General features: G+C 42.3%; 2 protein-coding genes across 18 annotated transcripts in view; one reads left to right on the forward strand and one right to left on the reverse strand.

The window, feature by feature from the left end:
- Positions 1-6394, forward strand: part of ankrd54 (ankyrin repeat domain 54) — an 18606-nt gene extending 12212 nt beyond the window's left edge. Inside the window, exons 6-8 of the mRNA XM_078237507.1 lie at positions 624-748; positions 2306-2413; positions 4978-6394. Coding sequence (XP_078093633.1) covers positions 624-748; positions 2306-2413; positions 4978-5052 — 308 coding nt within the window. The 3' untranslated portion in view covers positions 5053-6394. The remainder of the gene's footprint in view (positions 1-623; positions 749-2305; positions 2414-4977) is intronic.
- A 12813-nt stretch (positions 6395-19207) lies between these two features.
- LOC144509131 (activating transcription factor 7-interacting protein 1-like) lies at positions 19208-207127 on the reverse strand. Of its 17 annotated transcripts, none has more exons than XM_078237514.1 (17): positions 189209-189529; positions 154391-154436; positions 111599-111714; positions 99689-100806; positions 97162-97212; positions 91981-92126; positions 89454-89591; positions 86967-87047; positions 61853-61965; positions 58555-58643; positions 56802-57476; positions 49582-49673; positions 31124-31202; positions 27971-28186; positions 26636-26854; positions 25173-25282; positions 19208-22603 (listed from the first exon to the last, which is right to left on the reverse strand). In XM_078237514.1, exons 1-17 carry the CDS (start codon positions 189235-189237, stop codon positions 22187-22189), a joined length of 3735 nt encoding a protein of 1244 aa, XP_078093640.1. In that variant the 5' UTR covers positions 189238-189529; the 3' UTR covers positions 19208-22186. The 17 variants fall into 17 exon arrangements, with proteins under 17 accessions (XP_078093640.1, XP_078093638.1, XP_078093644.1 ...); XM_078237512.1 differs by having other exon boundaries at positions 27956-28186; positions 189209-189435; XM_078237518.1 differs by lacking the exon at positions 111599-111714 and adding an exon at positions 157002-157105 and having other exon boundaries at positions 27956-28186; positions 189209-189435.
- Positions 207128-288358: the final 81231 nt, after the last annotated feature.

The raw sequence follows: 288358 nt of genomic DNA on the forward strand, positions 1-288358 counted from the left end.
CCCCCTCCTTTCTTGTTCTTAATCAGCAGAGTGAAATATCTATCATCTGTCCCACTCACTGATTAGGTGAAGGAATTTTTTTCTGGTTGTGGATGGTGCAAACTCTCGTCTAGTTTTAGGAATGCTGGAGTTAGTGAAGAGTGCAACATGGGCTGGCACGGTGGTTAGCACTGCTGCCTCACAGCGCCAGGGACCCGAGTTCAATTCCTGGCTTGGGTCACTGTCTGTGTGGAGTCTGCACATCCTTCCCATGTCTGCGTGGGTTTCCTCTGGGTGCTCTGATTTCCTCCCACAGTCCGAAAGACGTGCTGGTTAGGTGGATTGGCCGTGCTAAATTTTCTCTCAGTGTACCCGAACAGGTGCCGGAGTGTGGCGACTAGGGGATTTTCACAGTAACTTCCTTGCAATTAAGCCTACTTGTGACACTAATAAACTTTAAAACTTTTCTTATAGCTAAAGGGCTGCGGATCTAAATATTTATTTTCCCCCATGTGGTGAATAGTAGTTAACCTGCTGTGTTTTGATTATTCTCTGCGGCACCAAGACTCACATGGAAGCAGCAGATCAGAAATTCCCCATTTGTCTGTAAGGCTAACTGGAAACTTCCTGTTTGTTCCCCTAAGGTGCTAGAGTGGATGCCCTGGACCGAGCAGGAAGGACTCCGCTCCACCTTGCCCGTTCTAAACTCAACATCCTGCAAGATGGACATTCACGGAGCCTGGAGGCCCTTCGCGTAGAGGTGAAACAGGTGAGGCACAAAGTGTGAGGACAGGGCTTCTGTTGCACTGCAGAGATTTTCCAGCAACTAGCCAGTGAGTGTCTGCTCCAGGTTAAATCCTCCATTTGTATTATTGACTTCCGCGTAAACCTTTGCGTCTTTAACTCTTTGATCTGTCGAGTGTTGCACATGAGGAATCTAACCATTGGTAATCTGGGATAGGAGGGTTCTGACAAAACTGAGACAGGTGCAATTTAGCCTCTATGCTAAAATGTAAACCCTGTTCCTATTTCAATTACATATCGTCATGAACATGTGTCTTCTGTCATTTCTGTCTCCTGCAGCACTGTCCCAATCTAACACCTCTACACTAAAATCTTTGCGCTCTCCCTCTTTCGCACATTCTCTTGCGTGACCGCCATTTCGGTCATTCTCTCCCAGCCCATCCATCTCTTCAACCCCTATTTTCTCTCTCACCCCAGCTTCCTTTTATCTCCACAGCTGCGCTCTCAGCCCTTCTCTAAATGCCTCTCCCTCATCTGTAATCTCTCTCCTCTTCTTCCTAAACATGCATCTCTTTCTTTCACTCACTCATCTCACAGAATCATAGAAACCCTACAGTACAGAAGAAGGCCATTCGGCCCATCAAGTCTGCACCGACCGCAATCCCACCCAGGCCCTATTCCCGTAACCCCACATATTTACCCTGCTAATCCCTCTGACACTAGGTACACATGGCTAATCCACCTAACCTGCACATCTTTGGACTGTGGGAGGAAACCCACGCAGACACGGGGAGAACGTGCAAAGTCCGTACAGTCAGTGACCCGAGGCTGGAATTGAACCCAGGTCCCAGGCGCTGTGAGGCAGCAGTGCTAACCACCGTGCTGCCCCCACGCTGATGTTTGAGTGTATGTATTTCTGCAAATCCCTGTTGTCTCCTGTGTCTCCATCAGCTCTCATCTCTTTCTCTCTTAAATAGTGTCTCTACCTCCAAATGCCTCTGCTTATATCTCCAACTTCCATGTGGCTATTCCACTCTTATTCCTTACACACGTAGGTCACTCTTACAGAGGTAACCGCATGGCAATCATCCTTCTCAACTGCACACTTACATGCACTTTCCAACAGGAGACCCAGACTAGAAATGAAGAACTGAGTCCTGACTAATTTTACCTGGGAAAATTTCTTATCCTTTGCTCATTCACCAACCAAACTGGTTAGGGAGATGGGTAGTTAAAAGTTCTGTATGAATACAATGATTAACTAGTGTTGACAAATTTTATTCATTTGTGGGACATGGGCATCACTGACTGGTCAGCATTTATTGCCCATCCCTAGTTGCCCGAGGGCAGTTGAGAGTTAACCACATTGCTGTGGCTCTGGAGTCACATGCTGGCCAGACCGGGTAAGGACAGCAGATTTCCTTTCCTAAATGATGCACATTTTGTGCCTTGTGTCTAATGGAAGTGTTTCAAGAGTAACTGGCTGGCCACTGCTTTAATGTTATATCCTACAGAAGGCCACAAGCGCTACATTTATAATGTCGAGTCTGAATAATTTGGACGAGGCGTATTTACTTTTCAGATCATTCAGATGCTGCGTGAATACTTGGAAAGACTGGGTAACCATCAGGAGACTGAGCAGCTGGATGATCTTTGTACAAAGCTTCAGATGACCAGCACGAAAGAACAGGTAAGGCCAAGAAACAGGAAGAAAGGGATTATTTAGGAACCCACTTACTAGGGCAGCCTGACTGAAAACACATAGATTTTATTTGTTGTGGAGAAAGCACCATGTGCAGCATGGTGACAGGTTAGAAGGCCTACATCCACCAGCTGGGACAGCAGTCCGGTTCTGCAGTGCGAGTGTGAGGCTCCATACCCAACTTGTGCAGTATCCACTCGGTATATAACAGCATTGGATAGTCTTTGAGATGCTCTAAACTGTCGAGCAAAACAAAGCCATTCAAAAACCACAGGGGTGATTCTCCCGGCTTGAGTAGCGCAGCGGGCTAGGAAACATCAGCAGAGGCAGTTTTGTGGGCTTCCCGCTGGGCATCACTTCTAGCGCCATCGGTTCCGTGCCGGAACTCGGCGCAGAGCTGATTACCATATGGAAATCTTCATTTCCATTTCATGAATGGGCCCGGGACTGAAGTCTCTGGGTCCACTAGCATCTCTCTTTCTTCCCCCCCCCCCGCCCCCCGGCCACGAGTGGGGACTTAGGATTTTTTTGGGAGAATCCCGGCCCACTTTTTAAAAAAAAATCCTATTAAGTGGTCAGAAAACTCTCAAGCTAAACGAACTTGGTCTCCTTGATAGCTGTAATCAAAAAACCTGTAGACCTGAATCTGTTTGTGGAGTTTGCCAAGCATTCATAATCAGAATCCATTCCAACTGTGTCAACAACACTTCAACAGCTGAACACGTTAAGTCTTTTGAAGTCATTAAAAATGCTCAGCCATCTGTTCCAGCTTTGAAACAAGGAAACAGACGACTGAACTGTCATTCAATGGGACAATTGACACCGTCAAATTTTAATATCAATGTAGAAGGGCACTTTATCCAGTGGATAATGTCCTCTAATGCATCTGAAGATTCTTCCAGTTACACAATGCAGGTCAGTTTAATGGTCACTTAAATGGTGTGTGTGGAATGCCCACCCCCGTAACAGAGCTGGCAAGATTGGGTTTGCTAAGAGCAGCACGATGGCACAACAGTTACCACTGCTACCTCACAGCGCCAGGGACCCGGGTTCAATTCTCGGCTTGGGTCACTGTCCATGTGGAGTTTGCACGTTCTCCCCGTGTCTGTGCCGGTTTCCTCCGGGTTCTCCAGTTTCCTCCGATAGTCCAAAGATGTGCAGATGTGGATTGGCCGTGCTAAATTTCCCGAGTGTCAGAAAGTGCAAACTCCATGCAGACAGTGACCCAAGCCGGGAATCGAACCCAGGTCCCTGGCACTGAGAGGCAGCACTGCTAACCACTGTGACACCGTGTCTCCCCATTCTATGTCCCCATGCTCCTTCAAACGGAGCCATCTTGGTAAGTAAGATGGTTTCAAGTTGCAAGAATAAGTGTTCTCGGCTAAGAGTCTGTGCCTAAAACATAAGCTTGTCTTCTGCAGATACTGACTGATTCGCTCTTGTGTTTCCAGCACTTTTCTGATTTTCTTTCAATTTCCAGCGCCATGCAGTGTTTTGCATTTAAAGTTTATTTATTAGTCATTGGTAGGCTTACATTCACACTGTAATGAAGTTACTGAGAAAATCCCCTAGTCGTCACACTACGGTGCCTGTTCGGGTACACTGAGGGAGAATTTAGCATGGCCAATGCACCTAACCAGCACGTCTTTCGAACTGTGGGAGGAAACCCACGCAGACACGGGGAGAATGTGCTAACTCCACACAGACAGTGACCCAAGCCAGGAATCAAACCCAGGTCCCTGGTGCTGTGAGGCAGCAGTGCTAACCACTGTGTCGCCTGTAAATCTAATTTAATCTAAAAGCTCTAGGTAGTTCTAACAGGCTCCACCCCCGCACGAGGGATCCAATGTATGCTTAGCCCTGTTTGCTTCAGTCTATGTAAAGGCTTCATCAAAATATTTCTGCCTATGCAACTAACTCTGCGAACTTGACTGCATGTAGAATCAGAAGGCTAAAGGTTAGCTAAAAAGAGGTTTCCTGTGAAGCCAAGTCTTAAGTTTGCTATTTATTGCTTCTGTCATGTTAATCCTTTAAGTTCTGTTCAATAGGGGCGGCACAGTGGTTAGCACTGCTGCTTCACAGCACCAAGGACCCAAGTTCAATTCCCAGCTTGGGTCATTGTCTGTGTGGTTTTTGCACGTTCTCCGCATGTCTGCGTGGGTTTCCTCCCACACTCCAAAAGATGTGCTGGTTAGGTGCATTGGCTGTGCTAAATTCTTCCTCAGTGTACCCGAACAGGCGCCGGAGTGTGGCGACTAGGGGATTTTCACAGTAACTTAGTTGCAGTGTTAACGTAAGTCTACTTGTGACTAATAAACTTTTTACTTTAAAGAAAACCATTTATAAACTCGTACCAGGTGCTGTCCCCCTCGTCTGTTCAAATGAATGAATGGACCCAACCCCACCACCCCCTTCTCCAAACCCTGAACTTATCTTTCTGCTAATTGGCTATGTATCTGCACTTTCCTGATTCTATGTCTGAGAAACATGTGGTGATTAGTTTTTATCTAATGGGTTTTCCTGTTTTTCCACCCCCTCTCTCTCTCTCTCAGGTTGATGAAGTTGCTGATCTTCTCTCGAGCTTCACTACACTCAGCCTACAAATACACAAATTAGACAATAGGTAGCTGAACAGAGTTCACCCACTGCCATTGGTTTAATTCTACAGGAATCCATGTAAAAAAAAATGTATGTGAAATGTAGAAATTACTGAGTTTTGTAGTACTGCGTTTGTGACATTTTGTCTTCTCGACTCGCTCCTGATCTTTGTTTTGGCAACATGATTCTCATTTTTGCTATAATAAAAATGTTGATAAAATCTTCATGGAAGCAAGCTTTGAATTCGAGAACCACAAGGCAAATAAGTGTTAGCCCTGTTGGGAATTTGATTACCTCCTGAAATGATCTCGCCGTCCAGGTAGAGTATCCGTTATCTGAAATCCTCGGGGCTGATCGGGAATTGGGTACCGCCTATAGGACTAGGCCTACTTGTAATTACAATAGCCTAAGCCGAGGCTAGCTACAGTCTAAATCATAGAAACCCTACAGGGCAGAAGGAGGCCATTCGGCCCATCGAGTCTGCACCGACCACAATCCCACCCAGGCCCTACCCCCACATATTTTACCCGCTAATCCCTCTAACCTATGCATCCCAGGACTCTAAGGGGCAATTTTTTTAACCTGGCCAATCAACCTAACCCGCACATCTTTGGATTGTGGGAGGAAACCGGAGCACCCGGAGGAAACCCACGCAGACACGAGGAGAATGTGCAAACTCCACACAGACAGTGACCCGAGCCGGGAATCGAACCCGGGACCCTGGAGCTGTGAAGCAGCAGTGCTAACCACTGTGCTACCGTGCCGCCCAGTAAGTCAAAGGATGCATCACTGAATAATAAGTACAGGGTACCTGTAATAAGTTACCAATCATGGCATCATCCTTGACCCGGTTTGCAGGAGAGGTTTGATGTACTCTTGTTGGGTGGCAATCTTGAATAGTTCTTCCAGTTCCACTGGTTCACATCAAGTGCAGGCAAACGACTAGACTCTGTAAAGAGTGGATGCACTCAGTGAAGTTTGTGTCAGGGCCTTCCTGTGTGAAGTGTTGGTGATTGCTCAGGTCAGGGACTCATCAGGACTAAAGGTCATTGAGAGTGCAGTTTTTGAATGTGTTCAGTTTTTGGATTTCCAGATAAAGGATACTCGACTTGCTGCCTGATCTACAAGCATGACATCTTCAACACAGTGAAGACATTTACGATGACTATTAACTGATATTAAGGCAGAAATTGATTGTTTAAGTATTGATTTTATTACAGGTGGCAGTGGTTTAATATAGCAAACAGCAATTTCGGAATCTCTGCCATTCATGTTTAAATTTGCGATTATTGATCTCAAATGTTCAACGTTGTAACTGTATCTAGGGTTTAATGTGAGATTTAAGTATGAAATAAAGTGCTAAGAAACTGAGTAAGTGTTTTGGTGAAATTGGTTGTATCAGACCATTTGATCGCTTGGATTTATTTTTAAGGAACAGTCACAAACCTGAACAGCATGAGTTAAGTAAACTAAATGAGTATTGACAGCCAATTAATTGGAACCAGGAGCCCTTGGGATAGGATTTATAACAAACACTATTGACATCAAGCAAAATCTTATTTACTAAATGTGCAAAAGTCAACACAACATGTCAATGAACTACAACGAACAGAACTCCTGACTCCCACTAAAAGCAGTGTTATTTCTCCAGCAAAACGCAGCGAGTGGAGGATAGTTCCTCCAGGTATTGTGCCCCAAGTGGGCATTGGTGACCATGGATCTCAATTGGATTGATCCATGGTTACCCTTGGCCAAGTACTGCAGTGGTTTGCCATTGCCTGCTGGGGTATGGTTAACCAGCAAACACTCCTGCTCTTACCACCCACCATCAATAGTATTGGGAGGATTTACCAGTTGATAATCAACCTGTTTGGCCAAGTTACAAATGCACCTCCAATGGCCCTCAGGTCCTGGAATGGGAACATCAACGTGGATCGTCCAGCCCAGAGGTAGAGATGCTATCTACTGTGGCAGAAGACCTGGAGGTTAGTTACAGAATACTGATTATACGATGAGATCTCCAGGTGTGACTGATGGGAAAATTCCTCTCATCTACATTCTGGCTAAGGTCAGTGGGCTATTATAAGTAGTCTTGGATGAATTCCTGTTCTTCAGTTGGGCTGTTATCATGGGTTCAGTATATTTTGAGATTTAAAAACTAGTTACAAAACAGCTTTAAAACGATTCCCTTTACATTCATACAAGTTAAAAGGCAGCATATGTCTGAACCACTACATTTCGGTAACTGCAACTAGAGGTAATAATCGTGATTTGTTCCAAATGTTAGTCATGCTGACTAGGGCAATCAAAGAAAAGTTTATGGAAAGCTTTCAGAGTGAACAAGTTCCTAACAAATACTCGGAGCGCAAAACGAGAAAAACAGTGAATGAAAATGCAAAACTGCTGCTGCATATTTTTTCGGCTCCTGCGTTCCTTAAACTCCTCAAAAAAAAAAGTTTAAAGCTTTATTTATCAGTGTCACAAGTAGGCTTACATTAACACTGCGATGAAATCACTGTGAAAATCCCCTAGTCACCACACTCTGTACCTGAACAGGCAGAATTTAGCACGGCCAATGCACCTAACCAGCACGTCTTTCGGACTGTGGGAGGAAACCTGCGCAGACACGGGGAGAACGTGCAAACTCCACACAGTGACCCAAGCTGGGAATTGAACCCGGGTGCATCATAAACTTAGAAATGGCTGTGTTTTTAATACCTGTTGATATACAAGTTTGACTCCTTCAGCCATAGCTTTGTAAAAAAAAAGCTTATAACAGCTTGCGTATGTTGTGGTCGGTAGAAGCTTTTGATGACAATCTAGTGGCCTGCATAAAGGAAATGGTTGGGAACCGCTGAAATAGATACGTTTCCAGACACTAAAGGCGTCAACGGCATGGGGGAAGAGAGTGGAAATATGACATTGAGATAGAGAATCAGTCATGATACTAAATGGCAGAGCACCCTTGAGGGGCCGAATAGCCTACTCCTGCTTTCTATGCTTCCAATGTTGAGATAAATTTTTTGAAAGTTATTCAAACTCTAAATGATCTCTAATAGGATAACATTGTAAGAATATAAAATAGAGATAGAAATTAAAGGCCAGAACCAACATTCCAATATATGCTAAACCTCAGAATATACAGTAAGGAGTCTCACAACACCAGGTTAAAGTCCAACAGGTTTATTTGGTAGCACGAGCTTTCAGAGCATTGCCCCTTCATCACCTGAAGGGGCAATGCTCCAAAAGCTCGTGCTAACAAATAAACCTGTTGGACTTTAACCTGGTGTTGTGAGACTACTTACTGTGTTTACCCCAGTCCAATGCCGGCAACTCCACATCATGGCTACCTCAGAATATAGGAACAGGATAAAGCTCTCCTAACCTATTCTGCTAGTCAATGAGATCATGGTTGATCGGTGACCTAACTTCCTCTGTTCCATGTCCCTCAATACTTTTGGTTTTACAAAAAATATCAATCCCAGATCTAAATTTAACAGTTGATTGGACATCAGTTGCCATTTGTGGAACCATGTTCCAAACTTCTACCATATTTTGCATGAATTGTTTCCTAATTTTATTTTCTGGATGGTGTGGTGCTTTTTTTTTTACTTTGCTCCTTAATCCTAGACTCCGCACCCAGCAGAAATAGATTTTCTCTACCTTTTGAACCTGGTCCAATGGAGGGGCAATATCAGGCAGGGGTTGGAAAACCAGGATGAACATTTTAAAATTGAGACATTGCCGGACCAGGAGCAAATGTTGACCAGCAAGCGCGAGGATGATGCGTGTACAGGACTTGGTACAACATCAGATAATCATCGTCTCAATACTCCCCCCCCCCCCCCCCCCCCCCCACCACCAAGTGCCATTTTTAAGTTGTGTGCATACACTTTGCTTCACCAACGCCTCTACTTTCTCAGGAGGCAAAGGAAATTCAGCATGTCCACTATGACTCTCACCAATTTTTACAGATGCACCATAGAAAGCATCCTTTTCCAGATGTATCACAGCTTGGTATGGCTCCTGCTCTGGCCAAGACTGCAAGAAACTACAAAGGGTTGTGAACGTAGCCCAGTCCATCACCCAAACCAGACTCCCATCCATTGACTCTGTCTACACTTCCCACTGCCTCAGAAAAATAGCCAGCATAATCAAGGACCACATGCATCCCGGACATACTCTCTTCCACCTTCTTCCATCGAGGAAAAAGTCTGAGGTCACGTACCAACCAACTCAAGAACAGCTTCTTCCCTGCTGTCATCAGAATTTTGAATGGACCTACCTCGCAATAAGCTGATCTTTCTCTACACCCTCTGCAACACTATATTCTGCACCCTTTCCTTTCTTTTTCCTCTATGTACTCCATGAACAGTGTGTTTTGCACGCAAGAAACAATACTTTTCACTGCATCCCAATACATGACAATAATAAATCAAATCATTTATAAGCAACTTCTAATCCTGTTGCAAAGCAGTCAAAGAAATTCCAAAACATGATAGTAACTTTGGAATGTTATATATATTTTCTGGGTTTATTGTCCTCTATCAAATGTTAACAATTTAAATTTGCATAACTGCTAATTAATGGCCTTAATGGTCAGCAAATCATCCATTGTTCGAAGCCAGATGACATATCTGAAATCCTAACTTCAAAAGAGTCACATTTCTCTGCCTTTTGGCTAAGGTCAAGCATCAGATCAAGCCCAAGATGGGGTGCAAAGCCTTTTGTCAGCTTGGATCTTGTTTGTCTCCCTTGTGGGGACCATGAATTGGATTCTGAATTTGGTTTTTGGAGCAAGCAAGGAATAGGTTTGCCCAGTCCATTCTGAGCATTGGCTTTGTAACATTGAGGACGGACTTTAGAAAAAAGATTTTTCTGTTCATGCAGAGTATTCAGATGGCACAGGGGGATGATCTCATAATGTTTGCTCTATATTTCACTGTTATTTGGCATGTTGGTAATGGAGACTGTGCAAGATTAATCTTGCCAATACCAAATTCGACCATGTGATTAAATTTCACATTCACTTTGAGGAACTTGGGTCTTAAATAAAGACATTACAAAAGTACAAGGAGATGGCTGATGCGGATGGCAAAAATAGATCAAAGGTAAAATGACACATAAGGACTGGCAGATATTTAAGGAACATATCAAAGATAGGTTTCATCGAGAAAAACTCTAGACGAATGAACCATCTGTGGCTAATGAAGGAAGTTAAGGATGGTATAAAGTTGAAAGATGCTATGATGATCAGTTGTAGGCCAAAAGATAGTTGGGTTTCTAAAATTTTCTCAAAGGATGACTAAAAGGAAATAAAGGGGGAGAAGATATGTTCTGTCCTCACGGCAGAATACATCAGAAGCATCCCAGTGATGGGAGCACCTGGAAGAAACCCACGCAGACATGGGGAGAATGTGCAGACTCCGCACAGACAGTGACCCAAGCCCGGAATTGATGTGAAGCAGCAGTGCTAACTACTGCACCACCCTATTAATTAACTGATAGGAAAACGTGTTGGGATAAATTTTCAGATGGGAAAACTGGAGTGCCACAAGGATCAGTGCTGGGACCCACTTACAATCTATACCAATGACTTGGAGGAAGATCAAGTGTGTTGGAACCAAATTTGCTGATGGTACAAAGATAGGTGGAAAAGCAAGGGCACACAGGGATTAGGTGAATAGGCAAAAGTTTGGCAGGCAAGAATATAATGTAGGAAATAATGAGGTTATCGACCTGACAGGAAGAATAGTAACACAAAGTATTATTTAAATGGGCAGCGACTACAGATTGTAGCAGGACAGGGAGATCTGGTGCCCTCTTACCTGAAACACAAAAAGTTAGCATACATGGTAACAGCAAGTAATTGGGAAGGCAAATGAGATGTTGGCCTTTCTTGCAATGGCGTGGAGTACAGGACAGGGAAATTCTGCCACAATTAAATAGCATTAGTGAGACCACACCTAGAGCACTGAGTAGTTATGGTATCCAAATTTAAGGAGGGATATACTTGCAATGCAGGCAGCTCAAAGAAACTTGGTCGATTCCTGGGCTGAATAGGGTTCTCATAAGGAAAGATTAGGCCCATACTCGTTGGATTACTGAAGAATGAGGTGATCTTATTGAAACAGGATTGAGGGGGCTTGACAATGTAGGTGCTGAGATGATGTTTTACCTCATGGTGCATCGAGGGGACATGGTTTTAGAATTAAGGGGTCATCCAGTTCGGACAGAGATTAGGAAGAATTTCATAGAATCATAGAAACCCTACAGCACAGAAAGAGGCCATTCGGCCCATTGAGTCTGCACCGACCACAATCCCACCCAGGCCCTACCCCCATATCCCTACATATTTACCCACTAATCCCTCTAACCTACGCATCTCAGGACACTAAGGGCAATTTTAGCATGGCCAATCAACCTAACCCGTACATCTTTGGACTGTGGGAGGAAACCGGAGCACCTGGAGGAAACCCACGCAGACACGAGGAGAATGTGCAAACTCCACACAGACAGTGACCCAAGCCAGGAATCGAACCCAGGTCCCTGGAGCTGTGAAGCAGCAGTGCTAACCACTGTGCTACAGTGCCGCCCAATAAATAATTTCTCAGGAGGTAGAGATTTGGAATTCTCTAATCCAGAGAGCTGTGAAGGCCATGTCGTTAAGCATATTAAAGGCCGAGACAAACAGATTCTTGAACTATAGGGGAGTCAAGGGTCATGAAAACAGAAGTGGAGTCAAGACCAAATCAGATCAGCCTGAACTTGTTCAATAGTGGAGCCGGCTCGAGGGGCTTGCTCCTATTTCTTATGCTCTTGTCTGGTTATTACCATTATTATTCGGGGAGATGATGGCCTAGTGGTATTAATCACTAGACTATTAATCCAGAAACTCAGCTGATGTTCTGGGGACCTGGGTTCAAATCCCGCCACGGCAGAAGGTGGAATTTGAATTCAATTTAAAAAAAATATCTGGAATTAAGAATCTACTGATGACCAAGAAACCATTGTCAATTGTTGGGAAAACCCATCTGGTTCACTAATGTCCTTTCGGGAAGGAAATCTGCCATCCTTACCTGGTCTGTCCTTCATGACTTCAGAGCTCAGCAATGTGGTTGACGCTCAACTGCCTTCCAAGGGCAACTAGGGATGGGCAATAAATGCTGACCAGCCAGTGACTCCCAAGTCCCACGTGAATAAAAAAAAACGAATTGTCTGATGTGATCACTTCCAAATTACTAGATCTCTAATTCTTGATCACTGCCAAATGCCTAGTCATGTTCTGAGTGAAGATTTAAATTGATTTTCCTGCCATCTGACGTATCTATAAACCAAGGACAGCAGATTTCCTTCCCTAAAGGACATTAGCTTTCCATGCACAAATTCAGACCTTACAACAGTGACTACTCTTCAAAATAAATTAATTGGCTGTAAAGTACTTTGGGGCATTCTGTGATCATGAAAGGTGCTGTATAAATACAAGCCTTTTTTTCATTTTGGGCCTTGGTTATAGATGGCTAACTACCGTCTTTTCAAGGGCAGTAAGGAATGGACAATGCTGGCCAGGCCAACGACACTCATATCACAGGAATAAATACAAAAAAAAATGGTCTCACTGGTATCTGGAAATATCCAGAATTACATAGGGTAGCTGGCGAGAATTTTCAGAGATTAGATGGAAAGCAATCTATACAAGAAGCTAATCACAAAAATTATATACCACCAAGGATCAAAACTGTGGCCAGATATGTCAGATGGCAGGAAAATCAATTTCAATCCTCACTCAAAACATGAACTAGGCATTTGGCAGTGATCAAGTGCTAGAGATCTAGTGATTTGGAAGTGATCACATCAGACTATTCGTATAGATACAAGTCCATTCCCTGCACCCTGGATGCAGCAAAGTATTCTGTTCATCTTGTTTTATCCTCTGGATTACTAACCCTCTGCTCTGAACTGGGGCTATGGAGCCCAAATGGCAAGTTGCCCGATTCTTCTGCCTCTTTTTTTTGTCCATGAGATATAGAAATGCAGTGAGGAATCACAGCCTGGGCTACATAATTCTACAGGATAATTCACCAGTCACTTAAAAGAACTAACCACAAATGTGGACATTTTGTACATCAGATCTGTGAGAAACACTTACTGTAGTTTATAATTCATGCCTCTGTATTCTCTCCCTAATTGGAGGCAAAATAAATCCATCCAAACTGCTATAATCTCTACAAGTTGGCTAATGATGCACTATTTTTGAAAGAAAGGTTATTCTATCCTAATCTTTCACCTTAGTTAACAATAGAAACTAGTAGCAAGAGTAAGCCATTTGGCCTTTCAAGCCTGCTTCACCATTCATTATGATTATGGCTGATCATTGAATTCTGATCCCTCTTCCCCCCCCCCCATATCCCTTTAACCCCTAGAGCTGTACCTAATTTCTTCTTGAAATCAGACGTTTTGGCCTCAGCTACATCCTGTAGTAGTGAATTCCACACATTCACCACCCTCTAGGTGAAGAAATTTCTCCTCACCTCAGTCCCAAAAAGGTTTATCCCTTATCCTCACACCATGACTCCTAGTTCTGGATTCCCCCCACCATTGGGAACATTCTTTCTGAATCTACCCTGTCTATAACCCTCTTAGAATTTTATAAGTTTCTATGAGATCCCCTCTTACTCTTCTAAACTCCAGTGAATATAATCCTAACTGACTTAGTCTCTCCTCATATGACAGACCTGCCATCCCAGGAATCAGCCTGGTAAATCTTTGCTGTATTCCCTCTGTAGCAAGGGCATCCTTCCTCAGATAAAGACACCAAAGCTGCACACAATACTCCAGGTGTGGCCTCACCAACGCCTTATACAATTGCAGGAAAACATAAAATCGATACTCAGTCTCTTGCTATGAAGGCCAACATACCATTTGCAATTAAACCATTATGCTTGTTTTGCCAGACTAAAATTGCTCCACACAAGTTGCTCCCAGGTTTCCAGCCCAATGTTAAAAAAATTATGACTATGTCTAAAAGAAAAGCAGGGTCCAGTCATTTCTTTTCTCTACTGTAGAAAATGAGTTGTTCAGATTAACCCTCCCTCAGATTAGGATCTCATAACATGGCAACCACTACATCAACAGGGATGGCACAAACTTTGCCTTCACAGACTGTTGCGAAGTCGAGTTTATAAAGATGTAAACCATGCAAAAGAAATGCTAGAAACATTGTGCGGTCCCTTATAAAGCTGGTTTTGTTTCAGTACTTGGAGGCTTAAAATGCAAAGTACACAGAGTCCCAGACTGAAACATTTTGTATTCAAAGCAAGGTAGCAGGGTTGCTTTAGTAACAGGCTTCAGGTATTTGAATGTTTGAATTTTGCCCAATCAATTTAAAGCAAGCACTCAACTACCAAGAACCTACAAGATTTGAATTTGATGATGTTGAAAAAAATCAGACCAATCTGGTTGTAGGAAAATTGATAGGTCATCAGGTATAAAAGAGAGGGCAAGAGGAAAATAGTTGATCACTGCCACCTTTCAAGTTGAGAGCAGCTCTCCACCCTGCCTTCTAACCAGCGAAAGATGCCAAATTTAAAAGAAGTCACAGAGGGAATCCACAGAAGAACTCCAAAACCTGGCTATATTTTTTGAGAGTGACAGAATTCTATTGTTATATTTTTGGTTAATGAATGAGTATTGTATTTGTTTGAACAGCATTCCAGTCGAATCTTATTTTATTCGGTATGTTACTTGTTCAGTTAAAGTTCCCGGTTAGTTAAATAAATAAAGGAGATTGTCATAGACTTCAGGAAACATAAAGGAGAATTTGACCCTGTCTACATCAATGGGGACAAAGTAGAAAGGGTCGAGAGCTTCAGGTTTTTAGGTGTCCAGATCACCAACAACCTGTCCTGGTCCCCCCATGCTGACACTATAGTTAAGAAAGCCCACCAACGCCTCTACTTTCTCAGAAGACTAAGGAAATTCGGCATGTCAGCTACGACTCTCACCAACATTTACAGATGCACCATAGAAAGCATTCTTTCTGGTTGTATCACAGCTTGGTATGGCTCCTGCTCTGCCCAAGACCACAAGGAACTACAAAAGGTTGTGAATGTAGCCCAATCTATCATGCAAACCAGCCTCCCCATCCATTGACTGTCTGCACTTCTCGTTGCCTCGGCAAAGCAGCCAGCATAATTAAGGACCCCACGTACCCTGGACATTCTCTCTTCCACCTTCTTCCATCAGGAAAACGATACAAAAGTCTGAGGTCACATACCAACCAACTCAAGAACAGCTTCCCTGCTGCTGTCAGACTTTTGAATGGACGTACTTTAAGTTGATCTTTCTCTACAACCTAGCTATGATTGTAACGCTATTGTCTGCACTCTCTTGTTTCCTTCTCTATGAACGGTATGCTTTGTCTGTTTAGCACGCAAGAAACAATACTTTTCGCTATTATGTTAACACACGTGACAATAATAAATCAAATCAAAGCAGTAACGTGGGATAGATCCCATCCGGCCCCAGGGACTTGTCTACCTTAAAGCAATTTAGGATACTCAACACTTCCTCCTTTGATATAATGACGTTCTTAAGAGCAATCACACACCTACCTCTGACCTCAACAATTGTCATACCCTTCTCCTTGGTGAGTACCGATACAAAGTACTCTAAGGATTTCACCCACTTTCTGTGGTTCCACTAACTTCCCTCCATTGTCCTTGAGTGGGCCTACTCTTTCTCTTGCTACCCTCTTGCTCCTAATATATGCATAAAAAGTCTTTATATTCTTCTTGACCCTGTTTGCTAAAGACATTTCATGGCCCCTTTTAGCCCTCCTAATTCATGTTTAAGTTCCTTCCTACTTTCACTATACCCAAGGGCTTTGTCAGTTTTTAGATGCCTAGACCTACTGCATGCTTCCTTTTTCCTTAATTTACAGTTTCTCTTGGCATCCATGGTTCCCGAATCCTGCCATTTCTATCCTTCATTTTTGCGGGGACATGCCCGTCTTGCACATCAAGCATAGAATCATTAGAATTCTACAGTGCAGAAGGAGGCCATTTTGCCCATCGAGTCTGCACCGACCACAATCCCACCCAGGCCTTATCCCCATGCATTTACCCTAGCTAGCCCCCTGACACTAAGGGGCAATTTAGCATGGCCAAGTCCACCTAACCCGCACATCTTGGACTGTGGGAGGGAACCAGAGCGCCCAGAGGAAACCCATGCAGACACAGGGAGAACGTGCAAACTCCACACAGACAGCGACAGAAAGCAAGCCCAGGTCCCTGGCACTGAGGCAGCAGTGCTAACCACTGTGCCGCCTAATCAACTGGCCTTTAAAAGCCTCCCACGTCAGACATGGATTTTCCCTCAAATAGCCGCTCCCAATCCACATTCCCCAGTTCCTGTCTAAAATCAATTTGCATTTTTTATTTTATGCTAATTCACCTTGTTTCTTTTGATTTAGGATTTATCCAGCAATGGGGCAACACTTGATACGCGCTCTCCAAGTCCACAAAATTTGAATGGAACAAATCAGTAATACAAGAGTACAGAGACTTTGATTACCAGAATTCAGGTACACAATTTAGTTCTACCCAAGCCACAGTACACCATGTTGCTGCCATCCACATAGCTTAAAATGGTTGTGATGCAGATGTGTGGCTAAGTTTTCCTCATTTGGATGAGCAGATAATGAACCTGGATCTGATGGGTGTACTGTAGGTAGTCACATTGCTATAAAACACATTGCAAACCGTGCCAAGAACTGGTTTGCTCGTTCCTCAGATGGGAACAGCAGGCCAGTCACACAACAAAAATCAGTACAAGAGCTGTTAAACCCTTTTGAGTATTTTAATATCCTTTAAATACACATCACAACATTTTCAAAAAAGACTCAGCCGTTTTAGAGCTGCATACTATAAAGTAGAATCAGAAAAGTACAGACCACTTAATTTACAGTATTTTCAATAAACAAAACATTTGTAATCTTATCCTCTGCCCTCTTCACACCAGAGACCGTGGGATCCAGGTATTTTCCAAGCCAGCAATTAAATGTATAACATGATATAGGGAGCCATGCTTCAGTGGAGGGCTTTATGAATGACGGTGGGATGTAACTTCAGTTAATGTGGCAACTAGATCACTGGAATATAGTCATAGAATCCCTACAGTGCAGAAGGAGGCCATTCGGCCCATCGAGTCTGTACCGATCACAATCCCACCCAGGCCCTATTCCCATAACCGCTAACCCTCCCTGACACTAGGGTTAATTTTAGCATGGCCAAACAACCTAACCCGCACACCTTTGGACATCTAGAGAGGTCGGGGCCTGCGGGAATATGATTGTTCACATCCTACTTTTTAAAAAACCAACAGTTTGGCAAACAAAGCTCAAATAGAACTCCTTTTTTTTATTTGTTGGTTGACTCGTCAAGAATGCAGCTGGTTTCAAATACATCATCCATAAAAATTTACTGCAAGCGTTAGGCTTGTGTTATTAGGAGAGTTATTAGGACAAGGAAAATAAATGAAATCAAGAACACAGCTTTCTTAAAACATATATTTGATATTCCAGTTTGAAATGTTTTTACATCTTGGTCGTGCCAAAACATTTTGGCAAAAGAGACATCACACACAATATTCCCCTCCCTTTCCACAATTGAAGTGCTTCGATGCTAAATTTACAAATCCTATCGGTAATATTTGGTCAGTAAAGTTTGTTGCATCAGAGAGACAATGGTAAGTGACTGTTGGCTTAGTCACAGGAGGAGGGGGAAAAATAGCACACCAGCATCATCCAACACACCAGGGTAACTCAATAAGTAATCTACAAGGTCCATCTTCCTCAGCAGAATCAAATAAATTACAATGCAATGCTGTTAAAGCAATCAGCCAGATTTTACATTTGGTTAAAAGAAATGGCACTCTTTTCCCACCAACATGATCCCACTATATTGGGGGGCACAGTGTTCCATATCACACCTTTAGTTTCCAATGTCAAAACACCCTGGCCTATTGTAAACATTGGACACAAGTCTACAACAGAACTTGTGTAATTTATTTGTGGGCATGTTTGCCTGTATTGAGATGTGAGCATGATGCACAGGTCCCTATTATAGGACTGACGCATTCTGAAATGGAGCGACATAAAGCATCTCAATACCCATTACATACACAAAACGTATGGTTAAAACGTGAAACAGAATTCAGCTGGGAACTGCAACTTCCCAGATTCCAATTACAACTTTCAGCAGCTTAATTGCAGGAATTCTTTTGTATTCAAAATATTCAAATCAGACGACTGGTAGCACCAACCTAGCAGTCAAAACTGCAAAACATGGAAAAATCCTACTAAGGAGTTAGTTCTATAATATTTTTCCATTCTCTGCCCAGTAAAATTCTAGTGACACAATTTGTCCTGTGATACTTTGCCAAGGTGGCCCTTCTTTATACGGTGAGCCCAGATAGTGAACATGTAGCAAGCTAAAGTTTAAAGTTTATTTATTAGTCACAAGTAAGGCTTACATTAACACTACAATGAAGTTACTGTGAAATTCCCCTAGTCACCACACTCCAGTGCCTGTTCGGGTCAATGAACCTAATCAGCTCGTCTTTCAGACTGTGGGAGGAAACTGGAGCACCCGGAGGAAACCCACGCAGACACAGGGAGAACATGCAGACTCCACAGTTAGTGAGCCAAGCCGGGAATTGAACCTTGGTTCCTGGCGCTGAGACAGCAGTGCTAACCACTGTGTGCCACCGGGCCGCCCAAACTATCAGACTGTGGCCAGGAGGAAAATCACAGCCTAGTCCAATACTGGCCACATATATGCATTCTTCAGCAGTAGCTACCAGATGTCCAGCATTTGTAGCCACCTTAACTGATCATCTCCCCTCCCTATCCTAAGGCTGGAGTGGTGAATCTCCACTTAGTACATGCTGCTTGGTTGACAACCTGTTAAATACAGCAGAACCTGGTATTTAGAGCATGAGGCCTTCCACGTAGCAGCCAGGGTTTCAACATATTTGCCGTTAAATATTAAAGCTATTAACTGAATCAGTTTGTTTCATTATGTACTCTGAGCAGAGAACTGTGCAGCAAACCAGACAGATGAGAAGGTGGATCGTTGAAAACCAAATTCCAAGATCCATTTTATTTATACACAAGAGAAAAGATAAAATCGATAGGATCTTTATTTTCAAACTATAAACTTCAGATTTTAGTGAACAAAATATCACTTAGTTTTCAGGGCAACACAGAATGACGCCACATTTCTGAAATACAACATTAGCACATTTAACTTGCAATTGACGGTATACTACTTTTAACAAATTAAAAAAAAAAAATTTAAAAAGGCAATACTTAATTACATTCAACCTGTTCCAGCATTTCAGTGTTTAATTCCTCCCTGGGAGAGAGATTGTTCTTAGTATTTATTACAAATAGGTTTATCATAATTTATTATTGTACCCTGTGGCTAAAAGCCCCCACGGATGAGTAAATGTAAAATGCAGAGTTATAATTTGCTTTTGCGAGTGACAAGACACAGACAAGTGTCACTTTCCACGATTGCACAAGTTGACAGTTACTGACTCCCTTCCTCATAACATACAGCACAATATCCATTTGTCTGCAATGAGTGGCTCCATCTACCTCCCAAGCCTCTCAGCACTGTTTCCCCAGCTACCACAGAACATGGCATACATTCCCTGGTGCTAGACAGTGCTCTTGCACAAAACCACGCTGCACCTAAGCCTTTTCCAGCGAGCAGAAAGTCTTTTCTCCCCCCACCTTCCCCAGAGCGTGCCAGAAGGCTTTAACTCCAATTCCCCCTCTCTCCACCCCCCCCCCCCACCTCCCCAGACATCACACTGCAAAATGTCACCAAATATACTGAATATGTTCCTCCACCTACACTGAATTTAACCAAGGGGATACAAATGTTGACAAGAATATTTTGGCTGTAAATGACTTGCAGGGACAACTTGGACAAAAGGCCTCAATTTCTGCTATGCTCTTGCTAAATTTCAGTAATATTTGGGCAAATGTTTTACCAGTACAGCCCCCCCACCTCCCCCAAAAGATGTAAAGACTTGGACACAGAATTACCTTTTGTTCCTGTATAAGGTCAGTGTCATAATAGCTGATTGACAGATTGCCATTTTTGAAGACTTTTTTAAGGAATCGGTAGTTAAACTAGAAAACAAGTCCCAGTGTTCACGTTAGCCCCTGGTCCTGTCCAGAGATTTTTTTTAAAAAAAAAGCCATAGTCATTCAGAAGTCACTTGGGGAGCAGTGACCATTCAGCTGGCACCACTGCTGTTCAGGAACTCTGTCCTAAAACAGAAACATGGTGTCGCTCAAGTTATCAGCTGCATCATGAATTGAAATCACCTTGTAATTAAACGGATGCAAAGTGCTTCGTTTTATTCATTAGTGATTTGAGTTACAATAATTCCTGATTCTGTGGTGAAAGAGTGCAGCGATTGGTTAATGCATTGAGAACGGTTTGTCTTACGAGTTACCATCCCTTGCATGCACCTGTACCTGAGGCAGTGCACACACGCATATCATGCCAGTAACTGTCACCATATGACACAAAACATATCACTTTTGCAAAGGGAATTGTATTTGCCTTGTCTCTCTTTTAAAAAAAAAGCTCTGTCATGTCAGATAGCCGATTGTGAGCTCAGAATGGTTTTCAATGGTAAAGTTGGCTGAACAGCACTGGTTGCCATGGTGCAAGCATAAAAGCACAGCTATCAGCTTGGAAGCCAGATGTGGAACCGTCCAATAGTGGCTGTTCGAAACTGCTGCAGGAAGTAATTAATAAGGGAGGGAAGAGTTTGGGGGGGGGGGGGGGGGGAGAAAATAGCATGTGAACAAGTTGCAGGTCATTTAAGGAACAAGCACCTTATTTCTGCTCATGCTGAGTGACCTGTCGCAGCTCTTCCTAGGATAAGCAGGTCCAGCTGCATGCTCCTGAAACCCGACTCATCTCAACATGCACACTCGATGAGTGGATTTTTATGTTGTGCTTGCTGATTACGCCAGGTTAGGCATGAAAGATTTGTTGCTTGCAAGCAAGCATATATACAACATAGTGGCTTTAATGGGAGAGCAGGTTTGAGATTTATATTTATATATATATATATATATATATTTTTAAAAAATTCATTAGACCAGAAAAGTGGTACTGATGAAAAGGGCTTTCTCAAAGTGTCAGACTCACTGTCCAGTGACCACACCATGAAGTACTTCTTGCACACTGATTAAAAATATATTTTAGAGAATTTTATCTGTCTCTGGAGTGCACAGATTACTCTGATAACACACTTAACAAAAAGCTTTTGGCAAAAAAAACCCCATAGAATCTGCTTTTATTCACCTCCCACCCCAACACAGAAAAGCATCTCATTTTAAAAACTTACAGTTTCAATGATCTTACTGGATGTGAAATGATGAATGGAGGCATGTCTGATTTCTTCGATGAGGCCCCACACAGTCGATTACAATGTCTCTAATAATCAAGTATGCAGTCCATTGCAAGTTGCATTTATTTCAGGAGTATTTCAGACAATGCGGTAAAACCCATTATCCTATACGGTCACTGCTGATCCAACTTTCACTGCTTTTCTTTTTGAAGTGATAGCTAAAGTCGCAGCAAGAACAGTTTTTTAAAAAAAAAGAATAAGATAATACATGTATGAATTATCACCTTTTAACGGTCCATAGCACGCATCACATTTGGGAATGTTATTCTTTAAAACCCAACCCAACTGATGACCTTAGAATAAACAAAATATGCCGCTCGGTGCTGCTGTTTCACCAGTGACTTGATCGCATCAAACATTGCCGAGTCAAATCAGGTCTGCGGTGATAAGAGAAGCAACTTAGTTGTGGCAGCAGTAATGCAACACCACACGCTGCAACATTCTGTCTTTATTTTGCTGCAGTTCAGTGCTGCCAAATTTATACCATGACCCTCTTGTATATATGCAGTGTAGTGTACACAGATACCAAGTGAGTCAGACATCTATAGAAAAACTACAACACATCATGCATGATGTAAGAAAAGAAATGAAAAAATATCATTTTGAGCTTTGTGGTTCTTTGTTTTTTTTTCTTGATTTTTCTTTTTCTTTTTTGTTGAATTAATTACCCTGAGTCGACATCACATCAGTCGACTGTGGATCACAGAACACCCCATATCGGCCGTAAATGTCCTTTGCACGGACCGCAAAGTAGTACTTGCTTCCGGACACAAACTGAGTGAGGGTGCAGGCCATGGGAAGCGGCAACGCCTTCACTTCGCCAATCTTCTTCCACTGGGAAGGGGTTGTGGTAGCAGGATCTTCGTGGTAGGCGTAGAGATGGTAGCTGTCCACAAGCGCACAAGAGCGGTCCACTTCCAGGACACTCCAGGACAGGACTATTCCGTTCTGACTCTGGACGCGGGCGAGCTTCAGGTGAGGCTTCTGGGGTGGAGAAGTATTAGCAGCCTCTGGAGGTAACCGCTGTGGCGGTTGGGCCTCAGGGAGTGGCGCCGGGTGGATGGGTCGAGGTGGCTCCTGTATTGAAACAGACAATGGAGAAAGTCATTTTCAAACTCAAACACTGAGAAACTCCAGCCCAGGCTTTCTACAACATAACCCTGCAAAAAAAAAAAGCAATTAGTGCAACATTTATGAAGGAGCGAGGCTCCAGAAAATCTGACAAAGTGAGGCTCTGGAGAATCTAAAGAAGTTCCATAAGTAGAGGAGGAATAAAGAAAGAGAAAGATATGCATGGGAGTGAAGAAGTAAAATGGGAGGAGGAGTATGCAGATCATAAATACTAAATTAGTGGGGCTGCTGGGGGAGGTACGGTGGCACAATGATTAGCAATGCTGTCTCACAATGCCAGAGTCCCGGGTTCAATTCCAGCCTCGGGTGACTGTCTGTGCAGAGTTTGCATATTCTCCCCGTGTCTGGGTTTCCTCCGGGTGCTCCTGTTTCCTCCCACAGTCCAAAGATGTGCGGGTTAGGTTGATTGGCCATGCTAAATTGCCCCTTAGTGTCAGGGGGACTAGCAGGGTAAATAAGTGGGGTTATGGGTATAAGGCCTGGATGGGATTGTGGTCTGTGCAGACTTGATGGGCTAAATGGCCTCCTTCTGCACTGTAGGGATTCTATTCTACTGTGCTGTAAACTCCATGTAAAATCACACAATATTGATAAAAGTCACAGGATCCACAGGAATTATTTCTTCTGGCAAAAGATTTGGAACTACAGAAGAAGTAATGCTTCAGTTCTAGAGACTTGATCAGACCTCATCTAGAGTACCACGTTCAGTTCAGGGCACTGCACCTCAGGAAGGATACATGGGCATTGGAGTTTGCATAGTGCAGAGTCACTAGAATGAAAACAGGGCTTAAAGAGTTAAATTATGAGGGCGTGTTGAATAAGCCTAACTTGTAATCCCCTGAGTTTAGGGATACGATAACATTAAAAATAACTTGCCTGTGTTACAATCAAGAGGGCCAGCTGAAACATTTAATTCATTGATTGAGAATAGTCTTGAAACCAATCTCAAATGGAAGAATTGCTGCAGAGAATCTACTGTCAGAAAAGATTTCACTGGTGGTGAGCAGAAGGGGAATGCAGAAGAGTTTAAATGTTATTTTTGATAGAGGACATGGAATTTTGTAATCGCTTTCTCTCTATTGTTTCTGTTGGTGTTTATATAGTGCCTTGTTGCATTCACAGCTCTCAAGTGTTCTAAATTACTTTTCAATACCAAGAAAATTAAATTAAAAAGCAGGAGAAAGAGGTTTAGATCATGATTTGAAGCAGCAGGTTGTGCAAGTAAATAACAGAACTGCCAAAGTAGCAAGATTTCTGACCAAACGCCTGCTTTACAGCTGCATACCCTGGCAGCTATGAGTGTATTTTTATTATGCAGCTTAATAGAGGACATATTTTGTTTTCCATGTATATCACTTGCAATGGTGAAACTCCAAAATCGAGCGCCATATCCTGTTCTTATGAGGGCATCCTTCAGCGTCTGGAGGTGTCTGTTGCGATCCTCCTAATCCGAGCAGATCCTGTGTATATGGAGGGCTTCACCTGGTGTTGTTAAAACTCTTACTGTGTTTACACCAGTCCAACGCCGGCATCTCCACAGATGGAGTTTAATGCAGACAAGTGTGAGGTGTTGCACTTTGGAAGGACAAACCAAAGTTTAAAGGGAATATTAGGGGGGCTTCTTCACACACAGAGTGGTGGGAGTGTGGAATGAGCTGCCAGATGAAGTGGTGAATGCGGGCTCACTTTTAACATTTAAGAAAAACTTGGACAGGTACATGGATGAGAGGGGTGTGGAGGGATATGGTCCAGGTGCAGGTCAGTGGGACTAGGCAGAAAAATGGTTTGGCACAGCCAAGAAGGGCCAAAAGGCCTGTTTCTGTGCTGTAATGTTCTATGGTAAGAAAGCCTTCTGCACATCAGGTCTCTGCCAGGCAAGGGGCAGATACACCACTGTACACAGGTCTCTGTCAGGAAGGTGCAGATACACCACTGTACACAGGTCTCTGCCAGTCAAAGGGTAGATACACCACTGTACACAGGTCGCTGCCAGGCAAGGGGCAGATACACCACTGTACACAGGTCTCTGCCAGGCAAGGGGCAGATACATGACTGTACCCAGGTCTCTGCCAGGCAAAGGGCAGATATACCACTATGCACAGGTCTCTGCCAGGTAAGGGGTGGATACACTACCTGTACCAGTCATCAGGCTGCAGAGTAGTTGGGACAGTTGCAGAGGTTCCACACCTCATTCCTGGACCACATGCGGAAATGACTGCCCTCACTCATCGCCGCTTCCCTGATAGAATGATCAAGCTCTTGGGGCCTATGTAGAGTTACCAACTGAGATCAGCTAGCTTAGCAGGGTCTGTTCATCATCACCCTCACATTACTACTGAATTTCATAACAAACTTCCTTGAAGCTGGGATTCTACCTACAAATTCAAACGATCTTGGCTGAAACAGGTGGCAGAAAGCCTCCCCTCAATGCTGGACGTCACCTGACTGATTGTGACTAATGCTCTATTATTGTAAAGATTGCAGTGTGTGTACACCGACATTTAGAATGCCTTACCTGTGTAGGCCGATGATGTACTGTGAACTGAGGCATGTTCGGCATCACAGGAATGGAGATTACATTGTTCACAATGTAAGATGTTTGAGGCAGCCGGACTGACATACCTGCTACATAAAAGGGAATGAATTATTTTGGAGGATTGCACATCCCATCTTGCCTCTGGGGATATGGCTTTGTCTAGGTATCATAAAAAGGCACTTTAGTTGAAGAGCTTAAACTCGATGTAACATTTTATTGCAGCCCACGAAAGATGGCCCTGCTCAGATTAATGATTACAGCATTCGAAAATAAAACACCCAAAGAATTACCTTGGGTCAGCAGTGAGATCAGGCAAGCTAAAGGATGCAGTGACCTTACATTTAATCAGTAGCTACATTACACCCACTGCGATAGTATTCCAAAGAACAGTTGTGAAGAATTTTTCATTAGGCATGTGAAAATAAGGGAGCAGAGATCTTGCCCTGTCCAGCAAATCAGTCATGGGTTCCCAGCCTATTTAAATAATGAATACCTATAAACTTGTCAAAAAGTCATCATCACTGGTAAGATCCTTTGCATTCCAGTAGTATTACCCAATTATCTAACACTAGCCATGCTAACTGAGAATCTGTATACATTATTATTGCGGAACAGCATATCTGTAAGAGGCCACTATGGGACAACTGGGATCTACTCTTTGTGCTCAAAACCAAACCATGTATAAGAAGATACAAAATCTGTCAAACAGCAAAAATCCAGCTAGTCTATTCCAGCCTGACCTGTACTGCTGTGATGCCATAAGCGTCAGGTTAAAAGATCTCCTACACCTTAGGGGAAATGCTTACATTCAGAGGACCTGGATGTCCTGGTGTGTAAATCACAGGGAGGTAACATTCAGATACCCAAAGAGAAAATGCTGGAAAATCTCAGCAGGTCTGGCAGCATCTGTAACGAGAGAGAAGAGCTGACGTTTCGAGTCCCGATGACTCTTTGTCAAAGCATCAATGTCCGCCAATGCAGCTTTGACAAAGGGCCGTCTGGACTCGAAATGTCAGCTCTTTTCTCTCCTCACAGATGCTGCCAGACCTGCTGAGATTTTCCAGCATTTTCTCTTTTGCTTTTAGATTCCAGCATCCGCAGTAATTTGCTTTTAACATCCAGGTACAGTGAGCAACTGGGAAGGCAAATGGTATTGCGAGCTTTTGCTACAAAGGGATTGAGTATAAGAATGAATAAGTCTTAGCATAATTATACTCTATAATTATGGCTGTGTGGACAGAGTTTCCAAATTCTTGTTCCGAGCACAACTCCAGCCTGATCAATAAGAAGGATCCAACTGCTGACTGTGTGCAATGCCACAGGCCATTTACTAGCTTGTTTAAATAATAAATTGAATAAACAAAAAGAATAGACTAGAGATACACTGTTCAAGACTGTCCTTTCCCTTACAGTAGGCTAAACTTAACAAACCGTATCCTTACCACTAACAGGTGGCTGAGGGCTGGGTTGTCGCATAGCTTGGCTTTGCGTTGTGACAGCACGCACTGGATTGTGGCTTTGGTATGGAGGGGGTGTTGTAAAAACTGTTGGGTTCGTACTTCCTCTTTGGAGAGTGGGAAGTGGTGGTCTCACAGGGGCCTGTGATGTTGGTGGTGGCATCGGTGGACGTTGATGCTGAAGCAAGTTAGCACTTGTTTGCCCTGCAAAGAGAACACATTGAACATTTTGTCATGACTGCTCCACATTTTTAATAAGGCCTTTTTAAAATGGGAAAACGCATTAAAGACTTGCATTTATATTAAATCTTTCATGATCTGAATGTCCGAAATCATTTTACAGCCAAGTAGTTAAAATTATTACACATAATCAATGTAAAAAAAAACAGCAGTTAATTTACACGCAGCAAATATCCACACACAGCAAATATGACACCATTATTGACCTCTCTTCACATTCTGAAAACCAGTGCTAACATAAACACGCCAAGACACTTAGTGTAATCCTCCTCGAAGCACCATGTAATCAAAACAGAATTATTTCATAAAGTGTGTCAACCCTAGCGACTGAAAATGGTGGTAATGGTTATATAGCTCATTCTCCCCAAATTTCCTCTTGTAAACAGAGAGAAAATCGCTTGGAAGACTCAACTGGTAATGTCCAGTGTGATAAAGCCACCCAGTTCATGAAGGTTAAGTTGATCTTTCTCTACACCCGAGCTATGACTGTTAACACTACAATCTGCACTCACTCCTTCAATATGAACGGATGCTTTGTCCGTGTAGCACGCAAGAAACAATACTTTTCACTGTATGCTAATACATGTGACAATAATAAATCAAATCAAGGTTAAGGAAATAAAGAAAAGGGCTCACACTGCTGTACTGCCTTTCACAGGTTCAAGACACCCCAAAGCACTTCACAGTCAATGAAGTACTTTTGAAGTGAAGTCACTGTTGTAATGCAGCAAATGCAGCAGCCAATTTGCACACAGCAAGCTCCTGCAAACAGCAATGTGACAATGACCAGACAATCTGTTTTAGTGAGGGATAAATATTGGCCAGGACATTGGGAGAGCTTCTCCCAATTCTCATGGGGTCTTTTGTGTCCACTGCCATGGTTTACTAGCTAATCCAAAAGATTTATTTTGAATGGTGCAACATTCCCTCAGTACTGCACTGAAGTGCCAGTTTAGATCTTCAAGTTTCGGAAGTGTAGCTATTACCAACTCTCACCCCTCCTCAACCCTACCACCATTGCTGGACATGATCTGAAAATCCGACCATTAATATTGGTTCCAATACCTGTTAGTACTCTACCTGCAGACACGCTATGCACGTTGGTGGTCTGTATGGTTAACCCAACTGTACCCGGGCTGTTCTGGGGTGCTGGCAAGTGGGGCTGCGTCGATGTCTGCTGCGGAGAAATTCCCTGGGGAGCTGCAGGGGGTCTGACCTGCGGCTGGGGGACAGTGGGTGAAGATACTGGAAGCTGAGTTGCTCCTTGGTTAACAGCCTGATTCTGTTTCTTGGCTTCTGGGCAAGAAAATAGCACATCAAACTTTTGCAAACATTCATAGTACAGTACCACCCTAAATAGAGGGAGAGAACCATTTATACATACATTCATTTAAAAAGGTTGTAAAATAAGATTTTATGTCTTCATCCAAGCTCAAATTTCACTTAAGACTGATCTGTAAAAAGCATCCTGATGTACCACTCGAATATTCTTGTGCATCCTTCTGCAATCTGACAAAAGGGTGAACAATTTCTGTTGGTCTTCTAATAAATATGGGAACAGGAGGCGGCCATTTAGCCCCTTCATGAGATCATGACTAATTAGTCCATACTTCTTAATATCTTTCGATAACAAAAATAATCCATCAATTTCAGATTTGAAATTAATAATCGATCTAGAGTGTACTGCTGCTTGCAGGACAGAGTTCCAAAATTCTACCACGCTGTGTACAAAGTATTTTATAGTTTCACTTCTGAAAAGCCTGACTCCACTTTTTAGACTATGTTTTCTGGTCCTAGACTCCCCAACCAGCAGAAATAGTTCCTCTCCAACTGCCTTATTGGTTTCCGTTAATACCGTAAACTTTGATCAAATCACCCCAACCGTCTAAATTTCAGGACATACAATCTCAGGTTGTGTGATCTTTTCTAGTAATTTGGAGTCTAAGAATCATTCTGGTAAATCCGCTTGCATTCCCTCCAAGGCCGTTATATACTCATAGAACCCTACAGTGCAGAGTGAGGCCATTCGGCCCATCGAGGTTGCACCGACCACAATCTCACCCAGGCCCTATCCCCACAACCCCACCCAGGCTCTATCCCCACAACCCCATGCATTTACCCTAGCTAGTCCCCCTGACAATAAGGGACAATTTAGTGTGGCCAATCCACCTAATCTGCACATCTTTGGACTGTGGGAGGAAACCGGAGCACCCAGAGGAAACCAACACAGACACGGGGAGAACGTGCAGACTCTGCACAGACAGTGACCCAAGTTGGGAATTGAACCCAGGTCCCTGGCGCTGCGAGGCAGCAATGCTAACCACTGTGCCACCATGCTGCCTCAAGGTGAGGTACTCTGAAACGCTCACAGTTCTGCAGGTTTGGTCTAACCAGGGTTTTGTAAGTGGAGCACCCCTTCTACTGACCTGTGTTCCAATCCTCTAGATGGCAAGACCTGCATTCCATTAGTCTTTGATTATTTTCATATAATTGCTAGGGTGCAGAAGGAGGCCATTCGGCCCATTAAGCCTGCATCAACAACAATCCCACCCAGACCCTATCCCTGTAACCCCTGCTAATCCCCCTGACACCAAGGGCAATTTAGTGTGGCCAATCAACTTAACCCACACATCTTTGGATTTTCTGTCCTTGTTCATGACATTTCAATGATCCATGTACCAGGAGCTCCAAGTCACTTTGAACCTCCACCGTTTCTCACTTTTCATCATTCATAAAAAACCATGTTCTATCCTTTTTTTGCCCAAACTGACCTGACACTTGCTTATATTGAAATCTATTTGTCGGAACAGTTTTGCCCATTCACTAATATACCCATCATCTACACTGCTTGCAATGTTGCCCATCTTTGTGACATTCTATCCCATCATCTTAGTCATTAATAAATATGGTGAAGAGGCGAGGCCCCAACACATTATTGCAGGAAAACGCTAGTCACCTGCTGCCAATTCGAGTACTTGCCCATTACTTCTACTCGGTCTCTTGCCATCCAGTCAATTTTCTATCTAGATCAAGAAGCTGCCTTCAATTTCATGGGTTTCAGCTTTAGGCAGCAGTCTTTTTATGAGGGACTTTATCAAATGTCTTCTGGAAGTCCATATAAATAACATCCATAGTTATTCCCCTGTTTACTTAAGTCGTCCTTCGAGAAATTCAAAATATTTACATCAGACGTGACCTGCCCTTTAGAACCCATGCTAGTTCCCTCAGATCAGCTGAAAATTTAAGGTGTTCAGCCTAACAATGACAGACTGTAGCAATTTCCCAAGAGACTGGCTTCTAATTTCCTGGTTTTCCTCTCACCTTTCTTATATAGCAGAGTTACATGCATCATTTTTCAATTTAAGAGTATGGCTTCTGAATAGAGAAAACTTTGGAAGACTATTGGTTAGCACCGCTGCCTCAGTGCCAGGTAACTGGGCTCAATTCTGGCCTTGGTTGCCTGGCTGTGTGGAGTTTGCACGTTCTCCCTGTCTCTGCATGGGTTTCCTCCAATTTCCTCCCACTGTCCAAAGATGTGTAGCTCAGGTGGATTAGCTATGGTAAAAGCATGGAGTTACAGGGATAGGGCAGGGGGGTGTGGGCCTTGGTAAGATGCTCTTTCGAAGAGTTGGTGCAGACTTGATGGCCCGAACGGCCTCCTTCTGTACTGTAGAGATTCTATGATAGTCCCTTGTTGATTCTAAGGCAGTTCTAGGTTGTCGCATAAAACTTTGTTGCATGTTTATCTAATCCCAGAATTTATGTAATTTACCCATTACGTAGCGGCAGCCAGAAGGTGCACAACTCCCATTAGGTCTTAAATGCTTTCCTATTTCCTAATTCTACCCATTAGTTTCCACTGCCCGTTTACCACTTTTTATATCCTTTTATCATTGAAACGATTTAATCCTGAAACACGAAGGCAGCTACTACCCTCCAAACAGCTGCTCTGAAACTAGGGGCTGAACAGATAAGAGAATGGCTAAAATGCAATTCTGTGATATGATCTCCATGGAGCAGTTTATTGAACACAGGAGTTAAAAATTAAACTTTAAGAAGGCAAATTCATAAGATGATACAATATTCTGCACCAAAACCAGGTAAGCCTCCAAGCAAGTTAGCCAGGAATACATTGCAATTGCAGGCGATGTTTGCAGATTTGACTAGAGTGATCTTATATCACATACTAAGTATAGGAAGTATAGAAAGCTGTAGGATCACCAAGTTTCATACCTTGCGCAGAGACATCATCTTCATCATCACCCGTCAGGTCAATAACAGCTCCCATGTCACTTCCTCCTGTCTTTGCACTCTGAAAGAAAAAACTGCTGTGTTTTGCGATGGCATTCCTCTAGTCATGACGGGCTACATCAACAACTTGTGGTCACGTCACTACATACAGACCTGTGACTGGTGTGAATTGCGCTGTGGCTTCTCACCATCTTCTACTGGCTCGTTTTATAGGTCCAGTTCAGTGACTCTTTCATAAACTTTAATATTGATTCAAAAAAATCTCTAACTATTTGCAGTTGCGAGTGCCTAGAATTCCACAATTCTTCCCTGTTGATTGTTAGGGAAATGGTGATTAGAGTGCAATCAAGGATTAAGCAGTGTCTTGGGGCATGTCTATAGCTGTGGGATTGGGACAGTTTTCCTATTTATCACCCAATCACTAGAATGGGAGTACCAATTCTTTCCTGGAGTTCTAGCATCTGCAACTAAGGGCGAAGTCAGAAACTCCCACCCCGAAATCCTGATGAGGGAAGTCAGAGCCTCACTGACCCCACAAGTAGTGGATTGAAAGTGACATGGAAATTTTGTGCAATGTCTTGAATGGGCAGATATTACGGTTAGGTTTTAAAATGGAATCACAAATGAACAAGGCTCACATGCAATTACTGCAGCCACTCAAGACAAAAGGCACAAATGTAAATTTTATCAGTGTAAATACCCAAGAATTAAGAGCAGGAGTAAACAATTCAGCCCCTCAAGCAGTCAATACAAGCATGGCTGATCTTATCTCAGTCTTAACTCCCACGTTGCTGCCTGTAAGCCTTCAACTCATCATTAATTAAAAATCTGTTTATCTCCTCCTTAAATTTACTCAATGTCCCAGCATCCACCACACTCTGGGGTAGTGAATTCCACAGATTCACGACCCGTTGAGAGAATTAATTTCTCCTCATCTGTTTTAAATCTGCTGCCCCTTATCCTAAAACTGACCTTGTGTTCTAGATTGCCCCACAAGAAACCTTTCTCTGTCTACTCTGTCAATCCCCTTTAGCATCTTATACACCTCAATTAGATCTCCCCTCATTCTTCTAAACTTTATCTCAACCTCTCTTCATAATCTCTGGATTAATCTAGTGAACCTCCACTGAACTACCTCCAGTGCAACCACATCTTTCCTCAAGTAAGGAGATCAAAAGTGTGCACAATACTCCAGGTAAAGTCCCACTAATGCCTTGTACAGTTGCAGAAACACTTCCCTACTTTTATACTCTTATTCCTTGAATAATAAATGCCAAAATTCCATTTGCCTCCCTTAATACCCACTGTACCTGCATACTAGTTTTCTGTGATTCATGCTCAAGGACATCCAGATCCCTCTGCACCAAAGCACTCTGAAATTTCTCCCCATTTAAATAATAATTTACCTTTCTATTTTTCTTACCGAAATGGATAACCTCACACTTATCCAGGTTAAACTCCATCTGCCAAATTTTGGCCAACTTACCTAACCTATCCATATCCATTTTGTAAATTGCTTATTTCTTTATCACAACTCACTATACCACCTATTTTAGTGCCATTTACAAATTTGGCTAGATTACCTTCTATCCTTGCATCCAGGTTACTAATATAGATTGTAAATAATTGGAGCCTGAGGGCCGAACCCTATAGCACGTTACTAGCTCCATCTTGTCAGCCAGAAAAAAACTCATTTATCCCATCTTTGCTTTCTGTTGGTTAGTCAGTCCTCTATCCAAGCTAATAAATGACCTCTAATCCCATGTGATCCTACCTTGTGTATTAACCTTTGGTGCATTACCTTATCTCATGCCTTCCAGAAGTCCAGATATACAACAACTACAGGATCCCCATTAACCACTTTGCTTGTTACATCTTTGAAGAACTCTAGCAAATTAGCCAAACACTATTTACCCTTCATAAAACCATGCCGACTCTGACTGCATTTTGACTTTCCAAATGTACTGTTATCACAACAACAGATATTAAACCAACTGGTCTATAGTTTCCTACTTTCTGCCTCCCTCCCTTTTTGAACAAGGGCATTATATTAGAAATTTTCCAATCCATTGGAACCTTTCCCGTATTCAAGGAAGTTTGGAATATTCTAACCAATGGATTCACTATATCCACAGCCACTTCCTTCAAGATCTAGGATGTAGGCCATCAGGCCCTGGGGACTTGTCTCCCTTCAATCCCAATAATTTGCTCAGCACATTTTCCTACTGATGATTATTCTAAGTTGCTTCCTTTCTATTATCTCCCAATAATAATGTTCCCTCCCATCGTAAAAACTGAGGCAAATACTGATTTAGTGTCTCTGCCATTTCTGTGCTCCCCACTATTAACTCCACAGTCTCATCCTCCAAGAATCCAACATTCACTTTAGCTACTCTCTTCTCTTTTATATACTTGCTATCTTTTTTCATATTTTGTGCTTGTTTTCTTTCATAATTTACCTTTGCTCTTATTACATTTTTTTGTAACCGTTTGTTAATCTTTAAAAGTTTCCCAATCTTCCAGCCTGCCACTGGCCTTTGCAATATGGTATGTTTAGCCTGGTCTTTATGTTATCTTTAACTTCCTTGCTAAGCCATGGATGTTTCTTCCCCCTCATACAATTTTTCTTCCTCTCTGGAGTGTATTTTAGTTGGGAGGAATTGACCATCTCCTCAAACATGTGCCACTGATCATCAACTGTCCCACCTTTAAGCCTTCCTGCCCAGTCCACTCGGGCCAAATCTGTCCTCATGTCTATATAATTAACTAACTCCAGAACACTAATGTGGGACTCCAGTTTCTCATCCTCTGACTGAATTTTAAATTCTAGCATGCTATGATCACTCTTCCCTAAAGGATTCTTAACTAGGAGAACATTAATCCCTCCTTATTACACAACACCAAATCTAGCACAGCCTGCTCCCTGGTTGGTTCCACATCATCAGCGGTGTTAGTCAGATGGTGCAATATTTAATCTTGGAATGTAGTGTATTCTGCTGAGGTGGCTCCTCATCTCTTTTGAGCCCTAAAATCTATGAATAAAATTAGCTTCAGCCACTCAGTTAAATGGTCAGGGATTGAATTAATAAGGAAAGACTGTTTTCTAAAGGGAGATTGGTAAGTAATTAGAGAATAGAGATTGGCAAAAGAACCAGACGTGACAAGAAATTATTTTTCTCTTTAAATGCAGCGAGTTGCAATCTGGAATGCAGTATTTGAAAAGGCGAAGGAAGAAACTCGATAGCAACTTTCAAAAAGGAACTAGATAAAATATTTGAAAAGGAAAAAATTGTCAAGCCTATAAAAGAAAAGTACAGGAAAATGGAACTAATTGGATAGCTCTTTCAAAGAGGGCATAATGGTCTGAAAGTCTTCCTTCTGTATTGCGACACTGATTCTAATTGATCAATAGTGATATTATGTAAGCATATTTAAGAGTTTCCACGGGTTTAAGTGGAAATCAAATTGTTGCTTTTCATCGGTGAAATATATATTTTATTCATGTCTAAACAAATTGATGCATGATGTGTGTTGAGTTAGTAAATCTCAGCTGGGAAACTGTAGAAGGGTACTATAACTTTCCCTTGTGGCCCTAAATTGGGGAGAGGTGAGGTGGGGTAACCACCAAAGATTCCTAATCACTATTCATTAAGTCTTACAGAAAAATGTTTCGGTGTAGACACTGCATGATAATAGGATTGTGGCCCAGAGTTTCATAACCTCTTGTCAATTGAGGGAGCTACTTCATATTAAAACTGTATCTCAGAAACATACAGCATCATTAGCAAAGAAGATAAAATAGATGGGGAGGATGGCTGTCAGAGAAGGGAATATATGCAAGTTGATGCTAACCATTAGAAGTGGCTTCAACTTGTAAATTAAAATGTAAACAAGCTGTCAGCATTTGCTGCAATTAGGAATTTGTCAATTAAGCACATCCGGAACCAACATCTAGGGAATAATTAATCACAGATGCAGTCAGACCTGCTGAGATTTTCTAGAATTTTCTGTTTCAGATTCCAGCATCCGCAGTAATTTGCTTTTATTTAAAGGCTGTAATATCCTCAATTCCAGGTTGCAGATCAGAAGTATCCAACAGGTTTTGTAACAAAGGCGTGCACATTTTCTATGAATTCTATGCAGGCATTGCACCTTTCAATGTAACATTTAAACTTGTGGTAGATGTATAATTTTCAAATAGATTAACCGCAGCCCTTATTTGGCTGATCACTAGCCAAGGAAAAGTCTATGGTAATGTTGCTGTTGGTTTAACTGAACTTCACTCAACTAAATCAGACTCATCTAATCATGACCATTGTTGAACAGTTTGTGATGTGGTCAGGTCCTGGGAAATCAGGACTCAGGAACCAACACCACCCCCCTCATCCCTCTTTGCAAATTCTGTCTGCAACGTGAGCTGAACTGCACAAATCGATGGTAATTGATCAATATATACACCACAATACTAACATATCCATAGTTAGTAGACAGCGTGCCCAAACGTCCACAAGTGGTGCCACATATTGGTGGGGATGAGAGTTGAGAGCTAGAGTCCACCTACATGGATCAGTTTTCAACATTGTCGTCAGAAGCAGGGGGAAGCCTTGGGGCAGCCAGGAACGGCTGTGGGGGGAGACATGTTGTATGCTCAAATCCACTAGTATACCCAGCAGTTCTGTTCACTTAGCCTCAGCTGTTTATTTGTGGGGAAGGGGAGAAAACAGAGGAAAGATAAGAGGAGCAACTGTAGCCTCTAGTTTCAGATAATTAAATGGATTTAAAAAAAAATCAGTTCTGTACAACAGAAGTTAAAATGCAAATCACTCATTAATTGTGTATTCAGAAATGTGAAGGGGTTTTGATGGAATTAATAAGGAAAAAACGTTTTCTAAAGGGAATTGGTAAGTAATTGGAGAACAGGGATTGTCAAAATTGGCAAAAGAACCAGAAGTGACATGAAAAATTATTTTTCTCTTTTAATTGCAGCAAGTTGCAAGCTGGAATGTAGTATTTGAAAAGGCGAAGGAAGAATCTCAACAGCAACTTTCAAAAAGGCACTGGATAAAATATTTGAAGAGAAAAAAATTGTCAAGCCTATGAAAAAAAGTACAGGAAGATGGAACTAATTGGATAGCTCTTTCAAAGAGGGTGCTGGTATAATGGTCTGAAAGGTTTCCTTCTGTGATTCTGAATTGATCAATACTGATACTATGGAACCATTTTTAAGAGTTTCCACAGGTTGAAGTGGAAAATTAAAATGTTGCTTTTCATTGGTGAAATATATATTTTATTCATGTCTAAACAAGTTGATCTATGTTGAGTCAGTGAATCTCACTGGGAAGCTGTAGAGGGGGTACTATAACTTGCCCTTGTGTCCCTAAATTGGAGAGAGGTGAGGTGGGGTAACCAAAGATTCCTAATCACTATTCATTAAATCTTACAGAAAAATGTTTGGGTGTGGACATCGGATGAGGATAGGATTCCCAGAATTTCATAACGTCTAGTTAATTGAGGGAGCTATCTCATATTAAACAGAATCCCAGAAAGATACAGCACCATCAGCAAAGGGAGGAGTGGATGGCTGGTATAAAAGGGAAAAATATATGCAAGCTGATGCTGGCCATTAGAAGTGGCTTCACCTTGTAAATTCAACTGCAAATAAGTTGCCACCATTTGCTGCAATTAGGAGTTTGTCAATTAAGCACATCTGGAACTATAGAATCCCTGCAGTGCAGAAGGAGGCCATTCGGCCCATCGAGTCTACATCGACTCATATCCAGGCCTACCCCAGAACCCCACATATTTACCCCTCTAATACCCCCAAACCATAGATCTTGGGACACTAAGGGGCAATTTAGCACGGCCAATCCCCCTAACCTGCGCATCTTCGGACCAACATCGAGGGGACAATTAATTGCTTTGAAAATAAACAGTTGAAAAATCCACACAGGGTTACAACTTCATTTATTTGAACAGAGAGATATTCTGCAATTCCATTTATCATTCCAATGAGGCTACAGTGTTGACTGGATTTACACTGAATAGGGATCACTGAAGAGGCGACAGCTAAGCACTGCAGTACAAAGGCTTCAGCTCTCTGGGTCCACATGGTGTATGATGGATCACAATCAATGCAGAGAAAGGATGCAGAGTGAACTGGAGCATGACAATGCAATGCCACGCATCACACACCACACTCCGAGGCTTAGTTTATCATGGATATGCAGCACTTTTACTGAAATGACAAAGCAGCCGATTTGTGACAAAGAGCACTCTAATTAGGTTGCAGGACAAAATTGGCGACAGACTGCACTGGGATAGAGAAGGTTAAAGCAGGAAATGACAGCCACACACAGTACAACTAGCTGGATGGAATAGGGGTTAAAGCAGATTAAAGTGCAAGTGATAAGCTAAATATGGACAGTACTGAGTCTATAGTGCAACAATGCAGAGTCTGCACTGGAAGTAAAGCATGAAGGGACAATTAAACACAATACACTAGGCAGCTCTCTCACTGGGGCCACTTACAGGAAATATGTCAATGTTACCCAATCCCACTGATCAGTCAGCCGAGTGACATTTTAGTCAAAGTTTTCAATATCTTTACTGCAACGCATCAACTAGAAGTGAATGACTTTCAGTTAAATTTGATATTCAAACTATATCAGATACCAAGGATCGAGTCAATAATCTGCCATGGAGCAGGGTAGTAGGGAGACAAATGAATTATGGGCCTTGTCAAGTCAAAAACAAGTGAAACTACTTTGTTGAGAAACACCAAGTTCAGGTTGTATCATCGGAAAGCTTCACCCAATTTTCCACTCTGGCATTCAATTCAGCTAGTGAACACTTTACTCTGATTCACTGCTCAAAACAAATTATAAATTACTACCAGAGAGTGGGGTAGGGGAAGGGTTTGGGGGGGGGGGGAGAGAGAGAGAGAGAGAGAAGGAGAATTTGGGAATCTCTAACGACTTTAGGTAAATGGCCCCATGGAAGCACGTTTTATCAGTGAATAGGATGCACACAACAGAAGGCAAAAGAGCTGGTCAAAGCACAAGGCGGAACATAGAACACAGCATTCACAGCAAAACCAAAGTGTACAGTAAACTCTACCACAGACTGGAGGAACGAATGCTGATCAAAAGATGAGTCAGTAGCCAACTCGGTCCCCAGTTCCACAGTAGGAGCTACTCAACTACACACTATTGGCCATTGTGTTTGGTTTGGGCTCAACACACTCGAGATAATTTTCATTCGAAACAATTTGGGGTTTTTTTTTGGACCGGTGAAGGGTGTCGAGCACAAAGCCTCAGTACCCAAGAGGAATTACACATTGCGGATTAGCCAAAATGAAAGCCAGTGTACTTTACTCCATCACCTGATACTGCCTCGCAACATTTAATGTTAATTGGCAGAATATAATCATGTGTTACTGATTTAGACAAGCAAGGAGGGAGATAATTGAAGAGATATCAGCCTTCCAGATTTACTGTTGAGGCTCATTTTTTCAACAAGATTCACATTTTGGTTTGAAAGTCAGTTTCACTGCAAGGTAAAGGATTATATTGCAGCTCATATTTCACTACATACAAAGGCAACCGATCAGTTCGTAAAGCTCATGTTTCTGTTCGCAAAAACACATCGACTAAGATTACCATATTTATTATATAACGCCATGGTCACAAGTGCAAAATCTGAATGATTAGAATCTATGCATTATTCATAATAATGCAATGTTCCTTCGCCTTCATTTTAAAACAAGCGCCACCTGCTGAGTTCATTTCAGTAACACTACACCAAAAGAAAATACAAGAGGAAGTTTACAATAAGATCACACTGGTTTTAAACTCTGCCAGTATTCTAGCTCCACAATGTGCGATAACCCCAAATTGGTATGTTAATCATGGATAATATCAAACTAACAAATATTTTTAAAAAAATACATTGATCGGTGGTAGATTAGAAATTACTGGGCATCACATCATGAATATTCAGCAGTCCTTGCCCAGTTCATTGCCAAATATATCACAGATTTGCATGAAACTTCTCATGTAAAGAATATAGGTAACAATAACAAAAGTACAACAGATGCTCCTAGGCGTTATATAATAGCAATAATGAACCGGAAGGTGTATATTGTTTAAAAACAGACTTTCTTTGCTTCTCATTTCCCCACGGATTCTAAACTAATTTAAAACGTCAAAATTCAAAATTGTTAAAGTGCTACAGATATTGAATATTGCAATATCTTTTCCCTTTTGTGCACGGAGGACTGTTGAAGCCCAGTAACTTAGAATGAAAATAAAAACTTGCACATTGGTTTAATCCATCTTGAAAACTTCATCAATACGAACTTAAATCTTTTTGGTATTGAATTGGTAGCTAGGAATACATGTCCAAAGGCGGAAGATTCCACCTGCTTTCCAACTTCATCCCCACAAGAAGCATCCAACTTAAATTTTGCCAGAGTCGTGAAGTCAGGGGTAGAAATAAATAATGGCAAGAGAGACAGTATGGGACTTTCCTTCAATCCCATTACCAAGGAGCAGCATAAATGAACAGGCAGACATTCAAACCTTCAAAATGGAAGGTGGCTTTTTAAGTTCATGAGTTTGAAATAGAATCAGTGCTAAACCCTTTCCAAAAGGAACACTTCAATTTAATACTCTGCAAGTTGCTGCATATATTAAAATCAAACTAATACTGTTTAACTGGAGGTTTTGTTCAAGGTGTGGAGGATTTTGTACAATCGAAGACTGTTTATCCAGAAGGAAAATTGTAAGAGAACCAATTCCAATCCTTTGATAGTTCTGAGGGTTATGTCCAATTGCGTTTCATAACATGGGGGATTTTTCAGATTTGATTTTTGACAGTTTTTAAATTTAGCTTAGCTCAGCCCATGATAACAGAAATCCCTTCCTTTTAGCAATGATATACTTTACAGTAAGCCAGTAATGTTACAGTACAAGGATATTGACCTGTTCAGGAAGCTCCTTGGGAAGAATTGTATGGCACTGCATTAATTATGACATGAGAAGTTCACAAAACTAATCTTATAATATTTGTGGCTTGCTCGTTTATTAATAGAACACACCACCACTCACTTCAACAATACCTTTACTCTGCGGGAGTTCCTTCACTTAATATGCACAAGATTGCTTTATTGTGGTCATTACTGTAATTTATGATACTTATTTGTAAGGAAATTAAGGCCTTTAATGTCTTGCTCAGGTCAATAATCCTTCTCAAGCACAGATACCATTCATCCATAATTAGCCATAGTCCATGATGGGTAATAGGCATCCCTACCCACTAACCAGAAAGTGCATTGCATGGGACACCGCAAATATCACAGCTAGGGCGTGCTGCTCTACTGAATATGCACCTTATTTACTAACATACACCTTCTTACTCATTATTAATTTGGGGTGGAAAATATTGTTACAATACATAATTTGTTGAGTCGACAATTGAAAAAAACCGGCAACAAATCACTAAAGCATCATTTTGAGGATGGAATAAATCACTTTCACCATTCTATCATGTTTTGAGCTTTTGATGACTGAGGTAGCATTTCTCGGAGATTAAAAATTGAAAATTCTAAACCTGTATCCAGGATTGGAGATGAGTGGACAAATTAATTTACTGGTCCTACAACTGGTAAACCATTAGCCAACTGGATTAACTCAATGGTTTGCTACTACCTACTTATGACTGACAATAGACTGTAACACAATGCCTGCATAAATCAAATTCCTCATTGCTCTGGTTACATAATACACAATGCCCAAATCTCATCAGATATTTTGGATTGTGGCGGATCCTGAAATGTCAATTTGTTTGCTCTCCACAGCTGCTGCCCGACCTACTGTGTATTATCAGCGGTTTCCTCTTTTGGCCAAGGTTTAATTCCATCAATAGCAACTAGTGCAGCTAAGTAATTTATGTCTGGAACAGCACTTTCACACTAAGTACTGAAAGCTGGTAGTGCACAATAGGAGCATTTTGGAGTGATCGTGAACTCCAGTTAGTGGAAATGTGTTACAGTACAGTGCTGTGGTGGTCATGGCATTGTTTAGCAACCCGGACCTTGCGAGGTCAAACCCCATCATGGCAAGTTGTTAAAATGAAACAGAGCTGGCAGCTGCCAGACTCATCAAAACGACGTCCTCCAGAGGAGTATACTTGCCACTCTGCCTGGTCTGGCTCCAGTCCCCAAATTACATGATTGGCTTGCTAATATCTCATTCAGTTATAGAAACAAGTGCTATGCTGCCACCACTTCCTTAGGGCAATAAGTGAGGCCTCGTCAGTATCCTCATACCCAGAAAGAAAATTAAACAAAAAAAAAACCCATTCAAGCTGAGTTACCATTTTCATAGCAGCTTCTCCCCCCCCCCACAAAGAAATCTGAAAGAAACCTTGCTTATTACAACTATCTCTTTACTGTATTTGATTAGCCAGCTGCTTACTAAAAAGGACATTTAATTTTGTCCCTGCTACAGCAACAAAGTATAATTACTAAAAATCTCACAGCTGTATGCATTTCCGGTCTACCAGTCCTTGCTTCTTATTGTCAAGTTTCTATTAGTTTTGCATCAAGTTTTCCATTACATGTTTCTATGTCAGCATTTAGAATAAAAGCTGAGGACGCAAATGCGTCACGCTGTAATTATGTCCTCTCATCAATGATGGTGCTGTAGCACTTCAATTTTGTATCTTCCAACTCCCTGTATTAGAGAAGCCTCCACACCTGAAACAACTCTACTTTCTAAATAGCCTGCTATTTAACTGTAAATATTAAATCAAAATGTCATATATAAATATAAAGGACAGAACGTATAACTTTTCAAAATGGTGACTAAATTAGATCTGCAATGATCCCCACTCTCTCATTACTTCACTTGAATATTACAACTGTTTTATGCTCCCAGTGAAGCCAGAGAACTAGTTAGAACATTTATTATGACCGTTTTAGCAACGCTTACTATTAAATAGAATTGCAATATCATTCCCATTAGCACCAGTTCTAAAACACACCATTCAATAGCTGCAGTGCATATTTGTTGCACATTCTCCATAACGAGCTGGATTATAAAACTGCCAAGCAAATTGGGCTAATCAGTCAGGCCCCTTCAGTGCAGAAAGGCCTTTAATTATTTTAAAATGCACACTGTTGGAAGAATAAAAATAAATTAATTTGCTCAAGAGAATTTAATGATGAGTTTTACATGCCAACCAATAGTCCATGAATGGCTTCTGAACAGTAAAATAAATGGATTAAACTGCTTTAGGCTGTCTTTAAAGGGGAGATAGCGGAGGTTAATTTCCATGTGGGAGAAAGATAGGACACACAAAGCCAAAGGAAATACAAAGCCAAGGTTCCCTGGATGATAAAAGAAATAAGGTAATATGGAGCAGGAAATGGGGGCACATGACACAGACGGCAACTGTGTGCAAAGAAACATGGTGCAGACCAGGTGGCAATTGCGTGCAGAGAAACAGAATTGATGTTTCATGTCTAGATGACTTTTCATCAGAATATTCATTTAATCCGAAACATAACTCAATTGCTCCTTGACCTGCTTAGTATTTCCAACATTTTTGGTTTTTATTTGAGTTCCAGCATCCACGTGCTTCGCTTTTGTGTTTGGCAGGGGGATGGGTTGCAGAGTGGAGGTACAGTAGGAGGGTCATGCACAACTAAATATAGAAGAAAAACCCAAGTCAGTCTGGAAGGCAGAGCAAAAATAGACACGTTAAGGCACAAGGGAATATAGCAAGGCTGGATGGCATTTATTTTAATACAAGGAGTCTTACGGTCAAGGCTGATGAACTTAGGGTGTTGATTAACACATGGGAGTATGATATTATTGCTACCTCAGTTGAGGGAGGGGCAGGACAGGCAGTTCAATATTCCAGGATATAGAATCTTCAAGCAAGACAAGGGGGGGTGGGGTGCGCGTAAAAGAGGTGGTGGTGTCGTAATACTGATCAAGGAGCCAATTACTGTAGAGAGGAGGGATGATATCTTAGCAGGTTCCTCAATTGAGGCCACATAGGTGAAACTTAATATCAGAGGTAATAGCTGGGTGCCATCAGCACATGTATAAAAGTTGACTCCAAGCTTAATGTTGTGAAGACACAAGGCAGATGAAGAAAAAGAGGCAACCATGGATAAACCCTATTTTGGGAAATGCAATAGCTACATTGCAATTTACATATGCCTCAAAGACAACAAAACCTCAATGTCACTGTACTCTAAGAGAATGACTGGTTTACTGTAGACATCCAATTTATTTTGACTACAGGCTTGATTCCTTCGTGTCTATCTAAAAAGAGGGCATGGAAAAGTGATTTGAGTAACAGCTTCTGCACAGTCATGCCTACACATTTTTAAAAAAAAAACACTGTAGCTGAGGTTACATTCTATTAGATTGGAAAATAGCCCCTAATGTTCTATTACTGTGCTGCATTTGTTTATCTGGTTTAGATGGTAGACCTATGGCACCTCACTGCCATAATTTACTGCACTGTTTTACACTTTGGTGTAGCTGCTGCAATACAAAAACTTACAATACAAATGTGCAAGAGTATATTTAATGATTCTACACTGATACTATTGACTTAATTCCACAGATTCAAGTCTGTCTGCACAAACTAACACCATCTAGTTTTGCTCAGTTAGCCACACACCAAGATTGGTATTTACATTCAAGCTAGTGCCTAGCCATTGAGCCTCCCAAGATTGAAGGCAGAATTTGATAATGTTGTAGAAACTCAGCTCCTTGTAGCAGTGCAACCAACTATTGCATTTTTTAAAGCACTGAATATCTTCTCCAGCCTTGACAAGATAACTTTTGCACAGATAATTAGATCCTGAATGTTACAAATTAATTACTGAAAGGATGGAAGTGCTTCTGAATGGCTAAGGAAACAAACTCGAGTTGGGCAAGAGGAAAAGGGTAAGGACAGGGGAGATGCTACCAGTCTTCAAAAAGGCTAATGACAGTTATTTCTCAAAATAGAACGCGGGACAGTGATTAATTGTTGCCAGCTTAAAAATAAGTAATACATATCTGAGAAGTAACTAAAGAACATTATAGGCAACGTACAGTGAAACCTGCAAGTGAGCAATGGTATTCTCATATCGCAAAGTACCACCCTTACATTAGTTAACCAGTGCCCTGATTCTGATTACAGCTAAACAAATGGGGGTGCTGACTAGTGCCCAATTTACAAGTTCATGCCATGGCAAGCCATTTAGATCTGTGCCAGCATAGCCTCTGAATCAGAATTGGGTCAGAAGACAAAACACTATTTCAATCGTGATTCAAAATAAGTTAGTCTTATTTTATACATTAGTTAATTAAGATACTATAGAATTGTGACTTTTTACTACATTAAAGGCACAAGTTGTCACAGTCTCAAAAGATGATGAACTTTATAAAGACATTATAAACGTCATAACTTAATACTTTAATTCAGCTAATTAATTTGTCAACTTTATTTTGTTTTTTTTAAAAAACAGGGTTATTTCAGGGTATGAAAGTGCATCATTCCTGCTCTCTCAATGGTCATTGTTAGTTTATGAGATTGTGGCATTGGAGTAACACCCAATATCCAGTACTCTACCTAATGCAGTTAGAATTTCAGATTACACCTCAGTAGAGAAATCTAAGCCTGGTCACAGTTTTTCCAAATTCTGCTTCTTCTCCTCCCATAGCCTTGCAACTTTTCCCATTTCAAATATTTATCCAATTGTCTTTTGAAAATTGCTATGGAATATGCTGCCACACCCTTTTAGGCAGTGCTTTCCAGATCATCTTAACTCAACAAGTTAAAAAATATGCCCTCATCTCCCTTTTGCCAATTATCTTGCATCTTTGGCTACTGACCCTTCCACCAGTAGAAACAATTTATCTTTATTTATTTCATCCAGACCCTTCAATTTTGAACACCTAAATCTCCCTTTAACTCTCTCTGGTGTAACAGTGTGCATCAGCGGTAGCACACTCACCCTGTGAATCACAAGGTTCTGGGTTCAAATCCCAGGGCTTGGACACAAAAATAAAATCAAGGCTGAAACCTCATTGCAGTACCGAGGGAGATGTGCACTATCAGTCGGTGATGTTGTCTTTCAGACGGAGCACTGGGTGGATGTAGAAGATCCCATGGCATTATTTTGAAGAGGAGCAAGGGAGTTAACCCCTGGTATCCTGGCCAATACTTATCCCTCAATAAATATCAACAGAAAAAAATATTACTTTGCTGATTGCAAGTTAGTTGCCACATTTCCTACATTATAACAGTGACAACATTTCATTAGCTGTAAAGTGCTTAGTGGTCATGAAAAGTGCTGTTATAAAAGCAACGTCTTTAAAGCTAAAGAGAACAATCCCAGCTACTCCAATCTTTCAGCCCTAGTTACAATTCTAGTAAATCCCTTCCTCACCCTCTCCATGGCCTTAAACATTTTTCCTAACGACGCCCAGAATTGGATAACACTTAAGAGACTTCTAAAGGTTTTTCTATGACTCCCTTTTGTCACTTTATGGTTCTATTTATTCAATCAAGAATCTCAAGGGTTAAAAGAAAGTCATATAGGCTTGTTCTGTCACCTTCAAAGATTCTCGTACACAAATGGTACACGAACCCACGTGTTTCTCTGCTCTTGCATCCCTTTCCTTTAAAGATTGTACCATTTAATTTATTAGTTCATAAATAATTTTGATAAATTAAAATATGAATTCTATGAATCTTTGCAAAATATTAAATATTATTGCAATATAAAGTTCATCTTATTTGTGCAAATGAAATGCCCCCATTGTTGCAGAGATTGAAAGGAGCAAAGTAAATACACATGGGAATATGGGTACATTTCATATATTTAACAACAACTGACTTCCATCTCTCAAACTTCATTAGCTGGAAGTGACTTCAGATATTCTTTGCTCCCATTATGTGAAGGTTTTTGACCCTCCATAAGTGGTATGCTTAAATGCCAAACACCCATGTCATTCGACACCCCATGTCCAATAGGGATTGCAATTTAACTCCAGCCCTTGTTGAAAAAGCAGCATTACATGTGTTTGAAATCAGATTGCTGTCTGTCACAGGTCCCTGTATACAACCAGCATTATGAAACTAGCACCGTCAAGGGACTGGTGCGGCACTATTATATTCAAACCAATGCAATGCTTTTGGTGGGGGGGGGACCTCCCTAAAATTTACTGCCCGATTTAGTTTTTTTTCCAGCAGCTCTGTAATTAAAATGCAGGTTTTACTGTAGCTGCATCCATCCTGAATTGATATTTGCAAAATTCCTGCATTTTGATAAGGACCGCAACAAAGGTTCAGCACTTCAATAGCTCTGGTAGGACAGCAAAGTTTGTGCGCTGCTTTTCCAGGTCTTGGCCTTCAACTCTGTAGATGTGAATCCACGGTCAACTCCAAAACAGGTTCCCTGCTTCATCATCTTTGCTGTCCCCCTTTTAACCAAGTAAATTTAAACGGCAAGCAAAATGTATCTGAGCCAAGCAGATAAAGCAGGGAACCATTACAGCACTGATCAAAAAAAATTAAAGGTTGATCCTTATAAAGTTAGCCAACCTCTATTGATCAAAAGCTCAATTTAAAGAACCAAAACTGACCCAGAGTCATGTTCAAATATAACACTGAAATTGCAATGTTATCATACTTTACGGCTGTTCATTTCAGAACTATATATATTTTCTTTTAATACATTATTCATTTTTAAATTTTACGTAGCTTATTGAGTTTTGTTCACAACACTACAAGTTCATTTTAGTCGTTCCTGCTTTACGACATAGTTCTGCAAGATGAGCCCGGCGTTTCTTCTGGAGACGGTGTTGGGATTTAAAGTCACTGTAGATGATGAAGTTCCTGCTTGTGGTTCATGTGCTACAGAGCTTGGAGCTGTGTAAATATAGTTGAACCCTGCATTGTCTAACATGTCTGACCAAGCCCGGTACTGAAATTCTGCAGCTCCCCAGTAGTTTCTAATACTGGATTCTGAACGGTGGCCAGTAAGTGCCATGATCTCCCGTGCTCCAAGGCCAGCGTCACAGAGGAGGCGAACAGTTGTAGTTCTGAGGGAATGGTTGGTGTACCTCTGGGAGAGTCTGGCAGCAATACTGATTCTAGGCATCATGCTTCCAAGATAGTTTACTCCCATTGGCTCCCTTTTATACCAGACAGACTGTTCTCGTAACTGCTCTGGTGTTAATTTTAGAGGGTGAAGGTAGAATGCAGGAGGGTCTGGTGGCAGCTTTGATATATAAAGTTCAAGCGAAGTGACTGGGCAGTTTACATCTCCTGGCATGTCGTACATCCGGCCCAATTTCAATGGGTCCTCGCGGCTTTTACTTTTCCCAGTGTACTTCAGCATCGCATAGCGTCGTCCATTGGGATCTCGCTTAATGACAAAAGCATCTGGAGGGAGGTCCCGAAGGATTTCCCGTCCACGCTTTGCAAAGTGTAACTGCAGGTCAAACCAGACTTTGTTCACAAGTGCAAGAGGTGTGTGAAGTCCCAGGACACCAGATGTTCTGATCTTTCGAAGATCGGCTGCATTAATAGGGGGATGATGGTTTGTTTCATCCTTTCCTTGCTTTCTGAGTATCTTGAGCACTCCTAGAAACACATTATTGGCACTACTGAATTCCTTGTCCTGCATCAGGCAGATCTGTCGGCAGTGAGGAGGCATCTTAAGGTGCCTGTTTAAGCCTGCCCGGATGGATTTGTAACTGGAAATGCTATAGGTGTTACCATCATGATTCCTTACAGTGCCATAAAATTCTCTCAAAATACTGTTGAGTTCTTCCACTGACATAGTTTCGAATTTTTCATCTCTGCCCTTTTCAATAAGCCACTGTTTAAGGATATTTACTGCCCAGTCTGTCTGCTTGCGGGTATTCTTCTCATTGCGTTCTTCCTCAAGTCCAATGAGATCCTCTTCAGTCACACTAACGTGCCGCCTGGCTCCATCTAAAAGTTCGTTGCTGGCAATTTGTTCTTCTGTCATTTGGTCCTCAAAACTGAGCAGTGTGCTGCCATCGAAAATGCCATAGGTGTAGAGTGGGGGGTGAGACGCTGTTTTTTCGGACAGCTGTGAATTGCGGAGTAATACGTAATGTTTTGATATAATTCTTTAAATTTAAAAAAAACTACACAAAATAATTCAGCAGGTGGCGCTCGTTAAGGTTTCTTAGCAGAGGTGTGCCAACATTCAATAGCGCACACCCTATCAACCAATCTCTTTCACACATTAAAAACCATGGCATTACATGTTGTCATACAATGAATAGCAGAAGGACACAAGCTTGCTTTCAATTCGACTAAAATGATGCTAAATCTCTTTCGTAACTGCCAGACGTTTCAACTATTGAGATATTTGATGAAGGAAAAAAAAATCAAATGGGGGAAAAACACACTGATTTCATATATGTATTCTCTAGAAGAACTGGAAAAGCTTCAGTGCTGCAACAAAGAAAATCTGCAACAGAAATTTGAAAAGGCTTACGAGTTCTGCAAACGAACCTTGACTGACTGAACAACTTCCGTTTCTGCACTGTGACGCGCTGAGCGACGAGTTACCCGAATTTAAGGCTGTTACCAATGTGCGGCACGGCTGTATCCCAATCAGAATGCGTCACTCAGTTGAAGTTTTCTGAAAACATTTGACAGCATCTCGGAGGATTGAATCCAGCTGTGCTAACGAGTGCTGTTTTATTTAGAGAATCTTTCCAGTTTATGTAGAGAATGCACAAAATAATTACCGTTTCCCCTCTCTCCACCCAAATATGCGTTTTGTTTTTGTTTTAAACATGACCACTCACCAGGACGCTTTTCATCACTCTCTTCTTTCTGGTGAGGCTAAAGATGTGAGTGTACAACATAATACAGATGCGACAACCAACCCCACTCCCCCCCATCCCATTACATCTCTTTGGGTATTTGTGGAAGGGCTTGTCACATTTATTGTCTCAATTCTATACTTATTCTGACTTCTAAGAAATCAAAAAATCCCCCAAAACATACTTTCAAAAATCAAATGTTGTGGCTTTAATTCTGCCAAGGTTGTCTGTAGATTTTGCAGAAAGGCAGATTTGAAAATGGCAGAGTTGGTTATATTACAATTCACTTTAAGTGGAAAAGTTAACTTACAGAACAACATTACCCCTTAGAACTTTACTGGGCAAACGTAACAAGCTGATCCATGGTGGATTATTGAGAAAGGAGCAATGTGACAATTGGGCCAATTATTATTCTTCTGTACAAACAGCAACCACATTCTACCCAAAGGGATAATTGTATTATTTCATCAACTGGCCTGGCCAGGAAAGACAATGAGAGAGATTGCTGCCGAATATAACTGGTGGTCTGATGTGCATTGATAAATGTGCTGTACCCACCTGGTTGCCACTGGGTGCTGGTTTTTTAGCAGCTGGTGACTCTGTTGGAACAGCCGTAGGATGTCTCTGGGTGGCCTGGCTGAAGCTGCTCTCTGTTAATGGAATAGAAGCGAAGCAATTCATTTAATCTTCCTGTACTACACAAGGATGTTGACAGAGAAACGCTCCAAAGCTTCCTCTCACCAGATCTTCCCACACACTACTGTAATTTTAATCTACCCACCAGTTAGCTACTTGAGGTTTCAAATGAGCACCTAGAACCTTGGCTACCTCGATTTTGTACACCCCTAATCAATGAATGGATATGCATCAGAAGTCAGTGACATGTCTAGAGATTGATGGTGACACAGTGGTTAGCACTGCCGTCTCACAGCGCCAGGGACCCGGGTTTGATTCCTGGCTCGGGTCACTTGTCTGTGCGGAGTCTGCACGTTCTCCCAGTGTCTGCGTGGGTTTCCCCCGAATGCTCTGGTTTCCTCCCACAGTCCAAAGATGTGTAGGTTAGGTTGTTTGGCCATGCTAAATTGCCCCTTCGGTTCCATGGGAATTAGCAGGGTAAATACGTGGGGTTATGGGGATAGGGCCTGGGTGGGATTGTGATTAGCGCAGACTTGATGGGCCAAATGGCCTCCTTCTGCACAGTAAGAAGTCTCACAACACCAGATTAAAGTCCAACAGATTTATTTGGCAGCACTAGCTTTTGGAGTCTCAAGCTCCTTTATCAGGTGAGTGAAGAGCTGTGTTCACAAACAGGGCATATACAGACACAAACTCAATTTACAAGATAATGGTTGGAATGCGAGACTTTACAGGTAATTAAATCTTAAAGGTACAGACAATGTGAGTGGCGAGAGGGCCAAGCACAGGTTAAAGAGGTATGTATTATCTCCAGCATGACTTTAACCTGGTGTTGTGAGAGCTCTTACTGTGCTTACCCCAGTCCAACGCTGGCATCTCCACGTCACTCCTTCTGCACTGCAGGGATTCTATAATTTCATGAAATCATTCAACATTTTAAGAGCATTAAACTAACACAGCTGCCATCTTTGCATTCTCAAGTTCTCATGATAGATGAAAAGGCAACCTTTAGATACAGATTGTAATTTCAAAAGCTTCATAACTCTGTAGAGTTTCTACATGCAGGCAGATCATGTACTCCTACATATTAAATATAGAATTTATTTCAAGAATGGAGAAGCAAAAATAATTAAAATACAGATTAGTTACATTGATTGCATTCTCAAATAAGTAATTCCACACAGGAAACTCTTGCAAATAAGCGTGGAGGGCTTGCGTTATGAAGTGTTATTGTTGTCTGGACTATTGCAAAATGCAGAAGCTGTTTTAATATCACCATGCTCATTATACTTAGCTGCTTTCGGCATTTACATGATTCTATCTTTTTTGAAGGCCATGGGTATTAAAAACAGAACCCATAGTCAGTTGCAGCTCTCCTGTAACGCTCTCAAAGCTAAAAGATACATTGCTACGTAAGGACAGGGATAGACTACCACATACTGCAGAGTATCATTCTGCTGCTAAAATGCGGCGTAAAAACAAGATAGAATTGTTCTGCATTCTTAGACTTGATGGTTGGAATCAACTATATCCCCTGTGAATGTGGAGGTCATCAGGAGTTACATATTTACATTCTCATGCCAGGTATTTTCACTTGATGATTTAGTTTCTCTATTCCGGATAGTTGGCTTCCTTTTAGTCAATACTGTGAGTAGTTCCCTCAAGTCAGGTACTGTTCCTGTCTTCCAAATATGCTATCACCATTGCCTCAAGAAGCCCAAACATGGTTGGTTACATCAGCTTCCTCCATGCCATTCCTGTAATATCCAACTGAATGGGACTGGATTCAACTAGTTCCTACCTACCGAGTAGCAGCCAGAAAACTCCTGCAATGATTTATCTTCCTGCCGTTATATCTTCAAATGCCCATGGATCTAATTTTAGACCCCTCCCATTTCTTATTTACACGATGCCCCTCAGCAACATAATCTGAAAACGCATGGTCCGATTCCACATGTATGCTGACAACACCAGGCTCTAGTTCACCACCACTGCACTGCTTCTGATTTGTCACAATGCTTGTCTAGTGTCCAACATTCAATTCATACCAAGTCCCACTCACCCACCACCCATACTTGCTGCCCTGCACTGGCCCCCCAAACTGGAAATAATTCTCACCCTTGATTGCGAATTCCTCCATGGCCTTGTTCCTCTCTCAACATCCTCCAGCCCTATAACCATCCAAGATATCTACATTCCTTCAAGTCTGCCCCTTGCACATCCTTTATTTGAATTGCACTACCACTATGTTCAGCTCAGAAATTTCCTCTCTAAACATCACTGCCCCTTTCTCTTTTTGTAAAAAATGTTTTCATTGAAGATTTTCCATTTTACCAAATAACAAAACAAACCTTCAAAATCCACAGAATAATCATCATTCCACATGTACATATAGAAAAGACCAGCAAATATAATAATTGGTTCGGGTTATCAATTACAATTCGTTGTAATTGGCACCTCCCTCTGCATGGATAATGAAAGGATATTACAAGAGTGGGAGATATCAGGATAAAGCCATGAGCACATGGCACAAAGATGCACACTCTCGCCCACGGAGTACCAAGGGCCAAGCTACATAGCATAAGGTAGCTCCTGTGGGGTCAAATGCAACCAGAGCCTAAAACAGCACCCCAAGATCTCCGGGCAATGGAAGGATACCCCAGAAAGAGGGGAACATCAGGATATAACCCCAAACCCAAGACCTAGCATGACACTGTACACTCTCACATACAGGATAACAGGAGCAGAGCTGCACAGTCTCACGGGAAGAGTGCAGATAAAACAAATTCCAGGTATCCAAATTCACCCTCGGGTCCCACAGATAACAGAATAAGGCGGCATGGTAGCACAGTGGTTAGCACTGCTGCTTCACAGCTCCAGGGACCTGGGTTCGATTCCCGGCTTGGGTCACTGTCTGTGTGGAGTTTGCACATTCTCCTCGTGTCTGCGTGGGTTTCCTCCGGGTGCTCCGGTTTCCTCCCACAGTCCAAAGATGTGCGGGTTAGGTTGATTGACTATGCTAAAAAAATTGCCCTTAGTGTCTTGAGATGTGTAGGTTAGAGAGATTAGTGAGTGGATATGGGGGTAGGGCCTGGGTGGGATTGTGGTCGGTGCAGACTCGATGGGCCGAATGGCCTCTTTCTGTACTGTCGGGTTTCTATGATTTCTAGAATATCTTCCGCTGCAGTAAATTTCCACACATTCCAAATGCCATACAACCATCACTGCACACTCCCCAATAGAACAATGAAGACCCATTATCAGTCCACAAGCAAAGGAGATATCTCCAAATTACAAACACAAGACCTTAGGGATTGGAATTTGACAGGGCCAGAAACAGGGTGGGCAGACGCTTACCCACCCCGCTCCTCTGGTACTACATGGAAAGACGAAGAATTAAAATACACCATAACACACTTTAAACTAAGGTCTTTCTGTTCCACTGCCAGAGTATACTGAGTAAATAAATGGATATTCTGGCTTTCAAAGAAATGTGATATATGCCTCAGTACTTGTATATTAAACACCCTTGTCAGGATAAAAGACAACATCACAAAATCACAATTATAATCACAAGGGAACAAATTTCAGGATTAATGATGAACTGCAGGACAATATAGCCATCCACGGAGCTTGAAAAGGCCAAAGCCTTGATAGGACTGTCGACCAACATCAAGGATCCATCCATAGTTTCATTGAGGTCTCTACATCGCCGTTGTGCCACTCAGAAGCCCCAGCAGAGACACACCCAGGTGGCAAGATCCCACTGTTTCCAGCTGCCTCCATCCCTTCTTGACCAACACCGAGGTCAAAACAAAGCAAGGCCAGCAATTGGAGTATATAACTGACTCCAGATATCGAAGACTGGATACAGTATGCCTCTTCAAAATGCTCAGACTTCAAATAGAGATTATGAAAGCATTGCAGCCAGTTCTCAAATTCAGCTGGGAATTTATCCTCAGCTCTCCTTGGGAGATCAGGTGCATGGACATTCCTTCTCTGGCCCCCATCTTCCTGAATTAGTCAGGATGTCCGACATACCACGCAGCAGGATTTCCAAGGACTGAAGGTTAGCCTCCACCGAGGAAACTGCCCTCTTGACTGACAGGATTTTTACCTTTGCTTCATCCATTTTCTTTTGGATATCTTGCAGTTCATCAAAGTGAGCACCAATGATTTGTTCTAGGGGGTCCAGATCGTTGTCCACAACTTTACTCAGCCATCATCTCGATGCCTAAACCATCACTGCGAACAAGATCCTACCCTGTCTCCGACTGCCTTGATCAAATGAGGATTTTCTTGACTTTACCCGGCTCCCCATCACCCAAACTTAACCAAGATCTTCCAGGAACATAGCAGAGACTATATACTCGAGGGCTAGATAATTATGGGTTGTGCATCAGGATAAATAAGAGTTCGTGAAAATGCAGCTGTTTCCATGCTTACAACATGCAAGAACCCCCCCGCGACATCCTTGGTGAACCTACTTCGTTCACCAAGTCACTGGTCCCAACTGTTCTTTATAAATTCGTGTCAAATTTTGTTCATTAATTCCCCTTATGAAGTGTCTTGGGTTATTTTAGTATGTTAAACAGTATCGTATATAAACTGTGAAATTATTCTACTGCTATGATGGAGCTGAGATGAAGACCATTTGGCCATTCTGCTAATCCAGCTAACACACATATCTTTGGACACCAAGGGGCAATTTAGCATGGACAATGCACTTAACCTTCACACCTTTGGACTTTGGGACAAAACTGAAGCACCCGGGAGAAACCCACACAGACACTGGGATAATGTGCAAACTCCAAAAAGACAGTAACTCAAGGTTGGAATCGAATCCAGGTCTCTGGCGCTGTGAGGCAAAAGTGCTAACCACTGCGCCACTGGTACCAATGTCAGGGAATCTAAGTAAACACAGTCTGAACTCACTGACTTTAAATTACTATAAACAGATATTGCAAACTGGAGCTAAAAGCCAAACCCCCTGCTATACTATTCTGAATATATTACAGTGCATCTCCGATGGTATTGGTTACAGTCAGTGGGAAAACACATGGTTTTACCAGGATAGGAGTTTGATTTCATGTAAAGTGAAACATATTATTCTGGTAAAATTGTGTCCTTTAAGGGACCCAATTGTTAAGAAGATACAATTTCAGGTTATTCAGCTCAGGTTGGAAACTTTGCGAATTTTAAAGCGCAGTGCAATGCCAGCTTTGCATCCAAAACACTCAGAATTAATTTGCACCGGCAACAAAGTGGCATGTGAACATGCTAACGTACATATCTTTAAAATTATAGAGATATGTATTTTTAAAATTTTTACATTTACTTTTATCGATACATTTTACTCCATTACTATCCTCCTATATTTCCAAATATATCATCTGCAAACTTTTAAATTACACATTGTATACGGAAGCTGTGACCATGGGACACCACTGCATTTCCTAACTACTGCGTCAGTACCTCATATTTGAATGTGTTTGCTTTTTTTATTCATTCATGGGATATGTCTAGCAGGGCCAGCATTTACTGCCCATTCCTAATTGCCTTTAAAAGGTGGAGGTGTGCCAACTTTTTAAACCGCTGTAATCCATGTGGTGTAGTTACACCCACGGTGGGAGGAAGTTCCAGGATTTTGACCCAGTGATGAAGGAATTGTAATAATTTTCCCATTTAATTACTCTTAACCTTCTCTCTCTAAAGAAAACCATCGCACCGTCTCCAGTTCCTCCACATTACTGAAAGCCTCTGAAGCATTTAAACAGATTTTTTTTTTCTGTTTGACGTATAATGCATTTCAACAATCTTGGTAAAGGAGGGGGCCACCTGGTGCTTATACAAGTCCATATCTGGGCTATCCCATTTTCCTGCGTATTCCTTGTATCCTTTAATATTTTTCCTCAAAACACATTCAACTGGGGCTTATTAACCACTATAACAAGATATTTCATATTCTAACTACCCAATCTACTTAAATAGCATGTGCTAATGAAGCTAGAAGATTCATGGATAAACACCTGTTCCTGAACTGTGTCATGATGTGGAGATGCCGGCATTGGACTGGGGTAAACACAGTAAGTTTAACAACACCAGGTTAAAGTGATCTGGTGTTCCTGAACTGTGTACCAGACCAAACAGCAAGTTTTTGTTTATTTATTCATTAGTGTCACAAGTAGGCTTACATTAACACTGCAACGAAGTTACTATGAAAATCCCCTAGTCGCCACGTTTCGGCGCCTGTTTTCGGGTACACTGACGGAGAATTGTGCATCTAACCAGCACATCTTTTGGACTGTGGGAAGAAACCAGAGCACCCAGAAGAAACCCACGCAGACACGGGGAGAACGTGCAGACTCCACAGACAGTGACCCAAGCCGGAAATCGAGCCTGGGTCCCTGGCGCTGAGAGGCAGCAGTGCTAACGACTGTGCCACCAAGGGGAATGTTTGCTGCTCAGTTTCTACCCACAAAAAGCATCAGTGTGACATTAGACACTATTTTAATGTAAAAGGGTTCCCATTTTCTGTAACAGAAACTCACTCAGCAGCAGCTGTAGGAGCCTTACAGTCATAATAAACTCTTAAAATACACAAGATTCACTTGTCTGAACCATGTAAGGATTTCTGTTATTATCTTTAAGTATCTTCTCGGACAAACGGATATTTTTCATTTGCGATGATGATGAGTTAACCATATTTTCTTAATCCAAACTTGTACCATTAATATTACAAAATGCAACAAAACTAAGGTGGTGCTACAGGCAACAGCGTTCAGACTTGCAAGAAAAGGGATCTTATTTCACACTTTTTCCAGACGCTGGTTTATTGCAGCCCCATTAATATCTTTAATTGTGAAGCAGCTGTACTTTAGTAGAAGTGTGTTGGTTTTTATTTTGAAGTGAAAATGTGGACCTTGAAATATTTCAACAAACCTCTGGGTAAACTGCTTTTCGTAGTTCAATCCCACGCCTCAATCAACATTTACAGATACACTGATGGCAAAAGGTAGCCAGCACAACTCTAACATAATAAATCTCAATTTTATGTAATGATTTAATTACATGCATAAACATGCTGAACAAATAGCAGTTCAGTTTCAATGCACACAGTTGCATCCTGATTATCCACTCACCTACTCTGGAGACTCCTGCATTGGTGCTGTCTGAACTGACAGTTAATGGCTGACTTGATGATCCAGAGACTTGCCCCTGGCTGCAAGTCTGTGAAGGCCTTGGTTGTACTGGTGCTCTAGTAATAGAAGGGCTAAAATGTCCTGGGGAACCCAAAGATGGTTGCACTGTCCGAGTAGTCTGAGGTGAAAGAATAGATTGAGTACTGGTCACAGAAGCAGTCTGACCTGAAGCAACATTACTTATCTGCATTGGCCCCATACTTCCAGGGGACTTCCTTTGGACTCCTGGGCTTGGCAAGGAAGGACTAGCACCATTTGCTTTTGCTACATTTGTTGATATCTGTGATGCAAGTGGCTTGGAGAGGTTGTTTAGCGTGGGCTGGGATTGAACAGGTAAAAACTCAATTCCAGGTTGCTGGTTCGTCATCAAGGTATTTGCCGAGGGCTGCAGAAGCTGAGGTTGGGAAGACACTGCCACTGGAACTGTAAGCAATACTGGCACTGACTGGAGAGATACTGGCATAGGCTGGTTACTGCCGGAGGTCGACAGCGACTGATTGTTTCCTACTACTGCAGTTGCTGGGAGCACAGGAGTGACCACAGCACCAGATGTCCCTGCATTCTGAGGCTTAGACTGTCCGCCAACTACCTGAGGAGGTGTGAAGTTTGTAATACCTGCAACAGCAAAACATTCTCCAATTAGAATCTGTAAATAGAATTTTTTTTTTTGCACTCCCCAACCACCCCAAGCTTCTCCTTTGGGACCCCAATCATGCTCACATAATGGGAATCAGTCAAAAGGATAGGGCAAGTCCTGTATGCAGACTACACCGCGACTGCCTTCAATATGACTAAAATTAAGGTGGTGTAATTGAACAGGGTCAACTGATCCCTGTAGTACATCATGTTGCATGAAAGAGCAAGTCAGATGGATGATGCACCAATGCACTGAGGTTCCACTAGGCATCAGTAGGTGTTGATACTTTCCTGGCAGGTAGAAAGAGCGAGGCAAGCTATGTCACTATTCCACACCAGCTAGGAACTGGTACACAGCAACACTGGCAAAACAAATGTTTTAAAAAGTTGAAATTTCTGGTGTGTGTATGTACACACACCATACATGCACACAACTCCCTGGTAATGCTACATTACTTTTTGATAAGCTTGCAGCAACAACAGCCTAATCTCTTGTCTGGGTGTCTCCCCACAGCAATATGGGATGTATAGGCTGTTAATGGGAGTAGAGAAAAAATAGATTGCAAGTTTACACAATCCTCAAATAAGCAAACAAAAAGAAAATGGTAGTTTATAATGTTTTAAAGTAAAATTCTTTGGCTTTCTATTCTCGCCTCCTCTCCCCGTCTCAGGATGGTACTTGACCCACTAACCTGAATAGAAGAAAGTAAAACCAACTTGAACTAGATGGATAGCAAACACCGCTGGGACTCAAGCAACTGGTTCAAAGATGAGGGACGATGAAAGGTTTGAAATTCTGCTGTTCCCAAGGAATTTCAAACCTTTGAGAACTTTCTTGAGAACAGCAGAATTCCAATCCTCCCCCCACCCTAATTAATCAGTAACAGAATTGAATGCCTATAAACCAAATATTTCTGATGTGACTGGTAGGTGGGGGCTGTGGGAAGAAATTACAGGCACCTTCTGATTTTCAATAAGTGAGAAACTGATTTCTCAATGGAGTTAGAAGTACTACTGAACCTCATTAAAAATTCCCATGCTTTTTTCTTACAAGTACCTGTATTACTGGAGTTTGCAGAGTGCTGGGCTGATGCTACACTGTCTGCCATATTTCTTCTCAAGTCCAGCATCTGCCTTACTGTTCCACTGGAAGGAAAAAAACAAAATGGAAACTGAAATCGTACACAAGAATCTACCCAATGTCAGGCAACTAAAATTTCCTAAAATTGATATATCCTTGTCTTTCCTCAATTGATTTTCTCAAATAGACTTTATCCCATAAGAAATTCAGCATGGACAGTTGCGAGGAACAGAGCACAAAAAAGGGACCCACATTCTTAAATAACTACAAATTAAAATGAAAACCATTACAAAGGAGGAAAGTTTTTTTTAGGCAAGTGGGAATAGAAGGGAGAATCTAAATCGACTTTAAAATCAATCAGCCTATCATTCATATGGAGACTTATAAGATAATGCGGGGGCTGGATAGGGTGGAGGCGGAGAGATTCTTTCCACTTAGTAAGGAAGTTAAAACTAGAGGACACAGCCTCAAAATAAAGGGGGGTCGGTTTAAGACAGAGTTGAGGAGGAACTTCTTCTCCCAGAGGGTGGTGAATCTCTGGAATTCTCTGCCCACTGAGGTGGTGGAGGCTACCTCGCTGAATATGTTTAAAGCGCGGATGGATGGATTCCTGATCGGTAAGGGAATTAAGGGTTATGGGGATCAGGCGGGTAAGTGGTACTGATCCACGTCAGATCAGCCATGATCTTATTGAATGGCGGGGCAGGCTCGAGGGGCTAGATGGCCTACTCCTGCTCCTATTTCTTATGTTCTTATGTTGTTCAGTCAACCAGCAACAAGGAGGAACAAATTGAGGGTTAATGTTAGAAGCAGAAAAAGGGAGATTAAAATGGAAGGCTTTACCAATTAGTGCCTAAATTGAATAATCAAATAAAATACTTAAAAAGAAGCTACTGAAATAAGTGGATGAAGTGCAGGCAAACAGGAGAAAGTAGAGATAACTTTGTTGACAAAGTAGCCACCAGGATAACTGGCCAAATAGCCTCCTCTGTCCATAAATTCCTATACTCTAATGTAATCTTGAGATTCAGGTAGCAGTCATTGAAATGTACCTGCTTCGCTCTTGTGGTTTAAATCAGCAGCCTTCTAGGTCAATACTATTATTCGTCATAATCAAGCTTTATTATTTTGTTATCAGATCAACCGTTTTCAAATGACAATTTGAGTGTGTGTTTGCTCCTTTATGAGGCAGCCTTTATTACAATGGGGAGGAAATAAGCTGAGTGATGGTAGGACAGGTACAGGTGTTACAAAACAGCCAACCTCATGACCAAGTCTGTGCCAGATCTCGAATCTTGCCAGTTTTCAGGTTGGGTGGTGTAGAATGTTTATGGTATGTTTTTCAAGTAATGAATGCAAAGGAAAGTTTTGAAAGAAAGAGACAATGCTGCAATATAAGCTGTGAAATTCTTCAGAGCTGCTTCAGATCCATCAGTGTTACTTTTACTTTGCCACACCCAAGTATGGCACAGACTTGGTTTATGGACCTAAATAGGTCTCTCACTGCAATTTAGTGTTGGTAGTGGATTGGGAGTAACTCCAAAGAATCGTACAGCTGTATAGAAAGACAAAGATGTCAGTGAGGTGGGAAATTCGGACGATGACAGCTTAAAGAAATGTCCGGTTTTCAGACATGACAGCCAAAATTTCCGGCTGTTAACGCCAGATTCTCTTGTCCCGCTGCAGTGGAACGGAGATTTGGCTGAGCGTCAGATTCTCCATCCTTGCTTGCAGCGGCGGTGGGGCGTGAATGGCTGGAAAATTCCAGCTGACCTGTTTCTGGATAACCAGACCTGAGACACTGTACTTGCAGAAACATTGCTTCTTTTTAAAATACGAGGTTTTACAGCTTCCTCAATGCCTTGGTCCACGAATTGGAAATTTATATTCATTTATTAATGTCACAAGTAGGCTTACATTAACACCGCAATGAAGTTACTGTGAAAATCCCCCAGTTGCCACACTCCAGCGCCTATTCGGATACACTGAGGGAGAATTTAGCACGGCCAATGCAACTAACCAACATGTCTTTCGGACTGTGGGAAGAAACCGGAGCACCCGGAGGAAACCCACGCAGAGACGGGGAAGAACATGCAGACTCCACACAGTGACCCAAATTGGGAATTAAACCCGGGTCCCTGGCGCTGAGGGGCAGCAATGTTAGCCACTGTGCCACCCCATATTTACTCTGCATTTTGGGTAAATTTAACCAATATTGTTGTTTCAATTATTTCAAATGCAGGCGAGACACAAGTTGAAAACTGTATTCTGGATTTGTAAATAACTCAACTTTGACGTATTATATAATAAAGAATGCATCACACTGCAATACCTTACTGTGCAGCGCACCCTACTTACAGGAGATAAACAAGGCAATAAAATCCAACAGGTCATCCTGAAATACAGATTTGGAAGCTTTCATGCTCTCTCCAAGTATCTGACACAGCTTTACTACACCAAGACTTCTTCTGTCATCACACTAGCAATGTGCAATTATCAGATTTTGGCCTTTTGAATTTTACACTCTCCTCAAGATTCTGGATACGGATAATTTTTTCCACACTCCAATATCTCTTAATTTTGAAAGAATAGCTTTGCTGCAGCTTTCCTGACCTTTCTCAAGCTTCAAGGTGCTCTGAAGCCTGTTGATGAGCAGTCCAGCAGCATTCTCTAAAACAAGGCTTCTCTAAAACAAGGCGCTGCAAGGGCGGCTTGGCTCATGTGCGCAAATTTACACTTTGAACAGTGACATTACAGCAGCTGGCAAAAATGTTCTCTCTGCACCTATATTAATGAACTTTCACGAACCACCACTTTGACATTTTCTAGCGCTGACCTTTTAGTGAATCACTCTTTAATTTACACTTTCAGAAATTCCTTTTTCTCACTTTAGTTTGTGCAGCTGTCAGGTATTCAAAGTTTCTATTTTAATTGGCACCAGAGGCCAGTGCCAACTGGGATTATGCAATGAAGCAACCAAAAGCAGAGGGAGCAGAACCCTGACTCCCCCCCCCCCCACCCTCAGGGAAACTCTTGTCCTCTCTATCCAAAGATTTCTGGCTACAGGATGTTGAGTCGTCTAAGCATAGACAAATCATGAAGCCTGGCAGAAGTCATCCTCCATTTAATGGGCTGTGACTTTTCTGGACGAAGACTATGGACTACCACTTGCCCAGAGCATTTCATTTGTCCAACAAAATTAATTCTCGTGCCCATAAACATGTGGGTACACTTATAAACAAAACTTTCTGAATAAAATTAACAGCCTCCTTACCTGCGACACTGCATGCTACCAGAAGCACTAGAAGGGTTGTAGGATTTGCTGGGAGAGACAGGTTGCGTAGATTGGAGCCCAGATGGTTGCTGAGGTGTGGAGGTGGCTGGATTCTGGATTAAATAAAAAAAGCACATAAGGATGGCTGTGCCAAAACGAACAAAGTACTTCTGGATTTTATTTTTCAACATCACAATACCCCATAAAGAGTGAAACCTAGCAGCTTCTGGCACATGAGGTTAGCTCATTTTCTTTAAAAAAAAGTATTCTATTTGGCTTGAAACACAGTCCATTTAATGGTGCACACAGCTGTCGTTCAGCTGACCACATGTTGCTCAAACTGCACATGAGCAGTCCGAGTACAACTGAAGCTTCAATGACAGCTGATTTTATATTTGCAGTCCTGATCCCTCTTTATTTTAGTCACCTTTCATCTGTCAGGTTTCCAAATTTCATAGAAACATAGAAAATAGGAGGAGGCCATTCAGCCGTAAGGAACCTATTCGACCACTCAATATGATCATGGCTGATCCTCCAACTTAATGTCACACTCCCGAGTGTGGAAATTTATTTCCTTTTTAAATATATTCACTGACTTGGCCTCCAGTCTCTTCAGTGACTTGGCCTCCACCGTCTCTTGTGGTAGAGAATACCATAGGTTGACCAACCTGAGTGAAGAAATTTCTCCTCATCTCAGTTCTAAATGGCCTACCCCGTATCCTGAGACTGTAAACCCATTCTTCTAGAGCACCCCACCCCGCCCCACCCATACCAGCCAGAGGAAACATCATCCCTGCATCCAGTCTGCCAGCCCTATCAGAATTTTATGTTACAATGAGATCCTCTCTCATTCTTCGAAACACCAGTGAATACAGGCCTAGTCGACTCATATGGCAATCCTGCTATCCCAGGAATCAGTATGGTAAACCTTCGCTGCATTCCCTCTGTGGCAGGTATATCCTTTCTTATGCAAGGAGACCAAAAGTGCACGTAATACTCCAGGTGTGGTCTCACCAAGGTCCTGTACAGCTGCAGTAAGACATCCTTGCTCCTTAACTCAAATCCTCTTGCAATGAAGGCCGACATACCATTTCCCTTCTTAACTACTCGCTGCATCTGCTTCCAGCGACTGGTGCACTAGGACATCCAGGTCCTTTTTGTACATCAACATTTCCCAGTCTATTACCAGTTTTTCCTACCGAAAAGGAGATAACTTCACACTTATCCACCTTATTCCGCATCTGCCACATATTTGTCCACTTACTCAACTTGCCTAAATTTCCTTGAAGTCTCATAACATCCTCCTCACCACTCATTCCTACCAAGTTTTGTGTTGTCAGCAAATTTAGAAATATTACATTTGGTTCCCTCATCCAAACTGTGAATGTTACTGTTGAATAGCTGGGGCCCAAGCACTGATCCCTACAATAGCCCACGAGTCACCGCCTGCCATTTTGAAAAAAACATTTATTCCTACTCCATTTCCCTACTACTGACGTTAGGCTAGCTGCTGTGTAATTCTTTGCTTTCTCCTTCCCTCCTTTTTTAAATAGTGGAGGTACGTTTGCCACTCTCCAGTCTGCTGGGACTGTTCCAGAATTCTATGGCCACCTTTAGTACTCTTGAATGTAGATGATCAGGCCCTGGGGATTTATCAGCTTTCAGTCCCATTAATTCCTCGAGCACTATTTTTTCAATAATATTAATTTCCTTCACTTCCTCCATGTCACTAGAACCTTGGTTCCATAGAAATGGCACAGAAGGTGGCCCATCCTGTTTATGCTGACCCGAAGACACCCAGGTACCCTTTCTAATGCCATCTTCCCGCACACAATCCTGCAGTTTACAACACTTTAGGTGCAGATCCAGGAAAGAGTTTAGGGTCTCTGCCTCCACCACCAACTCAGGCAGCGAATTCCATACTCTCTGCGTAAAAACGTTTCCCCTCATGTCCCCTCTAATCCTATGACCTGTGGTTTAGCTTGAATCACTGACCACTGGTTTTTGAACTCTCTAAAGGGAAACAGGTTCCTCCTGTCTATTCCATCTCCACCCCTCACAATTTTGTCTATCTCAATCTTGTCATCCCTCAGCCTTCTCTGTTCCAAGGAAAACAACCCCAACCTCTCTAATCTCTCTTTGTAGCTATAATTCTTCAGCCCCGGCAACATTTGAGTAAATCTTCTCTGCACACTTCCCAGAGCAATTACATCCTTCCTCTAATGTGGTGACCAGAACTGCACACAATAGTCCAGTTGTGGCTTGTGTCTTATAGTTCCATCATTACATTCCTACTTCAGTATTCTATACCTCTGCCAATGGAGAGAATTCCATATGCCTTCTTTACAACCTTATCTATTCTGTACTGCTCCCTTTAGAGACCTGTGCACCTGCACGCCAAGATCTCTCACTTCATCGACCCCCTCAGTATATCCCCATTTATTGTGTATTCGCTTTTACTGTTTGACCTCCCTAAATGCATTACCTCACACTTTGAGTTGAACTTCATCTGCCATTTTCCTGCTCACTCCACCAATCCATCTATATCATTGTGGAGCTTACCCTTCTATACTATCCACTACATGGCCAACTTTTGTCGTTTGCAAATTTCCCAATCGTTTCCACCCCCCCCCCCCCAGTGTTCAAGTCTAAATTGTTAACATATAAAAGAAACAGCAGGGGTCCCAAACCAAGTCCAGTGGAACACCACTTGAAACAACTTTCCATTCGCATGGGCAACCATCGACCATTACCCTTTTTTTCCTGTTACTAAGTCAACTTCGAATCCAATTTGCCACATTACCCTGCATTCCATGGGCTTTTATTTTTTTTGACCAGTCTGCCATGTAGGACCTTGTCAAATGCCTTACTAAGATCCATGTAGACAACATCCATTGCACTATCCTTATTGATCCTCCTCATCACTTCCTCAAAGAATTCAATCAAATTTGTAAGACGTGACCTTCCCTTAACAAAGCCACGCTGACTATCCCTGATTAGTCCATTTCTTTCTAAGTGACAGTTTAATCTGATCTCTCGGGATTGATTTTAACAATTTGTCCACCACCGAAGTAAGCCTAACTGGCCTATAAGTGTTTGGCATTTTCCTGGCATCTTTTTCTTTCTACATATTGGTTGTTAATTGACACCAAAGGCTACACTTAAAGAAAGGTTTTCCTTGCCTTTATCACATACGCAAGAATACAAATCTCAGTGGAAAATTGTAATTGGCATTAATGCCATGCTTAATACATTCTGTTGCAAAATACTATTGTCACGATAAAGACACTTGCCAATTGCAACATCTGATGAAATAGGACAGGGAACAAGGAGCGAGTATGAGGGAAGCAGGTATGGGGGGAAAAAAAGAGAGTAGGATTGCTATAAATAGACATACATGCAAACACAACAGTTCTATCTAATCAGCAATTAGTGTCTCTTAAAAAAAACACTTGCCAACTGGCAAATTAATTGTTTTACACAGCCTTTATCCGAATTCAGCTGAAAATGAGGAGAGTTTTGTTAGCATGAAAATAAAAGCACAACACAAAAGTGATGAAGCAAGTGAAGAACGTGCAGACTCTGCACAGACAGCGACCCAAGCCAGGAATCGAACCCGGGTCCTGGTGCCGTGAGGCAGCAGTGCTAACCACTGCGCCACCCATAAACAAATGTTTGGTGAGCAGTTGATGTATAGGATCAAAACTGCAAGTAAATTATCACTGAATTAATTTCTACCCAATCTTTATCAGATATAGTGTGAATAAAATGTTGAGAGATGTTTATATAATTTTCCCTGGCTTTATAGGGGACCGCATTTAGATTAATCCCATGTAACAGGGGTGTATAAGTAACTGTTAAATATGTTTAATAGCCAAGAGACACATTAATGCACTGTGTAGACATATTTATTGAAGGATAAACACAGGGTACCAGCTTATCAATTATTCAAACAAATGTCCATTGGTGTAAATTTATGTCAAAGAGTTTTAAAGCCAAGTCCTTCAGTAATTTAGTTGCTTTCTCATCTCCTATTTCATATGTTTGTATTTGACATAAAACAGCAATTTATTTTTACAAAAACATATCGACTTTGCACCTGTATGTATTGTCCTTCAGCATCATTTTGCTGACTGTATTTCATGGCCTTCTACACAAACTGCTATAAATATGATCAACTTCCAGAATTTTGACCAGAAACTTAACTGGATCATCCACATAAATACACTGACTACAAGAGCAGGGTCAGAGGCAGCGTGCAACTCACCTCCTGACTTGTGCCTTCTAGAAGGTGGACAAGTCAGTAGTGTGGCACAGTATTGCCCAGTTGCCTGGATGAGTGCATCTCCAATAATGCTCAAGTTCAACATCATCTTGGACAAAGTTGCCTGTTTGGCAACCATCTTAAATATTCATGCCCTTCACCACTAGTTCACACCAGTGAGTTGAGTGTGACTGCTCTTGACATCAAGGCAGCATTTGACCAAGTATAGCATCAAGGATTCCCAGCATTACTGGAGTCAATGGGAATCAGGGGGAAAAATCTCCACTGGTTGGAGTCATACCTAGCACAAAGGAAGATGATTGTGGTTGTCGGAAGTTAATCATCTCAATCCCAGGACGTTACTGCAGGAGTTCCTCAGGGCATGTCCAACTACCTTCAGCTGCTTGATCAATGACCTTTCCTCCATCACCAGGTCAGACGTGGGGATGTTCGCTGATGACTGCACAATGTTCAGCACCATGTGCAACTCCTCAGATACAAAGTAAAATGCAGCAAGGCCTGGACAACATTCACGTTAGGCTATTTTGCACCACATAAGTGTCCAGCAATGACCATCTCCAATAAGGGAGAACCCAACCATTTCACTTTGATATTCAATAGCTTTATGATTACTGAATCCCTCACCAACATCCTGGGTGGTTACCACTGACCATAAATGGAACTGGACTAGCCATATGAATACTAAGCAAGTCAGAGACTTGCAATTCTATGGTGCTTAACTCATATCTAGACTCCACAGAATCTGTCCACCATCTACGAGGCACAAATAGGGAGTGTGATGTAATGTTTCCCAGTTGCAGCTACAATGCCCAAGATTGTGACACCACCCAGGACAAAGCAGCCCACTTGAATGGCACCCCATCCACCACCTTCAACATTCACTCTCTCCACCACCGACGGGCAACAACAGCACATCCAATGTACAAAGATGCACTGCAGTAACTCACCAAGCCTCCTTAGACAGCACTTTCCAAAGCCACGACCTCTACCACCTAGAAGGTCAAGGGCAGTGGATGCACGAGAACACCATCCCTCTATGTCAAGCTCCCCTCAAAATCATACAACATGACTTTCATTATCGCTGGGTCAAAACCATGAACACCTGCCCCAACACCACTGGTGGCTGATCCTACGCCATGTGGACCACAGCAGTACGCAGCAGCAGTTCACTGCCAAATTCACAAGGGACATATACACCATGAATTAAATTTTTTAAAAAACAACTTTAGGTAAGCATTAGCAGTTTCAGCTGCATTTGTCCTTAGAAGAAATAGTTCACTCTTAAGCAATTAAATTAAGAATAAATTTGGGGAATGAATAAATGAAAGAAAGAGAAAATCACTTCCAGTTATCTCATAAACCATTCAAAATGCAAGTCACCTGGATCAGTCTGACATGAAAACCCATTTTATGCATCAGTTGCAATTACCACTTGATGGCACTCTTGAGTTTTCAAAAAAAAAGTGACAGACATTGCTATGCAAGGTGGTTAATTGTCCAGGGATAATTACAAATGCTAAGGTTAAATTTACTTTATTTTAATAATCTTGGAACTGGTACCATTCAATGAGCAGCACAACCAATACTTTTTTTTGTTAACTTAAACAGCTTGAACTTCCAGCTATTTCGGCTGCACAATACCATGGGGTAGCCTCAGCATTAATGAAATCCTTTACCTGGGAATGTGAATTCAATTCTGGACACCAGCCTTTCTTCTTTCCAATGTACAATGGGAACAGAAACATGGAGCACAGTTTATCAGGTGGGAAATTGTCCTCCAAATTGTACCAGCACACAGGGAGGTCAAGTACCATTGTTTAGTACTGTTTAATGCACAGCTCTTAAGTTTTCAGCAGTGTTAAGAAAGAGTATTCTGATGATTTATGGCATAATCTTACTTGGCAATAGAAGTTGCAGTGTTCCAGATACTTTTTATTATCCTACTTTATTTATACAGCCTGAAACTGTATATAGAAGTTATTCAACTGCAGAACTGACATGAATAGGAACAGTATTGTAAACACAGTGTTTCCCCGCACATTCTAAAGCAGCTTACTCTTTCCTGCCACATAATACGCATCACCTTTCGTAACACTTGGGGCGGAACTAGGAGGAGGAGAGAGAGAGAGAGAAAGACGGGACACGGACCATGCAAAGGTCCATTGACCACGGGCAGGATTTTCTGGTTTTGGGACGAGCGTGGCCGGAAAATTCTGTCCTTAATAGCCACCGATTTAGTGTATGCTTTCTTAATACGGATTAAAGTCAAAACCAAATGCAGCTTCAAGCAAAAATGGTTATGAACTTCATGCAGTTTTTTTGCAGACATTACAAATGGCAATGAGGTGGAATCTGTGATCCCATAGTAATTCTCTCCACAAAGTGCACAATCCAAAGAGGGATGATTGTGCCCAGCTAATGCCTATTCATCCGATTTAATATGACTTGCTAATCTACGAGCCATTATCCGTTTATGAGAATTATATATGTTTCAAAAATCCAACTATTGTACAAAACAAAGGTGCATTCCTATACCTTGTAGTCATATCTACTACAACAGCCATACATGGGACTACACAGTCTAAACAGTGGAAGCAACATATGATTCCACAACCAACAGATCTCGTCAGAGCCTTGGAGTCCAATCATCAATGGCGGTGGATAACTAAACAACTAATCAGAGGACGCTGCTCCATAAACATTCTCATTCTCAATGATGGGGGAGTCCAGCGCACGTCAGTGCTAAAGACCAGGTTGAAACATTTGCAAACATCTTCAGGCAGAAATGCTGAGTAGACGAGAGAATCAGAGAATGAATCGTGAATGGTCTCCTTCTGTGCTGTAAGCAGACTGTTGTGTCTGTGCTGACTCGGTGGAAGAGCAGGTCGCCGAGTCCCACTCCTTCACCTTTTCCTCCGTGAATCTGCCTCCAACACACTCGGGCTGAGCATTCCTGATGTCCTGCATAAAAAGGCTTTTTCTCATTCGCCATTTCTTCTTTTGCCAATCACCTTAAATTGATGTTCTCTGGTTCTCAACCCTTCTGCCATTGGGAACAGTTTCACCCCATCTATATACAGCCTCTCGTGATTTTGAAAGTCATAACATTTCATGCAATCTTCTCTTCTCCAAGGAGAGAAGCACCCAGCTTCTCCTATCTTTCCACCTAACTGAAGTACCTTATCTCTGGAACTATTCGCATGAAGCTTTACTGCAGTTCCTCTAATACCTTCAGATTCCTTCTAAAGTGTAGTGCCCCAGAGAGTTGGTATTGAATCAAGGCCTTATACAGTTTCATCATAACTTCCTTGTTTTTGTATTCTATGCCCACTCATAAAACAATTTGAATGATCCATCGCAGCCTTCTTCTGACGCTCCCCAGCCAATCCTCAGCCATTTTGGTTCACTCCATGAGTTAGAAGGCACTGGATACAACAAAGGGTCTGGGCCCCGACAACATTCTGGCTGTAGTACTGAAGACTTGGGCACCAAACTAGCCAGACCTCTAGTCAAGTTGCTCCAGTGGCGTCTACCAAACAACATGGAAAATTGCCCAGTTATGTCCTCATCACAAAAAGGACAAATCCAATCCAATAACCGCCTCATCAGCCTTCAATCATCAGTGATGCAAGGTGTTGCTGATGTTGCGATCAAGTGGTACTTACTCAACAATAACCAGTTCCCCGATGCTCAATTTGGTTCCACAAATACACAAAGGAGCTGAACTCAAGAGGTGAGGTGAGAGTGACTGTCCTTCACATCAAGGGAGATTGACTGTAGTATCAAGGAGTCTTAATAAAACTGAAGTCAATGGGAAAAACTTTCTACAACTTGACTTTGGAATCAAACCTAACATAAAGGGAAATGGTTGTGGTTGTTGGAGGCAATCATCTTAGCCATATGATATTGCCGCAGGAGTCCCTCAGGGTAATGTTCAAGACCCAGCCATCTGAAGCCGTTTCACAATGATGTGAGAGGTGGGGACGTTCACTGATGATTGCACAACGTTCAGTACCATTCATAACTTCTCAGATGTTGAAGCAGTCCATGTCCACATGCAGCAAGATCTGGATAACATTCAGATTTGGGCAGATAAGTGTCAGGCAATGGCCATCTCTCCAACAGGGAGAATCTAACCATCCCCCTTTGAAATTCAATGGTATTACTCTTGTTAATCCCCCACTATCAATATTCTGGAGTTTACAATCATTACTGTGGCTACAAGAGGTCAGAGGGAGAGTATTCTACAGTAGGTAACTCGCTTCCCGACTCCCCATCTACAAAGCACAAGTCAGGACTGTGATGGAATCCTCTAGCTGAGTGCAACAGCAACAACACTCAAGAAGTTTGACACTATCCAGGACTCCATAATCAGCACTCCATTCACCACATTAAAACATGCACCCCCTCTGCTAATGCACACCTGGCTGAATCTACTATCTACAAGATGCACAGCAGCAACTTGCCACGGTAACTTCCTGACTGAGTACTTTACCACCTAGAAGAACAAGGACAGCTGGCACAATGGAACACCACCGCTTACTTGCAAGTTCCCTTCAAGTCACACATCGTACTGACTTGAAAATGTTCTACCACTGCCTAATCGCCACTGGATCAAAATCATGGAACTCCCTACCTAAAAGCATTATGATTGCACCTACACCATATGGACTATAATGGTTCATGAAGACTACTCCTTGCCATCACCACCTTAAAAGGCAATTGGTGATGAGGAACAAATGCTGGCCAGCAACACGCGTAACTCGGACACTGACTGAAAAAAAGTATTTGATTTTTACAGTTAGTGTTTGCACTAAACTCCATCAAGTAGAAGACTAACCTTTTCTCATAACCAATGCGGTAAGAGAAATGAAGAAAATTAAGAGATGGTAACTTTGCTCGGCAAATCAGAATAAAATCCAATGGGCCAAGTGTATAGGCTTAAATAATTTTTAATAATGAGGCAACATGGTAACAATTTTGTTACTAAAGTTTAGTTGCTTATTGCACGTGAAATCTCCATAAACTAAAAGGTTAAGTAGTATTACTGACAACCACACACAATAAAGCCATTTATAACATAAAGAGAAAGTGCTTTGAAAGAATCATCTTGTAAATTTAAACATCTTATACGATGGGAAATAACACTATCACTTTCGCCCCTCATCAGTTTGTTTCACAATCTTACAACCTCATAAGTCATTTTGCACTACTGTTAAGATTTTAGCAGCATAATAGGTTGATGTTGGCGTTACTGCAACTTTGACAGTAGACATTGGTAATGTTGAAGGCGTACTACGAGGCAGTTCAACCTTCAATTCTTCTTGGTTTGTAACTTCAGCTTCCGTCTGGGGGCTATGGTCACTGTTTTGTGTGCACAAACACTCTGCTGTCTCAAGGAAGAAGATGATCGTGAACAAGTGGCAATCTTCTTCAAAGGGTTTGGAGGCTGCAAACAGTCAGACACTGCTTTCATTTCAGTCTTTTTGTAGGACATCATTGCATTACTGCCATTTCCCATTCGCTCCTTAATTAGCTCTTCATCAAAGCCACGACTGTGAAGGGCAGCTACACTGCTGACCTACAACAAACATACAGAAAAAGTAAAAAATAAGCCTGTGCAGATGAAAAATCACTGGGGTTGTGCAGACAGGCTGGATTTCGGATGTTGGTAGATTTTTTTGTTTGATGACCATTGAGGCGTTGCTCACTGTGTCAAAATGGCTTTTCTTCTTACAGTTTTGGCTTTTTGGAATTGGGGTGAATTCAATTAACATTTGCAAGGTACAACATAGTATCACTACTTTTTGTTTGTACGAATGACTGTAATGCCCCACTGGTCTGCTGCATCATAAGCTGGAAAAGCCACCAAGGAAATCCAAACCTTTAATACAACCTCCAATACAAAGGGTTCATGAAATGCAGTAGCAAAAGGGCTTCCAAGTATTTGCAATTAAGGTTCCACAAAGAAATAAACACTTAAGTGGTAAATTCCTGTTAATGCCTTGTTGACTTGAGTAAACTAAAAGGTAACACACAAATGCAACAGTGTAAAATGACAATAATAGGATTCTACCGATATAATATTTCCCTCAGGGAAGATACATTCAACACATCTTAAAATCACTGAACACCCATTCAGATCACTTCTGCAATGACTATCATTGCAATTTGGTGGGGATTAGGTTGTCACCTGGCATCTATTAACACTTGTAACTAATTAATGTGACAAAAAAATCCTAAAAGTGTATGAAAACCACGTAAAAAGTAATTATGAGTGGGATTGAACTGACTAAACCAGACAGTAAACAGAATTTAGGTGAAGGACAAGGGAGCCATGATGAAGGCTTTATTCTGGGTAACCCTAGGACATTATTTACTTTTCCATTCTGAATTTTGTAACAGCAAGGTCCAAAAAATCTGCCATGACATCACTTTCATTGAGTTTTTGGGGTTGGCTAATTCAAATGCCGTAATAACAGCATTGCATCTTAGTTAATTACATCATATTGTACATTCATGTGCATTGAGCAACAGTGAATCTGGCGGATATAAATTGAGTGATCCAGTCAATTTTCAATAGCAAGACAATCTGCAAACTGCACATCCAGCCAGCAAGTTCAATTGTTCAACTGAAGACAGGACTGGTGGACTTCTACCACAGCACAAGTCAATATCGTTTCTTGGCCATTCTAATTTGACCAGTTTTTGTTTCATTAAACACAAATTATTTTGAAATTTGACAATCACATCAGCATTTCCAGAAAACCCAAGTGAAAGCCATATTATACATTCAAAAATCACAATTTTGAATAAAAACATTAGGAAATCTGCAGAATTTGCCAATACTTCACAAATCTCTCCAGTAGCCTTGGATACTCAAAGTCTATCAACAAAAAGGAGTCCCTCTCCTGACCAACCCCCCCCCCCCCCCAGAAAAGGAAAAACACTTGTTGCAGTGATCAGTCTTCCCAAATCAATAAATTGGAAGAGTTTGAATTCTGGGAAACTACGTGCTTTACTTTGTTCAACAAAATATTGATATAAAAACCATTAAGAAATGTCAGCAATTTCTGTTGTTGAATGTTTCGGACTAAGGGGAATTAAATTATTTTTGCAACAAATATACAATAGGCCTCCTCTATACTATTGGATAAAAAACAGAATACAATAATTGATGTGTTACCCCAATATACTAACGCCAACAAAAGGTGTGCCTGTGGGGTCATGGGCGTGCTACAATGGTTTTGCTTTGTGGCTGAATTTCAGTTTATGAAATTAGATCTCAGCCACTTGGGACAAATCCTGCTGTTTACTGATGTTACGACAGCTTAGCAATTGGATGATCAATCAAGATTGATTATCTGGCTTGCTGGTGCCAATAAATAAAAAGTCAGCTAGTAATAACTATGGCTGCTCAGGAAATAGTTCAGTCATGTGCTGGGAAAATAGCTTCGTCATGTGCAATGTCTGATGTGAGAATTGATTCACTGTCAAGACAGTTTCATCGTTGTGGTGGGGAAGCAAAGGGTGCACAAATACAGAGATGGTGGTTTTCATCATTACTGACAAGTGATAATCAATATAAAAAGGGTTGGGGTTCTGTCACAGTGAAGGCTTATTGTATATACATAATTAGAATGGGCAATTTATCACAGACAGATCAGCACATGCAGCATACCTTGCGTTTTTAAATTCAGCAGCAATAACCCAGGCTTCAGATCAACTTTATTGAAATCTCAATACTTTGATCAAAATTTGCTGCTACTTTAGAATATAACTTTATTATTTTAACATGGTTAAACCCTGGAGGGGAGGGGCGGGGGGGAGAATCTTTCTGTAATTTACATGTTGATCTATTCCAAGGCTCTGCGATATTAACACCAATCAGCCACTAGTACCAAGTATTAAAGGTTTACAAAATGTTTTTTTATAAGGTCAAATGACAAAGTTTTTTCAATTTCTGAGTAGAATGTTAATTATTGTGAACAATATACAAATACAAATTCAAAAAATTAATGGCATGTTTTTAATTTTATCTTGCACAGATAAGCAATTCAAGTCTGGGGATATTAAACTGAAAATTAAGGCAACAACCAGGAAGAGAACTCTATTGACATATAAACTGTACAGTCAGATTGGGATGAAAAATTAGTTAACTGCTTTCACCGAGAAACACAACATCTTCAGGCTCATTGTAATGCCAGAGACTGGCAACGCTGTTGGAATAAGGTTCTCAAACGTTCCATTTATAATTTGGATAAAATGTGAGGCAGAAACATGAAGGCAGATTAGCCGAATGGCTGTAAATTGGGAGAGGGGAGTGTGCAGTGGGACCTGGGTGCCATTGTGCACCAGTCACTGAAGGTAAGCATGCAGGTGCAGCAGGTGATAAAGAAGGCAAATGGTATGTTGGCCTTCATTGCGAGAGGTTTCGAGTACGGGAGCAGGGATGTGTTGTTGCAATTATACAGGGCCTTGGTGAGGCCACACCTAGAGTATTGTGCGCAGTTTTGGTCTCCTTTTCTGAGGAAGGATGTTCTTACTCTCGAGGGAGTGCGGCGAAGGTTTACCAGACTGATTCCAGGGATGGCGGGACTGATGTAGGAGGAGATATTGACTAGGTTAGGATTGTTTCCAGGATTAGGCTATTGAGTTGGATGATCAGCCATGATCGTGATGAATGTCGGAGCAGGCTCGAAAGGCCGAATGGCCTCCTCCTGCTCCTTTCTTCCAAGTTTCTATTTCAGTACATGGTCTATCACATTAGCTATGGAAACAGTGGAGGATTTGCCAAGGCTGGAAAGCAGGTATAGAAAGTCTTGCAATGTATTTAACAGGTCATATCAAATAATTATAGCAACGATGATAAATTAGTTTACCAAAACTCATCTCTAACAACCAAGCCTGTCTTTCCTGCTGCATTTGTGGAAAGCCCTTTCTGCCTTTTTCCCTTCCCCGGCACTTTATTCCAGAATTTATCACCCATAGAACCATAGAAAATTACAGCTCAGAAACAGGCCTTTTGGTCCTTCTTGTCTGTGCTGAACCATTTTTTGCCTGGTCCCACTGACCTGCACTTGGACCATATCCCTCCACACCCCTTTCATCCATGAACCCGTCCAAGTTTTTCTTCAATGTTAAAAGTGACCCCGCATTTACCACTTTATCCGGCAGCTCATTCCACACTCCCACCACTCTCTGCGGGAAGAAGCCCCCCCTAATATTTCCTTTATACTTTTCTCCTTTCACCCTTAACCCATGCCTTCTGGTTTTTTTCTCCCCTAGCCTCAGTGGAAAAAGCCTGCTTGCATTCACTCTATCTATACCCATCAAAATCTTATACACCTCTATCAAATCTCCCCTCATTCTTCTACACTCCAGGGAATAAAGTCCCAACCTATTCAATCTCTCTCTGTAACTCAGCTTCTCAAGTCCCGGCAACATCCTTGTGAACCTTCTCTGCACTCTTTCAATCTTATTTACATCCTTCCTGTAACTAGGTGACCAAAACTGTACACAATATTCCAAATTCGGCCTCACCAATGCCTTTTATAACCTCACCATAACACTCCAACTTTTACACTCGGTACTCCGATTTATAAAGGCCAATGTACCAAAGGCACTCTTTACGACCCTATCCACCTGTGACGTCACTTTTAGGGAATTCTGTACCTGTATTCCCAGATCCCTCTGTTCAACTGCACTCTTCAGAGTCCTACCATTTACCCTGTACGTTCTAATTGGGTTTGTCCTTCCAAAGTGCAATACCTCACACTTGTCTGCGTTAAATTCCATTTGCCATTTTTCTAGTTGGCCCAAATTCCTCTGCAAGCTTTGAAAACCTTCCTCACTGTCCTCTACACCTCCAATCTTTGTATCATCAGCAAATTTGCTGATCCAATTGACCACATTATCATCCAGATCATTGATATAGATGACAAACAACAATGGACCCAACACTGATCCCTGCGGCACACCACTAGTCACAGGCCTCCACTCAGAGAAGCAATCCTCCACAACCACTCTCTGGCTTCTTCCATTGAGCCAGTGTCTAATCCAATTTACTACCTCCCCATGTATACCCAGCGACTGAACCTTCCTAACTAACCTCCCATGAGGGACCTTGTCAAAGGCCTTGCTGAAATCCAGGTAGACAATGTCCACCGCCTTCCCTTCATCCACTTTCCTGGTAACCTCCTCGAAAAACTCTAATAGATTGGTCAAACATGACCTACCACGCACAAAGCCATGCTGACTGTCCCTAATAAGTCCCTGTCTATCCAAATATTTGTAGATCCTATCCCTTATCACACCTTCCAATAACTTGCCCACCACCGACGTCAAACTTACTGGCCTATAATTTCCCGGATTTCTTTTGGAACCTTTTTTAAACAACGGAACAACATGAGCCACCCTCCAATCATCCAGCACCTCCCCCGTGAATACTGACATTTTAAATGTGTCTGCCAGGGCCCCTGCAGGTTCAACACTAGCTTCCCTCAAGGTCTGTGGGAATACCCTGTCCGGTCCTGGTGATTTATCCACTCTGATTTGCCTCATGACAGCAAGCACCTCCTCCCCTTTAATCTGTAAAGGTTCCATGACCTCCCTACCTGTTTGCCCTATTTCCGTAGACTCCATGCCCGTTTCCTTAGTAAGTACGGATGCAAAAAACCCATTTAATATCTCCCCCATTTCTTTCAGTTCCATACATAGCCGACCACTCTGGTCTTCAAGAGGACCAAGTTTATCCCTCACTATCCTTTTGCTCCTAACATACCTATAGAAGCTCTTTGGGTTTTCCTTCACTCTGTCTGCCAAAGCAACCTCATGTCTTCTTTTAGCCTTCCTGATTTCCCTCTTAAGTAGCTTCTTGCACTTTTTATACTCCTCGAGCATCTGATGTGTTCCTTGCTGCCTGTACATTTCATACAACTCTCTCTTCCTCTTAATCAGTGTTACAATCTCCCTCGAGAACCAAGGTTCCTTATTCCTATTTACTTTGCCTTTAATCCTGACAGGAACATACAAACTCTGCACTCTCAAAATTTCTCCTTTGAAGGCCTCCCACTTTCCATTTACATCCTTACCAGAGAACAGCCTGTGCCAATCCACACTTCCCAGATCCCTTCTCATTTCATCAAATTTAGCCTTTTTCCAGTTCAGAACTTCAACCCTAGGACCAGATCTGTCCTTATCCATGATCAGGTTGAAACTAATGGCATTATGATCACTGGATCCAAAGTGTTCCCTCACACTCACATCCATCACCTGCCCTAACTCATTTCCCAATAGGAGATCCAATATCGCATCCTCTCTAGTTGGCACCTCCATATACTGATGTAGAAAATTCTCCTGAACACATTTTACAAACTCTACCCCGTCTAAACCATTAACAGTATGCGAGTCCCAATCTATATGTGGAAAATTAAAATCCCCTACTATCACAACTTTGTGTTTCTTGCAGCTGTTAGCTATCTCCCTGCTGATTTGCTCCTCCAATTCTCGCTGACTATTGGGTGGTCTATAATACAAGCCCATTAATGTGGTCATACCTTTCCTGTTTCTCAGCTCCACCCATAGGGCCTCTGTAGACAAGCTCCCTAATCTATCCTGCCTTAGTACCGCTGTAACATTTTCCCTGACCAACAATGCCACCCCCCCACCTTTTATCCCTCTGCCTCTATCCCGCCTGAAACATTGGAACCCCGGAACATTGAGCTGCCAGTCCTGCCCCTCCTGTAGCCAAGTTTCACTAATGGCTATAATGTCATATTTCCATGTGTCTATCCACGCCTTCAGCTCATCTGCCTTCCCCACAATACTCCTGGCATTGAAATAGACACACCTCAAAAGTTATTTCCACCACACTCAATTTGTGATTTTACTTGAACTAACCCTTTATGAACTAGTTCTTAATATCAGTTTTAAAATGAACTGGGCCCATCTAAGCTCATTCCTCTGGTCCTATATAGATTAATACAAAGTTTAATATTTTTACATAGTGAGGTTCCATCAAACCTCTGGAGATTTTGACTAGAATAATTCAAAATCCAAATTTTAACTGACTGAAAATATATTGCAAGAAATATAATCTAAAGAGAACCCACTTTCAACCCTAATACAATATATTTTGTCAGTCAAAAGCTTTTACTGCTAGGAGGTGGCAGCTACACGTAGCATGTGTACATAATAATGTTTATTGTAATGATCTTAGGTAATCAATGTCAATTTTGAATTAATCTAGCTGCCCTGTCAGTGCTCTCACCAATGAAATTTCAGTATTTGGAAACAAGCTACAGCAGTAACAGACACAAATCGATGGACGGATTACACACATCTGTGTAAATCACTGCCTACTGAAAAGTAAACATCTGAAAAAGCTCTGTGCGCTGAAATATGATAGTGTTTCTATTCTGGCTGGTTACATTTGGTCTTAGGGTTACAACACTGGAAGTCAGTTGGTTTTTTTTAGTGGCATCATACACTCAAATAAGCCCATATTCCCACTGAAGCAACAGGTAAAATCTCAAGCTAGCTGAAATAATCTCAGAAATCTGGCTACCAGATTGTATTGAGAAAATATTTATCTTCTCATACTGGGCGTGACCAACCATGCCTGTTACTGCAGCAAATTTACTTCTGGGTGGACAAAAACTCCACCATCAATTTCAATAGGATCGTAACCATATGAAGATGTCTCACAGTACAATCTTAATGGATCCCAATTTAAAACTCAGTGTTAACATTATGGAATCAGATCCTTTTGGTGGGAAGCTAACAAACGCATATAGCAGAATTTTTGTCTATTAGTTACAATTCAAGCTCCGGGACCGCCTGCCATTAATCATGTGGCAAGTGGATGACGCTCCGGAATTACTGGAAGGACCAATGTACAGAAATTAGCAGAAACCTACAGGAAAGATGTGTGTGTGTGTGTGTGTGTGGGGGGGTCCTCTAAGCAAGTAGCAAAAGCCAGCCGCAGAACCAGTGTGGTGGTTAAAATGGACAAAACATAAAACAGAGCAATTAAACTGAAACTATATGCAATTTAAGTTTCCTTCCAGTTCACAATTGTCTAAAAAATTAGGCTTTGTCACTTGACCTTACGCATTCTGTATTTTAAAGCAATTTAACTAATAAAAAACAATCCTATGATGGGTTAACTTTTACACAGACTGGCTAGATTGTATTAAAATGCATATAATAGTACTAGGGAATAAAATGCCTGCTCTTGCAACATTGATAACAAAATACTTTTTATACTTACCCTTCCAGATTGGCCAGTATGTCGCCCCGAAATGCCACCCGCCTCACAGATTTCTTTGGAGTAACGCTCCAGAGTGTGAACTCCAATAGCCTGCTGGCAGAACCCCAGCCGCCCGGGAAGAGGGCGCCGGTAAAACGGACCATCTCTTGGAACCATGCTGAGGTAGCGACGAAAGAGAGAAACAATACATCTTGGGTTGGATAAGTCTGCATACTGCCGGGTATGTCCTTTTGCTCTTTGGATCCCATCTCTGTAAGACTTTGCCACAAATTCCAAATATTCTCCAATTTCATCAGCTCCAAAGCTAAACTGATCGACCATCAATTTATTGTGTTCTGCTGCTGCATGTACACCAAAGACTTTACAGAGGTAGAAATAGACAGCATAACTGTAACTTCTTGCATCTCGAAGTTGAAAAACTATTTGCCACAGTTTTTCTTCTTCTTTCTCAGAGTAAGGCTGTGCTTGTTTTCTTACTATACCAATCCCCTGTTGTTTAAGTTTTCTCATTCGCCTGTCAAGGATAGACCGAAACGCAGCATACTCCATGTTATATTCATTAAAGAAATCAATGTCCAGTCGCTGGCAGGTTTCACGCAAGTATCGCAAAATGGAGCAGCACAGGAGCCGGAGAGAATTAGGCGGATAAAACGATCCATCGCGCCGACGCACTTCCTCCACAAAGTGGCACAACCAGAAATTCAGTTGGTTGTGAGTTATTTCATGAGACAGTACCGGCACATAAAGGGATGGCTCACAGAATTCCACGTTATTTTCCATGAAGTAATTATTTCGATTCCTAGCCCACTCATCCCAAGCTCGAATGCCCCAGGCGGTGGCTCTCCTTGTATTGTACGGCATTGTGTTATCTGGTATAATTATCCGCTTTCTGTTGTCTGGGACAGGTTCATAATTGCCTTTGGGAGTTCTATTATCCTGCGGCTCCACAGAAGGTTCAGCACACGTATTAAAGGGAGCTCTACTCTCTAGCAATACTGCATGTTGATTTCCTGAAATTCTTTTATTGCACCTAATCTTATTCTCTTGTAATATTACATGTGGTTTACTTAAATCAGGCTGATCAAGGACAGAGGGAATCCTCTCCTCAAGTAGTATTGTGTGTGGTTGGTCTGTGTCAGATTTTCTTGAGATACTACAAGGACCATTATGCTCTAGTGAAAGTAGTGACCTTTGCCGGACAAGAATACTATTATCAGCCTGTGGTTTCTCTGTAGTTAACTGGACAAACGTACTCTTGGAAGTTCTACTAATTTTTAAGGCAGCCTCATGCTCCTTCACTATAATGTCCCTGAATGAGTTATAATGACCGTGATTATTTATTAAAACAGCCTGCTGTTTATCTGTAATGAGTTTCTGTTTAATACTTAAAGGTGTAATATGCTGTTCTAATGTAACAGCTTTGCCCAATTCAGCAGAAACCCTGCAATCCGGCAGTGGAACTTTCTGCTTTATCAAAGGCTTACCGGATCTATTATCTTGTAATGCAATTTGTCGATTGTGTAATGCACTTGTCGGGACTGTTGGAGACAGAGTTTCATTAAGTTGTAGTGGAACCTGTTCCATCTCTACCATGGGTTTGCCAAATTGGTGTGTCTCATTTTTCTTTGCCAACTTGAACTCCTTTCTGTTGCTCAAGCCAAATTTCAGTTCTGGTTGAAAAGGTGCAAGAATCTGAGACAAAGAAACAAAAGAATCTGCCAGTAAAGCCAGTGAATCGCCGTCAAAATTTGGGACACGGTAAAATATGATTAAACTGTGTTCCTTTTTGAGTTTCTGTTGATTCAAATGAACATGTTGGATGGTGGTGGAGTAAACAAGAGGACAAACAATCTGGCAACTACTCAACAATTTCAGTGCATCACCTGCAGCGTCTCGGGCAATGCACCACCTGTTGTACAATATCACAGCTAGCAGTCTGTTTCACTGAATGCACACTACCCCTGTTAACAGCAGTTTCCATAAATAGGATTACAACAAAGCACTGAAATGTCAGCATGCTGGTAATGAATCAAGGACTCATTGCTTGCTTTCAGGTCACGTGCCATTCGTAATTTCCCACTACTCACAACTCTATCGACAATGCAAATCCCAAACTGATCAAAGAATCCCCAAACATGATTTTGATCCACCAAACAAAAAAAACTTTGATTTCATATCAGAAGCTCAAGACCGCTAATAGTGGAGGCTTGTTACAGCCCTAATAGAGAAGAGTTTGAACCACAAGCAAAAGAAAAAATTGTTAGCCTCTCCAATCATACACAGTTGAGAATTAGATTCCATATACCTCGTGCTTTGGCATTATTGCCCAAAGAATTCCTATGAATCATATAACAGGGACATCGCAACTCAGTATATATTATCCAACCCACATTTCTGTCATCATCTCAGTTTATTAACTTAAAATAAAGGCCTTTATAGATGGTTTAATTAGATTTTAAAAAGCTTTGCTCACTTACTTGACTTAAATGTACTTGTCTGATCCTGTTCAGTGATGCCACAGCTGTATCATTAGATGTCAACGAACGAAGGCTGTGAAGTTATTGTGGCATCAATAACTTATCGATCGCGGGAGGAAGAGGAAGAAAACCAGGCTGTTTTTCTTGCAGACACAAGTTTCAGGAGATTAACCTGGGGCCTTTGCAACACTCTAGCTTTGGTGGATCATCCGATCAAAACGCTCGTAAGCTCCATGTGAATGGTGCTGAAACCAAAGGTGCACTTCTCCACAGGGCAGTTGTAAATCAGTCCATTGGGTTTGATCAATGTGTTCAACGCTCAACCTGCACTTCCTGCAAATCTGTACAGCTAAAACAGACTGCAGTTGTGTAACTACAGTAATAAGTGAGGAACAATCCTGATAATAAAAAAGGTGGTTCAACACTCCCAAGTTACTGTCCTGGAAACCCATCTGATTTAAAATAATTTAAGTGTTTGTCAGTAATATAGTTCCAAACTTCTACATGCGGCAGCAAAAACTAAAGTTTAAATTTTATCTTTAAAGTAGCTGGACTCCTGTCTTCACACTTCACAAGAACCCAATTTTCCAGCTTGGGAGTATAGTGCATATATACTTAATTTAAGTCAAATTTTCAATTGTCATATGTAAATTAAATTACTTTATAACATGATGCAGCCAAATGAAGCTTCAGCCTGCACAACCCTTTTCATGAATATATGGAATCCTATCATTAGGCTCACTGTGCTGTTGAAAAATTGAGGTGCTCTGCAACCTCTCGACATGGAACAGAATGACAGCTGAATGTACTATAAATAGGAATGTCTCCTAACATATTAGACGGCCATGGGATAAAGTGTAGACTAACAATTTTAATCTGAAATACGTCCTTGTTCCCCTGACACAGGTTGAATTTCCCTGGGATGGGATTTATGATATTTCATCTTCTCACAAACATCTACAATTGTATCTCCATGCTCTGCTGAAGCTGGGAGCAGGATTGTCTAGGTGCAGTTCTCTTGGAAATCTTTCAAGTCTGCATTTATTTCCATCTCCCCCTCCAAATACCAACTAGTAGAAAGTTTCTGAGCTAAGTGCAGAGTAGTGTTGGGATGTTAGTATAGTGGCAATGCTATTGGACTAGTAAATCTCTGGGGATACAATATTAATTTCCACCATGGCAGCTGGGGAGAATTTAAATTCAGTTCATTAACACATCTGGAATGAAAGCAGTGACCAAACTACCAAATTGTTGTAAAATCCTATCTGGTTCCCTTAATGTCTTTCCTCCTTCAAAAGGAGGAAATCTGCCACTCTTAACTGGTCTGGGCTCCATGTGAGCCAAACAGCCATGCGGTTGACTCTTAAATCTCCTCTTTGTAATAACCCTTAGTGTATTGTTGATGGCACTATTAGGAACAACAACATCTTTAGAACCAACAGCTGGAACATTAGTATTACAATTAAGTTACAGTACATTAGAATTTTCTACCCTACCAGGCCAAGAATTGCTGCAATTCTAAAAAAAGGTGAAAGCCTCAACCAACAGCAAGGCTATCAAAATGCTTTACCCATCCTTGTTCCTAGAGAATGCTGCAAGTGAAAAATATGTACAAAATTAAATACTCTAAACATGCTAATTATAAAAGGGAGATTGCAACTCTGTCTTGTGTAGATTTGTGGTGATCTGAAATGTCATACTTAGTGGTATTTGAAGACCATGCCAATAAAGAGGTTTCATAACCATCCACATGCATTCAGCAGATCTCATGTAACAGATCTGATGGAGCAATTCCCTCATGCCTGGTACTCAAGAAACAGTGTTAACATTTTGAGTCCAAGAGGCATATTGTATTTGAAACATCAACTCTTTCTCTCACTACAGATGATGCCAGAACTGAGTTTTCCAGGATTTTCTGTCTTTATTTCAGATTTCCAGCATTTGCCGTATGTACTTTAAATTTTACTAATATCGCAGGATTTGCTCATCTATAAAACACAGAAATAGGCCACTCAATCCAATGGTATAATTCTATAATCTATGCCCATGAGCATCCTCCCACTGTTCACTGCACCCCCCTCTATCAACATATCCTCTTTGATTCCTTTCTCCCTTATTAACTTATCTAGCTTCCCCTGACACACATTGCTGTGAACACCATAAAATGACCAAATAGCTTGTCTGCCCTAGTAAAAGGGACCAGCGTTTAAGCAAACATTCTATGCTGAGGATTAAGGGACTGTTTTTTATGTCCCTATCATCGCAGATGAATACAGCAGTTTTGTACATTACCAAAGCTCGCTACAATCAATGCTCCAGCACAAAAGCAGACCAGTCGACCATGAGTCACACTCCCAAAATGAACCATCTAGTCTAAATGTCAGCAGTTGCTTGCTTCTTAAAGCTCTTAGCATTTCTCTTTTAATTATATGAATCGGCGTCTCCTGCACAAAACTGTCTTCAACTTCGGTACAGTGCTTTACTAGTTCCAACTTTCATGCAAGTGGTGCATTTATCATGGTACCAAACTCAAAACAAGGTGCCATAACAGGCTCACCATTTCTCTCCCTCCATGGACTCAGTAGTCAGCTGGAGTCACTGCAATCTACCACCTTGCTATCCACACAGTTGTCCATAAACACACCTTCGGTATTAAGCAAATAGCTGCAATGACAAAGCTCCAGGAGGCTGAAAACAGATCCAAGTTTATAGAAGTCTGTGAAGGTTTTAATAATGTCTGACTTAACACTGAATTTCTTTAGGTTATATCGTGTTAATAGATTATCTTTTATTGAATGCATACTTTTGGCATTTATCATTTCTCCATTCTCATTTATGGCTTTGGACGAGAGAGAATGTTTTAGTTCTATAAATCAAAATAAATATGCTGCTTTTATTATATATATTCTAATTATCAAAATAAATAAGTCCCAATTGCACAAAAGCCTTCAAACTGAAAGCACAATAATACAAATCAATATTGCCAATGAAATTTTACAACATTCCGCCCAATACAAATGAGAAATATTATTGAAACAATTGCAAAACAACTTGGAGAATTGGTCCTTTTCTGCCATTCTCTCCTTTAATTATGTGAATGGAGCCTAAAAGCAGCATTCGGCAGTGGCAGATCTGAACTGAGGAGCAAGTGTCAACTGCAGAAATGGGAGACATTTAAAAGAAAAGGGGTGCTTGGTAACGTACATAAACAGTTGGTTGTTTTCCATCTTATAGAACACATACAAAGCATAGTTCCTGGAGAAATAAACAAACCACCATGGATATCTGTGCAAGCAGACGGCAGAGAAGAGAAGCACCTTACAAGCTGCAATACAAGTTTGGGATCCTGATAGTATCACATGGTCATCGGTATCCTCAGAAGTGTTGGTTGTCTGCAAATTCATTGTAAATGTGTGATTTACATTATGAGGACACCACTGTCTATTGTTTGCACTGAAATGCTAATGCAGCAGCCTCACATATATACCAACTAGAAAAAAAGTCTGATAAAATTCTACTGAATCTTTGCTTGTGCATCACTGTTAACTAACCACTGCAGTCAAGAGTTCCGATGGATGTTAACTAAATCAACACATCTTTTATTGCATATTTAAACAAAGTGGTTCGATACGACAGATGCATCAGCACCAAATAGTAAAAAAAACTATCTAGGGACTTTGACATTTTCAGCATTGATAAGCCACTTCCTCTTCTGCAGCCATGGGCAGAGGTAAGAGGGAAAATTAACAGTTTGATAAATTCTAGATCAGGAATAACAGAGCCAGAGGCTCAGAGAAAACCAGGACTTCACTTTAGGCTTTTGCTCCCCTACTGAGCGAGAGCAGAAGCATTTTACTGGAACAATTACATTCAGTGAGACTTTGTTATTGCCCAAGTATAGGTTAGTGGGCAAGCTCAACCAGCTCCTACGCAACTTACCCTGTCATTTTTTTTCTACCCTTCATATGCAAAATAGAAATTATATGTACAGAAAATGGGGCAACAGTCAAGAACAGCCAAGCTCAATTTCCTAAAAGGAGAAATCAGCTGTTAACAACCCTAAAGTCATTTCACAAATATTTATGCCCTTAAAATGTCTGAAGACATTGCACACGTTATGGAATCTTGTTTGAAATGCATGTTTACCACCAGCATCCACTGAGGAGAGACTGCATTGCTCTAACCTGCCACATCACCTGTGCTGCAAGTTTAACCAGGTGAAGATGTGAGCAAATGACTATTCTGGGAACTTGGGAACAGTCCTTTGCGTAGCAATGGTGCGGTGCAGTTGAGGATGTCACACACCTATTGAATATCTGCTTGTTCGTGCTGGTCTACGAGGAAGACTTTTCAGACCCCACAACAGCGACCCCAATGACTGAAGAATTTGTATTTTGAAGTCTCTCTCCACCCCACCCCCCACCACCACACAGTTTGCACATTCACAAATAAATATTTCCACCATATTGGAACCAATAAAAGCCCAATAGGGTTCCAAAAGGTAAACAATCGGCTATAAAGAAATTTATAAAGCTATGCCCCCCCCCCCCCCCCCCCAAGCAATACTTTCAATTGAAAACTGAAGTCTTTTCCATTTGTTAGCTCTAGATCAATTTTGTATTCCTTAACTTCTTTTCCTTCATCCTGTTCTACAAATTTAAAATATCCAGAAATATTTAACATCCTTCATAAAGCACATGTATGCCAGAACGTTTCAAGCTTCAGTGAGGGTTACTCTTGTATGGAAACATTTGTGTTCCTCAAGGATTAAAATTACCAAAATATGATCTGTAGGAGATAGCAGGTAACTAAAGTTAATTTGCAATCATACAGAAATGACTGAGGCAATGTTTGAGTTGACAGATTATGTTTGAAGTAACACTGTTTGAATCATATAAATTTGTTTCCCAACAAGAAATGCAGGGTTATTTTCTGGCGATTCCTGCAAGTTTAAAGTTAACCCTCAGTACATCCAGAAGGATACTGAGTCACTACTGAGATACTACTTGGTCACTGCAATAAGGCCCAATCACATTATTTTTCCTAAACAATTAAGCAATAGTCCCATTTGGTACCTACCTCTTGCACTTTTTTTGAGGCAGAATCATTGCGAGCTTGATTTGCTGAGCCTAGCCTTTTTTCTATCTGCACGAGTTTTGCCTGCAAAATTTTTAAAAAATCAATCAGTCACAAAATAATAACCAAATGGTTTCATGCACCCAGGCCAGTTAAGTATTATTCTGGATGTGATAATTATTAATTGGGCAGTTTTAAAATAACTGCACGTGTTGGAATGCTGGAAATGCAAAGGACAGGACAAAGCAAAGGCTTCAGGAGTAACCAAAATCACCGAAATGATTATTGCGTCAATATCCCATTGCTGATTACTGATTCACATTTCTTACATTAGGGGACACTACATTTCAAAAGAAATTAACTGGGACGTCCTGAGAGCATGAACGTAAGCAAGTTGATTAGTTTGTTTTAACTGCACTTTCAATGGCGGCTGCATTTTCTGATGTACACACATTCTTCACAATGTGCATTTCGTTTGCAGGCACATAAGGTTATTAGTCACAATATGTAGCAGAGGCAAACTTGTCACCAAACATTGATTTAACTCCTGACAAGACAACCGTTTTTACTCGCTTCCTGAACAAATAAATGGCAGCATTCTGAGGTTTACTGTACAACAGTGGTTCCCAAAGTGGGTTATACATACTCCTTTGGGTACGGCAGATGTCTCTGGAGGTACTTAGAAATAGTGGACTTTATTTTAATAATTTCAGTGATGAGAAATGTTTTGACCTCTGCTGCTCCCTCGCCATTGTTCTCAAACCGTACGTTGTTCACAGCAGCGAGCTCGAGCAGGGCTGAACACAAATTCCAACAAAAGCACAAGGGTCTGTAGTCAGTGGAAAAAGATGCAGTTGTGACTGCAGGAGCAACAAGCAGGGAGAGGGGGAATCTGTGACTGGACATAATATTACACCCCATCAACTATGGAGTGGTATTAATTAGGAGTTTTCTATATTTATGGTGTTGGTGTGGGAAGAAAATTGGAACATTTATCGGGTTGTGAATTGAAATGATTTTCGATCTATGATTTCAGATTATTAGACCTAGCGTGGCAGCGCTTAGGGAAAATTAGAAAAGTGCAATGGCTTGCTTCAAGAGGAGAGATTATCACAAATGAAATTTTCAGTGAATCATGTTTCATAAAAATATAAATGACTTTATCCCCATTACAAAGTTAGCAAGGCAAAAAAAGTATCATATTAGAATCTTTTACAACTGTTTGTGAGCACAAGAGGAAGTTCACTTGAAAATATTGAGTAATGTGATTTTTTTGCTTTCTCATTATATTGGTAGCATTTGGTAACTTCCAATTTTGAGGGTTTTAAATTTTTAAAGTGACTGGTGCCTTTCATTCCTGCTTACTGATAGGTTCAAGTTTCATCAAATCACAATATACCTCTCTAGTGCACAGGTATCAGATATTTGTACACCAGAATCATAACACTCAAAAGACCAGCAGGCAAGTGGCAAAGTTAAGACAGCTCCCTATCTGCAATGTTAAAAATATCTTTATGGCTGGTATTTTCATCTTTGGTGTTATGTATGGTTTGGGGGGAAATTGCTGAGCATCTCTGATTCTGGGACAATCGTAACAGATCAAGCAAACAGGCAGAAATTTCAAAATCAGTATTTTATTTTTAGCTCATATTCTTACATCCTGTGCCTTTTCAGGATTTTAGTGACAAAAGATCATTAAAAGAGCAAATTCTGCTTGAAGTACTTCACAACAACAACATAGAATCCTACAGTGCAGAAGGAGGCCATTCAGCCCCTCCACTCTGCACCAACCACAATCCCACCCAGGACCTGTTCCCGTAACCCCGCATACTTACCCTGCTAATCCCCCTGACACTAGGGTCAATTTAGCATGGCCAATCAACCTAATCTGCACATCTTTGGACTGTGGGAGGAAACCGGAGCACCCAGAGGAAACGCACGCAGGAACGGTAGAATGTGCAAATAGCACCCAGACAGCGACCCAAGGCCGGAATTGAATCCGGGTCTTTGGCGCTGTGAGGCAGCAGTGCTAACCACTGTGCCACCAAGCCTAAATTGCAAACACGTCTTTGCCAACGCAAGTTAATGAAAGCAGAGAAAAGTGGTGCAGGTTTATTTGCTCTTCCTTCAAAAAGTAGTTGACAAAACCACATCCTTCAACAGAGTTAGCCTGTAAACTATAAATCTCCTGCGCTTGCATTTTTGCGGTAAATTCTTGTAGAAACAAAGTGACAAGTTAATAAACACATGACCACAATTCAGCAGTGGCAATGTTTGTAGCTGAATAGACAATGGCAGGCCAACTTATTTTCAACTGTGCATTGTGAGACTAAGTTAACTTTTGTGTTAATCTGGGAAATTGGACTATTAGAAAAGACTTTCTGCAAGATTACTACGCTCTGGTTGTTCATGCACAGGGTATTTAATGGTTATAATAGTACATCAGCGGCAGCCCAGAATTATTTCTACCCACTACATTGGAGTACTTGCCTGTAAGCCACTGATTAAAGATTCATGCCTCGTGTTGCATTCAATTTTTTCTACTCTGTTTTTCAGTTCTGCCAGCTTCTTGTCGAAAACAGCACTCTGCATGGAACTGATGCGTTCTTCAATAATCTGCTGAACAATCTGCATTCAAAAAAGAATTACCACAAACTCGATTTACCTTTTTCTCAACTAATCTGTTTCAAATGATGTACATTGATTGCTTTTCTTCCCTTCCAACATTTTCCACCCAAATAAAAGGCAGTGTCTCCCCAAAAATACGCATCAGATTATACAATTTATTTTGCACCTTTACCATATCAAAATGGAGTATTATATATATATATATAAATAAATAAAAAGAAAAATATGACACCAATCTTGCAACCAGTCTGGTTTAATTTCAGACCATATTGCAGGGAGAGGGAGGGAGTTTAAAGAGTAGAGACCAAAATCTTAATCTTCCCAATATTTAATCTGCTTGCCTGGTACTGACATCAGACATGCAGTCTGATAATTTAGCAACAGTGGAGGAGTTGAGAGAGGCGGTGGCGAGGTCGAGTTTGGCATCATCAGCATACACGCAAAAACTAATCCTGTGTTTCAACTGACATCGAGGGGAAGCACAGAGATGAGAAATAGGAGGGAGCCGAGGATAGATCCTCGGGGAACAACAGAGGTAACGCAGAGCAGGATGAGAAGCCTTTGCAAATGATGCTCTGGATACAATAAGATAGATAAAAGTGAAACTAAGTCGGAGCTGTTCCACACAGTTGGATGACAGTTGAGGGGTTTTGGAGGAGTACGGTGTGGTCAACTGCAACAAAGGCTGCAGACAGGTTGCGAAGGATGAGGAAGGAAAGCTTCCCTTTGTCACAGTCATATCAGATGTCATAATAATGATTTGTGCTTCTGTTGAATGTTCAGTCTTAGGGCAGGAGAATAAGTGCACTGAGTGGACTGTCAAGATCATTGTGTTTTAATTCATATAACTGTCATCCAGGTAATGTATAAGGAAACCTCTTGCACACTGGCAGGCGAGGTTGGAACAGATGTAGTGGCAGTGTTTTTGTTTTAAATGGTGCCTGATGTAGGGGGGATAATTAGGCTAATAAAAACACATAAGCATAAGTTTAAGAACACTCACACACACTAACTTAAGAGTGAATGATCTTGGACTATGGGAACGCTGGCCAGGGCTGTTGCTATAGAAGACAGCTCTGTATGATTAACGAGTATTTTCCATTTTAAAACATATATCTTGAATTTATGAAATGAAGGAAGTCTGTTTTAGGACTTTTGTGAAACTTCAGTCAATGACAGAATACAGCAGGCCCTGGTGGGAGAGGTATTAAGAAACAATAGTTCCATTGAGAGCAGTTATGTTATCAGCAGTGGTCAGGAGCAAGATCGCTATCAATGCCAATTTGATGAACAGAGTCATACAACTTTGAATTGATAATGCAGGTGGCGAGTAGACATAAGGATTGTTCAGAGTCGGACGAGAGTCACGTGGCTTCAATTCGGTGGGAACCATCCTCCCATTTCATGTCCAGAGTCTCAAGTTACGAGGCAACAAAAGGAGGGTAATGTCCGTAATTAATAACAAATGAGATCCCGTTAGGTCATGATGTGTATTGTTATTGGCTGGAGTTAATGACAGGATGATTATTGACTGATTTGTATTAATGATTATTGGCTAATGCCCACCAGAAAGATGGGCAATATGATTTGGTAAATGTATAATTGTCTTCAGGGGGGCCATTGTTCTTCAGAGTGACATAGGGCTGCCCGCATTCGATACCTTGAGTGCTGGGCTTCCTTATATCATTCTCTCATTCTATCGTTTGGTTAAATAAAGTCATGTCTTAAATCAGTACACTGCATTCCATGAGTCTCTGTATTAGCTTACGTTTAGCAATACATAGCCTCGAGAGGAAAACCCCGTCTATATTCCCAGTCAGTGAAGGTAGTAAATTCTTAAACTCATCATAAGTCTGGGTGCACAATTTAAATTGTCAGAGGAATACATTTTTATGTCGCACATGGAATGGGTGCTATGGAATGTTCCATGAGTGTCACTGATTTCATGTTGACATGGTCTGCGCTGGTTTAACTGGGTGATTGAAAGGGAATAAAGAGGTATAAGAAAAGAGTGGACACGTGGGATTAACGTTACTACTCCTGAATGGAATAAGCATCAATGCAAAACTATGGCCATCTAGGTTCAGTCAAAATAAAACGGCATGCAAAAAGATGAAAAGCATCCTTACAGCAATGTCTCCAAACAATATGCCAAAAAGCAAAATATTTTAAAACTTTACAGAAAACTACAAGTTACTAGCTGGCTTCCTCTGTACAAATACAACAGAGCCAATAGCAGCAGAATACGTCGTTCAAAAGCAGGCTTTTACAAATATTGGAGATGACCAAACTCGCTCCTTGAAGAAATGCAATAAAAATATGTCCCCCAAAATGACACGGGAAGAAGAATGAACCACTATTTCCTTACTCAACAGTCCAGGACTCATACCTTCTCTAGCGTCTGGCGGATCTCCCCTCTGGCAGTGATCTTCACTTTTAAGGCAGCCTCATATTCATCTTCAGAAAACCGACACCGCTTGGATATACTGCATTCTGCATCTTCAGACTTAGACCTTTTTCGTGGCACAATTTCATCTACGAAGGTAGATCAAAATTATTCAGAGCTCTATTCTCTCGTCATAGATGCTGTCAGACCAGCTGAGATTTTCCAACAATTTTCTGTTTCAAAATTATACTGGTTGTTTTTATTTTTAAATAATAATAAACCTTGGTCTTACAGCACTATAAAAATGTAGATTAATTGCGAACTCTGATCTATATTTAGGCATTTCTCATTTACCTATCAGATGCTTATGCTCTCGATGGTGAAGACGAAAGGAGTGTGATTCACAAAACCTCACCTTTGGTGGTCTGAACACTGAAAACTGGGCACCAAATGTACAGGATTAATGCTTCTGGTTTAGGATTTTGGCAAGACACATTTGTTAATTGAAGCTCTACCACCAGTTTATGTTGGTGGCCAATTTTCAGGACTGTGCAATATTTTCATAACTTAAAACTATACTCTATTTGCAAATGGCTACTAAATCCCTGTCCAATCACTCTAGCTATCAAATTACAGTTTCTAGCATTTTTGTTAACAAATCCAGTTTACTCATTTACTGAACTTCTCTGAACAGTGTCTCTCCACTCAATGCACTTCCTTTTCTTTTCATAGAAGGGATTAGAATGGGAAACAAGAGCAGATGGTCAGAGTGGTTATTCAGAAGCTGACATTAAGGCACAACATTGGGTTGGGCATCACTAAATATTACTCAATGGGCCCGATTTTACCATTGCGTCGCGCCCGAAATGCGGTAAAGTCAGGTTCGAGGCCATTAACGTCATTCGCGCCTGCGCAGATTGCCACTTCACCAAAACCCGGGAATGGCGGCGATTCGATTCGCGCCCAAAAGCGATTTAAATGCATTTGCATGCATTTAAATTGAATTAACGAACTTTATCAGCATTTCCCTCTTTACCACTGCGTTTGCCAATCCGGAACCGCGACATAATGGACCTGCTGAATAAAAGTCCGAATCGGGCGCTCCAGCTTCTGAAGAGCACGAGGGGGAGTGATGTGGGTGGGTAGTGGGGGGGTGGATAAGGGGGACAGTGATGTCTGTGAGTAGTGGGGGGTGGGGTGGGGTGGATAAGGGGGGCAGTGATGTCTATGGGGGCCATCGCTCCCGCTTTTCGCCCCTGGGCCGCTTTCTCCGCTTTCTGCGGCCCGGGAGCGATCTGACATGGGCGCGCTTTTTCAAATTTTTTTCCAACTGCCCATGCACAGTTCAGAGCTCCGATCGTTTCAGCTGTGCTAAGCCGCGCCCACAGCGCGAATGGGGCTGGAGATGTTTTTTTCAGGCTGAGTGCGTATGGGAGCGCCTGAAAGCAGATCTCCAAGTTGGATCTGCATTACGCCCAGATTCAGCGCTTGGAATGAAAATGGTAAAATCGGGTCCAATGTGTGCTATACCTATCTTGGGGGTACTTAATGCTGTCACTGGGTACAAAGAAGAAAACCATCCCATACTACAGCACTGTTATCTTATTCCCTTGATGAGCATCAAAAAGGGAAAGAAAATAGTAATAGTTTTACCACCATCTTATCCCTATAGTTCTTATAAAAGCATGGCTATCAAAAGTAAGCCCATTTGTAACATTCTGGGCTTTACAAAATTCCAAAGGTCTACATTGATTTTTTTTTTGTCCAATCACTCTGGTTAACTTCACAGTTTATAAAACAAGACAGCTGAGCAAACCAAGTAAACAAGGAGAAGTCACAAAGCTTCCTCCCATTGACAAAAACTCATGAAAATAGAGGTATATATTTATTTAGATTGGATACACATCAGTATAAAAACATAAATGCATCTCAACAACAGAAAGCATCACAAAATTTCACAAGTTTTAAAGATAGGAAGGCCGACAGAATTATAATTATCAACATGCGTCTCAGATGCCCCAAAGTGTACTTCCCTGAATCTCCATAGAGTGCAAACAATGCCTTTATGTAAGAATGTTACTCAAGAAGCCTAAAAGCTCAATTTTCCCCCAGCTAGAGGAGCCAAGAACCAAACAGAATCAATTATTTTGCTTTTTTCCATTTCCCTCAACAAGTTGTCAATGGCTTTAAGGAGGCAATCTGCTTAGACTTGACTAGGTGTTCTCAACTATTATTTTGATGGAAGGGACTATTTTTAACAACAGGTTTTCACTGGCTGAAAATAAGCATTGAAGGTCAGTTTACAGAAAATAAAAAAAGACCACCAACATTTTCATAAAAACCCATTTAAAATAAAGGACATGCTTGTCACCCAAGTCCCCTCAAAGTCCTAATGACATCTGAATGAGCAAATTACATTTCATGACATTTCCACGATTAATAGCACAAATGTGCAAAACCACCCATAAAAAGTGACAATTGCATCAAGTACAAGCACATTTTATGCTCGACATCCAATAAATATTAACACCTCTTCACCGCCTATTGCATGCTAGACCCTATTAAAAAAAAACTCGTTAAAATTGTGGACTTAAGAAATATTCTTGTTTTATTCTAATACTAGCTAGCTGTACTGTAAATTGGGCAGTTTTATATAACTCACCTAGAACATACAAGAAAGTGAGAGCTAACTTGCAGTGATCTGTGAAGTCAATGACACCCAAAGATTAAATTACTCCCAAAAGGTTATTTTAAAATATAACAATGAAGACTTATACTTTATTAATTTTCCTAGCAGGGTTCCAGCCTCGGAACCAGGACATACCATAAAGTTCCATAGGATGAGAACATATTTTTGTATTTTAAATCTTAAAAAAGAAAAGTATTTGATTCTTATGAGCATTTCCTTTCAAAAGTTGGAGCGCCAAAAAGTAACTGTAAAGGGTAACCTGTGGACATGATGCACTCAGATTTCCAGACGGCATTTGACAAGGTGCCACATTAAAAGTTACTACGCAAAGAAAGAGGTCATGGTGTAGGGAGTAACACATCACTAGCATGGATAGAAGCTTGGCTAAAAGAAAACAGTAGACAGAAATCGGTCATTTTCAGGTTGGCAAAATGCAACAAGTGGAATGCCACAGAGATCAGTGCTGGGACCTCAACCTTTAACAATCTATATCAATCACTTGGATCAAGGGACTGAATTAATTTGCTGATGGCACAAAGGAAAGTAAGTTGTGAAGAGGAGGACACAAGGGACCTGCAAAAGGTTATAGATAAGTGAAGCAAATGCGCAAAAAATTGCCAAATTGTGTATAATGTGGGCAAATGTGAACCTATCTACTTTGGCAGGAAGATTAAAAGAGCAGCATTTTATCTAAATGGAGAGACTACAGAGGAATCTGGCTGTCCTGGTACATGAATCACTAAGGTTAGCATGCGTGTACTGCAAGTGATTAGGTAGGCAAATGGAATATTGCCATTTATTGCAAGGGTATGGAATATAAAAGTAGAGGTGTTTTCCTACAGTTGTACAAGGCAATTGTGATACCACATCGAAGAGCATGGTGCACAGTTTGGCCTCCTTATTTAATAAATGACATAATTGCAGTGGAAGCAATTCAGAGAAGGTTCTGATTTGACTGATTTCTGGATGGAGGGATTATCTTATGAGGAAGGGGTGGGCAGGTTGGACCTGTAACCATTGGAGTTTAAAAGAATGAGAGGTGATCTTATTGAAACATCCAAGATCCCTCAGGATCTTGACAGAATGGATGCTGAAAGAGTGTTTCCCCTTGTGGGAGAGACTAGAACCATAGAACAGAATTTAATAAAGAGGTCTCCCAAGTACGAAGGGTGAGGGGAAATATTTTCTCAGGAGTTTTGAGTGTGGGGAACTCTCTTCTCCAGAGAGCAATGGAGGCAGGGACATAGACAAAGGTAGATCGACTAATAAGGGAGCGAAAGGATACCAGTAGCTGGTGGAGCAAGTTCAAGGGGCCAAATGGCCTATCCCTGGCTCTTAAATCATATGATGATTTTTTTTTTAAAATCGCACAAATATTAGGGTACTGACTTAGAAGGGATATGGACTCTGCAGGGTTGCCGATTATGCACCGTACAGCTGATGCGATGCTCAATCACCTGTGAATTGAATGCCAATTTAATTTGCCATTACTATTAGGGTCAAATCTCTTTCAAAGCACTATCCTGATGAGGTCATTAAAACTATTTAAACGTAAAACTAGATACAACCATTGCCTTAATTATTTTTCGCTTTTTGAATTAGGATTCTGTTGGCAATTTATTTGAAGATATACTGATGGAGCAATGGTCAGAAATAAAAGCTGCTTGCATTCAACTGTGGATCCAATTTTTACATTGTGAAGGGCTGAATTTATACACAATGAGCAGGTTACTCAGAACTGTCCTTTACAATCATTTCAGATTCAGTTGTCATCACAAAGTTTTATTCTTAAGGCTGTCTTATTTGTTCTATAAGCACAGATTACTTAGGTTAGACTAGTACCAGAAACCGTCCCAGCAATTTACCTGGGAGACAACTTTATAAAGACCAAGCCCATGTTTTTAAGGGTTGACTTTTCCAAAATCTGTGCCATTGAGAGAAACATCACTTGCCACTTGTGCATTTGGAAAGTATGGGTGTGTGGCGCATTATTTTTTAAACATGCATGGCATGGCTAGCCTTGTGCCTGGCAAAACTCAATCTCGGTGTTGTTGAATGTTCACAATTGCCTACAGACTTGATTATGCCCAATTATTATCTTCCCCAAACTACAAGAAACCTCTCAGTTAAGGAAACCGTTTTGGACCATCAGATACATGCTAAATCACTTTAAAAGACCGCTGAACCTCACCTATGCTTTTAGTTTCAGCAATTAAAATCACAAACACGTAGGGGTGAAATTATTGCCACTGACTACAACATTCTATTTAATAACATCTGGGGGCTTTATTAGAAGGAATGCTATCGATACAGGTTAAAATAGTTCACTGCTACAGAAGTCAGTTGCCTGGACAGCTAAAACAGTAAAGGAGATGGTGTTAAGTGACTAATGCTGGTACTTTTATGGAAAGGAGAATACAGATAAAAGGTATTCAGATGCTATATTATCTTTAATGATCAGTTTTGTGCAACATTTTCTTAAAAAAAATACTTACTTGGTTCTTGCTTTTGTCTTGTATCAGATGCTTGCTCTTTATGATCTGTATCTATGAAGCAGAATACAAAAATAAAGGCCATTGAGTCACTACATTCTTTAACAGTGAAACATCTACTTTGAGGCAGGTATTCTACCTCATTGAAGTGTACAAAATTCTACGGGCTGGACAGAATAGGTGCAGAAAGGGTATTCTCCCTGTTTGGGAGTGGGAAGGGGGGGTCTAGAATCAGGGGACAGTCTCAAAATAAGGGGTAGGCCATTTAGAACTGAGATGAGGAGAAATTTCTTCAGTCAGACAGTGATGAATCTTTGGAATTCTATATTCCAGAGGGTTGTGGAGGTTCAGTCACTGAGTACGTTCAAAGCATATTTCTAGATACGATTGACATCAAAGGATACAGGGATAGCATGGGATGATAGCGTTGCGGTAGATCATCAGCAACAGATAGGGGACAAGTTGCTGTTTTTGTTGTTGCATATGGTTGAGTATTTAACTGAAATCTACTACTATCTTCACCCTTATTGGGTTCCAATGTCTCCAAACTCTTTTACAACATTTACATTTCACATCTTCACAAGCAGTTTCGAGACCAAGTTATGTTTAAAACAAATTTAATTTTCAAAACTTTTTTCACACTGTTGCCTTAAAACTAAATAAGCCAGCATGGGGAATATCACAATTCACTGACTATCGGACTAATGCAAAGGCCTATTATCTCATTTCAGGTCCATTAGTCAAATGAGCAGTGACATACTTGTCATCTCGTCATAGATGGATGTTGCATAATAACAGAACTGTGCTTGAAATAATTCCTAAGTTAGGCTATTGAGTAGCCTTGTGACCAATCCTGTGTGCGCGTGCACCATGTGCATGGTAAGCCGACACACATCGTGACCAGTCGCAACAACAGATGTGGAGTGATCATTAGTCAGGTCACCCTCCCCCGCTATGTTTGATTCTTTCCATCTCATCCACAGAGCTGAAGTTTACTTCTATGGAGACAGGGAACCAAAAAAAAATAAATCACTGCAACAAGAGGAACTGATCTTAGACACTTCTGCAGTCAGGGCGGCCTCACAGCAACTGAATGATCTTAGTCAGATCTTATCCAGAATTTGAAAGAGCATATTTCCCATCCTGAAGCCAGACTGTACATTGTGGGAGGAGTGGGGCTTGTAGTAAGTGGAGCTTGATTGGCAAACCACCCTTTTGCCATTCTGTAACTTCATATTGTGTCACATTCCTTGCCACTCTTCTCCAAGGAACGTGACACAATATGAAGACTAATATGCACTTCCAGAGCTCCTGGTCAAAGTGGTTAGCCAGTATTTTTCAACTGAAACAGCAGCCATCGGCCGCGAGTTGCTCACAGCAAGGCTAATTCTGTCCTCGCTTGTACTTTCCAGCAGGAGCTAAGTGGAGCGGCCGGCTGATCTTTTCCTCCATAACCCAGATCCAAATCAAGCAGTGATTTATGTGCTAAGAGGAGTTCAGATTTTATACTCTGTAGATGGCATTGTGGTCCTCAATTAGGGAAAATTCAGATTAATGTCTTAAAACTGCAGATTAAAAGTTAACCATGTAAAAGCAAGCTGGAGTTGACTGATACCGAAAGGTACAAAGAAAGATCAACCAATCAAGGCTTTTATAAAACTTAGTGCTGCTAATAACATAATAGGGACAGATGAACAAAACAGTGCATTACATATAGCTGAGAAGGGCAAAATCAACAGACAGTAAAAGCACATACACAAAAATCATCAACAGCCTCCTGCTTTATTTCTCCTAACAACATTCGTAGTCAACAGCAAGCACGGGTATGTGCTTATTTTACCAAGTTAACAATCAAATGTAGGCTATAAATTAATTCACAGTTTTATATGTGGCTGGCAACTTGTAAATCTTTCCTTTCCTTCTCCTAGTGGAAGCCTTTCTTTAGTCATCTAGCCCCCACCCTGTGGAAACACCTTGCTTTTGCTATCCCATTCTCCATCTGAAGCGCCACTGTATGTTTCTGTATTAAAGGCGCTATTTCAAATCCGAGTTGCTGTTATTGCCACTATTATCTCACTTTTCAGCCTTTTCTGTTACTCATCATTCCCACTGCTACTGTATCAATGTACGAGTTATCAATACGGTAATCATTTTTAAATGTTTTTGGAACTGATCAAAGGAAAATAACCTAATGTTGAGAAATGGAGTTTGGTTCATCATTTTTACAAACCCTAAAACATTCATATCACCTCTGTTAAGAGTAAAACTGTTTCTATTCTGCCCTAACAATGCACAACCTCAAATACCCACATCTACATGTCACCATCTTTGAAGCCAAATTATGGAGTAGCCACTCAGAACTGAACTGAAACAGTGCAACATTTTTTTTTCCAAAACTCAGGACATTTATAACTGATGAAAGCAGGCCTAACAAGTGAAAGAGCAACCAGACCCATTTAAATCTAGCATCCAATTATATCCAAAATATTTTCAGCCAAAGGCAATGTGGCACGGCACCAAACAAGCATACCTGGAACATCGTTTTTTGGTACCAGCTCTTCATTTTCTGTTTTATTCTCAATTATTGGCTCATCCTCATCTGATAAAACGAGGAATGCTTCCTCTGGCAAGTTGCCATTGCACTCCTCTTTTGTTGGAGAACTGCATGGGGATGTGTCCATCTGTTCTTCCTGCAAGTCTTTTAACGGACTGTCCTTTGGTGCTGGGGAATCCACTACAGGAACAATTCCTTGATTACAGGATAATTCCTTGTCCTTCTCTGGGGCCAATTTCTCCAAAATGGGGATTATTTCTTCAATTTCCAGTTGGTTGTTCTCCGCTGATTTGTTCTCACCTAATTTGTCTTTTGTTGCAATCTCACTTTCAGTCTCTGCACACTCCATTTTAGAGCTTTCACAATCATTTTTCTCCTGCACAGATTCTATGCTACTCGTTATTGCCTCTTCACTAATGTCCAATGAACTTTCGTGGTCTTCCTTTTCTCTCACAGAGGAAGAGGAAGACTGTAACTTAAGGCTACTTTCATCTGGTATTTCCTGACTCCTGCTGTCACCAACAGAAGGTGGTCTTTCCTTATCTGAAAGGCTCTGTGAATCAGAACATGATTTATCTGCAATTAAAGAATCCTGCTTCAACTCAACAGACTCTGATTCCACAGTGTCATCTCTTTTGCTCTCAACATCTGCCAAAATTTGGTTTCCTGTGTTCCCAGTAGAAATCGGTTCATCTTTAGCAACTGGGGCTGTTGAGTCCATCTTTTCATCTTGTGAGGTTAAATCCTTATTTTCATCAAGACATTTTTCAGCAAAGTTTAGTTCAGGTGTTTGTGTGATACTAAGTTCATCAATGGCGTTGCCTTGCAGTTCCTCAGGTCCCAGCCTCACATCATTAATACTATCAATATCAGCATCATCCATGCAGTTAGTATTTAGTGAGGCTTTGTTGTCACAATCTCCGTTTTCATGTCTACCGTTACACAGTTTTGTTTTGGTCTCTTCATTTGCTTTTAAAAGTTCCCCTCTGCTTTTGTAGATAGCCTCTAGCTGCTGTCGGTCACTTGCACGCATCGTTTTTCTGGCTTTGAAGACTTTTTTTGGAAGCTCTTCACTAGTATCCATCTCAGAATTCCTGAAAGAAAGAGAATTAAAAGAACTGTGAGATAAGACTCATCCAGCAAACAAACATCAGGCAATTAAATCAATAACTGCACACCAAATAGTTACTTTTGGCAGGACAAATGAAAATCCCCAGCACACTAGACCTGCCAAGGATAGTGATTTTCCAAAGTATCTTCCTAATATTCGATACATGCTCCACAAACCCACAGTAATCTATGTTTAAATGACAAAAGAATCTCAGTAAAATTATTTTTAAATTACCAAGTTAAAGTCCACGTGATTTAGAACCAATTATTCACAGTTTTAACCTAGTGACCGCTACTGGAATTATATTTTCAACATGTACTGCATACATTTGGGTTAAATCAATACAGATCGCTATGTACTGAAGGCAAATCGGAATTTTCAGGTTGAGCAATATTTATGCATATTTAAATTCACCAAGTTTTATTTCCATGATCAAACTCTTAACATACAATGATCTGATATGAAATCAGAGCAACAAAATGGCTATAAATCACAGTAATAACAAGGTACAGGGTGGCAATGACAAAAAGTAAATACATTTGATTTTCCTTTTTCTGAAGCATGAATTTACATGCTTACTTTAAGGAATGCAAACAGCTACAATTATTTACATTGTGTACATTTAAATTTAAACTGGATATTGGAATGCAGAAACACACCTGTGGCTGCCCCAAGGGGCTGGTGTTCTCTGACTCACTACACTCCTCATGGTTATGGTGCTCCCATGACCATGTTAGATAGGAAACTCTTCTTGCTAGACTGGTTACAATGAAATGGTTTGCTAAGCTAATTCAAAAGCCTTTACGAGTCAGCCAGTTAACGTAGGAGCCGCATGGAAGGCCAGATCAGGTAGGGAGAGCAGGTTCTCTCCCACCAACTTCCAATCGAAGACATTTCAGGTAGTGGCAACAGGCTCTCTTCCACTCCAACCCCACCCCGCAAAAGACATTGGTGATGCTGTTGAGATTTCACAACAATCCCAAAGCTTTCATGATTCTTTTTTCTGGTGCCAGTCCATTGGCTGCCCAAATTTTACAAACCACCATGGTGATATTAACTCATGACCTCTGGGATACTAATAAAGCACTCCTCGTCACAATGGATGTCTCGGCACTCTGCACCAGCATCCCCCATGATGATGGCATTGCTGCAACGGCCTCAGTACTCAACGCCGTCAACTGCCAGTTTCCAGATGCAATTTTACAACTCATCCGCTTCATCCTGGACCACAATGTCTTCACTTTCAACAACCAGTTCTTCATCCAGACACTGAACAGCCATGGGGACCAAATTCGCACCTCAATATGCCAACATCTTCATGCACAGGTTCGAACAAGACTTCTTCACCGCACAGGACCTTCAACCGATGCTATACACTAGATACATCGATGACCTTTTCTTCCTTTGGACTCATGGTGAACAATCACTGAAACAACTATATGATGACATCAACAAGTTCCATCTCACCATCAGACTCACCACAGACTACTCTCCGGAATCGGTTGCATTCTTGGACACACGCATCTCCATTAAGGACGGTCACCTCAGCACCCCACTGTACTGCAAGCCCACGGATAACCTCACGATGCTCCACCTCTCCAGCTGCCACCCTAAACACGTCAAAAGAAGCCATCCCCTATGGACAAGCCCTCCGTATACACAGGATCTGCTCGGATGAGGAGGATCGCAACAGACACTTCCAGACACTGAAAGATGTTCTCATAAGAACAGGATATGGCGCTCGACTCATCGATCAACAGTTCCGACGCACCACAGCGAAAAACCGCACCGACCTCCTCAGAAGACAAACACGGGACACGGTGGACAGAGTACCCTTCGTCGTCCAGTACTTCCACGGAGCGGAGAAGCTACGTCATTTCCTCCGGAGCCTTCAACATGTCATTGATGAAGACGAACATCTCGCCAAGGCCATCCTCACACCCCCACTTCTTGCCTTTAAACAACCGCACAACCTCACACAGACCATTGTCTGCAGCAAACTACCCAGCCTTCTGGAGAACAGTGACCACGACACCACACAACCCTGCCACAGCAACCTCTGCAAGACGTGCCGGATCATTGACACGGATGCCATCATCTCACGTGAGAACACCATCTACCAGGTACACGGTACCTACTCTTGCAACTCGGCCAACATTGTCTACCTGATACGCTGCAGGAAAGGATGTCCCGAGGCATGGTACATTGGGGAAACTATGCAGACGCTACAACTACGGATGAATGAACACCGCTCGACAGTCACCAGGCAAGACTGTTCTCTTCCTGTGGGGGAGCACTTCAGCCATCACGGGCATTCGGTCTCTGATCTTCGGGTAAGCATTCTCCAAGGCGGCCTTCATGACACACGACAGCGCAGAGTCGCTGAGCAGAAACTGATAGCCAAGTTCCGCACACGAGGACAGCCTAAACCGGGATCTTGGGTTCATGTCACACTATCGGTAACCCCCACAGTTTGCCTCCTGGACTTGCAGAATCTCACTGACTGTCCTGTCTGGAGACAATACACATTTCTTTAACCTGTGCCTAATGCTCCCTCCACTCATATTGTCTGTATCTTTAAGACTTGATTAGCTGTAAAGATTCGCATTCTAATCAGTATTCTGTAACTTGATTTTGTGTCTCTGTGCCCTGTTTGAGAGCAGATATCCACTCCATCTGACGAAGGAGCAGGGCTCCGAAAGCTAATGGCATTTGCTACCAAATAAACCTGTTGGACTTTAACCTGGTGTTGTTAAAACTCTTACTATACTAATAAAGCACCATAACCAATGACTACCTTACCTTGGGCTACACTGCTGATTAATTAAATGTTTCAGTACAATTAATTTCAGACTATGCAAAATATTCTTGATGACAATTTCAGATTTACAGACTGTCTGATTACTTTCCTTTTCGACTCACTTCCTGCTGTGCGTGCACAAAATTCAAATATTATTAGAAGGACGTTCAAGTAGGGAGGAAAAAAGGCAATTTCAATTTTGAATGTTAGGGCAGCACGGTGACATAGTGGAGTTTGCACATTCTCCCCGTGTTTGTGTGGGTTTCCTCTGGGTGCTCCGGTTTCCTCTCAGTCCAAAGATGCGCAAGTTAGGTGAATTAGCCATTCTAAATTGCCCCTTAGTGTCCCAAGGTGTGTTGGTTAGCCATGGGAAATGTGTGGGGTTACAAGGAAGGGGCCTGGGTAAGATACTCTTGTCAGAGAGTTGATGCAGAGTCACATGTAGGCCAGAACAGATAAGAACAGCAGATTTCTTTCTCTAAAAGGACATTAGTGAACCAGATGGGTTTTTCTGACAATCGACAATGGTTTCATGGTCATCAGTAGATTCTTAATTCCAGATTTCTTTTAATTGAATTCAGATTCCACCATCTGCCATGGTGGGATTCGAACCTGGGTCCTCAGAACATTAGCAGAGTTAGCGATAATACCACTAGGCCATCACCTCTTAGGCATTGTAGGGATTCTATGCTTGTATCAATCCTCCCCCAACTTTAAATATCTCAAAACCCGCAGAAGATTTTCACTACTCTTCTCCCCCCACCTTTATCACATCACTTTGCAACCTAACACAATTTGCCCCTTTTGAGCCTTGATCTTTGTTATATATTCATACTCAAAATCATCTTCATGAGCTGCGTGCCATCACTTCCATTGCTGCAATATTCTTCCTATAATGTGCAAAGTTTTCACAGTAGCCCAACTGTGATCAAACTAAGTTTTACATAGATTCACCAATACAACTCAACGAGAGCAGATTATAGGAAACTCTATGAATCTTTTGCAGTGCTTGATACCATTGATATCCCGTTCACCAGCTCTGGTACCGTTCAGTCAAACTCAAACATCCGCCAAATAAAGAACATAGGAAACAAAATAGAGACAACCCAAATTAATCGGCCTTGCATCTAGTAGACTCCCAGTTCAAACCAATCTGGACTTGCACTAGAAATCATTGTCATCCATTTTAAGACAGACATCTAAAGCAGGGATACCTGGCCAGCAGGACTGGATGTGGCCAACTGTAACAGGATTCAATTCCCTGCTGATTCATCAGTTCCAACCTGTTCCAATTCATGTTTTATCTACTTCATTCTGTAATTTACGAGCAGACATCTCAGGTCATTATAGATGGTGAAGAAGTAGGATAATATTTCGCCATTATATCCTTTTTAGCGACAGAGCCCATGTCACAAAATAAGTACTGCCTTTCACAAGTGGTTAGCACTTGCATAATTTCATTGTTGCAGCTGAGTAGTTCATGAATGGCTCAGACCTTGTCCGGTGAGCAACTGAGACTTATATTCTGGGATTGATCCCTGGTCTGTAGCCAAAAAAAGTGAAGTAGCACTTCATATTCTCTGCCCAAAGGAAAGGCTGTGCTTGCTGACATTGCAACTGCAGAGGGCATATGTGCAGCTGTAGTGCTTGTAATGTCACTGCCAGCAATGCCTGCACCAAAAATGGGAAAACTTAAATTCAGAACAGAACACTGTTTGCTATCTTCTGCTCGCTGCCCCAACCCCTCACCGTCTTACTTGCCACCCCTACGCCTTTACTACCCTTCTCCTAAGCCCTTGTTCACAGCTCCTTCAAAACCACAACCTCTACCCCAGAAGAAAACAGATGCAAAGGGACACTACCAACTGCAAGTTTCCCTCCAAACCACACACCATCTTGACTTGGGACTAAAATTGCTGTTCCTTCATCATCATGGGATCAAAATCCTGGAACTCCTTTCCCAGCAGCACTGTGGGTGTACCTACACCAGTTTGAGGTGCTAGTTAGGTGCACTGGCCATGCTAAATTCTCCCTCGGTGTACCTGAACAGGGGCCGGAGTGTGGCGACTAGGGGATTTTCACAGTAACTTCATTGCAGTGTTAATGTAAGCCTACTTCACGAATAAATAAACTTTAAACTTATTAAAAAATGGTGACTCAAAGGTATGGTCTCAGAATGACCATGGAGCATCATTTTGCTACTACCACCAGTATTTGTGCAAAAAATCAGGTTTTCCATTTCTATTTCTCATTCAAATGTCTGCAATTTTGAAGTTAATTATTTCATTGGATATAATTCAAAAATATATTATTTTTGTTAGTTGTACATATAACTAGGGGCAAATTAAGTGCATCTGCTCAACAGGTTCTCTGAATTTGCTCTGTGGTTTTAACACAAATGGCAGAATAGATGGAATCATATCAGCTTTTTCAATCTTCTCCACCATTCAATCCACCACCTGATCCTATTATGAACATTCTGTTGAAACTCTAACAGTAGAGTCCTAAACATACAAACTTATCTTTTCCACTTTTATTTAACAGTTCCATGATTGACATTTCTTCACTGGTTGCTTATTATTTTCCAATTCTTGCACTCTGTTGTTGATTATCACTCAAATTAATTAAGCAATGCGAGATGAATTGACGGAAATCTCAGCCTGTAATAACTGAAGCGTAGAGAGGAAGTAGCATAATGGTGTTCATGGTCCGGGATGTTGTTGGAGTAAAAATTAAGACTGTGACCTTTGGAAACTAATGCGTACGTGACTGCAGGACCGGCTGCGCCCAGCACTCATCTTGTGGTTAACAAAGAACATCCTGTTAGTGTATAAAAAAACTCCAGGACAGACAAACAAAAAACAGACTTTGAGGTCCAGATGGGTCAGAAAAAGCGGAACCGAAACAATAAGTTCCCCTTTGGTTAACGGTTGTTTTTGAAGGAATGTGATTGGAAGCTAATTGTTGCTAGGGGAGCCCAATTGGCTAAATACATGTAACCACCCGAAGCTAATGACGAGATAACCGCTGATGTCTGTATGATTAAAGTGTATAAAAAACGGCTAGTCGCCGCTCCAAATTGAGGTGGTGACTGCGTGCACTGCGGAGTGCCCAGCGCTTCTCCCAAAGCTTTGTCCAATAAACTGCATGTTGAATCTTTAAGTCTGACTCCGAATGGTGATTTCCCACAACACATTGGCGTAGTCGGCAGGATCTCACTGCTGGTGAGTTGATCAGTTGGTCTCGATTGGCGAACTGGAGTAGAGATTATTGAACTGTGGGAGTCAGACTGAGCCAACGATGCAGTTAAAAATGGGTGAAAATTAGGGGAATTTACGGGACTGTCAGATAGGAACAGGGATTGATTGCTTGTGCTGATCGACTAAGGACAAGGAAGTGCCTGTCTCAAACGCGCAGCCTTAGATGGGCTGTTAGGAGGGGAAATCCCCCATGCGAAGGTCGGGACCATGAAGCGGGCATAGAGGCACAAAGGCACTTAGGATCGTGAAGCACAAGTAGTAGAGGTCTTTTTAGTATCAAACTCTGTAGTGGTGAACAAACGCAGAGCTTGCCATCTGCTTGCATAAAGTTGTGTAATTTTGGTAGTCTGTCAGTTAAGTTGTAAAGCAGTGCAGTAAGGAACTGATCACCCTGACCTAGAGCCGGACTCCGCTGGAGGAAACACGTTGCTAAGTAATCATGACCGGTGGAGGAAACGCGTTGCTGAGAAGGTAATCGTGGCCGTGAGTATAAACAGAAACGGTGGAGGAAACACGTTACTGAAAGGGTAATCGTGGCCGTTTAAAGAAACCCCAGTGAGGGAACGTAGAAGCCTGCAAGATGGCAGGTAAAGAAATTAAGTGGGGATCTGCAGGTTCCCTTGTTGATAAATGTATGACAGACACCCGTTGATTAAGAAGATGCACAAGATGGCTGGGATGTTTCTCAGACCTTAGAACAACAGAGAAAGTGGGTAGATGGGGAAAAGAAAGACAAAACAAAAAAGGCAGGGGTATTATTAATACATCAATTAGCTGGACTAATTGGACAAGTAGCCGCTTCCACTAAAAAGTGGAATGAAGACAAGGACAAAATTAAGAAATTAGAATCTAGGGTAAGGGAATTAGAAAAAAGGAATCAATTATTAGAAGGGAATCAATGGGGAGGGGAAACTGTCTTTTTGCCCCCTTGTGAGACAATACAACAGGAATGCTCAGGGCAAGCAAACCCAGGTCGTGGCGATCAAGCCTTCATCCAGGCTTTCAAGGATGGGTTCTCCAGCGCTCACCAAACCATCTTAAGAATGGGAGTGATCATGTCCCAGGATTATGACGAAATGGTGGAATGGGCTCGCGGCGTACACGGAGGGGGAGAGGAGAAATCTCAGATGAAAATAAAACAGGAAAGAGTAGCCACCTACGGTAGAGGGAGTGGAACCAAGCCCAAACTGACCTGTCACAATTGTGGCCCAACAAGGGCACTTTGCAAAGGAGTGCCGGGTCCCAAGGAAAGGAAATAAATCTGGAAACAGTGGGAGACATTGTAATTATTGTAATAAGAATGGGCACACGGAGGCAGTTTGTTGGGACAAACATGGGAGACCCCAGCCCCGATCCGTGTCCACAGCAGAATCAGAGAAACTAAGGAACCTCCGAGGTCAGCAAGACTGACAGCCTGCAGCCCCCATTCATAAGGGTAAGAAGGAGGGAAGGATCTATGTGTCTGCACTGGTAGGGGGCAGGCAATGAGAGATTCTGGTGGACACAGGAGCATCCATATCTGTCACAGACCTTCCCTTACCCACAATAAGTAGGATGATTTATCGAACAGGGATAGGAGGGAACAAAACACCCGCCACCTGAGCGAGACCACGTTAGTAGAAATAAATAATTTGTATATACCTATGAGATTCTATAGAACATAGAACAGTACAGCACAGAACAGGCCCTTCAGCCCACGATGTTGTGCCGAGCTTTATCTGAAACCAAGATCAAGCTATCCCACTCCCTATCATCCTGGTGTGCTCCATGTGCCTATCCAATAACCGCTTAAATGTTCCTAGTGTCTGACTCCACTATCACTGCAGGCAGTCCATTCCACACCCCAACCACTCTCTGCGTAAAGAACCTACCTCTGATATCCTTCCTATATCTCCCACCACGAACCCTATAGTTATGCCCCCTTGTAATAGCTCCATCCACCCGAGGAAATAGTATTTGAACGTTCACTCTATCTATCCCCTTCATCATTTTATAAACCTCTATTAAGTCTCCCCTCAGCCTCCTCCGCTCCAGAGAGAACAGCCCCAGCTCCCGCAACCTTTCCTCATAAGACCTACCCTCCAAACCAGGCAGCATCCTGGTAAACCTCCTCTGCACTCTTTCCAGCGCTTCCACATCCTTCTTATAGTGAGATGACCAGAACTGCACACAATATTCCAAATGTGGTCTCACCAAGCTCCTGTACAGTTGCAGCATAACCCCACGGCTCTTAAACTCCAACCCCCTGTTAATAAAAGCTAACACACAATAGGCCTTCTTCACAGCTCTATCCACTTGAGTGGCAACCTTTAGAGATCTGTGGATATGAACCCCAAGATCTCTCTGTTCCTCCACAGTCTTCAGAACCCTACCTTTGACCCTGTAATCCACATTTAAATTAGTCCTACCAAAATGAATCACCTCACATTTATCAGGGTTAAACTCCATTTGCCATTTTTCAGCCCAGCTTTGCATCCTATCTATGTCTCTTTGCAGCCTACAACAGCCCTCCACCTCATCCACTACTCCACCAATCTTGGTGTCATCAGCAAATTTACTGATCCACCCTTCAGCCCCCTCCTCTAAGTCATTAATAATATGTATGTAAAAATAACGAGGGTACAATAATGGGAAACGATTTAATGAAAGAGTATGAAATTTTGATTGACTGCGGGAAGGGAGAGCTAACCTGGCCAAAACGGGATGGCCGGAAAACCAGAAGGAAAGACTCACGAGTCACCTCGAGACCATCAAGGTGGCCACAGCCACCACCAGGGATTGGCGACTAGAAACAAAGGGGTTTTAGAGCCATCTGTGCCTCCGTCCCCGGAGTATGGGCCGAAACAAAATTAGACACTGACCTAACCAAAATTGATCCGATAAAGGTGCCTGGACCGGAGCATAAGCCCCACCGACAGTACCCGATAAAACCGGAAGCAAAGGCAGCTGTAGTAGAAATAGTTAAAGGGTTAGTGGAGAAAGGAATCCTGAGGGAAACTACGAGTACCACTAACTCCCCTACCTGGCCAGTGAGCAAACCCGACGGAAGTTACAGACTCACAATAGACTACACTGCACTCAATAAAGTCACGCCCAAATTGCACCCCATTGTAGCAAGCCCCTCGACAATCCTGAATGGATTGTCACCGGAGCATAAAATCTTTACTGTATTGGATATAGCCAACAGATTCTGGTCCCTACCCTTGGATCCCGAATCCCAAGAAAAATTTGCATTTACAGTGGGAGACAAACAGTACATTTGGACTCGCCTACCGCAGGGATTCCACAATAGCCCCGCCATCTTTCATCGAGTAATGAGTGACATCCTGAAAAGGGTAGAACTACCAAAGGATAGCACGATTCTACAATATGTGGATGATATATTAATAGCCTCAGAATCCAAGTCAGGACATCAGGGAGCACTAGATCTAGTGTTGAATGTACTGAAAACCGCAGGGTTAAAGGTGAGCCCCAAAAAGGCATAACTCAGTAAAGCACAAGTCCTGTACCTAGGACACAATATCACAAGGGCTTAAAGAGATGCCAACAGACCAAAAAAAGGCGGTATAACAAATGCCGTGGCCAGTCACCGTAAGAGGAGTCAGGAAGGTGCTGGGACTGTTTAATTATAGCCGAAGTTTTATCCCGGAATTCACAAAATTGGCAGAGCCTATACAGAGGCTAGTTAAAGGAGAAAAGCCAGCTTTAAACTCCATAGAATGGGGACCTGAGCAAGACCTATACTAAGTTAAAGGCAGAACTGATATCAGCCCCCAGACTGGGACTACCAGGTTCCAATAAAGATTTCCACGTATACTGTCCAGAATGCAAACAAAACACCCTCTTAGAACTACACCATGTACTCTCACATGTGGGACGAGAGGCCATGGCAACTAGTATAGGAAAAGAATGGTGGTGGAAAGGGATGGGGAGGGACATGTCACACATCAGTGACAATGTCGGGCTAAGAGCGCAATACAACCCCGGTCGACCCATAAAAACTAAGATGGGGCACGAGCTCCGACCAAAGGGGCCCTGGGAACATCTGCAAATAGATTTCACAGGGCCATTACCACAATCCCACGGTAAAACCTATTGTTTGGTTATCATAGACCAGTTTACCAGGTGGGTAGAAGCGTTCCCTACCAGAAATTGTACTGCTACCACGGTGGCTAGAATATTGGCGGAGGAGGTAATCCCTAGATGGGGAATACCCATACAAATCGATTCGGACCAAGGGACGCACTTCACCGGAAAGGTGGTAAAAACAGTGTGCCAACTGATGGGAATAAAACAAAAATTCCACATCCCCTACCACCCGCAAGAGTTCTGGAATGGTGGAACGCATGAACCGAACCCTTAAGAATGCCCTGGCCAAGGCCATGCAAGCATCAGGAAAAACATGGACAGAAGTATTACTTGTTATATGAATGAAGTTACGAGCCACGACAAACCGGACAACCGGATTAACCCCTTATGAACTAATGACAGGAAGGGCGATGCAATTACCAGAAAACATCACAACAGGTGGGGCCGATGTAGGCCCACTAAAAGACAAAATTAAACAGTATGATTTGGAACTAAGCGCCCAACTAAAAGGGATGCGTAAATTAGTAAGAGACAATCAGGAAGAAAGAGACGCACAGAGAGAGAGAGCTTGAAATGCTCCCTGACGTCCCGATGGCGGGACGTCACGCCACGGGTAAAAACATTACCTGAAAAACCGGGGTTTGGACCAAAATGGAATGGCCCATATGAGGTCATAATCAGTGGAGACACCTGTGCCTGTCTGGACATAAGAGGGAAAGGTGTATGGAAACATTGGACCCAGCTGAAATTGTACAAAGAAATTAATGAGTAACTTGCGATTCACGATTAATCAATAAAATAACCAGAATGCTTTTCCCGAAACAGGTGACAACTACAAGCAAGTTTAATTAAAGCGTTCGGGTTGGTGATATAGCCTTTGGGACGTTGTTAATATAGAGAAATAAGATAATTTTGTTTGTAGCATCCGCTTTGATACTTGCCTGTTGCGAACATTAATATGTAATTGTGTTAATATCTGAGCGACCCCATCAATAAACAGGAAGACCCTCTTGTTGATTGTTGGTCTGATGGCAGCCACCCTTACAGTACAAGGACGGCCAATCCAGAGGAAACGAAGCCTGGGGATTGGGTTAACTAATAGGTATTTGCATTCTAATACCTTCTTGTATATGTCTTACTTGTATGCATTACGAACAAATTTAAGTAAGTGCTGGGTCTGCTCACACATATCCACACATAAAGGAGGGATCCCCCTGTTTCCCATCCCCTTGTCCACACAGGAAACTATAGAATGGATACTACACCAAAACGGGACCACCGAGGATGGGACGAAAGGGGGGGGGGGGTCCACTAATGTGGGTAACTTTGAGCATAATGTTGCTACATATACAGGCCCGTTGGAAAAAGGCGGATGTAATATGACCCGTACTGAGCAAGATTTCCAGCCTAATTATAACCGGTCAAACTCCCCACCCCATTTCATTGTTCTGAACAATTTAAATGGTATGTTTCACCAGAAATGGGGCGAAACAAATGGGTCACAGCAATTGTCCCCAAGCACTCAACCTCACCAAGGGGCTCCAAATGGAGAACCTAACGGTTAATTGTACTAAACAGATTAAACCATACCCAATGCCAGCAGCCAATACGATTGCAATGGAAATGACAGACTATTGCACCTACATCCCTGATTCCTTCAAAAATATAACAAGCCTGGCTAACCACATTAGAGAGACAGCCGATAAAGATCAGAACAGAGGGGCAGAAATTCAATCATTACAACCCCTCCCCCCTTGTTGGGGGCCGTTTGGTAACATATTTGGAAATTGGGGAGGAATGATAGTACACCTTGGAATCATTATCTTGGTTGTGTTGGTCATTTTGTGTACTCTCAAATGTCTATGTAATATGATGACTTGAACTATGCCAGGAGCCAGTGTGGCCACTGAAGGAGAACCTCTAATGGGAACACGCGAAGACAGCAACGACGAAGGGAAGGACGAGATGGAAGATTACCTGTAAACTTGTAACCTGAGTGTTACGGGTCAGGCATGCGCACAGAACATCACAGAAGACAAATACCCGAAAGGCTGTGGTATTAATTGCCAGACCAGCGATACAGGAACTTTGCTATTGTTGGTCAATCTGATTATTAATGCATAATCATGACCAAAAGGGGGGATTGTTGGAGTAAAAATTAAGACTGTGACTTTTGGAAACTAATGCGTACGTGACTGCAGGACGGCTGCGCCCAACACTCATCTTGTGGTTAACAAAGAACATCCTGTTAGTGTATAAAAACCTCCAGGACAGACAAAAAAAACAGACTTTGAGGTCCAGATGGTCAGCTTAGCTTAAGAAAAAGTAGAACCGAAACATTAAGTTCCCCTTTTGTTAACGGTTGTTTTTGAAGGAATGTGATTGGAAGCTAACTGTTGCTAGGGGAGCCCAATTGGCTAAATACATGTAACCACCCAAAGCTAATGACAAGATAACCGCTGACGTCTGTATGATTAAAGTGTATAAAAAACAGCTAGTCGCCGCTCCAAATTGAGAAGGTGACTGCGTGCACTGCAGAGTGCCCAGCGCTTCTCCCAAAGCTTTGTCCAATAAACTGCACGTTGAATCTTTAAGTCTGACTCCAAGTGGTGATTTCCCACAAGAAAGTTTTGCTTCTACTCCAGTTTGATGGGTTCGGAGGTAGTTGTCAGGTCCGATGAGTGATCTGCAGGTTCTGCCACATGTGAGGCATGTGTTGCTTGGAGAGTCAATTTGAGAAGTTGTTTGATGGCTTCTGCACTCTGTTGCTCTGATCACTGCAGTCAGGTGACCTTGTGCAGTTTTAAATCCTGACACCATTTTCTCTTTGGAAATGGATGTGTGTGTGGTTTACATTCTCACAACCCTGTCTCATCAACTGTTCAAAAACTCGTTTGGTGAGTAGCCACATTCTTCAAGACTCTCTTCAAATGTGCAAGGAATTTATCAGCTGCTCCTGTACTGGCACGAGCCACTTCACCAGTGACTATATTGTGCCGATTGGAAAGCCTCATGAAATGTTTGGACCATTCACAACTAGCATGGAAATATGCTGACTGGATGCTCACCCTGCTCATTCTCTAAACTTTCATACAAAATTTTGGCTTTTGCTTGGATGACCATCAAAATAAGAGGTGCCTGACACTGGTTTTGGTCTTCGATCCAGAGTGCCAAGAGTCTATGTTCTCTCATTATGATGCTTCAAGTCCAACTCATACCAGCAACTGAAGCTTCAACACTTTGTTCCTACCAACATAGGTGGTAGCCCAACCACTCTACCAATATCGATTGTTAACTTCTGGCCTTGGGATGTTTTAAAAACTCCAACTTCTCTGCTTGGATTATAGTTTTACTTGTTTCCTTAACAGCAGCAGACCCACTACCATCACCTGTGGGCATTTCTAATTGTTGGTCAAGAATGATTCTAAGGGATTGCAGCACTAAATTGCATCTGAAACAATCTCAAAGGACTTTAAAATGGCCTCTCTGCCTTTTAGCAAATGTCTCTCATTGTCATTAAAGTGGCCTCTCTGCATCACCTACTGCAGAGGCAAAGGTCAGACTTGGGTCTCCAAATTAATAAAATTAGAGTCAGTGCAGGCACTGCATCCTGTATCTTTCACCCAATTAAGCCCTGAAGCAAGCAATGTTACCTTTGCACTGTGCAGTAGCAATACCTTTGAGACTTTAAAATGGCCTTTCTGCTTCACCCGATGTAAAGCTCCACAGTGGGCACACCTGGGGCTCCAAAATTAAAATCAACATGCAGAGTCAAGGAATGGGCCTATTCTGCACAGAAATGAACACCTCGACCTTCAACTTCTCCTTTGGGGGAAAAGAAAATCCTGTTCATCCATAGGACTCTAAAATCGGCCTCGCAGGTAGAGGAGGTGGTTAAGAAGGCGTATGGTGTGTTGGCCTTTATCAATTGAGGGATTGAGTTTACGAGTCCGGGGATAATGATGCAGCTATATAAGACCCTCGTCAGACCCCACTTGGAGTACTGTGCTCAGTTCTGGTCGCCTCATTACAGGAAGGATGTGGAAATGATTGAAAGGGTGCAGAGGAGATTTACAAGGATGTTGCCTGGATTGAGTGGCATGCCTTATGAGGATAGGCTGAGGGAGCTCGGTCTTTTCTCCTTGGAGAGACGTAGGATGAGAGGAGACCTAATAGAGGTGTATAAGATGTTGAGAGGCATAGATCGGGTGGACTCTCAGAGGCTTTTTCCCAGGGTGGAAATGGCTGCTACGAGAGGACACAGGTTTAAGGTGCTGGGGGGTAGGGGAAATGTTAGGGGGAAGTTTTTCACACAGAGGGTCGTGGGCGAGGGGAATCGGCTGCTGTCAGTGGTGGTGGAGGCAAACTCAATAGGGACTTTTAACAGACTCCTGGATGAGTACATGGGACTTAATAGGATGGAGGGTTATAGGTAGGCCTAGAAGGTAGGGATATGTTCGACACAACTTGTGGGGCCGAAGGGCCTGTTTGTGCTGTAGTTTTTCTATGTGCTGTAGTTTTTCTATGATTTTCTATGTTTCATTTGGCTATTCTTGGAAAAGTCTGCAACGAAATTCGTGAATCTTTAGAGTTCAACCAAACTCCTCGCACTCGATTCTGAATGGTGCACGTGAGGTTACATGACCCAGATGTCCGCGATGTCACAAAACGACAAATGAAATTATGCAAAATGGTGACACAAAATGTTGCGAAAGGGTGACAAGGAATTCAAAATGTTGATGTGCAGCAATGCGAAACCACAAAATCGATGCAAAAATGACAGATTGGAACTGAAGACAAATTGGGGACTCCTGCCTTAAAAACTACAAGACTTTAAAACAAAATTATTTAAAGCGGGATTCTGAAGAAGAGTCATACTGACTTGAAACATTAACAGTTTCTCTCCACAGATGCTGCCAGTTCGGCCGAGTTCATCCAGCATTTTGTTTTTATTACTGTTGAAAATTAGCTGGTATATTAAGGTTTTGTTAAATCATTGCGCAGATTTTTCATTTGAAAGTGATCTACTAGACAAAAGAGAAATTATTTCTCCCTCTACTCCCCTTTTCCCTCCAAAATAGCCACTGAATAAATAACATGTTGCACAAGGTTGTATATATAAAGCCCACCAATTAAAATAAATAATAAAACCATTTTGAGACACAACAGAATGGTGCAAACAAAAAGTGGTCTGCCCAAATAAGTTCAATGCTTGCTTGTGCTGCCTGGCTCAATAAGAAATCTGCTTGAATTTCTGATGTTTTCTGTTAGTTCCTACAACACTAAAATGCTTTTTTTTAAAAAAGGAGACATCTACAATCTAGACACAACCTCCCGCTTGATGAGCCTAGCTATCTTCTAAAATACAAACATACGAATCAGGTGGCGACTATTTGAGCCTGCTTCACCATTCAATAAGATTATGGCCAATGAGGTTGCTGCCTCAACTCCACACTCCCTGGTGTCAAGAATCTAAAGCTGCCTTCAAATATACATCGACCCTGCCTCCACTGCTCTCTAGGGAAGAGTATTCAAAAGATTCACAACCGGAGAGGAAAAGTTTCTTCTCATCTCAGTTTTAACAGGAAGCCCCTTATTTTTAAACTTGACCTGATGAATGTTGGGTCAGCTATGACCCTATTGAATGGTGGACCAGGCTCGAGGGGCCAAACAGCCCATTCCTGTTCCTATTTTTTCTAGTCCATCAAGACCTGGGGACTTGTCAGCTTCTAGTTCCGATTAACTTTCTCAGTACCCTTTTCCTGGTGATTATAATTGTTTTCAGTTCCTCCCAGACTTTTATCTCCTACTTCAAAATTATTTCTGGGATGTTGCTTGTATTTTGTACAGAGGGCAGGTACAAAACATTCGTTCAATTCATCCGCCATTTCCTTACTTCCTATTAACTCCCAGACTCTCGAGGATCCATGCTCACTGCAGTTACTCTTTTCCTCTTTAAACAGCTGTAGAAACTGTTTCTATATTTCTAGCTATCTTTCTTTACTATGCTAATTTCGTGCTCATTTTTTGCCTTTTTATATTCTGTCCAATCTTCTGACCTGCCGCTTATCTTTGTAGAATTACATGCTTTTTCTTTCAATTTGATACTATTTTTTTAGTTCAGCTACAGAATGTGATCCCTTAGTCTTTCTTTCTCAGTGGAATGCATCTTTTCTGAGTATAAAAGTGTCTGCCTCTGCGTCTCAAAACCTATCCCAGTTCACTTTTAGACAACTCAGTCTTCACGTCCTCATAATTGCCCTTATTTAAGTTTATAAAACAGGTATTATGAAAACTATACTTAGCTTGTTGGGGAGCGGTGATTGGGAAACTTCAACTCTTGACAGACCTTGGACTTTCTGCACATGCACAGACAGGGTGCAGGCTGCACACGCGCAGTTTTGTTATTTAGAAGTTCTCGGGCCCAGGACAAGTCCAACAAGCTTGCTCGTAAGAGAGTAAAAAAAGGGGGAAATGGTGTAAAAGCAAAGTCTGGTGGCCAGATGCAGAATGCCATTGGTGCTAAGTGTTTTTTAAAAAAATTCTTTAATGGGATTCGGGTGTGACTGGTTAGGCCAGCAGTTATTGTCCATCTCGAACTGCCCTCAAAGTGGTGGTGCTGAGCTGCCTTCATGAGCTGCTGCAGTTCATGTGATGTAGGTACACCCACAGTGCTTTTAAGATGAAAGTTCTGGTATTTTGATGCAGCAACAGTGAAGGAATGGCAATGTAGTTCCGAGTCAGGATGGTGTATGGCTTGGAGGGGAACTTGCAGGTAGTGTTCCCATGCATTTGCTGTCCTTGTCCTTCTAGGTGATAGAGCTTGTGGGTTTGAAAGGTGGTGTCAAAGGAACCTTGGTGAATTCTGCAGTACATCATCTAGATGTTGCCACAATGTCGTTGATGGAGTGGATGTTGAAGGTGGTGGATGGGGTGCCAAGTAGGCTGTTGTGTCCTGGATGGTGTTGAACGTATTTCCCAAGTGTTGTTGGAGCTGCATTCTTCCAGGCAAGTTGGAAGTATTCGATTTGTGCCTTGTCGTTGTTGGACATGTTTTGGGGAGTCAGAAGGTGAGATACTCTCCACTGAATTCCGAGCCTCTCACCTGCTCTTATATTTATATGGCTGGTCTACTTCCGTTTCTGATCAATGGCAACCCCCAGGATGCTGATAGTGACCATTCAGCAATGGTAATGCCACTGAATGTCTAAGGGGAGATGTTGGAGTCTGTTTTGTTGGATATGGTCAAAGCCTGGCACTTGTATAAAGAAAATCTTACTTGCCACTTATCAGCCTCCAAGCCTGAATGTTGCCCAGGTCTTGCTGCATATGGGCATGGACTGCTTCAGTATCCGAGTCGTCACAAATGATGAACATCCCCACTGACCTTGCAATGAAGGGAATGTCGTTGGTGAAGCAGCTGGATGTGGTTGGGCCTCGGACAGGGAGGGCCCCAATTAGAGTAAAAGAGCAGAGAAAAAGACTCCAATTAGAGAAAGCATTAGGCTTGGGAGAGGCCCGAGTAATCGAACAGGTTTCAGGAGAAGTCCCGAATATCCAAGTAGGGAGCCGAAGGTTGGTGTGACTCTGTACTACAGGCCTGTGGTGCAAAGGTATCCATTTGAACAGCAGTGTTCTGCTCAGCATGGCCAAAGAGCTGAGATTATGGTCGAGCTGGTGCTTGAGTGAGTACTTGGGAATGCAGGAGAATGGAGTCTCGGGAAGACTACACTGGAACCCTACGAGGTGGGCTGTCATTGAAGCCATCGGGTTGGAGTGATGTTCAGACAGAATTCCAAGGAGAGATCTTCAGTGATGGAATCTCTCATGAAAGAGGGATGGTGTTTCAGTGAGATTGCTTGACAACGGTATTACTGATGTCTGGGTGAGTTGTTGAGAAATCAGTGGAATCTGTTTGGTTGAATTTGGCACTTATTGTGCAGTTTTAAAAACATTTACAGTATGTGGACATCGCTGGCTGGCTATTTCCCATCACCAATTGCCTGATGGAAGGTGCTGGTGAGCTGCCTTTTTGAATTGCTGCAGTCCCTCGGGTACAGATACACCCATAGTGCCATTAGGGAGAGAGCTGTAGGATTTTGACCCAGTGACAGCGAAGGAATGGTGATATGTTTCCAATTCAGGCTGGTGGTGTTTCCAGGTACCCACGTCCTTGTCCTTCTCGATGGTAGTGGTTGTGTTTTTGGAAGGTGCTGTCTAAGCAGCCTTGGTGAGTGTGGTGCGTTCAACCACAATTTGCTTGTTAATTCATATGTAGCTCATACTCTAAACATTCAGGGTTAATACAAGATAGATATCGTAAACTTTAAAGTCAGAGAGATAAAACACTTTATTTGTGTTTATTAAAAGCCCATGGAATCTTGTATATTTATTCCATTAGCAAGCGTCTGGAGTATCAAAGTTTGTTTGCTTTAAACAAAAAACTTTATTGTTCCCTAACTGGATCATAACAGTAGTCTTAGATCCACTCCTCTCTCCCTCAAGCTGAATGCGATATTTAATCATATTATGATCACTACTATCTAGAAGGCACCTTCACTATGAGGTCATTAATTAATCTTGTCTTGTTGTAATTTACCAGATTCAGAACAACCTGCTCTCTGGTTGGTGCTAAAACGTGTTTCTCTAAGATAATCCCCAAAAAAACTATAATCTCATTATCCAGGCTACCTTTGCCATCTGATGTGTCCAATCTATATGTAGATTAAAATCATCCATGATTATCACTGTACCTTCCTGTATACTCCATTCTACAGTGTGGTTACAGTTAGGGGGCCTTCAAATTACTTTTTTCCCTTTACTATTTTTCATCTCTACCCAACGGATTCTACATCTTGATCTCCAGAACTAAGCTCCTCTTTCTATTCTACCGTGTCATCCTTAATTAACAGAGCTACCCCATCACCTTTTCCTGTCCTTTCTAAATGTCATATACCCCTGAATGTTCAGGTCCCAGTCTCTGTCATCCTTCAGCCAATTCTCTGTAATGGCTATCAGATCATACATATTTATTTCTATTTGTGCTGTCGACTAACCTGTTTTATTACGAATGCTATGTACATTCAGATACAGAACCTTGTAGCTTGGTCTTGCTTTTTTGTAACCTCTAGCCTTATCTGCTGGTGCACTTACATTTGTACACTCTGCCCCTTCCTGCCATGCTCTGATCATCATTTCCCTTATTCCTACCTTGCTCTTTTGCCTTATCGTCTCTATGTATCACATCTTCTCAAACTTGACCCCTTGCTGTCGCCATTTAGTTTAAACCTCTTCTACTGCCCTCCTTATATGCTGCTGGAACACGCATCCTAGCACAGTTCAGGTGGAGATTATCTCAATGATACAGTTCCCACTTTCCCCAGTATTGGTGCTAGTGCCCCATGAATCAAAACCATTTTCTCCCACACCAATCTTTGAGCCACACATTTAGCTTTTAATCTGATTATCCTATGCCAATTTGCTCATGATTAAGGTAGTAATCCAGAGATCAGAACCTTAAAGGTTCTGCTTTATAAATTTAGCCTCCAGCTGCCCATTTTCCCTTGGAAACATACTTTCCTAGTTCTACTTATGTCGTTGGTACCTACATAGACCACCGGATCCTTCCCATCCCACTATAAGTTCCTCTCCAGCCCAGAGTAGATATCTCGATCCTGGCACCAAGCAGACAACACAGCCATCTGGACTCTCACTCTTGACCGTGTCTTGACCAAATATACTGTCCGCAACCAGTATCACATGGTTGTTAACTTCATCTGTTTGAATGGCTTCATGTATCAAGGCATTATGGTAGCCCTTCTAGGTGGTGGTTACTGCCTCTGGGTCATCTTTCCCCCACTTGGCTGTATTAAATTTGTCAATATTAGACAATAAAATTAATTTTTCCTTGGCTCTGTGTCAATATCAAAGACTGAAAATCTGCAAACCAAAACTTAAACTCAACCTTGATAAAGGTGTCAAGTATCCATTTAACCTGCCCATGAACAATCCTTTTGTAATGTTTCTTAGACCCTGAATTGGTGCAGAAATTTAAATGTAGCTAAACAAGTAGATTGTGAGCAGACTCTTTGATCAGGCTTCAGGGCCTTTACCTGTTATTAAATTATGTTATATTATTGCGTATTTGACACATTTTTGAAAAATCATTAGTTAAATGTTACCCTCTGCAGCTTTCAACATTATTGGTGTCTGCAATGCCTACAGCATTATGATGGGACTTTCCCAACCCAATGCACAAATAAAAAGACAATATTTTTGCCAGTCACAAAATTTGTGATATTCATAAATATTAAACATTTTGCATTTTAAAGATCAAATTTACTGTCACTTCAGTTCTAAACGCTAGGCACTAGGAGATATGTAACACTTTTGTCATAGTCTCAGCTTACACGCTTGGCTTGAGTTTTGGAGTATCACTGCAAAGCTGTCATTTATTATCAATCCCTAGTTGCCAAGATGGTGAGTCGGTTTTGGGAACTGCTGCTAGTGGCTATAACCAGAGTGCATACTCCAGCTTTACAATCCGCTGAGATCTCTGCGTTTTTCCAATTCTGACAATCGTCCATCTTGAATTTCCATCGCCCTGGCAGTCAATGCCTTCAACTGTTTAAGCCCTTAGCTCCGGATTTCCCTCCCTAAACCTCTGCCTTTGTCTCTCCTGTAAGACACTTTCCAGACCATGAAGCTTTTTGTCGCCTCTCCCAATGTCTCTTTATGGTTTTGTGTCAGCTTTTTTTTTTTCTCTGTTAACGCTCTTCCGCAACTCCTTGACACATTACGCACACTGTATAAATGCAATGGGTTGAGAGGTTTGACAGAGGTAGTCAAGAGTCAGCCACACTGTGGCAGCATTGAGTCATATATAGGCCAGACTGGTCAGGTCACCTCCTCTAAAGCAGCAGCTTTATTGTTACTCTTACTGATAGCATCTTTTGCATTTCCACTTTTCTTGTTAAACTGAATCACTGTCACCTTGAATTTCTGCTGCGTAAGGCAAGTGACAATAAATTTTAAATATTTTAATTTGATAAATTATTTTAAAGTTAAACTTGAAAAATATGCTTTTCCATCTTTCTAGTGTGTTTGTTTTTGTTAATTGCCTCTTGCCACCCAGAGTATATTGATTTAAAAGAAATCCTACTTCATTAGGACTGCAAATCAAAGCAAGCAAGCATTGAAAACCCAAGCATGATCTAGGTCCAGAAGTCTATATCTTTATTATGCTAAGCAAGCTACCAAGAATACAAATTGTGCCTAAAGGTGTTCCTTTTCCTTTCAAGATTTAAGACATCTCCCAAGCACAGGTTTAGTAAGTTAAATTGAATAAATTAATATCAGTAATAAGAATGTAATAAGCTTACAATCGCTCCAGGCAACTTTTTGGGTTAGGAGCTTCATTTGAATAGAAGATACAAGTTAAAAAGGAAATAAGCCTTGTAAAATAGAACATCTTGTTGAGAGACTTAATAGAATTACTTTTAAAAAAACACTTGGGGCAAAGGAGTTTCTCCACTGGTTTGGCTAGCAAGTGTTTTTACCATTGTGGAGCTAAGCCATATAGACCAGAGGTTGTTATTCATTATCCTCTACTTTAGCTGATCTCAATCATGATAGCAGTAGCTGTGCCACAATTGACTTCGGCAACCTTACATAAACAGGGTAGGAAAACAGAGCGCGGGAAGTTTAATCGTCTACCTGAAGAGACATTGGTTTATTCTTAATTCTGTGCTGAGAAAGCACTAAATGACACACACCATACTCCTTTTAGCATGGTACTGAAGTGCCAGCCTAGACTTTGCGTTCAAGTTCTGGACTAGGACCTGAAACCACAACCTTAGAGGTAGGAGCCAAGCTGATCAAGTTCCAAGAAAATGGTGTCAGAGCACAGACCGACCCAAAGTAATGAACACCTAGGAGGCTCCACCTGTACGGTGATCATGTAGACAACCATCATTATTGCTACATGGGAATGCACATTCTTCTGCTGAGGAAATTCATAACAAAACATCGTTTATGCCGCATGTCCATAGTGATGCAGATTTCTTGAGTCCGTACTCAAAGCTTTAGGTTAGTTGGACAGTTTTTCAGTGCTTGTCCTGATACTTCAGCCAAGATAATTCTCTTTTTAGGGTAGGAGGCGCCACATCACGCAGCTTGGGCGAATAAAGATCATTGCCTGAAATATTAATTCTGTTGTCGCTCCGCAGAAGATGCCTGGTGGAGTGTTTTTGGGGGGTTTTCACCACAACTCTGCATTCTTGAATTAGCATGGGGAAATGGAGACAGTGCCCGTATTGCCATCCAAGTTTAGAACCACATTGGGAGCTGTATAGCATGCATCATTAGATGAGCTCAATCAGTTTTCAAATGGAATTTGAAAAAAATGTGTATTTAGTGTATTTCGCTCGTTACAACGAAGACAAATTCAGCAATTTGCAGAACCAATTTGCAAGATACCACCTTTCATTTGACAACTCAATTCTTCCATTAATCTGTAAAGTGTTGAGCCTGATTATCCGGGCTTGGTATTCAAGGAGAGAGAAAACAAAATTAGCCATGGTGCAGAAAGTTTCTCTATAGACATTTGTAGGCAGTAGAGAAAAACACAGCTGGAGTGTGAGTGAGTGATCAGCACGTGGCGGGAAGCTGGCTTTTTCCACGAAGTTTGATCTTTTTGTGTGTGTTCTGCAGCCTTTTATCACCTTGTCAAGAGTTGGAAAAAATTCAATTGATCCAGGAGGTAAGGAATTCCAGTGAGGCCATTGGATCAACAATTGGTGAAAAAAGTCCACAAAATGATTTGGTTAACTGTCCTTGGGTTCAACTGTTAAAGTCAGTACTGCACATCGGAACTACTGCAGCATAATCACAAGTTATGGATGAGGAAGGCCATTTGGCCCATTTGAATCCACCCACCCAGAATGATCTGGAACCTTTCCCACTGCAAAGTCCAAACGGTTCCCTGATGTTTTTGTTCCAGATTCCACCATCTGGAGCATTTTGCCTTTATCCTAGATATTTGGTTCTACTACACTTTCTGGAAGCCTGTTCCACACACTGAATACATATTTGTAATAGTGTGACACGCTTTGGATATTGTGAAGAAGCTTAGACTTTTTTTTTTACAAACAACGGGTATTTATTGATAACAAGAAACTATACACAAGTGGTTGCAGCCCATGGCTGCCTGGAGAATGATCCAGCCCTTTACATGGCTGCCAGATGTATTCTAACCGAGAGAGGACTTTACCCTCTGGGATGGTCACTTGCTCTCCGTTGCTCTTGGCTCTTCAAGCCTGCTAACACACTCCTGTTGTTTTGTCTTACAAGAGACAGACACCACAAGCAAGACAATACTGATGTGAAATTAAGTACTCCCTATAATATCAGTCATAAATTTATCAATAATTCAAATATTTTCCGATGTTCATATTTTAATATGACATAGTATTGTGGATGACCTTTTCCATTCTCTTATTTCTATACCTCACCCAGGTCAGAAAGCCTCTAGTCGAGCTTCATAACTCAGGTGAAACACTAGGGATCAGCCTCATAGCTCCTATCTGCACTCCCTCCATTACATCATCATCTTCATACCTTGGTAGCTATTAGTGCAGGCAGTTGTGGTCTCATTAGGCCATGATATAATGTGACCATAACTTCCTCCAATTGTATTCCAGTGTTTTAGCGCTTGCAGTTCTGCGCGAGTTAGACAATGCTTAGCCTCCAAAGGCACAGGTTTCTTTAGTTTCATCTGGGTTATTTCAACAGCTTATGAGCAAGTGTATTGCTTATTTTCCTCCTCATCTGACTGCACTTGTACGCCATTTAATTTCACATGCGACTGTTTTGTGTACACACTGGATCCAGAAGCAAATCAGAAATTACAACTGCCCTTCGTAGAATGATACCGATTGCAAATTTGAGGACTTGGCACTGAGTTTTGGAACCTAAGTATTTTATGTAAGTTAGGAACAAGTGATCCCAACTCAGATGTGCAGTCCCCAACTTGGAACTCCCCACCCAGATCAAATTCCTCCAACTAAGTATTTGTTACTTATCCATCAGCCAGTTTCTTACTTAATCGAAGGGTTCATCTGGAATTTAACAGCCTTTTATGCGGAACTTGGTCAGACCCCTTTTGATGGGGTAGGTACACGGTCATACACTTTCCAGAGCTCACTTATGACATTACTAGAATGAAATTGAGGCGTCTGACCAGACCCCCTTAAGAATTGATTGGTGTTCACCCCAACACCTTCAAATTAAGAGCAAGAACTTAAAATAGCACAGAGCAGAACAGCAACACATAACTGAAACACAGATTAATAATTGCACTAGGAATAGGAGGAAAAGCATGCACCTTTATAGCAGAGGCAGGGAGGGTGGGTTTCTGCGACTAGTGCACTTCAAGGCAGGATACAGAAGGGTTGCTTCTGGCAATGTTAGCCTCCCGAACGTAACTGCCATTTTGTTGCAGAATTTTAACACGAAAAAATGTTGCACTATATTCTACGCAGTTAAATGAAACAGTTGAGCTTTACAACGGATGTTTTACAGAAATGGTTGAGTAGTCAAGTTATTGCATAAACGAGAAAGGAAAGAAAATTACAATACAGGGTTGTGTGTGAAATATACTCGTCTCAAGGGCAGATGAAGCTACTCATTGCATAAATGTGCCAATGCTTAGTGCCGGTCAATATCTTTGTGCTTTCACGCACATTTTTGTTTCACCTATAAAATGCCAGTCTGAGACTGCATGATGATCTAAGCAATGGAAAAACAAAGCAAACTATTCCACATTCCACTCCAAATTCTAACACTAAAATATCAACTGTACTACGGCGCAAACCATTCACAATTCATGTTTTGCAATAAAGAATCTCAAGAAAAACATGGAGCAATGAAACAAAATTAATGCGGGTTCCTTTTTTTGATGAAAACATACCAGGATTCACAACCCTAGGTTACGATCAAAATATCCGACAGGAGAGGAAGTAGATGGTGTGTGAAAGAACCACTCAGAATATCTAACTGCAAATTAGCAGACGTTCTTCTGCACACCAACAGGGAGCAGCAACGAGGCTGTGAATTGGAGACCATTGATACTCCAGTATGTGCTTCTAGAATTTTCCGTGAAAGAATTTGATTCTGTATATTAGATACAGCAGCTACAGTGATATAGATTTAACTGCATTATAACTTTTCTTCCACCTATAATTACCCAGCAAAAACAGGCTACTATAATTTCATCACTGATTATCCAACCTCTTCTGATACCTATGTTATACAGTACAAACATACAATGGATCCTTTGTCACGCTGTTGTTTTTCCACTATCCATTGTGTGTTTTTCAGGAATTTAGAGCGTCAGACAGCCAGCCACTGTAGAGGGAACATGAGAACACTGACCACCGGAAAGAGGTGGGGCCTACATAAACAAAAAGGAATGACTTGTGCTTTGCTAAGCCTGTTTCCCCAAATGTTTACTCGGGGAGCACTTTCTGCCTCATTAACCCTCGGCATCAAAACGCAACAATCCAGATATCTGGCCATGTTAATTTAATTGGATAGACATCATAAGCATACGGAATGCATTTTGAAGTTACAAAGGATATTCATCCTGGCTGATAAAATACCTTATTCCATTAGGCATGTAATTTAATAATGCAAAGTTATTTATCTAACACAGAGAAGTGGCAAATAAAAATAAGATAAAAGATTGTTTGTGCCAGAAGTTCCTTCTTAAACCATAGTAATAGAGCACAGCACTTTTACTGGATTGCCCTGGCAAGTTTATTTTCCAGTTGTCGCTAGTTGCTCAAGACCCGTTCATCAGTAAGTGTGTGGCAGTTGTGACGGTACAAACCCAAAACAACAAAGCAGGAAAATTTCTCAAAACCATTTGGAAGAACCTATAGTTTTTAATTTGGCTTCCAAAACAATTTCTTTGTGGCGACCGGCTTTTTGTACACTGCACTGACTTACTAAATTGAGGTGAATTCCCAACAGCGATGGTTAAGCATCTATTTTGAGGCAGGTAAAAGTTAATTTACGACAAATGGGATGGCAACATTTACCAAGAAAGCAAACGTTAATAAGTAATTCTCAAAAATAAATATATTACTGCATGACAAATTGTGACTCCCCAACTTTAAACCTCACCTGAATTTATAATCATACTATTAAGATTTATCAAATGTTACCATTCTTTCTCCCCTCAATTCCTTGCTGTCATGTCACAGCTTCAGTTTGATAATCCAAGTACTCCATTCCTGTCCCCTGAAGTGCCTCACTAGTCACTTAATTTGACCCAATGTCAGGCTGAATGAAATCTTTTCTTCTATCCCTACAATGTACTTTGTACTCTTGAAAATGTCTTCCTCCTGCCAGCTAACTCTCCCACTATTTTCTCATGAGAAAAGTGCATATATTAAAATGCCACCTAACCAGTTTATTTTTTTTAAAAAGCGCATATCCCTCGCCACCAGTTGTGTACAATAGCAAGAACGATTCACAATCCCAACCTTTGGAGCTGGAAGTATCGTCTTACAGCCGATGGGTTGCTAATATGCCACTAATGCAAGGAATTTTGAATAGCTACACAAGATAAATACACAAGTGTGCAGAACTGGCCAAAAGATCTGAAGGATCTTTTCTGCCCCTGCCCTTTGCATGTAACACATGGGATCTCAAATTGATATATAGGGAGAAACAAAAAAAAAAATCATCTGTGATGGGGTTTAACTGCAGAATGGGAAGTGGAGTTTGGCCAGTGCAACTATAATTGTACGCCAAGTTCTATTTTGAAAAAGGTCATTTCCCCTTAATGTGCAGCAAACCCCGTAGCCATATAATCTCCTCTGGCTGCTCACTCCTCATAATGACACCAGAGGGCACTCTCGCTCACCAGCCAAATACCAGTTTTCACCAGAGTATCTCTGAGCACGAGTGCGTCACTGTCACTGGAATTTTTTTAAATAGCATCGTCGGTGTATTAACGCGATAATTATTCTTTTTTTTTTCCAACATGCACATACAGGGCATTTGAACCGTTCAACAGGACAAACAAACTGTACCCTTAGACAGAGGCTGGGCCAAACACACAACACATCCAGTTTTGAAAAAGGAACCCAACTTGATTCTGACCAGCAAGGGCTGTCATGGTTTACTTAGTAAGAAGTCTAGCAACACCAGGTTAAAGTCCAACAGGTTTATTTGCTAGCAAAAGCCACTAGCTTTCGGAACTAGCTAGTGGCTTTTGCTAGCAAACAAACCTGTTGGACTTTAACCTGGCGTTGCTAGACTTCTTACTGTGTTTACCCCAGTCCAACGCCGGCATCTCCACATCATGGTTTACTTAACCATAAGAAAGTGTTCTCACATTCTAAATTTGTTTCATGCTATTTACTTCCATTAAGAGGACCTTTGCACTTTTAAGCCTCTGCAGTAATGCACTTGCAATCATCTCTCATTGGTGGTTAAACCCATATATTGTGAAATGGCAACTAAGGTTTTGCACATTTTGTTATTTGGTAAATAGTGGGTCTTTTTGGTAATGTGCAGTGAAATGCTGCAGAACATGCGACAAATCTTCCAAGCTGCGCTCGCCGTCATAAGGGATCTTCACAGTAACTTCATTGCAGTGTTAATGTAAGCCTACTTGTGACGCTAATAAATAAACTTAAAACGGATTTGGCGACTGCCACCCACGGTTTCTAAACGTCTGTAATTCACCAACATTTATGACAGTCTGCCTCATGACGTGTTTTAATCGAGTGGATAACAGACAAGTTGTATTTGCATTCAATTAGTGACTTAGGCAATCAGGATATGAACTCCTTTTTGTCCTTGGCTGGAACAACGGGCATGTGGCAAGGATTATTTCCATAACACTAATTCCGTCATAACCAAATTCTGCTACTGTTAAGAATAGTGAAATGTAACTTGTATATGTTCCGTAATCTCGGCCTTGTAATCTGAAGAGATAAAAGGGAAACGCTAAACAATGATCATCCATCTGCCCCTCCAGCAGCAAACATGGGAAGGCCTGCCATCATCGGTGGATAAGATCTACCTTGTGGGCTATTCACGGCAATCTATTTTGCTGCAGTCAACAATTCCTGCAATATATCGTGTTACATGAAGGCCAAATAATGCAAAGCACTTAAAAGAAATCTGCATTTTCATAATCTGCAATACATTCAATTGAATTTTAATAGGGAAAAAAATCCACATGCCACCATGCTGACATTCAAGTCATCTTACTTAAAGCAAGTCCAGGCACGGTTTTCTTGCCTTGGTGTTAGATTACGAAAGATCCGCCAGTGAGAGTTCTTCATTAAAAAGCTGATTAAATTCTCAAACAAAAAAGGAAAGATAATGCAAGCAACATCTTAAAAATCACTGCAGTTTCAAAAAGCTAGTTCACACAAAGCTGTTTGACTGCGAGTCGGTAAGCTCACTTAAAGCAAAGCAAAAATCAAAATAAAGACACCCGCTTGCTGAGATGGGGGAAACTGTAAACAAACCCAGCGGACACTGGGGTTACAGGTAACCATGCTACTAATCTGCCACTTCCCACACCCGCACCCCCCACTACTTTAACATTAATGAAAAACATTGCCAAAATTTGATCCCAATTAAATTGGTTTCATCTATCCCATGATGCATCACGCATATCTTCCACTTTTGCAATCCTTGCTGTATATGATAAAATTACTTTGAAATGGGGGGAGGGGTCAACAGAGAACTATCTTCAGTTTGAAATAACAAAATTGTCGTATTTGCTCATTATTTCACTGGCCCGATGCAACCAGACCCACAGAGCTTTAACCCTGATGTGTGGAAAACGCTGTTATGTCAAAAAATTTCCCCCAATTGTGTACACATTCTGTCGATGAATGCAGTTTGCGGAATATACGCGCCATAAAACAAACTTAAAATAAATTTCTGAATTGTGGATGAACAAATGCAAAAATATTTGGACATACCCATGAGGGAGCCCCCTGCAGCCATTTTGTAACTCAGTCAGTCTCAGCAACGGCAGCAAAAAAAAAGAGACCTCACCTTCTTTGAAGTCACAGCACTGGGTGGGGGGAGGGAATGAATACCTGCTGTCTGATAGGTCTGCATAATCAAGCCTGCAACAGCCAATAAAGGAACTGCTCAGAGCTGAGCAATCAGCAGTGAGCCCTGCGAAGTTTGCCTGGCAACAAGACAGAGGGGTAAAAGGAGGTTGATTATGTGGTAAATGAAAGGAGGGTGTGAAAAAGAGAAATATTGCTAGAAACTGGAGATAATCAGAGCTGGTTATAAAAATTGATTGCTTTAAAAATATAAACGATCGTAAAAAAAAATACCCTTTCCCAACCCTGGTTTACTCGAACACACTGTCTTACTGCAGTAGGAAAAGCTTCGCTAATCGATTAACATGATTAGAAGAAGCTGCACATCTTTGCACAGGGATAGCACGCTGCATTATAGGCTATCACTCTGGATGCAACAGCTCTCTCAGCACCTCAGAATTTCCCCACGGAAACAGCTTTAAACATGCCAAGAGGCTGCACCATATTTGCCGAAACAGCAGCTCACGCTACACCTGTGCCTCACAATTCCCTCGTGACATTAGTTGAGTGACCTGCCATTCAAAATAATGACCTCAAATACCCACACAGCCTGGTTTCCCTCGCAGGCTCCTCCTCTCATCCACAACAAATACAAACAAGTTACATGGGTATACTTGGAGCATGGGCGCGGTAGCAGGAAGAGAAAGATGAAAATATCTAGGAGAGAATCACTTACATGATCCACTTTCATACATCTGACAATACTATAACCACCCATAACCCACAAGTTCACCTATAAAACACCATTAGTTAGAGCCACTAACATTTGAGATGTTCCCAACACGACAAACATTCATGGGGCTGTTCTCGGAAGCACTCAGCCACTTTATTTTTTTTTTTTACTTGCGATGCCTCAAGGTCACTCACTACGCAACTGGCAAAACTATTCTGTGAATAATCTTGCATACACAAAAAGGAAACTTACGAGTCCCTCTCTGAAACAGCCATTTCTAGTGAATTTAGTCAATTAAGTTGCCACACCATCTGTCGACATTGAACAATGTGCTGTAATAACTGGACTTCCTAACCCTCAAGACAACATATTGGAAACCCATGTAATTATCAGATAGTCATATGCATTACAACAACCGTTGCTAACTTTAATTTTCATTACTAGCCACAGTGAGTAACATTCCAGAATAAAAATGAATGGAAAGATAGTTACAAATGTGCATATGTGATATCTAATTATATTCATAATTGATTTAGTGTCCAGAACTGACAAACACCACCACCGGTGGACCTGAATCCATTACACGGTCCTATATAATTCTCCTTCATTCAGTTGGTTTAGGGTGCTACATCAGATCGAGCAGTCTGAATTTCAACAGCAACCCTTTCAGTAGTTGCAGTGTACAGTGCACGTATCAGCTGCTAGGCTATTAAATACCGGCTACAGCCCTGTTTCCTGTTTTTAGTGTACATAAGAGGAATGAGACAAACGGCCATTGTCAAGCATTTGTTTGCCCTGAAATTAACAAATGACATGAGGAAAAGCTTTAAATGGGCCTGGTGACGACATCCCTCACCAAATGCTCCAAATCTGTAATTTGAATTTGTTGAGATAAATCAGTAGTCAGCACAATAAGTATACCCAAAAACAATTCACTCATTGCATAAGTTTCCCTTATGCAATGAGGTGCAAGATTAGGAACTGCAATTTACAAGCTTCTTTTGGGCTATGATTTACCCTCATTGTTTTATGATTTACCCTATGATTTTATGATATATTCAACCATAAGTACAAGCAGCCCAATGCAACCAAGGCTCAAGTGTTTTTGAAAGGAATGCTTCCCTAATAAAATTACATTTACACTTGATCAGGTAAAGAGAACAAAAATAGAGAGCACCAGATATCCAAATTATTTTTTAGATTTTTCCTGAAACATTGGGATAATGTTAACCCACTTTACATTTTTTAAGGCAAGTCAATATGGTTATAACCACTGGTTATCTATTCATGCACAATAATTAGCTTCTCCAAAAGCTTTAATTATTGCCTCAAGCAGCAAGTCACTGCAACAGGTACCACAAAGATGCAGATTCCTATCAGGATTACGTTAGAACTGGAAATACACAGTAATTTGACAGGAGTTTAAAATTATGAAGGGATGGTGTAGGATAGTTGGAGAGGAGATTTAGGACCGAAAGTAGGAGAAACATTTAAAAAAACAAGGGAGAGTGGAATTTGAGATTAAAGTAGAGACAGTGTCAACATTTTAAGAATGGGTTGGATAGGTGATTGAAGGAAAGGAGAATGAAAGGGTTGTAGGATCAGGGCATGCACGCAGGACTAGGATGAACAGCAGGTGTGTCAAGGTAGCAGATTCTTTATTATTTTGGTAGGTCCAAGATGGTCGGGGAAATTCTGCAACTGCGTCACCCCTGGCCTTCCTCTGGGAATGGTGGAAGTTGCAATTTTGATGCAGATGGTCCTCGCATTCGGAACCAAATTTCAATGCTTACCTCCACATGGGGTGGTTGGCTGTTTCCGCAAGAAAGGGTTTTCATTGCTATTTAATTCTATGCAATCATTAGTGAACAAAAAAAAATCCTGCAAACAAACTGCTAGTTTTGCTGCTACCAATTCAAATGCAATCAACATGAACTGCCAGTTCTGTGGGTGTCTATGCAGATATCTCCCAGATTCTTCAGTCATGAAGACCTACAGGAGACAGTCACTTATAGCTTGGCATACTTGGAATAACAAGGAATCTGCCACCTGGACACAGATATGCTCTTTGTCATAATTCCATGTTCATGTACATCTTTCATTCCCCTTTCCTTCAATTACCTAACTAACCTATTCTCAAAATCTTGACATCGTCTGCTTCAATCTCAAATTTCAGTCTCAACAGTTTTTTAAAAATGTTTCTCCTACTTTCAAGTCTAAATCCCTTGCATTTATATGTTCGACTTCACAACAACTTGGCACTCAAATTTCACGGGGCCCACCATTCTGGAATAAAGTAGTTGTTTATCCAAAGAGGGAGAATACTTGATAACAAAATGAGTTGTGGCTGGAAGAGAGAAGGTTCACAACTAAGGTCAAGAACTTAATTGAGCTAGATGAGCTGAAGGCATCTTTCTGCATTCCCTGGGTTACAGCAGATGCAAGTGGGTTTCTACATCTGGTTCACTCGGTATACGATAGGAGGTTCGCCATGGGGAATGAGGAGAAGGCGGCTCCTGTTCCATCTAATTGTGCCTTCAAGGATATGTATCAAGCAAGACGATCATTAATCTTCATCCCTCAGGGCAATGATGCCTTCTCTATCAAAGTCCTTGATCCAAACCTTGTCACTTCTGTTTAGGTTGGGCAGATTGCTAGCACAGTACATCCTATTGCAAGTGGAAACACGTCACGGTCTACAGGATTGTTCTTGGTCCTGAACTTTCTGATGGTCCCCAACTACCAACCTTGGGATGAATTTATTCAGCAGCATGAGAAGTTGAGGATCAAATTTTCTGCCATTTAGCAGCCCTGGTGAGGCTAATCCACATTGTAGTGGGGTGGATCTAGATGTTAAAAGTGCAATTGGAAAGTTGACATTTTTCCAAGAATGTTTTAATCATGCAGATGTTCCTTTCTGCCTCATTGTTAGATCGTGGAGAGCAGATGAGGTGCTGAAATCCATAATTCCTGAAAAAAGTGAGGTATGCATTAGAAAACTGCGGCCTGTTGTTGGACACCAGTTGGTCCAAGATGCCACGGATCTCAAAAGTTTCTCTCAATGACCTTGTGACTGACTGTGGTCATTGTGTAAATGATTTACTTCAATCCTTCGAGAGAAATAGTCAACAATGACAAAGGAAAACCTGCCGTTGTATATGAATAAGTTCATTCCCAAATGTTCCCTTGGTCTGGTAGGGAGCAGTGTGGGGATAAGGGACTCCCCTTCTAGATTGTGTGCACTGCACAAACCACAGAGCAGTTTAAAGTCATCTCTTCAATTGCTCTCAATACTTTTGCACACCACACTGCAGACTGGACTCATGCTCTGCATCTGTGATGCCCAAGTGGCACTGGTAGATTCATTGTAGAACCTCTGGCCAGAATGAGACAGGAATGACCAACCCCCACTCCTCATACAATAACAGATCCATCAAAAATAGTGAAGTATTTCTGCTTTTGGAAGTAAATTTTCATAATATTGCCACCTGGACAATGCATGCAAATAATGTCAGGCAGGCATGGAGGCAGGTCTGCTCCTGGTTTACCTGATGAAGCTTGCTGGTAGTTGTATTGTCAAGATCTGCTGTGTGCGCGCTGCACAAACCAACCAATCTGGAAGGGGAGTCCCTTATCCGCACACTGCTCCCTACCAGACCATGGGAACATGTGGGAATGAACCTATTCATATACAACGGCAGGTCTTCCCTTGTCATTGTTGACTATTTCTCGTGATGGATTGAAGTGAACTTGAGCTTGTCGACCAGATTGAGTGTGTTGCGGGATGGTTGACTGCGGCCCTGGACAGTGCCTCCCCAGTCTTTTGATGCTTTCCCTGAATGCACACAAATCCCGCATGCCAAGTGCATGAAATGCAAGCAGAATCTCAATGCCGGAGGCATCCCGATGAGTTCGTTTATCCTAAAAGTGAGACCAGTGGTTTGTGATCGGTCTTGTTGATTATCTTTAGCCCAACGATGTAGTCACAGAACTTCTCACAAGCCCATGATAGATCGAGGATGAGGAAAATGGGGAAATAGCACAGAAAAGGAGTTGAGGCCGACATAAATCAGCCATGATCCTATTCCATGCCAGGGCAGGCTTAAAAGGCCTGGTGGCCTCCTCCTGCTTCTATTTCTTGTGTTGTGATATTTCCTGGCATCTTATGGTGCAGGGGTTTATTGGCAGAGGCCAGTATTCACAAACATTCACTCCCTTCAGCCACAACACAAACACAATCTAACCAATCCAACCAACTGTGAAATAATCAAACTTTCTACTACATCACCCCTTGCTGACTTTACTTGCCTTTTGCTCATTTGGGTGCAGCTTTGATAGATGTTACACATCAACAGCTAACATTTGTTCTTGGCAGATGGCCAAAGCCTCCGTCTATGCAATATTCAAGAATTCCTCGTACCAGTTGAGGCTTTGATAAGGAGAGACCAAGCTGATACGGGGATCTCAGGCATTTTTGCTGCAAAACATGTTAAGTACTTACTCTAGCAATTTATATGTTGGTAAATTTTAGGAACACCTCAAATGGTGCTACATGTCTTAAGTACTCCAGAGGTGACAAATCTACAAAACTTTAATCTGATCTGCATCGCGTTGTTCTACAAGGTGTGGTGCTCTGTAAGGTCTGACGTATAATATTGTCGAGTGTCACCCTATCCTCCCAAGATCACATTCCAACATTTTAAAACATTCATGACAAGATCCGGCAGGACAGCTTGGAACAGAATGTGCATTTTTTGAAACTGGTGCTAGAGTTCAGTCAATATCAGGTCATTGGACAACATCTCTAAAAGTAGTACAAGTCTATCCGGTTGCTGTCTTCAACAGTCAATAATGCTTTGCCAAAAGTAAAATAATAGTTCTCAATCAAAATTGCCAATTCAAATCTTTAAACCTGGTGAATTGTGTTTTAAAAATACAAAAAGATAATCATTGATGTCATAATATAAATGAAAAAAATGTTAAAAGAATGGCACAAAATGCTGCATGCAAAATACAGTCAAAATTCAGGGGGGGATTAACATGAGGAACAATTTAAAGCCAGTGAATGGTAAATCTTAGATTTTGAGTATATTTGCCGATCCAGCTTTTGGGACACCGGATCGAAAAATTTTAATTCCAGAGTTTTACAGAATTCAAGTAAGGTTGATTGGCCATGCTAAATTGACCCCAGTGTCTGGGGGATTAGCAGGGTAAATATGAGGGGTTATGGGAATAGGGTCTGGGTGGGATTGTGGTCGGTGCAGACTCGATGGGCCAAATGGCCTCCTTCTGCACTGTAGGGATTCTACGATTCTAAGTCTAATGATGACCACAAAATATTGTCAACTGTCGTCAAAATACATTTGGTTCACTACTATCCTTGAGGGAAGGAAATCTGCCATCCTTATCTGGTCTGGCCTACATGCGACTCCAGATCCATAGCAATGTGTTGACTCTTAAATGCTCTCTGAAATGACCTAGCAAGCCACTCAGAATAAGGGCCATTAGGGATGGACAATAAATGCTGGTTCATCTAGCTACACCCACATCCTGTGAATGGATAAAAATGTTACCTGACCCTAACTGGACAATGGTAGGAGATACAATGAGCATTGATGTCAAATTTTGTTTGATAACCCTCCTGAGCAATGACTTGGGGTATTTTATTACATTCAAGATGCCAAATAAGGCACGGTGCTGCTGTTTTGATTCTTATGTTCAAGAGTGCTGACCAAGCTTTGGGAGGGGAAAGTTATCCAATTAAACACAGGATTAGGTGGGGAAAAGCATTTGCCTAATGCTTTTCACAGGTACCAGGCATCTCGAAGCACTACAAACCTATCAACTTTTATTTGAAGCGTGGTTGTCACCAGAAGGATGTAGGAAATGTGGAAACCAGTTTGCGCACAGCAAGCCCCACAATTAGCAAGTGTTAATAATCACTGTGCCCGCATTGCTGAAAATGGTCTCCCCTGCCTGGTCCCGTTATCTCAACTCTCAAATGACCAACATACTAGGGGGAGGACAAATAAAGTGGTTCAAACACACCTGTGTGTGCCATTGATAATGGCTAGAAGGAGCATGATACGAATTGCTCAGAAAGGTAACTGGTCCATTAAGGCAATTGGAACTCCAAGCCATAATGCAGCTTAATGTGGAGGCAGAGAAAACAGTAGAAAGAAAAAGGAAGCAAATTCTGCACGCTGCTTTGTGCAATGCTGCGCTTGTGTTGCAGAAACTCACTGCCTTAAGCAGACATCCTCTGCAAATTGAGACACATATCCGGCAATGAATGACCAGATAATTTTTTTAAAATGTTGACTCGGGGTAAATATTGGCAATGACATCAGGGACAATTTCCTGGATCATCAATATAGTGCAACAGTATCCTTTACATTCACCTAAGCAATTTGGGCCTCAATTTACTGAAAGACAGGGTAAGATGGTACTTCCAACAATGTAACACTGTCAGTACTTCACTGGCAAGTATCAGTTTTGATTTTTATACAAAGCCCTGGAGTTGGACATGAACCTGCTGTCGAAAAGAGCCATGGGAATTGTTGCAGTGCATCTTGTATATGACAGTAAGAAGTCTCACAACACCAGGTTAAAGTCCAACGGTTGGACTTTAACCTGGTGTTGTGAGACTACTTACTGTGCTTACCCCAGTCCAACGCCGGCATCTCCACATCTTGTATATTATACAGACTGCTGACACTGTGCTCCAATGGTGGGGGAGTGAGTGTACAGGGTGATGCATGAGGTGCCAATCAAGCAGTCTATTTTGCCCTGGATGGTGCTAAGCTTCTTGTGTTGCTGGAGCTGTATTCAACCAGGCAAGGAGAATATTCCATTGCACTCCTGACTTGTGCCTTGTAGATGTTAGACATGCTTTGGGAAGACAGGACGTGAATTACCAGCTTCTGAATTGCTCTTGTAGCCAGTTTTTAAACTTGACTGGCCGAGCCAGGTTTTTGGTCAATAACCCCAGATAGTGGTGATGACGGTATAGTGATGGCAATGGCATGGAATGTCTAGGGAAGATGGTTAGATTTTCCCACGTTGCAGGTGGCATTGTCCAGCACTTGTGGCACAAATGTTATTTGCTAATTACCAGCCCAAGTTTGAATGTTGCACCTGCTGCATGTGAGTGTGGACTGCTTCGGACCCGAGTTGCAAATGGTGCTGAACACTGCAAACGTGCCCACTTCTGACCTTAGGAGGGAAGGTCACTGGTAAAGGAGCTGAAGATGATAGTCTCTGGAACACGACACCGAGGAGCTCCTGAAGTGATATCCTGGGATTGAGATGATAGACCTCCAACAACTACAACCATCTTCCTTTGCACTAGGTATGACTCCAACCAGGGGAGATATTTCCCTGATTCCCATTGGATTTAAACTCCATCAAGGCTCCTTGATGTCACACTTGGCCAAATGCTGCCTTGATGTCAAGGGCAGTCAGTCATTCTCACCATGCCACAAAATCGGTTCTTTTTGTCCATGTTTGGACCAAGGCTGCAATGGAGGTGAGGAGTCGAGTGGCATTGGCAGAGCCTAATTAGCAGGTTATTGCTACTTGCAGTTTCATACTGCTTTGCTGATGAGGTTTTCAGTGGCTATCCAGTATCTTCTGCCATTTTTCGACATCATGTGGAGTGAGTCAAATTGTCTGAAGACTATCATCTGTCATGCTGGGGACCTCAGGAGAAGGCGACGTCAGATCATCCATGCAGCACTTCTAGTTGAAAATGTTTGCAAATGCTTATCTTTTGCACTGGCGTAGTGGGCCCAACAACCAATGATAATTGGCACATTTGTGTATGATCTCCCTCTAGTTTGCTGTTGGGATATGGCAGCACTGCAGAGCTTAGATCTGATCTGTTAGATTTGCTTAGCCCTTTTACATGCTGCTGCCACTGTCTAGCATGTGTGTAGTCTTATGTTGTGGCTTTGACATTATTAGGTATGCCTGATGCTGCTCCTGGCATAGTCTCCTGCACAATTCATTTAAATCAAGGTTATTCCCTGGCTTGATGGTAATTTAGGTCCTTTATCTATACGTCCAAAAAACCCACTTCACTTCGGTGGCCTCTAGCACAGGAATCCAAGAACAGGACTAGGCCATTCAGCCCCTCAAAGTCCTGACCCTAACCAGCACAACCCAAGCCAACATGAACCTCACTGACTCCACCTAACCTTTAGCATGGTAGGTCCCCGACCTGAGCAGCCATGGACCTCACCAACACCTGACCTTTACTGTGGGTAGTCCTTCACCTGAGTCATGATAAACCTTGCCAACCACACCCAGCCTTTAATGCAGCAAGGCCCTGACCCAAGTCAACTGCACCTCTAGTGTTGGAAGTCTAGTTGATTGTCCACAACCAAGCCTAGTCTTATATGTGGTTTCTGAAAACCAAAATAATCTGAAATGTGATTAGCTCTAGGGATTTCGGATACTTGACCTGTAGCGAAGTGAAGGATGTGCTGGGCCAGATCGTGGTCGAATGCAATTATGTTGCTGAATACAGTCCACAACGCCTCATGGTGTTCAGTTTGGAACTGCTGGATCTCTGCTGAATCTATCCTTTTAGTTCAGTGGTAGGGTCACACTGATTTTCATAATCTAATCATGGTTTCTTCTAGTTGAGAAGCCAATCAATTCTGCATTGTGCCTTGTACAAAGAAACTGTTCTCATGGTTCTGCTAGGTTATCACTTGAGAGTCGAGCCACTGTGGAATCTCTCCAAGCTCGCTCTGGAAAACCGCTGTTGCTTCAGGCCAAGATTTTATCCGCAAGAGAGAGAGTTAGGTAGTCTGAACAGTCAGAATTCTCTCTCCCTTATTTTTGTGAAGGGAGACAATCACTGCATTGTGAAGAACTGTCCCTTTCTCCCAGCAAGCTGAACACAGATCTGTTAGCATATCAAAGATTACATTGCCAGCCAATTTATGGACCTCAGCTGGAATTGCATCTATTCTGCTTTGTGCGATTTAAATTGCATTGCAGCAGTGTGCAAGAATTCAAAGCAATGCAGTAGGAAAGGCTGTATTTAGAAGACAGTTATTGAGTGGAAAGCAGAATAAATAACTCAAGAAAAGACTTGTTTGATTTGGAGTGATTTTTCTAAGAATAAGAGATTGGATCTTATGGAAAGAGAAGACCAATTTGCTAAATAGTTTTGAAATGCAGTTTGGTGGAGAATGGAAATGATGAGTTGAGCAGAAAGTCACAAGAGATGAGATGCTAAGAAGAGGGAAGGAAGAAGACATTAACTAAACTTTTAGGGAAAAGCAGAGACAGGGCAGAGAACATTTTAAGAGGGAACAGACAGGTAAGAGAATTTATGGAGGAAGATTACATTTCCCAGGATCTCGCCGTTGACCTTGACTAACAAGATGGAAACATGTGCTGTGGGTGCTGGTTGGAAGAGGACCTTAGTCTGTCAGGTGTTTAGTGAAAAGCCTATTTTCTGATGCGCTGACAATTGTCAAGACCCAGGTCATAAACTCCAAGATGTTTCATGAAGTTAGCCTAGACACCAAGTTTTACATTTGATTTGGCACGGGTGAGCATAAATTGTTTCACTTCAGGTATGATTCAAGTGACCCACTGGGAAGCTTTTATCAGACAAAGTTTATTTAAGAACACAGTTAAAATATAACAAAGAATTAGCATAACTTTTACTAATAATAAGACTCAAACATGACTGCATAATTTGTCATTACAAGTTAAACAATTTCCCACAGACACGCTTCTCCAGTCTTAACAGTCCAAAGATGTGCAGGTTAGGTTGATTGGCCATTCTAAAAATTGCCCTTAGTGTCCTAAGATGCGTAGGTTAGAGGGATTAGTGGGTAAATCTGTAGGGATATGGGGGTAGGGCCTGGGTGGGATTGTGGTCGGTGCAGACTCAATGGGCCGAATGGCCTCTTTCTGTACTGTAGGGTTTCTATGATTCTATGATAACACAAAAACAAGGATGCTCATGTGTTGCTGGGATTTTCAACTTTGTAACACCCACAGACAGAAATCCAAACCAGCAGTTTCCCGAGAGGGGTACATCTTCAAACCAGCCAAACTTCAGAGGGATAAACTTAATCTTTGGCAGCTTCTAAAACAGCCAGAGAAAACAAACGCCAACTCCGGGGGGGGGGGGGGGGGGATGAAACTAAAAACTGAAATGCTCTGAAAAATAGCTGTCCCTACTCGCATGACATGACCTATAAATCACCCCCAAATCAAGCTCTACTTAGCAATCCCAAGGGACCATTAAAAACAAAGAACACTGCATTAGTTCAGATTAAAATCAACATGATATCAACAAAACATCCTGCAGAGAAACACGATTAGAATAAGTTTCTTAAAGGCACAGTATCATCACAGTGATCTGGAGCTCAGTTTCTGAGTAAGCACACACACAATCACCATCTGCATGCTGAAGCTCCAAGACTGGAATGATTTTGGTTTTGGATTGAAGGCTGCATATATTGAATCATTTTTCCCATCTGTTCTGTGGGTAATTTATTGGACACGAGGTGCAGCATCGCAGTGACGAAAATGGCAAGAGTGTTGGTGCAATGATAGCCTGTGTGACCACACTTTTCACCGAGTTAGGATCTGTCGTGGTTTTTTTTTTGAGAGGATCACAGCTTGCATGGCGTGAAGCAGGCAGAGGAGGATGGCGACAAAATTTCAGAGGGCAGTCCAAAATACTCCGTAAATCCTCATGACAGAGTTATAAACTTTTGAGATTGAGAAAAACCATGGACAACAGGTGTTGTTGCTTTAACTTTTCTTGAATTTGCCACATATTGAAGATCTTGGCTGGAATTCTCTGACCTTGCCCAGAGCTGGGATTCTCTGGTACCACTGCAGTGAATGGAGATTTGGCTGAGCGCCAAATTCTCTGTTCTTGCTGGCAGCATTAGCAGGGCGTGCAAGACCGGAGAATTCTGGCCCATGTCTGTGGTGCTCTTGATGGATGAAAAATCTCTCACATTCTGGAAGGAGTTGTTCGCCAACTGGGAGGTGGTGGTTAAGGATGATTCTTTCAATGATTTTCTCTGTGGCAGACAGCAGGGAGATTCCTCTGTAGTTACCACAATGGTACTCATCTCCCCTTTCTGAATATATAGTCACAATCACAGCATCCGAGGTGCTCTTATATGTGCTGTTCTTCCCAGATGAGGGATATGAGGTTGAGCAGCCATGTCAGGACAATATCTCTGCCGTGTTTCAGAATTTCTGCAGCAATTGTCTGCTCCAGAGGCCTTGTTGCTTTCAACCTTGCTCCAGACCAGGATAGCACTGACACAGGCAAATGGGGTAGAAGAATGGAGTTGAGAACTTTCAAGTCAGACAGAATCTTGATTGACGAAATCTTCAAAATGTTCTCGGAGACTGCCTCCCTGTTCTTGATGAGCTCTCCTCCATGCTCGATTCTCAGAAAGGTGGGGCCTCGAGTATGTGGCTATAGATTGTCGGTGCTGAAGAATCAGTGCACATCATTGGTACACACGACTTGTTGGGACCCCTTGTGCTCTTTCTACCATCATTATAAAAAAAATTGTAGAGACAGCAGAGAGGGTGCAAGAAAAGATTTAAAGAAAGAATGTGGGTATACATATCAGGAAAGGATGAACAGGCTGGATTTCTTTTCTCTTGGAAGAAAAGGATGAGGGGTGACCCAACAGAGGGTCTTGAAAATTATGAAAGGTTTTGATTTGAATGGGTACTGTAGAAAAGTTATGCCGTTCAGCCCATTGTGTCTGTACCAGTCAAAGACAGAAAAATCTAACCACTCATTTTAATCCCATTTTCCAGCACCTGGTCTTGCAGGCTATAGCACTTCAGAAATACATTGAGCATTTCAGCCTCAACCGTTTGCCACTTTACTGCCCACTCAGCCAAACAATTAATACCATTCTGGAGACAACAGCTATCCTCTTCACTGTCAACTACACAGCCAATTTTTGTGTCATCTTCAAATTTCCCAATCATGCCAGCCACATTTAAGTCCAAACCATTACATATATACAACAAACAGTAAAGGCTCCAACACCGAACCATGTGGAATAATGCCAGTGGAACCTGCTTTCTATTCTCAAAAATATCCATTGACCACGCCACTTTATTTCTGCCGCTGAGCCAACTTTGGATCCAACTTTCCACTTCCTCCGGTATCCTAAGGATCTCATGTCTGCCACATGGGACCTTGTCAAATGCCTTACTAAAATTCCTGTAGACAAAATCCACTGTACTACCCTCATCAATCCTTCCTCTTGTCACTTCTACAAAAAAGTTGATCTAGTAAGACATGATCTTCCCTTAACAAAATTTGTCTTCACCCAATTCTAAGAATTTTTACTCCTGTTCTTTGACTTTTTCCAATGGTGCTAAATCTAATTGTATTATGGTGACTATCCCCAAAATGATCCCCTATGCTGCTTCAGTCACTTGCCCAGCATCATTTCCTGAGACTAAATCTAGAAATGTGTCCCCTCCAGTTGGGCTTATGTGCGGACTAGAAAAGTTCTCTTGAATGCAGTTCAACAATTTTGCATCCTTTCCACTGTTTGTATCCCAATTGATGTTAGGGTAGTTGAAGTTCCCAACTACTACTGCCCTATTCTTTTGCACTCAGAAATTTGCTTACATATTCGCTCTAACTCCCCATCATTGTTTGGGGGTGGGGGTGAAGATACGTTGCCTTTCAGAAAGGTGTTTTTACCATGTTTCTTGTAAGGGGCATGTTTAAAATTCAACTGTTTTACACAATGCCCATTTGTCTATACCAGGCAGCTAACATGCTGAGAATGCAGGCTAATAATTGATTTTAAGCTTGGGATGTGTTAGTTTTAATCTGAGTTGATGCATTTTTGTTTATTTTGGTTTTTCCCCTGGAGTTTCAGAGTAGGGTTTTGATTAGGTTGATTGACAGAGGCAAACCCATATGAATTTGGCAGAGCTAAGCTTACAGGGAAAAAACAGTTTTCTTTGATAGTCAAATTCTGCCTGGTCCTGAAAGTGCCAAGAGGTGTCTTTCATCTCTCTCTGGAGGTGCTGCTGTTTGGGGCTGTCAGATGACAGGTGTCTCTGTCTCTCCTCAGAGCGTTCAAAGACTCTAGGACTATTAACAAGCACAAGCATGCAAGCCTGAGTGTTTGCTAAAAAAAAGCTCAAGTCTGAGAGGAATATTGCTTGAATTGGAACTAATAGATAGGTTAGCTGTCATGTTTAAGTATTTCAATTGGTAAAAGTTAAGCTAATTAATTCTTTATGGTTAAACTATATTGTTAAATGAAGTTTGTTTTGATAAAAGCTTCCCAGTGTGTCAGTAGAATCACACCTAGAGTGAAACACCTTATCCTCACAATAATGTCAAAATACAAAAGCTGTTGGGATCTAGTTGGGCTTCATAACACACTTTGGGGTTTCTGCTCTGGTACCCTAACCGGGTTCAATAGTACACTCTTAGTAGTGTGGTTGTCTCTTTTGTCACTTGAGATCAACCCATTAGGCCTCATTTGATGTTTCATTTAGTATATTATCTCTCCTCATTGATGTAATTGATTATTTAACCAGCAACACTACATCCCCACCTTTTTGTTATCCCCCTCTATCCTGCTGAAAACGCCATAGTCAGGGATGTTGAGCTGTCATTTTTGCCCCTCTCCAAGCTAAGTTACCGTTATAGCAATTATATCATGGTGCCATGTGTCTGTGTCTTCAGCTCATAGGCTGTATATGTTTCCACTCTTGAGAAAGAGCATAACTAGAGGTCATCAATATAAAACAATCAAAAAATCCAGAAGGAAATTCAGAAGAAAATTCTTTACCCAAGGGTGGTGAGAATGTGGAACTCGCTACCACGGAGTGGTTGAAGCAAACAGATGCATTTAAGGGGCTGTTAGACAAGCATACAAGGGAGGCGGAAGAGAGGGTCATGATGTTAGATTTAGGATGAGGAAAGATGGGAGGGGGAGGAGGCTCAAGAGGATCATAAATTCAGACATGATCTTTTTGGAATGAATAGCCTGTTTGTGTCATATATCTCTTTTGTATTAAGAAAAACACAAGTGAGTCTTTAAATGCATTTCAGTATACAAATGAAGTTGTTATATCAGTTCACCCTGCATTTATGGTCGGAAGGAATAGAGTTCCATCAGCGATGTTTACATACCACCTAATCAAGAATTAAGCCGGAAATCATACAATATATATTTCTTTCTATGTGCCAAATTGCTGTTATTAATGACGTAATAGCTGAGAGAAGGACAAAGTCATAAACAAGATACTATGTAGCATAATTGAGTTAACTTTGTTTTCAAGTCTGTAGTTTTCACGTTTCTCAAAGTTTCAGCAAGTTGTTTTCTATGTTATTGCTTCTTATGGATCTTGATCATCTATCTATAAATGCAGAGAAACAGAAATTGAAGAGCACTGGAAGACTGGTGTTTACGATTGTCCCTTTGAACTTGCTGGTTAACCAAGGAGCAAACTTTGATAGCAATATTAAGATATAAACATTCCAAACACAAGTTCATTGACAAATTATAATTATCTTTCATAATTAGAATCCCTCAATTGATTAAAAACTTACAAACCTACAAGACATGAACTTTCAAACTCCACCCATTGACACACCAATCTTTTAAAATTTAGCATTCAAAAGCAGATGAAAATGAAAAAAGGTATTCAGGGTAGAAGCTTCCAATTGCAGTGCAATTTGGATAATATCTTATTAATAACTCAAAATGTCAAGAGCAGTCACGCCAAGCACTCATGCACATTATTGGGCAAGAGTGTAATGGAGCAAGGCATTGGTTCACAACAAATGCTTTTATGGTTGGAAGTCAATTTCAACAAAGCCACCAAGCGGAGGCATACACGTTGCAGAAGAGAAAAGTGGAAAAAGACACACTTTTCTTTAGGTCACACATCGTATATGTAGGCTTACATACAGTGGCGTGGTGATTAGCATTGCTGCCTCATAGTGCCAGGGACCTGGGTTCAATTCCAGCCTCAGGTGACTGTCAGCGTGGGTTTTCTCCAGGTGCTCCGGTTTCCTCCCACAGTCCAAAGAGGTGCGGGATAGGTTGATTGGCCATGCTAAATTGACCCGTGTCAGGGGATTAGCAGGGTAAATATGTGGGGTTGCAGGATTAGGGCCTGGGTGGGATTGTGGTCGATGCAGACTCGATGGGCCGAATGGCCTTCTTCTGCACTGTAGGGATTCTATGATTCTCGTCGCTTTTCCTTCTTCAGCAGTATGGCCATCCATAATATTCACAATCTGTGCCCATTCTGTCATCAGTAAGTGATTCTGCACCAGCCATGGAAGTCGATGACAGAAATTCCTTCTTCATTTAACAATCAATCAGTACAACAAAGCTACAAGCAACTTGTGGAAGATTTCTTCACATCGCTGTTTTCTTCCATTAGTGTTATAATATGGGCTCCCTCTCAACATATTTGTGTAATAAACATAACAAAGACAATTTCTAAAAACAGACTGCGAATTGAAATTTGCTCTCCAATGTGTAATCCAAATGGGTGTGTGCTACAGGGCTCAATTATCCTTTAAGTCAGTATCTTACACCAATCATGGATTGTCACATTCCCTGTATGCTCTTCAAAGATGAAAAAGAAAAACACCATTGTTGGGTCTATTTATCCCAAAATTAAACTGTCAAATTTACTTGCAAGAAAATTTGCACAGAATCAAAATAATGTTGCAGTTAACTAGCAGTATTTGTTTGGGCAATAGTTAAACTGTTGTTTCGAGTATGCAAAACCTTAGCGATTATTTTTGGAAGCTTTCAAAGAAGTCCCCAATATGTTCCTATGGCAAAGACATTCCATGAAAACCTCCTCATCGTCCTCCTCCACAGGAAACCAAGACAAAAACTGACTGGAAGCTACAGGAAAAGCCCATTCCTTCAAACAAATTTTCTGAATCCTCAAGAAAAAAAAAATCAATACAAGATTAAAGATGCTATTGATGGACAGGTCCCCATAATATTAATCAAGCTTTGATTTTAAAACGTTTGAGGAAAAGCAGCCCTATTTTGCTCAAAATCTAAAGCTACGTATATTTGACGAGAAACTCCTTTAAATGGTTCAGCAAAAATAATGATTTTCATTTTCTCCCAGCTAGCAATCCTTGTCATTTGAAGGGCTAATGCATGACAGGTAGGCTCTGATGAGGCCCATTTATAAGAACTAGCAAGGGTGAAACCAGATAGGCCAAGTAGCGTTTCTTAGGGGTAAATAGACTACAGATAGCGATTGCTTTGTATATTGTTCACCACAGACAGAGGTATACAGCATACTATACAGCAATTTGGAGAACAATTTAGTCACAAGGGGATTTTCACAGTAACTTCATTGCAGCATTAATGCAAGCCTACTTGTGACACTAATAAACAAACTATAAAACGTTAAAGAAAAATATTGTACAGAAATATTATTCAAGGTATGAGGGGATCTGGTTCTGTCATAATTAGTTGACAATGGCAAATGGGATTTGAGAATGCAAGTCTAAATCTTTCCTATTTGCAGTAGAACTTTAAGGATGCAGATTAGACTTGGCGGTACTTACATACCCACCAGAACCCTACCAAACACCCCAGATGAACACGTTCCACCTTCACGTTGCAGGACAATGAGACCACCTGTTGCATGGATGCAGTTTTCAGTGCTATATTGCACCAGGCCTTGTGCATAAAAGTCGGTGCCTGAATATATTTTCCTCACTTGCGCAGAGCAAGAATTTAACAAGTCGAATTCTACTTCTGATCTGATGGGCACATCTAAATCCAGAGATAATGTGGCTCAAAGCAGATCACTCACATAAATTCCATCACTTACTCTGAAATTGCCCGAATAGCCATAGCACTTTCAATGTCACAATACTGCAAAATTGATGAATAGACCTGTCCAACTGCAATCCTGGTTTAATTCAAATATAGTTTTAGTATTGTGGGGATTGCCATTGCTGACACTTTTACAAGTTACATCTGTTCCATTATAATAGTAAATTTCACTATTCATTTACTCTTCGTGGAGGTAACTTTGAGAAATTTCCGCAAACGAACCTAGCAAAGGTGGTATTTTTTGAACTGCAGCCAGTTACAAGTTGAAGCAAATCAAAAGTTACAAAAGGTAGTAGTTCAAATTGCAGCTGCTTTGGTTGGAGGAGAGCACAAGAGTGATTATTATACAGCTTATTACTGTTGTATGGGGGGAAAATGTAATTAAATAGAACCACACTCCATTCCCCGCGCCCCCCAGACCATTAGCGAATCTTGCAGTTTTGTCTTCACTGTCATACATCACATTCTGTTTACATGCAGACAGTCTTTGTAGCACCAGATGCAAGAAACAGACAAAGCCTATGGGGATTTCCTAAATCTACACTCTTGTCTGTCAACATTGCATATTAAAATTAATGATGAAAAATATTGTGAGACGTCACCCGCAATTCCCTGACCTCTGTTGCTGGTAAGTGAAGCTCTGTGCCGACAAAACTAACTCATTTACCCAGTGTGTAATATGTTTATCTAGTCGATATTTTCAAGTAGCTTCAAAAAGGGTTGTGTCCACTGTTTACTGAAGTTGGATATATTTTGGTGCTAGAGCAGGCAAAAAAAACACACAAGAAAATCAATAGCACACTCTGAACGGAGGTGAAAAGGATGTTGACTATGGAAGCACCAAAACCCAGTTACAAACTGCATTTGATCTTCCTGCATCTTCCCCTAAAGTCCCATATTCCTATCATGAACACTTCCTCACACAAATGCCGAACCATTCCTTTATAACCTCATCCCTCGCGCCCCCCCCCCAACAAAAGTCTCTCAATTCTTCTGATTTAAGCAGATGTCACAAATAGCACCTTTTTAAATCCAAATCAGTGGAGAATAAAAAAATTGATTTCAAGTTTTATTGCCCATTGCCCTTAGAGTCATTTAAATGAAGGACACTAATGATGTCATTGTGGTATTCCAAATCTTTTACAAGAAATCTTCAAAGATCACCATCAAGGTTTATTTGAAGAAAAATACCTGTATGTATATCCCCGTGGATTGTGAAGTGCATGTTACTTTAATGTTACAAAATGCTGCTATTTTGCTGACATTGTAAATTATTGTGCAAATTATGGAGGGCTGTTGAGTTGCATTTATGCAACCAAAGTTCAAAACAATGGCTACAAAATGTAGACATATATTAAAAATAATATAGAGGCTGCCAAAACAGCTTCATATTGAAGTCATGGTAAACAAGAATTGGGTGAATATAACAGGAAGGACAAGAACTAAGATCGGTCTACAATCCGATTAGTGTTAGACAATGAGACTTGAAATCAATGTGGCTGATGATGATCAAACAAACACTTGTATTTATATAGCACTTTTATGTCCCAAGGTGACTCATAGCAGCGTTATAACAAAAAGCTTGCCACTTGCCACAGAGATCATTCAACAGATGACGGATAGCTTACTCAAAGCAGGAGGTTTTAGACGGATAGCTTACTCAAAGCAGTAGGTTTTAAGGAGTGTGTCAAAGGAGCAGCAGAATGAAGGCAGAAAGGTTTAGGGAGGCAATTCCAAATGATAGCACCATGGTAGCTGATGGCACAGCCACTGATCACGAACCAATTAAAATCAAGAATGTGAAGAGACCAGAATTAAAGAAGCACAGGTAGTTCTGGGAGAGTTGTGGGGCTAGATGGGTTGTAGGAGCTCACATATGTAGAGCCCACAAAGATGAGGTTTTTAAAACTGAAGCAGGAGCCAATGTAGGTCAGCAAGCAGAGGGGAGATAGACGAACAAGACGGTGCAAATAAGACACCGATACAGCTTTGAACAACCTCAGGTTTACAGAACTGTTGAGTTTGCTTCAGGAGGGAGAAAGAAAAGAAAAAAGTGGTCTAATTCCCACGACATTTACCACTAAATCTGTGTAGGCATTAGGTCAGGTGACCAAAATAAATTGTCCAAGTAGCACAGAAAATGCCACGGAACACTCAGCATTCAAAACTGAGAAAGTCAATAAATTAATGACAGGATCAGCATCACTGCTAGAACTTCGTTTATAATCTTAATATTTTGCAAATCCAACACGGTATGTTCCCAGAATTCCCAATCAGGTAGCGCTGTGTTCTCTTTTGATTTTTTTTTTGCCCTTCAAACAGGTGTGCAAAAACCCATTGTCAAATCAAGCAACTGAGATATCTAGACTCACCTGCATGGTTTCTGTTTTCTCAGGAAGCACTTCTCCCCATAGGAACACATTCCACTTGTTCAAATCTAAAACACTAGCAAATTGGCAGCACCAAGGTTTAGGGCCCCTGGTGACCACATAGCCATTGCTGGAACTCAAGTCAGGTTAAAACCGTGGAAATTTAAGAGTTGCTCCCTACTGTTTGCCGAGCCAAGTATCCATTGAAGAATTGGCTTCCAGTGTTAGTGTTACCTGGTGCAGCCCTCAGCGGCCGGTCTAGCATTCAGGTTCCATCAGTGAAGCTGATGATCAATCGTTAACAATATCGTGGGTACTGTGCACTAACCTGGTCTATGCACATAATTACGAGCTTGTCAAGACAGTTGAGTTGGTTCAGAGCCTCAGCTTCCAGGTTTATCTTCAGAAGTATCCCAACCCCAAAAAACACAACTTACTTATTCCCTAAAGGCAAAAGTGATCAGTTGATTGTCATACCAAGATGGCATCAAAATTGAAATTCAGTATGCCCAGAAAAGTCTTGTTCACCTCCTCACAGTAGAAATGTAAAAGCGGAACCAGTTGAATAAATCATATAAAATACAATGATATAATGGGAAATGCTAGATATTCACTCTGTAGTGTCAATATCCCAATCAAACCATCCTGGTGAAAAAGACCTAAACATCTGGGCAATAGAATAAGATAGAGAAAGAAATAAAACAAAACTGCGGTGAAATGAAAAACAAATTAAAAAGGCTTAATAGAAAACTGAAGGCTCAAGTGAACCAGTGGACATCTTCCATGTGATACAATGCTGACTTTGCAATGCTAACTTGGTTGGTGGCCTTGAATTGTGCTTCGTATAAACGAATAAAACCATTTCAGCCATCACAGAATTCATGCCAATGTCAAGAGAATGAATGCTGCTTGGCTGCTACTTGCCACTTTTGCACTCAATGAAAATAACTCAATATTTTGTAGTCACTGTTTGGGTTTTCATTTGGTGCAAGCACTGAAGTAAATCAGGACTGATGCCCTTGATAACTTTTGCTCTGCTTTTTGTCTTTTTTCTGCCAAAAATAGGAAGAAAGGATAGAAGTCCAGTACGATGGGAGCTTACAGCTCATGACCAATAATTTGATTGTCTAAACCTTAATGGATTTTCCTCAGGCCTTGCTGCAAAATGATTCAAGCTCCTGATCTGTATGATGACAGGAATCAATTTGTTATAGGTTATCCATTTTAAACTTCAAATTTGTTCTTCCCCTCGAAACTGGTGATACAAATTTGAAACTACTCCCACAAATCTAATAAGGATGTAGGAACGGATCAATAAATTCTCTTCTATTGTTGAGAGCTTTACAGTCATGACTGATGTCAGTTACCAGAGAAAATAAGCTGTACAGAGAACATGGAAACAGGAACGACAAATGAGGAACTACCAGCAGTTTCTCAAGGACACCAATAGTGTGTTTTGGATAAAAACTCTAAATTCTTGTTTTAAACAGAAATGAGTTTACCAGAGAGTAACATGACTTTCAGGTGAGGACAGGGAAACAGGAATGTTCCTGGTTTTTAAACTGAACCTATTATTCAGTTTTGAATCAGGTAGCTGGTGGAAAAGCTGCACTTAATTCCTATCCTTAGCTGTCTTGAGATGGCAGTACTTGGTCCTCTTCTTGAAGTGCTACCAATCTGTAGTGAAGATCTTCCCTTCATAACATTAAGCAAGAAATTCCAGGATATCGACTCAACCACCGTGAAGTAAGCAAGTTACACGTGTGACTTGAAAGGGAACTTGGAGGTGTTGTGTCCTCATGGTCTTATTGCTCTGCTGGGCGAATGAAGGTGGCAGAACCACATGCCGAGTGGCAGAACTGAGGAAACAAGTAATTCAACTGCCAATTTCACAGGTGAAAGAACATTTGGTGGCCAAGTGTAATTATAGCCCCTCTTTCCACTTCTCCAGCTCCTCTATTTCTCCTTAGACTTGCCAATCCAAGTCAACCTCCAGAGGCAACGTATTCACCTGCTCAATATTCATATGTAAATTTATATAGCAATGGTCACAAGGTGTTTTGTACTAGGTGTCTCAGCAAAACTGGATTTTTGCTCTCATCCGTTGATCAAAAATATTTGAGTATTCATTGATGTCAGAAGCAAGATCCCCTCTTCTCCATGCGCGATTGAAGGCCAAATGTATCAGCCCATTGGCCGAAATCATGCAACGATCAAATGAAGGTTTCTCAATCTCGGTATTGTTTCATAAATTAGTTCACTGCAACAACATCCAGTACTCATTTTAAAGATGTAGGCAAGTTTACAATGGGAGATATGAAATCTATCTGCATTCATCCACAAGTGGGCAGAGTATAAGGCTATCTGACTCAGATTCAATGTGCAGAGGCAGAGCAACATTCCAATAGGATGCTAAATATAGAACAAAGCATGTGACAGTACAAGAAATGGCTTGCTAGAGCACTCATTACAGCCCACCCCACCCTGACCCAGGCACTGTACGTTTTAACACTAGTTTAACAAATGCGCCTCTAGTTGTGTTAAGGCGACTGCAAAAATTGTTTTATTTATAAATCTGTTACCAGTGAATCATTGCTAGTTCCTTCAAGCTGATAAGAGTACTTCAGTATGAAATTCTACACACCAATACAGCAGCCAGTGCATAGTTCCAAAATGTTTCTGTTGGCATTATGCAGCAAAATTCTAGGCGTCTGAAATGTCAGCATGAGTAAAGTGCCTTTCGAGTACCACAATTATAATACCTGAACTAGTCTCAGCTGCCAATAGATTTTCTTCATTGCTTGAATTTGGACAAAAATCTTCTCAAAACCTCAAGAATCTTTTCCTCCTCCCTCCCTTTCCCACCCAAGGTGAAGCAAGATATCGGAAAGGAATCTCAATTTCCAAGCTAATTTTTCCACATTCACTTTTTTTCAGTAGAGTAGAAATATTTAGTGTTAGTGACTTTCTTATCTTTTGCAGGATTATATTAAATCCATATAGGCTGACCTTATACTGCAACATATCAGGAAAAGTACATTTAATTTTGGAATTCAAGCTTTGCAAGTAGTATAATGTACTGTAGAACTACACGGTTGTCCCAAAATAAATTAAAGCATTATTCTGCAAAATGTTAACTTCTTACCTTCTTGTATGTGCTTCACACCATCTTGATTTTAGTCAACAGATGTGTCAAGGTGGAGAGTGGGGACATTTGGCTCCAGCTGGTGTGCAGCATGATTAAGTCAGAAATTGCACTGGAATTCATCTTACCAATTGATATTACATAAACTAGACTCTCCAATATTGTCTAAAACACAGCCATCAACTCTTTTTAGAAGGTGAAATGAGAGTGTTTCGATTGTACAATAATTCTGCCTGGAAATCTGTTGAGCTTCAAATTCCTAAAAGATGATAAAATTAAATGAACTTCTAATAATCGTACTTGGGTATGTATGATGACACCACTATTCTAGATACTGACACAACTATGGACAAAAGTTTAGATCCGACACTAAAATGGTGCTCAAAACACTAATGGGAACTCCTGTTCAATTTGCAGCATTTGTTTTGTATGCCAATAGACACTGCAATGGTCTAGTAACTAAATGCGTTATATGTTATAACACTGAACCATATAGATCAAAAAAGATCCGACCTGTGCTGTGGAACTCGGGGCTTCAGTGTTGCAAAGGACAAGAAAATTACTTGGACTCAAATTCCTAAACACCAGCCAGAGAGCCATGCTAGAAAGTGAACTTACATAGGTGTTGGGAGGGGTCAGGAAGAGGCTCAGCCTTGATGTGAATCAAGTAATGCCTAGCTTCACAAATAGAATAGGTAACTGGGATTTAGGTAACTTGCCATAGGAACAGGAGGAAGCCAGTTAGCCCGTTCTGCCAATCGATGAGATAATGGCACATCAATGATCGAATTGCACATACCTGTCACTGCTCCATATCCCTCAACACACAATTCTCAGACTCAAAATTAATTGATCTACCATTAATTGTTTTTGCAGAAGAGTTTCAGAATTCCACAAACCTGTTGTTGTAGTGCTAAAACCCACCATGGATGTAAAAAAAAAATCAGCAGGGACATCATGGCACTCGTCATTAGTTACAATTATAATTACATGCACAATTAGACCAGTTTTCTTTGTGCCAAACATGACTTGTTTAATTTGTGCATGTGGTATTCTTGATCGAGCTTGAAGTGCAGTTGCAAACGAAACCACAAATTTATTAACATAAAAAAGTGCAATTAGGGGTGGAAAGTAAATACTGGCTTCGCCAGCGACACCCACATCCCGTAAATGAATTTGTAAAAAATCCAAAGACAACCATACCTTAGTTATTTCATGCAGACCATTCAGCTTTTCACTTTGGTCTCTCCTGAAAGAAATTGGAAAATACTGTTAAGACTCTGCTGAGAGAATCTAACAAACAACGTTAAGCAGAGAGCAAATTTGCAACGCAGTCAAAAAATTTCAAAACGTGACAAAAGGATGCATAGTATTAGCTACATGACACCATGGAGTGAATTTTCCGACCTTGCTCGAGCGAGGCTTGTAAAATCCTGCCCTAGGCAACAGAGAATTCCGTTCTGCGAGTTCGCCCGCCCCGATTCCAGACGGGGAGTGGCGGTAAAATTCTGGCCCATATATTCACCTACATCAATTGCAATCTTAACTTCCAAGCAAATAGAACCAAAAAAAAAATCAGTAGGAACTGATGGGCAAGTGAGTTTTTCTAGAAATTAGTTACACAAACCCGAGTGCCCCGGATGAAATCTCTAATCTATGTCAGTACAATGGTGCAGATGCTACAATTTGGAAAGACATGCAAGTCAGCGGTTCTACTCCATGTGGATTTTTGGCTCAATTATGATACCCTGGGTGTTCGTCGCAGTTCAATAGCTGTCAATACTTATTATGGAGGCTTACAGGAATGAATAGCAACTTACAGGGTACTTGGCACCCATGGAAACAATAATTATTCATTGCTATCAGAGAAAGAGCAAAATTAAAGAGACCCCCCAATTTAGAGAATGTGTTTTAAATATTCCAATTGGTGCTGATAATTAGATTACTCAAGACTTAGCAGTATCTTTTATTTCAAATCCAATTTACCTCGACATATCGTGGATAATTTGAAGCAACCAATGGGCAAGAGCAGAAGAGAAAACAGCTTTTGCTCAGTAGCACCCCAATCATAAGATTAGGATTTCAAGTCAGACTTCAGAGTCCTGAGTAAATAATCCAGACTGATCCTTCAGTGCAGTTCTGAAGGAGTGCTGCACTGTTGGGAGTTGCCATCTTTCAGTTGAGATGTTCTAACCAGTCTGCCCTCTTGAGCGGACATAAGAGATTCCATGGAACAGGGGAATTTTCTTGCTGTCTTGATATTTATTTCTCAACCATCGCTAATAAAAAGATCTGCTGATCATTTAGTGGATTGATGTTTATAGAATCCTGCATAATTGGCTGTCATGTTTGCCTTGGTGGAAACACTTATATGCAATAGGAGAGCTCGAGACTGGTGCTGATGTTATGAATCATTCAAATGTGTACAAAATGGTTTAAAACAATTCATCTAAAGTTGTCATAGTCGCTTAGCTGCTCCACCGTTTGAGGGGGAGCGCTGACTGGTGATTTAACCTGAGGATCAGCACACCTCAGGCGAGGGGTAAGTTTGAGAAGGCAGGCCTTCATGAATAACTTCAGCCAGTACAGGAATCGAACTAACACACTCTGCATCACGAACAAGCCAGCCATTCAGCCAACTGAGCTAACCAACACCCCAAAAACAATGTGCGTAACTAAAGTATAACCAGCCACTCTACATGCTATCACACAGCGACGCAGACATCCGAGGCCTCAAAGGGGAGGGCAAAAATTTATCTAAGTAAAAAAGTTGAACTGAAACCAAAGCTTCAGCCACTGTATCAAATGAGGTTAATTAATATGTCCTACCAGACAAATCGAGAAGTTTCCTCCCCTTGTAAAGGGTTTGCTACTGTAACCCTTCAAGTCTCTTTAAAGATTTTTCTCCAGTCCAAACAAACCTAACTTTGAGTCCGGTATAAATGTCAGGTTTGACTGCTGTTAGTGGAGAGCAGCGCATTCTTAGAAGATATTCATACTGTATACTCTTCTCTTATCCAACTGGACCAAATCTGATCAACATCACTGATGAAACTTGATGCAATTTATGCTCCCCAGTGTGTCCGTTAACATTAAAGTTATGTTAACAACATGGTTTGTCCATGTTCAGAGGCTACCGGTCCCTCATGGTTAACAGATATTTTTGTATCTGCTACTTAACATCGATATTTAATGATGCTACAGATGTAGAACTAAGCAGACTGTACAGTAGAATAATGCTAATTATTCTACAGAGCTAATTAAACCATGTAGAAACAGCGGAACACTTTTAATCAGCTCATAGTCACTTATTCCCAAGTAGAGTATACTTGTACATTAACCATTAATGAATGGCTCAGGAACATATATTTTTACAGGTAAGGACTTTTAATCTCTTAATTTAAATCAAAACTTTTTATTCTCTTCTTTTACTCTGTCCACTAACAATTTACAATGGCTTCCAAAATTCACCAAATTATTGACTGTTTAACATCTACTTGGGTAATTACTGCATTATGCAGTTCTTGGATCAATCATGGAAACCAATTTTTTCTATTTTTGCTGGATACTCTTTGGACTGCATCAGAATATCAATACCATCTCCCCTTTCATATCAAGCTAATTATAACAAAACCCCTGCTTTGGAGGTGGTGGTGGTGGTTTGTAAATAGCGTCTTCTCTTCCCCAACTCATCTTCACTTGTAATTGTCAACTTTTACTTAGTACTTCTGAAATGATTCTATGATGTAAATTAAATTCCATGTCATTTTAAAATGAGATATTTCCAAAATTTTAAATCAACTTATGTACAGACCATGAAACTGAAAAAAAGGAAATATTTCCTTTGTAGCCAATTATTTATGGTCCATGAATTCCATGAAAATCACTCATGCATACAGCAATATTGAAGGCTGGTTTCTACAGAAACAAAGGGAGAGCATTATTAGCAAACTCTTTGCCAGAATACAGTTAGGACAATCAATTTGTTCCAGCAAACATTCCTATAGCACTTCTCACAAAGGAATCTCAAAGTGCTTCACAAAATAGTTGGAAACTCAATGCCATGGAGGAGAGAACACCCAAAGAGAGACAACAGAATTAGAAGAGTTTTAAGGAGGTGACAAAGTAAAGGGTACCGGGGAGGGAACAGTGAAGGAATTAATTCAGGGACACATAATGAATGAAAGAACTGCCACCAATGATGGAGTAGTAGTATTGCGAAACAAGTAATATTGGATGAGCAGCCGATGTCTTGCATGATCACTGGCGATGAATAGGTGCAATAAAGCAATGAATCACTGAGACTATATAAATACACTCAACTACTGATGTGACCTACATATGCATTAATACATGTATTATGTTTAGTTCTACGAGATACAAGATGTCTCAGTAGACAGATTAATGATTCTTTGTGAACCAACGGAACCAAGTTCACTGCACAATGAATGAGGCAAGATTTCACTTTATATAAAACTTTTATTTCAACAATCAAACCAAAATCAAGAAATTATACATGAACAAACAGACAAATTGCTGTCAACATAGATTACACTTTAAACAGTCGGTATGAAGGTAGGTCTCAGACTTATCGAGCAGCCCACTGAGGATATATGGCACTACATTTAGCAAAAGTCCTTCCAACGCTGGTCTTCCCCAGGTAGAGTTCCAGTTCCTATTTCTATGCTGGTTTCGGCTAACAATTCTCCTCCGACAGCTAACCCCAATCAGAGTCCTCATAAGACGGTCTTCACCCAAAATGACCAGCTCTGTTTAAATTGGTCTCTTTAAAATAAGGGAAGCAACAGCAGAGCAGCAATAACATTATTTTGTGTATTCCTGTTCCTGGATCCAGCTTCAGGTTTCCTTCTTTAAACTGCCCCACATATAACCCTCTCTAATGTGCCAACATTGTGCAATCTAAGCTTTTATGACTGTGTCTTTGTCTGGTTTCAATTAGTTTCCGTTGCTCTAGAAGCCTGACATTAGATTCCCTTTCAGTTCATGCTGGACTAAACAAAAACAAGCTTTGAAACCAGGGTCAGTCCAGCCAACAGCACATCTAACCACTTATCTGTCAAACAACAGGTCTCAGACGCTTCCCATAGGTCCTTCAAACTGGATTCCATCACAAGATGTATTCTTTTAGCACAAAACAGAAAACTACCGTGAAACATTAACTACTGAACTAAACTTATCTAAAGACAATATTGTCCATCAGGATCAATCTATTCACTTAGAAGGCTGACCAGAGCAAAATGTTTGTAGACGGTACTTATGAATACTAGAAGAATGACAGAAACTGACAGCTGAACAACACAAGGAAGAGAAGACATGGTTGCTGTTTTGGCTGTGTGCAGTACAGATTCAAATTGTTCCTCCTAACAATATAACGCTTTCTGTTGTTAAAACATCTGCTAGCTCTTCTTGAATAGTCAAATTCAACTCCGCATGCAAAGTGTCTGAGCAAGCTAATCCAGAAGTAGTAGAGTCATCTAGATCAGGAAGGATGCATACTCAATTTGCAACTTGTGCTGAAGTAAGTAATAGGTTACTTCAGTTGACTCCCACAAGTTGAAGGTTCTACTCTAAGTGACTATCCAGTTTTGGTTTGCCTGAAATATTCTGCTAACAAGTTCAAAAGAGACTTGCATGTATTTGGCACTTTTCTTACCACCAGACAAATCAAAGCTCTTTACAGCCAATGAATTACTGTTGAAGTGTAGTCACGGTGGTTTTGTAGGAAATGAGAGTTAATTAGTGAAAACTCCAACAAACACAATGTGATAATCACCAAATAATCTTATGTTGTTGATTGAACAATCAATTTTGGCCACTATACCAAGTAGGGATAACTCCTCTGCTGTTTTTCAAATATTGTGGCCATGGGATTTTTTATATACATCTTAGTGGGTAGACTGAGCCTTGCTTTAACATCTCATTGGAAAAATGGCACCTCCTTCAGTGCAGCACAAGTTGAAGACTTTAATACTTGATGGGGAAGTCACTCCATTTTTGACCAAGGGCCTAAAAAAGATAGTTATCCTGAGATCCAAGTTCAGCTCAGAGGTTGCTGCAAGGAAAAAAAAGGTTTGGACCTTTTTTCAAAAAGGTTTGTTGAATAAAATGTTTTGATTGAAGGTATTGATGGGAAGTATGGGCATATCCCATTGCATAGAGACTTTAAACTGTGTCCAGTAAAGGCATCTATTAGTTTTGGTGTTGTGTCCAAATTGCCAATTGTGCATGTAGATTTTATATTGGGGAATGATCCCAGGGAGTATATGCTGGAATTCTTCTGCCCCAGCCAGCACAGAATTGGAGCGGGCGATGGGCGGGCAACACAAATGTCCGTTGACCTCGGGCGGGAATTTCCGGTCTCGCTCGAGCGAGGCTGTAAAATCCTGCCCATAGATTTTCCACCTCGTAGGACAGTGTTGGCAAAAGTGCCCAAGGAGTCCCAAATTATAAGTATTCCCCAAAAAGGACATGGATCTCAAAGTAATCCTAAAGGGTTAACGACACCTACACGGAATCAGAAGCGCTTGCCAGCATTGAGACACAGGAGCAAAAATCCAGGCAAATGAACACAAGAGCTCAATAGACAATTTGAAATGCCAAAGTGATTGGGAATATGTTATTTGTGAGTTGTGAGGAAGATTCAAGTGTTAGAACATAAAATGAAGGTTCAAAGTAAAGAAGCTGTCAACGTCAAAGTATTAGACTTAGTGGGATCAAGAAAAACTAAAAAGCTATAAACTGTTCAAAGACTAGGTCAAACAGGAATATCAAACCTTTAATTTAAAAATATAATTTGGATGCTATGTTCAAGTGGCTAAGGAAGAATTTGTCCAATGAAGACACGAATTGTTGGCACAAAAAGAAGCAATTTAGAACATGCCAACACAAAAAAGAGAAACCAAAATGCTCAATTTTGGACAATGAGTTTAAAAATAAAGCTACACTGATGAGCAAGAGGGAGATAAAATTCTAACTGTGTGTGGACAGAGAAAGAACGGCTACAACAATAATGGTGTCTTAGTGTGAATGAGATGTCTACAATGGTCTTCAAATTGGTACAAGTTACTTATGTGAGTCCCAAAATCAAAGAGATGTTTTGGAAAGTAAAGATAAATTACTTTATGTCTCTAGCTGCTTCAGGGAATAGGCTGCAGGGAAGTACCCTTTTATTTTGGAATTATCTGTTTGATTTTTCACAGAAAACAGATAGTTTTACATCTGAAGCTGGCACAGCTTGGAAAGAGGCAGAGAATCGTCAGAAATGGGAGTTTTCAATTTTGGAGTGCGTAAAGAAAACTCAATGGTCATCTAGCAAAATGCTTGTGGAAGGAGACCCCGCATGCACATATCTCATACAGGAGGAGAATGGAAGTGAATTCCCAAGAGCTGTGGCACACCTTGGTTTAGTCCCATAAGTGAAGTGAAAGAACCCTCCACATCTTGGAAAGTATATGGGAAATCTTGAGTAGAAATAAAAATAGAACAAGAATGACCCATTATTCGTAGTACTTTCTTTAATTCTTGTAGAGACTTTTAATGTGCTATCTAACGGCATAATTCTAAGTTTAATTTTTTTTTAAATCTCTCGAGCTCAAGATAATGCAAACATTTCCATGTTATTATTTAAGGCACAGAAGCAGAGCACTTCCAGTGTCCACCCTCAACTAGTGTAGCCAAAGCAGCAGTATTAAGTCTTGGAAAGAACATGGGCTTTTTGGAGAGTGTTTAAAAAAGGAAAAACTGAGAAACAATTTTCTTGGAAGGCTTAAAGTGATAGGTAGTGAAAGATCAAAATTGTTATCTAGATTAAAGAATGAAAGATGGAATTGAAAGCAAGAGGTGGTAGCCAGCTACCCTGGAGAGGCAAGGAAAAGAAAGAAACATTTTCATTGCCATAATTAAGAGCAAGATGTAGCTATTGCCCCCAATGCTGAAAGTCATAGTTTTGCAGATGCATAATGAAGGAGAAGTTTAGGAAAATAATGCAAATTGAGAGAGGGTGGGCAAGATAGACCATTACTGATGAGAAGAAGGAATAGAGTGGGAGTAAGGACAGAGCCTATAGCATCCAAGATGATGGAAAAAGAACGTGATCAACCAACTTCAGTACAGGCAGAAATTGGAAACACAACCATTAACACAGCTTTGGTGACACTAATTAATTTCAAAGAAATGGACAGTGGTTATATTTCTGCTCGTTTTATTCTCAAACTCTTGTGCCAAAAAGTTATTTATACTACACCTCACTTATCCAAACAGCAGACTCATCTCATTTAGATAATGGTTCTTTGTTACAATATTTAAATTACAAAATCTTCAGTGCAGTACCTAACTTGATTCAAAGACCTACTTTTATAACTCTGTTTACCGTTAGTTAGGGGTAATGGAATGCTCAGAGGTGGGAAAACACTGGAAACTCTGTCACCCTCTACATATCAAATAGTAAAAGAACAGCACTGCAGCTTAATTAATGGCCGAATGGTATTGTCATTCAGCAATTATGGTTAGACGATCATTTTTAAAGGCTAGCCAATTCCTGTAGCACGATCTGCCTTCTAAAAGGCATATATTTACTCAAACAACATAAATCTTGCTAAAACGTAACAGTCACCATGTGAAGGGATGGAAAGGAATAAATGTAAATTAAACATTCATCAGTGAAACAATCTTTGTCAGAAAAGAAATGCTTTTCCTCACCAGAATCAGAGAGACACTGTTTTATTAGTATTCACAATTCAGATAAGTCATTTGATCATTCTTGGGCTTGGAACAGAGCCTTTAGTCTAGCGATAACCCCACCTTCCCTGATAAGGCTAACACTTAAAAGCCTAAAAGAAACTTGATATTGCATCATTACTGATTTACTTATTTTGTGGTAGCTTTAAACTATCTGAAATGCATTACTCCATAAAGTAGGCAATTTAGAAACAATGTCTCAACATCACATTTCACTGTAGTAACATAATTATAAAAACTCTGCTGTGAACCAGAACTACATTGAATATCCGAGTAGTATATGCACAACTATAAATAGTTAGCTTTTTTTATATGCTCAGAGTACTAAAATTAATCAAATCTTCATACTAGGGAAGAAAGCAGGATAAATACAAGAGTTGTTTAATCAGTATCCGAGTGTTGAGCAGCACTTGATTGTGCACCCACCGATTTTGCTCAACTCCACAGCACGTGCTGCAACTCCAGCTGCCATCTCTCACGCCCAGCTCAGCTGCACTTCTGCTGCCCTGGGCATCCGTTCCCTTGGTTTCTAGGAGACGGCTGACAGTTGCTTGGCAACCAGCTAATAATTAGTTCAGAGCAGCCTACAATGCCTGGCAAAATGCCAGTAGTGAATAACAGACATACTAAAGAGAGAACCGGAACCAAACTTGAAACATGAGCAATGCATCTCCAGCCTCCAGTCCACCTAATGGAGTTGTTTTAATAAAAGCAATGTTTGCTTTGGAATCCAAGATCATTTTTGCTAGATCCAGGCTGGTAGCAAGTGTGACAATATAAGCGAGTGCGACAGAGTCGATTCTCTAAATAAGGAGATTTTGTATAATTAACGTCCTCATCTTCCCAACACTACACACTGACAGACCAGAAAATCTGCTCTTGAAGTCCAAGCAACTTGGGTCTTATTTAAATTTTGAGTTGCTTGTTGGTTTGTCCAGCTTGAATTTTGAATGCCTGCAGGTTTAGAAAGGATGGATTTTAGCAACACCATCTCATTCAGGGATAAATCATACATCGGGACATCGCCAATAATCATTACTTGTTTCCATACATCAAACTTCAAGATGAATGAATGTTATAAAGCTCCACAGTGCACAACTTTGCTTGAATAGAAGAAAAAAGCTTTCAAAACATGAAGTATGTTGGAAAACTCAAGCTTATCCACTTTGACAGGAAGAACAAGAAAGCAGCATACTATTGAAATTGAGAGAGATTGCAGAGCTCAAGTTAGTACAAAGGGGTCTGGGTCTCCTCATACATGAATCAAAGTTACATGCACAGCAAGTGATTAGAAAGGTTGGCTCTTGTATTCTATTCCCTTTCCAATTAAAGTAGAGAAGTTTTACTGCAGCTGTACTGGGCCTTGGTGAAGCCACATCTGGAGTACAGTGCACAGTTTTGGTTACCCTATTTGAAAAAGGGTTAATTGCGCTTGCAATTCAGAGAAGGTTCACTCAATTCACTCCTGAGATGAAGGGCTTAACTTGTGAAAAAAGTTGAACAGGTTGGGCCTTTACCCATTGGTGTTTAGAAGAATGATAAGTACTCTTACTGAATCATGAAGATCCTGAGGGGACTTGATTGGGTGGATACCAGAATGGTGTTACCTCTTGTTGAAGACCAGACCTAGGGGATATAATTTAAGAATGAGGTGTCTCACTTAGGATAGAGAAGGAGAATATTTTTCTCTAAGGGCCATAAGTCTACGGAATTATCTTGCCCAGAATGCAGCAGAGGCCTGGTCTTTGAAATTATTGAAGACGGAGTTACGACAGATAGGTTTGTATTCTTCTCTACACCACGTTCGCAGATTTAAACCTGTACATTTTTTAAGGGGAACGCTGAAGGATGGTAAGTATTTTAATATTCCACTTTAGTGAGCTGCCTCTGACTGACCAGCCCCTCCCCCCACTCTGACATAGTATAATTTCCTAGAACAAAAAAAGGTAAAAAAAGCTCAATAGATTCTTTACAAGTACAAATTACAGCTGGAAATATGTCTCTGCTAAGTTGACGGCATGCAAATTGCAATCTCCAAGGAGTCTCTCCCAAGATACATGCCTTCTCCAGGCTACTCAGAATATCTCAAATGGACAGGATCCCTCATTTGATCTATGTGAGTGGTCATGCAGAAATACAAAAAAATTGCCTTCATATCAACTCCTACAACAGTTTCTATAACTCAAATGAGCTCAGAATCTGCAAAAAACAGCCAGACCCAGCATTACTATGTGGAAGGAAAGGATATTATTAAGCACCTTAACTGGACTCAGGATCAGCTTTCCAGAATTTCAGCAGATGCAACTCTCTTCTTCCTACAAGCTAAAGTTGATCTTCCCCCACCCCTCCCCACACCCAGCCAAACTTCTCTCCTTCAACCCCCTGCCTCTTATTGGTTTCCATTTTAAGTAAAAAGCTTTGCTTTCCATCAGCCTCGTGGTATTGTGAAGGAAACTGCATTGTCAGAGCTGCTAAAAATTTCATTTAAGAGCAGTTTCCCCACTGCCAGGCACCACTGTTCACCAAGCTCTGAATCTAAGCACTGCACATGTCTACAATGCAAAGTATAACTCTGACAGAAGTGAAAACTTTGCTTTGAATCACAAAAAGATTAATAATCCTGTGCCCAGGAAAGCAAAAACAGTAAGAGAAGTGAATTACAAAATTACAATATTAAGTATTCTACACAAATTAAGAGAGTGATTGGACTGGAGAGGATCCTGGGGGCTTTAACTATCTCTTAATTTATCACTTGATGAAGTTCCAATGCAGCCATCTTAAAAGATTCCTGATTTGTACTTTACCATTTTGCTAGAGCAGAAAATGTAGGTACAATCACAGCCAAGTAGGGGACCATAGAACACTTCTTGATTTTTGAACACAAGGAACTATGTTGCGTTTCATGTCCCTGGGGTCTAGACTCTGGCTTAATTTGAAGCACTGTGCACAACATCTTACATAATCATTGCCAATATGGAGTTAATTCTGCCCCTGTTCAAACACAAGGGACTAAAAAAAAACAGAATGCAACCCGATTATGACAGTGTTTAATGTGTCCTCCAGTACTGGGAAACAAATTAAAAGATAGTTAAAAATAAATTTTATAGCCTTTAATACAACTTTCGCATGGCCTCAGCCAACTTAGTTTCAAACAGTTTTTTTTAAAAAAAACCCTTAACTGGGAATTTTTGTTTTTAAATAATCTCAACCTTCCATTAAGCCTTTATCATCCTTCAAAGTAACAAAAATGATTGCAGTCCCAGGGCAGGCTTGCTGCTTCTCTTCCTGCAATACTGGCCTCCGTCTCATTAGTATCTCTCAAACTTGAGAATCTACTCACTACAATCCAAAAGAACATTTGTAGAAAAATAGATGGCATTATTATTTTGATAAAACACTTTGCAGGGATAATTAGATGTAGCGGCAAAAAAACCAAAGGGCATAAAGTCAAAAGAAATATTGTATTTGTACAATTTTGTCAAAAATACCACATGAAATACAGAGGCGAGAATATAACCATTTTAAATAATCCTTTGTAATATGTCCATAAATAGCTTTTGCTTCAAATTGATCCAATGCAAGGCACTTTCAACATCACAAAGTAAATGATGTAATATATGCCGTCTATTGAAAAATTTAAGATTTTAAAATTGCTTACTTTGCTTTGCATAATTTCATTAATTCTGGAGACAAAATGCCCAGATTTTGCAGCAGTAACAGCAGTGGTGCTTACTCCACTGAAACTGACAGCAGGACAGAAGTGCAGAATAAGTTCAATAGTTGCCATCACTGTTCCACACTCCCCCAAGGGATGCGCTGTAGAGGTTTTCCCCAGAGTGTAATCCCCAAGCAAGCATAAAATGTGCACTGTGTCATTAGTCTTGCTGTAAAAGTTAAATCTTATTGAATGTGTAACTATGTATTAACAGCATAGTCAGTGTCTAATTACATCTGAACACCCTCACTGGCCCTGAAAAGCTCATTTTATCGTTGTGGCATGTCAAGTATTGCCATTATGATTTTTAAAAATCCACATTAAGATTAAAAAAAGGAAGTTTGAATGAATTATAATATTTAATTCATTATCTGAAAATGTAGATGAAGAAAGTGAATCACTGGTTTTAACTTCCTGGTTTGCTAGCTGTTAAGAACACTGACTGACTACTTACCCTGCTTACTGACAATCACTGCTGCTAGATGTCTGGTGATTTTCTTAACTTGGCACCAGATTTAAAACAGTCAGGAAAAAGGGAAATAAATCCATGCTGGAGGTTGCTGGATTTTTCTGGCAGCTTTCTGAGGTCATCAGCAATGACCACCATTCGTGCACCGCAGGCCACAAAATCCAGCTCAATGTTCCCCTACCTAGAAGGCCCAGTTTGAAACTGGAATTTTACACTTCTTGGGGTACATAGTCTCTCATCGTAAGAGTAGCTTGGGGCACATATACAGTATGACTATACTGGAGGTCCGTTAAATGATGCTCCTACTAAGTTTTTTTGTGGAGGCAGGAGCATTTTACCATTTAATATACCATGGAATAGTGAATGAATTTTCCTGCTCGGTGTTAAATTGTGTTTTTTCAAGGTTGCAAAGTGTATCTACAGAACATCCTGGTCAAGTTGAGGGCTTTTACTTCTTTGAAAGTGGGGAAGTTTATCTATTTTGGAAACAAATATTTTCTTTCACAATTACTTTTAAGTTCAAAGAAAATTATTCATGTGACAACTCAACAGCTGAAGCTGACAGATGAGTTTCAAAAATATATACTCTCATGCTTGATCTCCTGACATTGCTGAAATAGTATTCACTTACCAACCTGGCCTATTTTTACTGCTCTACATAGGTAAAGTAGGCAGTTGCAGAAGGTTACAAACTGGAAGTACTCACAGGGGCACTGGAATAGCTTGTTTACCTTCAGGCATCACATGGCTATAAAGCATGTTTTGGGAGAAGGAAGATTTAAAAAGATACTGCACATGATCACTGTCTGATGATCTTTACTGGAAAATACATGCAAGTGGATATCACGGGAGAATAGACTAAATACCCATCCAAATTTGAATAGTCTGCTACAGGTTGGTTTTATTTCCGGAGCCCTTAAGCCTTAGTTGCTCTGTGCCAGAGCTCTACATTTCATCTTGCAAAAAAAAATGGGCATCAGCTTTGGAGATTCCTCCAAAAAAAGAGAATTTACACTAAAAATATCCTTATCACAGTTAGAAAATTGAACTTTTAGTTCTAGTGAAAGGAACAATGCATGACCCTTAGTGACTTTCACAGTTGATTTGACATACAGATTCTATCAAACAGCATAAACATTATCTCCTAAACTCCTCATTGTGTATTCCACTTGGATCACAAGTAAATTGCCAAAACAAACAAGCTCTTATTTCAACATAATTAAGATTGACCAGTGATATTAGTTAACTAGAATATTTACAACCAAATCAAGAATACATAAATTCAAGAAATACCTTGGCGCAGTCTGCTTTTGTTGAATCTGCAAATAGTAATACCCTGGATGTAATATGTAACTATGGACAAATATTCCTATCATGGACCATTTCCTAAAGAATAAATCGTGTAGAAATGATGAATGTTTTTAGTGGCTTGTATTCTTTCCCATATATAAGCACTGCTGCACTATGCTGGCTGAAATAGCTCATGCCATTAATCATAAATTCTGAAATGTTTGCTTCATTCCTGCAAAAACAGACTGTGTATTTTAGGTCAAACAGGTTCCTAGGCCATAAACGGTGGGGAACCCATGCTTATGAAAGAATTTATCTGATGCACCCGCTTTGTAAATAATACAATCATGCAATTGGTCATACAATTTTGTACTGTTATCAATTCACATACTGACCATTTCAAATATGTGAAATTTGCAGGGGAGGTCAGACAATGATTTAATAGGTATTGGTCAGCTATACAGTAACTAAATTGGTCATCAGTTTGCACATCAAGTTGCAGAAGATTTTTTGAACAATATTTTGTCAATTAGTGCAGAAATACTCACTTTTTCTTTAATGATAATTTGAAGCATATAAGAGTACAATTTACCAACTGCTTTGTGTTTTATAAATTCAAAAATGAAATCTTTTCACATATTTTTAAAAACAGCCCCCCCCCTCCCCAATTTTCCTTTTGCTAATCACTATAGGAGCACCTTCATTGAAGAGTGCATCATGTAATGAAATTCTGGATCTATCATGCCTGCAGCTGGTTCACAAATGATTATTTATCTGCCTCACCTCCCTGCAGAATAGTGAAAATATCCCAATTACTTTTCTGTACTGACTGTATTTTATTAAGCAGCAACTGCACAAATTAATTCAAATCATGCAAAATACAATGCAAGAGACCCATTTTCTCCTTCCAAATGCAACTTGTATATGGTGTTTACTTAGCTGTCTTTTCAGGTAACAATCCCCAAGCCATCTGGAGCTGTTTTGGCATGTCATTATTTGATCTGGCTTGGGCAAGCTGATTGAAATGTACTAGAATGGGAAGCTTTAACACTTAATAGCAAAAATCAAAACTGGAAGTTTTAAACATCGGTTCAAATGAGATGCTATGTCAGGTCAGTAAAGCCAATGTTTAAAATTGTCCATTTCAATGACATGACTTTAAGTAATGCGGTTGTTGACCTTTGGGATATATATTTCTGCTCAGGGCAGACGAGAATATACCACTTTTGTACGGTGGGTGAAAAGATACACCTGCATGAAACAGTGGAGATTGAAGAAGATTCTATAAAATCCAAGTTAAAAAACTGCCTTTTGCTGTACACCTAACGCACGTTGCTTCTTTTAGTAAAAACGTCAATAAGGAATGATGAACTTGCATTTATTTTGCGACCTCAGGATGTCACAAAACTTTTCACAGCCAATGAAGTACTTGTTTCTCACTTGTGTGGACAAGTTACCTTTTTTGAAATCATATGATCAAAGTTAACATTTTGACTGTTAACACTTTCAGCAGATGAAATGGTGTTTAGTATGCCATGTCTCTCTCCAGTGTAGTGGGGTGAGCTTTCAATGGCAGCTGCACATTTGGTTGAACACTGTCTTATGACTAAGGACCCCACTAATGGTAGTTTTTAAAAAATTGAATGAGGGTTTGTACAAATTAATATATTTCTCATCATAGATTTTCTTTTTTAAGCTGATCTGCAAAGGCACAAGTAAAACTTAGAGTGTACCAAATCATTATGAACAATGTAGATTCAAAATATCCTTCAATTCCCTATTTTTAAACTGACATTACAAATGCATGATGATATTTTGTACAATTTTATTTTTCAAAGACATAAACAATTTCATTACGTTTAAAGTTATGGGTAACAAAGTCATACACAGAAATACTACGAAATTAAATATCATTCAACAAATGTTTTTTTTGACATGAGATTATAGCACTGATAATTATAGATAAAAAACAATTGGCAAAGATGCATTACATAGACTGTTGAGTGGTATAGAAAACAAATATTTTGCTACAAATCTCAAATAAAAAAAGGTTTAAAAATTGATAAAGGAATTTTCATCCAGTTAAAGGAAGCGGCTATTACCTTGGTTAGTACTTCACATCACCATGATTTTGTTACGTTTAACAGGTAGATAAGAAATATTGACATACAGGCCTGCTTAATGTATGCATTAATGTGCTGATATCTATATTATATATGTAGGTGGCCACTTTTTTGGGGTAACTAAACTGGCAAAAAAAAAGATAAACTTCAACAATAACAATACATTTGTGAATAACCACAAAAGATCTAATTCCATCCATCAATAATGTAATCAAGAGCTACACAGAGGATGGTGGGTGCCTGGAACTCGCTGCTGGGGGAAGCAGGTGTGATAATGACTTTTAAGGGGTATCTTGACAAATACATGAATAGGATGGGAATAGGGGGATATAGTCCCCTGAAGATTAAGGGGTGTTAGTTCAGACCGGTAGCATGGTCGACACAGGCTTGGAGGGCCGAAGGGCCTGCTCCTGTGCTGTAACTTTCTTCATTCTTTGTACAAGAATGCTCAGGTTGTATCAACTCAGACTTTAATTTGGTACGATAAAACAAAAGGTTGTAATGAATGAATGATGAATAGTTATGTTACCACTGATTGGTTACAGTTACCATGCACATGTTGACAGGTTATAGTAAAGTGCAAGCTAACAAAGAAAGTACTAGCTGGTATTAGTGCCTCAACCATACTTCCATGTTCTCAAATGCAACTGGGTGCTCATACCATTAATGAAAAACATCTTAGCATGTTTCTGCTGGGGGTGGGCAAGGTAGTAATGAGCAAATGAACATGAAAGAAGGAAAAGTAAACAGCACCAAGAGCACTTTTTAAAATTTTGTGTTTGTACTAGAAAAACATCGGCTTTGGAAGAGAGGATGGAATGTCAAAGAATTTCCAGTGAAATTTCAAACCAGAAAAAGTCAAATTGTAGAAAGGAAGGTCACGGGTCAAAAACTGAATCAATCTTGTAAAAAAAATACGAGAAAAATGAAATAGACTTTGAATTCAAAAACAAATAATAAGCAATTTGGCCTTTTTGTTTGATTAAATGTTTAGATGAAATGCACATCAAAGCAAATACCGTATGGGAAGACTCAAATGAGAAGATCCTGGAGCCTTGAGTAGCTGAAGCATTGAAGACTGTGATGATGATCCCAGGACTAGCATAAGCAGTGTGTAAAAGGAAGAATGTTTGGTCAACTGGTAAAGGAAATTTCAAAGATTTACTAACCCAAACATGACTGAGAACACCGGTTTAAATATTAATATAAAATTGTATTGGCCTGTGAAGTCTCATAAAAGGTTAAAACACAAGCTGAATCTAGGTCTTACCTAAATTACATTAACTACACCACTCATCTCCCCCCCCCCCTCCCCCCCAACCCCACCCTCCAAAATGAATGGCTGCAAAATTACGAGTATTTTAGGGGAGTTAAAGCTGAGCTGCTCCACACAAGCCAATTTACCATAGAACAAAGAATATGGTAAAACCCGAGTTGTTTTTCTATTTGGATTTCTACAGTGCAACACTGAGAATTCCTTCACTTTCAAAATAAATTACTACTTGTAACTACTGAACAGCCCACCCCTCCCCCGCTCCTCCACCCCCATATACAAACCCAGCTCTTTCTGGTTATGTAACAGACTGAAACTAAACCACCATTACTTTCCCCCCTGCAAAACAGTGACAAAAGATAACTAAAAATGGCCACAATTATTACTTACCGGGGAGCAGGAGTAATAAAATGTATATGTTCCTCTAGTTGAGAATGGGTTAAGTCCTGTGAATGTCACATTATCGCTCAACACATTAAGCGGTCTTCATTTGACTTAGCCATTTTTCACAGTCCCCAATACTAGGATATTGTTTAAGTAGGTTCTGAACCTCCATTTAGCAGCCATTTTGATCCTTCTGAAGGGTGACCGCTTTATATAGGTTCCAGTGCACTAAATATGAAACAGTTGTTTTCCAAGAAATATACCACTTTGAATTTGAGACACAAAGCAAACACAAATCATTTACATACATTTCATTTTGCAAGTTGTTTGCCCCTAAAATTAGTATTAAAAATTTTTTTTTGTGGTGGTGGGGTGGGGGGGGGGGGGTAGAAGGAGTGTGTGAAAGAGAAAGGCTCTGGTGTTTAGAGACAAAAAGAAAAAAAAAATAATTCTGCCTACCTGGCATTAAAAGTTGATATGTGAGATCTACACTTCCACAAATAAACCACAGGAACTTGCCCGAGGCATTTTAGTAGGAGGGAACAGCCACAACTGTCAGCCATTTTGAGGTTGCAGAGGCACGGGTAGTTAATACTGTAGCTTCATCCCACCTCAAACTAAACAGTTACTTCTCTATAGAGAACAGCTAAAACATGGTTTCCTGCTCTGCAGTACCACTCTACAATTATTTACTTTAGCTGGGGTATGGGTGTGTATGTTTGACTGTGCGTGTGTATATACATGTGCACAATATTCCTTGCCTGCTACAGTCAGATAGCTGCAAGCGCACAACCACATTAACAACAACAACAACAGGACTTACCAGCAGACAGCAAGCTCTGATTGTTGGGTATGCAACTACAGTATAGCAGATGTGTCTGGAGGCGGCCCCTCACTGACGTCAACTGCCTGTCAGTCACACTAGGCAATTAGCAAGCAGGATTCAACTGTGTAAGTTTGCTTGCTGCTTCCTAGGAATCCAGGCCAGAGATTCCAGGCTGCCAGAGCAAGCCAGACGGCTGTTGGAACCGGCAGGCACCAGAAGGAGGGGGAAGGGGGAGGAAACAAAGAAGCCCCACTTCAAGAACATACAGGAGGAAATTGCCAGAATGCAAGATCTGCCTCCCAGTCTAAGCCCTGAAACCCATTATTTAAATTTATGCCCCACTCAAAACATGCGTGACTCCTTCCTTTTCCAGAAGAACTGTAAATTACTTTTTCTTCCCCTAAGCGATTTAAAGTCAATTAAAACCAAAATAAACACCTCAATTTTAATCTTAAAATTGAATGAGACTGGTGTTTTCTAGGTTCACTTCCTTAAAATTAAAAACCCTAAAAAAACACTTACATAGTCAGGGAACATATTAGTGCTACATGTAATAAGGTATTTAATATTTTACTCCACAATTTTCACAGCATTAAAAATATCCAACACCTCAAATTTAAATTACATCATGCTTTCATTACCAATACATCTATGATAATTTGCTTTATTGAAACTAGAAATGTTCCCTCCTCTTTGTTCCATTTCCTCGCTTACTATGTTAAGTACACAGCCAGCAGCACAATCTGCTTTTCATTTCACTGGATTTCACTGGTGGGTGAGAAAGATCTAGATGACTCACGCTCACAGAACCCGCCAGTTATAACACATCTTTGCAATTGTGAAATAAAGAGCAGGCTGGTCACCATGCATTATCCTCTGTAATAGCATATGTTCTATATGTGCCGTTTGGACATATATATATATAGCCTTTTAATGTTAATTTTGCGTCAGGTCTAGTTACACTGCAAGAATTACTCAGAAAAAGGAAAATGATTGCATCAAACACCATGTTGCAGCAGACAGCATAGATCTAATGTTACACCATGAAACTTGGTTAGCCAAATAACAGGTATAGAGAACAAAGCACCAAAAATTAGTGAATAAAATTGGGGAGAAGTATACTAGGAATACAACTGGAAAGACTTGCAAGGTCAACCCAAGGACAACACTGAAGGACTTGTGACGTTTGCCACTTGCACGCGGTAAGCACACTGAAATAATCATGGCAATCAAATGCCTGATTCCTTCAGATGATCAAAAATAAGGTAATTGGGAAGCTTGATTTTTTGGGGGGAGCTTTTCTGGGGGGCGGGGAGAGAAATTGCCTGTTAAAATTGATCCCTGAAGGAAAAAAACGCATACAGAAAAATTACTCACGACAGTCTGCAAGAAGTTTTTTTTATTCCTGTCTCCTGGAGGTTATAAACAGCTTTCCAAACAGTGAAAACTGTGATAGAGATATTTTTGCTTCAGTTTTCTAAAAAAAACCTGCTCATGGCTTCACAGCAGCCTCCCAATACCCCCCTCCCCCCACCAGGAGTTTCAAGTAGGTAGAAATTCAAATCTAGTTTTGAATAGCCCATTAAAGACAAAAAAATAAATGAGGTATTTTAGATGTTCAAACACAAAAATAGTTTAAAACTGTCGACAATAAGATCCTTCACTAAGAACACAGAACATCACTCCACACAAGCATTACACAATTAGCAGCTCTCTGAATGATAAACAGTCAGATTACAAAGAGAGATCCTCCTGCACACTGCATTGTGTGTGAAAGAAACTGGATTAGGAAAATCAGGTAGTGAAAGGAGATATCTGGGGTTCTAAGCGATCTCTGATCACATGATTCCAGCTGCTGAGCTCTTTGCATAATGGAGGATGCCAGAGTCCCAGCAGAATGCACAAAATGGCTGCCTTGCCTGCTGCTATTTCAGGAGCTCACATCAGTGGGAACTGGCCAAACCACTCAATTTATTTCAAGTTACTCCTGGATTTTATTTATCACTTTGGAAAAAATACGACTACCAGAACACTGCTGTTCCAAAAACCATTGTAGTGTTTGTGTTAAAAACAACAAACTGAATGCACTAAAATGTGTACTTAACATATTAACCCATTTTCCACAAAATGTCAGTGGAGATAGCGCAGCAGGATAAGCTCTGTATCATATTGACGGAGAATTAAAATATTCTGGCTGATATCCATTATTCAATAACTGGGTTTATTTTAGAAAATCTCCGTGTGCCAAGAATCAGCAGTTTTAACTGCATAAAAAAGGGTTTAAAATATCATATGCTCCGCATCCAACAGTTTACATTAGGAGTCAATTCGCAATGGCACAGGTGTTAAATAAGATGTCTAGATGAATTTAATATTTAAAAATAGTTCTCTCTTATCTTCCAGTTACTTAATACTGGATTTAAAAAACTGATGTAAATACTAAAATACTCAAACCCAACAAGGGATTACAGGAATAGCATTACTCCATGTGCTCAACCAGAGTCACCATCTATGATAGCAAGTAGAGTTTCTACATGGCATACCCAAATATCAGTCCAAGGGATGCATAGTTCTTAAATTTAATACAATTAAGATTAAAATAACAGAACTTATACACCACTATATTACACTTCCACTTTCTTGATTATGTGGAGTCAAGTGTACCATTTGTATAATTTATTTTAAGTGTTCAGCCCTAGGGGTGGTTGGCAAAAGAAGGAAAAGCATTGAAAAGTTCTGGGTTCCAAACTCATGCAGTATAATTCAAAAGACTGCAAAAGTTCCCAATTTTAATAGTTCTTTACTGTACCATGATCAATATTTTAAAAAGGTGCTTCTGCATTGCATGAAACCCACCATGTCAGTGTGGTTGATTCTAGGAACTTGGGTTTTGTGCAGTAGGCTGCTGATATTGCCAAGATTGAAGATCTGTTTTAAAACAGGTTCTTCAAGATATTAGTTTTAGCTGGTCTCCACAGTTTTACGACTAGTAGCTTGCTTCTTGAGCACCAAAGTTCAGGACCCACCAACACAGGGATTTTTAAATTCATTTTGGGGATCGCGAGCCACTTTTAAATGCAAATGGAATGGTGTTAACAATGGAAAACATCTCTGCGTGCATGTTCTTCACGAGAAGCTGGGTTGGGATGGGGGGGTGGGGGGGGTGGGGCGTGTGGGGGAGGAAAGAGACACTGATCTAGCAGGTAATTCAAAGCATTCCTCATAAACAGTTTGGTTAAATCAGGATACTGGCTTGAGCAAGTCATGCCGAGTATTTATCTTTTTCGTCTATAGATGTTTTTGTTATCTGATCTTAAAGATTTAGTACCTTACTTACTATTGGCATTATGCTAATTGCTCTATAATTCCCCGGATTGCCCTTTTGGCACTATTCCTTTTTACTGTAGGAATAAAACCTTATTGATACAAGTACCTCCCTAGTTTGTTTATGAGTAGCCCAATTTTACATAGTCTTAAATGCATCACATTATAGAGAACTCCTGATTTGCAGCTCCTCCAAATTTTCAGGACTTTTTATAAATAGTAAGCCATTCAGACCAAGGTTCAATGGTGAACCGGGCTGCAGTTGAGTTCCTACTGACAAAAAGCAGCAGTGGTTCCCACTTCCAATCACTATGCAGTGACTCTTCCTGAAAGAACACAATTTTGGCTGAAGTTGAGCAACTTGTTTACACCGTTTTGACTTCTGTAACTGCCACCATGAGGTACAGGAGGGCAGCTAGCATCAGAACTGTTCTGAAGACGACTTACTGCTGGAGTTAAAAGGAGTGTTGAGGAAAAACTAGCCTAAGTTCCTGCTTATGACTGCTGTCCAAAGACCACTATAGCAAAATGCAACACAGATAATGAACAAAACAGGATCATATTTGTTTGTCTCCGAATAGTCTATTACTCACTGTCCCAATTCCCAGCTGATGAATGCCTTATCCCAATTGGTGAACTATGACTTGGTTAATTGCTAGAAGTCTACTAGCATTCCTAGGACCACAATGAACATTCATCATCAACACAGAAGAAAAATAACTGGTAATATATCGATCACTGCAATACCTTATCAAAAAATTCTGAAAGATTCACAAAGAGACTGGCTGGTTTTAGTGACTTCCACTGGCTCTTCTACCAAAATACAACTGCAATACTGAAAAAATCTAATAGTGCCTGATTACATGTCAAAAAGGACTAGAGATATGTACGATTAATTAATTAATTAAACAGAGATATCATTCAAATAGTAAGAAGAATAATCAGCTAACCTATCTTCTGGTGATAATTGTCGAGGTAGTTGTATTATCGAGGATAACTACCTGTCCTTCCAAAGAAGGCCATGAAATCTCAAGTTCACCCAAATGAGTGCAGCAACACAAGTGAATCACTTTAACAATGTAGCACTTCCTTAGCACTGCAGCCAGCTTACCTCTGGTGTTCAAGGCCTGAAGTATGGCTTCAAATAAACAACCTACTGACTCCCAGAGATGAAGATATTATCAACTGATATAGTGGAATGTGCAAGGCAGTTTGGGAAAATGGATATAGCTGATGTACAAATCTGCAGAGTATCCTTTATCCATAAATCTGAAAACTGAACACATACTAAAATCGCACTTTTTTTTTTAAAACCTCAAGTAGCACCAAAAAATATATAACACTTTTCATATTACTCACTTCTGAACAATTACTTTCCATGGTGTTTTTTAAATGGAGTGTTATGAAGAACTCCATTCAACACCATAGGAAAGCAACAAGAAAATGACCATCCAGCCAACGCAGCTCACTCAAAGTGTACAATTTGTTTCTCCAATCACCCTTCACAATGACTGGATTTAGTATTGCTGCATAAAATCAGGTCTAACCTGTTACTCAACTACGAAACTGGAGGCAGTTCTGAAAATTGAGGGGTAATAAATTCAAATCCTGAGATTTGTTGTTCCAGATTTCATTCAAAGTTTGAATATTCAACAAACAAAGTTATACCCCCACCGCAGAGCAATTAGCCTTCAGAGCTGACTGCAATCGAAGCATCTCTTCAGGTGAAGAAACTCCTAAAATCTCACTTTATTCACACAAGGTAAATTTCAACCAAGCGTTTTTGTTATGGGCATTCTTTCAAAGATAGCCCAATTAACTAATTTCATATCACAAGTCAAATCAAAAGTAATTCTGCAATGCATGCAGCTTTACAAAGAAAACCGCAAGCAATCGGGGCAGGGGAAGCTCTGTTTTATACAAGTACAAAATTAATTATCTTTCACAAGGTTGGAGCAGCAGTTCCCCTGTGATGAAAAACTGTTACAATGGGAACATTTGGTGCTTTAATGTTGCAATAAAAGTGTTACAAATTAAAAAAGGGGCAGTGGGTTCTCAGTGGAATCACTGTCCTAATACTCCAGCTGAGGCTGTGGAGATTTTTCCCCTGTCTGTTGTATTTGAAGGAAAACTGTCACCATCAAAATATGTCAGCTGGTGAAAGTTTGTTTGGGATACGTGACTTTTCTATGGTGGCATTTGAGCCTTTGGGGTTTTGGGACAGTTTCCTCTCCGCACACAGTTCTTAGACATATCCTACATGTGAACTCCACAGTTGACATCATTGCAACGGAACATTCATCACCGATTACCATCCCATCAGGCAACCTCGGAATAAAATTAATATCTAACTTAAATGTGTAACATAAGAACTTTGAATTGATCGTTAAATTAAAATACAAAATTGTGAAATTAGATTTCTTGTTGGGTTGCTTGAGATCAGGATCGTAAAGTACTTGTGTGTGGAGTTACAATGCTGTTGCTGGAATTTCCACAAAACAGGATATTCAATGAGATATACTCAACCAGAATAATAAAGAAATTCAGCTCAATTAGAGGTTGTCATTCCAAGTTTTTGTTTGATCAAAGAAATTTTTGAATCATTTATACATAACATTATAGCAACAATGTGAGTAAGGGTGAGAAGTTGCAAATATAATTAATGAAACAGCATGTTGGCCTAAATAGGTTTTTCCCTGCATTGGTAATGCACTATTGCATCTTCTAACAGCAATTGCTAACGGTTATTTTCATTATACGGCTCTTTATAAGGAAAAAGCAAAAGATCAGATCAGCATTATACCTCCTCCACAATAATCCATCCAAAACTGATAGTTGGAAAAGTCAAGTCATATAAATGTATTTCAAGGGTACTTATGGGCATTCTGTATAGGCTTCGAGATCACTGTGCTTTAATATGAACTGTACACAAAACTACAAATATACTTCAGTATTTATGCCAAAGGAAGTGACATGCCCACTCAAAGTGCCCACAACGCTGGCTTCTTGTATGATTTTAAACAGCCATTGCAGTCAATCCCATGGAGGGAAGAGGGAGAAAGAGGATGGAAGAAACTCTAGGAACAGTGACCTTAAAGACACCTGCCTCCTCAGCAGTTATATGTTCATTCCTCCATTCTGATTACATCAAGGCCTTATTCTGGAGTGTGCTCAGTCTTTTGCCCAAAGTAAGAACCAACGCCGTTCTGACAAAAGGGTCAACGTTAACTGTTTCTCTCTCTCTCTGCAGATGCTGCCAGACCTGCTGACTATCCCCAGTATTTTACTTATTTTATTACAGGGAAAGTCCAGGAAGAAAGCTGTTTGTGGAGGCTGAACCTTTTCTACTGAGCTTGGTCACTCATACAAAAAAGATGAAATGTTGTCTGGAGGTCTGAGTTATGAAGAAATGCTGCAGAAATTTGGTTGTGATGAAGGACAGAACGGATAGTAGTATATTAAATAGTTAAAAACCATGAAGAGTGAAGAGGGTACAGATTTTAAACCGTGAAACACTAAATTCCTGACTGACGAAATAAATAGTCATACAGCACAGAAAAGGCCCTTCGGCCCATCGAGTCTATAACAACGATAACTATCACTAAAGTCGCGTTAATCCCATTGCCACAGAATGGACTTTGATTTAAGAACCAACTTAAGGGTCACTCTTGGTGGATGAATTACAAACAAAGAACAAAGTACAGCACAGGAACAGGCCCTCCAAGCCTGTGCCAATCATGATGCCCTAACTAAATTTTAAAAAACCTCGGTCCGTATTCCTCTATTCCCTCCCTATTCACGTACCTAGCTAACGTACCTGCTTCCACCACATTCTCTGGCAGCATGTTCCAGACACGCACCACTCTGTGTGAAAGACCTCCCGCGCACATCTCCCTTAAATTTTCCCCCTCTTACCTTGAACCTGTCTCCCTTGTAATTGACACTTCCACCCTGGGAAAAAGCCTCTGACAATTCACCCTGTCTATGCCTCTCAATTTTGTAGAGCTCCATCAGGTCTCCCCTCAGCCTCCATCTTTCCAGTGAAAACAATCCTAGTTTATTCAACCTCTCCTCATAGCCAACACCCTCGAGACCATGCAACATCCTGGTGAAACTTCTTTGTGCTCTCTCTAAAGCTTCCACGTGTGGTGACCAGAACTGCAAGCAATACTCCAAATGTAGCCTAATCAAGGTTTCATAAAGCTGCAATATGATTTCCCAACTCTTGTACTCAGTGCCCCGGCTGATAAAGTCAAGCATGCCACATGTTACTACTTTTAGACAACTGTGGACCTGCACGCCCAGATCCCTCTGTATGTTAATATTCCTAAGGATTCTGCCATTTACAGCATAATTCACACCTACATTTGATCTTCCAAAGTGCATCGCCTCACATTTGTCTGGGTTAAACTCCATCTGCCATTTCTGTGCCCCAAGTCTCCAATCTATTTATATCCTGTTGTATCCTCTGACAATTCCCCGGCACTATCAGCAACTTCACCAATCTTCGTGTCATCTGCAAACCACCCACAATTTCCTCCAGATCATTTATATATACCACAAACAGAGGTCCCAACACTGATCCCTGCGGAACACCACGAGCTACAGATCTCCATTCTGAAAAACATCCTTCCACCGCCATTCTCGTCTTCTATGCCCAAGCCAGTTCTGTATCCATCTAGCCAGCCAACCCGAATCCCATGTGATTTTAGTTTTTGTACCAGTCTGCCATGTGGGATCTTGTCAAACGCCTTACTAAAGTCCATATAAACCACATCCACAGCCCTTCCCTGATCAATTAAGTCTGTCACCTCTTCAAAAATCTCAGTTAAGTTGGTGAGACATGACCTTCACCATACAAAACCATGCTTCCTGTCACTACTAACTAGTCCATTTTCTTCCAAGTGTGCATATATCCTATCCCTCAGTATCTTCTCCAAAAGCTTCCCCATCACTGACATCAGGCTTACCGGCCTATAATTTGCTGGATTATCCCTGCTTTCTTTCTTAAACAAGGGAACAACATTGGCTATTCTCCAGCCCTCTGGAACCTCGCCTGTGGTCAAAAAGGATGTGACGATATCTGTTAAGGCCCCATCTATTTCTTCCCTTGCCTCCCGCAGTCACCTGGGATAGATCCCATCTGGCCCCAGGTACTTGTCTACCTTCATGCAATTTAGGATACTCAACATTTCCTCCTTTGATATATTGACGTCCTTAAGAGTGTTCACACACCTAAACATCTGTCATGTCCTTCTCCTTGGTGAGTACCGATAAAGTACTCTAAGAATTTCACCCACTTCCTGTGGCTCCATGCATAACTTCCTTCCATTGTCCTCGAGTGGGCCTACTCTTTCTCTTGCTACCTTCTTGCTCCTAATATATGCATAAAAGGGCTTGGGATTCTTCTTGACCCTGTTTGCTAAAGACATTTCATGGCCCCTTTTAGCCCTCCTAATTCCATGTTTAAGTTCCTTCCTACTTTCACTATACTCAAGGGCTTTGTCAGTTTTTAGATGCCTAGACCTACTGCATGCTTCCTTTTTCCTTAATTTAGTTTCTCTCCTCATCCATGGTTCCCAAATCCTGCCATTTCTATCCTTCATTTTTGGGGGACATGCCAGTTGATTGAAATCCAGGACAGGCCTTTAAAAGCCTCCCACACTCCAGACGTGGATTTGCCCTCAAATAGCCGCTCCCAATACACATCTGCCCTCGCCCAATTAAACACCCTCACCCGAGGGCCACTCTTGTTCTTATCCATGACTATCCAAAATGCTTCCCCACTGAAACATCGATCACCTGGCCCAATTCATTCCCCAATACTTATCTTGATAGGCATATGAACAAACGGGGAATAGAGACATAAGCGGTTGGAGCAGATAGGCAAATGTGATTGGCACAGGCTTGGAGGGCCAAAGCTGTTTCTATTCTGTACTGTTCTTTGTTCTAATACCAAGTCTAAATTAGGAGCCAAAATTGTTTTTCTGACTTGCGACTTCAAATAATTTTTAAAATCACATAATAGGGGATTTTCACAGTAACTTCATTGCAGTGTTAATGTAAGCCGACTTGTGACCAATAAACTTTATTCAATAAGTGGTGATCTTAAATTGCTGCCTGGTTTATTAATAAATAACAAGTTACCTCAATCATCCCTTATAATCTAGGAGGTCTCAAATCAGGTCTTCATATTGCTACAGTACAAAATGCCCCAAATTTTCAAGTCCCTTCCCATAACTAAAACGCCTCATTCCTGGTAACATCCCAATTAATCCATGATACATTTCTATAGTTCTAACAATATAGTTAAAAAAGGCCAAACAGTTCCGTGCAATAGTAGAAACTGGGAACACTAAAGAGGAGTTTATTTCAATGATTTCATGAATCTCAAAGATCAATGAGGGAGTGGAGGTCTGGCCTATGTGCTTAAGTGTATTTATTAGTGTCACAAGTAGGCTTACATTAGCACTGCAATGAAGTTACTGTGAAAATCCCCTAGTCGCCACACTCTGGTGCCTGTTTGGGTACATAGAGAATTTAGCATGGCCAACACACCTAGCCAGCATGTCTTTCAGACCGTGGGAGGAAACTGGAGCACCCGGAGGAAACCCTTGCAGGCTCCGCACAGACCGTGACCCGAGCCAGGAATCGAGGCGCTGTGAGGCAGCAGTGCTAACCACTGTGCCACCCTGTGATGTGCACATCAAAACAAAATATAACAGGTCTCCCACTTCACTTACAATTTATTAATCTTCTGCATTGAGGCTAGGTAATGGAGAGTGAAAGCTTGCATGATTACAAGCTGAAAACGATCTTGCATTGATAGCAGCTTAGAACCAGATTAATGTCCACTTAGGAGCCAAAAAAGAAAAACAACAGCCCCCTAACCTACTCTGCCACTGACCCTGCATGAACCAGAACAAAGTGCTTCTTTCAGGAGAGTTCCTGCAAAAAGCAACAAATAAAGAAAATAGCAAAAACAAATTGAAGCAAAACTTAGCAAGTATTTGCAATCTAGGAGCATTTCCAACTTGCTAGTAAACCGAACACCATTGGACTGAAGTGGTGTTTGTTGCTTGAGTGAACAACACACTTGCCATTGTAATCTTTAGGTTTTTCCAGAATTTAGTAACGTCATTATCAACATTAAATTCTAGCTTTTATAAATAACCTGCAGACAGACCAATGGTTGATTTACAAAGTATGACCATTCATTCTGCACAGAATTTTAATGCCTCTCACAATTCAAAGTGCCAGAACATCAGACAGATAATCTGGTCAAGCACATCTCACAACATAACTGTCAACTCCTTCATATAAATCTCAAGTAAACTGTGAGGAAAACGAATGATGGGAAAGCATACAGAACGCTCAATCAAATCTTCAGTTTTGTGCAGAATTCTATATTATTGGGCAGGAAACCACTCTACAAGCAACACAATTTTTAAGATATTGTTTCATGGGATGATGTAATACATGTATTCTTATCCTTGATTGCCCTCAAGGTCATTGGTCACCTGTGGGTTTCCTCACGGTACTCCGGTTTTCTCCCACAGCCCGAAAAGACATGCTGATTAGGTGCATTGGCCATGCTAAATTCTCCCTCAGTGTACCCAAACAGGTGCTGGAGTGTGGCGACTAGGGGATTTTCACAGTAGCTTCATTGCAGTGTCAATGTAAGCCTACTTGTGACACTAATAAATAAACTTAAACCTTCTTTAATCACTGAAGTTAATTTGCTGTAGGTAGACCTACAGTGCTTGTTAGGAGGGAATTCTAGGATTTTGACTCAGTGAAGATGTTCCAAGTCAGGATGGTGTGTGGCTTGTGAAGGGAACTTGCACGTGACATTCCCATGTGAGTTTGCAAAGTGCTATTGTATGGGCCTTGGTGAGATGCTGCAGTGTATTTTGTATATAGTACAAACTTCTAAAACTATGCAAATAATAGAGTAAATGTTTAAGGGGATAGATTAATGATGGACAACCTAGGCTAGTGAGTGGTCTACACAAGTAATCCTCCTTCATCTCAGTAGGCCATAAGATTGAAATCAGGCAAATTCATGAACTATGACCAAAATTAAATACATTTAATCACACAATGTTATAGAAAATGCTTGTTTGTATATATAATAGAACTCTCATCAACATCAAAATGGTAAAAACAAAAGAAATATATTTACACTGTGGACACAGAGAGCACATGGCTCTCAGTCAAATGTTGTGTGCATATAGCGTGCACTTCATTTCACTTGCCCTTGCTTTACATGCGAATCATTTCTGTCACACTGGTAGGAAAAAATCTACACGGACGGAAATCAGTGGAATGTGGCAATCTTGCACATGGGCAACGGTCACACTCAGAGCCCAGATGGGCCAAATGTGGCCCCCAGGCCATTGGCTGCCCACTGTGATTGATCATGTAGACTGCCGTTGTTGTAGTTTAGCTTCTTGAGTGTTGTTGGAGCTACACTCGCCCAGGCCAATGAAGAGTATTCAATCACACTATTGACTTGTGCCTTGTAGATGGTGGACAGGCTTTGGGGAGTCAGGTAGTGAGTTACATGCCAATGAATTTGCAGCTTCTGACCTGCTCTTGTAGCCATGGCAAGACCTGCTTTAGTAGCCACTGCATATGGGTGGTCCAGTTCAGTTTCTGGTTATTGGCTATTATCCTTCCCCTTGGGATGTTGATAGTGGGGGGGATTAAACAATGGTAATGCTTTGAATGTCATGGGTAGATGGCTAGATTCTCTCTTGCTGGAGATGGTCATTGCCTGGCACCTGTAATATGAATGTTACTTGCCACTTAACAGCCCAAGCCCAAAGTCATCCAGGCCTTGCTGCATGCAAACTGTTTCAGCATCTGGAGTCGCCGCAAATGATAACAAATGCTGAAATCTTCAAACATCTCTATTTCTGACTTTATGATGGAGGGATCACTGATGAAGCAGCTGAAAATGCTTGAGCCTAGGACACTCTCCTGACGAACTCCTGCAGTAATATCCTGAGGTTGAGATGACTGGATTATGAACCACAACCACCGTCCTTTGTGCTTGGTATGACTCCAACCTGTGGAATGTCCCCTCCTGAATCTCACTGACTTGGGTTCCTTGACGCCACACTTTGTGCTGCCTTGATGTCAAAGGTAGTCATTCTGAATTCAGTTCTTGAGTTCAGCTCTTTTGGCTATGTTTGGTGACTCAACAATGGAAGCTGCCAAATGGTTTGCAGCAAATCTGTCAAATGAAGAGGAGTGATACCATGCCTGATTGCAAGCAGATTCCTCCAAGGAGAAATCCTATGGCAACATTAGAATTTCCCTCCACTGCTCACAATGGTCACATGCCTCAGCCATTTGATGGGTGATCTCATTCCACTGATATGCTGTAAAATAACCCAAGCTTCCAGGAATGTATAAAATGCAGTTCTTATTATTTTACAAAGCCTGTTGTGATTGACAAGCAGAAGTCTGACTAAACAACTTGAATTTATATAGTATTTTAATGTTGTAAAAACATCACAAGGCATTATAAAGGAGCATTAATCAAACAAGATGTGTCACTGAGCTACAAGAAGAGGTTCTGGTACAGGTAACCAAGAGTTAGCTTTCAAGTATCATCTTAAATAAAAGAGGAGGAATTTAAGGAGGAAAGTCCATTACTTAGGGCCCGTGCAGCTGATTTTCATACTGGTCATTTGTTCAGTGTACTTTCAACCCTTCTACAGTTGCACTTTGGAAATCAATTGCTGATTGCAGCAGAAGCCACACTAACAGTACACAGCCAGACTGGGTAGCATGCCAATTAATCTGGGTACACAATCATCATCCATCACCTTATGTCTCATGGAAGCAGATACTTCTGAAAGGTGTTGGGTGTAGTCTGCCACATCACATGTCTATTTAAAATCATTTTTAAAGAAAAGGAGCTTCTCCTTGGAGCATATATGCGACATATTTCGTCTGGTGCTTGAAGACTAGTAGTAGTTAGATGCCATGCAAACATTTTTTTCAAATGCATGACTTAAGGTACAGCCCGGTGATGCTTTTCACAAATGCAACTGTAAACAGTAGGCAAGTCCACTAGGTCAAAAATGGATTTCTTGTTCATTCCAGGATGCATCTGGATCTTGAGTAACAATCCTGGCTTTTACTTCAAAGCTTCCCACATGACAGCCTCTCAAGGGGGCTGGAGATCTTGCTCTTCTGCACCTTCCTTCCATTTGAACGGTCTTCTCAAAGAAAATTTTCCAATTAATTTGACAAAGTCATGAAATTTCTACCCAGACGATGCATCAACCAATAACCATGCCAGCACCATCAAAGCCCCCTGGAAAAAAAATCCTGCCTGGGCCAATGCCATTGCCAGTGGGATAGGGGTAGCAGTCAATCGTTTTAACAAAACTGCCCATAAACCACAAAGGTTTTCCACGTCTGAGGGCATGAATCAAACCAAAACATGTATTTCTACTAAGGAAATGCACAGGTACCATATTTATAATGCTGTTTCACACCCAGTGACTTGGGCGTCATGGTGAAGATTTGGAGGGGTGGTGGAGACTGCTTTTGAAAATGTAATGCAAACATCTGAATGATCAGGAACTAAAATACTCCTGCCACTTGACAGGAAACCATATTATCTGACACGGAGTCAAATGCCTGACAAATAGTGGAGATCCCCATCCCACAAAACATTTCCGATCATACAAGTTCATATACGCAAGAGAATATGAGGTTAAGAAAAAATCCAGTGGAGTCCTTGTGGGGAACTGAACACGTCACATATTGCGAAGTGGCAGAAACCTATATAATCCCCCCTTCCCCCTTTAAACTCAAGACCTGGAACCTCCAAAAAAGAATAGAGTGGCTTGGGCGTGCTTCAAGCACACACGTGACTCAAATCTAGAGATGTCTTTAAAAATAAACAAGGTGCAAGCAGGAGCATTAGTTTTGCACCAAATGAGATAAATTTCATCTGAATTCAGGTATCACTAATCCAAACCTCGTTTGGAAATACACCGTTGTAGCAAGGAATGGAAAAAAACCTTAAACACCAAAATCAAGGTCTCCTGAAATATACTTCACCTTGCTTGTCACAGGTGCAAAATCTAATGCTGTCCTGTGCAAGTGTCCTTTCCAGAAGCTCCTTTCTGACATTTTACACAACCATTTTAGAGAAATGCTACTTGATTAGGGGGTTTAAAAAACACAAATTTTGAACATCAGGAAAACAAAATTGAAATTTCTTAGATAATAAACACTCCATTCTTCGACAACGTTCAAGAGTATTAGTGAGCCAGTTGGTTTTTTAATCAGTCCAGCAGCTTTCAATGTCACTTTTTCTGGCCCAATTTTACAAATTTCCAGATTTCAATGTGACAATCTGCCTTGGTGCTACTCTGAAGTATATCAATACAAAATAACACTTCAAAATCTAGGCTCCATCAAGTTATAATTTAGAACTTTTATTAAAGTGTATTTTGACACCACTGATTTTAAAAATATGAACACGGAGTAAGCAAAATACTGTGGATGTTGGAAATCTAAAATAAAAACAGAAAATATTGGAAACACAGCCAGACGAGCCTCTTTTGTGGGGAAAAACAGTTTATATTTCAGATAACCTGAAATGCAAACAATATTCAACAAAAGCAAAATACTGCAGATGCTGGACATCCGACACAAACAACAAGTGCTAGAAAAACTCAGCAGTTCTGGCAGTTGTCTGTGAAGAAAGAACGGAGTTAATGTTCAGTTCAATAGGACTCTTCTTCGGAACTGAAGGAAGGTAGAAATGTGATGAGCTTTATGCTGCTGATAACAGGATCGGGTACAGCAAGAGACAGGTTAGACAGCGGGGGTGTTTAAATGACAATGAGAATTAAATCTCCCCTCCCTTTGTTTTTGTTCTACCTGACCCTCTTTTTCAACAGAATAAAAGTCATCACATTTCTACCTTTCATCAGTTCCAAAGTCATACTGGACTCGAGAGAATATTCAATCCAGCTTGCAAAATATTCAACCAAAACAGAAGCCTTTCGAAACAATTAGTACTTAATTACTCTCTTTAAACGGACAGGGATTCATTTGAAAAGTGAACCATCAGACATACCCAAGCACCCCCAAGATGAAGCTCAACATATTTTTGAATACCAAGACAATTAACGGATATGTAACAACGATAGAAGGTGATGTCGAGATAGATCAGCCATGATCCTAGTGAATAGCAGAGCAGGTTTGAAGGGCCGAATGGGCTTCATCTGCCTCCATTGTCATGTTCACCTCATAATAGTTCATTTTTCTCAGGCGCTAACTCACTTGCATACTTCTGCATTTTCTACTTGTTCGGGTTCATGGCATTTTAAGCTTTCTTTCTGTTTGTAATGCAAAACAGTTTATTACACAAATAGGACAGAGTTCAATAATGGGATATGACATCAATTCCCCACATGATGCAGCTTTGCAGGAGGCACTGAGCAGAATTCCAGCCTTATCCGCCTCCCATCCAAGAGATGTCCCTTTGATACAGCTCTCAGAGGAGCTTTAAGGATTAGGAGCCTGTCGCTTAATGTCATTGGTCACAGTAACATGAGGGGAAGTACTTCATTTGCCACCCAAGACAGGATCCAAAGTAGAAAATTTGACAGAAATTTAGAAAACTGGGATTAAAAATCTACAACAGCAACTACTATTCAACACTACATTAAGAGAACTCAATGTAGTGCTACTTTGTCACAGAAACACACAAGTCACAGTACACGTACAATAAAAAATTAACAGTCCAGGTGCGTGTTAAATATCAACAAGATAGGTAAGGAATGTATAAATGGTTTTATTTGTCAAAAAACATACAAAAGGATCATGCGACTCGGAGGTCATCTCAGCTGACCCATAGCAGAATCGTGTACACACATTGCTTGTGCAGAAAGGGAACAGTATACAGGTTTCCAGTTCGTTCAGAATTTTCAGATGTATCGCAAATCGAGCTACTGAGTGAGGATAACCAGAAATTAGGTTAAATGGTCCTCTGACATTTATTACACAGACAGCAACAGCACCGAGCTGGCCTCCACTCAGTTACACATTAATATTCAAAATTACACAATTAGCACCGATGCATTACTGCCATTCGAGTTAAAAGGTGCAACAAAAATCACTGTTAAAAATCAGAAAAACTTTATCACGTGTGCAGGGAAGAAGTGGGATGATAACTTGCAACACTCTAGAAGCCGAACATGCATGCACAAAGAATCCTACAGCAATGCAGCAGCTAGTTGCTGCTGGAGCACATTGGCTTGTCACTCACACTCAGTATGAAACTAGAGGGTGACAAAAAAAATGAGTGAGTGAGTGGGGGGGGGGGGCAAGGACGAAAACTATATAACAAAAAAATGCATCTACAGGACTAAATGCAAAAATATCAGGGGAAAGATGGATTTAAATGGTTTTTTTTACCCTTTGGATCAATAAACCAGATTAAATCTTACCTTAACCTGAAGTTTCCAGCGAAGTTTCCACTTAACATAGAGGAAAGAGGGGGATGGGGGGGGGTGAAAAGTAAGGTCCCGCAAACACCACGGGCTTATTAAGTGTGCGGCGTGTTTGTTGAGTGGTCTGGGGCTGGGAGCGTCGCGCGCCTGCGCAGTCGCACAGGTGGTCTCGTGCAGCAACCATGCAGCTCCAGTGCTGCAGCCGCCGCGCAGGCGCAACAGGGCACCCACGGGGCCACCCGCGCCGCCCCACAGGGGCGAAATACGCTCTCCACAACAAACAAAAACCGGGACGGAGAAAGGACACACACAATTTTTTTTTAAAAAACACACCCGCCTACCGAATAAATTAAAATAATCCTCTTACCTTTCCGATGCATTTAATCGTCCTTTCATTTGCGGAGTTTTTTTTAACACAAACTGCCGCAAATATTGCACGCCCTTCAAAACAAAATGGCGGCTGCGCCTGGCGTGTATGCAGATGAGAAAAATACGCAAATTATAAGCCAATTTTACATTCCCCTTGTGGTTTTATTTCCTTTTTGTGGGGAGGGGAAAATAACATTGCGCATAACTTAATTATTTTTTAAATATCTCATTGAAGGACCTCCCCACCCAACCCAACCCCCTGTCTTTCCCTCCCTTCCAGTTAAAAACCTCTCGCTCACTCTCCCCCCTCGCGCGCCACACAGGGCGGAGAGCAGCTGGCTCCCCGGGAACGGTTAATATGCAGATGGCGGAACGCCCGCGCGCATCTCATTAGGCGTGCATTTGATCATAGCGCGCGGGCTGCTATGCAGATCAGACAGGCCGATATGCAAATGTTTGGGCGGCCGGCACCTCCGACTCACACACCCGCAGCGGAACAATAGGGAGGGAGGAGCGAGGAGGAGGGGGCGTGGTATGCAAATATCGCTGGCGCTTCATTTGCATAACCGCCTCGCCGTTCTGATTTTCCGCCGCGCGCCTGTTTGGGTTCTGGCGGGCGGAGCGCGGACGCTGGTGTGGATCTCTTGGACGTCGTGGGATTTTAAAATCGTCCCCTTTCAAAAAAAAAATCACGTACAAATGACGGATTTGTTTTTCCAGTAAGCTTCTGAATTTATTTCCAATTCAAAAAAAAATCCTGGACAGGTTGTTGTGTAGAAAAGTTCTGGCCACGAAAGGAGGAACCGAATTGTTCCCCAGCGTTTCAAAACACAGAGACACGCACAAATGCTAACTTCAACAAGCCGTTGCAGTGTTGTAAAATGATTTGCATAGCTTGTTTTTTTTTCCCCCCACGCACAAGCCTGCAATTCTAGCAGCTCTCCCCGTGCATTCCCAGCACTGACCACCGGTGTCGCCGTTGAGCACAAAGACGCGCCCAGAGCATACGGTGGAACTTGTTACACACAAAAAGTTCTGACAACTTTAAGTTGCCGAAATTTTATGCAGAAGTAACCAACCATCCGAAAACAAAACTTTGGGAAGTGTTAATTTAATTTTAAGCACCTTGGAATTTTTTTCAACTTTTAAAAGCCCCGTGTCAACACCTTGAAAACAAAAGTAACGATTTGTTTAAAAACAAACAATCATAGAATCCTACAGTGCAGAAGGAAGCCATTTGGCCCATCTGCACTGACCACAATCCCACCCATCCCCCATAACCTCATGCATTTACCCTAGCTAGTCCCCCTGACACTAAGGGGCAATTTAGCATGGCCAATCCACCTGAGTCGCACATCTTTGGACTGTTGGGAGGAAACCAGAGCACCCGGAGGAAACCCACATAGACACAGGGAAGGATGTGCAAACCCCACGCAGGCAGTGTCCCAAGCTGGGAATCGAACCTGGGTCCCTGGTGCTGTGAGGCAGCAGTGCTAACCACCGTGCTGCCCCATATAATTTAATGTTCAGGAGATGTTGAAGTTCAGAGTTGTTATTTTTAAAATATTGTTTTACAAATAAGCTTAGTGAGCAGTTTGGAGAAACTGGGGCTGTGTTAGGAAAGTTTAATCCTCAAGTCTGTTTTGCCATTCAATGAAATGACTGATGTACAGCTTAAATCCATTTCCCATATTTGCCTCATATCCCTTAATATGTTAAAATTAACAATTGATCAAGCATCAATTTGAAGTTTATTTATTAGTGTCACAAGTAGGCTTACATTAACACTACAATGAAGTTACTGTGAAAATCCCCTAGTCCCCACACTCTGGCGCCTGTTCGGGTACACTGAGGGAGAATTTAGCACGGCCAATGCACCTAACCAGCACATCTTTCGGACTGTGTGAGGAAACTGGAGCACACGGAGAAAATCCACGCAGACACAGGGAGAATGTGCAGACTCCGCACAGGCAGTGACCCAAGGTCGGAATCAAACTCAAGTCCCTGGCGCTGTGAGGCAGCAGTGCTAACCAGTGTGCCATCGTGCCGCCCCAAAGGGATGGTTGAAAGAAGTTTTCATGTGGGGTCTGGTCAAGGTAGATGGGAAGAAACTGTTTCCATTGGCGGAAGGTTCGAGAACCAGAGGGCACTGGTTTAAGGTGGCTGGCTATAGAAACAAATATGGTTCAAACATGAACAAAAGAAGTGAAGTGAGAGTGACAGCCCTCGACATCAAGGCCGCGTTTGACCGTGTGTGGCAACAAGGAGCCCTAGCCAAACTGGAATCAATGGGTATCAGGGGGCAAACTCTCCTCTGGTTAGAGACATATGGACATAGAAAGATGGTTGTTGTTGTGGAGGATCAGTGGTTTCAGCTCCAGGACATCTCTGCAGGAGTCCCTCAGGGTAGTGTCCCAGGTCCAATCATCTTCAGCTGCTTCATCAATGACCTTCCCCCATCATCTGGTCGGAAGAGGGGATGTTCGCCGATAATTGCAAAATGTTCAGCACCATTCATGATTCCTCAGATACTGAAGCAGTCCATGTTAAAATGCAACAAGATCTGGACACTATCCAGGCTTGGGCTGACAAGTGGCAAGTAATATTCGCACCACACAAATGCCAGGCAATGACCATCACCAATAAGAGATACTTTAACCACCGCCCCATAACGTTCAATGGCATTACCATCACTGAATCCCACTGCCAACATCCTTGGGGTGACCATTGACCAGAAACTCAACTGAACTCGCCACATAAACAACACAGTAACCATAAGACCATAAGACATAGGAGCGGAAGTAAGGCCATTTGGCCCATCGAGTCCACTCCACCATTCAATCATGGTTGATTTCAACTCCATTTACCCGCTCTCTCCCCATAGCCCTTAATTCCTTGAGAAATCAAGAATTTATCAATTTCTGTCTTGAAGACGCTCAACGTCTCGGCCTCCACTGCCCTCTGTGGCAATGAATTCCACAGACCTACCACTCTCTGGCTGAAGAAATTTCTCCTCATCTCTGTTCTAAAGTGACTCCCTTTTATTCTAAGGCTGTGCCCCCACGTCCTTGTCTCCCCTGCTAATGGAAACAACTTCCCTACGTCCATCCTATCTAAGCCGTTCATTATCTTGTAAGTTTCTATTAGATCTCCCCTCAACCTCCTAAACTCCAATGAATATAATCCCACGATCCTCAGACGTTCATCGTATGTCAGGCCTACCATTCCTGGGATCATCCGTGTGAATCTCCGCTGGACCCGCTCCAGTGCCAGTATGTCCTTCCTGAGGTGTGGGGCCCAAAATTGCTCACAGTACTCCAAATGGGGCCTAACCAGTGCTTTATAAAGCCTCAGAAGTACATCCCTGCTTTTGTATTCCAAGCCTCTTGAGATAAATGACAACATTACATTTGCTTTCTTAATTACGGACTCAACCTGCAAGTTTACCTTTAGAGAATCCTGGACTAGGACTCCCAAGTCCCTTTGCACTTTAGCATTATGAATTTTGTCACCGTTTAGAAAATAGTCCATACCTCTATTCTTTTTTCCAAAGTGCAAGACCTCGCACTTGCCCACGTTGAATTTCATCAGCCACTTCTTGGACCACTCTCCTAAACTGTCTAAATCTTTCTGCAGCCTCCCCACCTCCTCAATACTACCTGCCCCTCCACCTATCTTTGTATCATCGGCAAACTTGGCCAGAATGCCCCCAGTCCCGTCATCTAGATCGTTAATATATAAAGAGAACAGCTGTGGCCCCAACACTGAACCCTGCGGGACACCACTTGTCACCGGTTGCCATTCTGAGAAAGAACCTTTTATCCCAACTCTCTGCCTTCTGTCTGACAGCCAATCGTCAATCCATGTTAGTACCTTGCCTCGAATACCATGGGCCCTTATTTTACTCAGCAGTCTCCCGTGAGGCACCTTGTCAAAGGCCTTTTGGAAGTCAAGATAGATAACATCCATTGGCTCTCCTTGGTCTAACCTATTTGTTATCTCTTCAAAGAACTCTAACAGGTTTGTCAGGCACGACCTCCCCTTACTAAATCCATGCTGACTTGTCCTAATCCGACCCTGCACTTCCAAGAATTTAGAAATCTCATCCTTAACGATGGATTCTAGAATTTTGCCAACAACTGAGGTTAGGCTAATTGGCCTATAATTTTCCATCTTTTTTCTTGTTCCCTTCTTGAACAGTGGGGTTACAACAGCGATTTTCCAATCCTCTGGGACTTTCCCTGACTCCAATGACTTTTGAAAGATCATAACTAACGCCTCCACTATTTCTTCAGCTATCTCCTTTAGAACTCTAGGATGTAGCCCATCTGGGCCCGGAGATTTATCAATTTTCAGACCTTTCAGTTTCTCTAGCACTTTCTCCTTTGTGATGGCAACCATATTCAACTCTGCCCCCTGACTTTCCTGAATTGTTGGGATATTACTCATGTCTTCTACTGTGAAGACTGACACAAAGTACTTATTAAGTTCCTCAGCTATTTCCTTGTCTCCCATCACTAGATTACCAGTGTCATTTTGGAGCGGCCCAATGTCTACTTTTGCCTCCCGTTTGTTTTTAATGTATTTAAAGAAACTTTTACTATCATTCCTAATGTTACTGGCTAGCCTACCTTCATACTTGATCCTCTCCTTCCTTATTTCTCTCTTTGTTATCCTCTGTTTGTTTTTATAGCCTTCCCAATCTTCTGACTTCCCACTACTCTTTGCCACATTATAGGCTCTCTCTTTTGCCTTGATGCATTCCCTGACTTCCTTTGTCAGCCATGGCTGCCTAATCCCCCCTCTGATAACCTTTCTTTTGTTTGGGATGAACCTCGACCTCGAGTAACGACAAGAGCAGGTCAGAGGCTAGGAATACTGTGGTGAGTAACTCACCTCCTTGACTCCACAAAGCCTATCCACCATCTACAAGGCACAAGTCAGATGTGTGAGGTAATACTCCCCACTTGCCTGGATGGGTGGAGCAAAACAACACTCAAGAAGCTTGACAGCATTCAGGAAAAAGCAGCCCGCTTGATAGGTACCGCATCTACAAACATGCGGTACCTATCACCGTCCTGACTTGGAAATATATTGCCGTTCTTTCGCAGTCACTTTGTCACAATCCCCAACGGCATTGTGGGTCAACCCACATCATGGACTGCAGTGATTCAAGAAGGCAGCTCACACCACCTTCTCAAAGCAACTAAGGATGGAATGCTGGCCAGCCAGCAACGCCCATGTCCCACAAATGAATAAAAAAACAACTGCAACATGAGGATAAACATTCTTATGCAGTGAGTGGTTAGAATCTGGAATGCATTGCCCGGGAGTGATGGAGACAGATTCAATTGAAAAGAGGTTCTCCAACCAAAAAAGATTTGAGAACTGCTGTATAAGGGGCTAGGGGGGCAATGGATTCAAGGACTGTCTCACATGCCTCACTAGACTTAAGAAATTGGATTACGCATGTTCAGGAAAAAAACATTGCCATTTATCTGCTGTGTCCCAAAGGTTACAAGAGTTTGGCAGTTTGGCTATAAGGGTCAATGAATTGGACAAAAAAAAACAACATGGCATATTTCATTAGGTGTAAGAAAATGATACCATTACATACCACTATCCATAATCATATACATTCAAACAACAGATAAATTCTTTACTTTTTCATAACTTGAAATCTATGCTGCTTGTTATGTGTGCTATCACTTTTCGTGGGCAGATTGTGTTCATACAAATGTGGCTGTTATCAGGACTGCGGAGGAGTTGATAGGATAGGTGGGAGAAACAATTTCCTCTGATGAGGTAATCCAAAACGTGTGAGGATAACCTTCAAATTAGAACGGGGCCACTCAGGAGTGAGGGACAAAAGCACTTCTTCACACAAAAGGTAATGGAATCTTCAGTTCTTCTCAATTAAGAATGGGTGTCAACTGAAAATGTCAAATAGAATTGAGCTAAGGATCAGCCATGATCCATTGAGGCCCTTCCTGCCCCCTCAGATGGATTTAAAAGATCCCATGGCACCATTTGAAATAGAACAAATAAGTTGTCCCTGATGTTTTGGTCAATGTTCATCCCTCAACTAACGTCTCTATTACATGTTATCTGGTCATTATTACATTTTTATTTGTGGGAGCTTGCTGTGTGGAAATTGACTGTCACTTTTACCATAGGCGGAATTCTCCCATCTGGGGGCTAAGTCCCATGGTGGGGGTGGGAACATGAATTATTTCCCGCTGCAAAGGCAGGGGGAAAAACACGCCAAATCGTCCGGCTCCAGCTTCTATAATTGTGCAACTGGGTGTTTTGCATCATATTCCATTGTGGGGCAGGCGTGATGGCATGTAATCAACTGTCCTCTCTGGACACCATATTGCAAAGGCCCCCAACATCACTGACCCACAATTGAAGAAAGAAGGTGGACCTCCTGAAAATGAGGATGGATCTCCGGGATCACCGGGAGGCCAGAAGGTGGACCTCCTGAGAAGGCAGGGGGATCACCTGGCATATTCTGAGGCTGGAAGATGAAAGATCCACCTGTAGATGCTCCCCTCACTCACTGCTGTGGTCGACCTCCATCCTGAACTCCAAAGGCAGTCCAAGGCATCATTTAAGTGAGTCCCAACATCTGCATACCACATTGTTCCAAATGTGTTTTGCACTGATGTGTTTTCCCATTGGCGCCAAATCAAATTGGGCATGGGTAATCGGACCTACATCTGCATCCCATTAGTGGGATCTAAGTGAGTTTCATGCAGGTTTCCCAATCCATCATGGTGGGCACCAGCGGAAAATCCTGTTGTAAGTTCACACTGGTGACTTTTGATCCTCCTGCCAAATTCTACCTTCCCCACCAACCATTGAACCCACAGGTCAATGGGGGCTTGGGAGAATTCCATCCTAAATTACAACTATGTTGTGACTACACTATTCGCTGAACAGTTCTTCAGGGCATCCTGAGGAGTGAAATTGAAGTTTCTCTTTTTAATTGAATGGTGGAATGACTCAAAGCACTGAATGGTTTACGCCTCTTCCTCCAACCCTCCTCCCCATACACATAGACTGTGATCAAGTTGCTCTTCTGCTCTTTTGGCCTAGTTGCCAGTGCCTGAGAAACAGAGTCTCCAGTCCAGGATAAGAACGCTGTACAACAGGCAGACAGGAGCATAGAATTCCTAGAGTGCAGAATTAGGCCATTCGGCCCATCGAGTCTGCACCAATTCTTCGATAGAGCATCTTCCCCAAGCTCAACCCCTTCCCTATCGCCGTAACCCCTCGTATTTACCCCATTAGTCCCCCCTAACCTACACAGCTTGGGACACTAAGGGGCACTTTAGACTGGAAGGAAACCAGAGGAAGCCCACAAATACGTGGGGAGAACGTGCAATCTCTACAGGCAGTCACTGAAGGCTGGGATTGAACCCGGGTCTCTGGCGTTGTGAGGCAGCAGTGCTAATCGCTGTGCCACCATGCTGCCAGAAACACAGCAACGTTTGAAGCCACCACTCACCAATGCAACCGCATGACCTCCCAGCTTTTCCTGCCCTCCGGACATACCAATCAGTCAGTCAATCAATTACACTTTCTGCCCTCTACATATGCATGTTGGTGCACAAACATCTCAAACCTGCTCAACATTCGCTGCCACACATGTTTTCTAAGGTTAAAGAGGGCTTTGGACTCACTGTCTCCCCCTTGTTTGTCTGCGTCAATCATTCGGCCTACAACTGTCATGGCACAGCCTCCAGACCATTGCTACCTCAGAGAAAAAGGAGTTCCCAACCCCAACTCCATCTCGATGACCCATTTGGGGGTTGTAACCCATAGTTTGGGAATCGCTGCGATAGGTTGTCCAGAGAATGTGAAAAGTGCAATTTAAATGCAAGTTCCTCCACTCTGAAATAACCACTCACATTTGCTTAAAATAATATTTAGATATATAACGAGAGAATCATAGAGTCATAGTCATAGAGTCATCGAGGTTTACAGCATGGAAACAGGCCCTTCGGCCCAACTTGTCCATGCCACCCTTTTTTTAAAAAAAACCCTTAAACTAATCCCAATTGCCCGCATTTGGCCCATATCCCTCTATACCCATCGTACCCATGTAACTAGCTAAATGCCTTTTAAAAGATAAAATTTTACCCACCTCTACTACTACCTCTGGTAGCTTATTCCAGACACTCACCACCCTCTGTGTGAAAAAATTGCCCCTCTGGACACTTTTGTATCTGTCCCGTCTCACCTTAAACCTATGCCTTCTAGTTTTAGACTCCCCTACCTTTGGGAAAAGATATTGACGATCTACCTTGTCTATGCCCCTCATTATTTTATAGGCCTCTATAAGGTCCCCCCCCAGCCTCCTACGCTCCAGAAAAAAAAGTCCCAGTCTATTCAGCCTCTCCTTATAACTCAATCCATCAAGTCCCGGTAGCATCCTGGTAAATCTTTTCTGCACTCTTGCGAGTTTAATAATATCCTTTCTATAATAGGGTGACCAGAATTGCACACAGTATTCCAAGTGTGGCCTTACCAATGTCTTCTACAACTTTAACAAGACGTCCCAACTCCTGTATTCAGTGTTCTGACCGATGAAACCAAGCATGCCAAATGCCTTCTTCACCACTCTGTCCAACTGTGACTCCACTTTCAAGGAGCTATGAACATGTACCCCTAGATCTCTTTGTTCTGTAACTTTCCCCAACGCCCTACCATTAACTGAATAAGTCCTGCCCTGGTTCAATCTACCAAAATGCATCACCTCGCATTTGTCTAAATTAAACTCCATCTGCCATTCGTCAGCCCACTGGCCCAATTGATCAAGATCCCGTTGCAATTGGAGATAACTTTCTTCACTGTCCACTATGCCACCAATCTTGGTGTCATCTGCAAACTTACTAACCATGCCCCCTATATTCCCATCCAAATCATTAATATAAATGACAAATAACAGTGGGCCCAGCACTGATCCCTGAGGCACACCACTGGTCACAGGCCTCCAGTTTGAAAAACAACTCTCTGCAACCACCCTCTGGCTTCTGTCAAGAAGCCAATTTTGTATCCATTTAGATACCTCACCCTGGATCCCGTGAGATTTAACTTTATGCAACAACCTACCATGCGGTACCTTGTCAAAGGCCTTGCTAAAGTCCATGTGGACAACATCAACTGCACTGCCCTCATCTGCCTTCTTGGTTACTCCTTCAAAAAACTCAATTTAAATTTATGAGACATGATTTTCCACTCACAAAGCCATGCTGACTGTCCCTAATCAGTCCTTGCATCTCTAAATGCCTGTAGATCCTGTCTCTCAAAATACCTTCCAACAATTTACTCACCACAGATGTGAGGCTCACTGGTCTGTAGTTCCCAGGCTTTTCCCTGCAGCCCTTTTTAAACAAAATCATTGCAGAAAAATTTTAAATCAGATTCTGTCAACAGCTTTAGGCTCCAATCACTACTTAAAGGGATGGCATTGTATCTTTCTCTATGCTTCACGCATTTTTTCACAAAAAATTCAACCCTTTCCTCTTTCAGTCTTTAAAGACATACCCTGCTGAAGTAGAATTTCTCAAAGCTGGCAGTTGTATAGGTCCTGGAGGCCTTTTAACCACAGAAAACATCTCTGACACTTGATTCAGTCCTCACCCAATGACTGCACAGATCATACTTGGCAGTGTAGAATATATGGAAGTGATATACTAGGCAGTCAGGGTAGCCATTTTGTATGGTGCAAGATGAGGTTAATCAGCAATGAGGTGAATGGCCACCTCCATAGAATTACATAGAAGTTACAACACAGAAATAGGATGTTCAGTCCAACAAATTTATGCTGATGCTTATCCTGCACACAAGCAACAATTCTAATCCCATGTGTTGCCTATTATTCTTCTTTCTTTCAACCAATTAATCTATTGCTGTGCCAAGAAGACATTATATATGTATATATATATATATACACACACACACTTTGGCTACTTCATATTTTTTTAATAATATACTGACTGAAGCCATGACGAATCACACAAAAGGAATTTCTGGCCTTCAGAAAACCACAGCAACCTCGTTATCATTAAAGAAGCACAAATGTCCCCTGTGGCTGCCAAAATTAAATTCCCAAGGAAATGCACAAAGACCCCTTTATATTTCTGAGACAAAGTCCCGGCCTACTGAGATGATCTATCTGTGAGGACAAAGGACCATGAAACCTCTGGTTAATGTATGAATGGATAAAGCATTAACCATCTCAAGAATCCAGATCAGAAATATATATTCTTTACCAAACTAAGGGGAAGAAGTGGGAGTTATGTCCCATGACCACCTCTCATGTAAGTTGCTAGACCATATAATATTGCCTTGTGAAGCTAAAAGAGGCAGTCTGCCATATTCCATCGACAAAACAGCAATAGAACTGGAGCTCTGTACAGGTTTAAATTGCCTGGCCCTCATCTATACTGTTTCTACAGGAACATCTGAACTTCTGTACCAGTGCCTACTACAAGACTAATTCATCTCTAATGCTTCTCCCATTGAGGAAGTCAGCAGTACTGGAAAAAGGAATTACCCTGCATTGTTTTCAGCTTGCTAACCTCTCTGAAGAAATACACCATTGGAACTTTGATTCTGGACTCAAGTTAAACAATAATTCTTATTTTATCTGTGGTCTTTGCCCAGTAATACTTCCTTTTTCCTTATCCCTCTTTTACTGTGTGAATGTATGGGGGGGGGTGCATTTCCACACATATTTTTGAGTTTGTGCAAAATAAACTAACCCTCTGATTTTACCCTGTCTCGAGTTTGCTCTGGCATTATTAATAGAAGGCTCAATCACTCCAAAACTGAAGGGTTGGAGAAAATACACCACCACTTGTAAAGAGGCCAATCAAACATAAAAAAAAACACCTTTCTGTTTACGGATGGGTATTAAACGGAGAAACCAGGGCTGTTTTAAATTAAACTGCCTCCTGGCAATAACAGAAATGGGGCGCTCAAGTCCGAGGAAGACCCAATTTGAATTTGACCAAAGTCTAAGTTAAACAATGAGCCAAATTTGATATGGGAGAGCCAATTGGAAGGTAAGGGAAAATCTTGGCAGCTAGAACAAATTAAGGAACTTTCCACAGGCTTGAAAGTATTTTTAAACAATGGCTGTTTGGATCAACTAGCCGCCGATGACTCTGTTTCAGCGCTATGCATTAGGGTCACAAGAGTGTCAAATCCTGGTCTCAGCAAGTATTTAAAGATGATTGCTTAGTCGTGATTCTTCTGAATTAATGAATTACTTTTTCCCCTATTTGGAGTGAGCTCAGAGGCCACGTGTTCAAGTGCCGACTCAGGAATCTGTTTTTTTCAATGGAGTTTCTGAATGATAATTTCTGACCATTGAACTATCTAAACGTTTCTCAGGACTTTCTTTATCCTGGAATTTAAAAGCTTTAGCTCACCCCTGCTAAGTCTGCTGACTCTGCACTCTTGTAATTGAAGCTGGACTTCCAATAGATCCCATGGAGCCTTCTGCTACAGTGAAGAATTTTAAATATCTGCCTTAATCTTCCGAGCATTTCCCTGGCAATGTTCCTCTGCACATCTCCTGCTTGAGCTTTTCTTTGGGTCCAAATGCTTCTTTAGATTTTTCTTTAATCTTACAGGATTTTAGTTTTCCTCTGCATTCCTTGCAGATTTTGGGTTTTTCCATCCGTTGCTACCAGGTTGTATAGTATCGGATCCTGCTCACTAAGTCTTAATAAGGTCTTTATAGTCTTAAGTTAACTATGTATTATTAACTATAAGAACTATGTATATATGTATATATATATAGTAAAGGGTTCAAGCTAGGAGCTGCCTCCATGCCTGCTTCTACACACAGCTCAATCCAACACTAGACTGACACCTAGGTGCAGGTCATATGTTCTTTTGCATCACTGGTACTATGCTCAGTCACACATTAACCCCGTGTATGCGCCAGAGTCTTATACTACAGATTTATTAATGACAATTGCATTTTTACTGGCCCATCTCAGACAATGCAGCATCCATCACAGTCTTACTGAGGCAAGAGTGCTACCCACTGAACCACATCTTGTATAGTTAGCTCCTTCATTATATGTTATGTTCTAATAATACTGCTATGGATACGAATAGTGTAATTCTCAATAGCTAAAAGGTTAATAACTAAAGGGCACAAATTTTAGGTGATTGGCAAAAGAACCAGAGATGATAAAGAGAAAAAGCTTTTAATGTAACAATTAGTTATATCTGAAAAGTTCTGCTTGATAGGATGGTGGAAACAGATTAAACAGTACCTTTATCTTGACATTCAATGGCATTACCATCGCTGAATCCTCAACTGAAAAGCTCAAGAAAGAGATGTGCAGAGAAACATTGCCAGGGAAATGCTTGGAAGCTTAAGGCAGATATTTAAAATTCTTCACTGTAGCAGAAAGCTCCATGGGATCTATTGGAAGTCCAGAAACTGAAGTGGGAGAATCTATCAAAGAGAGTCGTGCAATGTTGGTCTGAGGAATCGGATGATTTCCTATGGGGCTGCTTGGAGTCAGTTGACTGGTCAGTATTTAAAAACTCTGCAACCCGCCTGAACGAGTACGGCACTACAGTAACTGACTTCATTAGTAAATGTGTAGAAGACTGTGTGCCAAAGAAGCAAATATGTGTGTTCCCCAACCGGAAACCATGGATGAACAGGGATATCCACTGCTTGCTGAAGTCCATGTCTGAGGGCGTTCAAGTCAGGCGTTCCACTGCTTGCTGAAGTCCATGTCTGAGGCGTTCAAGTCAGGCAACACTGACCTATACAAGAAAGCCAGAAACGATCTAAGGAGATCCATCAAAGATGCCAAAAGACAATACCAGACCAGACTAGAGTCCCAGGCTAGCCACACCGACCCCCGCCGACTATGGCAAGGTCTGCAAGACATAACAGTCTACAAGATGAAGGCATGTAAAATCGCCCGCGCAAATGCACCCCTCCCTGATGAGCTCAATTCATTCTATGCCCATTTTGAGCAAGAGGTCAGCAAGAGCATGCCCTCCCCCCTGGAAGCCCTGGATGAACCTGTATCTGGGGTCACCATTGCAGATGTCAGAGCAGCTTTCTTGAAGGTCAACCCACGGAAAGCAACTGGCCTGGATGGGGTACCCGGACGTGCACTCAGATCCTGTGCAGATCAGCTGGCAGAGGTATTCACAGACATCTTCAACCTCTCTTTACAACTATCTGAGGTCCCTATCTGCTTCAAGAAGACAACCATCATTCCGGTACCTATGAAAAACTAAGCAGCGTGCCTTAATGACTATCGGCCGGTGACTCTGACATCCATCATTATGAAGTGCTTCAAAAGATTAGTCACGAATCAATTCCAGCCTCCCGGACTACCTGGATCCACTACAGTTTGTCTACCGCTACAACAGGTCCACAGCAGACGCTATTTCCCTGGCCCTCCACTCAACCCGGGAACACCTAGATAACAAGGACACCGATGTCAAACTCCTATTTGTTGACTATAGCTCAGCCTTCAACACTATTATTCCCACGAATTTCATCTCCAAACTCCGTGGCCTGGGCCTTGACACCTCCCTCTGAACTTCCTAACTCACAGACCACAATCAGTAAGGATCGGCAACAACATCTCCTCCATGATCATCCTCAACACTGGTGCCCCACAAGGCTGTGTTCTCAGCCCCCTACTATACTCCTTATACACCTATGACTGTGCGGCCAAATTCCCCTCCAATTCGATTTTCAAGTTTGCTGACGACACCACCGTAGTGGGTCGGATCTCAAACAATGACAAGACAGAGTACAGGAATGAGATAGAGAATCTGGTGAACAGGTGCAGCAACAATAATCTCTCCCTCAGTGTCAACAAAATAAAGGAGATTGTCATCGACTTCAGGAAGCCAACTAAAGGAGAACATGCCCCTGTCTACATTAATGGGGACGAAGTAGAAAGGGTCGAAAGCTTCAGGTTTTTAGGTGTCCAGATCACCAACAACCTGTCCTGGTCCTCCTCCCCGTGCCAAGACTATCGTTAAGAAAGCTCACCCACGCCTCTACTTTCTCAGAAGACTAAGGAAAGTTGGCATGTCAGCTACGGCTCTCACCAACCTTTACAGATGCACCATAGAAAGCATTCTTTCTGGTTGTATCACAGCTTGGTATGGCTCCTGCTCTGCCTAAGACCGGAAGGGTCTACAACAGGTCGTGAATGTAGCCCAATCCATCACGCAAACCAGCCTCCCATCCATTGACTCTGTCTACACTTCCCGCTGCCTCGGCAAAGCAGCCAGCATAATTAAGAACCCCACGCACCCCGGACATTCTCTCTTCCACCTTCTTACATCAGGAAAAAGATACAAAAGTCTGAGGTCACGTACCAAGCGACTCAAGAACAGCTTCTTCCCTGCTGCTGTCAGACTTTTGAATGGACTTACCTTGCATTAAGTTGATCTTTCTCTACACCCTAGCTATGACTGTAACACTACATTCTGCACTCTCTCGTTTCCTTCTCTACGAATGGTATGTTTTGTCTGTATAGCGCGCAAGAAACAATACTTTTCACTGTATGATAATACGTGTGACAATAATAAATCAAATCAATCAAATCCTCCACTATCAGCATCCTGAGGACTACCTTTGACTAGAAACTGAACTGGACTAGCCATACAAGAGCAAGTCAGAGACTAAAGAGTCATGTGGTAACTCACCTCCTGGCTCCCCAAAGCCACCATTTACAAAATACAAGTCAGGAGTGTGATGGAATATTCTCCCTTTGGCTGGACGAATGCAGCTTGACACAATCCAGGACAAAACACCCCTTCCAAAAACATTCATTCCCTCTATCACCAATGCACAATTATAGCCATGTGTACCATCAGATCTAGTTGAATGATGGAGCAGGCTCAAGGGGCTGAATGGCCTACTGCTCCAAGTTCCTACCATATGGTGCAGTTGAGGCAAATAGATTGTTGCATTTAAAGGAAAGCTAGATAAAGACATGAGGGAAGATGGAATAGAAGGTTATATTGAAATGGTTTAAGAGAGTGGGAGGCTCGCATGGAGCATAAATACAAACAGGAACCTGATGGGCCGAATGGCCTGTTTCTATGCCATGCATTCTACGCAGTAATACTGCTGTGTAAATTATAGAGTAAACGTGTTCCGTACGTTATACAGAAACAAGATTGCTGCAGCCTTGTATGATAATCAGCAATTAAAGCCAGGAGTGTTTTTCCAGCCTGCTTTCATCTATTGTATGTTAAATGCACTCAGCTTCAGAAGTGCTGCTCTAGGCGTGTGACAGGCTGTTCTGACAGACACACAGGAACCAGAGCATGCTGCTGTTGAATCTGGCTCATTGAAAAACAAGATTATTTGACCTTTCTCGCAATAATGCAGGCTCATCTCTAAAATCAGCGGCGCCCAGTAATTATCACTGATTTATAAGATGGAGGAGGCTGAGGTGCCTGCAATAAACATTTATTGGTGGGAGCTCTGCATGTAATGTTGTTGTGGTTTTCCGTGAGAATCGGAATGAAGCAGAGGAGTTGCCTTGGCAGCCCTTTTGTTCTCAGATGAGAGTGAGTTCTTTGTCAAAGCCTCTGCCACCTTTATCACTAATAAATCAAGAGAGGTATTTATTCCTAACATCACCCCACCCCTCCCCACTTGCCAAACAGTAACTTCCTTTGTTCCTGCACAAAGGTACTCTTTATTCCAGGGGAATTCAGAGCAGAAATCTATCTTGGTGGAGAGCGGCTAATGTTGTGTGCTCTATACATGTCTGCAATCATTAACCGTATATGCTGCATTTTGCAATAACAGTGGGGGAGGGGTGGGGGTTAGTGATTCGTCAGGCATATTAAACAAACTGTAACCGCTGAACCAGCTCAGCAAACACAATTCGGCTCTGCATATAAAATTGTACAGATGCCAACAAGAAACAGCAACGCAAAAAAAACACAGGCACCATGAGACCATTCTTCTCAGTAATCCTGCGTATACATACATGCTTAGAAATAAAGCACGTCAAAATGTGGTTATGTATTTGCAAAATGACTTTTTGTTTTAAGAAAGCACAACCATGTTTTTGGAAAATGACTTTTTATAAAGCACTTTCAAGCCTTTGGAAAATGACTTTTTATAAAGCCTTTGGAACATGACCTTTTTTTTAATAAAGCACATTTATGTCTTTGGAAAATGACTTTTTTTATATAAGGCACATCGACATATGGTTAATTTATCTTTGGAAAATGACTTTTTTTGATCAGAACAAGTTAATTTTAAGCTACAGTCTAGTTAAAATGCGTTGTTGTGCAACAATAATATTTTTAAAAAAAGAAATAGTGAGCTGCGCTATGATTGCACAAGAACTCTCGGTGTTTATGCAAGTCAATCAGGGGATTTGCTGCAGGAGTGGGGGATGGGGGCACAGTGAAGGCGATGGGGGAAGGAGGGAGCTGGGTTGGTTTTCTCGTTAACCAGACAGTTGCGTGTGCTGCTGCTGCTGTTGTTGTTGCTGGTGGTGGTGGTGGTGATGGTGCAGTGAGAGGATGACTGATCTCAAATCCAGTCCGGATTTTGGACCCAGCCTGCCTGGAATTTATGTAAAGCCAGCTGGCTGAGACTGGATCAATCCGGTTTCAACCGCCAAGGACTGGGCTGCTTGTTCACTGAGTAATCAGACAACCCCTGGGAGAATTAATTCATGATGGAAAAAAACCCTTCAGCAGATATCTCAGCCCCCTTATTTTTGCCACATGCTATAAATAGTACCCAGATTCTGTTTTAGAGAGAAAACAAATGAAGAATATGCCATGTGATAGAAGCAATATTACTTAAAACTGTACCCCCTTATGTCATGAATATTGCTTATTCCCCACTCCCCTCAGTTTAACACATGTATTAAATTGAAAACTGCACATTTAGTGTCTGAGTGAATACAGGAAATATTCATTAATCAAACCCAGATCGAGATTGTGTGAGAAGGCGCCACACTCTCATTATATATCTCACTCCGACATGCCCTGCTGTCTTTTCATTGCCACCTCTTGCAACATTGCATTTTGCATTTGTTATTCTGGTATGCCAGTGGGACACACCCCATCATTACCTACGTGACTGTTAAGGCTGGATTGCAGTGCCACTGGTGAGGGCAGGGAGGGCTCTTAAGTGTTCATTGGTTTTAAGAAATAATTTTCCTTTTTTTGGCCCTTCGAGCCTGCTCTGTCATTCAACTAGATCATGCCTGATCTTCTTCCTCAACGCCATTTTCCCACACTATCTCCAGTGAGTGAGTAATGGCAGGTGTCAAAGTCTCATCAAAATAAACATCAGTTTAGGGATCCTTGACAATTATCTGTTTGAGTAACAAAAATACTCCTAAAGGTCCTTCAGCAGTTGTCAAACAGAAATGGGAGGGAAATTGGTCAAGACATCTGCTGTTAACAGCACTCTGGCTGTTTGGAATGAGTTAAACTGGATTGCAATCACCTGCACTGAAAGCTTCTTGTTACAATGCAATATAGATTCCAAATAAATAAACAGAAAATGCACTGTATGGCCTAAGAATGAGGAAGAAAGCAGGTTAACATTGCCTTTGTCTTTTCCCTCTATGGGTGCTGGCAGCCATCTTGTATTTCATAGAATGAACAGCAGAAAATGGAGGCCTTTCAGCCCATTGTGCCTGTTCTGGGTTTTTTGTGGAGCTGCCACTTTTCTGTTTTTATTTCTCTCTGCTGCATAATGTAGCCAGTTAACACAGTACTAAATAGGGGGCCAAGAAAGAAAAATAGAGCCTTGCCTTAGAAAAGTGCCTGGTGTCTGTGACTTGTATCTGCTGTTTTTGTTTAATTGCAGGTCTTTATGAGGGCGCCTGGAATCTTCTCTGAGTGCTGTGAGGTAGGGCTGGGGCCTCTGAGAGTAGTTTACATAAATAAGTGGTGATGTAATGTCTGCCAGGGTTGACCATTCCACCAGTATGCCTTTCTATTGGTGGAGAGCTTGCCAGTTACATCTCACAGCCCAAGTGGGTAAAACCAGTTGATGCCTGCTGGGTAATTTAACCATGAAAAGAAATTCTAAATTCATGATATTGACTGCAGGGGTCTCTGTAGTGTGAGACTGCAGGAACCTCACGTGCATTAAGCATTGCAGTTTTTAAAAAAAACTACAGTTTGTTACATTCACTCAGGAAATGGCATAAATGTTTTAGAATTCGATCACTCAACAAGAGATTCTGTTCCTGTCTGCCCGCTAGCTGTAAACAAATTTTTAAATCATTAATCCTGCTTTTAAAATAGCACAGATGCAATGAAGGATCTTGAATTTCTATAGAATCCCTACAGTGCAGAAGGAGGCCATTCGGCTCACCAAGTCTGCATCCACTACAATCCCACTCAGGCTCTATTCCTGTAACCCCTCATATTTACCCTGCTAATCCCCCTGACGCTAGCGTTAATTTAGCATGGCCAATCAACCTAACCCACACATCATCAGGGAAAGAACTTCTCTGCCAATCACTTTTCTGAAATGAAAACAGAAAATGCTGCAAAATCTCTTCCGCACCCTTCAGCTCTGAGAAGGGTCATGCAGACTCGAAATGTTGGCTCTATTCTCTCTCCACAGATGCTGTCAGACCTGCTGAGATTTTCCAGCATTTTCTGTTTTGTTTCAGATTCCAGCATCCGCAGTATTTTGCTTTTATCCTTTCTGAAATTAATTTGCTGTGGTTTCATAGCGAGACACAGAAGTGATATTTTTGTCAACAAAGCCGCTAGATCAGATCCAAGCTCTGCAGTCCTGCCAGATTCAGTCGTGAATGATGGTGGACAATTATAAAACTCACTAGAGGAGGAGGCTCCACAAATATTTCCATCCTCAGTGATGGAGGAGTCCAGCACATCAATGCAAAAGATAAGGCATTCGCTAACAATGTTCAGCCTGAAGTGCCAAGAGGATGATCCATCTCGGCATCCTTCAGTGGTCCCCAGCATCACAGGTGCCAGTCTTCAGCCAATTTGATTCACTCCACGTGATATCAAGAAACAGTTGGAGGCACTGCCCAGTCCATCACGCAAACCACCCTCCCATCCATTAACTCTGTTTATACTTCCCGCGTCTTTGGAAAAGCAGTCAGCATAATCAAGCACCCCACGCAGTCCAGACATACTCTCTTCCATCTTCTTCTGTTTGGGAAGAGGATACAAAAGTCTGAGGACATGTACTAACCGACTCAAGAACAGCTTCTTTCTTGCTGCCATCAGACTTTTGAATGGATCTGCCTCATATTAAGTTGATCTTTCTCTACACGCCAGCTATGACTGTAACACTACATTCTGCACTCTCTCCTTTCCTTCTCTATGTACGGTATATTTTGTCTGCAGAGCGTGCAAGAAACAATACTTTTCACTGTACACCAATACATAGAACATAGAACATAACATAGAACAGTACAGCACAGTACAGGCCCTTTGGCCCTCGATGTTGTGCCGAACTTTGCCCGAAACCAAGATCAAGCTATCCCACTCCCTATCATTCTGGTATGCTCCATGTGCCTATCCAATAACCACTTGAAAGTTCCTAAAGTGTCCGACTCCACTATCACAGCAGGCAGTCCATCCCACACCCCAAACACTCTCTGAGTAAAGAACCTATGTGACAATAATAAATCAAATCAAAGGCTTTGGGCCCTGATAACATTCCAGACTTGTGCTCCAGAACTTGCCGCTCCCCAGCCAAGCTCTTCCAGTACAATTACAACACTGGCAGGGACCCAGGTTCAATTCCGGCCTCTGGTGACCGTCTAGGTGGAGTTTGCACTGTCTTCCTGTGTCTGCATCGGTTTCATCTGGGTGCTCCGGTTTCCTCCCATACTTCAAAGGTAGAACATAGAACATAGAACATTACAGCGCAGAACAGGCCCTTCGGCCCACGATGTTGCACCGACCAGTTAAAAAAAAAACTGTGACCCTCCAACCTAAACCAATTTCTTTTCGTCCATGAACCTATCTACGGATCTCTTAAACGCCCCCAAACTAGGCGCATTTACTACTGATGCTGGCAGGGCATTCCAATCCCTCACCACCCTCTGGGTAAAGAACCTACCCCTGACATCGGTTCTATAACTACCCCCCCTCAATTTAAAGCCATGCCCCCTCGTGCTGGATTTCTCCATCAGAGGAAAAAGGCTATCACTATCCACCCTATCTAAACCTCTAATCATCTTATATGTTTCAATAAGATCCCCTCTTAGCCGCCGCCTTTCCAGCGAAAACAATCCCAAATCCCTCAGCCTCTCCTCATAGGATCTCCCCTCCATACCAGGCAACATCCTGGTAAACCTCCTCTGCACCCTCTCCAAAGCCTCCACATCCTTCCTGTAATGTGGGGACCAGAACTGCACACAGTACTCCAAGTGCGGCCGCACCAGAGTTGTGTACAGTTGCAACATAACGCTACGACTCCTAAATTCAATCCCCCTACCAATAAACGCCAAGACACCATATGCCTTCTTAACAACCTTATCTACTTGATTCCCAACTTTCAGGGATCTATGCACACATACACCTAGATCCCTCTGCTCCTCCACACTATTCAAAGTCCTCCCGTTAGCCCTATACTCAACACATCTGTTATTCCTACCAAAGTGAATTACCTCACACTTCTCCGCATTAAACTCCATCCGCCACCTCTCGGCCCAACTTTGCAACCTGTCTAAGTCTTCCTGCAAACTACGACACCCTTCCTCACTGTCTACCACACCACCGACTTTGGTGTCATCAGCAAATTTGCTAATCCACCCAACTATACCCTCATCCAGATCATTAATAAATATTACAAACAGCAGTGGCCCCAAAACAGATCCCTGAGGTACACCACTTGTAACCGCACTCCATGATGAATATTTACTATCAACCACCACCCTCTGTTTCCTATCCGCTAGCCAATTCCTGATCCAATTTCCTAGATCACCCCCAATCCCATACATCTGCATTTTCTGCAGAAGCCTACCATGGTGAACCTTATCAAACGCCTTACTAAAATCCATATATACCACGTCCACTGCCTTGCCCCCATCCACCTCCTTGGTATGTGGGTTAGGTCGATTGGCTGTCCACTGCCTTGCCCCCATCCACCTCCTTGGTATGTGGGTTAGGTCGATTGGCTGTGACAAATTGCCCCTTAGTATCAGGGTATTTTAGTACGCTCGGCCGATTGAGTGCTGGGCTCACTAAACACATGTAAATTACTACCTTAATAAATTTAAATAATTTATTCAGCCTCTTGCCAGAAATGTGCGAGAGGCTGACCTCGCCGGAAATCCGGTTCCGATAAGATCGTGAGAGCTGAGAAATCGGGCACGATCCTGATTTTTCAGCTCTCACGCGATCTTACTGGCTCGCTCCAGCCATTAATGGTTGGGGTGAACTGGTAATATTCCACCCACAGAGTTCAAGGTTTCCACAACCAGTTGGACAATGAAGTTCTTTGTGACACCAATGCATTTCTTCCACTAATTTACATCCAACAGTTGATGCTCTAGGTGTGCAATATAGACCCTCTGTGTGGGAAAGATAGGAACCAGACTAGGTCATTCAGCCCCACAAATTTGTTCTGAGGTCTTAGCTCAGTTGGTAGTAGTCTCGCGTCTGAGTAACAAGATTCTGGGTTTACGTTCCATTCTAGGGCTTTAGCTGACACTCTACTGCAGTATTGGGGCAGTGCTGCACTGTTTGAGTTATCGGCTTTCAGATGAAATGTTAAACCGAGGCCCTGTCTATATGGTTGGCTGGATGTAAATGATCCCATGGCACTATTTTGAAGAAGAGAGTTTTCTATGGTGTCTTGCCAATATTGCTGCCTCAGTCAACATCATAAAAACAGATTATAAGTTCATAAATTCATAAGATATATCAACTGAATTAGGCCATTCAGCCCATCGAGTCTGCTCCGTCATTCAATCATGGCTGATATGCTCCTCATCCTCATTTTCCTGCCTTCTCTCCATAACCCTTCAACCCATTACCAATTAAAAATCTGTCGAACTCCCCCTTAAATTTACTTACTGTCCTAGCATCCTCTGCACTTTGGGGTAGCCAATTCCACAGATTCACAACCCTTTGAGAGAAGTAAATAGCTGGGGCCCAAGGACCAAACCCTTTGGCACCCCACTAGTTACTTTTTGCCATCCAGAAAAAAACCCATTTATCCTGACTCTCTGTCTTCTGTCCATCAGCCAGTCACCTATCCAAGCTAATAGATCACCTTTGATTTGATTTGATTTATTATTGTCACATGTATTAACATACAGTGAAAAATATTGTTTCTTGTGCGCTATACAGACAAAGCATACCGTTCATAGAGAAGGAAATGAGAGAGTGCAGAATGTAGTGTTACAGTCATAGCTAGGGTGTAGAGAAAGATCAACTTAATGCAAAGTAAGTCCATTCAAAAGTCTGACAGCAGCAGGGAAGAAGCTGTTCTTGAGTCGGTTGGTACGTGACCTCAGACTTTTGTATCTTTTTCCTGATGGAAGAAGGTGGAAGAGGGAATGCCCCGGGTGTGTGGGGTCCTTAATTATGCTGGCTGCTTTGCCGAGGCAGCGGGAAGTGTAGATAGAGTCAATGGATGGGAGGCTAGTTTGCATGTTGGATTGGGCTACATTCACTACCTTTTGTAGTTCCTTGTGGTCTTGGGCAGAGCAGGAGCCATACCAAGCTGTGATACAACCAGAAAGAATGCTTTCTATGGTGTATCTGTAAAAGTTGGTGAGAGCCGTAGCTGACGTGCCAAATTTCCTTAGTATTCTGAGAAAGTAGAGGCGTTGGTGGGTTTTCTTAACTACAGTGTTGGCATGGGGGGACCAGGAGAGATTGTTGGTGATCTGGACACCTAAAAACTTGAAGCTCTCGACCCTTTCTACTTCGTCCCCATTGATGTAGACAGGGGCATGTTCTTTATGCTTCCTGAAGTCGATGACAATCTCCTTCTAATCCCATCTGATCTAACCCTTGTGAATTAATTTTTTGTGCGGCACCTTATCAAACGCCCTCCGGAAGTCCAGATATACTACATCTACAGGATCCCCATTATCCACTTTGCCTGCTACATCTTCGAAGAGCTTTAGCAAATTAGTCAAACATGATTTGCCCTTCATAAAACCATGCTGACTCTGATGGGTAGCGTTTTGACTTTCCAAATGCCCTGATATTGCTTCCTTGATAATTGATTCTAACAGATTCCCAACAACAGATGTTAAACTAACTGGTCTGTAATTTCCCACATTTTGCCTCCCTCCCTTTTTGAATAGGGTGTTACATTAGCATTTTTCCAATCCACTGGAATCTTTCCTGTGTCCAGGGAATATTGGAATATTATAACCAATGCATCCACTATCTCCGCCGCCAGTTCCTTTCATACCCAAGGATGTAGACCATCAGGCCCAGCGAACTTGTCTGCCCTCAATCCCAATAGTTTGCTGAGTACCTTTTACATATCAATGTTGATTGTTCTAAGTTCTACCCTTTCTATTACCTCTGACTTGCCTGTTCCTATAGGAGTGGTACCAGTGTCCTCCACTGTGAAAACTGAGGCAAAGTATTGATTTAGCATCTCTGCCATTTCAGTGTTCCCTAATATTAACTCTCCGGTTTCATCTTCCAAGGGACCAACATTCAACTTAGCGATTCTCTTCCCTCTTAGAAACTTATAGAAGCTTTTGCTATCCTTTTTGATATTTTGCGCTTGTTTTCTTTCGTAATTTACCTTAGCTTTTTTTTATTACTTCTCTAGTATCCCTTTGTTTATGTTTGAAAGTTTTCCAATCTTCCAGCCTGCCTTTGCAGTATGACATACTTTAGTTTTTGACTTTATATTGTCCTTGACCTCCTTGTTTAGCCATGGGTGTTTTTTTACCCCCTTTACCATCTTTCTTCCTCACTGGGATATATTTTAGTTGTGAGGAATTGAGTATCTCCTTAAACAACTGCCACTGCTCATCTGCTGTCCTAACTTTTAGCCTTCTTGCCCACTCTACTCAGGCCAAATCTATCCTCATGCCTATGTAATTTCCCTTGTTTAATTCCAGAATACTTGTGTGGGACTCCACTTTCTCACCCCCAAACTGAATTTTGAATTCTGCCATACTATGGTCACTACCCCCTAGAGGATCCTTAACTATGAGGTCATGAATTAATCCCTCCTCATTACACAATACCAAATCCAGAGTAGCCTGCTCCCTGGTTGGTTCCACAACATACTGTTCCAAGAAACAATCTCTAATACATTCAATGAACTCTGCCACCAGGCTACTCTTGCCAATTCGTTTCTTCCAATCTATGTGCACATTAAAATCACCCATCATTATTGCCGGACCTTTCTTGTAGGCCCCCAGTATTTCCTGGTTCATACTGTGACCCAGTGAGGAACTACTGCTTAGGGATTTGTAGATTACTCCCACCAAGTACTTCTTCCCTTTCTATTCTTGCAAAGTACCAAGTACTTCTTCCCCTTGCTATTTCTTATTTCTGCCCAGACTGATTCCACATCTTGATCTCCCGTGGTTATGTCTAACTTAACTTGACTAACAACCTCTTCATTATCAGGCTACATGTGATGATGGGTGGGGCTAGTGGAAAACTCTACACAAATACCCCTCTGTATGTCAGCGCAACTTTCAGGGATCAGAACCCTATATTAACCTCCAGATGTGACAATAACACACCGCTGATTGGCTCTCATATTCTACTATTCATAAACCTGAGGTTATCCAAAATTCTGCAATCTGTATTCGCACCAAGTCCTGTTCACCTATCACCTCTGTGCTTATTGATCTGCACTGGCTCCTGAAACAAGGCCTCAATTTTAAAATTCTCAACCTCATTTTCAATTCCTTCCATAACCTAGTGCTAGCTCTTTAACCTCCAACAACTCTCAAAAGATATCAGCGGTCCTCTAATTCTGAACACTTGAACACACCTGATTTTAATTGTTCCTCCCTTAACCTGTCTGCCTTTCTGTCTCTCAATCTTCCTCAAAAATGCTCCTTAAAACCTACCTCTTCGTTCAAGTGTTTGGTTACCTGCTTGAATATTTCCTCATGCTCAAATGTATTCAGTAATGCTCCTGTGAAGCACCTTGTGATATTTTACTGCACTAAACGAGCCATATAAATATAAAATTCTCATTGTTGTCACTTCCTGTTTGATGGGACATTCTAAGGAGTGGGGATGGGTGGGGCAGGGATCTGAACGCATAACCCTCCAACCAACATACAAGAAGTATTGATGGAAAAAGACTGAGTGCATGGTATATTATGGCAAACCTAGTCCACCCCTAGTATGCCTGTTAGTGATATTGCAATGGATGAAAGTAATCCTGCAGCAAGCTACCCCAAGGAAGAGCCAAGTAATGTTCCAGTGGGAATTGGAGAAATTGCCTGCACTGATGTACCTTTGCAAGTTGACAGTCAACTTGTTGAAGTTCAAACTAAAGTTACCTCTACTGCAGGAGCACCTGCTAGTGAATTACAATGCTCCCAAAGGATCAGGAAGTCCCTCGATTGTCTTATCTTATAAGGGACTGTGCTTGAGATCCATTTGTTATATAATATTGTAAATATCTCAAATGTTATTGAAATATATTAATCAGGAACTTAAAGGGAGAAGGGCATGCTACCATATTCCTCTCCCTTTAAGTCTCGGAGGGGCATGTGACCTGTTCGCCCAATCAGGCGGGAGCACACGAATCCTGAGGCTGAGCGCGGGCTTTCCTTGCTAGTTAGGAGTCTGGAGTCCTGGAGTATGGTAGCCTTTATATCACTCACTGTAAATAGTTACTTACCTTAATCAACCATTTATTCGTTAATCTACTTGGTGGTCGGCCGTCTTTGAAAGATACTACATAGGGAAAAGCCCAAGATGAATAAGAGAAAAGAAAAGCCTCCTCTCTGACATTCTCAGACATTTGGAACCAGTCCAGGATATCACACGGATCAGTAAACCAAGACTTGCTCCAATAACTCATACACTTGCTGGAAAAAACATGTTGAACAATCAAGAAGACACAGTGACTCAAGCAGTTTGATCTTTAAAGTGGTTTTGCTATGAAGGCCCATTGCTTTGAACGTTAAATTGTGACCCCCTGACCGGTCAAGCCCTGGTGGTTAGTGAATAATGCACTGAATGGGCCCATTTAGATGAAGAGTGCCCAGATTAACATGTGTGGCGAGGACAATGGCTCATTAATCTGACAGTGAAGTGTACACTGTGTGCAAGGACTAGAGACATCTGAAGTAATAACAAAAGCACCCAGCCACACCAGCCTGGGGGAAAACTTTGACATTTAAGGACCAAGGGTGACTTAATAATAGAGGTGTTCAAAATTATGAAAGATTTTGATAGAGTGGATATAAAAAGAATGTTTCCTCTCATGGAGGAGTGCATAACCAGAGGCCATCAATATAAGATAGTCACCTAGGGATCCAAAAGGGAACCAATTCAAAAGTAATTTCTTTACCCAAAGAGTAAAGAGTCTGAAATAGGCTACCACAGAGAGTGATTGAAGTGAATAGTGTAGATGCATTTAAGGGGAGGCGAGACATGCATTTGAAAGAGATGGGTACTATTGTAGATTTAAATGTGAAAAGATGGAGGAGGCTTGAGTGGAGCACATTCACAGTAACACCAGCATGGTCTGTTTCTTTGTTACATATCCTATATAATCTAATGCAATGTGTTGCCTAGTGGGTAATTGATGGCCTGGCGCAGTTCTGGACCAGACAGAGTTGACCAGGCCCATGTTTATACAGTGATCTGTTCTTGGCCCTGAAATTGGTGATGAGGTTACAACAGTCCCTCAATGTCCATTGGTTAAAGAGGGACAGCATTCTAGGCAGTGCAAATGGAAGAATTGTAAAATCACAGAGATATTGAAAGATAAAATGAATGTGAAAAACTGAGGCAAAATGTTTCAATGCAGGCAAATGTGAGGTCATCTACGTTGGACCCATAAAGGATAGAACAAGTTGTTTCCTAAATAGTGAAAAGCTAGAAGTAGTGGAAGTCCAATAAAACTTTGGGGGTCCAGTATGTAGACCATTAAAATATCATGAACAGGCACAGAAAATACTCAAAGTGATTAATTTTGGCCTTTATATCAAGAGGAATAGAATACAGGGGGTAAAAGTCATACCATCAGCATTACAAAGTCCTGGTTAGACCACACCTGGAGAACTGCAGACAGTTCTTAGCATCACACCTTAGGAGGTACTTTGAAGTGAGCATAGTGTAGATTTACTAGAATGACACCTGGACTCCAAGGCTGGAATTTTACTGCTCCGCCCACCACAGGAATCGGGCGAGGTGTGGACAATGGAAAGGTCCATTGATCTCGGGTGGTATTTTATGGTTTCAGGATGAACGAGGCTATAAAATACCGCCCCAAGGGTTAAACTACGAGAACAGAATATAGAAGCTAGGGTTGTATTCCCTGGAATTGGGAAAATCAATCAAAGTTCTCAAGGGGAGACCTATGTCCATATTAAAAGATGTAGACTTAAAATTAGAGCCAGATCTACCAGGGGTGAAACTAGGTGAAACTCTTTTCACACAAAGTGTGGTAGAAGTTTGGAACTCTTCCATAAATGGCACGGTGACAAAGTGGTTAGCACTGCTGCCTCACAGCGCCAGGGACCTGGGTTTGATTCCCGACTTGAGTAACTGTCTGTGTGGAGTTTGCACATTCTCCCTGTGTCTGCATGGGTTTCCTCTGGGTGCTCCGGTTTCCTCCCACAGTCCGAAAGAAGTGCTGGTTAGGTGCATTGGCCATGCTAAATTCTCCCTCAGTGTACCTGTACAGGTGCTGGAGTGTGATGACTAGATTTTCACAGTAACTTCATTGCAGTGTTAATGTAAACCTATTTGTGACACTAATAAATAAACTTTAAACTTTAAATTGATGCTTGATCAATTGTTAATTTTAACATATTAAGGGATATGAGGCAAATCTGGAAAATGGATTTAAGCTGTAGATCAGTCATAATTTCATTGAATGGCAGAAAAGACTTGAGGGTTAAAAAGTCTACTCTTGTTTCAATATTCTGATGCTCTTATGAAAGCAACAGCCACGGTTTGGTTACCATCTATTGATAAATGCATGTGTGTGGATATTGGAACCTTATGTGTACTACCAGTACATTATATTATCATCAGTGCGTTTTATACATTAGCTCAATTTTGCAGACAGTAGCAAAGGAATGGTGCTCGCTGTCCATCTCAATGACAGCTGCCCACAAAGTCTTAAATGGTTTTTGAGTGCATGTCAGTGATGCAGGTCGGCACGCTGTATGGGGGAACTCTGTACAGGACCGGAAACAGTAAGGCTCTCCAACCAGCCAGATTGAAGAACCCTCACTGAGATGTGCTAAGTCCATATTGATGCTTTAGATGTGGGAACTAAATGTAATATCTCCAAATTTGCAGATGACACAAAGCTGGGTGAGAGGGTGAGCTGTGAGGAGGGTACAGAGGTGCTTCAGTGTGATTTGGACAAGTTGAATGAGTGGGCAAATGCATGGCAGAGCAACAAGACCTGGGTGATCTTGTACACCAGTTATTTAAAGTAAACATGCAGGTGCAGCAGGCAATTAAGAAGGCTCAAGGAATGTTGGCCTTCATAGTGAGAGGATTAGTTGGATTGGCTATGTTAAATTGTCCCTTAGTGTCCCAAGATGTGTAGGTTAGAGGGATTAGTGGGATAAATGCATGGGTTATGGGGATAGGGCAGGGAGTGAGCCTGAGTAAGATGCTCTGTTGGAGAGTCGATGCAGACTTGATGGACCAAATGGCCTCCTTCTGCACTGAAGGATTCTATGATTTGAGTACAGGAGCAGGGATGTTTTGCTACAGTTATATAAGGCCTTGGTGAGACTAAATATTATGTCCAGTTTTGGTCTCCTTATCTGAGGAGGGATGTTCTTGGAGTGCATCGAAGGTTTACCAGACTGATCCCTGGGATGGTGGGACTGACGTATGTGAAAGATTGAGTCTGAAAATGACTAGATAATCTGTTGGTTGAGGGATAAATATTGGTCATGACACCCTGGAGCACTGACCCACTTGTTTTCGAAGTAGTGTTGTGTGATCTTTAACATCTTCTTGAGGAGGCAGACTGAGTCTCAGTTAAATGACTTGGCAGAAAGAGAGCACCTCTGACACTGATGTGCTCCCTCAGTACTGTACTAGAAAGTCCTGACTGTGTGCTTAGATTTCTCAAGTAGGGCTGGAACCCCACAGTCATATGACTCAGAGGTGAGAGTGCTATCCACTGAATCACAGCTGACACTTAACATTGGCTTTGCTATCTTCTATACACTTAAACGTTGTGCATGCTGTCTTCAGTACATTCTATACTCTGCCTTCAGTACTGAAAATGCTGTACATACAATTCACTGATAAAAGTGTTGCATTAGAATACACGTATAGTGCTGTTCATATAATGTGTTCAGTAACTTCAAAACATTGTGTCCACTGTCTCTGGTAGTGTGTACAAAGTCTTCAGTCATTTTGCAAGTCAGCACGCACTCTGATGACAGTGCCCTTTTCAATTCTGGAACAGAAGTGAAGTACATACTGTGCGAGAGCTGAGTCTGATAATCCTGTCACGGTTGGTTTGTTGTCAGTCTAGATTGGACAGAACAGTCTACTTTTGAGTGGGTTAAATAGAAACCCGCTTTACTAAACTAGCAACTGGAATCCATTGTGACTGATGCAGTTTAAGACACATTGATGAGATAAGAATCAGAGTATTAAAGAGTGGTTACAATGCAGAAGGAGGCTATTCAGCCTATCGAGCCTATGCCAGCTCTTTGGAAGAGCAAGTTTGGCCATCTTTGTCCTTATACTGCAACACTGTAATTTGTTTTTCCTTCAGGTGTTTATCCAATTCACTTTTGAAAGTCAGGATTGAATCTTCCTCCACCACCCTTTCAGGTAGTGCATTCCACGTTGTAATCATTTGTTGTGTAAATGTTTTTCCTCATGTCACCTTTAATTATTTTTCTAATCACCTTTAGATCATTGTCTTTTGGTTCTCGACCAATCCGTCTCTCTATCTTTCTTGTGATGAAATAAGGATCAAACAGTATGGTAATAATATGGGAATAATATGGGAAAAAGTTACTTTTTGGTAAACTCACAGAAAACACTTATTAACGAGGGTCAGAACTAGCTTGTGAAACACAATGGGATTGACACCCTGCACAACAATGCAAATTTGCTGATAAGAAAATATGTACACCCAAAAATGGTATCATATGGTTCCCTCTCTTACAGTAGCATGTAAACATAAAATGCAAGCTCTGATAAAGAAAACCACAATTAGGTAGAAGAATATTAGGTCCCGAGTCTCATTATCTCACTTGAACCAGACATTAAGGGAGAAATGTTGACCAACACTATTGTCACCTTAGCCTTCACCTTCCAATAACAGGTCAGGACAAGATTTCTTAGAATTGAACAGATACTTTCATTATAATAGATAGTCTTTCCACCAAAATATGGGGAATTAAAAGGAATGTAAATAGTTACTTACCTTCGCCCTTCAATTTACATTCTAAATTAAATTACATAAAATTACTTATATTATCCCAAAATTCACTCTAACATAATTCAAATAGATTTAGATGTTTTCAACCTAACGAGTCTCACTCAGAGATTACTTACTTTAATATTTGATAGTATCCTTTTTAAAACATTATCTCTGACACAGTTAAAGTTTAAGCCTAGGCTTCTCTATGATAAATAAGAACTGGCTATCTTATCTTTTTCTGGAATTATCTAATTTCACGATTTATGCTTCTCAAATAAACATTGAATTGCATGCTTGCTTATTTTAATAAACTTTATGGGTGGAACTTCCCATCGTTTGTCAAAGTGTCAGTTTCAATGTGAAAACCAGCATGTAACTCTCCAGATGCGCAGCTGACTTTTTTCTCTGGATTCTCTGGCAGGGTGAGACCGGATAGAGATCAAGGCGCCATAGAATCATAGAAATCATAGAAACCCTACAGTGCAGAAGGAGGCCGTTCGGCCCTTCAAGTCTGCACCGACCACAATCCCACCCAGGCCCTACCCCCACATATTTACCCACTAATCCACACACTTTAGGAATCTAAGGGGCAATTTTTAACCTGGCCAATCAACCTAACCCGCACATCTTTGGACTGTGGGAGGAAACCGGAGCACCCGGAGGAAACCCACGCAGACACGAGGAGAATGTGCAAACTCCACACAGACAGTGACCCGAGCCGGGAATCGAACCCAGGACCCTGGAGCTGTGAAGCAGCAGTGCTAACCACTGCGCTACCGTGCCGCCCAATAATAGATTGCCATCTTTAAAGGGCAATTCAATCTGCGTGAGAAATAGACCCCCCATCACCCACCACGGACACGAGGGATCCCAGCACAAGCATCGGGGCAAACCCCTACCCAGACAATTATCAGGAGTTGTTCCCCCCATCCACACAGATATCGGGGCAACCCTCCCCAACAAGCATCAGGGTGTGTCCCCCTCCAAAGCATTGGGGTGGCCACTCCATCACACAAGCATTGGGCACCCACCCACCACACAGGGGAATCCCCCCAGTGGGGCTCCCCAGAGGGCCAGCCCCAGCACTGCCACGCAGGGGACAGAGCCAGGGTGCCAAGGAACAGTGCTAGGGCACTGCCTGGGCATATCCTCTCCCACCATGGGCTAATCTTACTTTTGTGCCCCATCGCCAACGTGACAATATTCAGTGGGGGGTGGGGGGGATCATATTATGGAGAAGCCCTATAATGGTATTTAAATTTATTGAAATGAAGGGCAGGGACCTCATTATGTCATGGGCAAGAGGTGTGGAAATTTGGGAAAAAGAACTCGCTGTGAGAATCTCCTTTCCTGACTCTCGTGAGATTTTGGGCCTGCGTCTCTGTTTATACTGATGGCTCACGTGGACTCAAAATCAACCCGTGTATTTTAAAATTTATTTTGTCTCAGTTTTCAGTATCAATAATTCAATATATTTGATCTAGAATAGTCCCTAAATGTAGCTAGGACTGTAAAACACCACACTCTGTCTAGATCCCTCATGATTTTGAGCAGCTCCAAAGAGAGCATTAACCTTATTGAAACATATAAGATCCTGAGGGGACTTGACAGGGTGGGGGATGTTTCCCCTCATGTGAGACTAGGGCTGGAATTTTCCAACTGTTCACGACAGCGGGATTTTCTGATCCTGCTGCTGTGAATGGAGATTTGGCTTGTTGCCATATTCTCTGTCTTCGCTGCAGTGAGAGTCCGTGAACGGGCAGTAAGATCGTGCCCCAGAACTATGGGACACAGTTTAAAAAGAAGGGGTCGACTATTTAAGCTGGAGATGAGGTGAAATGATTTCTCTCAGATGGTCATGAGTCTGTGGAACTCTCTTCCCTTGAGAGTGATAGAGGCGTGTGTGTGTTGCTGTGACTTTGCTACCTGTCCCAGGTTTGCTGAGGCTAATTATTCTGCTTTGATCACGAGTGTGGCTGAGTCCAGTTAACTCAGTACAGATTGGAACAGAAAGAACATATACCCACATTGCACCTATTTCAGTTGAACAACATGAGTGACAGCCATTCACTGGTTCATTCCTCAGTGCAATGCCTTGACCAATCAGAGTCAGCTGCCTGGTTCAAATTTCAAAGCATGCTGGACAGTTAACTGTTGGCCACCATTATTTGGTTCATTCTCCATACCTCTACCAATCAGTGACCACTTGCCAACCAATCAGCACTCTCTTCCCATACAGTATACATTTGTTTTCCCTGACATTGGTATTCTTGCGAATTGTCCTGATGAGTGCAAGTCTAAAAGCTTCGATAAAATGCCTCTTTTTTCAGCAATACTCAAGTTTTGTACTGCTAAACAAATGTTAGTTTACTAAAATAAGCAAAAAACTGTGGATGCTGGAATCTGAATCAAGAACTGAGAATGCTGGAAAAACTCAACAGGTCAGCCAGCATCTTTCAGGAGAGAAACAGGTTTAATGTTTTGAGTCCATAGACTCTTCATCAGAACTGAAAGGAGGGAGAATGTAGAAACTGCAACAAAACGTAGCAACTTTAAGAACAGAGGGCCTGGTGTAAAAGGGGGAGGGAGGTGTTTTGTATTGAGGCAAGACATGTGTGGAATATTTTTTTAAATGAAAGGGGGGGGGGGTGGTGGTGAGTTGGTGGTTTAAGAAGGAGGAGGACGGTCAAAATTTAAAGTTGCTGAACTTAATGTTCCTGTGCCCAAGCGGAAGCTTGCACCGGGCTTCACTAGAGCATTGCAGCAGGCCAGGACGGACATGTGGGCATGAGAGCAAGGTGCGGAGTTAAAATGGCAAGTAAGAGGAAGGTTGGAGTCATGCTTGCGGACACAGTGAAATGTTGTGCAGAGCGGTTACTATTAATTTACTCTTGCTGGAAGCAACACACATTCACATCTGTTCTCTGCAAACAAAAGGAATATGTTCAAGCCCTGCGCCCTTTTAATTACCCAGAAGTTTGGGGAGCCGAGAGTTCTCTGTTGCTTTCTCCATGGCAATGTCTTGGCCAATCAGAATCAACTTGCCAACTAATCAGCACCCAGTTCTCCTGGAGTATAAATTTCCTGTGATTGTTTGAAATTTGGCATTCTTGTGTTTGTCCTGATGAGTACAAGGTGAAAAGCTTCAGCAACATGTCTCTCATTTCAGCAACATTCAAGCTCCGTGACTGAATGTGCTTACTCCCGGCTGAATGCAATCACTTTGAGCTATCTTCATGCTTAACACTATTGAGAGCTATAGAAATGCAAATTTTCTGAAGGTGCTATTTAAATTCAAATTGTTACAGTTGACCACACAGTCAGGAAATAAAAGTCACGTAGCATACACTACCACTCAGGAGGAAGATGGAATAAAACATATTGAGCACAGGTGAAGCATACTCTGTAAAGGCTCTTAATAAGGACAGTTTTTCTAAAGTATGGAACAGATTGTGGTTGCTGCTGGAGGGACATGAGATAGTGTTCATGGCTGCTGATGGGATCACTGGAAGCTGTGGATTAATTAACTGGTGAGAGTTGAAGGGACCCTGAGACAGGTAAAGGGCAAAATGAGTAAGGGACGATGGTTGGACTTTAACGGGGCAAAGGGTGCAGTGGGAGGGAACCCTAAGAGTGGCAAAGAGTTCCACAGCTTCCGTAGTTTTGTGGATAGAACGAGAGAGTGTAGAATAATCTGGGTGTATTAATGTAGCGAGGATGTAAGGAGGAGAAAGAACATGAAGGGAAGTGTAGAGAGAGGACACAAGAGGAACAAACAAAGAAAGTTTGGGGTGAGAGGGAGTGGAAGCATGACATACAGAAACTGAGTCCAACAAGTGTGTTAAGCAAACAATGCAGACAGATGTGCTGTTTTATTCTCAATACTGTATTTGTTCCATAGCTGTTAATCAGCCATGACGACAGCACTGGATATGAGTGTACTGTTTATTTTTATCCACTGCTTCCTGTATGAGTACAAGAACTGGCATCCAGGCATGACTCACACAGCACCGGATATGAGAGATTGTTCCTTTGTGTTGTGGCTTGTGTTGCACATACACAGGAACTCAAGACACAAACCATGCACTGCTGGAGCTGAGTGACTGCTCCACCTTATGTAGTGTGCTTTGTGCATTACTGGAAAAGAATGGCCATTTTCAGCTACAGCACAACAGGCAAAAAAAGTTTGAGATCAAAGAGAAACATGGCAACAGTGAGAGGTGGTGCAGGGAAACAAATATGAAAGGGGCAGAAACCGCAGGGCATGTGGGTAATACAAAATAGTGGTTGGGGAGGAACAGAGAGAGGGTTACACACACCAGTGCCTGCACCCATACACACACCCACTCACATTTCATATCACAGTGATTAAGGAAACAGTCAGTCTACTTACATCTGGGAGTGCATGACTCATGTGCTTGTTTCTGTGTCAAGCCCTGTAAACATACATATACAGAGAATGAGAGAAACAATGCAGGAAGCTGAAAGCATGAGAATTGAAATCAAGATGAGGGTGCGAGAGAAGGATGGTTTGAAAGAGAGAGAGTGACAGAGTGAGGACAAGATTGTGGAAATGAGTAGAAAAGTGCCTGAGGGAGGCTGAGAGTGAATGAGAGTGGGTAAGAAGGAGAGTGAGAGGGTTATTTTTTTTCTTTGATCTTTCATTGGATGTGGGCATCGCTGGCTAGGCCAGCATTTGTTGCCAATCCCTAATTGCCCTTAAACTGAGGGCAGTTAAGAGTCAACCACATTGCTGTGCATCTGGAGTTACATGTAGCCAGACCAGGAAGAACAATAGATTTCCTTCCCTAAAGGACACGAGTGAACCTGATGAGAGTTATCCTGGAGAGTTGTCAATTGTCTTACTGAAGCTAATCGTATACTGCAGTTTATTAATTGAATTTAAATTTCACCCAACTGCTCTGGTGGGATTTGAACCCATGTCCCCACATTCCTGGGCCTCAGGATTACAAATCCAGTGACATTATCACTGCATCACCATCTTCCCCTGTGAAAGGGTGAGAGAGAAGAATGAGAGATGGGAAGCAAGAGGGCAGAGAGAGAGAGCGAGAGAGGATTAAAGTAAGAGATGAAGAGAGGGAGGAGAGAGGACATGAGAGATGTTAAGTGTGTTGAGAGTGTGGATAAGGAAGCTGGTGGGAGAGAGCAGGATGAAGGAATGGTATGGACAGAAAGATGGAGATGAGAGAAAGGTGAAGAACCACTCAATGAAAAACAGCAATGATAATAAAGAGAATGAGCAACAACAATGCAACACAGAACGAGAAAGAGATAATTAGAGTGCGAATTCTGAACAAATCTAGGATTTTTGTTGTCTTGAGGTTGAGGCGGTTCTTCTGGGCTCAGCTCTTGTCTGATGAGGCTCTGAGCACAAAACTCTGGGAAGGTGTTATACTAAACTCTGTGGCCTTTGGTGCTTATAATATATTGTAGAGAACAAGGATGGGCCAGACCTTCCAAAGATACGGCTGGTAATATAGAGCATTACAAACAGAGTCTGGAAAAGAAGAAAAGGGAATTATTTTCAACAAATTTATAAGTTGATTTTATCTGAATTTTATCAAAGAAAGCAAGATCCTCAAAGGGACTCAAGTGGTAAACAACAATAAATGATTTTGAGCGATGGGTGAGTGACAATGATTGACACTGAGTGACGGCGAGTGATGTTGAGTGGCGATTAGTGATAGTAAGTGACCATGAGTGATGGTGAGTGACAGTGAGTGACGGTGAGTGACAATGAGTGATGGTGAGTGACAACGAGTGATGGTGAGTGACAATGGGTGATGGTGAGTGACAATGGGTGACGGTGAGAGACAATGAGTGACGGTGAATGATGGTGAGTGACAATGAGTGATGGTGAATGACAGTAAGTGACGGTGAGTGACAATGAGTCACAGTGAGTGACAATGAGTGATGGTGAGTGACAACGAGTGATGGTGAGTGACAATGGGTGATGGTGAGAGACAATGAGTGACGGTGAATGATGGTGAGTGACAATGAGTGATGGTGAATGACAGTAAGTGACGGTGAGTGACAATGAGTCACAGTGAGTGACAATGAGTGATGGTGAGTGACAACGAGTGATGGTGAGTGACAATGGGTGATGGTGAGAGACAATGAGTGACGGTGAATGATGGTGAGTGACAATGAGTGATGGTGAATGACAGTAAGTGACAGTGAGTGACAATGAGTCACAGTGAGTGACAATGAGTGATGGTGAGTGACAACGAGTGATGGTGAGTGACAATGGGTGATGGTGAGAGACAGTGAGTGATGGTGAATGACAGTAAGTGACGGTGAGTGACAATGAGTGATGGTGAGTGACAATGAGGACGGTGAGTGACAGTGATTGACAATGAGTCACAGTGAGTGACAATGAGTGATGGTGAGTGACAATGAGTGACAGTGAGTGAGGAGAGTGACAGTGAATGATACTGAATGGCAAGTCAAAGGCATATGGACTGGAGATAGGTATTATAATCTTGGTAGGGACCAGCAACATTTTCCTTTTAGAATCCAAAAACCCAGGTATTTACTAAAAGTATGAAGCCAAATTGTTCATGGTTTAAAAGAGTGTTACTACGCAAAAATCAAAGACATGAATATGAATACATAAGCTCTATCTTGGTCAGTTACATTAAAGATAATGAAGGTACATTAAACTCAGTTATTTATAATCTAATTTGAACTCTTTAAATCACATTTCCTTTGGTGTCATTACTCTTACATTTCCAATTAACTCACGTCAAATACTTATCAAAAATTGGAAATTATCTGCTAGGTCTGAATACTGCTTCAAAGACTTTTGTACAGGTTGAGATTTCTTGGGCCATTCTTCCAGCAACATTTTCTCTTCATGTCTTACCCAGCTGTCCTATGGTTGCAAACTTTCCCTTTCACCTTAGGTATCATGAGCGTCTTAAGCAAAGCCAACTTGGGTCGGAATTCTCCTGATTCTAATAGTCTCTAACTCTGGAGTTTTGCATCTTTATCTCTCTCAGCTCAGCTACGCAAGAAGTCCAACTCACTGTTGGAATCCACCAGTTATCATGAAGTTTACAGACTTTTAGCCAACACATATTTCAATTTAACTCTGAGAGAGATGGTTTCTCTTCTGCAACCAGCTTGTTCTCAAACCAAAAACATGAACTGTTCGAACACAGAATCACACCCCTATAATTAACACATTTGATCCCTTTTTTCTTATTGTTTATCTCTCAGGCAACTTGGTCACATGATCATTTACTGACAGTTAGGTACTTCACCAGAAATCATATCCTAGAGAAACCTAGTTCCTAAAGGAACCATCATATCAACACAAATATAGGTTTTTCCTCTAAAACGCACAAAGGCCATCAAATGGTAGAGCGATCTCCATTAATATTAATTTCAATTAACAAACGAATACAACTCATTACATGCAGTGTCCACGAGACTGGTACCCATAAAAGATCATGCACAAATAACTCATTGAGACCCTTAAGTGTTATCCGACTAGTCTTGTACAAATGGGCGGCACGGTAGCACAGTGGTTAGCACTGCTGCTTCACAGTTCCAGGGACCTGGGTTCGATTCCCGACTTGGGTCACTGTCTGTGTGGAGTTTGCACATTCTCTTCGTGTCTGCGTGGGTTTCCTTCAGGTGCTCCGGTTTCCTCCCACAGTCCAAAGATGTGTGTGTTAGGTCGATTGGCCGTGCTAAAATTGCCCCTTAGTGTCCTGAGATGCGTAGGTTAGAGGGATATGGGGGTAGGGCCTGGGTGGGATTGTGATCGGTGCAGACTCGATGGGCCCAATGGCCTCTTTCTGCTCTGTAGGGTTTCTATGATTCTATGAAATCTGGATAAAGTTTCTTGGTGTTTTAACCTTCATGTGGAGATGCCGGCGTTGGACTGGGGTAAATACAGTAAGAGGTCTCACAACACCAGGTTAAAGTCCAACAGGTTTATTTGGTAGCAAAAGCCACTAGCTTTTGGAGCGCTTGCTGCTCCTTCATCAGGTGAGTGGGATTTCAGTTCACAAACAGGGCATATAAAGACACAAACTCAATTTACAAAATAATGGTTGGAATGCGAGTCTTTATAAGTAATCAAGTCTTAAAGGTACAGACAATATGAATGGAGAGAGGGTTAAGCACAGGTTAAAGAGATGTGTATTGTCTACAGCCAGGACAGTTAGTGAGATTTTGCAAGCTGAGGCAAGTTGTGGGGGTTACAGATAGTGTGACATGAACCCAAGATCCCGGTTGAGGCCGTCCTCATGTGTGCGGAACTTGGCTATCAGTCTCTGCTCAGCGACTCTGCTCTGTCGTGTGTTGTGAAGGCCGCCTTGGAGAACGCTTACCCGAAGATCAGAGGCCGAATGCCCATGACCGCTGAAGTGTTCCCCAACAAGATCCTGTTGGGGATCTTCTGAATATATGCAGTCAGCATTTCAGTATTTTTCGCTGTTGTGATGTTACATAACTTATGCAGCAAGTCCATGTTTCCCTACCTTTGTATTGTTTTCATTCTCCACCCATAACTGACTTTATTCTCACTTGCTTTCACAGCCTTATCTAACATAAGAGCCCTATTACTCTCTCAATCCCTTCCTAGTCTCCAGACATCTTGGCACTTGTGTATCTGCTGCGATTCCTCCTCACATGGGCTTTGCATCTTTCTTGCCACCTCCTATGCTAAAGGTTCTTTCATGTTACCCTCAGTTTTTGAAATGAGTCCAACTTGCTTATATGCAAGTGTCACAGATTAAGGCCATTTGGCCCATTGTGTCTCTGCTGGCTCTCCTAACAAGCAATTCACTCCAGCACCCACCCCCTCCATCACTCCAACAGCAAAACCCTCTTCCCACATCCCTGCAACTTCCTCCTTTTCAGATATTTAGAAAAAATTGAAAAGTTTATGGCAACACGGTAGCACAGTGGTTAGCACTGCTGCTTCACAGCTCCAGGGACCTGGGTTCGATTCCCGGCTCGGGTCACTGTCTGTGTGGAGTTTGCACATTCTCCTCGTGTCTGCGTGGGTTTCCTCCGGGTGCTCCGGTTTCCTCCCACAGTCCAAAGATGTGCGGGTTAGGTTGATTGGCCATGCTAAAATTTCCCTTAGTGTCCTGAGATGTGAAGGTTAGAGGGATTAGCGGGTAAATATGTAGGGATATGGGGGTAGGGCCTGGGTGGGATTGTGGTCGGTGCAGACTCGATGGGCCAAATGGCCTCTTTCTGTACTGTAGGGTTTCTATTCTAATGAAGGAGGTTATCACTGCCCATTGTATCGTGCTGGCCCAAAGACAAGCCCCCCAGCTTAATGCCATTTTTAGCTTGTGATTTCAAATTAACCTATTGAACTATCACCTGGTGTCATGTGACCTCTCATCCTGAATATTTTAGAGGGCAGTTAAGAGACAACCATATTGCTGTGGGCCCGGAGTCACATATAAGCATGGCAGATTTCCTTCCCAGAGGACATCAGTGATCCAGATAGATTTTGAGTACAATCAATGATAGTTTCATGGTCACTGTGATGACTTCAACCAGGCTAATAAGATTGGCTTGCTGGAGTATGAACTACCTGATGAGTCCTAACTTGCTCCTGGGCCTGGCGAGGCGCGGCAGGCAGCGGGCGATCGACAGGGTCGTCCATCCCGACTGTCTGCTCTCCTACTGCGGCTATATTCATGGCCAGGTGTCCCTGGAGAGGGAGCATGCGGTGTCCACGGGCGCAGTTGACGCCTTCCGCGCCTGCTGGGCACCGCAGGGGCTAGGGTGTATTATTGACCCTGATAATCACCTTTTGATTTAATGTTTTAAGTTTCCTTTCGACTTTGTTTTTTGTTCGGGCTGTTCCCCCTTCCTTTTGGGGAGCTGCCCCTTTTAATTTGTCCCTAAGTTAATTTGAGTTTGTTTACTTGATTGGTATCAAAAGACATACCTGATGAGTCCTAACTTGCTCCTGGGCCTGGCGAGGCGCACCATCAGTAGGTCCAGGCAGTGGGCGATCGACAGGGTCGTCCATCCCGACTGTCTGCCCCCCTACTGCGGCTATATTCGTGGCCAGGTGTCCCTGGAGAGGGAGCATGCGGTGTCCACGGGCGCAGTTGATACCTTCCACGCCCGCTGGGCACCGCAGGGGCTGGGGTGTATTATCGACCCCGATAATCACCTTTTGGTTTGACGTTTTAAGTTTCCTTTCGACTTTGTTTTTGGTTTGGGCTGTTCCCCCCTTCCTTTTGGGGAGCTGCCCCTTTTACTTTGTCCCTAAGTTAATTTGAGTTCGTTTATTACGTTGGTACCCGAAAGAGCTACCTGATGAGTCCTAATTGATGGTTAAATCAGGGAGCCTCATGCTCCCTATTTAAAGCAGGTGTGTCAGACTCCCAGCCTGCATTCAGCAGAGAGCAACTGGAGAGCTGGCCGTGTACAGATGTATGGTGTAAATAAAGTAACTTGGTGATGGGACTTCTGCCTCCGTGGAGTTATTAGAGTCACCATGACCGAAACTAGCTTTCAATTCAAGATTTCATTAATTGAATTTAAAATTCACCAGCTGCCTTTGTGGTGGGATTTAAATCCATGTCCCCAGAGCATTATTCTGGGCCTCTGGATTACCAGTGCTTGACATTACTACTATGCCACCATCTCCCCCTTTTCTTTGAAAAACAACATATGGGCGGCATGGTGGCACAGTGGTTAGCACTGCTGCCTCACAGCGCCAAAGACTCAATTCAGCCTCAGGTGACTGTCTTTGCATGTTCATCCTGTGTCTGCATGGGTTTCCTTCGGGTGTTCCAGTTTCCTCCCACATTCCAAAGATGTGCAAGTTAGGTTGATTGGCCATGCTGATTGCCCCTTAGTGTCAGGGGGATTAGCAGGGTAAATACGTGAGGTTACAGGGATAGGGCCTGGATGGGATTGTTGTCAGTGAAGGCTAGATAGGCCGAATGGCCTCCTTCTGTACTGTACTGATTCTGTGATTCTATGTAGCTCCACCAGCAGTTGCTGGTGATGTTACATTGAAGAGTTAGCTCATCCTTGGTACCAATCTGGTTAATCTGCCCTGGGCCCACTTCAAGATCTTGACATCTTCCTCAAAGTGTGGTGGCCAGAATTGGACACAATACTCCAGCTGGTGTCTAACCAGTGACTTGTATATGCGTTTTGTAATGGCGTGCAGTTTTGGCTCAAGCCATCTTGGCTGCTTCCTGAGGTTCCCAACCTACTCAAGGTCCCTTGGATGTTGGAAACCAATGAAATAGAAATTCCACTGAGTGGCGGAACCTGTTGGATGGCAACAGGGCTAGGGAGAGAAATCATGGGACCCTGGTGCTTCTCCTGTTTCCAGGACCATAATCCCTCCCCCCACTGCCCACTTTTAACCCTCTCTTTTACATTCTTTAGGTGCCCAGAATTGGCAACTATAGTCACAGTGGGGTTGCACTGCTTTATATAGGTTTAACAAAACTTCTTGGCATTTGTACTCTGTGCCTGCATTGAAAATTTAAGTTTCAGTATGATGCACTCTACAATCACGGCTTTGTCAGACAATTACAAAAAACTTCGTCATTCATATTACGCAACCATTTCTGCTTCGTTGAACCAGGGCCTGTGCAATATCCAAACAGTAATGTCCAAAAGACTGGAGCCTCACAAGCACCACAAACAACAATCCTGGCTGGAATTTTACCGGCCTGCCTGCCATGGGAATTGGAGCAGGTGAGGGACAGAACATGGGAAGGCCCATTGACCTTGGATGGGATATTACGGTCTCGGGATGGGCCCTCTATGTACAAATGAGAATACTTTGAACTAACAGTGACATATTCTGTTGATGCACAACTCTCTAGTTTCACTTCCAAGTTTAAAAATGACAAATTAGCAATGGGCCAAATGCGGGCAATTAGGATTAGTTTTGGGGTTTAAAGAAAAAGGGTGGTATGGATAAGTTGGGCTGAAGGGCCTGTTTCCATGCTGCAATCCTCTATGACTCTATGACCGATGTTAACAGAAAAATTACATTTTGCATTGAGTGGTGAATATTTTGTCATTTTAAATGTCAACTAGCCATACTTATAAATGCCCAGCAGGGAGCATATCTAGTGTAAGCATGATGGGCTGAATGGCCTTCTGGACCAACAAATCTGTGATATAACAGGAGAGAAAGGTACTGCAGATGTAGAAATCTGAAATATAAATAGAAAATGTTAGAAATACTCACCAGGCCAGGCAGCATCTGTGGAGAGAGAAACAAAGTTAATACTTTAGGTCCACGATATGCTGTAATTCTAATGAAGGGCCATTGACCTCGGTTCTTCCTGCACAGTTGCCGTTAGACATCCTGAGCAATTCCATTACTTCCCATATTTATTGGGGCAAAATTAACCCCTTTTGTCGGCCTTCCATAAAGCAGTCAGACATTTTGTGAGCCCCTCAGCCAGAAACCCCGGGAGGAGCTGCCTGAGATCTGGTTTGGCCCGACATTAAATATGAATTTCAAAAGGAAAGCTGAGGAAGAAAGCATACACATCTTACCGAGCAAGAAAAACAATGTCAAAGCAATAAATTGATAATTGAAAAAAATAGTAATTTATAAAGATAGTCATTAATATGTGCCAAGCGTCAGAGCTAACTAATAAAACCTTTTTTTACCTTTCCACTTAAAACGCAGATTTAGAAAGGCAGACTCGGCCCCAAGACTTAGTCACCAGCGAAGGGGGAGGGATAAAGGCTGAGCTTAAGGAGTTGGGTTTAACTAACACTAACCTTCCTTTCAGCTCTGGTGTTGCTGTGTCCAAACTAGTCCCGGTGGAATTCACATCAAAGTGGGGGTTGGAAGCAGGTTAGCTTTCAGCCTGAATTTTTCTCCTCTCCCTGGCTGGTGCAGGTAGCGTTTTGGCGCTGGTGGAGGAGGGGGAGAGACAAGGCCTGTGTGTTCCCATACTGAGCATTGTGTGTGTGTCCTGTTTACTCCCAGTTTAAAGTTTATTTATTAGTCACACGTAAGGCTTGCATTAATTCCCCTAGTCGCCAAACTCCAGCGCCTGTTCGGGTCAATGCACCTAACCAGCGTGTCTTTCAGACTGTGGGAGGAAACCAGAGCACCCAGAGAAAACGCACGCAGGCATGGGGAGAACGTGTAAACTCCACACAGACAGTGAGCCAAGCTGGGAATTGAACCCGGGTCCCTGGTGCTATGAGCCAGCAGTGCTAACCACTGTGCCGCCCACAGATTCTCAGTCTCAGGATTCTGACTTTCTCACTGAATTTTGAGGTTGGGAAGGATCGTCCCCACCACTGTAATTGCTCAACTCTGCAGCTCCAACTGGAGGTAAAACCAGAAGGCCTCATGATCAGCAAATTAGGAAATGGCAGGATGTGCCACCACAGAGTCCCAGGCCAGCTCACAGCGAAAATAAACCAGGGGATACAGAAACATGGCTTATGATCTGATACTCAGACAGTCATCAATTATTGTCAGGAACCTGATCCATTACATTGATGAGATGGAGCTGAAAGAATTTGTCACAGGGTATGGCAGTGTGGAACTCTATATTAACACCAAGAGTAGTGGCTGGTGGGGGTTGGGAAAGGCCTGGCACTGGTGCCACGATCTACACATCATCAAGGGAGGAGGGTCGGGAAGGGTTGGAGAGGTGAGGCACTACGCAAGTTCCTTCCTACAGAATCACAGGCCTAACCCTACTGATTGATTGATATTCTTTCTCATTTCTATCTCAAAAAACAACCATCCCAGTAATTCTAAACACTTTCACAGCTTCTTTGAACATTGAAGGCAATCTTTTGTAACAGTTAATGGGTTTCAACAACAGCCCTTGTGCCTAGGCATGTATATTTGCATCTGTACTCTTTTTTCCAAAATCCTGCTGGACTGTTCTGTGTAATATTGAAATTCTACTCAGTTTCTCAGTCGTTCTGTCTATAGCCTCGGGCTTCTTGGCCTTTCTCTTGCATGCAAAATATCTGCAATAGATTCTGTGCCGAATTAAATTCAGTAAGAAGTCTCACAACACCAGGTTAAAGTCCGACAGGTTTATTTGGTAGCAAAAGCCACTAGCTTTCGGAGCGCTCGCTGCTCCTTCCATCCGAATTAAATTGACATTAGGCGCTGGGTAGCAGAACTTGCTGACACAGCCAGCCCACAACAAGGATCATATATCCAATTAGGAAAAGCTCACAATGATGATTGGACTTCCAGATCTCAACTTACCACCTTTTGCTCCACCTAACTGTAAGGAACTTGAAGAAAAAGTCCAATTCCATTTATGGCCAAAACACAGTTTTGACCTGCCTGGCGTGGCCTGGCCACGTTATGCTGCCGCTGCTCTCTTACTTGGTGTCACCCAACCCGGCATCTGTTGCCATCAAAACTGACCAAACGCATGGAGCCAAGAGGATTTGCTTTTGATTTGATTTAGTTTATTATTGTCACATGTACTAGGATACAGTGAAAAGTATTGTTTCTTGCGCACTATACAAGCAAAATATACCGTTCATAAAGTACATAGGGGAGAAGGGAAATATAGGATGCAGAATATGGTGTTGGAGTTACAGGTAGGGTGAAGAGAAAGATCAGCTTAACATATGATAGGACTATTCAAAAATCTGATGACAGCAGGGAAGAAGCTGTTCTTGAGTCTGTCGGTCCATTTTTCAGAAGAAGGTGGAAGAGGGTATATCTGGGGTGCGTGGCGTTCTTGGTTATGCTGGCTGCTTTCCCAAGGCAGCGGGAAGTGTGGATGGAGTCAATGGATGAGAGGCTCGTTAGAGTGATGGACTGGGCTACGTTCACAATCCTTCATAGTTTCTTGCGGCCTTGATCAGAGCAGGATCCTTACCAAAAGAGGCAGAGGGAATCAGGTTTAAATCTCAAAGTGACCCTGAGTTTGTTCCAATGAATTGAGGATTTGAAATAGATAGTTCGAGCGCATAGAGGAACCCACTTGCCTGCAATTTACAGGGGAAGGGGGGGGGGGGGGGGAGGAAGGGGGGGGTGGGGAGGAAGGGGGGGGGGTGTGGTTGTTAGTGTGAGGGGTACCTGCTTTTAAACAACTCTCACCAACCTGCCTATGCTCCAACCAGGTCTAAAGATTAAGGAAGCAGCACTCTACGAAGACCAGGCCCAAACAGAAATCCATGAGGTGAGAGAGGAATCTCAGATCAACGGCAATCATTAGTTGATTAGTCTGTCAATCAGGATGATCTATCTGCTGGATTGGCTGTTTTGGACACTGACCATCCAGTTTGACAAGTCACTGGGCCAATGAGCCTGGAGCCCCCAGAGGCATGGGTCCCAGTGATTAGGATCCCGCTGTCCTGGAATCTGGATGGAAACCACAGGTGGGATTTTCTGGTCCCACTGCAAAATTCCCACCAGTTGTCAACACACCGTTTGATGGTCTGGCAGCAAGATGGCACAGTGGTTAGCGCCAGGACCCAGGTTCAATTCTGGCCTGGGGTGACTGTCTATGTGAGGTTTGCACATTCTCCCCGTGTCTGCGTGGGTTTCCTCTGGTTGCACCAGTTTTCTCCCACAGTCCAAAGGTATGCAGGTTAGGTGGATTGGTCATGCAAAACATAAATTGCCCCTTAGTGTCGGGGGCTAGCAGGATAAATCCGTGGGGTTACGGGCATAGGGCCTGGGTGGGTTGTTGTTGGTGCAGGTTCAATGGGCTGAATGGCCTCCTTCTGCACTGTCAGGATTCTATGATCAATGAAAGTTTCCGTCCAGCCCACAATGATTCCCCCTCCCAACAATAGTCTTTAAACAATGATTAGAGCCTTTGAGAAAGCAGTTGTATGTGATTTCTGGACCCTCAGAGATGCATAGAACCCGCGATTATACTCTATTAGGGATGCCAGCTCTGGTTGGGTAGGTAGGATCTTGGTTGATTCATGACACAATCTGTCATTTCTAATTGCTCGGTCCAGTCCAAATGTCATACTCCCTCCCCCTCCTCTCTCTTATTCTTGTACTTTTTTTTATAGCAAATGAAACTTCAAGGGAAATAAAAGCATATTATTTTCTAACGCCCCTATAGTTTCCCCCCCTCCCTCCCCAAGGTGTTGTTCAGGAAGTGCCTTGGACACTTGGAGACTCCAGGGCAATTCTGGAGGGTTGGCAACCCCAGATATAAACCATGAGTGCGGTTGGCATTCGTGAGTAAAAGCATTCCTGGAGGTTTTGCCACATGACTTGCCCCCCCACTCCAGCCATCAGTGGGCTAACACATTCATCCATGTGTCTCACTGCCTTCCCACGCCAATTAGAAATCTAAAAGACTTATTACTCATCTGGACTGTCAGCCAAACAGCACTTTTCTCCCCATTTTCATAGAATCATAGAATCATAGAAACCCTACAGTACAGAAAAAGGCCATTCGGCCCATCGAGTCTGCACTGACCACAATCCCACCCAGGCCCTACCCCCATATCCCTACATATTTTACCCACTAATCCCTCTAATCTACGCATCCCAGGACACTAAGGGGCAATTTTAGCATGGCCAATCAACCTAACCCGCACATCTTTGGACTGTGGGAGGAAACCGGAGAACCCGGAGGAAACCCACGCAGACACGAGGAGAATGTGCAAACTCCACACAGTGACCCAAGCCGGGAATCGAACCCAGGCCCCTGGAGCTGTGAAGCAGCAGTGCTAATTTATATTTCCAGTAAAGAAAAATCATCAAAGAAATTTTAAAAAACAATATTTTTTATTGTCCCAATGGTTGCACACAGCAGTCCTAGAGATTGATTTTCAACTCCTGGAACCTCCAGGCCAATCCTGGAGGGTTGGCAACCCTAGCTGTGAGTTCAATATTTAAAAATGGCTTTGGGAAAGAGCTAACTTGTGAAAAAAGATTTTTTAAATTTTCTTTTGTTTGTGGTGCTTGGCTATAGGTTTTAGGCTCCATGCCCTCCTCCCATTGTGCACTGTTCTTCAATCACATGAGCAAACTGGGCCTGTGTCTTACCGCTTCTCTGTTGTTCATTGCACCTCCCCCCTTTCCCCCTTTCCGCTGGGTAAGTGCCTTGGCTCACAGCTCCCTCTGATGGCCCTGGCTGAGATGTGACGGTGTACAGCAACTGCAGGCCTGTACAGTCCCTTATGTTACTGTCCACTGGTTTCACTCCATCTGCAGCACTCTGATTCCCCAGCACCAATCTTAAGGTAACGTTCCAAGACTTTCCCTATTAACCCTTTGGGTTCCTCTGAAAACAGCAGGAAAAATGCACTTTCCAATTCCTGCCCAACTTACTGTCAGACAGGTTTATTTGGTAGCAAACGCCACTAGCTTTCGGAGCGCTGCTCCTTTGTCAGGTGAGTGGGAGATCTGAGTGAGAGATCTCCCACTCACCTGACGAAGGAGCAGCGCTCCGAAAGCTAGTGGCGTTTGCTACCAAATAAACCTGTTGGACTTTAACCTGGTGTTGTTAGACTCCTTACTGTGTTTACCCCAGTCCAACGCCGGCATCTCCACATCACAACTTACTGTCTGCAGGCAAGAAAATAGATGGCAGACAGCTGGACTTTAGAAAAAGCCACTGCTTTCAGTGATTGGGGAAGATAAGAGAAAAAAAACCAGGAGAATAAGGAAGGTTATGATATAGCTGTCTAAAACGTTTATTAGGACGCAGCTAGAGTACTGTATGCAGTTCTGGTCACCACACTATAGGAAGGATATGATTGCACTAGGGAGGGCGCAGAGGAAGTTCACCAGGACGTTGCCTGGGATGGAACGTTTCAGCTCTGAAGGGAGGCTCATTCAGCTAGGGTTATTTCCCTGAGAGCAGAAAAAGCTGAGGGGTTCCTGTTTGAGATGTACAAAACTATGAGGGAGATAAATAGGCTAGATACTAAAAACCTTTTTCCTTAGCAGAGGGGTCAATAACCAGGGCAAATTGATTTAAGGTCAGGGGCAAGAGATTTCGAGATTTGAGGAAAAACATTTTTAACCAGAGGGTGGTGGGAATCAGGAGCTCACTGCTTGAAAGGGTGATAGAGGTAGGAACCCTCACAACATTTAAAAAGCATTTAGATGAGCACTTGAAACACCATAGCATACAAAGCTGCAAACCAAGTGCTAGAAAACAGGATTAGAATAGATAAGTGCTTGATGGCCGGTGCAGACACAATGGGCTGAAGGGCATCTTTCTGTGCTGTAATGCTCCATGAGACTATGAGTATGACGAAGGAAAAGGGATAAAGACAGATTCACTTGTAAGCTCATTACTTCCTGGCATTGGCAACACGGAATGGACTTTAAAGGCTGTTGCTGAGATGAGTCCCTTCACTGTTAATTATTAGGTATGACTAACCTTTTCTCATTCATGGGATGTGGGCGTCGCTGGCTGGGCCAGCATTTATTGCAAATTCCCGGGGGGTATTTAAGAGTCAACTACATTGCTGTGGGTCTGGAGTCACATGAAGGCCAGACCAGGTAAGGACGGCAGATTTCCTTCCCTAAAGAACATTAGTGAACCAGATGGGTTTTTCCAACAATCGACAATGGTTGCATGGTCATCATTAGACTTTCAATTTCATTAAAAAAAAAATTGAATTCAAATATCACCATCTGCTGTGGTGGGATTTGAACAGAGCATTTCCCTGGGCCTCTGGATTACTAGTCTAGTGACAATACCACTGCCTCCCCAATGATTATTTAAAGATAATTAAACCCTGTCACCAGGTTACTGGTGCAGGAACATGATTCTCTGATTGGCCCAACCCAGCAGCAATGATCAGTGTTGTAATGGGCCTTTAAGGGATAGCAGCTTAGCATCATTAGAAGGGAACTGTGTCATGCCATCCAGTTATGCTTTGCTGCAGCAGTGGTGCCTAGGTCATTGAATATATTGAAGGCTGAGTTGAATAGATTTTTGATAGGCCTGGGAGTCGGGTGTCATGGGGCAAGGTGTGGCGGACAGAGTTCAGATTACAATCAGATCATGATCTTATTGAATAGCAGATCAGGCTTGAAGGGCCAAATGGCCTACTCCTGCTTCTAAGTCTTATGCTCCTTTATCTTGAAGCTTTTTATTTATTTACAAATGTTCCCATGTGCCTAGTCTAAATAAGTGAAACTGCAATGTATTTATCCAATGCTTGATGAGTGATCGGTGTCTTTATAATCATAATGAATAGCAGAGCAGGCTCGAAGGGCCGAGTGGCCTACTCCTGCACCTATTTTCTATGTTTCCATAACAGTTTAACAACACGGCAATCAGAGTCCAATGATTTAGTCACAAGATCAGTCATATAATGTTGGGAGGCATTACATTGAAGGCCATTTGGCCCACCTGGCCTTTGCACCCATCCTACTTCATCTAATCCCATCAACAGATCCTTCTATTCCTTTCTGCCTCATGAACTTAACTAGTTTTTCCTTAAATCAATTTATGCTACTTGCCATAACTATTCCCTACACTCACAACTTCCACATTCTCATAATTGTCTGCGTAAAGATGCTTCCCTAGATTCCTTGTTGGATTTATTAATGGATGTGAGGGAATAAGACTTCACACTGTATATTTTTATAAAATATATCTAGATATGCTCATTGCCATTTCTAAAAATTATTTAAAACTGAACAAATATCTATGAAATGGCTGGAACCTTGTCTGTTTGTGACATCAAAACAAAAGAAGCCACTTGGCAGTTTTAGGAAAACCCACATCTTGTTATCTCTGAGGAACCACTCACGACCCCTTGTGGACTGTACAGCCCAACTTCAAAGAGAACTATACAAAGGCCATCTGCATTTACTAACCCAGGCTGGCCAGTAGGAGATGGATACTCTGCAAAGACAAAGGCGCCACAACTTTCCTTTCTATCCCTAATAGTGGAGACATCTAACAGTTGTTGGAAACCAGACAATGGATACATATTCTTTGTCAAAGATGGTGGTGAGGTGGGAGTCATGTGACATGGGGCCCTGGCTTGTGGAGCACTAATATTGTCATGCTCAGTCTACTGCTTTAACATCTGCCTATCAGGCCACACTAAAGGAGCTCTGCCCAGGTTGGATACCTGGTCCCATCTACCCTGCTTCCGTTAGAAGTTCCGCACCATCGTCTACAAGATTGATTCCTCTCTGCATGTCGATCTCATCTTGTAAAGTCAACACCATAGGAAAAGCGTTTTGAAGTTGCCGACCTTCGTGAAGGAATACTTCATTGGATTTTGATTCTGGACCCTGTAGCCTACACAAAACAATATTTATTTTCTCCGTGGTCTCTGTACTGTAAAACCTTTTCTCTATCCCTCCCTTTGCTATCTGAATGTGGAGGCGATGTTGGCAACCCTCCTCCCGCATTTTGAGTGTGTGCAAATAAACTAACCCTTCGAGTTCATCCTCTCTCGAGTTTGCTGTGGGGTTATTCATAGAAAATTGGATCGCACCAAAACTGAAGGGTTGAGAAATACACCATTGCTTATAAAGAGGGAAACAACTCAAAATGCCTTTCTGTCTACAGATGAGTGGTGAAAGGAGAAATTAGTGCTGTTTAAATTAACCCGCCTCCTCTCCGTAATAGTGACTGTCTTAAATTAATGACCTCTAATTTTGGACCTGTCCACAAGTGAGGACATCTTCATCTGATTCTTCAGCCTTTATTTCCTTCCTAATCAGAGAACGACGTTTGATAATCATTTTACCACAAAGACAGAGCATCTGTAAATACTTGTTAATGAAAGAATCCATTCACCTGAAGGACCACTGATTCCCATTTGAGACAGATAGGGTCGCCCCTAATCTTGCTAATGGCTTCGAGTCATCCCCATTCCAAATTTCATCCCATTCCTCTGCTCCTTTCCTTCTGACTGGTGGAACAGCATTATGAGAAAGTGGAGGCTCGGACTTCACATGTGTGGCAATGGCTTGAAGTAACTCATTGTACTTTGCAATGTGAAGCCTATCTGTCACTGTCAGCTTTTCTCAGATTGTAGCACTCTTCCTATATGTCACAGGGTTGTCTACTCATGTTCCACTTTCAAAACTGATGGTCTGGAGCAGTACAGAGGGAATGTTGCACTTAGGAGATGCTGTCTTTTAATGAGAAATTAAGCTGAAGCCCTGTCTGCTCTCTTAGGGGGGTGTAAAGGATTGGTCTGCTGGCCAATAGTTATCCCTGAACCAATAGGACTTTTAAAATTTATTTCACGGGTTGTGGGCATCGCTGACTATGCTGATCTTTTTATTGCTCATTCCTATTTCCCCTTGAGAAGGTGGCATTGAGCCCTCTAATTGAACAGCTGCAGTATATGTGGGTTAGGTACACCCCCCGTACTGTTAGGGAGGAAGTTCCAAAATTTTAGCCCAGTGACAGTGAAGGAACAGTGATATATTTCCAAATCAAGACGGTGAATGTCTTGAATTGCTCCCATGCATCCCATGTCCTTCTAGATGGTACAGCTCGGGGGTTGGGAAGGTGCTGTCTAGGGAGCCTTGGTGAGTTTCTGCAGTGCACCTTGTAGATGGCACACAGTGCTGCCACTGTATATTTCTATGATTTCTAGTGGTGGAGGGAGTGGATGTTGAAGGTGGTGGATGGGCTGCCAATCAAATAGGCTGCTTTGCCTTGGATGGTGTCAAGCTTCTTGAGCGTTGTTGGAGCTGCATTCATCCGCATTCATCCAGGCAACTGGGAAGTATTCCATAACGCTCCTGTGCCTTATAGATGGTGGATAGGTTTTGGAGGGTTCAGGAGGTGAGTTATGAAAACTGGTCATCATCACATCGCTGTTTATGGGTGTTTACTGTGGGAAAATTGGCTGCTGTGTTTCCCACATCACAATGTGGAGATGCCGGCGTTGGACTGGGAAAAGCTTGTGGCTTGTGCTACCAAATAAACCTGTTGGACTTTAACCTGGTGTTGTGAGACTTCTCACTGTCCCACAGCACAACAGTGACTACACTTTAGAAAGTAACTCATTGTCTTGGACATCCTGGAGTTGTGAAAGGTGCTAGAGAAATGCAAGTCTACCTATTTAACTTCCATTCCTATGAGAACTGTGTCCCGTTGTGATCACCAAGACACAAGGAGGAAATTCAACTGCTGGAGGCAGTGCAGAGACAAGCCATGAGGCTGATCCTAGTGTCAGTCTGAGATTGGAAGAAAGACTCGTGAGACAGGGCCTTGAAATCCATTTCTTGGTCACTACTCTGACTACAATGCCACAACATGACAGACAGGGAGGCTGGAAGCAATCCAATTTCCACTGATGTTCGCCAAGAACTGTTGTTTTGCGTTGGCTCCATTACATTGAAGCCTGAGGCGCAGCGTCTTGGGAGCTTCAGGCCTCACCATGGTGGCAAGACAAATGTAAAATAGACCACCCACATACAACGCCCCCCCCCCACCACCCCTCCTATTCCCACCCATCCCCACCGCTGTGCTCCCAAAAATGGATGTGCCTGAATTTCTGGGTTTTGGCTTTATGGCCTAGGAGCACAGAACAGTACAGCACAGTACAGGCCCTTTGGCCCTCGATGTTGTGCCGAGCTTTGTCCGAAACCAAGATCAAGCTATCCCACTCCCTATTATTTTGGTGTGCTCTATGTGCCTATCCAATAACCGCTTGAAAGTTCCTAAAGTGTCCAACTCCACTATCACAGCAGGCAGTGCATTCCACACCCTAACTACTCTCTGAGTAAAGATAAATTATTTTCAAAAGGGATATAAGATGGTAATGTTAGAAAGTTAATCTGGAACTGTGGGAATAGGACAAAGGGTTACAGGTTCAAACTAGTACAGGCAAATTTTAAAAGTGATATCAGGAAGTTTGTATTCTCAAGAAAATAGGATACAGGAAAATGTATTGTCAAGAAAATAGGATACAGTAAATGAGTAATTTAAACATTACTAGTGGTGGGTGTACATGTTAGGGAGGAACAGGTAACTTTGGATTTTAATTCCCAAAGTTTTCCATCATTGGAGCTTCCTCGTGTTATGTTTGGATCTGTTTCTTTTTATTTGTTCTCAGGATGTGGGCTTCGTTATTGCCCAACCGCAGTTGCTCTTGAGAACGTGATGATTGGTTTGTGGTTCGGTTTTCATTTGGAATACTATGTGGATCTCTTTTTGGGTAACTGGTGGCCTGAACTGGATTGGGAAGGTTTCCCACTACTGAGCGACTAACGGCTAACTCCAGTCTGCTTCTTCAAGAACTCCTCTCTTTACGCACTAAGCTTCTAGGTAAGCACACCGTTCCCACTTTTCTACAGACTATTCGATCTTATCCTCTCATTCTCATGCACGTGGCTGCTGATGTCACTGTTACAGCATGGTGTGCATCGCTATCTCATTACCATAACCATTATCCATTATTCTGCAGAGACGAACTGCTTTCTTAAACTACTGCAGTCCATGGAGAGTTGGTGCACCTACAGTTTTGACTTTTCCGTAGCTCTTTGTTGCAACTTATTAGGCCAAAGAGTCAACCGCAGGGTGGGTCAGGAGGGTCACATCCCTTGAAGGCCATGAGTGAACCCGATGGACTTTTAATGATAATAGTTTCATGATTATTTGTTATTAATTGAATTCAAATTCTACCGAGCTGCTTTAGTGAGATTTGAACTCATGTCAGCAGGGTATTAACCCTGATCTCTGATTACAAGCCCAGCAATGTCACCACTGCACTATCATCCCCTTAACTGAGAGAGATTGCTGGTTGGTCAATAACTGAACAATTTGTATCACCGACTACCAGGACAGGAGGTGAACTAGCTGGACTCTTTGATTTCTCTACATCGTATAGTTCCTATATCCTTTGCACCAGCACCCTCTGGTGGTTTGGCACAAGTGAACTGCATAAAACCTCCCCATTTGTTGTAAAGACTTTTGTCGACAATATGGCCAAGATTTTATGTATCCCACCGGTGGATGTGGCGGCCATTTAAATTGACGTTTACTTTGGTGGGAACGTAATAACCCGCCAGGTGGGATGTTCCTTAAAATCCTGGCCTATGTGTATGGACAAAGATTTTTGAAGCATAGTTTTGCAGCTATAACTGCGAGCACCTCTGACAGTGCGGCACTCTCTCAGTGCTGCACTAGATTGGTTGCCTGGATTAGGAGCCCAAGCCTCTCGAATGGGACTTGAACCCAACAACCTTCTGAGGCATGAGTGTCTCCCCACTGAACCATGATTGGCACACACAAAGCAGGGTCACTTCATCCAGCTGCCCTCACTCCCTTTAGGCTTCACTTTTTCTGGGAGTAACTGGAGGAAGGGGAAGGCACTATATAAATGCAAGTGACCGTTGAGCTCATTGGCACCCACTGAAATCCTGCCAGGTGTCTGGTATATGGTACTGTCTGGTGTATGGTATTTGTGAGATGCGGGTGTGGGTATGTGGGCCCGACAATTCAAATGCTGGTGGCCTCACAAGAAGTCAGGGTACTTTTGGTCAGGCGTATCATGTAGCTTGGATGTGGCCTAATGGATCAGAAGAAGAGCCCACTATCCCTGGACCAGCTGAATTTCCTTTCCAGTCCTGTTGGAATACTGCTATAACTCCTGGAGGAGTCTTGAGGGAATGTGATATGGGGCAATAACTGAGAAATAGGCCTTGAACTATTTTGATAAATGGTGTTTGTGGATGGAGCCATTGTTTGATCTTCATGAAGCCAGCAAGGTCAGAGGGGGAAGGCACCAGGTTCAGGGACTCCATGCACTGGATTTCCTGCTCCCCTGGTTCCGTTACATACCTCGTGCAACACTAGACACCCAGCTGTGGGCCCTACCCAGGAAACAGCTGAATCTTGGGAATTTATCTTGCTAGCTATCTCCCTGCTCATTCAAAGGACTTGCAGGGGGCTTCATGAGGTGGAGAGGTGGCCTGCGTATTAATTGACCAGCAACATGGCTCAGACATGTCCTTGACACCAGTGTCCGCAAGCCTTGTGCCAGTGTAGCGACTGCCTTCATTTTGTAGATCCAAGGTTGGTTCTGTACTGAACAGATTTGACACTCTATATATTCCAGATTCTGCCTGGTGTTCAATGCATTTCAAGATGACGCATCAAGTGGAATCAAACAAAAGTTGATCCCGAGCTGCAGAATGTGGGGTGACCAAAATCTGGGTCAAAGGGTTTGGTTTTAAGCACCGCCTTGAAGGGCAAGAGGGAGGTGAAGAGGCAAAGTGGTAGAGATGTTTGGGGGTGGAATTTTGGGAGCACGGTCACCAATGGTAGGACAAAAGCAGTGGGCTCAGGAGCTAAAGGTCAAAATGAATGTTTCTTGGAGGATTGCTGGACTGGAGGACTGGACAAGCAAACTAAATCTCCATTTATGTTGCAACATTAGCACAAACACAACAAACAGTTTTGGTAGGTTCTTTAGGTAACTCTTACACTGCAGTGGGTCGATGAGGTGTAACCCGACCCTTAACTAGGCAAACATTCCTGATGAAGGCCCAAGGGCCTGATCCTAATTTCCAAGTGTTATGTCTGCTGGGGCATGCTCCTTTAAGAGAACAAGTCAGGTGACATGGACTCAAGCCCACCCTGGGTGGAGCTTGTCCAGGGCAATCTTGTGCTGACTGTGCTAGGAGAAAGACATGTAGTTTACTACCGCTGACCTCATGGTCTTTATTAGTCTTCACTATCAGACCTCAAAGATAATACCCTAAGATCAGGATTGGTGGGAGGTGCAGGGGTTCCTTTCTGTAATGGGTGAAATCTCACTTCTCTCGAGATGCAGCCCAATTGCTGAATTGCAGAAAATCCTGGCCATTAACTATAACAGATGCTCTGACATTGGTCTTTGGTCTACTGCTAGAAATAGATTCCATTTCACAAACCTCACCAGAACGGGGATACGATTACCACAATCAAGTTCCTGGGGGGGGGGGGGGGGTTATAGATTTGCACAATTATTCACAGCTTCAGGCTGAGAAAAGTGGTCAGGTTGACCTTAAACTACAAGCCATGTAATCCAGAAAACATGAGATCAAGTCCCACCAGAGCAGTTTAAGGATTGGATTTTAGTCAAATTTTTATGAAAGCCCAATTGTTTTACAAAATGCTGTAAAGAGCTGACATCTGAAGCACCAGATGCTGATGTAACAATGATGTAATGACCTATGACTAAGTAACAGAGATCTGGAGGGAGGAGACGTCCACCCTTATGTCGGGTTTGTAAGAGCTTTAAATAAATGATAATGGTTTCAACAGAAGTACAGCCTTGAGTAGCTTATTTAGTGAAAACAGACTAACCCTGAAGAGCCCCATCTTCACCCTGGACAAAACATGGTGGAAATGGTAAAAGACCCAGAAAAAAAAATCCAAAAAAGATTACTGGCCTGACAAGGCTACAGATAAATCCTTGAAAGAAGGATAAACGGGACATATTGAAGACTCACCAAAAAAGTTGGAGCTTTGTGGCTGCAGCAGAAAAAGCTGATACAGACATGGACAACAGTGAGAAAAGATCCGAAGCAACATGCAACACCAACAAAGCAGCAAGATGTCCAGGGCTTGGTATGAGCAAGGAATCTACACTGCCACTCTCAGAACCTTTCCGAAGTTCTGAAGGCTCACAACAAGCTCAGCTGAGACAACTGGAGAAAGATTTTCCAGGAATAGGATTATAAAAAGGAATAAAAGGATCAGGTCAGTACTTCACTCTATATAGTTGGAGTGATTATCGATGATGAAGTAGCAAGACAGGGAGTCAATGAGACTTCAAGCTCTTATGATGAGATCCTCTCGGCATTTGATTCGTATTTCAAAGCTCTCAAAAATTTTATTATAGAATGAGCAAAATTTTACAAGTGAAAACAAAGACCAGGCAAAAGCATAGATTTGTTCATCAACGATATAGGCTGGCAAAAAACTGCAATCACAAAATATTAAAGGATAAATTGATTTGTGATTGCATGGTAGTTGGGCTCCTGGATGGAGCTCTATCAGGTCTGTTGCAAATGGGAGAAAATCGCACTTTAATTAAGACAGCACAAACCATGAGACAAATTGAGCTCAGAAAGCAAAATAGAGTGTCTGTGCACGAGGAAAGTGAGTTTCTATGGATGACAATTGATGATAGTTATTAAGCCAAACCTTTCATAACAGCATCTAACAAGGGCATATGCATGTTGTGATTATCAGTTGGGAGTGCTCTGCTCATCACATTAGTAAAGACAGCATCTTCAGCTATGCAGCTCTCCAATAGCACCACACTGAAGTGTCAGCCTGGATTATAAGCTCAAATTGCCAGAGTGGAACTTGGACCCATGATCTTCAAACTCAGAGGCACAAATGCTTACAAAGTGAATCACAACTAACCCCTGATAAGAATGGGTTTTAGGGTAATGGGGTGGAAAATTGAATAAGTGCTGGATGAATCTGAACAACTGCTGAAAAAAGAAAGATGCTGTCAAAACTTTTCAACTTGCACTCATCAGGAGAGCTCGCAAGAAAATACCAACAGTAAAAGGGAGCGTAGAAGATTGAGGGGAGATTTGATAGAGGTGTATAAGATTTTGATGGGTATAGATAGAGTGAATGCAAGCAGGCTTTTTCCGCTGAGGCGAGGGGAGAAAAAAACCAGAGGGCATGGGTTAAGGGTGAAAGGAGAAAAGTTTAAAGGGAATATTAGGGGGGGCTTCTTCACGCAGAGAGTGGTGGGAGTGTGGAATGAGCTGCCGGATAAAGTTAAAATGCTTTTAACATTTAAGAAAAACTTGGACGGGTTCATGGATGAGAGGGGTGTGGAGGGATATGGTCCAAGTGCAGGTCAGTGGGACTAGGCATAAAATGGTTCGGCACAGACAAGAAGGGCCAAAAGGCCTGTTTCTGAGCTGTAATTTTCTATGGTTCTATGGTTCTATGGAACAACAATTTATATTGCTTGAGAAAAGAGTTCTGATATGTTGGGGGGCTGCTATGATATTTCACTTATTGTTGTAACTAAGGTTCTCCTCAAGTAGTCAGACAAAGTCACAAAGTGGTTTAAGATGATTTATTATGGCAGTGACAGGACTCTGATCAAATCTTTAAGACCAGTCAGAATACTGAATTCAGAAATACATAAACAATTATAGTTTCAAATTTGATTACAAGCAATTCGCATATACCAATCAAAGTACAGGAGTTATCTCTATTTACTCACAGTTATTGATTAAGATTACATCATGCATACATAAGGGAATAGTTATCCAATTATAACTTGTGCATGTCCTCCTAATTATATCATTAAGCTATGGCAGCTATATTTCTGACCAATGGTATATCAACCTCCCTTTCCATTGTCCCTTGTTCTAACGGGCAAACATGAGTTGCAGCTGCGCATCGTTTGATTGGATGGTCTTTGACTCTTATCTGGGTCTGCTTTAATCAACATTGATGGTTTTCACATAGCTTTCCCTGTGTAACTGAGATACGGCTTGCAGCTTATGTGATTTTTAAACTTGTGTGGTTATTAATCCTCTCATGTTGGCTAGTGGACTTTGATTAGTAGAGATGTTGCCATGAGGAACACAGCAAGAAACAGGTTTGAATTTTGAATTTCAACCATACTCAATTTCTGGATTACCAAGTGTGAGCGATGTTCTGTCAGATTTGTATTTTTCAGTATCAGTAAGATGTATCATATTTTTAAAAACGATATACAATTTCAGTTTATCCATTTCAAGTGATGAGTGTGTAGCTGTCACATCTCAGAAGTAGCAGGATCACAACAAGTATTGGATAGAGATATTTATAACTTCATAAGCATATTAAAAATGCTCACTGGGGCGGCACAGTGGTTAGCACTGTTGCCTCACAACGCCAGGGACCCGGGTTCAATTCTGGCCTTGGGTGACTGCATGGAGTTTGCATGTTCTCCCCATGTCTGTGTAGGTTTCCTCCGGGTGCTGCAGTTTCCTCCCACAGTCCAAAGATATGCAGGTTGAGTGGATTGGCCATGATCAATATGCTGAGTTATGGGGATAGGGTGGGGGCGTGGGTCAAGGTAGAGTGCGCTTTTGGAGGGTTGGCGCAGACTTGATGGGCTGAATGGCCTCTTTCGTCACTGGATAGTTTCTATGGTTTCTAGTGCTCAGATCCCAATCTTTTGTCAACTCACTGGAAGGTTGGTGGAATGGTAGGGGTTGGGGGATGGGTGGTGGAGATGATTTCTAACAGTTTATAGCATCTTTAAGCAACTTGAGCTGATGTCTCAAACATTCGTATAACTGATTGACATGATGCTGAAGTAAGCTGTCATCAAATTTTCCTTCCTATTCCCCTTGAGTCATTCTGCTTCCCAAGAAGGGATTGATAAGGTCTTAACAAAGCAACATGTTTTCAGGCTAATTTCTACTGATGCATTTTGGCTGGAGAGTGAGAAACACCATAACGGTTAACGATAGACTAGCCACTAAGGGCAGGAACCTGATCGGGGCTAGTAGGTGGGCCGGGCGAATCATAATGGGTTTGCCGCCCAGCGGGAATCCCAATTCAGCCCCGATGCTCGATTCAGCAGGCTGTCGGGATTCCTGCCAGTGGTGAGAGGGTTGGTGAATTCTCCCCACTATTGCTCAGTGAGTTAACAAAGGTTTTCCACATAAAGTGCATATTGTATCCAGAGGTTGTTTTGTGTTGTTTATATCAAAGGACGGGGTGATAACCTTAGAAGGTAGTGAGACCCCCAGTTAAAAGTCTTGTATACACCCTGACTTATATTCTTCTTCATGGAAGTGACTCTGGAGTCCACCCAGGATCGAGTCTACCCCATTATTACCAAAAAGAAAATGACCCTTAACAGCCATGAAGTGGAACTTGCTGACATTGAGATTGTGATCAGAAAGATCAGATTCCATAAAGTAAGGCTTGAATTACGGCATGATGCAATTCCAAATCATATAAGACATGATATAAAACCTACACCACAAGGCAGCTCAACACCACCTTCTCAAGGACAATTAGAATTGGGTAATAAATGCTGGTTTAGCTATATCTCAAGAAAACAAATACTGCATAAATATGAAGGAGATTGTGCTTGCCATATATCATTAAGGACTTTGTTGCTTGAAGCTGCAAAGATTTTTATATAATACTTCAAGACATAGAAAGCAGAAATAATCTATTTACATACTTTGCTTGTGTTGTATCCTCAGAAACTATCTGTTTTGTTTCACTTTATTTTCTCCGCTGAACTTGGAGTAAACATACTCAGCAACTTGCATTTATAAATTGATAGAAAAACAGAAAATGCTGGAAAATCTCAGCAGGCCTGACACATCTCGAAGGGTCATCCTAACTCAAAACGTTGGCTCCATTCTTTCTCCACAGATGCTGTCAGACCTGCTAAGATTTTCCAGCATTTTAATAAATTTATACATGCTTTTCATGAGCTCAGGAACTATAAAACCAATGAACTACTTTTGAAGTGTAGCCACTGTTGTAATTGGAAAACTCAGCAACCAAGTTGCACACAGCAAGCTCACATAAACGGTAATGAGATAAATGACCAGGTAATTAGTTTTAGGTGTGGATGGAGGATTAAATATTGGGCAGTACATCAGCAAGGTGGCCACTGCTTATCTTCCAGTCATCCACCTGAGAGGCCAAGCATGGTTTTGGTTTGATGCCTGATCATTTATCTATATGAATTTTTGAAAAAATCATTGAATATGAGCGTTCCTGGCAAGGCTAGCATTTGTTGCCATCCCTAATTGCCCTTCAGCCGAATGGCTTGCTCGGCCATTTCAGAGGACAGTTAAGAGTCAACCACATTGCTGTGGGTCTGGAGTCACATGTAGGCCAGACCGGGTAAGGATGGCAGATTTCCTTCCCAAAAGGACATTAGTGAACCAGATGGATTTTTATGACAATCAACAATTACAGGGGGAGAGGATAGAAATTCTCTGGGGTATCTTAGGACTTTGTGAGGGATTGGAAGACTTGGGGGTCGGGGGTTGGCAGTAGGTTGAGAAGCCCGGGGTTAGGAGGTGTGGATCAGTGAGCCAAAGATCAACCGACTCAAGAACAGCTTCTTCCCTGCTGCCATCAGACTATTGAATGGACCTACCTAGCATTAAGTTGATCTTTCTTAACACCCTATCTATGACTGTAACACTACATTCTGCACTCTCTCCTTTCCTTCTCTGTGAATAGTATGCTTTGTAGAGTGAGCAAGAAACAATACTTTTCACTGTATACTAATACATGTGACAAAAATAAATCAAATCTAATCAAATCGAATCAAGGTTCTTCTGGGCTCAAAAGGAGCATAAGAGTGAAACCTGTGATGGTGTTGGCTGCCTCAGAGCAGACCACTGTTGGAGTGGGAACCTCAGGCAGAGATTACACCCCTTACCTGCAGGGTGTGACATGTGTAATGTTTCTTATGGGGGTATAGCAACACTGCTTGTTTGTCTGTTCCCAATATGTCGGCGGACATAAATCTGGTTGGAAGCATGGTTGTATTACTTGTCCGTTATTTTGATGGCCTTTTCAGGCATTATGGGACCCAATTTCCTGTCCCCTGTATTTACTATAACGACAGAGTTTGGTGATTCTAAGCAGTTCCTCACAATTTATGTAAGTGATGGAAGAGTTGAATATGTCACTGTGAATCTCATATTGTAACATTATTCAGCAGTGGGGAACACAATGAACCAGACTGAATAATGACTGCAGATTCTTTTGCAGGCCTATATTAATATTCATGCCACTGAGTGTATTCTATGTCAAGGTTTTGCCTTAGGAAATGCTCAAATTAATACTCATGTTACTTCCCATCTGGCAACTGAAATGGAGCACATTCCTTCTGTCTAGCTCATTTTTCTCTATTTTAGCTCCAGTGAAGAGTGTCCTATTAATCTGATTCACAGATCTGAGCTGTGATACCCTGTTTAGTCAGTGAGCATATCTCCTGTAGCACTGATCACGGGGTGCCAATCAGAGGCCCAGACGAAAAGTAGAATGTGGATGTAAAGTCAGGGCAAGGGGTGAATGTTAGGCAAGAGCGAGGCAAGTAGGAGAATAGGAAGCGTGGGGAATGGGTAGCAGGAAGTGTGAGGAATGAGTAGCAGGAGGCCTGGCGAATGGGTAACAAGAGTCCTAGGGAATGTTAGCAGGAAGTGTGGGGAATTGGTAGCAGGAGGCCTGGGGAATGAGCAGCAGGAGGCCTGGGGAATGAGCAGCAGGAGGCCTGGGGAATAGGCAGCAGGAGGCCTGGAGAATGGGTAGCAGGAAGCTGGGGAATGGGGAGCAGGAGGCCTGGAGAATGGGTAACAGGAAGTCTGGGGAATGGGGAGCAGGAGGCCTGGGGAATAGGCAGCAGGAGGCCGGGAGAATGAGTAGCATGAGGCTTGGGGAATGGTTAGCAGGAAACGTGGGGAATGGACAGCACGAGGCCAGGGGAACGGACAGCAGGAAGCCTGGGGAATGGAAAGCAGGAGGCCTGGGGAATGGTTAGAAGGAAACATGGGGAATGGACAGCAGGAGGCCTGGGGAATGGGCAGCAGGAGACCTGGAGAATGGATAGCAGAGGCCCTGAGTAATGGGTAGCTTCTTGGGTAAAAAGTGGATTTTGAAAGACATGATTTGCACTCCGGAGGTGGATATGTGCTGGAGCTGAGCCCTGGCTATGGATCCAGTTCAGAGGTAGCCACAGGGGCTGCCAAGTACCGAGATGGGTAGCTTCAAAGGCCTGTCACGGTTTTCTGGAACTTCATCCCAGTTTTTTAATTCAGTATTAGGCTCTCTAGTCCTCACCCCTCATATCACTGCACCCCAGCCCCCCACCAACTCCCCATGACCCAACCATGCACCTCATCCACCCGCAATGGCCTCTCATACCCTACAGGCCAACCCATGCTCCTCCATTATGCATTTCGACTGATGCCCAGATTTAGTTTGTTGAAATAAGTGCACCCAAGGGACATTGGCAGCTTTCTTTTCCTAGATCTACTTTGTCAATGGTTCAGTGTTTATTTGCACAAGATAAAGAGGTGCTTATAGTTTCTGCTATTGATACTTTAAAGGTCTGGTTGACTGACATTTTTATAGGTATTTTAGCAGTTTTTTAAAAAGTAAGTTAATAGCTGGTTTTTTAAAGCTTTTCCAGACATGCCTTTATTACTATAGGGTTCATGGGTTCTGTTCAGAGTACATACTGGGTGAATGGACATGGAAGTGCTCTGATTTCTTCCCCAACCAGTAGAATGTGTAATCCTTTTCTTGTGGTGATCCAGTCTCAGAAAGCCTTTTGCAGGAAGCTGTGTCGATGTTCATCCTATCAAGTCCCATGTTGATCACAGCTTTCTTGCAAGCATTATTGACCAGTCTGTCAGACCTGTTCACATGGTCCCGATGTTCTAGTGCACCAGTTGAAAAGTTGGCATCCTCTTTCTTTTTTGTTTGTTTGTTTGATTTGTTTGCCTCATGGTGTGATTGATTCCAATCACTTGTTGAGCAGATATCCTGAGCTCCAAGCACCTATTGAGGCAGACGAATCATGGCAGGTCATCACCTTACTGGTCGGGGAGATGCCTGATCTGAGGTGGGTAGTGGCTCACCAGTGGGACACGCTGGTCACTCCCACCATTGGTGACGGCCTGTAGTACCCGTCCTCTTCGGCAGCTGATTTGAGCCTATTACCCGTAGCTGCTGCCTCCCCTGTTGCGTTAACAGGGACAAGCTGGGCAAAAGTTTACAGAGGCCTTGGGCTGCCCAAAGGTCAGGGACCCCTTGCAACCTTCCAAAGGAATGCAAAGCTCTACATTTGGCACCGGCTTGGTTGCAGGAGCTGCTGGAAAATTGACATATTTAGACATTAGTCTAAATTGGGCTCCACTCCAGATTTTTTGTCAAGGTTTACTCTGTTAGCCTTCAACTCTGAGGTATCCACAAGGTGGCGGAACTATTCACCCACAACTGGGAGTTTGGTCCATGAGTGCCAGGATGTGTTCACATACCAGTGAGCTGGCACACTGTATGTCCAGTGGGGATGGGAGCTCAAATCTCTGTAGCTTTCACCTGGGGCCATGAAGGACCCAGTTTCCATGTATCACCATGAGGAGGCACTGCTGAGGACAACACAACTGGAGAGGCTGTGCACTGACAGGGGGAGAGACTTAAACTCTCTTTTCTGCATTGCTGCCTGCCAGCGGTATTGGCTGAAGTTAGCACACAAAAGCAGGAAGCATGTTAACTCCCTTCACCCATGTACTAGACGCATCACATGGACCTGCTGGAGACACACTCCAGTTTAACATGTATATAATGAAGTAATGCAGAATTGTGTGGTTTGTCATATGGAGGGAGTGTGAGAAATATATAAAAATTGGCTGTTTGTAAAGGTCTCAGAGCTTGAACACATTTAAACCCATAGCCAGCCATCATTAGGTCTGGCTATTTTTGGTCTGCACAGTAAGAAGTCTCACAACATCAGGTTAAAGTCCAACAGGTTTATTTGGTAGCAAATACCATAAGCTTTCGGAACGCTGCCCCTTCGTCAGATGGAGTCCATTTTTGGTCTCTCAGGGAATCAAGAGATATGGGGAGTGTGTGGGAAAGTTGGATATAAGGCCAATAATCAGCTGTGATTATACTGAATGATGGAGCAGGCTTGAAGGGCTGAATGGTCTCCTGTTCCAATTTCTTAATTCTTCTATCCTTATAAGTGTTACCTTTACAGTGTGTATCCACATACTATTACATGTGCTCTCCCCCTGATTGGCCATGCTAAAATTGCCCCTTAGTGTCCTGAGATGCGTAGGTTAGAGGGATTAGCGGGTAAATATGTTGGGATATGGGGATAAGGCCTGGGTGGGATTGTGGTCGGTGCAGACTCGATGGACCAAATGCTTCTTTCTGCACTGTAGGGTTTCTATGATTCTATGCTGTATATTTGATAAATCTGTGATATCTGATATTCAATGAACAAGAATCTTATTGGTTTGAGGAGTAAGTCAGAAATATGAGCCCTTCCTTTAATGTTGTCATTATGCTACACGATAAATTATACGATATGGGCTGTGTCCACAGAATAAAGTAAAGGAGGGAACCTGATATCAGCAATTGTTGAGTGCTGGTCCTCCTTCTGTGTAAAACAGAATGAGAAAACTATTACCAAAGATTACCAAAAACTATTACCAGCTGTAAATTGAAAAAAAGCTTCTTTAATATGGTTAATATTTGGTAACAAATATATATTTGTTGTTGTAAACACAGTAAAGATAACACTTGTCTTAGCTTATTTTATCCTGTCATAGTACATTAAGGTTAAAAACTCAACTTCACACACACTCGCATTTGCATACATACACACACACATGCACACACTCACATGCACACCCACAAACACATGCATGCACACACACGAACACACACATATACACAGACACATACACACAACACACATGGATGCACGCATGCACACACTCTTGCCCCTGCAACATGCCCCTGCAAAATGCACCTATCTACATCAACGGGGACGAAGTAGAAAGGCTCGAGAGCTTCAGGTTTTTCGGTGTCCAGATCACCAACAACCTGTCCTGGTCCCGCCATGCTGACACTATAGTTAAGAAAGCCCACCAACGCCTCTACTTTCTCAGAAGACTAAGGAAATTTGGCGTGAGAGCTATGACTCTCACCAACTTTTACAGATGCACCATAGAAAGCATTCTTTCTGGTTGTATCACAGTTTGGTATGGCTCCTGCTCTGTTCAAGACCGCAAGGAACTACAAAGGTTCGTGAATGTAGCCCAATCCATCACGCAAACCAGCCTCCCATCCATTGACTCTGTCTACACTTCCCGCTGCCTCGGCAAAGCAGCCAGCATAATTAAGGATCCCACGCACCCCGGACATTCTCTCTTCCACCTTCTTCCTTCGGGAAAAAGATACAAAAGTCTGAAGTTATTTACCAACTGACTCAAGAACAGCTTCTTCCCTGCTGCTGTCAGACTTTTGAATGGACTTCCCTTGCATTAAGTTGATCTTTCTCTATACCCTAGCTATGACTGTAACACTACATTCTGCACTCTCTCGTTTCCTTCTCTATGAACGGTATGTCATAGAGGTCATAGAGGTTTACAGCATGGAAACAGGCCCTTCGGCCAAACTTGTCCATGCCACCCTTTCTTTTTTAAAACCCCTAAGCTAATCCCAATTGCCCGCATTTGGCCCATATCCCTCTATATTCATCGTACCCATGTAACTATCTAAATGCTTTTTAAAAGACAAAATTGTACTCGCCTCTACTACTATCTCTGGCAGCTTGTTCCAGACACTCACCACCCTTTGTGTGAAAAAATTGCCCTCGCCCTCTGGACACTTTTGTATCTCTCCCCTCTCACCTTAAACCTATGCCCTCTAATTTTAGACTCCCTACCTTTGGGAAAAAATATTGACTATGTAGCTGATCTGTGCCCCTCATTATTTTATAGACCTCTATAAGATCACCCATCAGCCTCCTAAGCTCCAGAGAAAAAAGTCCCAGTCTATCCAGCCTCTCCTTATAACTCAATCCATCAAGTCCCGGTTGCATCCTAGTAAATATTTTCTGCACTCTTTCTAGTTTAACAATATCCTTTCTATAATAGGGTGACCAGAATTGCACACAGTATTCCAAGTGTGGCCTTACCAATGTATTGTACAACTTCAACAAGACGTCCCAACTCCTGTATTCAATATTCTGACCGATGAAACCAAGCATGCCGAATGCCTTCTTCACCACTCGGTCCACCTGTGACTCCACTTTCAAGGAGCTATGAACATGTACCCCTAGATCTCTTTGTTCTGTAACTCTCCCCAACGCCCTACCATTAACTGAGTAAGTCCTGCCCTGGTTCAATCTACCAAAATGCATCACCACGCATTTGTCTAAGTTAAACTCCATCTGCCATTCGTCAGCCCACTGGCCCAATTGATCAAGATCCCGTTGCAATTGGAGATAACTTTCTTCACTGTCCACTATGCCACCAATCTTAGTGTCATCTGCAAACTTACTAACCATGCTTCCTATATTCCTATGTTTTGTCTGTATCGCGCGCAAGAAACAATACTTTTCAGTGTATGTTAATACATGTGACAATAATAAATCAAATCAAATCAAATCTTGCATGCATGCACACATGCACACAGACATACAAACACGTGCACATACATGTACACACAGATGCACACAAACACACATAGATGCATACAAATACACTTGCATACTCACGTGCACACACAAACGCACACCAGCACCCACAATCAGCTTGGGGGGGTGGCGACTCTTCAAATACAAACATCTTATGTGATTTGTTAAAATGTATGCTTGAGTGATGGTTTTAAAATATAAGTATGTCAGTTAAATTTGCTTAGTTCTTGTCATTTTTAAAGTACATCTGTTTGTCTTTATCAGTTCCAGGAATCGATCTGAACATTTAAAAATACATTACCAGGGCAGTTAACTTCTGGAGATAGTCTAAAGCAAGATTCCATTGCTTCTTGAGGACAATCATCAATATAAGTTAACACAATAGTTGAGAACTGTTGATTGTTTTCTGTGATATTGACTAGTTAACTGCAGGATTTTATTTGTTCTGTTCAATAAATGTGTTCGACAGCTAAGGACCAAAGTCAAAGTCTAGTACAGCGTTATCCTGCCATCTTCTGAAGACAAAGAGTATGGCATGAGATCAAATAAGTGGTAAAACCTAACAGCTGAATTAAACTGAAGGGAGTTTTCATTAAATGCAGAAAACTTTGCCGACTGTTCAGGCTGTCCACTGGCCCTACCCCAGGAGTTCTTAAAGTGCACAGTTTTGATGAAAGGTCAGTGACCTGAAACATTAATTCTCTTTCTCCCTCCACAGTAACTCACCAGAGCACCCTCCAAATCCATTTACCAACTCTCCGGGATTGGCCTAGAGTCTCTAGGGATTGAAGACCAATCTCCAGGACACTGCTGTTTGCAACCCCCATTAGAGTCATACAGCACAGAAAAGGCCCTTTTTGACCATCATGTCTGTACCAGCCATCAAACAAACTATCATTTAGTTTTCAGTCAGGAGTGGCTCTGTGGCATCACTGAGTGAAAATGCGCGTGCATTTGGTCGCTGCTATTCACGTTTAAAGAGCATCCAGGCTACAGTCAATGAAAACACAACAGCAACACTCCCAAAATGTTGGCCAAATATGCTTCAGGTGGAAGAATCTTATAGAAGCAGTTGAATTTGGAACATCAATCACAACTATTAACTTTTCATTGATCCCTGACAGGGAAGCAGCAACGGTCATTGGTAAGATGCAAAGTCCAAAGAAGACATGCAATTCGTTGTAAGCAGCTCTGAGCCAGAGGGGTATGCAGGGTGGCAAAAAAGTCAGGAATCCCAGTAGCCACTGCAAACCAAAGAGAATGATTGCTACCATCTAGAAGGACAAGGGCAGGAGACACATGGGAGCACCACCATCTGGAAGTTCCCCTCCAAGTCGCTCACCATCCTGACTTGGAAATATATCGCTGTTCGTTCACTGTTGCTGCGTCGAAATCCTGGAACTCCTTCCCTCACAGCACTGTGGGTGCACCTACCTACACCACAGGGACTGCAATGGTTCAAGAAGGAACCTCACCACCACTTTCTCAAGGACAGTTAAGGATGGGCAATAAATGCTGGCCTAGCCAGCAATGCCCACATTCCTCAAATGAATTTAAAAAATACTGCCTGACCTGCTGAGTATTTCCAGTGTTTTCTGTTTTTGTTTCAGATTTCCAGCAGGTGCCATATTTTGCTTTTATTGTTAAAGGGAAGTCGTGGAAGGGGCCTGCAGGTAAATATTTATTTTCAAGTTAATGTTGAAACATAGAAACATAGAAAATAGGAACACTAGTAGGCCATTCGGCCCTTTGAGCCTGTTCTACCATTCGATATGATCATGGTTTATCCTCTATCTCAACACCATACTCCAACACTCACCCCATACCTCTTGACATCTTCAGATGTACAAATCTATTTATTTTCTTCTTCAATATATTTCGTGACTTGGCCTCCACAGCCTCCTGTGGTAGAGAATTCCACAGGTTCACCACTTTCTGAGTGAAGAAGTTTCTCCTCATCTCAATCCTAAATGACGTATCCTGAGACTGTGACTCCCTTGTCCTAGACCTCCTGGCCAGAGGAAACAACATCCCTGCATCCAGTCTGTCCAGCCCTGTTAGAATTTTATATGTTTTAATTAGATCCCTTCTCATTCTTCAGAACTCCAGTGAATGCAGGCCCGGCCAACCCAATCTCTCCTCGTCCGACAATCTTGCCACAGCTAGTCGGGAGGTGCATTTCCTTCTTGCATGTTACGACTGCAGCCTCTGTTGGCTCACTTTCCCTTCCCATCACCCCCACTTCCCTTCCCTCCACCCACGCACCCATGTCTATTCAGGCACACCCATGGGCCTTGGCTAGGTGTCTGAGTGAACCAGAATTGGTCAGGACTTGATGTCCATAGTTTCCTGGAATTCTGCTGATAAGACGGCCTTCCGATCCGGTATGAGATCGGATTCTGTCTTTGGTAGAGACAGGAAGCTACAACGAGCCTTTCTGAAACATTGGTTCAACTTTGACTGGAAGCTTGGTGGGGATTGTGCCACATGATACAATAGCGGGAACCCTATTTAAATGCATTTTGATATCATTAGTGGGCTTCCTTGTTACATTGTTCCGTTGTCGAGGTTTACAACAGTGATAGGTCATCATGAACTTGGCGAAGAGTACCCAACAGAGGCACACAGATAAATACCGCCCCTAGAGGGGGGGAGAGGGTCATGCAAGGGCAATACCCTAGCAGTATCCTGGCCAATACCTACGCACTTCCCCCTGGCACTGTCTCCTGGCACTGGGGCAGTGCCAGGGTAGTGCCAGGGAGGGGGGCTTCCTTTGGGGATGTCCATACGGGGAAGGGGAGTGGATTCCCCATGTGTGAGGGAAAGGTCTGTGTCCATAGGGGTTCTTTGTTTATATTTTTAGTTTTGAACACCCCAATCTCTGGAAGGCCAACATTGCCAACTGAAGAGCCCGCCCCTCCAGATCGACGGTGAGGGACCCATGTCCAGCATTGTTTGCCCCAAGAGTTTAAAAATTTGGCGGGAAAGGCCAGCAGCACTGTCAATGGGTTACACACCACTTTTCCTACCTGAGCCAACACTTTGAACAAAGCTGGAAAATTCTGCCCATTGTGTCCAAATCTGGACACCACTGACGGAATTCTCCCTCCCCACCATTGTGAATGGGGCGTGCTAGCCAAATGCCCATTGACTTTGGCAGGGCCAGGAGATCCCACCAGCTGGCGGGGCCAGAAAAATCCTACCCCATATTTTGGAAAGGATGGGAAAGCATTAGAGAGGGGTGTCAAGAATAAATTAATGTGAATGGTTCTGGGGATGAGAGACTTCAGTTGTAAGGATAGGTCAGAGAAGCTGGAGTTATTCACCTTGGAGTGGTGGAGGGTGAACGAAGAGGATTTGATTGAGGCGTTAAATACCATGAGAGGTCTGCACAGAGTGGATCAGGAGAAACTATTCTCATTGGCAGAAGGGTAGAAAACCAAATTAAGGTGACTGGCAAAAAATATTTTTTTGATGCAGCAAGTGGTTAGGATCTGCAATTCACTGCCTGAGAGTATGGTGGAGGCAGAATCAATTGTGGCTTTCAAAATGGAATTGGTTAAAGAGAGAGCGAAATAGAAGAGAGAGGAGAGGAAAGAGCGAGAGAGTAATAGAATCATAGAGTTTAACAGTATAGGAAGAGGCCATTTGGCCCATCATGTCTGCACCAGCCATCATGCACCTATCTATTCTCATTCCATTTCTCAGCACTTGGCCTGTACCCTTGTATGCTGTAGCAGAGAGAGCACAGAAGGAGAGAGAGAGAAGAGAGAGAGAAAAAAAAGGAGAGGCGAGAAGAAGAGTGACATAAAGGAGAGATTAGGAAGAAAGTGAGAGAAGAGAGTGAGAGCGGGAAAGAGGAGAGAAGAGAAAGGAGAGAAGAGAGCGTGAGAGAAGAGGAGATAGAGAGAGAGTGAGAGAAGAGAAAGGACAGAGAAAGAGCAAGAGAAGAGAAGAGAGAGGAGAGAGAAAGGAGAGAGGAGAGGAGAGAAGAGAGAGAGAGAGAGAGAGAAGAGAGGAGAGAAATGAGAGAAGAAAAGAGAGAGGAGAAGAGAGAAATGAGAGGAGAAAAGAGAGAGGAGAGAAGAGAGAGAGGATAGAAAAGAGAAGTAGGGCTGCAAGAAAAAGACAGTGGAGTGGGAACTAGTTGAGTTGCTCTTGCAGAAAGCTGGCAGGGGCTCGATGGGCTGAATGGCCTCCACCTGTGCTGTAACTATTTTCTGATTCTTCACTCTGGCCATGGCTGGATGAATCTAGCTTGTTTTTTCAGCACTGATGAATATAAGTTCCATTTCATCCCTCCAAAAATAGACAGGTGCCAAATACCTTCACAACCGCCTGTCCATGCAGCAATCCCATACACTTCAATCTCTGTTTAATAGGGAAGTCACATACTTCCTACATTCTCTGCAACGTGCTCCTCTTTTAAAAGGTCTTCGGGAGGCGGCTCCGACTCCCTTGGAAGCACAGCTCAAGCCTCAGCACCCATTCCCCCTCCCCCCGCCCCCAGTCTTGTGCTGGGGGAGGTAGAGTAGCATCTCCAAAAGGTGGCTGAGGTGATGTCTCCAATGGGTTTCTGAACCATCTATGAGGATAATTAGGATACAGGCAGCTGTGAGCCTTAGGCCTGTGACGTGTGATGTGAATCAGGAGGCTGAGCTGAGGCCTGGCTATCTGGAAATGTCTGAAGTAAATGAGGACAATGGTTAAAAAAAGAAAACACCCTCGCCTTTTCTTGAGGAACTGCTCTTAATTGTCTCTTTTGCAAGCAATGCACAGAGGAGAAAAATAAAATGTAAGGAAATATTGCTATGTAGGTTGCTAGTAGCAACAGCAGTTGCCCTCCCACGATTCTCCTCCTCGTCTCCTGGGTACAGTCCTCTGGTTTCTCTTCTATTTGTCTATATGATGGGTAAATAGAGAGTGTCTGGCTGTGGGGAGCACCTCATTCTGCTCCTGTTCTTGCCCGCGTTGCCACCCAGCCTGCTCCCACTGAGGGAGTGCCACACTGTTGGAGGCGCCGTGGTATAGGTGCAACATCTAACTTTGGGAAGACTTAAAAGATCCTGAGGCACTACTTTGAAGATGTGCAAGGAATCTCTTCCTGGTATCCTGGCCAATATTTGTCCTGCAATCAAAATTCCAAGTAAAGACAGAATTTGGTCATTTATCTCATTTAAAAAAATTATTTCATGGGATGTGGCATCGTTAGCAAGGTCAGCATTTTTTACCCATCCCCAATTGCCCTTGAACTGAGTAGCTTGCTCGGCCATTTCAGAGGGAAGTTAAGAGTCAACCACATTGATGTGGGCCTGGAGTCATATAGAAGTCTGACTGGGTGAAGATGGCAGATTTCCTTCACTAAAGCTCATGGGTGGACCAAATCAGTTTTTGCAACAATGGTTTCATCATCATCATTAGACTTTCTTAAAATTCCAGATTTTTATTCAATTCAAAATTTAACCATCTGCCATGGTAGGATTTGAACCCGGGTCCCAAGAGCATTGCTCTGGACCACTAGTCCAGTGACAGTACTACTATGCCACCACCTCCCACGTTGCACATAAAAGTTTGCTGTGGAGAAATTGGCTGCTTTCTTTGCTGCATTACAACAATGACAAAACCAAAAACGGTTCTGAGAATGAAAATTGGAACAAAAGCAATCAATCACAAACTGGAGACAAGCCAAACATGAGTAGTTTCATTAATACAATGAAATACATTATAGAAAATGTAATTGCGCTGTCCAAGGCTCTGTCTCACATGGTTCCCATTCCAGTCACTCAGGAAGGATCCATGCCCAATCCCCAGTACATCCTGAGTTCGACCAGGACCAGTCAGCTCCTGACCTCATTACAGCCTTGATTCAAGCATGGACAAAAGAGCTGAACTCCAGAAGTAAGGTGAGAGTGGGGCAGCACGGTGGCACAGTGCTTAGCACTGCTGCCTCACGGTGCCAGGGACCCAAGTTCAATTCCAGCCTCGGGTCACTGTCTGTGTGGAGTTTGCACATTCTCCCCGTGTCTGCGTGGGTTTCCTCCGGCTGCTCCGGTTTCCTCCCACAGTCCAAAGATGTGTGGGTTAAGTTGATTGGCCATGCTAAATTGACCCCAGTGTCAGGGGGAATAGCAGGGTAAATGTGTGGGGTTATGAGAATAGGGCCTGGGTGGGATTGTGGTTGGTGCAGAATGATTCTATGATTCTATGACTGGGGATGCTCATTAGTGATTTGCACCATGTGCAGTATGATTCATGACTTCTCAGATACTGAAGCAGTCCATGTCCAAATGCAGCAAGACTTGGACAATACCCAAGCTTGGACTGATAACTGGCAAGCAACATTCATGCCATTTAAGTGCCAGACAATGACCATATCCAGCAAGAGAGAATCTAACCATCTCCTCTTGACATTCAATGGTGTAACCATTGCTGAATCTCCCACTTTCAACATCCTGGGGGTTACCATTGACCAGAAACTGAGCTGGGCCAGCCATATATATAGTGGCTACAAGAGCTGATTAGAGGCTAGGAAAATAAATGCAGCTCCAACAAAACTACAGAAACTTGACACCATCCAGGCAACCCATTTGATTGGCACTCCAGCCACCATCTTAAGCATTCATTCCCTCCATCACTGACTCACGGTTGTAGTAGCGTGTACCACCTGCACTGCAGCAACTCACCAAGGCTCCTTCGACAGCACCTTCCAAACCCACGAACTCTACCACTTCAAAGGGCAAGGGCTGGAGATGTATGGGAACACACCACTTGCAAATTCTGCTCCAAGCCACTCACCACCCGGACCTGGAAATATATCGGCTGTTCCTTCACTGTCCCTAGATCAAAATCCTGGAACACCCTCCCTACTAGCACTATGGTATACTAACACCACATAGACTGCAGCAGTTCAAGAAAGCAGCTCACCACCACCTTCTCAAGGGAAATTAGTAATGGGCAACACATGGCAGCAACACTCAAATTCAGTGAAAATAAAGTTAGCTGGTCTCATTAGGGGTTGGAGTGGGGCATTAATTTAAACCACTATGGGAGGGTGGGGGGTGATATTCCTCCAAGATTCTGGCTCATTTGCATTGGGTAAGGGTATCAAGGGAAGTGGATCAAAGCTAGAGTTGACCTTTAAGTCAACTCTGATCTAACTAAATAGGGTGGTGGTGGGGGGATGGGGGGATTGGGCAGAGGGAGGGGGTGTGGGGTGGGGCAGTGGTGGTTGGGGAGGTTGGATGGGGGCGGGTGGTGTGGACGTAGGTTTCAGATGGCCCGAATAGCTGAAGGTGTTCAGTAGGTTGATGATTCCACTGAGGCCAAAACTAGGCAAAATAAATACAAGAGAATCACTGATGAATCCATGGAAATTGTCTGTATCCACAGACAGGTGAAATCCACTACCATGAGGGGCCGTTGAGGGGAATAGCATAGATAAATTTACCAATGAGTGTATGGCTGGGGTGGAGGATGGTGTAGAACATTATCATAAGTATAGGCCACTTGGGCCGAATGGCCTGTTTCTGAGCTGTGAAATTCTATGCAACTCCATGCCCTAATCATTGCCCAGTATTGTTCCCTCCTTCCCCCTGTGTAGAGCCCTGGTTGCTGGCCTGGGGCAGGATTTGCCTGAGCTGCGATTCTTCACATGGCCCACAGTGCCACAGGGCAGCCGGTGGAGCCATTCTGGTGTGCATGTTGGCTTTTGATATGAGGACAGAGAGAGAGAAAATACACTTAAAGGAATTTTCATTTCTTTTCCACAGATAAGCATTTGATCTACAGAGGGAGGCCCTTCAGCCCCACTTGCCTGTGCCAATATTTGAGCTGAGGACTCTGCTGGGATTTGAACCCAAGAGTGCATGATTGCTTTAAGCGGTGAGCCCACATCCTCTGACTCTAGTCTATGGCCCCCTCACTCTCAGCGACATCCCTCCACCAGCCACTGCTCCCAAAAAAATCATCTCCCAAATGACTGGTTTGCTGCAGGTTACTCAAATTGCCAGCCAGGAATGCGATGCTCTGAGTGTGCGTATCAATGACACAGACATCAGAGAGATGACCCACTTTTTGTCATCAACTATTGCTATGGATACGAGGAAATTATTGTCATCAGATGTCTCCCCTGCTGTAGGCAAACGTTTTAAAACATCGCTCGTAGATAACAACCGAGAAGGCAGTGCAGAAATTGAGAAAAATCTTGCATCACTATACCGCCTTTCATGACCGCCTAATGTCGCGAAGTACTTTGGAAGTGCCGTCACTGTTGTAATGTCAGAAACATGGCAGACATGTTTACGCACAGCAAGGGGCGGCACGGTAGCACAGTGGTTAGCACTGCTGCTTCACAGCTCCAGGGACCTGGGTTCGATTCCCGGCTTGGGTCACTGTCTGTGTGGAGTTTGATCATTCTCCTCGTGTCTGCGTGGGTTTCCTCCGGGTGCTCCGGTTTCCTCCCACAGTCCAAAGATGTGCGGGTTAGGTTGATTGGCCATGCTAAAATTGCCCTTAGTGTCCTGAGATGCGTAGGTTAGAGGGATTAGTGGGTAAAATATATGGGGGTAGGGCCTGGGTGGGATTGTGGTCGGTGCAGACTCGATGGGCCGAATGGCCTCTTTCTGTGCTGTAGGGTTTCTATGATTTCAATGTGACAGGGACCAGAAAATCTGTTTTGGTGATATGGGGCAGAATCTTATGATCCCTCCTGCTCGTGGTATTTTCCAGTCGCACCAGTAGTCAATGGATTTTTGAAAGCCCTGATACTTGCCTTACAGGGCTATCAAGTTCCGCTCGTTGGTTGAGCGGGTGGTGGGAGAGAACTGCCCTGCTCTCCTCCAAGGTGGCACCATGGGATCTTTGACATCCACTGAAGAGAACAGAGGGGGGACCTCGCGACTCAGCTGCAGCACTCGCTCACCATTGCACCGGAGTTGTAGCTTAGAGTGTGTGCCCAAGTGGCTGGAATGGGTGTTGAACCCACGATCTTTCAACTCGAAGGGAAGAACGCAACCTACCGAGCCATTACTGACTTCCTTACTGCAAGGAACTCTCAAAGAATTTGTTGGTCATGTGCTGTAAGCTGCACACACCTGGGACAAACTATTTCAGAACTAGATGGAAGGTGCAGGAGGCATTGAGATGACAACTTTATGAGTGGTTTTCAATTGATTTATTGAATATAGAATGAGATTGATCCTGATTAATTTCCTTTGTTACGGAGGCAAATCTTCCATTTTGCCTCCTTTGTCATTGAAGTACAGCACACAATCTGCCTTTTCAGATGCAAGCTTTCACTGACCACCCACACTGACAATTACATATTCTCAAGGAAACCCTGGCTCCTGTTCATCATCCAGTCTAGACCAAAACAGGCCCTAGTTACCCACCAACCCTCTCCTCTGTTTTGTTGCCAAGTCTAAATGTACTGTTGAAGGGGTGGGGCGAGGGGGATGGGGGTCGTGGGGGAGGGTTGGTGGGGTTTATGGTTTCACAGTTGGGTGAACAGTATAGTCCAAGTCATGGATCTGCCAATATTTGTAATGAACCGTGGGCCATGACATTTGTTGAAAAAAATGTATTTGATCTTTATACAGTACCTTTTACACTCACATGGCATCCCAGGAATCCGTACCAGCCCTGTGAGTGTATCTACAATGTGGAGATGCCGGCGTTGGACTGGGATAAACACAGTAAGAAGTCTCGCAACACCAGGTTAAAGTCCAACAGGTTTATTTGGTAGCATATATTATATTTTATATATTATATTCATTATGTTTATATATTATATTACATAGAAGGGGCAGCGCTCCGAAAGCTAGTGGCTTGTGCTACCAAATAAACCTGTTGGACTTTAACCTGGTGTTGTGAGACTTCTTACATTGTATCTACAACACATGGACTGCAGAAGTTCAAGAAGCCAGCTCACCAACACCTTCTCAAGGACAATTAGGGGTGAGCAATAAATGCTGGGTCTAGCCAGCAACACCCACATCCTGTGAAAGAAGGAAAAAAAATGCTTTTTAAGCATCATCACCATGTCCCACAGGTGAGGTGGCAGCCTTCTCCTTTGTATGGCAATGGTTTGAGTCACGGTGGTCAACTCCATGTTAACCATTGCCTGGTGTGCCTCAGGAGCCCCATTCTATCGTGGCAGTCGCTACATTTCCAGCAGAAGAAGACGGAGAGCTGAGAGGGTGCACAATTTGCTGGCCTCTGTGATGCGCTATCAATAAGGCGAAAGACTACCGATATGCCAATATAAGTGTAGGCTTTTATTCACAACAGAATCAGGAGCAGATCCCAACAATTAACCGACCTGGACTGAACAAGGGGGAGGAGACAGCCACCTTTATACTAGGTGCTGAGGGGAGGAACCAAACTGGAAGGGGATGTGTCCAGGTATGACAAACACACACAACGGTGGTCCATATAGGACAAAGGCACAACTGAGGTCCACCACACTCTGCCAGCTGAGCTTTTTGTTTTTGTTGCTAGCCTGTTCCAAAGCCGTGAATTAAACTGTCACGGGATCAAAATCCTGATCTCCCTCCAAAACAGCATTGTGGGGTACCTACACCTCAGAGACTGCAGTGTTTCAAGAAGGCAGCTCACCACCACCTTCTCAAGGGGCAACTAGGGATGGGCAATAAATGCTGGCCTCGCCAGCGATGCCCACTTCCCATAAATTAATTTTTAAAAAAATTATATTTTCTACTGTTGTTGGCAGAGTTTGGGAGACTGGGGTGGGGGAGAAATAATCCCTGCTTTCTCTCCAGTTGTGATGTGGAATCTTTCACATCCACAATAACAAGCAACTCATCTCAAAGAAGGAACCTTTGACGTTGCAGCACTCCTACAGTTTACAATGAAGCTCCAGCCGTGATAATGGGTTCAAGCAGCTGGCTGGGATTTGAACCCACACTATTACAACTAACAAGGTAAGAATTATACCAATGGCGCCTAGCTGACACTTTCAGAAGCTTTTCTGAATGCTTCTGATTCATGTGGGACATCTAACTGTACAGAATACCATGGGCAGAATTTTTAAGTAAGTAAGTTTATTATTGTCACAAGTAGGCTCACATTAACACTGCAATGAAATTATTGTGAAAATCCCCTAGTTGCCACACTCCGGTACCTATTTGGGTACACCGAGGGAGAATTTAGCATGACCATTCACCTAACCTGCTAATGTTTGGACTGTGGGAGGAAACTGGAGCACCTGGAGGAAACCCATGCAGACATGGAGAACGTGCTAACTCCACATAGACAGTGACCCAAGCCGGGAATCCAACCCGGGTCCCTGGCACTCTGAGGCAGCAGTGCTAACCACTGTGCCTCTGTGCCGCCCCTAGAGGGGGCAAGTGTTCCACCACTGGCTACAGAGGGCAGGTTTACTAGCGATGGCCAATTAAGTGGCTGCCGCTGAGTCGGGGCTGCCATCCTATTAAGGGCCACCCTCAAGCACTGACCATCTAATCAGAGAGCTATGGCTCAGCAGTGCCACCAGGAACAGTGGTCATTTCTGGGGCTGCACCTGGAGGACGAGGGTGTATCGATGGCCAGTTGCCCCTGAAGAATGTTATCTGGGGATGCTGGGGTCTCACCAGAAAAATCCCTGCTTGATGATGTGTGTGGGGGGGGTGGGGCGGGGGGGGGGGGGGTGGGGTGGGGTGGGGGGGGAGGGTGGGGGGGTGGGTGGGGTGGGGGGGATGGGGGGATCATTGAGGACAGACCACACTATTGCCACCATGGGGCATGACTGTCGGTCATGGTGTGCTGAAATAGAAGGCCACCTTCACCTCGTCGCCCATTGGGAGGCCTGAAGACTTTACCTGATCGTCTGCCTGTGGGTTGTTGGGAATCCCACTGTTGACAAAATTATACCAGAGGCAGGATGAGGACCTTAATTGGCTACTTAAATGGCTTAATTCCAACCCTGGTACCCAACTTCCCGCCATAGGGCTGGTAAAATCCTAGGCCATGATTACATTTCCTCCACAAATTGGAAAGTTTATTAAGTCCTCTGCAGCTGACCTGTTCCAGTAACCTTTACTCTGCGTACGATCTGAATTGAACGACTGCAATCTAACTGAAGCTACTCACTCCTAAACACGGCCAAGGTTCAACTGCAGCCTGAATCTGTGGGCCAGGTTTCCTGCCCTCTGAGAGGTCAGGCTTTGAATTTCCTTCCATTTATTTCAAAGGTCATTAAATCGTGGGTTGAGGAGCATGCAATTTCCTGAGATATACACAGGATGAATGTTCTGAAGCAGAAATTCTCCAAATAAATATCACACACTACAACCCATCACATTCTCTTAATAGCCGAGAAAGCCTATAGTTTGCAAGGAGAGAGAGAAATGAAGAGCTTGCATTTATAGGAGAGGCGATGGCATAATTGTAATGTCACTTATGGTGAGGCTATTTTTTTTAAAACACAAAAATGCAATTGCTAGTGCCTCACTATCTTGGCTGGATTTTAATAAACTGTAATCTTATTAAGAGAATGGGGGACTGCGAGCCCGCTATAATTTGCAACCTGCAGGAAACAGAAACTCAAAATCACCCCCCCCCCCCGCCCCCCTCCTCCCAAGACGTGTGAGACATCAGAATTCCATTATCTGTGCTATGAAACAACGGGTGGAATTTTCCACCAGCAGGATATTCTGCTCCCGCCAAAGTCAATGGTGCAAGGAGCCACAAAAGGTCATGAATGTAGCCCAATCCATCACGCAACCAGCCTCCCATCCATTGACTCTGTCTACACTTGCCACTCAAGTGGATAGAGCTGTGAAGAAGGCCTATAGTGTGTTAGCTTTTATTAACAGGGGGTTGGAGTTTAAGAGCCGTGGGGTTATGCTGCAACTGTACAGGACCTTGGTGAGACCACATTTGGAATATTGAGTGCAGTTCTGGTCACCTCACTATAAGAAGGATGTGGAAGTGCTGGAAAGAGTGCAGAGGAGATTTACCAGGATGCTGCCTGGTTTGGAGGGTAGGTCTTATGAGGAAAGGTTGAGGGAGCTAGGGCTGTTCTCTCTGGAGCGGAGGAGGCTGAGGGGAGACTTAATAGAGGTTTATAAAATGATGAAGGGGATAGATAGAGTGAACGTTCAAAGACTATTTCCTCGGGTGGATGGAGCTATTACAAGGGGGCATAACTATAGGGTTCGTAGTGGGAGATATAGGAAGGATATCAGAGGTAGGTTCTTTACGCAGAGAGTGGTGGGGGTGTGGAATGGACTGCCTGCAGTGATAGTGGAGTCAGACACTTTAGGAACATTTAAGCGGTTATTGGATAGGCACATGGAGCACACCAGGATGATAGGGAGTGGGATAGCTTCATCTTGGTTTCAAATAAAGCTCGGCACAACATCGTGGGCCGAAGGGCCTGTTCTGTGCTGTACTGTTCTATGTTCTATGTTCTACACTTCCCGCTGCCTCGGCAAAGCAGCCAGCATAATCAAGGACCCCACGCACCTCAGACATTCTCTCTTCCACCTTTTTCCGTCGGAAAAATGATACAAAAGTCTGAGGTCACGTACCAACCGACTCAAGAACAGCGTCTTCCCTGCTGCTGTCAGACTTTTGAATGGATTTACCTTGCATTAAGTTGATTTCTCTCTGCACTCTAGCTATGACTGTAACACTACATTCTGCACTCTCTCATTTCCTTCTCTATGAATGGTATGTTTTGTCTGTACAGCACGCAAGAAACAATGCTTTCCACTGTATGCTAATACATGTGACAATCAAATCAAATCAAAAATCAAATGGTCTTTTGGATGGCTGGCTGTATTTTCCAGCCCCATCCCCTCCATGATGGGGCCATAAGATTCAGCCCAATGACTGCAGCAGACACGATAATCATATTCCTCTGGAATATACTGCCACCAGGATTTCAAGAACTGGTTTACCAAGACAGAGAGAGGTCATCAGAGCAGAGGTCAGAAGGATATACTGAAAGGTTGCAAAAAGCCATTTCTCTCTCTCCCTCTCTCTCTTGGAAATATTGTGTACAAATACTGCAGAGTAACCACCCTGAGAAGAGAGATCTATTGCAAACCAAAATCTGGGGATAAAATATGGAAATCTTTGCCATATAGCTACACCCAGAAGACAACTGAATAAAACGGTCACTACACAAAATCACTGCATTTAGAACAGCCAAAGGACACAATATATTTTTTTGACTTCTTATTTTTTTCACCAACAGTAAAAAATCTTTACATCTATCCTCATATTCTACCATCTCTACTCGTGCGTGTGTGTGGGCCTAGGGAATGTGTGATGTATGAATGACGGTTTCGATTTACCCAGTTTTTTTAAACTTGGGAAGTGGGATCAATAAACTTATCTTGTTCTTTGATTTAAACTCAGGAAATCTGTCTGATCAATTGTAATCTTTATAATCTGAAAGTACATCCTCGCTAAATTCACAACTAAACTCTGTTACAGCCAGGCCTGGAGTGGTAAATTAGGGGAATCAATTTTTAACCCACCTCACGTGGTTGTAAAACACTGGACTAATGCTCTGGGTTCAAATCCCTGGTGAAATTTAAATTCAATTAATTGAAAGAAAAATCTGAAATTTTAAAAAGAAATTCACGGGATGTGGGCATCACTGACTGAGGCAGCATTTATTGCCCATTCGCTAATTGCCCTTGAACTGAGTGGATGCTTGGCAATTTCAGAAGGTGTTTTTAAGAATCGACCACATTGCTGTGAATCTGGAGTCACATGTAGGCCAGACCAGGTAAGGATGGCAGATGTCCTTCCCTAAGGGACATTAATGAACCACGGCAATTGAAATTTCACCATCTGCTGTGATGGGATTTGAACTCAGGTCCTCTGAGGATTATACGGGGACTCTGGTTTACTAGTCCAGTGGCAATATCACTACACCATTGCTACCCCTGTGTCTCAGTAATGGTGATCATGAAACTATCAACAATTGTAAAAATCCATCCGATTCACTCAAGACCTTTAGGGAAGGAAATCTGCCGTCCTTACCCGGTCTGGCCTACATGTGACTCCAGAGCCACAGCAATGTGGTTGACTCTTAACTGCCTGCTGAAATGGCTGAACAAACCATTCAGTTCAAAGGCAATTAGGAATGGGCAACAAATGCTGGCCCAGCCAGCGACACCCACATTCCAAGAAGGAATGAAGATAAAAATGTAGTGCCTTTGACAATATGAAAGCATAACAAAGAGTTTTGTAACCAATTAAGTACTTTTTAAAAGTGCAGTTACTATTGCATTGTGGGAAATGCGACAGTCAATTTGCTCATAGTAAGCTCCCACAAACAGCAATGTGATAAGTGATTGGATAATGTTTTGGCCATGTTATTTGAGGGATATGATAATGAGGAAGCTATTACGTTGTAGTTAACCACTCCAACTAGCTCACTCACATCCTTGAGGGAACAATACTGCCATTCTTATATGAAAGCAAAACACATATAGATGCTGGCAATCTGAAAAAAAAGCAGAGAAATTGCTGGAAAATTCAGCAGCACTGGCAGCAATTGTTAGGAAAGAAAGAGAGGATGGGATTTTCTGGCCCTTCCTTCTGGCCGATAGGGTCTTCTGGTCCCGCTGTCAGTGAACCCACATGATGGGTTCCCTGGCGGCGGAACAGACAAGCCACACAAAATGCCATAGACATCAGTGGGACTGGAAGATCCAGCCAGCGACCAAAGACAAGCCACCTCTGCCGCTGGAAAACATGCCACGGGGGTTGGTGGGGGTGGGGGAATCCCACCCTTTCACATTTTGAGTCGAATGATTCTTGTTTGGAAATGAAGGGAGGTGGAAATGTGATGGGTTTTACATTGTGGAACAGGAGAAGAGGGAGGTTATACAAAAATGAAAGGTCTGGGATTGGAGGGTGAGAGAGATTACAGAATGAGGATCTCATGAAACAAAAGGCAAAGGGAAGAGTAATGGAGGTAAAAATCAAAACCTTTGGGTGTGATCTTCTGGTTATTCATGTTGGCAGAATATTCTGGTCCCACCAAACGTGCACAACCACCATGTGTTTCCTGGCGGTGTGGGGTCAGATCAATGGGAAATCTCATTGACAGCAGCGGGACCAGAAGATCCCGCTGCTGGCCAATAGTGCGCCACCACCCACTGATAGAAACGTCGTGCGGAGACCAAAGAATCCCGGCGATTGGTCCAGAGTGGGTGTTAATAGCAGAATAATGAACAGCAAAGCCTTGAAGCCCTTGCCACTGACAACTGATTTTTTTAAAAAAGCCACAGGGAGAAGGGGAGAATGAGCAAGAGAGCTGAATGGGTGTAGCACTCTGTGGAAAAATGCCTCTCATTTTTTCTGTTTATGAAAAGCAAAAATTCTGTGGATGCTGGAAATCTAAAATTTAAACATAAAAGGCAGGAAATACTCAATATATCTGGCAGCAGCCGTGGAGAGAGAAATAGAGTTAATGGCTGGGATTCTCCAATCTCATTCGCCCCGCCACTGCTGTCAGTGAGAGCGGAGAATTTGGCGCTCAGCCAATACTCCATTTACTGCAGTGGGTCTGGTACCCAGCAGAGGGCAAGGTCTGAGAATCCCGGCCAATTTACTGCAGTGAGACTGGTACCCGGCAGAGGGCAAGGTCTGAGAATTCCGGCCAATGTTGATGATCTTTCCTCAGAATTGGCAAAAGTTAGAGATGTAACAGATTTCAGCAAGTACAGAGGCAGAGAAAGAGGGCGGAAGGCAGGATGACATAGGGATCATGGTACAAAGCAAAAAGATGTGATAATGGAACAAGTAAAGAAGTAAAAAGTAGAGCTAGAGGAGCAGTTAGCTGTCCAAGGCTTCTTCGACAAGGGATCTTTTGACAGCACCCTCCAAACCTGCGACCCTTACCACCTTGAAAGACAAGGGCAGCAGGTATCATAGGAACACCACCCTCTTTGTAAGTCCCCCTCTGTAATGTCCTAACTATGTTAGAGGTTGTGGGATTTAACAAAAAGAAAAGGTGTGGTTTGCACGTGTAGATTCAAACTAACAACAGATTTATTCTAGGACCTTCTTGCCTGTACAGAGTACAACTGAAAGGAAAACAATAGCCTCTGCAGCACCCTAATGACATCACTCTCAAAGCATGTGACAGGCTCTTAAAGCAATCTGCAACCACTTAAATATGTAATACCCCTCCAAGCCACATGCCATCCTGACTTGGAAATATATAACTGTCGCTGGAAAATGCTGGAACTCCCTCCCTAACAGACTGTGGGTGTACCTACACCACATAGAATCTAGAGGTTCAAGAAAGTGGTTCATCACCAACTTCTTAAGGGCAATTAGAGATGGGCAATAAATGCCTTGCCTTACATTCACCCGAACCCTATCTCCAGACACATACCCAACCTGAGTTCTAACCCTATTACCCTATCCCTATGACAAGCCAAAGCATTAGTTTCATCCCCAGCCCTGGCTCCAGTCCTAAGCCTCAGCATTAGTTCCAGCAGTAACACACAGACTGGGAACATAGGAGCTCCAACATGATTGCTAGTTCCAGATCCAGCTTTAACTCTAATCCTAGCCCAAGTCCCAATATTAGCCTGAGCACCCAAACAATTAACAGGCCAGTTAAACTTCCATTGTTCCCCTATGGCACTGATTCAATACATTGGCCATTACCAGGCATCTGGTCAAAGTGCAACTCTCCATGGACAAATCTAAAGTGATAATCAGTGGGATAATCAATAATCAATATGACTTAGGGTGCTCACTTCATGTCCATACACATGCACACGAATATATACATACTCAAATGCACACACAGATGCCCACACATGAAGACAGACGCACACACACACACACAGACACACCCACAGGTGCATGCACACATGGACACACACACACACCAACATAGATACGCAGACACAAACACACATAAAAAAGACACACGTGCACAAAGACAGATATACAAAGACACACATACACAAAAATACACAGAAATATACACACGGACACATACACAGATGAGGACACACACACACAAACACATACACACAAAGACACACACACAGACGCATGCATACAGACACATACACACACCAGCACACAACCACATACGCAAAGACCACACGCAGACACACATAAAGATACATACAAAGACACATGCACCCAGACACACACACAAAGATACACATACAGACGCTCACTGTCACACACAAACAGGTACACACTCACACACCCACAGACACACACAAAGATACACATACAGACAGACTCACAAACACACAAAGATATACAGGTACACACATACACGCACACACACACAGATACACTCCCTGAAGAACGATCAGAATCAACTTTACCCGTTGTAACTCAGAGGCACTAAGATCATTAACTAACGAGATCAACGAAACCAGTACCTTGTGAAAATTGTACCTAAGACCTCCCGGGTCTGCTTGGGCCAGGGATTAACCAACTGAGCCAGCAGAGGGAGCCTGTGTGAAGTGCTTGTGCTTGCCAGCTCCCAATCTCAGCTCCTGGTGTCATGACATGATCCTGAGCCAAGTACGGGCACAGTTCCAAGAACAGGCAGGAAACGACAGAAGGCGAGTCATCTTATGCTACTGAGGAGCTGGCAACAGTGCCCGATCAGTCTGAGGCAAAGAGCAGCACAGACAAATTAATAATCTAGCAAAAACTGTTCAAAAACTGATGAAATTGTGACAGTTGGCATTGCATTTATTTCCACAATCAGACTGTTATCAGAAGGTGTCACTGAAACCCTTCCATGTCTAATAGTATCCATGGTGATGATTGTAGCACTTCACTTTACAAGTGAGAGTCACGTTGGTGGGGATCCTGTTTTGTAGAAGCTGCTTTTTAATGTGATGCCCACAGTCTGTTGAGTACATTTCACCAGCAGTGAGTGTGAGTGTGTAGGTGGCTGTGTGTGTATCTGTGTGCATTTGTAATTGCATCTGTGTCTAAAGCCCTGATTTTGACCTAACGCACCTAGTAATTCAGACTTTAATCAATGGTTGGCTCCACTGAAGTAAATGGAATGTGAGTGTTCATGTGAGTATATTTGTGTATGTGTGTGTTCATGTATGTGTGTACATGTATGAATGGATGTTCATGTGTGTATAATTGTCTAGAGTTGTGTGTATTTGTGTGATTGTGTTGTGGTGTGCATGTGGTGTATACGTATGATTGTTCATGTCTATGTATGTGTGTGAGTGCTTGCGTGTGCATGTGTCTGTGTTCATTTATGAGCATGTGTGTGTATAATTGTGTATATCTGTGTGATTGTTCATGTGTGTATTTGTGTGTGTGCATGTGTGAGAAAGTGTTTGTCCACGTGTATGAGTTCTTGCGTGTCTATGTGTCTGTATTTGTTTATGTGCATATGTGTGTTCATGAAAATACCACTGTAAACCTTCCTCCTCTGGCCTTCTGTAATCATAAGGTCAAAAGTGGGGTTGTTCATTGATGATCGCACAATGTTCAGCACCATTTGCGACGCCGCAGATACTGAAGCAGTCCATTTCCAAATGCAACAACATCTGGACAATATCCAGGCTTGGGTTGATAAATGGCAAGTAACATTTGCGCTACACAGACATTGACCATCTCCAAATAGAGAGAATTTAACTATCTACATAGAACATAGAACAGTACAGCACAGTACAGGCCCTTCGGCCCTCGATGTTGTGCTGAGCTTAGTCCGAAACCAAGATCAAGCTATCCCACTCCCTATCATTCTGGTCTGCTCTATGTGCCTATCCAATAACCGCTTGAAAGTTCCTAAAGTGTCCAACTCCACTATCACAGCAGGCAGTCCATTCCACACCCCAACCACTCTCTGAGTAAAGAACCTACCTCGGACATCCCTCCTATATCTCCCACCATGAACCTTATAGTTATGCCCCCTAGTAACAGCTACATCCACCCGAGGAAATAGTCTCTGAACGTCTACTCTATCTATCCCCCTCATCATCTTATAAACCTCTATTAAGTCGCCATTCATCCTCCTCCGCTCTAAAGAGAAAAGCCCTAGCTCCCTTAACCTTTCCTCATAAGACCTACCCTCCAAACCAGGCAGCATCCTAATAAATCTCCTCTGCACTCTCTCCAATGCTTCCACATCCTTTTATAGTGAGGTGACCAGAACTGCACACAATATTCCAAATGTGGTCTCACCAAGGTCCTGTACAGTTGCAGCATAACCCCACGACTCTTAAACTCAAACCCCCTGTTAATAAACGTTAACACACTATAGGCCTTCTTCACGGCTCTATCCACTTGAGTGGCAACCTTCAGAGATCTGTGGATATGAACCCCAAGATCTCTCTGTTCCTCCACATTCCTCAGAACCCTGCCGTTGACCCTGTAATCCGCATTCAAATTTGTCCTCCCAAAATGAATTACCTTGCACTTATCAGGGTTAAACTCCATCTGCCATTTTTTGGCCCAGCGCTGCATCCTATCAATGTCTCTTTGCAGCCTACAACAGCCCTCCACCTCATCCACTACTCCAGCAATCTTGGTGTCATCAGCAAATTTACTGACCCACCCTTCAGCCCCCTCCTCCAGGTCATTGATAAAAATCACAAATAGCAGAGGACCCAGCACTGATCCTTGTGGTACACCGCTGGTAACTGGTCTCCAGTCTGAAAATTTTCCATCCACCACCACCCTCTGTCTTCTATGAGATATGATGTGGAGATGCCGGCGTTGGACTGGGGTAAACACAGTAAGAAGTTTAACAACACCAGGTTAAAGTCCAACAGGACTATTCTATGAGATAGCCAGTTACTTATCCAATCGGCCAAATTTCCCTCTATCCCACACCTCCTTACTTTCTTCATGAGCCGACCATGGGGAACCTTATCAAACGCCTTACTAAAATCCATGTATACGACATCAACTGCTCTACCTTCATTGACACACTTAGTTACCTCCTCAAAGAGTTCAATCAAATTTGTGAGGCAAGACTTACCCTTCACGAATCCGTGTTGACTATCTCGGATTAAGCTGCATCTTTCCAAATGGTCATAAATCCTATCTGTCTGGACCTTTTCCATTAACTTACCGACCACCGAAGTAAGACTAACCGGCCTATAATTACCAGGGTCATTCCTATTTCCTTTCTTGAACAGAGGAACAGCATTCGCTACTCTCCAGTCCTCTGGCACTATCCCCGTGGACAGTGAGGACCCAAAGATCAAAGCCAAAGGCTCTGCAGTCTCATCCCTTGCCTCCCAAAGAATCCTAGGATATATCCCATCTGGCCCAGGGGACTTATCGACCCTCAGGTTTTCAAAACTGCTAATACATCTTCTCTCAGAACATCTACCTCCTCCAGCCTATCAGCCTGTATCACACTCTCATCCTCAAAAACATGGCCCCTCTCCTTGGTGAACACTGAAGAAAAGTATTCATTCATCGCCTCACCTATCTCTTCTGACTCCATGCACAAGTTCCCACTACTATCCTTGACCGGCCCTAACCTCACCCTGGTCATTCTTTTATTTCTCACATGGCAGTACCATTGCTGAATCCCCCACTATCAACATCCTAGGGGTTACCATAGACCAGAAACTGAACTGGACTCGCCACATAAACATAATAGTTACAAGAGCAGGTCAGAGGCTGTGAATTCTGCAGAGAGTAACTCACCTCCTGACTCCCCAAAGCCTGTCCACCATCTACAAGGCACAAGTCAGGCGAATGAGAGAATACTCTACACTTGCCTGGATGGGTGCAGCTCAACCCTCAACCAACACACAGGAAGCTTGACAACATCCAGGACAAAACAGTCTGCTTGATTGGTATCCCATTCACCATCTTCAATAATCATTTCTTCCACCTCCGATGCACAGTGGCAGCAATGTGTACCATCTACACGATGCCCTGTAGCAACTCACCAAGGCTCTTTCAACAGCGCCTTCCAAACCCATGACTTCTACCACCTAGAAGGACAAAGGCAGAAGATGCCTGGGTAAACCACCACCTGCAAGTTTTCCTCCAAGCCGCACACTATCCTGACTTGGAAATATATCAGCTGTTCCTCCACTGTCACTGGGTCAAAATATTGGAACTCCTTTCTAACAGCACTGTGGGTCTTCTTGTAACATATGGACTACAGCCATTTAAGAAGGCAGCTCATCATCTTCTCAAGGGCAAGTATAGATGGGCAATAAATGCAATCCTAGCCAGTGATGCCCACATCCCATGAACGAATGAAAAAACAACTGTACACTACCGCCCTCTGTGTTATGTCCCTTAACCAGTTCTGTAACAACCCTGCAACTGCTCCTTTAATTCTATGGACTTCAGTTGTGCAAATAGGTCTATTGTGTGGTACTTTGTCAAATGTTCTTTGAAACTCCATATACACAACATCAACCATACGACCCACATCAACCCTCTCTATTCTTCATTCAGGTTTGACCCAAATTTGCCTTTAAGGCTGACTTTCATTTATCGGCCAATAGTTTTCCAAGTGACAATTAATTTTGCCCCAGACTATTTGATTTGATTTGATTTATTATTGTCACATGTATTAACATACAGTGAAAAGTATCCAATATGGCGCCAGAGCGAGGTGACGTCTTGCAAGCTGTGCCCAGCATACCTTCTAATTCTATCTTTTACTCTCATTCTATGCTTCTAAAACTTCATTCTAACTCTTTTAAACTCTCTCTTTCTCTACACCCTAGCTATGACTGTAACACTACATTCTGCACTCTCTCGCTTCCTTCTCTATGAACAGTATGTTTTGTCTGTATAGCGCGCAAGAAACACTACTTTTCACTGTATGTTAATAAATGTGACAATAATAAATCAAATCAAATCAAATCAAGTATTGTTTCTTGTGCGATATATAGACAAATGATACGAGAGAGTGCAGAATGTAGTGTTACAGTCATAGTTAGGGTGTAGAGAAAGATCAACTTAATGCAAGGGAAGTCATTTCAAAAGTCTGACAGCAGCAGGGAAGAAGCTGTTCTTGAGTCGGTTGGTACCTGACCTCAAACTTTTGTATATTTTTCCCGATGGAAGAGGGTGGAAGAGAGAATGTCTGGGGTGCATGGGGTCCTTAATTATGCTGACTGCTTTGCCAAGGCAGCGGGAAGTGTAGACAGAGTCAATGGATGGGAGGTTGGTTCGCATGATGGATTGGTCTACATCCCTGACCTTTTATAGTTCCTTGCGGTCTTGGGCAGAGCAGGAGCCACACCAAGCTGTGATACAACCAGAAAGAATGCTTTCTATGGTGCATCTGTAAAAGTTGGTGAGGGTCGTAGCTGACATGCTACTGCAAGTAGAAAGACTACTGTCTTTCTAAGTTTCCCTGTCACCACAAATAGGTTGAGTGGTTTGCCATTGCCAGATCCATCTCTCTTCCCTTTCCTGTATTTGTTTCACCCAGGTCTCTAACTGTCTTAGATCTTCTTGGTAACAATTGCAGCTCACAGCTTTGTTTAACACCTCTGTGCACTTGAACACCCACCTTAGTTTTGAAATCTAGGAACATTGGAGCAGGAGTAGGCCATTCAGCTTATATCAATGCCTCTTCTTCCCCACACTATCCTCATATCCCTTTAGGTCACTGGTATTTGGAAGTCTGTCAATCTCTGCTTTAAAAATGACTGAGCTTCCACAGCCCTCTGGGGTAGAGAGTTCCAAAGAAGAATTCCTAAGTGGCTTCCCCCTTATTTTGAAATTGTGTCCCCTGGTTCTAGATTCCCCAACCAAGTGGAATATCTCACCTGCATATAGCCTGCATATTCCTCTAAGTATTTTCTAAGTTTCATGTAATGTCCCAACTATGTTGGTGTTGTGGGTTTTAACAGGAAAAGAAAAGATTTGGTTTGCACCTATAGATTCAAACTAACACACAACAGGCTTTATTGAAGAGCTGCTCTTTGCTCTGCATCAGAATGCAAAACTGCAAGTAAAACAGCAACCTGAGCACACACCCTAATGACCTCACCATCAACTCATGTGATCAGCTCTTAAAGCAACTTTGCAACCCTCTTAAATATATAACAAATGAGATCACCACTCAATCTTTGAAACTCTGGATATTACAAACCCGGTGTAGTAGCTGGCCCCTTTAGGGGGCATACACCGGGGGTGGGGGTGGGGGTGGGGGTGGGGGTGTGGGGGGGGGGAGGTTGAGTCGTGTGACTTGATCGCAATGGGGAGCGAGGGTGTGGAGTTGGTGCAGTGTGCGGATTTTTGCAGCCGGGGCAGCTCCTAGAGCTAGAAGTGTTAACATCGTGAAAGTATATTTATCTGCTTGTAAGTTCATTAGACTAACTGGTGGTCGCCAATCCTTGCAATTACTACACCCAATTTCCCCAATCTCTCTTCATAGGACTTCCTGCCATCTCTGGAACAAATCTGGTGAACCTTCGTTGCAATCCCTCAATAGCAATAATATCCTTCCTAAGGTAAGGGGACCAAAACTGAGCACAATGCTCCACTTGTGGTCTAATCAAGGTTCTATACATTTGAAGCAAGATTTTGCTGCTCCTGTATTCAACTTCTCTTGCAATAAATGTTAACATATCATTAGTTTTCCTAACTGCTTGTTGCACATGCATAACATTTGCTGGATATTTTTCCCTGTCTGATCCCTCCTCTTTCAGTCTACGCTTCATTCGAAAGAGATTCTCCAAATGCTCCAGGTGCTTTGGATCAGACTTTCGCCAGAGGTGGAAATCTTTAGTTGGGAGATTACCCAACCCGTCCCTGCTGTAATGACCTCCGCATGCATTTTCATTTCTGGTGGGTGGGTGGGGGATGGTGGGTGGGGGGGGGGGGGGGGGTGGGGGGGGTGGGGGGGTGGGGGGGGCGGAGCGGGGGCGGGGCGGAGGGAGGGTTGGTATTGTGTGTGTGTGTCATTGAGTTGGGTCTGTCCCTCAATTGGGAGGGAACCATGGAGGTGGGTGAGTTCTGAGAAAGATCGGTTAGTTGGTCCTTTAGCCCTCAACTGCACTAGCATAGACCCCACTCCACCAGTGACTTAGTACCCCCCCCCTCCATTTCCCCCTCATAATCCTCAAGGCAGCTCAGCATCACCTTCTCAAGAACATTGAGGGGTGAGTGATAAATACTGGCTTGCCATCAATGCTCACATATGACCATAAGATGTAGGAGCAGAAGTAGGCCACTTGGCTCATCAAGTCTGCCGAGCCATTTAATGAATGATCTTGCGGTGATAATCCTCAACTCCACTTTCCTGCCATATCCCCATGACCCTTGATTCCCTTACTGATTAAAAATCTGTCTATTTTAGCCTTTGAACATTCTTAATAACCCAACCGACCACAGCTCTCTGTGGTAAATAATTCCACAGGTTCACTACCATCTGAGAGAAGAAATTCCCCCTCATCTCTGTCTTAAATAGGTGACCCCCTTACTCTGGTCCTGGACTCTCTCACAATGGGAAACAATCCCTCAGCATCTACCCTATCAAGTCCCCTGAGAATATGTCTCAATAAGGTAACCTTTCATTCTTCTAAACTGAGTACATGCCCGACCTACTCAACCTCATAAGAAAATACCTGCATACCCGGGATCGACATTCTCTGGATTGCCTCCAATGTCAGTATATCTTTCCTTAGATAAGGGGACATCCCGCAGATAAACATAAAATAAATAACTAGAGGTCACAGATTTAAGGCAATTGGCAAAAGAATCAGAGGGAAAATGAGATTAAATGTTTTATTCAGTGGGTTGATATGATCGGGAATGCACTGCCTGAAAAGGATGGTGAAAGCAATCAGCAATAGTAATTTTCAAAAGGGAATTGGATAAATACTTGAAGAGCAAAATTTGCAGGACTACTGAGAAAGAGCAGGAGAATGGGATGATTGAATTAGCTCTTTCAAAGAACAGGGATGATGCAGGAAACGGCCTGCATGGTTTTATAATTTATTTTAATTCTTTCATGGGATGTGGGCATCACTGGCTTGGCCAGTTTTTATTACCCATCCTTAATCACCCTTGAGAGGCTGTTGGTGAGGCGCCTTCTTGAACCGCTGCAGCAGTGCCGGATTTAGGCATAAGCTAAACAAGCTACAGTTTAGGGCCTCACAATCTGCAGGGGTCTCACATTATTTCAGATTTTTTTTGAGGTGTCTTAAAATTACACGTGGCTTTTTATGTGTCCCGTAGTTTTTGAAATGGCTTGTGTAGCAAATTTTTATGTGTAGTTTTAAAATGGCAAAATGATAAATATGTAATCAGTAAATGCATTCATTTGAAAATAATTTGTATTTTTCACTTTAAATACCTTGCTATTAAATAATTAAAAGGCATAATTATGTTTTCCATTTTTTTGTGGCGACTCAAGGTCCTGTTTTGGTACGCACCTTTGTGAGACCTTTTGGTGTAACTTTTTAACAAGGGGCCTCCAAGCTTTATATAGCTTAGGGCCTCACCAAGTCTAAATCCGGCACTGCGCTGCAGCCATGTGGTGTAGGTACACCCACAGTGCTGTTAGGGAGGGAGTTAACGGTTTCTGACCCAGTGACAATGAAGGAATGGCTGATATATTTCCAAGTCAGGATGGTGTGTGGCTTGGAGGGAAACTTGCATCTGTTCCCATGCATCTGGTGCCCTTGACCTATTAGATGGTAGTGGTTGTGGGTTTGGAAGCTGCTGTTGAAGGAGTCTTGGAGAGCTATTGCATTGCATAAGGTAGATGGTACACACTGCTGCCACTGTGCATTGGTGATGGAAGGAATGAATATTGGGGATGGTGGATAGGGTGCCAATTAAACTGCCTGCTTTGTCCTGGATGGCTTCGAGCTTCTTGAGTGTTGTTGGAGCTGCACTCATCCAGGCAAGTGGAGAGTATTCAATCACATTCCTGACTTGTGCCTTGTAGATGGTGGACCAGCTTTGGGGAGTCAGGAATTGAGCTATCCTCTGCAGAATCCCAGCCTCTGATCTGCTCTTGTAGCCACAGTATTTATATGGTTGGTCCAGTTCAGTTTCTGGTCAATGCACCCCAGGATCTTGATAATGGGAGGATTCAGTGATGGTAATGCCATTGAATGCCAAGGGGAAATGGTTAGATTCTCTCTTTTTGGAGATGGTCATTACTGTGTGTGCCACTGTTACTTGCCACTTATCAGCTCAACCTGGTCCTGGTCTTCTTTATTTGGACATGGACTGCTTTTAGTCAGAGGAGATTCACTAGGTTGATTCCGGAGTTGAGAGGGTTGGCTTATGAGGAGAGACTGAGTAGACTGGGGCTATACGCATTGGAATTCAGAAGAATGAGGGGAGATCTTACTGAAACATATAAGATTATGAAGGGAATAGATAAGATAGAAGTAGGGAGGTTGTTTCCACGGGCAGGTGAAACTAGAACTAGGGGGCATGGCCTCAAAATAAGGAGGAGCAGATTTAGGACTGAGTTGAAGAGGAACTTCTTCACACAAAGGGTTGTGAGTCTGTGGAATTCCTTGCCCAGTGAAGCAGTTAAGGCTACCTCATTGAATATTTTTAAGGCAAGGATAGATAATGTTTTGAACAGTAAAGGAATTAAGGGTTATGGTGAGCGGACGGGTAAGTAGAGCTGAGTCCATGAAAAGTTCAGCCATGATCTTATTGAATGGCAGAGCAGGCTCGAGGGGCTAGATGGCCTATTGCTGCTCCTAGTTCTTATGTCCTTATGTTCTTAATATGTCTATTTTAATAATGTTCATTGCAGGATAAATTCTGGCCAGGTTGAACTCCCTTACTCTTTGAATTATACTTCCACATCCACCTAACAGGGCAGACAGATGGGCCCTTGGTTTAATCATTTCAGGAGCAGCACCATACTCCATCAGTACTGCATTGGAGTATTAGCCTAAATCTTGCTCTCACCTCTCTGGATTGGGACTCCAACCCATGCACTTCTCATTCTGAGACTACACACTGAGCCACAACTGAAACCTTAAAAAAAGCGTTCAAGCCATCATGTTAAAACCAAGAGTTCACTGTGCAAGGAACATAGGCCCAGGGCACACTGTTCCTGACGATAGATAGTGAACAAGATTCAGCTTGGGTTTGCATGGTCCTCGCTACAACATTCGTAAAATAACTCCGCTGCAGGAGAAGCAATTAAGTGGATTCAACGTCAGTGCTAATGCTTTTTTGGGCTATAAACACGGACGTGGCACATTATGCTGCCTGATCAGAGTTTCCACGTTGCCATGGTTACTGCCGGAGTGATCAAGAGCCAATTAAGCTCATAATGAAGGGTTAGAAGGGTGGAGATAATGCACACTTAACAACTTGCAATGACTAATTCCAGCACTAACCGCCAGTACCATTTATAGTCTAACTTGTAGCTGTGCAGCATTCTGTGAGACTGAATCAAATACGCTCATCCCACTCTTTCAAAAGAAGATGATAGGATTGAACCAATCAAATAGAGGTGCATGGTGCTCTGGTCGAAGTGTCCGAGATGATCAGAGCAGTTGTTGAGTAGATCGAGAGGAACTATTTCCTCAGGAGGGGAGAGTCGAGAACAAGGAGGCATAATGTCAAAATTCGAGCTAGGCCATTCAGGGGTAGGAAGTATTTCACACTAAAGGTACTGGAAACCATTTTGAAAATGTTGTTGAGACTTGTCGGTGGGGCAACTTTCCAAACTGAAATTAGCATTTCGTTAGGCAAGTGTATTATGGGATCAATGTCGAGACTAATGTATATATAGGCTTCTGCAGATGAAGAATGGGGGAGATTGTGTCATAGTGGTAATGTCACTGGACGAATAATCCAGATTCCAATTCCAATTCTCTTCCCACACCTAATGGTGCATGAAGACAGACTTCCATCTGTTTATATGGCTAGTAATTACCAGAACAGTCACTAGTCTCTCACCAGGGGCTGACCAGGAGTCTCTCCCACTCTTACCGCCAGCCATTGGCATAGTTGAAAGGATTTGTAGGTTGACACACTCATCTTGTTTGATGGCATTATTATTGTACCTTCCTTGGCCATCAAAGAACAAAGAAAATTACAGCACAGGAACAAACCCTTTAGCCCTCCAAGCCTGCATCGACCATGCTGCCTGACTGAACTAAAACCCCCTATTCTTCCAGGGACCATACCCCTCTATTCCCATCCTATTCATGTATTTGTCAAGACGTCCCTTAAAAGTCACTATCGTATCTGCTTCCATGACCGCTCCCGGCAGCGAGCTCCAGGCACCCACCAGCCTCTGTGTAAAAAAACTTGCCTCGTACATCTCCTTTAAACCTTGCCCTACGCACCTTAACCCTATGCTCCCTAGTAATTGACTCTTCCACCCTGAGAAAAAGTTCTGACTACCCACTCTATCCATGCCCCTCATAATCCTGTAGACTTCTATCAGGTCCTGGGGTGGGATTTGAACCTGGAGCTTCTGGCTTAGAGGCAAAGACGCTACACACTGCACCACAAGACCAACAATCCAGAGGCTCAAGCTAATGGCAGCTGATGGAATTTAAATTCAGTATTTCATGGAAAATTGAGACATTTTTTGTCAAGTCTTTTGGACGATTCATGAGAAAACCAAATGTAAAGTGAACAACAATTTCTATGAGAAGAGAGTGCTGACTGGTTGGTGAGTGGACTCTGATTGATAGAGGTGTGGCTGTGCAGGTGAAGCTAGATGTTTAACGCTGTTCCTATGCAGTAGCAACACAAGTGGTATTCACCACTAACAGGATTTTGATTTGATTTGATTTATTCTTGTCACATGTATTATCATACAGTGAAAAGTATTGTTTCTTGCGCGCTATACAGACAAAACATACTGTTCGTAGAGAAAGAAACGAGAGAGTGCAGAATGTAGTGTTACAGTCATAGCTAGGGTGTAGAGAAAGATCAACTTAAAGCAAGGTAAGTCCATTCAAAAGTCTGACAGCAGCAAGGAAGAAGCTATTCTTGAGTCTCTTGGTACATGACCTCAGACTTTTGTATCTTTTTCCCGAAGGAAGAAGGTGGAAGAGAGAGTGTCTGGGGTGCGTGGGGTCCTAAATTATGCTGGCTGCTTTGCTGAGGCAGCGGGAAGTGTAGACAGAGTCAATGGATGGGAGGCTGGTTCGCGTGATGGATTGGGCTACGTTCACGACCTTTTGTAGTTCCTTGCAGTCTTGGGCAGAGCAGGAGCCATACCAAGCTGTGATACAACCAGAAAGAATGCTTTCTATGGTGCATCTGTAAAAGTTGGTGAGAATCGTAGCTGATGCTGCTGTCAAGCCAAAAAGAGGTTCTGCCTATTACACAAATGAATAATGTGGCTTATGAATTTTAATGCCAGTGTGTCGCCAGGTACGTAAGGTACGTCCCAAAGATTGGCGGATTGTATCAAACAGCAAATCCCAACCTGTATATGTTGCAAAACTCAAAACACACTGTCCAACATTAGGTGTGATTCCACGATTGAACAACATTGGCTAAATAATCCTCAGTGTACTAAGAATTTTGTTGGCATCCAATTTTAAGATTGTCAGTCAGTGGCCAATTTGCATGTACTGAAAGCTATTAATACACAGGATCCTGTTCTTTGCGGACAGAAAGAGCAGGTACACACATTGTCTCTGTCTCAGCTAAACAAGATAAGTGACAGCCATTCACTATTTAATTCCTCAGGACAATGATTTGGCCAGAGTTAAGCTTCCTGGTTTAAATTTTGAATAATGTCTGGCAGTTAATTGTCATTCACCATTCACTGGTGCATTCTCCATGGCAACACCTCTATCAATCAGAGTCCACTTGCCAATCAGTCGACACTCTTCTCATACAGGATAAATTGTCGTTCCCTTTACATTTGAATTGTCCTGATAAGTGCAAGATGAAAAGCTTGGACAAAAAGAGTCTCTTTTTTCAGCAATGCTCAAGTGCTGTGCTACCAAACAACAATTTAAAATCAATTAATTAAAACATTTGGAATCGAAATGCTAGTGTCAATAACGGGAACCATTGAACTATTGCTGTGAAAACCCATCTGGTTCACTAATACCCTTTAGGGAAGGAAATCTGCTGTCCTTACCTGGTCTGGCCTACATGTGACTCGAGGCCTACAGCATTGTGGTTGGCTCTTAGCCATGTTTAATGACTGTTCAATGAATTTGTTCGATTACCATACATCCTCAAACTGGATGAATCCATTCACTCGTAGTAAATGAAACACAAAGGCAAGTAATGAGGTTGTTTCAGAGCTGGTGCAGCAGGGTCAAAAAAGAATCTGGGAGATTGCGACTGAGAAAGACTGCAGACTGACAGTAATTATTCACACCTCCAGTCCCAACGCACTCAGCCAGCACTCAAACACTCTCACAACATTTCTGTCAGGATAAACTATATACTTACCATAAAACTCGGTTTCTGCCTCAGACACACAGCACAAAAGATTTACTCGTCTACAGTGTCCTTCTCTCC

This window comes from Mustelus asterias, chromosome 21 (genome assembly GCF_964213995.1).
Source record: "Mustelus asterias chromosome 21, sMusAst1.hap1.1, whole genome shotgun sequence".
Classification (NCBI taxonomy): domain Eukaryota; kingdom Metazoa; phylum Chordata; class Chondrichthyes; order Carcharhiniformes; family Triakidae; genus Mustelus; species Mustelus asterias.

Excerpts from the sequence above, each read along its gene's own strand:
- LOC144509131 (XM_078237511.1), bottom strand. The coding sequence starts at position 188,876 with ATGTTAAGTGGAAACTTCGCTGGAAACTTCAGGTTAAG. Across the intron at positions 89,592-91,980 it reads TCCGCCAGACGCTAGAGAAG|ATTGTTCAGCAGATTATTGA; the intron begins GTATGAGTCCTG and ends TTTTGAATGCAG. Across the intron at positions 25,283-26,635 it reads CCCTCAGCCACCTGTTAGTG|CAGGTATGTCAGTCCGGCTG; the intron begins GTAAGGATACGG and ends CCTTTTATGTAG.